This window comes from Papio anubis, chromosome 12 (genome assembly GCF_008728515.1).
Source record: "Papio anubis isolate 15944 chromosome 12, Panubis1.0, whole genome shotgun sequence".
NCBI classification, from domain to species: Eukaryota; Metazoa; Chordata; class Mammalia; order Primates; family Cercopithecidae; genus Papio; species Papio anubis.
In genome coordinates, this window is record NC_044987.1 from 86827188 (window position 1) to 87115545 (window position 288358).

A 288358-nucleotide genomic window follows, 5' to 3' on the forward strand; every position below is an offset into this window, starting at 1 on the left:
TCATCAGAAAGGACTGCGACTCAAATGTGACCATTACATGAACATTGTACTGCTTCAGAAAAGCTAGCAATATTGTCAGAAACCAGTCAACAAAAATTTACCAAATTATCATTATTAGTAACCAAAGCACTGAACAGTACAAGGCACTATAAGCTAGTAAAATCACTGATCATTTCTTGAAAGAAACATGATACACAGGTAGATAACCATTAAAGAGCAGATGCAGTGAGTGGCAGGGACACATTTAAAACAACCGTAAAAATGCAAAAACAAGCAGTACAAATGAACTAAACTGATTTTTTTTCACCTTAATTAACATTGTTAATTCAAACAAGCTTAAACACTTATGTTTATGAAAGAGAAAAATAAAAACAATTAGCTTTGTCGATCTGGTCTCAATACCACCTGTGTGACCTTGGGCAAGTTACATGACTTCCTTATGTCTCAGTTTCTTTCACTGTAAAATGGAAATAACAGTACCTTCCATATAAGGGTTACGAGGAAGAGTTATGAGTTCAGTTAACGACTGAACCACACAATACATAAAAAAGGGCTCAGCAAGCAAAAATGTTATGTTACACTGGTACCAATTAATCATAAGAAATACTGGCTGGGCATAGTGGCTTATGCTTGTAATCCCAGCACTTTGGGAAGCCGAGGTGGGTGGATCACCTGAGGTCAGGAGTTCAAGACCAGCCTGGCCAACATGGTGAAACCCCATCTCTAATAAAAAACAAAAAAAAAACCCAAAAAAAACAAAAATTAGCCAAGCATGGTGGCAGGTGCCTGTAATCCCAGCTACTTGGGAGACCGAGGCAGGAGAAAGCGCTTGATCCCGGGAGGCAGAGGTTGCAGTGAGCTGAGATTGTGCCACTGCACTCCAGTCTGGGTGAAAAGAGTGAAACTCCATCTCCAAAAAAAAATAAATGCCAACCAAACCAAAAAAACCCTAAGAGGTTGTATACATTTATAGAAATGTATGAAGCATGTTAGGGGATTCCCATTGAGAAGTGCGAGGATAAATGTTATGAATTGAGACATTTTTAGAAGATTCAGGAGGTCAGCTATAATACTGTTAACTATCTCTACTTTTTTTTTTTCCAAAAACTGTTTTTGTACAGTTTCTGTACCCCAGGTACTATAGTGCCCAGTATTCCATTACTGCTTTGCTTCCTTTTGACTTAAGTAGAAGATGTTTCTGATTTCATGTTATACTCAAGGACTAGAAATTTTTCTTTATATAGTATGGCCTTCTTCGTGTTTGCAGATAGAAAACTATGAATAAATGCAGTAAAGAAAGATATTTATTTATTTGAGAGGGAGTCTCACTCTGTCACCCAGGCTGGAGTGCAGTCGCGCAATCTTCACTCACTGCAACCTCTGCCTCCCAGGTTCAAGAGAGTCTCTTGCCTCAGCCTCCTGAGTAGCTGGGATTACAGGGGTCCACCACCACGCTCGGCTAATTTTTGTATTTTTAGTAGAGACGGGGTTTCACCCTGTTGGTCAGGCTGGTCTGGAACTCCAGACCTCATGATCCACCCACCTTGGCCTCCTGAAGTGCTGGGATTACAGGAGTGAGCCATCAAGCCCGGCTGAAAGATAATTTATTTATTTATTTATTTGAGACGGAGTCTCCCTCTATTGCTGAGGCTGGAGTGCAGTGGTATGATCTTGGCTCACTGCTACCTCCGCCTCCAGGGTTCAAGTGATTCTTGTGCCTCAGTCTCCCGAGTAGCTGGGACTACAGGTACCTGCCACCACGCCCACTTAATTTTTGTATTTTCAGTAGAGACAGGGTTTCACCATGTTGGCCAGGCTAGTCTCAAACTCCTGACCTCAACTGATCTGCTCGCCTCGGCCTCCCAAACTGCTGGGATTACAGGCATGAGCCACTGCGCCTGGCCAGAAAACAAATTTTTAAATTTGTGGTAAAGAAAGCTTAAACTTAAAAAGTTAATCAAATGCAATGGAAACAAATAGACCTTCACCATTCTGATTTCCCATCACCAGAATGACTGATAAATGGGGACTGTTGGTTCATCAATTATTTTGATTTATAAAGTTATAATATGTAAGTCATATAAAAATTTCCAATGAAGAAAAAAAAACGGGAAAAAAATAAAATGCTTTTGACTAAATCTAAAATGTAGCTAACATGTGCTCAAATTTGTGTTTCATTAGATCATAGTTTGATGATTTAGAAGGCACTCTAAATCATATGTGATCAGGTACTGTATTGTAATTGTACTGTAGGATTTTCTGCTGTAAGATTGTTGGGAGTGTTTGTTAATAGAGTCTGTTAGAATTGTAAACAAGAATCAGAGGTGATGTAATCTGACTTTCTTACCCTGCTAAATGGCAACGACTAGTACAGCTGTCTCAGTAACTGTGGGGAATTCATCAGGACCTTCTTCAGATACCACAGATACCAAGATCTGCAGATGTTCAAGTCTCCGATATAAAATGATGTAGTATTTGCATATAACCTTATGCATATCCCCCCTCCATACTTTAAATAATCTCTAGATTACTTACAATATCTGATGCTATGTAAATAGTTGTTATATCACATTGTTTAGGGAATAAGGACAAGAAAAAAATGTACATGTTCTATACAGACACGATTTTTTTCTCTGAGTATTTTCAATCTGCAGTTGGCTGAAATGTGGAACCCATGCATATGGAGGGCTAACTGTAATTCATCCTAAGGGGCTGAGCCTTCTACTGAAGAATGGAAAAGAAGTCTGTTAACAGCAAAAAACAAAGCCATGACTATCAAAACTAAATGCCACAGAAGTTCCACATTTTGTGTTGCATTTAAAAATACAAAGACCGGTCGGGCGCTGTGGCTCACGCCTATAATCCTAGCACTTTGGGAGGCCGAGGCGGGCGAACTGCCTGAGCTCAGGAGTTCGAGACCAGCCTGGGCAACACGGTGAAACCCCGTCTCTACTAAAATACAAAAAATAGCCGGGCGTGGTGGTGTGCGCCTGTAGTCCCAGCTACTCGGGAGACTGAGGCAGGATAATTGCTTGATCACGGGAGGCGGAGGTTGCAGTAAGCCGAGATCGCACCACTGCACTCCAGCCTGGGCGACAAAGCAAGACTACGTCTCCAAACAGCAACAACAAAAACACAGAAGACCACCAATATGTTAGAATCTTAACAACTAGCTTTCAAAGAAGAAACCTACTCCTGTTAACACCAAACAGATTTGTTCCCATCCATAAAACACAGTGCTACTGTGCTCAAGAGGAAGATGTCACAGACTTAGGCCTAACTCGGCAAGTCTTCCCAGAGTAGCTAGTCCTCTAAAATGATGCTTTAATTGGCTTAAGGGTAAGAATCTCATTTACAGTGAGACTTCCAAATGGTGAACACAGTAAAGAGCAAATCAGCAACATTAAGTGCACATTTCTTTGTGGGAAGGCATTAGGAAAGAAGTTTTTCTAAGTACAGTAATTCTAAAAATGTGTTTTCTTAGGGAACAATAGTAGTATTTAGACTGTAACTGCAAATGTTAATATGTGCAATATAATTTCAGTCTCCATCCTATAATTTTTTTTTCTTTAACCACAAGTACTCAAAATGTTTATTTGTACTTCTCAACTCCTATCAATGATTTCTAATGCTGGTGCATGAAAAGCATGCTTGAAATTGTTTGAAATAAAGGATTAGGGACAGAGTGGAATGCTGGAAATCTGTAAAAGGACTGGAAACGCTGGAATGCTGGAAATCTGGTAGGCGCATAGCCAGTTATTTTCACAGGCTTCTCTAAAAAAAAATCACTCCGAAGAGGAGGTTTTATTTTCCTTGGCAGTCTGCTCTAGGAAGCAATCAGCCAACCAGTTTGCAATTGTAGGGTTTGCAAGAAATGAAAAACACTGCACCTGCAAGCGTTTTAGCATCTACCACTATTCTGCTTACTTACGTAACCTCCTTCCCAAGACCAAGTGAGTAGGATTGTTTTAAAGCAACCTCTCCATTTCTAGGAGGGGCACAAAAGCTAGCAAATACCCCAACCCAAATACAAGCGATGTTGTGGAAAAAGTAATGAAGGAGTATGTGTGTAAACAAGGGGGAAGGGAGGTTCTGTTGAATTGTACCGTGTGTGTTCTCATGTTGTACAGGCATTGAGTGTAGTCTGTGTGAACCGGGTGTGTGACGTTTGCTTTTCGGGTATATGGGTCTCTGAATGCTGCTTCTGCTGTGCCCACCAAGGGAGCGCGTGTGCGGCGTGTGTCTGCGAAGCGGGCAGGTTGTGTTTAGTTGTGCTGTGCTTCGGAACAGTCCGTGTGAACAGAGGAGAGCTTAGAGTAACAGTTGAAATACCGTAAGCGCCCTCACTAAAGCCAGGCACAGAACAACGGTGGCCTCTGGCGCCGGCACAAGGGATAGCCTGGCTCCGGATCTCAGAGCCTGGGTCACTCCTCCTCCCCTCCAGCGACACAGCACTCTCCCAACCCTTCCACCAACCTCGGCCGAGCCTCGGCTGCACTCACCCCTCTCCAGTCGCACGGGTTCCCCTAACGCCGCCATCTTCTCCCTAGCCCACAGACCCACAGGAAATGACGACAGAAGGGCTGAGGTGGAGGGGCGGGGCCTAGAGGAAGCCGGAAAAGTGAGTACCGGCTAGTATCGCGAGATCAGGAGGGTGGCCGAGGGTGTCGCCGGGGCCATCAGGGTAAGGGTACCTGGACTTGCGGCTTTTGAGGTCGGCCTGGCTCCGCTCCTTCCGCGGTGGCGAGGTCCCCCGGCCTCCTAGGGTTGGAAAGAGCTGCTTTCATGACTCTCGTTCGCTGCCTCGGGCTTCCCTTATCCGAATCGCTTCGAACCCTTGGCTCCGCGTAGAGGAGTCAAGCCTGGATTCTAGTCCCACCTTGCCCATTAGCAGCTCTGTGATCTGGGACTGTTCTCTTACCCTCTCTCAGTCTCAGTTTCCGCCTCTCTACAACGAGAGGTCCTATCTCTTAGGTCCTTCCAATTTTTAAACTCTGGGATGTGGTGGCAATTAAATATGTAATGACGTTGTCAGTTCTCAGTTTGTGACAGCATTGCTTTAAATTTAAAAATCCACGGCTTGAATCTTCCCTCCAAATCTGTTTAAGGGTGGAAAGTACAAACAGCATGAAACATATCTGGGTGAGGGAGAGAACAAGGTGCTTTGGTGCACCACAAAGTAACAATTTTATAAGCAGCTGATTCTTATGAAATCTTAAGTAAATTAAATATTGCGAAGCAAATAGTATTTTTAATGCATTACAGATTCTTTGAGCCACTCCTGAAATTTTCGCGAACCAAGAAGAATTTTAGTATTTGGATTTGACTAACATTTATCCAAGCCCTTAGTCTGTACTGATACTGTGGTAGGTGTGTTTACATCCAATATTTCAACACTTCATGATGCGACTGTTTTAATAACCTGGTTGCCGCTGGTCCACCCTTTCCATTCACCTTTAGTATTTTCTTCTCCAAATCCATCACGGATATCTGCCATCACTATGCTTCTTTTTTCTCCCCTTGAATTCTGATTTCATCATCACAAGATCTGTTCAGAAACTTTCAATGGTTCTCTCCTGTTTCTTATTTCTAAAGCCTTGCATACTCTGACCCTAATTCATCCAGCTAAGTTCATTTCTTATTACCGCTAAGTGCAACCACCACTTCAGTCCGGGTGGGATAGTTTCAACCATATTTATTCCTGGTTTCAAGTCTTTTTGTTTGTTTAGAGACAGAGTTTCTTTCTGTTGTCCAGACTGGAGTGCAGTGGTGCGATCACAGCTCAAGAGAGCCTCCTGTCTCAGCCTTGCCAGTAGTGAGGACTTCAGGCAAGCACCACCATGCCTGGCAAATTTTTAAATTTTTAGTAGAGATGGGGGGTCTTGCCATGTTGCCCAGGCTCAAACTCCTGAGCTCAAGCAGTCTTCCTGCTTTGGCCTCCCAAAGTGCTGGAATTACAGGCGTGGGCCACTGTGCCGGGCCCCAAATCTTCATTTATGTTGTTCTTGTGTGGAATGCCCTTCTTCATCCCCTCCTGTTCTCCAAACTTTGTAGACACTCAGTTGAACCCATTTCATGGGTCCCTGCTGAAGACATGCCACTTCTACCAAGCCTTTTCTCCATATTGTTCCACTTTTTTGTCCTCTGATGGCCTAAATACCCTGCAATAACACTCAGGTGCTTATCTCTTACTCATTGTTGTCATTTTTTTCTGCTGCAAATGTGTTCAAGAAATGTTTATTAAGCATCTAATATATACCAGGTGCCTTGATAGGAATACCAGGTAGAGCAAGACAAATGCAAACATTGCTCTTATTTCTTCAAATATTTTTTCTTTGCATTCTCTTGCTCCTCTCCACTGGTGACTATTGGAGTCGTGTGCATGTACATAGTATACATGTATATTGAGCTAACTGACATTGTCTCACAGCTCAATGATGCTCTTCTTTTTTTCAAGGTTTTCTTTATGTTTCCTTTTGGATAATTGCTAGGTTTTCATGTTCATTAATCTTTTTTCAATATCTAATATTGAAATCCTGTCCAGTTCATTCTTCATATAAAACATTGTAGTTGTTGCTTCTACCAGTTTGATTTGGGTGTGGGTGTGTGTTTTACACCTTTTATATTTTAACATGCTCAATCTTTTCTGTAGCTTCTTAAACACATAGAATACAATTATAATGACAGTTTTAATGTCCTTGTCTACTAATTCTATGATCTACATTATTTCTGGCACAGTTTCTATTGATTGATTTTTCTCTTCATTACTGTTCATAATTTCCTGCTTCTTGCATGCCTGGACACTTTTTTTTTTTTTTTTTTTTAAACAAAATGGTAGACTTTGTAAAATTTACTTACTTGAAAAACAATTTTGTTCTTTTGGGGTCTGATTTTTTTGTTGTTGTTGTTAGGTGGAACTAATTCAGTCATTTATGTAGGGCTAATTGTATACCACTACTAAGACAGTACCCTTCAAAGTCCCTTACCCCATACCCAATGTGAATTATGTGGTTTTTCTACTTTGGTAGGAACAGGACTGTTCTTATGAACTGAGATTGTGGATTTTTTTGGCTCTTTTCCTTTCCCTGTCTGGTAATTTGTTTCTTCTTCTTTCTTCTTCTTTCTTCCTTCTCCTTCTCCTTCTTCTTCTTTCTTCTTCTTCAGATGGAATCTCGCTCTGTCACCCAGGCTGGAATGCAGTGACGCAGTCTCAGCTCACTGCAGCCTCTGCCTCCTGGGTTCGAGTGATTCTTGTGCCTCAGCCATCGAGTAGCTAGGATTACAGGCACCTACTACCACACCCTGCTAATTTTTGTATCTTTAGTAGAGACGGAATTTCACCATGTTTGGCCAGCTGGCCTCAAACTTCTGTCCTCAAGTGATTCGCCCACCTTGGTTTCCCAAAGTGCTGGGATTACAGGCGTGAGCCACTGCACCTGGGTGGATGATTAACACATGTAATCATCGTAAAATTTCAGAATCCCAGGAATAGGTAGAAGATCCTAGAAGTTTCCAGAGAGGATAAAAAGTTATATTCTAAGGACTGGAAATCAGAACAAGATTGTACTTCTCCTCAGCAGTACTGGAAGCTAAGACATAGAGAGCAATTAAATTTTTAGAAAAAAATATTTGCAAACTAGATTTCTATACCCAACTGTATTAGGGTTCTAGGGCTGCCATAACAAGATAAAACAAACTGGGTGACTTAAAACAATAGATATTCACTGTCTCACACTTCTGAAGGCTAGAAGTCAGAAGTCAAGATGTCATGTGCTCTCTGAAAGTGTAGAGGATTCCTTCCTTGTCTCTTCCTCACTTTCTGGTAGTTTGCTGGCAGGCTTTTGTGTTCCTTGGCCTGCAACTGCATTACTTCAATCTCTGTTGTTATTATCATATGTAAATCAATATAAATATGTGTATCTGTCGTCAGCTGGAAATCTTATAAGAACTTCCTATTTCAGTATGACCATATGCTAAATTAGTTGCATCATCAGTGACCTCATTTCCATATAAAGTAACATTTTGAGGTTCTGGGAGTTCAAACTTTAATTTTTTTTTGAGGGGAAGAGATACAGTTCACCCCATAACACCAACCAGAGTATCAATCAGGTGTGAAGGAATAATGAAAAATATTTTACACATGTAAGTTCTAAAAAATGTTAACCTCCATACATACTTTCTCAAGAGCTATTAGAAAATATGCTCCATCAATAGTAGGAAGTGAGCCAAGCCAAGTACAGTAGCTCACACCTGTAGTTCAAACTACTCAGGAGGCTGAGGTGGGAGAATCACTTGAGCCCAGGAGTTTGAGGCTGCAGTGAGCTATGATTGTGCCACTGCACTCCAGCCTGGGTGACAGAGTGAAACTCCATCTTTAAGAAAAAAAGTTAGCTGGCCAAGGGCGGTGGCTTATGCCTGTAATCCCAGCACTTTGGGTGGCTGAGACAGGTGGATCACTTGAGGTCAGGAGTTCGAAACCAGCCTGGCCAACACTGTGAAACCCCATCTCTACTAAAAATACAAAAATTAGCCAGGAGTGGTAATCCCAGCCCTTCAGGAGGCTGAGGCAGGAGAATCACTTGAATCCGGGAGGTGCAGTGAGCTGAGATTGCACCACTGCACTCCAGCCTGGGCAACAAAGCAAGAATCTGTCTCAAAAAAAAAAAAAAAAAAAAAAGTTAGCCAATAAAGGTATATGTAGTACAATAAAAAGAGGATCCAATATAGAAATATAGAGGAGATCAAGGTGATTTCAAATGATTACTGTATCAGGGTGCCTCACAGAAACAGAACCAATAGAATATATTTAGGTATATGGAAAGGATTTATTATGAGGGATTGGCTCAGGAGGCTACAGAAGCCAAGAAATCCCATAATTTGCTGTCTTCAAGTGGGAGACCCAGAAAAGATGCTTTAGTTCCAGTCCAAGCATGAAGAACCAAGGCCTGAGAACCAGAGGGGCCTCTGGTGTAAGTACTAAAGTCTGAGTTGAAGGCCTGAGAACTGGGAACACTGGAGTCGCAAGGGCGGAAGAAGGATATCTGAGCTCAAACAGAAAGGGCAAATATGCCCTTCCTCTGTCTTTTTGCTCTATTCAGACCCTCAGCGGATTGGATGTTGTCTATTCACATTAATGAGAGTGATCTTTACTCAGTTTACTGATTAAAATGCTAATCTGCTCTAGAAACTTCGTGACACACTCAGAAATAATGTTTTACCAGCTATCTGAGCATCACTTAGCCCAGTCAAGTTGACACGTAAAATTAATCCACCACAACTGTGAAGGGAAGCCTAGGGTAGCAGACATGCAGCTGGCAAAGAGAGCAATCCATTCACACTGGAGCAGGGCAGAAGTGGAGGTGAGGTGTTGCCAAGAAAAAAAAGAAATGTGCAGTTCACCAATGTGGGTGAGCATATTGATAACACATTTCTGCATTTTAGTGGAGAGTTTGGGAATAAAGTGGTGATAGACACATAGAAAACTAAGCAAATGGGAGGAAATAAAGCAATGATTAACTCCAAAAAAACCTAAAAAGCCATGTAATAAAGGAAATATATAATGAGTAGAAGGTGGATCAGCTGCATACAACATATTCAGCAACTTTTACTTTTTTTAAGTATAAACCCTGTAATGCTGTTTGCATTTTTAAAAAGACATTTTAATAAAAATGAAAATTAATAAATAGCAATCACAATACTAAAGATAATATTTGATGTATTTTATTTTGAAATCTTTAATTTGTATTGGCCTCATGTTTTCAGTTTGAAATCTTTGCTCTTGGGAAGGGGAATGAGAAAACTTGATTATAAGCACAATTTGAATGCTTGAAAAGCACAGACTTATTAGGTTTAAAGCAGTGTTTAATGATTAGACAATTTTCATTTAATAGATTTGTAAATCTGCTTTATTTGGTATTTGAATCTCATTGTGCTGTAGTCTGTGGATTTGCTACCCTTGATCAGATACTCACCCCTGGTTCAATCAACTCTATCTGGTACAGTAGAAGTAATGGTTCACCCAAGTCTCTGATAAGTCTGGGGACAGAACGTTTTCCCTTAGAAAGGGCTAGAGTACAGCAGGCAATGCATTTGGCCTATCTAATATAGTACATTACATATACATTTGGGAAAAATGTTGCAAATTCCATAAGAGTAGCAGCCTGACATTATGGGAAAAGCATAGGACTAAGTGTCAGGAGAGCTGGTTACTAATCATAGATAAGCCACCTTGTGATAGTGTGATCTTGACAATATCACATTCTCATTCTAGACCTGTTTCCTTATTTGGCACGACCACTGAATAAGATCTGTCTGAGCCAGCCGCAGTGACATCCACCTGTATGCAGTCCCAGTTCTTGGGAGGCTGAGGCAGGAGGATGGAGGCCAGGAGTTTGAGGCTGTATGATTGTGCCTGTAAGTAGCCACTGTACTCCAGCCTGAGCATCACAGCAACACCCTAACTCTTTAAAAAAATCGGTCAGCATGTAAAAATTACTTGACTCTATATCAATAAAGTAATTAATATAAATATGTATTTATTTAAATACAGATTCCCTTGAACTTCATGGACTTAACAAATCAGAATCCTTAGGAGAAGGCTCTGGGAATCTGTATTTTAAAAAATCTCAAGTGATTCTGATACAGCTAGCCTGACACAGGGACCTGTGTTCAGGATTTAAAAGATTATTTCTAGGGCCTTTTTCTGCTAAAATTCGGTTTCTTTATAAAACTGCAGAGACAAATTATTGAGAAAATGATTTTCATTATAAAAGAATATGTAGCTCTTGTATAAAGGGCAGCATTTCTAGCTGATTTTAAATTTTATATCAATTATTTTAGGCATAGGTAAGGAAGAAAAAAGGTTTGGAAACTACTTCTGAGAGGGAAAAATATGCCTCACATTAACCAACAGCCCACTGGTACTTAACATACAAAATAAACAAAAGAATCAACTATTGTGTAAGGAGAGAATCCCAAAATGTTCCTCGTTAATTGAAAATTCAAGAGTATTAGCATTGGGAAAGACCTAGAGAGTCCAGCTCCCTCATTTTAAAGAAGAAAATATGGATTGCTGTCCTGCATCTCAAAGGAGGCCATTAGGAGCATGAACCAGGGGAAGCTGGTTTTCCTTTTATGCCTCTGCCAGGTTATTAAATCACCAATTCTTCTAATCAAGAATTGCTCTTCGTGTGGAAGAACTCCTCTTCACCTGTTGCTTCCTCATATTACTTCCTGCCTCAGAGATGTAGAGGAACTTTAAAATTGGAATAGGATGTTTGGGTCTAGACAAATCCCAGTGAAAGCTAAATTATGGAAATTTAGTCTTTGTATAACAAATGAAAACCCTAAGTAGGCTGCCAAGGTATAAAAGCTTTCTTAACCCGAGACATTGCAAATACAACGTACTAAGTGAAAAAAGGAGTGGGTGGGGAACAGTGGGGGTAGAAGGCTGTCTAAAGGGAAGCTAGGAAAATGGAAAGTAATATGGAGAAGCAACATGCTCCAAGTGGAGTGTTTTACTATTCCATTGCCTGTTGAACTGTAACACAAATAGGCACTACTACATAAAATAGCTATTTGAAACAGTTATGTCATTGCAGGGTAGAACATTACTCTCAAGTAAAGACTTCTAACAGTAAAATTAAAGTCTCAATCTTCTTTTTTTAACAGAATTCCTCTGATGTACTCAGCAAAGTAAAATTTTGAATAAATTTATTCTTTTATTTGAAGTGAATGATATTGTCAAATGTTAAAGAGCCTGCATTTTAAAATAATTTAAACAATACATAAAAACACTTGGCCTAATTAACTAAACATAACAGTATGGGAAAATCTCTTCAGGAGCACCTTTGAAGGGAAATTTTATCACAGATCTCGGATCAGAACATAGAAACCCATCTGTGAGTTCCAGAGATCTAACATAAACCCTCCTTTTCCTTGTAGGATGAATTGCAGATTCTATTAAAGTGTAAGGGTTGACTTTTTTAATGTCACTTGTTTCATCATCACTCTGTAGTACATGTAAAGGCACAGATTGATGTATTTTTCTGGCATCTTCCTGACGCACCCTTGCCCTATATAAATCGGTTTGCCAGGATCTTGTCGCTTAAATTAGCCATTGCAAACTCTTGGTCCTGCCAACACAGCTGATTGTGCCAATGTTCTCAGCATCTACTGGCACATGAGCTGTTGCCTTTTCTTTGGCTTTCTGCGTGTACCTGGGGCCATCATCCTTCCTTCACAAGGCAGCAGTCTGGCTTAGTTGTCCCTGAGAAAGACTTCAGGATTGGTTGGACTTACTCTGGCTCTCTTCAGGGCGTGCATCCTGCACAATGTATTTTCAGCCACCCAATGTATTGTTCAGGATTTGTCGTGCACATACTTGCAGATTGGCAGAGGCAACTGCCAGAGATGAGAACCTTTTAAGTTGTTGTCAAACGTCATAAAATGTGTTCCATGATTAATTTTGTGGGCACAGATTGGTTTTTGCACAGAGTCCAAAATTTAGGATATGTCACAGTGACTAAATGGCACCGGCATGCTGAATGAATTTGGAATTTGTTTTGTCAAGTGTGGGAGCAGGCACACAGATGGGCTTTGATCCAGTGGTGCTGCTTGGAATTCTCATTATAGCAATGATGTCACTTGTCACGTGGAGTAAGTGATAATGCTGCCAAATTGTGGAAAAAGCAAGGCACATAGGAAAGTACACAGACCAAGAGAAAGGACTTAGGTAGCACAGTAAGCTTTCACTATCAGATGAATGGACATAAACATTGTTTTAGGGCTGCCAAAAATATGCATAGTAAAAATACAGGCAGAAAGTAAAACTTCCAACCGAAAGGGCCCTTAAAGAAGGGTCCCTGTAATCCAGGAAGTCTTCCCTTCTTAGAGAAAATCAAGTAAAGCAAACACATCCTTGACTTTTATATTAGGCTATGAAAGAAATTTTTGAGCTGCAAGCAAGAGTCTTTCTGCAATATCTAACCAAACCCAAGCCAAAGTATTTTGCTTTATAAAAAAACCTTTGTCTATGAAGAAGTTCAGCAGTCATGCTGGAAAATTGAAAAAAACAGAAACCTTATAGTGGCAAAGAAATACAGTTTATTCTCACCAAGTGTGCACATCAGAATTCTCTGTAGGACCTTAAAAATATATTCATGATGCAGCTAAAGCAGTGCTTAGAGGGAAATTTATAGCTATAAGTGCCTGTATTTAAAAAAAAGAAAAATCAAATCGACAACCTAAATTTCTATCTTACGACACTTAACAAAGAAAAAACTAAACTCAAACTAAGTAGCAGAAAGGAAACAACAAAAGTTAGGGCAGAACTAGAATAAAATAAAAGCAATACAGAATAGGAAAACATAGAATATAAATAAAAACAATTGAGAAAGCTGATGAAACCAAAATGTGGTTCCTTGAAAAGATCAACAAAATTAACAATGCTTTAACTAGACTAACCAGGAAAAAAGAGGAATTGCTAAAATCAGGAATGAAAAGGGACATTTCTACCAATCTTACAAGGATAAAAAAGAATATAAGGGAATACTATAAAAATCTCTCTCTCTTGCCACACACACAGTATATACTATATATAACTGAATGTATGTCATCTAACATCTAATTTGTTGAAAAATATAATTTATATTTGTCACACAATTCATGCCAGAGGACCACCATGTAAATTTCGATTGTAAAACTCTCAAGTATGGCATGAACATTTGTATTTTCTGAAAATATAAAGGTTTTTGTGACATGTACTTTTTGTTGAGAACCATTGATCTACCACATAGAAGGCATAAAAAATTGTTGAATTACAATTAAATATGCATCAATTAGAATTAGGTATAGCTGCATATAAACACAAAAATCCAGGCTGGGCATGTTGTCTCATGCCTAAAATCCCAACTTTGGCATGATCTCAGCTCACTGCAACCTCTGCCTCCTGGGTTCAAGCAATTCTTCTGCCTCAGCCTCCCCATTAGCTAGCATTAACAGGCACCCGCCACAACGCCCAGCTAATTTTTTGTATTTGTAGTAGAGACTGGGTTTCACCATGTTGATCAGGCTGGTCTCGAACTCCTGACCTCAAGTGACCCACCCACCTTGACCTCCCAGAGTGCTGGGATTACAGGTGTGAGCCACCGCGCCCGGCTATTCCCAGCACTTTGGGAGGCTGAGGTAGGGGGATCACTTGAGGCCAGGAGTTTGGGACCAGCTTGGGCAACATAGCAAGACCTTGTCTCTACAAAAATAAAAAATAAAAAAAAAAATAGCTAGTCATAATAATGTGTGCTTGTAGTCCTAACTACTTAGGAGGCTGGGGCGGGAAGATTGCTTAGGCCTAAAAGTTCAAGGTTGTTGTATACGACTACACTCCAGCTTTGGTGGCAGAGCAAGACACTGCTTTGAAAAAAAAAAAAACCTCACAGAAGTCCAAAATAATAGTGCATTTAAAGTGAGTAAAGGAAATCCACAGATAGGTAACTTGGTACAAGTATGACAGCCCCATAGTATCACCAGGATCCCAGTTTTTTTCATTTTGCATCACCATCCTAGGACATGGCTTCCATAGTCAAGTTCACTCATAATCTGAGATGGCTGCAGGAATTTCAGTCATTACATGTGAGATGCATGCCAGAAAAAAAGAAATAAGGAATTGCTGAAGGGTAAAAATCACCCTTCCCAGTTGAATAAGCATCTTTAAAGCACCCTTTTCAGATGTCCAACATAATATTTTGACCTGTATCTTCTTAGCCTAACTCAGTTACATGTCTCCATCTTACTGCAAAAGAACTAGGAAATAAAATCTTTTATTTTGAATGACAGAGAGCCCAGCTACAAAAATCTCAACTCTGTCCCCAAGGAAGAAAGGCAAAATAAATACGGGGATAAGCCTCCAGCAAGCTTTGCCATACTACACCACAACTTCTAGAAATTACCTTTAAACCTAGTTCCTGAAGCATTCCAGGTCAATAGAATTGTTTCCCTTCATTGGAAAGTTTTCAACTTCTTAATTCAAAAACATTTACTAGCAGGTGCTACGGGAGAGAGGAGAAATGTCAGATGTGTTCATGTCCTTGAGGAACTTTCAGGCAATTTCAGCAATTGGAAACTACACCAATGAGACAATCGGAATGTTATCTACCTGTATGTACCGAAATGCTATGTTTTATGGTTTGGACCACTACTTTATATTTTAAACCTAAAAGCCCATTGTCTGCAAACTGACTCAAACTAAATTGAAATGAGCCACATTACTGTTTCAACCCAAACTGAGTCTGAAAGCTAATATTTACTCAACTACAAACCATTCATTCAGTAGTGTGAAGATTAAACAAGCAAACAAAAAGACCCTCTCCAGATCCTCCAGATCCGTGCCTGCCTTCCTGCCTTCCTGCCTTCCGTCCTTCCATCCTTCCTGTCTCTGTTGCCCAGGCTATAGGGCTCTGTCACCCAGGCTGCAGTGCAGTGGTGCAATCTCGGCTCACGGCAACCTCCACCTCCCAGGTTCAAGTGATTCTCCTGCCTCAGCCTCCGGAGTAGCTAGGATTACAGGCACCTGCCACAGTGCCTGGGTAATTTTTTTTTTTTTTTTTTTTGTATTTTTAGTAGAGATGGGATTTCACCTTGTTGGCCAGGCTGGTCTCAAGCTCCTGACCTCAAGTGATTTGCCTGCCTTGGCCTCCCAAAATGCTGAGATTACAGGCATGAACTACCACGCCCTGTTCTTAGTGTTTCTTGTAACTTCCCAGATACGAACAAAACCTTGCAAAAAAGCATTTCAATAATTTTTAGCTTCTCGATCTTCCAACTGATGTGGCCATCAAATGGCTAGTCAGAAGACAAATAGATGAAGAGAACAGCTTTATCAAATCAATTCAAACTATGACCTACTATGGTAAGACGCTGTGCTGGGGTCTAGAGGCACCAGGACTTCCTCCTTCTCTCAAACAGCTCACAAACCCATTGGAAGGGGTCAGACATAGAAGTAACCAACAGAAACAAAGGAGATGGCATTAAATATTATTCTGCTTTTGTTGCTTTAGTTGTTGCTGCTTATTGCTGCTCTTGTTGTTGCTTTAGTTATAGGGGTTTTTAACAGTTGCAAAGTGTGGTGGAGTAGTGAGTGGGGAGAAATGATTTCGCACTGGAAGTAACCAGAAAACACATTAGAGAGCAGTGTTTCTCAACCAGGGGCAATTTTCAAGCCCACAGGACATTTGGCAATATTTGGAGATATGTTTAATGGTTATGACAATGGATAGATGGATAGTGAGGGTGAGCGTTGGTACTGGCATCTAGTGAGTAGAGGTCAGAGATGCTGCTAAGCAGTTTTCAATGCATAAGACAACTCCCTACAACAAAGACTTACCCAGCGTAAAATGTCAGTAGTACCTAGGTTGAGAAACCCTGCTTGAATAAGATGGATACATTGTACAAGGAGGATTAGAATTTTCACAAGTGGATAAATGGGGACAAGAATCCCAGAGACAGTACTAAATGAACAAAGCCCCATGGGAAAAAATATAGGCCCTGTTCAACAAACAGGAGGGAGGGCTTCAGTGGGATATAGTTTACACAACTGAGCCTGGGGAAGCTGTAAAAGGAAAGGGGGGTTAGCATTTAGATTGGGGCTGAGAGTGCAAGACTGCTAAAGTTTGGATTTTATTCTTTTGGCCAGAGTAAGCCATTGAAGGATTTAAAAAATGGAAGCGATAGGATTAAAAGTGTGTTTTAGAAGTAAAATCAGAGGAAAAAGCTTTGATTCTCATACCAGATTTTAAGAAAGTTCCTTTAAGGGAGTCACCCTTATTTTGGGTGTTGCCTGATGTTTATTAACCTCTGGTTGTTGGAAAATAGCAAAACTGCAGACAAATTCTGCATATTTGGGCCTGGGTTGGATGGGCAGTGAGGAGGTGAGGAAGGCCAAGGGAATGAGAGAGTGGTGCAGTGCTGATGTTTATGCTGTGAGACCCTTCCTCATGGCTTCCAGAACTTCAATAATCTTTAAAAAAAACCTTACTATGCTTGTTGTGCTTGGATTTCTTGTGCAAAATGACTGTATTTGGGTTGATTGTGAAGACTGGGAGAGGAGGTTGGTGACAATGGTGCAATGGTAGCATAGAAGTAATAATTTGGATGCTTCTGTAATGGGCAGTTTCTTCTCCTTGCTTTCAGATCCTGTAGTCCTGCCCCACAGAACTGCTCATGCTTCTCCAGTTTGCCAGTCTGCATCACACGTACATGCTCTTCTTTCTGCTTGGCACACTTTCCTTCTCTAACAAGCTTCTGCTCATCCTTCAAGACCCACTTCAAATGTTCCATTTTCTGCTCTGCCCTGTATACAAAATATCAATATTGTATTGTGTTTGCTAAGGTGTTTATTTTCCTCAACCAGAGAGTGAGCCCCTTCAGGGCTAAGAATGGCATTGTAATCATCACTAACTCTCCAACAGGTAGCAAAGCATATTACCCAATCTCCGTGATCATTTGCCAAATGAACCATGGGTAATAAGGTCAGTGAGTGGCAGAAAGATTGTGACTTTGGGCCTACATAGCCTTACATTTTCTTCTCCTTATTAATTTTATATTTTAAACTTCATCCCCTGGCTTAAACATTTCCTTCTGATAGATGATATTCTACTGGGGAGAGAAGAAAAAAAACAAAATCCAAAGTACAACTTTAAGCCTTGAGTGAATGGGTTAAAATCAGGTTTCAATATGCTTTTTAGAATACTTCCATGTAATTAACATTGACCTGCTTATTAAGAGTCCATTATTAAGGAAACAATTGTAAAAGTCATTAAGAGCATTTCCACAGATCTTAGCTGCTGACTCATCTTGCTAGTTCTCAATAAACGTGACCTGAAAATCTCTCATTCACAGTATCAGGTAAAATGTTATTTTTCTAACCATTAGGAAACATTTACCCTTGGGCTGATTTTTATGTGTTTTTATTGTTGTGGTTAATGTGAAGAAAGTCCTATACAGGAACAGCTGTGCATATGGGTCAATGCCTGGGAATGGTTTAAAGATGCCTTTTCAAAACATCTTCCCCACACTGGGATTATGCAATGCCTCTGTCTCAACAATTAGTAAGTATTTCCTTTTGAGTTAAACCATGAAGTATATAGTCACACTAGCTTATTTGGAGACAGGGCAAGACTCTTCTGGCATCAGAAACCCATATTTGGAATGTTGATATTTTGTCTTTTCTGTGTTATTTCATCTTATGTTTTCCTTCAGGATTTAGTAAAATTCTTTATGAAAGTATAAGCTGGCTCAGGTTAGGGGTTTTCACATCTGCTAGGGGGCAAGGTTTAATGGGGGAGCCATTCATCCTAGGTCTGAGGAAGTGGTGAAGATGACACCAAAGTTTCAAGGGCCCCAGAGCCCTGGCAAGGTTCTGGCATGACCCTCATCCCTCATGCCCCAACACTCACAGCCTTTCTACCACAATCTGCCTAAGAGACAATCCAGGACAGTCTCACCACTCTCTTTATCCCATATTCCAAACTATGAGGTCATTCCTAATAGTCTAGATCTACATCCTGTCTGTTTATTCTCTATTCTGACCCCATTGCCCATTTCCCACTTCCACCCGTTTTCCGTGCTCTGTGGCCCATCATCGGCAAAAATCCTCGTGTTCTCAGCCTCTTCTCTTAGTGTCTCCTACACATTATTTTTTTAACTGAAACCTGGACCTCTGAGTCCTGCTTTCTTGTAGCCTGGTTGAGTGGTGCTTGTTTTCTGTCCCACACTCCTTTGAGTTAAAGCAGGAAGCCTATAACCATTCCATCTTCCTTTAGGATAGAGTATGACTCTTGTGAGATCAGAAACACATAGCCTATATTTGGAATGTGAATTTGAGTAGAATTTTGGACTTAGAGGTGGGGAGATGTCTCCCTGGTTTTTATTGCTCCTATCAGACCAAGTTCTCTTCTCCCTTGGTGTGAAATTTAGACATCATTACCAGCTACCCTTTCTTATTGCAGTCATCTGCTGACTTTGGGTTACTTTTCACATTCCTTGAAGATGTAAGCTCCCAGCTCATCCTCATTGTTTGTGACAATATGTCTGTCACAATTCCTAGATGATCATTTCAGTACTCTCTGGCATCTGAGTCCCTTGATCTCTTCTATATGATTTCATTCTCTTCCAACCTCAGCCACTGATGCTCATGGAATGAGCCATTCATAACCTCCCCTCAACTTTGTCCTTATCAATAATTCCTCGTCTTCCATAATCTCCGTCTCCCATCCAAGAACTAACCAGGTCCAACCCTGCTTAGTTTCTGAGATCAGGCAAGATCAGGCATGTTCAGGGTGGTATAGCCATAGATCAAAATCTCAATCTCAAGCATTCTATACTAGGCCCACCACCTCATATCTTTCCAACTCACTGTCCCTCACATCCTTAAAAATCCTTTGACCTAACACTGAATTTGTCCTACCGTCTTTCACTCTCCTTTACATCCCGTGTATCCTTACCTCCTTATCCATCTAGATCTTATAGTCTATCATAATCATCACTCACTCACTTTATACAACCGTAACTCCCTGGAGCCTCTTTCGTGTTTTTTTTCCTTCTTTGGAAAACCCCCAGTCCTAGTTATTTGCAGCCCTTTTCTTACTCTGCTTCTGTTTTCTGGTTGCTGAACTTGGCCAGAGGAAAGTACCCAATCTACTGCTTGATATCACTTTAAACTCATGAGCCCCCAAATTTAAGTGGGCCCAGCAATTCTAATTCATTCAAAGAGTTTGTGAACTCTTGCTTCACAAACACGATATCAAACTTTCTGCTCTCTCCTCAAACTTTTGCCACCTCTTAGTTCTTTATTCTCAGCTGATGGCCTTCATTTCTTTTACACGGCAAAAAAAAAAAAAAAAAAAAAAAAAGAAATAAAAAACAAATCAGAAGACCTTCCACATGTGGTTCCCATCACTTCTTCCAAATCTGTTTGTATCTTTGCCTGTGTCCCCTCATCCATTCTGTCCTCTGAGGAACTGTCCATGGGTCTGTCCAAGGCACAGCCCTCCTATTGTACACTAGGTCCCAGGATCTCACATGTACTCAAGGAGATCACTCTAGCAGTTTTACTCTAGCCATTTTGGAGAGGCTCTCTCTTCCCGTTTTGTTTTTGTTTTTGTTTTGAGATGGAATCTCGCTCTGTCACCCAGGCTGGAGTGCAGTGGCACGATCTTGGCTCACTGCAACCTCCACCTCCTAAGTTCAAGAGATTTTCCTGCCTCAGCCTCCCAGGTAGCTGAGATTACAGGCATGCACCACCACTCCTGGATAATTTTTGTATTTTTAGTAGAGACGGGGTTTCGCCATGTTAGCCAGGCTGGTCTCAAACTCCTGACCTCAAATGATCTACCCGCCTCGGCCTCCTAAAGTGCTGGGATTACAGGCATATGCCATGGCGCCCAGCCAAGGCTCTCTCTTCTTCCTGATCAATTTATGTCCATCAGTATATAAACATGCTTTATTTCTATATTAAAATACTTTCCCTTGATCTCAAGCTTCCCTGCAGCTACCTTTGCATTTTTATCTTCTTTATAACAAAACTTCTTCACAGTATTGTCCATACTTGTAGTATCCATTTATGCTGTCTTATTCTCTCTTCAATAACTCTAAGTAGACTTTTATCTACACCATTCCACCAAAACAGCCCCGTCAGTGTCTCCAGTGACTTCCACATTGTCAAAGGGAATTGTCAGTTCTTAGTCCTTATCTCACTTGAAACAATTGATCACTGACTCCTTGATACATTTTCTTCACTTGATTTCTAGGATATCATCCTCTCAAGTCTGAGCACTTAAAATGTGGCGAGCTCAAATAGAGATGTCTGAGTCTTCTATCAAAATCTTCACTGACTTTATTGGGTACTGTCTCAATCTTTTTAATGGTTTCTCTTACTTGGCTTCTTAATTTTGGAGGACCTTCAGAATTCTACCCTTAGACCTGTTCTTTGTCTACTCTCACTCACTAGATGACCTCATTTGGTCTAATAACTACATACTATCTAATAACTACATACCAATAAATACATACTATCGGTGCTGTCCCATAGAAATATAATGCAAGCCACATTATAGATAGGTGAGTCACAGATATAATTTTGAATTTTCTTTTTCTTTTTTTTTTTTTTGAGGCAGAGTCTCACTCTCTTGCCCAGGCTGGAGTGCAGTGGCCGGATCTCAGCTCACTGCAAGCTCCGTCTCCTGGGTTTATGCCATTCTCCTGCCTCAGCCTCCCGAGTAGCTGGGACTACAGGCGCCCGCCACCTCGCCTGGCTGGTTTTTTGTATTTTTTAGTAGAGACGCGGTTTCACCGGGTTAGCCAGGATGGTCTCGATCTCCTGACCTTGTGATCCGCCTGTCTCGGCCTCCCAAAGTGCTGGGATTACAGGCTTGAGCCACCGCGCCCAGCCTAATTTTGAATTTTCTAATAGCCACATTAAAAAATGAAAAGGGAACAGGTTAGATTAATTTGATAACATATTTTATTCAGCCCAACATATTAAAAAATTAACATTTCAACATGTAATCAATGTAAAATGAATAATGAGTGTTTTTCATTCTTTTAAAAATATTATTTGAATTTCAGTATGCATTTGACATTTATAGCACTTCTCAATTTGAAGTAGCCACGTTTTAAGTGCTCAGTAGCTGCAAGTGGCTAGTGGCTACTATATTGGACAGGACAGACCTATATACTGGACATTGGCTTTTACTGAGTGAGATAGCCAATGGAAAGGTTTTTTATATACCAAGTTTTAAATTTAAAAAAATATATACAGATGAGGTCTCACTATGTTGACCAGGCTGGTCTCAAACTCCTGGCCTCAAGTGATCCTCCCATCTCAACGTCCCAAAGTGCTGGGATTTACAGGCATGAGCCACCATGCCCAGCCCAAATGGAAAGTGTTGGGGAGGGAAATGACATGACTACTCTTTTTTTTTTTTTGAGATGGAGTTTCACTCTTGTTGCCCAGGCTGGAGTGCATTGGCACGATCTCAGCTCACTGCAACTTCTGCCTCCCGGGTTCAAGCGATTCTTCTGTCTCAACCTCCCAAGTAGCTAGGATTACAGGCATGCGCCACCATGCCTGGCTAATTTTGTATTTTTTTTTTTTTTTTTAGTAAAGGCGGGGTTTCACCATGTTGGTCAGGCTGGTCTTGAGCTCCTGACCTCAAGTGAGTCACCTGCCTCGCCCTCCTAGAGTTCTGGAATTACAGGCGTAAGCCACCATGCCTGGCCAGACTACTCATTTTTAAAAGGCCATCCTGACTGCTCTGTTGAAAATAAACAATGTGGGAGTAAGGGGGCAGCAGAGAGACCAGCTAGAAAGTTAGTACAGGTCAAAGATGGAGAGAGTGGGGTAGACTGGAAGAAGAGTGACATGTTGAAGGTAGAACATGTTGAAGATTAGGATTTCCAGATGGATTGTACAGAAAGAAAGCAGTCCAGGGTGACTCCTGGATTTTTAATCTGAACCATTGGAGAAATTGGAAGAATAGAGCTGCCTGTAGGTGAGATGGGGAGGACTGAGATCAAGAAATTTTAGAGAAGGCAGAGATCAGCAGTGCGAATTTTGGATTTGTTAAGTTTGAGTTTTCCATTAAACAAACAGACAAAAACCACAAACAACAAAAAAATGAAGATAGTTTCTGATAGCGACATGTGTCATGAAGAAAAGAAAATAGCCATAGAGTGACTGAGGAGGAGTTTCTTATACAAGCTTGTCAGTGAAAGCGTCTCTGAAGAAGGGACATTTGAACTGAGTCCTGAGTGATGAAATGAGGCCAGCCAAACAAAAATCTGGAAGAAAATCATTTTAGCTAGAGGGTACTACAAAGATAAAAGCTTGGAGGCAGGAATATCTGAGAGACAGAAAAGCAGCCAATGTGTCTGAGGTGGGTAAGATGGAGAGGCAGGCAGGGGCCAGTCATACAGTGCCTTGTCAGTCACAGTGAAGGAGTCTGGATGCTATTTAAATATGCACCAAAGGAAGCCTTTGGGAGGTTTTAAGCTAGACGTAGCATGATCTGATTTATGTATTACAAAGAAAACTCTGGCTCCTGGATGGCGCTTGGATTTGTATTATATTAATTATTATTGCTATTATTACAGGAGACAAAAGTAGAAGCAAAGAGAGTAATTAGAAGCTTTTACACTAACTGGGCAATACGTTATGGTTCTTTCCACTACACAGCTCTTCCTCTCTTGCCTCTAAGTCTTTCCTTGATTTCAGGGGATTTCTTGAGGGAGACAATGTGTATTCTTAGTCTCTGTGCCCTCTGACATGCCCAGCATTATGTCCTGCCCACAGCAGAAGGCTCAGTACGTATTTTTGAGTGAATTATATGGCTCTTTTCATCAAGGCTGAGGAGCACATTTTTAAAAAATATGTATTTGTATTTCTTGTACATAGCATATTGTCTGTCCCATAGTTAAGACTCAATGAACATCTGTTGGAGCGGGGCAAGACCTCACTTCAGATAACCAGTTTACTGAGAGAGATCATTGGATAGGCAGAGGCAGCAAAGAGGGTTTGGGCTTTGCTAGTGTGGAGGGTAGGAGGAAGGCAGGGAAGGTGGAGCATGTTGAGAGAAGAGAGGTGGATAAAGTCACCCAGCTTTGAGCAGGCCAAGGGTAGATTTGGTCTACATCTTTTTTTTTTTTTTTTTTTTTTTGAGATGGAGTCTCGCTCTGTTGCCCAGGCTGGAGTGCAGTAGTGGGATCTCGGCTCACTGCAAGCTCCGCCTCCCGGGTTCACGCCATTCTCCTGCCTCAGCCTCCTGAGTAGCTGGGACTACAGGCGCCCACCACCACACCCAGCTAATTTTTTTGTCTTTTTTAGTAGAGATGGGGTTTCACCATGTTAGCCAGGATGGTCTCGATATCCTGACCTCGTGATCCCCCCGCCTCGGCCTCCCAAAGTACTGGGATTACAGGCGTGAGCCACCGTGCCTGGCCTGGTCTACATTTTAATTTCAGGCTAGCCTGGTTTCATTGATGGTGATGTGATCCCTATGTGTGGGAATAGCTGAAATGGTTTGATCACCATGGGACCATAATCCATTACCCAAAGCCTTCATTAAGCAAATAATTCTGTTCAACCTCACACATAGGCCTACAGGAATTTGCCATCCAGCACCAATACTGATGCTACAAGTCCCAGCAAACACAGGATGGCAGGCCAAATTCAAGCATTCTGGCACTCCTTCTCTTCTGGCTGAGACTGATGTCCTCAGGCCTAATCTCAGGCTGGCAGAGAGTTAAGTGCTGGGCTGAGTATGTGCTTTACTGCATGTGCTTGCATTTGATTCTGTCCAAAAGAGGTCTGTGGACCAGAGGGATGACATTTGGCATCAAGAAAGTAACCCAGGTGTCTGGCTCTTTTTCAGTCCCAAAGCCTTATTCTTTTCCCTCAAGTCTATGCAATCATTTGGAATCCATCACTCATCATCCAGAGGTTTCAGTGCCTTTAGATTAGGGATCTACACCCGTAGCTGATGATCCACTGGACTGCCACACTTGGCACCTGAACAGAGCCAACAGGACTGGTTACAAATTCGTTGTTAATTACTGTGTGTAATTACACTAGACCCAAGTTTGGAGGGAAACACCCTACTCTGTTGTTTTATATATGAATTGTGTATATGTTTTTAAAAGCACACCATTTTTACTTTCTAATTAGGCTATGGGGACTTGGGGTGGAAACTGTCATTATTTAATCATGCTTTTTTCTGGGGAGGGGAGGAGAGGAAAAAATTTTCCTTTTTCTATCAACAATTGCTCTCATTTCTGCATTAACAGGGTGGAAACTTGGTTCCTCCCTCATCCCCTTTAGGCAAAGAGTCCATGGCTCAGATTCATAAAGGTTGTTGATTTTGACTTTGGGTTGCCCTACTCTGTTTTTCCCCACCTTTCATGCTACCTAATAGAATACATAAGTCTTCCTAGCCAACACTCCCTAAGGGTGGGGTAAGAAACACAGCCCATTAAGAAATTTTTTTTAAAGCTTTGAGTAATCTCCTTTTTATATTCACCCAAATAAACCAGGTTGGTGGCATATTCTCCTTTGTTTTTACATCTGAGATGTACTTTAAGTAGTGCCAGAATGAATCACATTGCTTGTGTTCTTGTACCCAGCTGCAAACCATGCCAGGCTCAAGCCCAGGAACACAAGATTGCATGCAAGCAGAGAGGGTCACTGGTGTCTTTTTTTTTTTTTTTTAGATGGAGTCTGGCTCTGTCGCCCAGGCTGGAGTGCAGTGGCCGGATCTCAGCTCACTGCAAGCTCCACCTCCCGGGTTTGCGCCATTCTCCTGCCTCAGCCTCCCGAGTAGCTGGGACTACAGGCGCCCGCCACCTCGCCCGGCTATTTTTTTGTATTCTTTAGTAGAGACGGGGTTTCACTGTGTTAGCCAGGATGGTCTCGATCTCCTGACCTCGTGATCCGCCCGTCTCGGCCTCCCAAAGTGCTGGGATTATAGGCTTGAGCCACCGCGCCCGGCCACTGGTGTCTTATCTACTCCTACTCTGCTAAAAAAATTGCATTTATTTATTTATTTATTTTTGGAGACAGAGTCTCGCTCTGTTGCCCAGGCTGTAGTGCAGTGGCATGATCTCAGCTCACTGAAACCTCTGCCTCCTGAGTTCAAGCAATTCATCTGCCTCAGTCTCCCAAGTAGCTGGGACTACAGGCGCCTGCCACCACGCCTGGCTAATTTTTTTGTATTTTTAGTAAAGACGGGTTTTCACCACGTTGGCCAGGCTGGTCTGGAATTCCTGACCTCAAGTGATCCTCCTGCCTCGGCCTCCCAAAGTGCTGGGATTACAGGTGTGAGCCACGGCTCCCGACCAGAAAATTGCATTTATTATATACTGCCCCGTCCCCATGGAGAACTCTTGGCATTCTAAAATCATTGTTGCCCATCTTTTCCTTCCCATTGAGTCAACATTTCCCCTTTGCCATCCTTTTCTCATTCCTACTTCCTAGCTTTACTATCTCCTATATAACCTGCTGAGCCTCAGTTTCCTCAGGAGTAAAATGGAGATAATAAGAAACACCTGCCTTACCAATGTCACACAGCTATTGAGGATCAAATGAGATAATGGATAGGAAAGTGCTTTATTTCTACAAAAGTAGGCTATTGTCAGTGTCATTTACTTACTGTTCTTCATTAGCTAGCTACATAGTCTAGATTACCTTGTTGTGTTTCAAATGTGGAAGGCTTGCTGTTTCTGGTAAGTTGAGGACCATTTCAAAGCCTCAAGAAAATGATTGGAAATGAATCAATGTGAGAACATTTTCTTGTTGGGTAGTTCATCCAATTTTTATGTATGCTGTTTGTCTTCTTTTCATTTGGATATAGGTTGCCTTCAGCTCCCAGTACTGTGAAATAAGAGGCAATAATTATAAATCCTTTGGAGATTAAGCATTTCCATCCTCATAGCTGCTGCTTAAAATTTGATTTCCCCTTGATTTTCAATAAAAGGAGGATAACAGAATGTTATTCATTCTAATTATAAACCAACAGGAATTCTAGGCCTTACTTTACAAATAGCTGCTTTCATGTCAGAATAATGAGTGTTGAGAGGAAGAGCTCTGAGCCCTTTACTATATTCTTTGTTTTCATTATTTTTATACCTGTAAGGAAGATGGACACATTGAGGGATAGAGACTCCACAGAATTGTTGTCTGAGTTGTGACAGCTTTTCACCTTCTTTTTCATTACCATATGTAACATATTTTCCGCAGGCTTTGTAAAGAAAATAATTTAAGTCTATGTTTACAATTTTCACACTGACTTTAACTTATTTTATTTTTGGTTGGTGTTCACTCTGGGTATTTGAGGGTTTTAAGCTGTCTGCAAAAAGCTGCGATCTTTGTCTCCAAAGAATATTTAAGCCACTTTTGCAGAATCAGAATGTGTTAAGCGAAGCCCATCTTTACATAGGAAAAAGTAAAAGAAACTAATATTAATTGAATGTTCACTACATGCTGGGTCTCATGCCAGGCTCTTTACACATATCATTTTATATAATCCTCATAGCAACTCTATATTGTATGATATTATCTACATTTTTTTCACAAGTAAACTAAAGTGAGCAAGTTACATTATCAGAGTTTAAAGACACCTGTGGTATATCCCTATGAAAAACCTAATTCACTATGTGTTCTGGTCTACGGCATTTACATTTTTGAAACATTTTATCTTTCCAAAATTGTAGTTACTTCCCCCTACCTTGACAGATTCCACTGTTTTTGATTTAAAAAAGAAAGTATCCCCTTCATCTGCAAAGTATAAAGATTTAGTTATATTTGAAAAGTTAGGTGCAAATCTGCAAAAATGCTAAAATAATTTATTCATAATTCAAATGGAAAGGTAAAATAATATATTAGTGCTACTGTATACATAATTTTAAGCTGATTTAACACTTTTCTTAATTACAATTTACATTACATACCTCAATATGCGTTCTGTGGAGTTTTTGTTGTTGTTTGTTTTTTTTAATTCTCTTGAGACAGTCTGTCTCTGTCACCCAGGCTGGAGTGTAGTGGCATGATCTCAGCTTACTGCAGCCTCTGCCTCTTGGGTTCAAGCGATTCTCCTGCCTCAGCCTCCCAAGTATCTGGGAGTACAGGTGCGGGCCACCATACCAGGCTAATTTTTGTATTTTTTTAGTAGAAACGGGGTTTCACCATGTTGGCCAGGTTGGTCTCGTACTCTTGACTTCAAGTGATCTACCCTCCTAGGCCTCCCAGAGTGCTGGGATTACAGGCGTGAGCCACCATGCCAGACCAGCATTCTGTGGTTTTAAAGGACAGAATACAAATAGTACTTATACTTGTCCTTTATATAAAAGGATTCTCTGGCAGGGGGTGGGGAATGAGTTCCTGGTGGCTGGGGAACTAAAACCGTGTACAATGAGGAAAGTGTGCTGAGGAAATACAGAGACCATCTTCTGGTCTGCAGCTTTCATTACCAAAGCTTCATCAGTGCACATAAATGCCTCTCTGCTGGTGGGAAGGTTGTATGGCCTTTGCCCGAGGAGACTCCCGGATGGGATTTGAAGCCTTCTGTAGTTAGGGTTACCTTTTTCAGCCAAATCTAAACCACTTAAAAATAAAATACCGCTCTGAGCACAGGGTGATCACTCCCTAAAGGAAACTTGCAAATAATATGAGCACCAATAAGCGAAAGGGCAGAAAAGCAAATGGAGTCTTTTCAATTGTTCTTTCAAAGGGAGAGAAAACTATCATTCTTTGGACGAATTCTTTACAAATGACATTATATATTTTACATCTCATAAAAGTTCTACAAGGAAGTTATAATTTCCCCAATTGTGTAGATGAGAAGTAGCTAAGAATCGTGTTTAGAGTCATGTGGGGGCCCAGATTCAAACCTAAATTGGTCTGGCTTTTTCCACTTTATCAATAATTTCTTGTTGAAGGAACAATTACCTGGATTTTCTTCACTGAAGAGTTATCAAATACAATAGAACAAGTATCTTTTAAAAAATATGAAAACAAAACATTTCTAGTCAATTGTTGGACTTCTTTTGAAGTTCTGGGTTAGTATCAGGCAGGCCTTTTACTAATGCATTTTATTTCCTTCTGTCTGCCACCAGCTGGAGCTACTGTATAAAAGCCAATCATTTTGAGTTCAAAGTATAACTCTGCAGTATGAAGGTAGACTACTTTTGCTCCTAAACAATTTGAGAGTAAATTGTGAGGAGTTAAAGATTAAGAAATGCAGTGTCATAGGTGGTTAAGTAATTGCTATTGATCACTTACTAGTTATGTGATTTGGGCAAGTTATTTTGACTGTGACTACCAGTTTAGTTATGAAATGGTTACGACTACCAATCTTGTGGGGATCACTGTAGGGAAAATTAAATGTTAAGAAATTAGTAAGGAGCCTACCACATAGTATGTACTCCACATGTGTTCATTAGTATCATTGGCAGTTATTATTACTCATTTTGTTATCAGTATCACAGCCCCAGGGATGCTCAATTCATTGTAATTACAATTCATATTATTACTCATTGTCGTGTGCCTGGCATGTGGCAGGTGCTACTTGACCTCCCATTGCTCAGTGTGTGATTTTTGGGTTTCAGTGTGGTGGACTGTAGGATGTCACCCACACAAGGAGGCATTCGGCTTGGATGTCAAAGGAAAGGAAACTGTGAGAGGCATTTTCGAGGTTGACTGGGTCATTCTGGGTAAGAGCAGTATTTCCCAATATATGTTCTGTAGGATTCTTGTCTCACATGGATCAAATAAGAATGAGAGATATACCATATATATCCCCCACTTCAGGGAGCAACAGTGCATGTAAGTATATTTAAGGCTCTGAAAAATACTGTGAGAATCAACCCTTCTTCTGTTTATGCCTAATCATAAATGATTCCTCCATTTTCTCCATGAAATTAAAAAAGATAATATGTAATATATAAATTTAGATGAACATAGGTATTCATTATTTCATATTATAGAAAAATATGTTGAGAAATATGGCTTTTAACTCAAATTTTGTGTCTTTTTTCCACTCAAATAGTATGAGAAAGACATCAGTGTTTTCCTCCTTATTAGCACAACCTTTGGAGCCATATAATTTTCTGGAGCACTTATTGGCTCACTGGTTTGAGACACAGCAGTTTTTACATGTGTATGATTTGCCACAGCAGATTTTATTTCTAGTTTTTAGTATCCATTTGTATAATATCTGAATTAAAAAATTCATCCTAGTATATTTTTATAATTGTTAGAATAAATGATCTTTAAAAGGTGTTTTCTTTTTTTTAAAAAAAAAAGCAAGTAAAATTGTGAGGTTGTAATGCAGAAATAATTGTGAATTTTGGTTAAATTTACTTGCCTTCTATTTAATGCTTTTTGTCAGGTAACCTCTACTAATTTGACATCAAAAATAGCATTTATTTGGTTAATATGTTCACCCTAAATAATACATTGTTGATAAAGCAATTATAAGAGAGCCCAGTAATACAGGAGCTGGTATAAAAACTGGAATATATGACAATTCTTTCTTTTCTGAGGGATAATTTGAGGAAAACCTTGTCTCATACCTATATTTACATAACCCAGCGTTGTTTGTATGTGAATGTGTATGTGTGTGCTGAAATAACCTGTTTACATGCTAGAAACACCCTCATGGTAATGGTGGCATAGTGGATAATTGTTTTCATCAGGATTTTTCTTGAGAATAGGCTGCTAGCAAGTGCTGTATGTGACAGAAACTTTGGCCAAAAATCTGTATTTATAACCATATCAATTTCTTATATTTTCTTGGTCATTTTAACTTGCTTTTCCCTTAGAATTTAATCAAGTCTTTTAAAAAACTATGGCAGAGTCACTCCCATTCCTGAGACAGTTGGTCAGGAGCTTTACAGAAGGATAGATACTCCATTGAGGTTAGAATGGTGGTGGATTGGCGGTTAGACCACAGAAGAACCCCTGGGGGAAGGTAAAGGCCTGGGGATAAAGACATGGCTCTTTTTATTCTGTCATCCTTCTCTCCTTGTAATCTCAGCACTGATGAACCATTAGAATCTCCATGGAAGGTTTTTAAAAAACACGTGATGTCGCCTGAGGACATTTAAGTCAGAATGTCTGGGAGTGGACCCCAAGATTAGTGTCTCTCAAAGTCTTCTTCAGGCTTGAAAGGGTTAAACCTTCTAGATGATCATCAGTCCTTTTGTGTCTTCCTCCTAAAAATTTGAACAGTAGTGACCTATTAGAAGTCAGGAGTTGGATCTAAACCGAGAAAGCATCTGTGCAATGTACTCTATTTCTTTGTGTAGCTTCTCCCCACTCCCAAGTCACTCCTAATATTTCCATTATAGATTTAGACACAGAAAACCCAGATGAAGAAGCTGCATGCTCCCGATGGGATGGGATGATATTAGTAATGGGAAGTCTTATTTCTGAATTGAATTTGAGTGCTGGGAAAGCATATTGGCTAATGTTTCAGTCCTTTGGTTGAATTTGTGTCTTTGACAACAAATGCTTGTGGTTGAAGTTATACAATTTTCATCTCTTTCCATTTCCCCTCACTGGGGCAAGCTTCCTCTGTGTATTTTTTCCTCTGATGGGAAAGAGCATCTGCAGCTACTTTTCTTCTTAGCCAATAGACTACCTTCTTGTGAGTTATAAAGAGGATAAAATGTGAATCAGAAGCCAAGACTAGCACCCTTCTCCTATGGACATGGTCTATTCAGGAGTTAATTTTAGAGATAAAAATCGGGAACACCAGTTCAATAATAATAATAATAATAATAATACCTTACAACTGTGTACCTTACAAGTTAAAATACCTTTTAAAACACTTTCATATTTGTCCCTTTTCTCTTGAACATTCCAAAGAGATTGACAGGACAAGTACCAATCGCCTCATTTTAAGATTAAGAAACACAGATGCTGTGACGATAAATCAGTTCCCCATGATAACATGGGCAGGGACAGAAGTCGTACTAATAACTGGTTCTTCAGTAATTACCCACCTTGAGCAGCTCTGAAGGTCATAGAGTAGACCAGTGGTTCCCAAACTTGGCTGCTTACTAGAATGGCATGGGAGGATTATGAAATAACACAATTATGCCAACTTGCCTCTGGGGCTCTAATTCAATAAACCTAGGATGGGGCTCAGGGAATCTGTCATTTAAAATAATTTCTTCATAGTTGTTCTGAATTTTGATTAAACATTAGAATTACCTGGCAGGGAGGGGCTTCAGAAAATCCCATTGGAAAATCACTTGAGCCCAGGAGGTTGAGGCTGCAGTGCGCTGTGATCATGCTGCTGCACTTCAGCCTGGGCGACAGAGTGAGACCCTTTTTCAAAAACAAAAACAAAACCCATTTCCCAGATTGTATTCCAGACAAATTAAGTTAGAATCTCTAGTGCTGGGACCCAGGCATCAGAGGGTTTTTAAGTATCTCCTGGTGATTTCAGTGTGGAACTAAGGATGAGAAACACTACTATAGAGCTTTACAAACTCTGTTTTTCAGGATTTCAGCACAGCAAGTAGGAAAAGACAAGAGTAGAATTGTCACTTGTCTGGAGTAAGAAGACTAGGATTCAAGTCCTGGCTCTGCCTCTTGGGAATGTCACTTCATCTCTCTGAGTCTCAGTTTTTTATTTCATCAAATGAGGAAAATGAACAGTACATACCTCTCAGGGAGGCCATGAGGGTTAGATGGGATAATGCAGGTGGAATAACCAGGCACCATACAGCCACCAGCTATTCCTGCTATTTCCCAAAGAACTCCATTAAAGATTGTGTGTGTGTGTGTGTGTGTGTGTGTGTATCCCCCTAGATGTTCCCTTTGTTCAAAGTTTCCACCCTCAACCTTACATGGAGTTAGACTTCTAGGGCATGAAACACAGCTCCAAAAGTTTCCACTAATGAAATAAGGTTTGTAAATTAAAGGAATGTCCTTAAGTCTTCTTTTTGCTGTTGCTATTGGCATGTTTAGCCCTCTGAACCTTGGAGTTATGAATCTGCCAGTTTGCTAAATGTATACTCAGAAGGGCAATTTCATTTTCAGAATACAAGAACACTTTAGCTATTACTATTTACCCTCCCCATTGCTCCTTTCTAGCTCTTTGAGCTCCCCTGAATGTGCCCCCAAGCACCTCTTGTTTATTCCCATTCAGCAAATTAAGGAAGGTTCTAGTATGTGTTTCTTATTCAGCAAATGCTGAGTTCACTGGAACTCAGGCCTGCTGGAGAACAAATTAACCCATACTATAAACACCTACTCTCTTGCCTGACAATTTGTACTGGTTAGAACGGAATCTTCTAATATTAGGAATGGTGGTATGAGGATCATTTCATAACCACAAACACAGCAAAAGCAATCATGAAATTATGGATGACTCATTGTCAAAGGAACACTTGGATCATTTTGGGCAACCCCCTAGGTTGATCAAATAAGGAAACTTCTGGACCAAACTCACACTGTGCCATTAGTCTTCTCTGTAATTGATTGTTATTGCCAGATTTGTCTCCACCACATCATACCTATTTTTAAACCTCTCACAATTGCCTTCTCACTAAGTAAAATATTGTTTTTGTGAGCACCTTTCTATTATTTCTTATGTATCTACTTGTTTCTTTCTTAAACTAGACAGTGCATTGAGGACAGAGATTACTTCTTATTTATCCTAAATAAAATAGTACCTGGTGCACAGTAGGTTCTAGTACATACATGTTAAATGTACCATAAATCGTACATTCTTTCCCAATGAAAGGGCTTGTTTCTAACAAGCTAAGGAAACTAAGATTTGCTTTGTATACAACTTCCTCTAGGGTTCCATGAACAAAGAAATTTTGCCATGATGTACACATATATATTTTAGAGAAAGAAAGGAGCGGGGAGGGAAAGGGAATGGAGAGGAGGGGAAGGGAGGGGAGAGGAACAAAAAGAAGGGTGAGAGAGATAATACTAAGTTCATGATACTATTTTAGGTTGTTGGGATACAAAAATGAACAAAACTGCCCAAAATACTTGCTCTCAGAGTTTCCACTCGTGTGTGTGTGTGTGTGTACGCACATGTAATGAGGAAACAGACAAAAACAAAAAAGTAAATAAGTACAATATAATAGTGTTAGATGGTGATCAATGCCATAGAGAAAAATAAGTTAGAGTAAGGGAATAGAGAGAGCTGGATGGAGTGGGCTATTGGATTTTCAAATGGAGTGGACAGGGAAGGCCTCACTGTGAAGATGAAACTTGAGCAAAAACTTAAAGGAGGTGAGGCTGAGAGTCTTGAAGCTATTTGGATGAAGAATATTCCAGGTGGGAGAAATAGGAAGTGTAAAGTCTCTGAGGTGAGAGAGAAATTCAGGAGTTCCCGGGTTGACGCAGGCAGTTGGCCTGGAGTGGAGCAGTGGGGGTTAAAGTGTAGGATAAGAAATCACGGGGGGTGGCGGGACAGCTGAGTGGCAGTGTTGGGAGAGCTTTGGAGGGACCTGTTAAGTCATTGTAAAGATCAGCTTTTACTCTGACTGAGATGGGAAGCCATTGAGGAATTTGATTTGATTTAAGGTTGAAAGGGTTATTTTTGCTGCCAGGATAAAAATGGTGGGTGGGAAAGTGAAGAGGGAAACAAGAAAATCAGTTAGGAAATTATGGTAACAAGACAGGTATCTCAGACCATGATAACAGAAGAGGAAATAGTGTATGTGAAAGAATCTGAATAGATGTTGAAGACAGAACTAATAGAATTAACTCTCAGATCGATCATGAGTCATGGGAAAGAGTGAAAAATTATCCCAAGTTGTTTGATCTCAATAGCTCAGTGGATGGATGGAGTTGCCAGCAATTGAGAAAGGGATTCCTAAAGAAGAGGTTTCGAGGTAAAGGGGAAGATGATCTATCTACCTATCTCTTTCTCTTTCTGTAGCTATTTATCTATTTATCTGTCTGTGTCTATCTATCTAATCAGCTGTTTTATATATGAGGTATTAAAACTCAAGATGTTAGGTATCTGGCTGAAGATCTCATAGCTAACATGAGTGATGTTGGGTTTGAAGTGAAGTATTATGGTATAGACTTCAAAATCCCTACTTTCCCTATCCTACCAGACCTTTTCCCCATGTCATTGCTTTTAATCTTCACAACAGCTTTTATCCACATTTTAAAATTTAAAAAACCCTAAAATTTAGAATGTTTACATAATTGGCCTAAGTCATGCAGCTAATAAGTGAGACAGCAGAGATTCAAACTTGGTTTCTGACTTCAAAATTTATATTATTTTTTTTCACTTTTATTTTAGGTTCAGGGGTACATGTGCAGGTTTGTTATATAGGTAAATTGTATGTCACAGGGGTTTGGTGTGCAGATTATTTTGTCATCAAGCATAGTACCAAATAGGTAGTTTTTTATTCTTACCCTCCTCCCACTCTCTACCTTCAAGGAGCCCCAGTGTCTGTTGTTCCCTTTTTTGTGTCTATACGTACTCAGTGTTTAGCTCCCACTTATAAGTGAGAACATGCTGTATTGATTTTCTGTTCTTGTGTTAGTTTGCGTAGGCTAAAGGCCTCCAGCTCCATCGATATTATACTGTAAAAGACATGATATTGTGCTTTTTATGGTTACATAGTATTCTATGGTATATATGTACCATATTTTCTTTATCTGTTCAACGATTGCTGGGCATTTAGGTTGATTCCATGTCTTTGCTATTGTGAATAGTGCTGCAATGAACATATGCATGCTTGTGTCTTTATGGTAGAACAATTCACATTCTTTCAGGTATATAAGTAATAACAGGATTTGCTGGGTCAAGTGGTAATTTTGTTTTAAGTTCTTTGAGAAATTGCCAAACTGCTTTCCATATGGCTCAACTAATTTACATTCCCACCGGCAGTATGTAAGCATTCCGTTTTCTTTACAACCTCGTCAGCATCTGTTATTTTTTGACTTTTTAATCATAGCCATTCTGACTGGGTGAGATGGTATCTCACTGTGGTTTTGAATTGCATTTCTCTAATGATTAGTGATGTTGAGCCTTTTTTCACATGCTTGTTGACTGCATTTATGTCTTCTTTTGAAAAGTGTCTATTCATGTTCTTTGCCCACTCTGTGGGCTTTTTGTTTGTGGGGTTGTTTTTTGCTTGTAAATTTGTTTGAGTTCCTTATAGATTCTGGACTTTATTGTCAGATGCATAGTTTGTGAATATTTTCTCCCATTCTGTAGGTTGTCTGTTTACTCTGTTGATAGTTTCTTTTGCTGTGCAGAAGCTTTTTAGTTTAATTAGGTTCCATTTGTCAATTTTTGCTTTCGTTGGTATTGCTTTTGGCATTTTTGTCATGAAATCTTTGCCTGCTCCTATGTCAAGAATGGTGTTGCTTAGGTTGTCTTCTAGGGTTTTTACAGTTTTGGGTTTTACATTTAAGTCTTTATTCCACATTGAGTTGATTTTTGTATATGGTTTAAGGAAGGGGTGTAATTGCAAACTTCTGCATGTGGCTGGCCAGTTATCCCAGCACCATTTACTGAATAGGGAATCCTTTCCCCATTACTTGTTTTTGTTGATTTTGTTGAAGATCAGATAGTTGTAGGTGTGTGGCATAATTTATAGGCTCTCTATTCCATTCCATTTTTCTATATATGTCTGTTTTTGTACCAGTACCATGCTATTTTGGTTACTGTAGGCTTGTAGTATAATTTGAAGTTACATAGTGTGATGCTTGTTGTTTTGTTCTTTTTGCTTAGGATTGCTTTGGTTATTTGGGCTCTTTTTTGGTTCTATATGGATTTTAGAATAGTTTTTCTCATTCTGTGAAGAATGTTATAGGTAGTTTGTAGGAATAGCATTGAATCTATAAATTGCTTTGGGCAGTATGGCCATTTTAATATTGATTCGTCCTATCCATAAGCATGGAATGTTTTTCCATTTATTTGTGTAAACTCTCATTTCTTTGAGCAGTGTTTTGTAGTTCTCCTTGCAGAGATCTTTCACCTCCCTGGTTAGCTGTATTCCTAGGTGTTTATTCTTTTTATGCCTGTTGTGAATGGAACTGCATTCTTCGTGTGGCTCTCAGTTTACATGTTCTTGGTGTATAGGAATGCTGCTGATTTTTGTACCTTGATTTTGTATCCTGAAACTTTGCTGAAGTTGTTTATCAGATCTAGGAGCTTTTGGGCAGAGACTATGAGGTTTTCTAAGTATAGAATCATATTGTCTGCAAACAGGAATAGTTTGACTTCTTCTGTTTCTATTTGGATGCCTTTTTTTTCTTTTTCTTTTCTCTTTCTTTCTTTCTTTTTTTTTTGGGACAGAGTTTCACTCTTGTTGCCCAGGCTGAAGTGCAATGAATGGTGCAATGTTGGCTCACTGTAACCCCCACCTGCCAGCTACAAGTGATTCTCCTGCCTCAGCATCACAAGTAGCTGAGATTACAGGCATGCACCACCAGACCCAGCTAATTTTGTATTTTTAGTAGAGATTGGGTTTCACCATGTTGGTCAGGCTGGTCTCGAGCTCCTGACCTCAAGTGATCCACCCATCTTGACCTCCCAAAGTGTTGGGATTACAGTTGTGAGCCACCGCACCTGACCTGGATGCCTTTTATTTCTTTCTGTTGCCTGATTGTTCTGGTTAGGACTTCCAGTACTATGTTGAATAGGAGTGATGAGAGAGGGCATCCTTGTCTTGTTCCAGTTTTCAAGGGGTATGCTTCCAGTTTTTGCCTATTCAGTATGATATTGGTTTGGATTTTTCATAGCTGACTCATTATTTTTACATATGTTCCTCCAATGCTTAATTTGTTGAAGGATTTTAACATGAAGAGATGTTGAATTTTATTGAAAACCTTTTCTATATTTATTGAGATGATCATGTGGTTTCTGTTTTTAGTTCCGTTTAGGTAGTGAATCACATTTATTGATTTGCATATATTGAACCAACCTTGCATCCCAGAGATAAGGTCTATTTGATTGTGGCAGATTAGCTTTTTGATGGGTTGCTGGGTTTGCTTTGCCAGTATTTTGTTGAGGATTTTTGCATCTATGTCCCTTAAGGATATTGGCCTGAAGTTTTCTTTTTTAGTTGTGTCTCTGCCAGGTTTGGGTATCAGGATGATACTGACCTCACTTAGAGAGGAGTACCTCCTCCTCAATTTTTTGGAATAGTTTCAGTAGGAATGGTACTAGGTCTTCTTTATACATCTGGTAGAATTTGGCTGTGAATCTGTCTGGTCCTGAGCTTTTTCTGGTTGGTCAGCTTTCTTTCTATGAAACTGTCCCACCTATTATTTATGCCTTTCAAAAAGGTGGTAAAGATTACATGTATGTAACACACCCAGCATATACAACGTCTGGTGCATAGTATATTTAAATTAAATGATAGCTATTACAGATTAATGTAGATCTCATTTGTGTATATTGTGCTTCTACGTAACGGAACTATAAATTCATTAAAATATGAGACTTAATTGTTTTGTGGTCTCAAGGACATCAGAAATATTTATTATTTATTGAGTATGTACAACTACTATATTTCCATAATAATTAGAAATAATAACTTTTTAAAAAACAAAGACGATAGCAACCACAAAAATCATTTATTGAGTGAATCACGTTGGGTACAAATGAGTATATTGTAAAAAGTGTACCATCAACACACCTACAATGTTTATCAGTATTTCCTAGTAGAAGAAACATGAAAGTAGGAGCAGGTAGAACTAAAGAATGCTAGTGTACACAGGGCCATCAGATGCCTTTTAGTAAAAGAGGTCTAGAGCCTTGCAGGAGAGCTTCCCACCCTGTGCAGAGAATGTGTTGCCTATTCTTTGCTTTCTGAAAACTCTTGCCTATTACCACTCTGTGATTAATTCTGTACTAGGCTGTCTAGAGCTTTCACATTTGGGATCATTTTGTTACCCTCTCTCAAATAATTTGATGGGTTCATTATGTCACAAATATCAAATATCTTACATGCAAATGTAAATCCGATGCACCCTCAACTCCAGGCCTGAGTATTTTTTTCTACCACACAAAGTTTTTTGCAAAAATTTAAAAAATTGATAGCATTAAATGGTTACCTGAGAAAAGAAGTCCTCAAATCCTTCACTTTAAACAACTAGAAAAATAAAACGAAAATAAACCCAAACAAGCAGACATAAGAATATAACAAAGACAAGAGTGGAGAGCAATGAAATTAAAACCAGAAAAACAATGGGAAAAAAATCGATAAAAACAAAAGCTGATTTTTTGACATTAATGACATTAGCAAAACTGACCAAAAAAAGAGATAAGCCATGAATTACCAATATCAAGAATGAAAGAGGGGGTACCACTATTCCATAAACATTAAATAGATAATAAGGGAATACTAAGAACAACTCTATAGACATAGATTTGAAAACCTAGAAGAAATTAAATTTATATTAATTAAACTTAACTTTCAGTTAAAAGTTTCCAAAAAAGCAACCTTCTAACTCAGATGGTTGCACTGGCAAATTCTACCGATTATTTGTGGAAAATTAATACCAATTCCATACAATCTCTTCCAGAAATAAGAAGACATGAGAACACTCTCAATTTATGAGGCCAGCATTACCCTGATGCAAAAGACAGCGTAAGAAAAACAATCTTTTAAACACAACCAAATATACTTCATTAACATAAATGCAAAAATCTTCAGTAAAACATTAACAAACTGAATCCTTAAACATAAAAACAATAATATACCATGACCAAATAGAGATTGTAGTGGGAATATAAGACTGGTTCAATACTGGAGAATTTTTCATTGTAGTCCACCATATTAACAGTCTAAAGAAGAAAAATCACATGATCATATCAATTGTTGCAGGAAAAGTATTTGACAAAATTCAACATTCATTCATGATAAAGACTCTCTGCAAACTAGAAATGGAAACTTTCTCAACCCGATAAAAGGCATATACAAAAGCTAACATCATTCTTAATGGTGAAAGACTGAATGCTTTTTCCCTCAATTTAGGAATAAGGCAAGGATATTGATACTTTTTGTTTCTCTGTCCCCACCTAAATGTCACCTTGAATTGTAGTTCCCATAATCCCCATGTGTCATGGGAGGGACCCAGTGGGAGGTAATTTAATCATGGAGGTGGTTACCCTCATGTTGTTCTTGTGATAGTGAGTGAGTTCTCATGAGATCTGATGGTTTTATACGGCGATTTTTTCCGTTTTGCTCAGCACTTCTCCTTCCTGCCATCGTGTGAAGAAGGATGAGTTTGCTTCCCCTTCTGCCGTAATTATAAGTTTCATGAGGCCTCCTCAGCCCTGCGGAACTGTGAGTCAATTAAACCTCTTTCCTTTATAAATTACCCAGTCTTGGTTATGTTTTTATTAGCAGCATGAGAACGGACTAATACAGATATCTACTCCCATCATTCAACAAATATTTTACTGGGTGCCCTTTCCAGTTAATAAGGTTAAGAAATTAAATAAAAGGCAGGCAGATTTTCAGGTGACATGATTGTCTATGACAAAAATTTCAAGGAATTCATAAACAAATTCCAAGTACTAAAAAGTGAGTTTAATGAGATTACGGGGTACAAGGTTCAACACACAAGAATCAAATGTATTTCTTTATACTAGCAATGAATAATTGGCAACTAAACAATTTTTTAAAAATTTACATTAGCTCCAAAAAATGAAACATATAGGTACAAGTGTAACAAAGCATGAACAGGGTCTGTATGCTGAAAATTACAAAATCTTAGTAAAATAAAGAAAAAAAGACCTACATAAATGGAGAGATAATACTATTTTATGGATTGAAAGAATTAACATAGAAAAAATGTAATTTGACTGGGCGTGGTGGCTCATGCCTATAATCCCAGCACTTTGGGAGGCCGAGGTGGGTGTATCACCTGAGGTCAGGAGTTCGAGATCAGCCTGACCAACATGGAGAAACCCTGTCTCTACTAAAAATACAAAATCGCCAGGCATGGTGGCTCATGACTGTAATCCCAGCTAGGGAGGCTGAGGCAGGAGAATCACTTGAACCCAGGAGGCAGAGGTTGCAGTGAGCTGAGATCGCGCCATTGCACTCCAGCCTGGACAACAAGAGCGAAACTTGGTCTCATAAAAAAAAAAGAAAGAAAAGAAAGATGTCACTCTGCCTAAATTGATCTATAGATTTAATGTAATTCCAAGCAAACCTCAGGAGTATTTTTACAGATCCAGACAAGCCGATTCTAAAATTTATATGGAAAGTCGAGGGAACTGTAATAACCAAAACAATTTTGAAACAGAGTAGTAAAGTTGGAGAAATCACACTATCAGATTTTAAGATTTAATATAAAGCTGTAGCAATCAATTCAGTGTGTATTGACAAAAGGATAGACACATAGATCAATGGAACAGAGAAGCTGGAAACAGACCCACACAAATATATTCTAGATACTTTTCATAAAGTTGCAAAAGTAATTTCATAAAGGAATGATAGCCATTCAACAAATGGTGTTGGAACAGCCAGACAACCATGTGCAAAAAAATGAACCTGCATCTTAATTTCAAATCTTACATAAGAATTAACTAAAAGATTTACATGTAAAATACAAAATTATAAAAATTTAAAGGAAAAAGTTGAGAAAAACTGGCCTGGAGTTAGACAAAGAGTTATTAGACATGATACCAAGAACACAATCATGAAAGAAAAGATTTATGTATTGGATTTCAACAAAATGAAATTTTTTTGCTCTATCAAAGACACTGTATAAGAATGAAAAGACATGATACAGACTGGGATAAAATATTTGCAAATCACATATCCAATAAAGGACTTGTATCTGGAACACAAAAAAACTCTCATAACTCAACCATAAGAAAAGAAACTACCCACATTAAAGAAAGTACTGCGTTCATCAACTAGAAGTCTCAACATAGTAAAGATTCAGTTCTCCTCAAATTGATTCATAGATTCAACTCAATTCAAATCAAAATCCCAACAGGAATTTTTGTAGGTATATAAAGCTGATTCTAGAATTTATATGAAAAGACCATATAGCATAGGGACAATAGTTAAAAATACTGTATTGTATACTTGCAATCTGCTAAGAAGATAGATCTTAAATCTCCTCACTATACACATACACAAATAGTAACTGTAGAGGTAATAGATGTGTTAATTATAGGGAATGTGGTAATTATTTAATAATGTATACATATATCAAAACATCAAGTTGTATACCTTAAATATATGCTTTTTTTCATGTCAGTGATAGTTTAATAAAACTGTTAAAAAATAGAAAATAAAAATAGCTTATGTGAAAGACAAAGGAACTAAAATATCACAAACGATTTGGGCAAAAGGAATGCAAATAAGCAAACAATTAACAAATGTTCATTTGCTATTCAGAAAATGCAAGTTAAAACCACTATGAGGTACCATGGCATGTCTGTTAGCATAGCTGAAATAAAAAAATATTGACAAGGGCTGGTAGGGATGTGGAGCAACTGGAACTTGTATACATTGCTGGTAACAAAATGAAAAACAATCACTCTGGATAACAGTTTGGCAGTCTCTTGTAAAACTAAACAAACACTTTCCATATGACCCAGCAATCCCATTTCTAGGTACTTGTCGTAAATAAATGAAAACATGTTCACACAAAAACCTGTACGTACGTGAATGTTTATAGCAGCTCTATTCATAATCACCCAAAATGGAAATACCTAAATGTCCTTCAACAAGTGAATGTATAAACAATCTCTGTTACATTTATCCAACGGAATACTACTCAGCAATAAAAGGAACTATTTGTGCACAGAACAACTTGGATGAATCTTAAAGGTATTATAGTAGTTGGAAGAAGCCAGTTTCATGAGGTTGCATACTGTATAATTAATTCCATTCATATGCCATTCTCTAAAAGACAGAACTGTAATGACAGGGAAAAGATCAGTCATTTCCAGGGATTAGGAATAGAGAAAGGGTATGACTACAAAAGGGATAACAAGAGAATTTGTCTTTTGGTTATATGGAACTCTTCTGTATCATTATTGTGGAGGTAGTTACAGAAACCTATATATGTGTTAAACGCTAAAATTGGACACAAAAAAGTCAGTTATGTTGTATGGTAATCTAAAAATAAAATATTTACTTGAATTTTTGGTGCTGAAGAACTTGATTTGTATCTTAAAATGAGACTTTCCAAAATTTGGTTGCATTTGCTCCCTGGGTTGTCTGTACTCATCTATCACCAGCACAGAGACAGAGAGAGAAAGAGGGAGAAAGAAAGTTGATTAGTTTATATACTCATACACACTAATGAAGTTGGAAAATCTTTCGGGTGAAATATAATGATTTTGTGGGATGATTTATGCCTTAAGGTATATATGGAATATTTGTTATAGATGTATCTAAAATCCAGGTAAGGATGGGGAATTCTATTTAGAAAATAAGAGATGTAGATGAAAGAGAATACATAGGGTGAGAAAAAAAACTGAGAATGGCAGTCAAGGATACTGATATTTGAGGGAAAATGAGAAAAGGAACTCATAGAGGAAACGGAAACGAGTGTGGGAAGAGAAACAGAGCATTGAAGAAAAGAAGAAGGCCATGGAGGCTGTAATAGTTCATTCTCATGCTGCTATGAAGAACTGCCCGAGACTGGGTAAACTATGAAGGAAAGAGGTTTAATTGACTCACAGTTCTACAGCGCGGGAGAGGCCTCAGGAAGCTTACAATCATGGCAGAAGGGGAAGCAAACACATCCTTCTTCACATGGCGGCAGGAAGGAGAAGAATGAGAGCCAAGTAATGGGAGATCCCCTTATAAAACCATCAGATCTCCTGAGAACTTACTTTCAGGAGAATACCATGGGGAAGCTGCCCCCATGAATCAATTATCTCCCACCAGGCCCCTCCCACCAGATGAGGGGATTATGGGAACTATAATTCAAGATGAGATTTGGATGGGGACACAGCCAAACCATATCAGAGGCCAAGAAAGTTGCAAAAGAAGAGTCAGCACTCTCCAATGGCATGGAGAAGTTGAGTAAGATGAGGTTTGAAAAGTCCTCAGTGTGTTTTTCCAATAGAACATCTGTTCTCAACCTTTTTGCCACCAAGGACTGGTTTTGTGGAATATAATTTTTCCATGGAGGTGAGGGGAAGGGATGGTTTCGGGATGAAACTGTTCCACGTAAGATCATCAGGCATTATTTAGATTCTCAGGAGTAGACAACCTAGATCTCCCACATGTACATTTCACAAGAGTTCACACTTCTATGAGAATCTAATGCCCAGCTGATCTGACAGGAGGAAGAGCTCAGGCAGTAATGCTTGCTGGCCCACTGCTCACCTCATGCTGTGTGTCTCGATTTTTAACAGGCCATGGACCAGTACCTGTCAGTGGCCCAGGGATTGGGGACCCCTGCTCTAGAAGGTCATTGGTAATGTTGCAAAAGCACTTTTAGGACCGATGTGGGGGTAAGAATCTTAGGGACATAGCCTTAGAAATACATGAGAGGTAAGGAAGTGCCCTTATAAAGCTTTGGCTTACCTGTATTTAGATTCTTGAATAAAGTTTTGGTGGGAAAATTACTCTTATGTCAAATCATTAGGCCAAGCTAAGTAAGAATTTTGGTGAAATTTTGCATTTCTGGCAAAACTTAAAGCCAAGTAATAGTGGCCTGTACTTAAGCTTTAGACGTAATCTTTTTATTTTTTTTATTGGGTAGTACTCAAAATTAGTAAGTCAGTTCAACACTGGCTAAGCACCTACAGTGTTGCCGACGGTGAAAAGTATACAAACATGTACAAAAAATAAGAACCAAATTTATTTAACCTAACCTTCTCATTTTAAAGATAAAGAAACTGAGACTCAGGAAGGAAATAACTTGACCAAGGACATGCTTTATCTGCCTCCCTACTCTCCCATTGCCATATTTTGCTAGTTCCCCAATTTTTCCCTTTACATAAGCTACTCTCCACCACAAATATAGTACATATGCAGAAGATACTCATAACTATATGGCTAGTCCATTTCCAAATGTATTCATGTAGTTTGTTGAATCAGAATTTTTTTTTTTTTTTTTTTTGAGACAGAGTCTCGCTCTGTCACGCAGGCTGGAGTGCAGTGGTAAAATCTCCGCTCACTGAAACCTCTGCTTCCTGGGTTCAAGCGATCCTTGTGCCTCAGCCTCCTGAGTAGCTGGGATTACAGGCATACGCCACCACGCCCAGCTAGTTTTTTTATTTATAGTAGAGACAGGGTTTCACCATGTTGGCCAGGCTGGTCTTGAACCCCTGACCTCAAGTAATCTGCCCACCTTGGCCTCCCAAAGTGTTGGGATTACAGAAATGAGCCACCACACCTGGCCTTGAATCAGATATTTATAAGAAAAGAGATAATACCAACCTAGGCAGTAGCCGGCAACAAATTCAGTGCGCAGAGGGTATGATTGCAAATGGTTGCGTAAAGGAAGAAGAGGTATTAGGAAACAGACTGTCTTTTGAAAACAAAACAAGAGCTTTGGCAGGAAAATATTGGGGTAGATAGGTGCATATTAACAGATATTTGACTCTCTCCCTACCTGGGGATTATTCTTCTAGAATTCTTTGCTAAAACTCTAAAGGATTCTTGGTTTGCTCTAATGAGACAGGCAGTTTCTTTACCATAATTCCAGTTAGTGTTTTGAGGGAACCTGGAGTAGGACAATATGACTGGAGTTTCCCTCCAAGATGAATTGGAGAGGAAGAGTGGATGGCCTTTAAAACAAGACTAAATTTAGAAGCACAGTGAGTAAGCATGTTCATGCTCAGGTTTGGTGGGTGAATGTCTGCTTGAGTTCCTTCAGTTACTTATGGGGTGTGTAACCTTAAAAAAGTATATTGACCTCTTTAAGACTCAGTTTTCACCTCTGTAAAATGGGTTCCTTGTGAGTATGAAAGATATATGATGTACCTAGTGCAGTGCCAGACTTATTAAACAAAATACTTAATATTAGATTTTAATTTTATGATTAATTAGAAATGTGTTTCTATTCTGTAGGAAATGTCCAAAGACACTGCAAGCCAACATTTTCAGACAGAAATAGTTCCTGTCTTTAGTAAATTGATCTTTATATGGCTTCAGCTGGCATGACTAGGCCCCTCGATAGGAATTGCAAAGATATTTAGAGTTGAATGCAAAGCCTGAGCTCAAATGTGATAAATGATGAAGCACTACTAAAGATATAAATGGATAGGCACCCTACACCAGGGGACTGGTGGGTGGGAGTGGAGGCATTATTTATCAAGTGGCATCAATGTACACAGCTGACTGTGTCTGTGTGAGGAGAGGAGATGGCAGTTACTGTTGCAAAAGGGACCTGGAAACGGACAGCAGCATGAGCACTGCTGATCAGGTTTCTTTAGGAGGATGAGGGGATTATAATGTCCTGAGAGATTACTGAAGCTTAGAAAGAGGAAGTAGTAGAATCACATCTTCCTGCCCCTGAGAAATTATGCTGCTGGATACCATGTTTCCAGTGCTTCTTATTTTATCCATTCCTTTAAAAATTATTTTAAAATAAAGATGAAAACATAGGTGAAAAAATGTCTAACTTGTTTGTTTATTGTAGATTTACTCTTGGATTCCAAACGAAAGAGGCAATGGCACAGGGGGTGCTGTTTATATTCCTTTCATCAATCATTGCTGCAACTTAGATATTTAGTATACTTATGCCTCTACACAGATACATATGGTCAAAAGATATGCTGTAAAATTCATTTATGAGGACTCACAGTTGCACCTCTCAGAAAAATTTCTGCTCCAGTCATTAAAAAAATTTTTTATAGGCTTGTAATTCAGTTACCTCTTCCCTGGAAGTAAAATTCCAGGGTAGACCAGAAAACTCACTAACGAGTCCCAGTGGTCTTCAACCTTGGCTGCATGCAAAATCAGCTGTAAACTTAAAAAAAAAAAAAAAAAAAAAAAAAAAAAACCGAAAAAGTCTGTGCCTGGCCTGGGTCCCATTCCAGAGCATTTAAGTTAGACTCTCTAAAAGTAATTGTCTCCAATTTACTCTATAAAAATTTAAGATTTTAAAAAACCAGGCCAGGCACGGTGGCTCATGCCTGTAATCCCAGCACTTTCGGAGGCCAAGGTGGGCAGATCACTTCAGGTCATGAGTTCGAGACCAGCCTGGCCAACATGGTGAAACACCGTCTCTACTAAAAATCCAAAAATCAGCGAGGCGTGGTGGTGCATGCCTGTAATCACAGCTACTTCAGAGACTGAGGCATGGGAATCACTTGAACCTGGGATGCAGAGGTTGCAGTGAGCTGAGATCCTACCACTGTGCTCCAGCCTGGGTGATAGAGTGAGACTCCATCTCAAAAAATAATAATAAAAATAAAATCCAAGTTGGCACAATATTTTTAGCTCTTGTAACAAAATTCTTGACTTAATGAATCTTCTGTGAATAACTTTGGGAGTACTAAAACTTTGTAAACTCTGACCCAGCATATCCATCCTGAGAAACAGAGCAGGAGGAAATGGTCATGGATGCATGCAAAAATGTATCAATCTTGAGTCATTACAACAATACTTTTAATAATAAAAATCAGAAGCATTATAAATGTGCAATAAGAGGAGATTTTTCTTTCAACCATGGTACATCCATTTAGTGGACTACTTTCCAGCCATTAAAAATAATGTAAGAGAAAAATTTAATACATATAACATGCATGCAATTCATAAAGAGAAGAGAAGGATATTATTCAAGTATGGTGAGATAGACTTCTTTGGGAAAAATCGATTTGAATAGAAAAAAGACCAAATGAATATATTCCAAAATAGTAATATTTATTATAAAGAAATAGCATGATAAATGTGATGATTTTTACACTCTTCCTTGGGCCTCATATTATTTATCAGATTTTCTATGCTAAGCATGAATTATTTTTATAAAGAGAACAATGCTATTAAATTAAAAGCAATTATAGAACTCTAAAACTCTAAAGATTTATATTAAAATATTACTCTGTGGAGCTGCCCACTTCATATGTTTAAAGTAACTGATGCACATTTTGCATATGCTACCTGTGTGAATAGAGTCCATAAGTAAAATAGCCTTATAAAAACACTCTTGATTTTTGTGTGAAAGTAACCATAGGTGAGTCCTTGTTCAATGTATGACTTTGATTTAGGAAGTGGAGTCTGGAACAACTGGCTTAATTTGACAAAGATAGAGGAAGATGAAATTGTATGCTCTGTGATTGGTTTTTGCAGTTGTTCTGAACTAATAGGTTGCTTTCTTCCTTAATGTTTTATAATGAGGAACAGCTGCTATGAGCTGTGCAGGAGGCTTTTTTTTCCCTCCTCTCAACCTTCCATCTCCTGGAGTTAAATCAATCTCTGTAATTCAAGAATTGGTGAAATAGACAAGGAAGTGGGCTGGCAAATTTATATATTCTGCTTTAAAATGTTTAAGTATCATGTGGAAGAACTAGACTGTTGTGACATAGTGGAATAACATTTACATTTTCCTAAAAAATGTCTTTCAACATTTATCGTTAGACCTGGAGAACACAATATTATTACTTAATTGGGCATTCGATGTAAACCACAAAAGTGAGCAGACTCACTTCTCCGTCAAGTTAATTGGAGTTCAGATCAACCAAGAAGCTAAAGATGAGTTCAAGACTACACTGTTTGAAGATATATCATTATCCCTTGTGAAAGAGTAGATGAGGTGTGGTTGATCTTAGTAACTTCGTGGACTGAAAGGAGAAAAAAAAAAATTAATTAATCTCATTCCTTGAGTATATTTCCTAGTTGTTTTGTATATGTCTTGATGGGTTTGTTCCCAAACTGAACTGAACCAGAAAGCCCCTATGACACCTCTCTCCAAGGGAAAGACGCACCTAGAAGGAGCTGGGCCTCTGGTGACAGCTGGAGGAGTCACTCTGAAGCCTCACCTCCCACATCACTGTCATCTCTAATAGTGGAGACTGGTTGAACTTCGGAAAGGGAAAAATCAATGACTGAAGATGAGCCTTGGTGAGTGTATTAGTCAGGGTTCTCCAGAGAACCAGAACCAATTGGCCTATGTGATTATGGAGGCCCAGAAGATCCATGATCGTTTCTCTGCAAACTGGAGAACCAGAAAAGCCAGTGGTGTAGTTTGGTCCATGTCCAAAGGCCTGAGAACCAGGATGAGGTGGCTGATGCTAGTCCTGGAGTCTGAAGACCTGAGAATCAGGAGGTCTGATGTCAAAGGGCAAGAGAAAATGGATATCCCAGCTAAAGAAAAGGGCAAATTCTTCCTTTCTCCACCTTTTAGTTCTATTTGGGCCCTCAACAGATTGGGAACCCTAATGGGGGTGATTATTCTTACCCTGTGAGGTAAGAATTAGTTAAAGTGATTATTCTTACCCTGTCTATCAATTCAAATGCTAATCTCTCCTGGAAACACTCTCACAGACTCACCCAGAAATAATGTTTTACCAACTATCTTGGCATCCTTTAGCCCAAGTTAACACATAAAATTAATCATCACAAGTTCATTAACCCCTTGTCAACTCCGCACTTATGCATATATCCTTAAACCATACTTAATCTCCAAGTAAATAAAATAACAAGGTCAAAATCCATGTAACATCATACAACTAACCTGTATGCAACCAAAAATAAACTAATCCTTTCCCTCAAAGAGGAGGTAAAATCCTTGAGTGATGTTTACTCTTCTCCTGGAATCCTGTAACTTAAATACTATGATGTAAAATTAACACTATTTAAATATGGATGTAAAGTCATTTGTTACTATGATAAGGGAATAGGAAAGAATACAAAGATACTTGCTTTACACATACACACATGCACAAATATATTTATAACAGAAGAATATATGCAGGACAATTACAGTTCTCATTTTTGTAAATGGTTACATGGTTGTAGCTGATATTTATAAGGACCTTCTTCTACTGCCATTCTGTATTCTCATTGCTTTCAGCAAGCACCTCAGCTGGTTGTGGTTCTTTACCACAGGATAAAGGTGACCCAAACCTTTATTCCTTAAGGGTCTGGGCCATTCATAGTTTTGCCTGAACTGGGTTGTTGTAGTTCCTATTGACCTTAATCACAGGACATGGCAATACTAAGAAACTCTTTAAGAAATCTGTAATCTACACATAGTCTTCTTTACCTCCATTGTGTTGGAGTAGTTCAATTTCCCCTTGGTAGTTTGGATCAATCACCCCAGCCAACACTGTAACTCCCTTCTTTGCTTGTTGACATAGAGGCATTAGGAGCCCAACATGGTTGGGTGGCAGTCTTAACTTCCAGTTCAATGGAATCGTTGTTGTATCTCCTGGTGGAAGCATTCTTCCCTCTAGAACTATGACCTCTAGGCCAGTAGAGCATAAAGTCATGGAAACAAGAAGCAAAAATTTTGCCATTGTGTCTCTAGGGGTAATAGTGAATGTTGCCACAACCATTTTTACCCCTTGATTCCTAGACCTGTGATTCTGGCTATGGGAGAAACAGCACCATATATAGGTTGCTGATTCAAAGTATATAGCGCCTTATGGAGGACCTTGCCCAAGCACTGCACCTAACTGGAGCTGTAACTGAGTCTCAAAAGGCCATTCCACCATTTTATCAAGACAGCTGCTTCAGGATGGTAGGGAACAAGGTCAGACCAGTGAATTCCCTGAGTATGGGCCCATTGCTGCAATTCTTTTGCTGTGATCAGAAGTAATGCTGTGTAGAATACCATGATGGTGGATAAGGCATTTTGTAAATCCATGGACAGTAGTTTTGTGTGCAGGGAAGGAAAATCCATGTGCACTGTTGTCTATTCCAGTAAGGACAAAATGCTGCTCCTTTCATGGTAGAAGTGGTTCAGTGTAATGAATCTGCCACCAGGTAGCTGGCTAATCACCCTGGAGAATGGTGCCATACTGGAGGCTCTGTGTTGGTCCCTACTGCTGACACATCAGGCACTTAGCACTGGTCATAACAAGGTCAGCGTAGGTGAGTGGAAGTCCATGTTGCTAAGTTCATTCATGACCTCCATCCCTGCCACCTTGTCCACTTTGTTCATGAGCCCACTGTGTGATGACAGGGGTAGCTAGGGAAAGAGGCTGATTAGTATCCACAGAACAGGTTGTCGTATTCACTTGACTATTAAAATACCCTTTGGCCAAAGTCACCTTTTGGCAAGCATTCTTGTGGGATACAAATATCTTCATATTTTTTGCTCAAAGAGATCTATCCATATATCTCTTCCCCAAATTTCTTGTCACCAATTTTCTAATTATGTGCCTTCCAAGTTCCTGACCATCGAGCCAAACCATTGACTATAGTTCTTGAATCAGTATATAATCACATGTCCAGACATTTTTCCTTTTAAGCAAAGTGCACAACCAGGTGCACTTCCTGAAATTCTGCCCACTGGGAGAATATCCCTTCAACACTGCCTTTCAGAGATGTCCCAGAGAGATGTTATAGTGTTTCAGCTGTCCACCCTTGGGTACTGCCTATATATCACACAGAACCATCTGTAAACCATAGCCAAGTCTTCACTTCCTCTGTCAACTGACTGTAGGGAATTCCCCATGGAGCCATGGGTGCAACTGGAAGAGAGAAGGCAGTAGCAGAAATGAGGACCATGGATCACTTTATGTAACTTCTTTGTGCCTTCAGGGCTTGCTTGGGCCAATTACATGTATACCACTTCCATTTGATGATAGAGTGTTGCTGTGCATGCCCAATTTTATGATTTGATGGGTCAGATAATACCCAGTTCATGATAAGCAGCTCAGGTTGCATAATAACTTGTTGACTCGTGGTCAAGCATTCAGTTTCTACTAAGGCCCAGTAGCAGGCCCAGAGCTGTCTCTCAAAAGAAGAATCATTACCTGCAGATGATGGCATAGCTTTGCTCTAAAATCCTGAAGCCTTAAACTGCAGTTCACCTATGGGAATTTGCCAAAGGATCTAAACAGCATCCCTGTTTGCCATTGACACCTCAGGTACCATTGGATCTGCTAGATCATATGTCCTAAGTGGCAGAGCAGCTTATGTAGCCTCCTGGATCTGTTGCAGAGCCTTTTCCTGTTCTGGGACCTACTCAAAACTAGTAGTATTTTTTTGAGTCAGTTAGTAAATGGGCCAGAATAACATGCTTAAATAAGAAATGCATTGCCTCCAAAATCCACATAGGCCCACTAGCCATTGTGCCTCTTTTTTTTTTTTTTTTTTTTTGGTTAGAGGCCAGGTACAACAACTTAGACTTCTCCTTAGAAGGGCTACTTCAACATGCCCACACCGTAGACCCCTAGAAATTTAACTGAGGTAGGTTGCACCTAAATTTTAGTTGGATTTATTTCCCATCCTCTAACACATAAATGATTACCAATCAAATCTAGAGTAGTTGCTACTTTTTGCTCACTAGGTCCAATTATCAATATAATGAACCAGCATGATGTCTTGTGGAAGGGGAAGGTGATCAAGATCCCTGTGTGCTTGACATTGTCTAAATTATGACATAGAACTGTAGAGTTAATATAACCCTGAGGTAGGAAAATGAAGGTGTATTGCTGGCCTTGCCAGCTGAAAGAAAACTGCTTCTGGTGGGCCTTATGACAGAAATGGAGAAGAAGGCATCTGCCAGATGATAGCTACATACCAGGTACAGGGGATGTGTTACTTTGCTCAAGCAATGAAACTAAATCTGGTATAGCAGCTGCAATTGTAGTCACCACTTGGTTAAGCTTACCGTAATCCACTGTCATCCTCCAAGCTCCATCTGTCTTCTGCATAGACCAAATAGGAGTGTTGAATGGGAATGTGATGGGAATCACCACCCCTGCATCTTTCAAGTCCTTAATGGTAGTACTAATCTCTGCAGTCCCTCCAGGAATGCAGTATTGCTTTTTATTTACTGTTTTTTGAGGTGGAGGTAATTCTAGGAACTGCTTCTCCTTGGGCTTCTTCATCATAGCCCCCAGTCCACAAGTCAAGGAACCAATGTGGGGATTCTGCCAGTGGCTAAGTATGTCATTCCAATTATTTCTTCTGGAACTGTGAAATAACTACAAGATGGTTCCGAGACCTATTGTGAGATGAACTTGAGCTAAAATGTCCATTGATCACCTGACCTGTATAAGCCCCTACTCTGAATGAGGGGCTACAGTGACATTTTGGGTTTCCTGGAATCAGTGTCAGTTCAGATCTAGTGTTCAATGGTCCCCCAAAGGTCTGATTATATCTTTTACCCTGGTGCACAGTTACCCTGCTAAAATTCTGTAGGTCCTTTGGGAGAAAGCTAGGAGAAAGATTCACAGTATAAAATTTCATTTGAGGGCTTCTGGGTCTGTAAACTGGCTCAAGTCTGAAAATTGATTGAGGGGCTCTGACTCTCTGATTTTATGATTCAAGTTAAACTTTTGTTCATTTGACCTGGAACTTTTCTGTTTATACAGATCAAGTAAAAATTTAATAGGCTTCCTATCTATTTCACTTCTAGGAACACCATGATTAACTAGCCCACGCCACAGATCTGTGTGAGTCAGACTATTCTAATTGCTGCTTTGACTCTGCCACCTAACACAGTAACTACGCCCACCTTGCCTTTGACTGTGGAATGCTGCCACTTGGCCTCACCACTCTGGATCCAATTACTCCCATTGCATTTAGATTTTCCAATTAAGTGGCCGTGGTTCCCACTCTAAGGTCTGGCCTACAAAGAGTAATCACAGAGTTCTTCAAGAATACTGGGGCTTCCTTTAGTAATTTATTTCTTAAAGTATTGGTAAAAGTGTGTCTTCTAGATCTTCTCAGTGTTGGGGAATATATCATAAATTATAAATCCACTCTTTCTAATCTCCCTAAGCCTGTGAATCCCTTCCTCTACATTAAACCTCGGGAGAGCCGACATTTCCAATTTGCTTACAATGGGCCATCTTTTGATTGTGTTCCAGCCAACCAATCAACCACATTATTAGAGCCTTAACTCCCACGCTGTAATATTAAATGAAGAATCTCTGCTTAGTGGGCCACATCAATAAATTCTACCTGATCCAACATTATGTTCCTTCCTTCATTATCCCACACCCTTAATTCACACACATGTTCCCTAAATTTCTGCTTGTGTAAATTAGAAAGGTTAGGTAGTTCTTTTGGAATATAGCATGCCTCCTCATGGGCCACAGGGCAGGAGAAGATAGATGTCCCAGCTAAAGAAGGAGATAATTTGTCCTGATTCTTCCTTTTTGTTTTATGTGAGCTCTCAATGGAATGGATAATGTCCACCCACATAGGTAAGGGTGATCTTCTTTACCTAGTCTCCCAATTCAGATGCTAATCTCTTCTGGAAACACCCTCAGAGATACACCCATAAATAATGTGTTGCCAGCTATCTGGGCATCTCTTACCCCAGTTAAGTTGACACATAAAGTTAAGAGGTCATCTACTTACTTGTGCCATTTCCCAGATGTTGAAGCTTGCCACAGTTTATCCAAGAATACACGGAGTGGGAAAGGTAGAATTTAGTTTGCCCAGGTAATGTTCTCCCAGTGATTTCCCTCTGGGCCTCCCACCAACACTATCTCTTGTGATGAAACTGGGGAGAACTGTAGGGAAGAAGATAATTTCTGCCTCTCAAAACTCACAGGCTGATGGACAGAGATCCCATAAAGCATTTACTGTAGAAAAGGAAGAAGTGGCAGAGGAAAGTGCTGGAGAAAAGAAGATAGAAGAACAATGCAAATGCTAAGCCCAGGTGTAAGGTGACCAGGTCTGCCTGGGATGATGGCAGCTTGAATGGTGAGGAAAGACAAAATATGAGAAGGACATATAAGAAGATTTGACCATGTTTGTTTAGAGACTACCTTCCTTGGTTCATCCTTAAAAGAGATGAAAATCTTGTAGCACCATTTCTAGCATTTGGTATGTACTCAAGAAACATGAGTTTTACTGACCATAGACTGAACATATAGGCTATTAATGAGAAAATTCCTATACTTGAAGAAGCCTAACTTGCTAGGCCAATTTTATATTTTTGCTGGGCTGCCATAGGGTTAGAATTAAAGGCACATTAAAATATGTATTAAAAGGCCAATAGTGGTGGCTCATGCCTGTAGTCCCAGCACTTTGGGAGGCTGAGACAGGTGGAACACTTGAGGAGTTTGAGACCAGCCTGGGCAACATGGTGAAACCCTGTCTCTATAAAAAATACAAAAATTAGCCCGGCATAGTGGTGCATGCCTATAGTCCCAGCTACTTGGAGATGAGATGATTGCTTGAGCCTGGAACTCAAGGCTGCAGTGAGCTATGATCACATCACTGCACTCCAGCCTAGGCAACAGAGTGAGACCCTGTCGTCCCCCCGAAAAAAATGTATTAAAGGTACATTATAATGTGAATGTGTCTGTAGTATACATTAAGTCTTTATGTCTGTAAAGACATGCCATGTTCTTCCTTTTTCTCTCTCAGCATATATACACACAATACACACTTAAATCTCTGTGTGTGTATGTGTGTACATATGTATACACATGGCACATTAGCTTTATCTGGAAATAGATACATATGCATTAAGCTACTATAAAGTTTATGAACACTTAAAGGCACATTAATTCTATCCAGGTATATTTCTCTATAATGTACTGCATATCTATATGTATACTAATACATTATTCTATCATCCAGCATAAATTTCTGGCCCCCGCACAGGAAATGACCTTTGTATTTTGTGATCAATGCAAGGACCAAAGATTTTGCATCCTTAAATTATATTCAATACATACTTCGTGAATAAAAATGCCATAACTTAAAATATTGCCTTTGGTATTTGCATAGTGCCTTTCATTACTGTTGAACAAAAACTAATCTATGCATTCATTCTGTGGAGATAAGTTGTATAAATGTGATAAGTGAGATATTTTCTTCCTTAGTCCTTAAAATGATAGTGTAAGGAAATGGAATGATTTTGCCTGGAGATGAGACTACTCAAGGGTATAATATTTCCAGAATGGACACTATGAAGTTGTAAGAAGTTGCTGTATCTCATTTTCAGTGAGGCCACAAGAGAAAATGATTGTAGTAGGAAGTTGTGGTTTAGGCTTTAAAATACCTTTGCTGTGAGATAACATAGAAGGAATGGGGTTTGTATATTCTTCCTTTTTTTGATGTTTCAATAAGGTAACCAGTTCTTTGAGGTTCAGTCAGTCTATTCTACTGCCTATTCTAAGAAGAAATGACGCCTTCCTACCCACAGTGGGTGAGTCTAGGGAAGTAGTTTTATATCACCACAACCCTGATACACCTTTCTTTCCCCCACAACATGTGCTGACTGGACCAGGGATGGGAATTGTAATGAAGGAAAACCAATTAGAAAACTGATCAGAGACATCATGTAGCCTGGCATTAAAAATGAACTGCACGTATCCTATTTACCTTTTCAATAAATTACTCTAGAGAAAATGCATTTTAATGATGGGAGCTGAAGTTGAAAGGAAGCCATAAAATAGAGGGGAGTTGTCTCCAGCCATTTGCTTAGAAAAGTAGCAGGGACACACACAGACAAAATAGAAAAAATAAGACATAAGACCTACTATTTGATAACACAACAGGGTGACTATAGTCAATAATTTAATTGTACATTTATAAATAACTGAAAGAATATAACTATAATTTAATTGTATGTTTATAAATAACTAAAAGAGTATAACTGATTGTTTGTAATACAATGGATAAATGCTTGAGGGGACGGGTACTGCATTTTCCATGATGTGATTATTACGCATTGCATGCCTGTATCAAAGTATCTTATGTACCCCATAAATATATGCATTATATACCCCCATAAACCCAGTATGTACCCACAAAAATTAAAAATTGAAATGAAAAAAGTAGCAGGTAATGTGAACAAGCAGAAGAAATTATGACTAGTGGAGGTTGGATAGATGCAAGAGAGAGAAAAATGAGCAAGAGTGCTCACGTGACTAACGAGAGCTGCTTTAATTCACGTCTTCCCAGACCTCGTGCCATGCACCCCACCCCCATTTTTTCTTAAAGAACTCGAGACTCTGTATCAATTAGATGATTTGGACTGCAAGAAATAAAAAAAAGCCATCTGAAAGCAGTGTAAACTAGGGACATTTATTATCTCACATAACATGAAGTGTGGAGACCAGCACGGTTTTAGGCTGTCTCCGTGATGTCATCAGGGATACAGTTCTGTTCTGTCTTTCCTATGTGCTGTACTCAACATTTTGGCTAACTTTGGTGCATTCTTGTGAAATTTAGTTGCTTCTCAGCTTTCTCCATGGATGGCTTACATTCAGCTCATTCAACTTTCTTGGGTCTTCTCTCCCCTCCTGTTTTCCTCATTTTTACAAATTTATGCCTTAAAGGAAATAATACTATTATTTTAGTGGGGTTTTGAGGGGAACCAGTGGTAAATACATGTATTTAATCATTTAATCTGCCAACTTTATTGTGAAGTCCCTTGAGTCTCTCTTTTAAGATGAAAGACATTTACTCAAGAAGTTTTCTCACTAGACTTCCCCTCCCATATCATTGGCCAAGATGGAGCTATATGTTATATGCAAAACACAGAGCCATAAGCCAATCACTGGCAAGGGGAATGAGATCACTTTGACTTGGACACATTGCCATTCACTCTTGGCAATGAGAAGGAGCACCTTCCCTTGAGCACATAGCTGTATGGAGGATGAACAACTGGAGAGTGATCTTCAAAATATTGAACAATGGATGGAGCATGGACCGACCAGTCAAAATGGGCATGCTACCCAAACAGAGCAAAGAAAACCGATACATACCCAAATGAAATCTGGTTCTACCAACAAGGAAGAAGATGGAAAAAGATTTGTGTAAGCTACCAATTGTGGCTGCAAAAGTCTTGGTTTCTAGCACCTAGAAAATAAAGTACACAACTGCTTCAGAGGAAGGACTGAATCACCTCATAAGGACCATTCCAGCCTGTAAATTTTTACCTAGAACAGAATTGTTCCATTTAATGAATATTTGCTTAAAGCAGTCTACCGACCTGAAATGAATGTCACTGCAGGGAGCCAGAATACATATAAATTACAGGGTTGTGGGCACTTTCCAATTCTGGCACAACCTTTATATAAAAGGTTACCCTAGTCCTTTAAGAGTGAACTTTTAGAGAAAGGTTCTTCCTCAATGGTATTTGCAACTAATTGTCTTTATCTTACTTGCAAGCTCTTGATTGATGAAGCTGGCTGAAGCGTTGGATTGAACAGAACTCTGAGGTTGATTTGGAGTCAGCTGGAAAGAGCACTATGTTCATTTAGCAATGTGTGTGTGTGTGTGTGTGTGTGTGTGTGTGTGTGTGTGTGTGTGCAGCACTTGGGCCATGTATTTTCTCTTTTCTTTCAGATCAGTTTTATATGGGCTGAGGTTCCATGGAGTCACCTAAGCTGGAGGCTTCCAAATTACAAACTATACCTAAGACAAGGAGATGACCTTTCTTAGTGGGTGACATTCTTAGTCTAGGAAGAGGAGCATCCTTGTGGAAGAGTTCTCAGGGATTTGGGTAACATCAGAGTCAGAAGGAAAAGGAAGTTTTATTGAGTTTCATATTTGAGAAGAAAGCTAGAAGGCAGAAGTCTAAGGGTGTGTCAGTTATTTTAAAAAATAAAACATGAAGAAGAGAAGTATAAAATATTTCCAAAGTTCTGGGATTAACAACACCAAGTTTGCTTGTTTTGTTTCCTGGTGGTAATTAGCAGTCAAACAACATGTGTGCTTTGGGTCATCAAATATTATTGTGAGTAGGGAGAGCAGCCAGTCTTGAGCAACATGATTTCGAGGGATTGAGTGAGTGATGAAAATTATTGCAGGATAGGAAAGCAAGTTGAATTTCTGGTGCCTACAGTAAAGAGGAAAAGAGAATGTGAAGAACAGGCTGAGAGGAAAGCTCTAGGTTGAGCGACAGAAAGGCCTCTGTGGAGGTTTCCAAATATAGTGCCTTATACTACTCAAAGTCCTTCCTATTATCTTGTGTAATTCTCTTACTACTCTCTGGATTGGGTATAGTTGATATTTTTAGCTCTGTTTTTCTGAATAAGTTAATTTTCAGAGAAGGTAAAGTAACCCAAAAGTACACAGCTAGATGGAAGCTGATCTAGGACCAGAAATGAGTTCTTTCAACTTATAGATCAGGGCTTTTCCTACTATCTCACAAGGCCACTGAGATCTAAAACAGAACTCTCTGATCTAGAGGATATCTAGAAGTATATTAGGCACAGGTGGGGGTGTATGGGTGGGGAAGACAGCATTCCAAGTAGAGGAAATAGCACTTGCAAGACCCTGAGGAATGAGAGAGAATGGTGGTTCCTAAGAACACAAAGCAGACCCGTAGGGCAAGAGCAGGAAAAGCAACATGGATATTAGTGTAAGATGAGGCTAAACATGTAGCAGGGGCCAGATTCTGAAGGCTGTGAGGGCTAATATTTTACTTATTTAGCTGGATCTCACACTCACAAGCAGTTTTCTTCCTAAATAGGATCAACACGCATTTCTTTGGACCTTTGCTGACACCAAATGGTACCAACCTTTGAGCCTCTCAGGTGAGGTGGGAGGTGGGGAAAGGAGGACATAAAATTAGCATAAGTACATCAACCTAGTTGCACACCTGTCTTAGTATGAATAAATAACATGTTCTGCATTTTCACGTGCTATGACTTTCCAAGTGAATATAGATGTTATGATGAATAAAACTCAAATTCATTTCAGTGTACTCCTGAATTCCTGGGAGCTTTTAGCCATTATGGATATAATCCCTCTACCTCTTGCCTCATTGGTCTGTGACAACAAACACAGTTGCAACTCCTTTTGCTCTACAAATTATTGTGGCTTGAAAGTTGGCCCCACTCAAAGTATCATCCAGCTATTTCTGGGTATTTCCATGGGGATGGAATAGATCCCTTGGGCTCTTCCTACCTGAGTTTCTCCACCTCTTCTCCTCTTCTCTGAGTTTCATGCCATTGTCCATGTTCTGTTCTCCTTGTGGTTCACTGCTTTTCTGTGCCTATCTTTGTTCATTCCCACCTCGCATAAACCCTTCACTGCCTTTCTTTATTCTCGCTGCTCCTGAACCCCTTGTTATGTTTGTTCATTTCCATTGGTCATATCAGCACTGCTACTGTTGGGCTCAAAGGCTGAGATAGGTTGCTTTCTACATGGAATAGAATCATGACAGAATCTCCTGAGGTTTGAGGATGGCTCTGTCACTTCACTGAGATTGGCCTCTTCTCCAGCCATCATCTCTGCACTTCTACACCCACAGCTGCAGCTGATGTAAGAGAACCAGCATATATACTTGTGGAAAGCCCAGACTTGCTGTTACTACACTCTTCTAGCCTTCCCAGTTGTACTAGGGCTACTTACTCCCAATGATGGAATTTCTCTGAGGGTTTGATACCTAGGATTTCAGTACAAATGGCACAACAGAAATAGAGGAAGTCCTTTGTTCCTCTAGTCCGCGGGTCAGCAAACTAACTCAGGGGCCAAATCTACTTGTTTTTATAAATAAAATTTCACTGAAACCCAGCGACAACTATTTTATTTATAGATTGTTTATGACTGCTATTATACTACACTGGCAGAGTTGAGGTTATGACAGACATGGTATGACCTGCAAAGTCAAAAATACTTACTCTCTGGACTTTTACAGAAAAAGATTGTCAGTTCTTTATCTCATTTATAAAATCATTCAAGGAATGGTTTTAAAATGAAAAGTGGGTGATATGATCAGATTTATACTTTGCAAAGGTCACTCCAGTTGTAGTGACAAAAGTGAATTCAGGGTGGGAAAATCAAACTGGAGACAAAGACCAGATAAGAGGCTGTTCCAGTAATTCAGAGAAGAGGTGATGGTGGCCTGAACCAAAGGAACAACAGTGAAAATGCAAAGAGGTGATGGATTTGAGAACTATTGAGGAGGTAGAAATGATAAAACGTGATAGTGGATCAGGCGCTTCATACTTCTTCTCTGACACTCAGCCTCCAGGCTCTAGGTACTACAAGTCTGATCATGGATTTGCTTCTTTGTTTTTGTGGTCTCCCGATTCCTGTCTGGGTCTTCTTCTAACCCCACCAGAGCACTAGAGTTCTATTTTCCTATTTTTGCCTGATGGCTAGGGCCCTACTGCCTCCTGACTATCCACTATGAGGCAATTAGGGGAATTCAGTATTAGGATCTATGTCTCTTGTCTTTGTCCACCAATAGAAGATACTGCTAACTTGGACTTGCATTGTCTTCTGATATTTTAGGCAGGAACCTCTGTGAGAGGTTCTATGATTTCTCTGTCAGGCTGAACTTTCTGCTATCAGTTGTGTATTCCAGGAAATGAATATAGCTCTAAATCCAACTTCTCACAGTTTGCTTGGTTCTTTTACAGTACTTGAGATGGCTGGGCCAATTCCAAGGTACTACAAAAGTAAAGAAGAGTAGGTAGGTATCCCGGGGCTTCATTATATTTAAAATGCTAATTCTTTGATTTTTATTCAGTTATCTCAACTGATTAATAATTTTTGATGGAATGAGAAAAGATAACTCTGTTTTAGTCTTTCCTCTAAGGTTCTGTCTGTGTTTATTCTATATCCCTATATGCTGATAACTTCCTAGTTTCTGTCCTAGAATCTAGCATATATCTAGCTTCCACTAAATTCCTCCACCTGGATGTTATCAAAACACTTAAAGTTCAATCTGTCTAAAACCTAAAACCTTTATCTTATTGCTCCTTTTCCTTTTCTTCCTCCCATATCCTTTGTACTAATGAATGGCCCCACCAATCAATCCTGTCACACAAGCAAAAGATGTGGAAGTCATCCTGGAGTTATAAATTCTTCCTATTTCCTTACTCTACAGTCTATCAGGATTCTGTCTCTTAAATATATTTTAAAAATCTTTATCTCTTCTACATTCTTGCTGCCTTTGTTTAGTCTTTTTATGTCTCACAATGACTAGTCATTTCCTGGCTTGTCTCTCTGCCTCTTGTCTTGTTCTGATCTAATCCTTCAAGGACAGGAACCAAATGACCATCATTTTAGTATCCTCAGAACTGAGGATGAGATGGGAACACAGAAGGTCCTTGTTGAATATGCACCAATTTAAATAAAGAGGAAAATCAGGATAACTTGTGTCTTTTCCTTTTGATACTCCTGATCTAAGATCTTCTCTTGTCAGTATCTTCCTTCTGGTTCCTAGAAAATTCCTCCTATGCTATGGAAGACCTCAAGTGAGGTTTCTACCAAGACTTTGAGAGGATTTGAAGCTTTTTTAAAATAAAAAGTTTAGCTTTTTCACAGGCACTGTTATGGCTCACTGGGGAGGTGGGAAGGCCTTCTGCTGGGGTGAGAATACAAGTCAGGCTCCTAAATTTTCATAACGGAATGTCAGCCTCGCCACCTGACAGTCTAAAACATATGCCCAAAGCATATGGATCTCTTTTCAATCAACACAACGTCTTCACTTCCTCTAAAGAGCTCAATCTTGGACTGACTGATATTCAGCCCTATCCAAGAAGCTCAGCTAAAAAGAGTGATATTTGAGAGATATTTGGAGCTAATCATTCAGTCTCTAAGTTTGGACTACAAGTTAAAAATTCGTTTGGACTACAGCTCTAATTCCATTAGAAATGTCATCAGTGAATAACATTTAAGTAATGTGCTTTCTGATTTTTTTTCTTTCTTTTTTTTTTGAGACGGAGTGTCACACTGTCACCCAGTCTGGAGTGCAGTGGCACAATCTCCACTCACTGCAACCTCCATCTCCCAGGTTCAAGTGAATCTCCTGCCTCAGCCTCTGCGTAGCTGGGACTACAGGTGCACACCACCAGGGCCAGCTCATTTTCGTATTTTTAGTAGAGACAGGGTTTCACAGTGTTGGCCAGGATGGTCTTGATCTCTTGACCTCGTGATCTGCCTGCCTAAGCTTCCCAAAGTGCTGGGATTACAGGTCTGAGCCACCGGTGCCCAGCCTGTGCTTTCTGATTTTGTGCAAGACTGATAAAAAGATGCTTGCTTCTGAAGAATCACCTCCCTCCCCAAGTATTTGTCCATTGTCTTACTCAATGTGTCTTTGAGAAAAAAAAATATTTCTAAAGAAGTAGTATGCTGCTTATATTGGGTAGGGGTAATGAGAACTACTATAGTTCTGTTCAAGACAAAGTTTCAGTATCTGAGCTACCCCTCTTCTTCTTTAGATAATAGTAACTGTAGATAAAATAACAAAAGAGAAAATTTAAAAGACAATAACACTTTAAGGAACAAACTAAATATGTCTTCGACTAGAAAAGAACAGAAATGCAAAGCAGTAGGGCTGGAGATGAATGTCTGCTGGGCTGTAGCACTGTAGGCAGACAGAGATGATTAGGAGTTCAGCACTCACAGGGTGACAGGATCTAAAAGTGCCAAGCAGGTGGCAACCAGACATTGGATCATCGTTTGAAATCAGGGTCTGAGGTGGAGTACCACTCCATAAAAGGAAGCTTAAAACAAAAACAAAAACAAAAAACTGCTGTCTAATACTACCAGAATATCAAGAAAGGAAGTAAAGATGAAGCTACAGTTTTGAAGCCAGAGCTTCTGTGAAGCTGCCTTCTGGCTCAGTGATGAGTGATAATGTCACAATTATCCCAAGAAGGCAGGAATACCGATATAACAATATAAGATTTATTTCTAATTTGGGATCCTAACAGGGTTGGCTGAAGGCCATTGAAAGGGAGGAAAGAGATAGAGGAAGAAAAGCCTAAATAATTGACAAAGCTTCCTCCTACCCAAGACAAACCTGAAAATCTAAATTCCATAATTAATGAAGAAAAAATACTAAAAATAGCCACGAAGATAAATTATTGACATCAATTCCTTCTCAGATGAAGTGAAAATAATTATACAATCTGAAAAATGCTTTATAATAAGACATTTATGATCTTTCACCAATAAGATAAAAAAGAAAAAATTCATAATGAAGACTAAGAAAATATAGAACAAAACCATGCAAAAATGATATGATAACAGGCAGATCTAAAAATAGCTTATTAAAAATTCGAGAAATAACATGGCATAAACTTTTGAAAAGGCAAAAGCAAAGAGAGAATTAGTAAATCAAAAAAATAGACCTGAGGCATTGTGAAAAAGCAGTTCAGAGAAAGGGAAGGAGGATTGAGGAGGTGAAAGTTAAGTATAGCAAAAGCTCCAGAAGAAGAGAGAAAAGAGTGAAGTAGCAACAGTTGAAGAGACCTTGGCTATGCATTTTTCAATGTTGAAGACACAAGTCCTCAGATGAAAAATGTAATCCAGGTTCTAAGAAGGATGAATGAAAATAAATGCATACTTAGATACGTCTTAGTAAACTTGAAGATAAGGAGAACATGTTATAAAGTTTTAGTTACGCAAGATGAATAAGTTCTAGAGATCAGGTGTACAACATTGTGCCTATAGTTAGCAGTACTGTGTTTTGCACATAAACATTTGTTGAGAGAGTGGATCTCATGCTATGTTCTTACCACAATAAAACACAAAGCAAAACAAAAAACTATTTGAAGAAAAAATCAGATTCTTAAAGAATGGCCTTGGCTGGGCGCAGTGGCTCATGCCTGTAATCCCAGCACTTTGGGAGACCGAGGTGGGCGGATCACCTGAGGTCAGGAGTTTGAGACCAGCCTGACCAACATGGAGAAACCCCATCTCTACTAAAAATACAAAATTAGCCAGGCGTGGTGGCACATGCCTGTAATCCCATCTACTAGGGAGTCTGAGGCAGGAGAATTGCTTGAACCTGGGAGGCGAAGGTTGCGATGAGCTGAGATTGTGCCATTGCACTCCAGCCTGGGCAACAAGAGTGAAACTCTGTCTCAAAAAAAAAAAAAAAAAAAAAAAAAGATGGCTACTAGGCAGACAGTTGACTTCCAATCAGCAACTATCCAATAGAGCAATATCTACAAATTGCTGAGGAAAGCCACTGTCAATCTAGAATTACATGACTGGCAAAACCACCTATGTGTAAAAGGTTACATCAGGCCAGGTACGTAAACATAACAAGGCTTTCCTGGGAAGGAAACATCAGTTCTCACAACACCATTTCCTTGAATGCTTACTGAGTTAAGATAAATATGGAAGGCCGGGCACAGTGGCTCATGCCTGTAATCCCAGCATTATGGGAGGCTGAGGCAGGTGGATCACTAGAGGTCAGGAGTTCAAGACCAGCCTGGCCAACATGGCGAAACCTTGTCTCTACTAAAAATGTAAAAATTAGCTGGGCATGATGGCAGGCACCTATAATCCCAGCTACTCAGGAGGCTGAGGCAGGAGAATCCCTTGAACCTGGGAGGCGGAGGTTGCAGTGAGCCGAGATCACACCATTGCACTCCAGCCTGGGTGACAAGAGCGAAACTATGTCTGAAGAGAAAAAAAAAAAAGATAAATATGGAATACTGCATGCTAAGAGCTAATAATCTGTCTTGTTTACTGTGAAATTCCTGATTAGAGAGAGCATATCTGGACTGAGATTTTTCTACATGGGCATACAAGTTTCGGGCCTATATGACAGGAACAATATATAAGAGAGGTGGGAAACTAAGGCAGTAGCTTCTCTGTGCTAAGTGAAACCGTATATATGTTGAATACATCCTGTGTAGGTAAGGGGAGATACAAGAAGCTGTGTATACATATTCTTTTAGGACCTCCAAGTAGTAATAAGGCTGTTTTTCTTGACTTTTATAAATCTGAATATTTTAATGATAGATTAAATCCTATTGTGTTATATGAGTTTGATTTCCAATCTTGTGATCACTGCTAGTAAAATAAAACATTTTTCCCATACAAAAATTAGGAGACTTTTCCACTCACAAACTATTATTGAATGAACTATAAAGGCTGTAGTTTAGCAAGAAGAAAATCGAACTCAAGGAGGGAGACTGAGATGCAAGAAACAAAACCAAGTAGAGAAACTTAAAAATTAAGTGGATAACTAATGGTTATCTACCCAAAGGAAAAGAAGTCATTATATGAAAAAAGATAAAAAGATACTTGCACACACGTTTATAGCAGCACAGTTCGCAATTGCAAAAATGTAAAGCCAACCCAAATGCCCACCAATCAACGAGTGGATAAAGGAACTGTGATATATATATGTGTGGACACTGTGAGATATATATAATATGTGTGTGTGTGTGTATATGTGTGTATATATATGTATATGTGTGTGTATATCTATCTATACTATCTCATCTATAAAAAGGAATGAATTAATGGCATTTGCAGCAACCTGGATGGGATTGGAGACCATTATTCTAAGTGAAGTAACTCAGGAATGGAGAAGCAAACGTCGTACATTCTCACTCATAAGTGGGAGCTAAGCTATGAGGATGCAAAGGCGTAAGAATGACACAATAAAATTTGGGGACTCAGGGAAAGGGTAAGAAGGGTCTGAGGGATAAACGACTACAAGTTGGGTTCAGTGTATACTACTCTGGTGATGGGTGAACCAAAATCTCACAAATCACCATTAAAGAACTTACTCATGTAACCAAACACCATCTGTTCCCCAATAACCTATGGAAATCAAAAAAACTTTTAAAAAGTTGAATGGAAACTCAAAAAAATTTAAGTGGATAAGTTTTTTTTTTTTCCAATTAAAAAGTGAAACAAATTGCTAAACCTCAATAATAGAAGAGAAGGTGAGTCTTCAATGGTTACTTAATGTGTTAACATCTTTGTCCTGTTTGACAGAAAGAGATACTGATGCTGAATGACTTTATACTCTCCTAAGAAAAACACTTAAAAAAGGATATAGTTTTAAAATTATAAAGTACATATTTTTAAAACTTACTGAAATACATATTTTATAATTTCTAAACTTAAGAATAACCATTAAAATGAGAGTAATATTCTCCATAGCTTCTGAATTCACAAAGCAAAAAGGAGTATAGAAAATTTTATCAGTACCTCAGGAGGTAGAAAAGGAGGAAAAAAAGAAGCAAAAAGAAAGGAAGAGAATTAGATAATCAATGAGTTTTCCTTTTTCCCATGGCTGGCAGGATGACCAGATAAAAAATATTTTCCAAGTATTTCATCCTGTATTCCTAATATGGTTATTTTCACTTTTCATAAGATAATTTCTCATTTCTTTTGCCTTCATTTTGGATATCTATATATTCAAGTTAATTTTCTTCTTGTATTAGAATCATACAATTTTAGACCTGGAAAAGTCCTTAGAGATCCCCTGGTACAGAAATAAAAACAGAGCAGGTATACTACCATGATCTTATGCACAAGGCAGGCATTGCTAATTAAATACAATGTTCCTTCTCACTAAGCCTAATCATGGTCTTACATATTTCTCAATAAAGCTTTCCTACTGTATTTTATTGGCCCAAGAGATGAAACCTATTTACTATCAAGATCTAGTCCAATTATGTCTGTGACAGATGAAGAGACTGAGATGTGGGATGACAAGATAATTTGCCCAAGGTCACACAAAAACTGAAACAAGAGCTAAACCTATCAAATCCAGGATACCATCTTCTATATCAGATCAAGTCAATAAATCCTATGGCTCCTCTCCCAATCAAAGAAACTTCTAGAACCCCCAAGAATGTTGCTTTTAGTTTTAAGTTTTTTGTTTTTCCTAACCAGTTGTGGGTTCCAATTCTGTACAAGATGAAGTCACAACATGCCATTTTACTGCTTCCACTAATCACAACAAAAAACTCTGGACAAAATATGTGTGAAAAATAGAGAACAGAATGTAGATGGCTAGGGGCTTAGGGACTTGAGGAATTGCCTGGAGGTGGGTTCCCTGGGTTTTTCTCTTGCCTCTTATTTGTCCTGACTTTGGCGCTGGAGAAGCCTACAACTTGAAAACAGGCACAGAAAAAAAAAAAAAAAAAAGCCACGAGAAAATCCTGGGCTCGTTAGCCAAAGAACTGTGAAAAGTTATTTGTGAAAAGTATAACCCAGTAAGTCACATCCTTTAACCATACCTGCCTGCTCTCAGGGTGAGTACCACAGCAAGTCATGCCCCATCCTCCACCTTGATAGGCACTGTAGGAAATACAGTCCGTGGGCAGAGCCCTCTCTTCCAGGCCCCTTGCAATAAGGAGGGGGTGCTCTTCCCCTTTGAAGACTATGGGTGGAATTCTGACTTCCAACCCTGCATTAGTCTGCTCTGGTTGTGATAACAAAAGACTGCAGAGTGGGTGACTTAACAGAAATGTATTTCCTCACAGTTCCGGAGGCTGGAAGTCCAAGATCAGGTACTGGTAGGGTTGGTTTCTGGTGCGGCCTTCCTTTGTGGTTTTCAGTCAGTTGCCTTCACTGTGTCTTACCTCTGTGCATGTGCGGAGGGCAGAGGAGAGGGAGATGTCTGATGTCTCTTGCTCTTCTTATAAGGACACCAGTCATAGCAAATTAGGGTCTTACCCTTATGACCTCATTTAACCTTAATTACCTATCCAAAGACCTTGTCTTCAGATAGAATCACATTGGGGGTTAGGGGCTTCAACATATGAATTTTGGAGGATATAATTCAGTCCATAACAACCCTGAACCCCTGTCCTGCAGTAATGCCCTGCCCTCTCTGGTGGAGCCTGTGTGTGAAACCCTGACTTCCATCTCTGCCCTGCATTAATAAGGAAACAAAACTGGTAAATTAAACTTTATCACAATTACAGTCTTTTGCTCTGTAAAATAACCTGCTACAAAGATGAAAAAACAAGCTGCAGACTGAGAGAAAATGCTTGCAAATTACAGACCTAATAAAGGACTTACATCCAGAATATATAAAGGACTCTCTAAATTCAGTAGTAAGAAAACAAACAATGCAATTAGAATATGGTCAAAATCTTGAACAGACACTTTTCTAAAGATGACATCCTGGTGGCAAATCAGTATACGAAAAAATAGTGAATATCACTAGCCTCTAGGAAAATGCAAATTAAAGCTATATGTGCTACCACACCTATTAGAATAACCAAAATAAAAATTGCTGATAGTACCAAGTGCTGATGAGGAATGTTAAATGGCATAGCCATTTAACATTTCCAAACAATTTGGAAAATAGTTTGGCAGTTTCCTATAAACATACACACACCACAGGACCCAGAAATCTGTTTCATCAGTGTTTATCTTAGAGAAATGAAAAGTTATGTTCACACAAAAACCTGTACATGAATGTTTATAGCAGCTTTATACTGTACCGGTCAAAACTGGAAACAACCCATATGTCCTACAACTGATGAATAGAATAACAAAGTGTGGGCCATCTATACTATAGAATACTGCTCAAAAATAAAATGGAATTAACTACTGGTTCATGTAACAACTTGGATGGATCTCAAAAGAATTATGCATAGTGAAAGAGGCCAGTCTCAAAAGGTTACATATTGTATGATTACATTTATATAATATTATTGATGTGGCAAAATCAATGATGCATAGATATATGATTGCCAGGGGTTAGGATTGGGGGTAGGATATGATCATTAAGGTGTAACTCAAGGGAGTTTCTTTGTGGTGACAAAACAGTTCTGTATACTGACTGGTGGTGGTTACACCAATCATAGAACTATATACACACACACATACCCCCAAAAGAAGTCCACACAAAATCTGGTGAAATCCAAATAAAGTATTGTACTATTGTGTTACAGTTATTGTTATTGTATTATATGTACCAATGTCAGTTTCTTACTTTTGACAACGTTCTATGGTTATGCAAGATATTATCATTAGGAAAAGCTGGGTGAGAGGTACATGGAAATTCTCTGTACTATATATGGAATTTCTTTTGAGTCTAAAACTATTTCAAAATAAGAGTTATAATTTTAAAAAATTAGTTGTAACAAATTTTTAAAAATGTTCTAGTCTCAAACCTGTCTGACTTCAAAGCCAGTGTGATTAAACCACTACACCACATGGTAAGGATCCATTAGAAAAATGCTTATGTTAGCAGGCACAAATAAGGGACACTCCCAGCTATTCAAAATTATTTTTGTCTCTTTAAACTCTAAAATAAAAAAGCACAAAACAAGAAATGGCTGAGATAACTGTAACATTTGAGGTGGGATGGTTTTAATAGACTTTACCATTTTAACTCTTTTAGGTTAAATCCCACTTTGTTGTTCAGTGATCTCAGAATGTGTTATGAATTCTCTTTGGTAGATTTTCACATCAGCATTTCAAATCACCTTACTCTAGATGTTTTTCTCTTGGGTGTTCATTTGTTAATATTTTTAACTTCACAAAGCTCTTTTCTATCATTTTAGTCAGTTAATTGAAAGCAAAGCTTAAAGGAAACGAACATGTTTAAAATAAACTTTTTAGGGTTGGAGACTACATGCTTTTTGTTATTTTTCTTGCTCTGATATCTTATTAGTGTTATCACATTCCTGAAATGCTTAACATGGTTAAAAGCGTGAAAAGCACAAGTATTGAAAGACCTTAGGAGACTGCATTTTGAAGCCCTCAAAAATGTGAACTGGGAAATACATAAAACAACTCTGTTTGTTGGGCTTAAGGTCATGGGAAATACATCTGTTTGCATTTGTGGAGTATACGGTCATAGAAAACTACGCCACATGAAGCAATGGAGCAAAAAGCACAGCAGCAATATGCGGTTACATCATCTGCTAAGCATGTATATCACAAATTACTGGAAAGCAACCATCATGATATTCTGGGTCCCACCAAAATGTTATGATTAAACATTCACAACAAAGGCTGTGACCAGGAGCCTTTGTTCTGAGCAGGGTTTATTTGAAGAAAATGGAATGTGATTGTAATAAGAAGCCTGGGCTGGCTCTGCCTCTCCAACTCATTAGGCTGTGGTAATGTGCATGAGGTGGTAGGGTGAAGGGAGATGGGCTGGGGAGAGGCTCATAAGTTCCACACAACACCCTGGGGCTTGACGAGGGAAGAGGAATGACAGGTGTAGAGGAGATATATGAAGTTCTCCATCGGATACCTCCTGCAGAGTTGGAGTCCTAGCCTTCAGGGCAGAACTCTCAGGAGGTGCACTCTATCATAGTCAAAAATTCCAGTGATACATTGTTCATGAGAAAAATCAGACAAGGCAATTACAGGAAAGAGCAGGAAGCCACCTCCGTCTTCCAATCAGATTTTCAATATTTAACCATCACTTCCTAAGTACAGTTGGGCTCACTGAATTATGCAGCATCCACAAGACTGTCAGAGAAGATTTGTTCCTAATAATGGATTTTTGCATCACAAATGAATAGGGCTCTTCGACTTTATATTCATCTCCCTTTTCTGTGGTTACTTCTGCCTAATTTGCGTTTTTACCTGTCACTTTGCCTATATTATAAGAAATGTGAAAAATATGAAGAATCCTCTTTTATTGTCATGGCCTATGAGTGCCCAGACTGCTTGACCCTATATGAATTAAATACACCTTTTTGGATATTTTGTTCTTCCTGTATGTAGGGCTTCAAATGGGTGCAAATAAGATACAGTTAAATCTAAATGTACTGTTTCCACCAGAAGAATAAAAACAGGCACTAGTCTGCTACCAGCTGAAGATGAGAAAGTGGAAACAGGCGTAGCTGAGATAAATTAAATTTAAAAAAATGGGAGCCTTGGGCATTTTTCATAACAGCCCTGGAGTTAGTGGTTGGCTGGGAGCAGGGACTGTCCTGTGTGTGGTTTGAAGTTATGTGGAAGTCATTCACATTTAGCATTTATTCGCAGGCTATGGGGGTAAGGGTGATGCTCATTTCTCGTAGAGAGAGAATGTTCACTTACTAAAAGCCTGCCTGGACTTTGTCCTTTTCCAGGGACCATTGAACAATTAGGAGTTCTAGATTATACCTGGCATTAAGGATGTCATAACAAACTCCACTTTCTAAGGTTTCTGATCCTTAAATATAATCAAGGGAAGTAATGGTTTATTTTCATCTGCATGCATTCTCATACCTTTGCTGAGATTATGCCAGGGAAAAACAAGAACATCCATTTAATGGGAAGTGTCATATCTTCCTCTGACCCACCCTCCCTTCCTTTCTTCATTCCTTCCCTCAGCAGAGGTTTTCAAGTGCTTGCCGTGTGCCAGATAGGCACTGTGCTAGGCTCTGGGGAAATCACAACTAACAACATGTAGCCCGTGTTCCAGGGATGATTTTACATTCCAGTATGGAATACAGAAAAGTAAACAGGCAATTGCAACACAGTGTAATAAGTAGAATACATCTTCTGGTGATAATGATAACAATAATAGGGGTATATTTCTTAGGTGATTCTCTCAACTATCCCTTGAGCCAGGTACTATTTTTATTCCTGTTTTACTGAAAAAGCTTGAGACTTGGTCAATTTTGAAAGTTCATAAACTTAGCAAGTGTAAAGTTGGAATTTGAATCCTAGCCTGTGGAATTTGAATCCTGTTTGTGCAGTCCTAGAACTCGAGCACTTAACTTTGACACTAATTGGTTGCTATGGGAAAACATGGTGGTGGGAATGTACATCTAGCATAGTCTTGGAAGCCCCAGAGGGTGGTTACGGAAGGCTTCTTAGAGGAAGTTACAACTAATCTGAGAATCGAAGAGAGAATAATAGTGGAAATAATAAGGTATAAAGAATAAGATATATTTAGGTTGGAAACCTGGCCATTCCTACATCTTAGCTTGGGTAAAATGTTTAACTTCTCAGCCTCAACTGCCTTATCTATTAAAACAATGATGCTAATATTATCCCTATTTCAGAGTTGTTAGAATGCAGTGAGATAGCATAGCATATGTGAAAGTTTTAGCATAAGACTTGGCATTAGGAAGACACCCAGTAAATGTTTATTTTCTACACTTTTCCAAGCAATAATAACATTCTGTATTTTACCATGCGTACCATGGAATGTGTGATCTGCCTTAACCCAAAAGCCATGGGATAATTCAGATAGTTTAAAATGAGAGTTTAGATTATTTATTCTAATTTTTATTAGTCCTAACCCTAATATTGCCTTGGTTATTTTGGGTATTTCACTTATCTACTTGCCTAACAACTCATTCAACTATTACTGGGTATATTTTAGAATAAACATTCCTGGAGGAAAAAGATGTTTGGCTATTTCTCAGAAATAACAGAGCTTGAAAGGAGCATTTATCAAAACAACTAAAAAAAAATCTCAGTGACTGGTTGCTGGATTAAAGGAAGAAGACATGAATCTAAAACATAATAGATTGCTAATTGTTTCTCAAGTTCATGGCCATTATACATAAAAATAATTATGTACATTATGATAGAATTACTTTCAGATGTAAGAAACCCCTCTTCTCCATACCATTTAATTAAATATTAGGTACTGTTGAAACAAATGGATGAAATTGGTTTAGGATAAATGGTTGTACCACTGTTACTGCAAGATGAATACTCATAAGCAAGATTCATAATCTTTCTCATTAAATCTCTTTTCCTCTTATGTGTCATATCTCAGTTAATATTATCACCATCCTCTAAATTACTCAGGTTAAAAACTTTGACTTATTTTTTTTTTCTCTTTGTATCAAACCAGCTGTTGAATGTAGTAGGCAGAATTCTAAGATGGTCCCCAAGATTCCTGCAACCTGGTATAATATTTTCTATATAATTCCTTCCCTTTGAAGGGGAACATCACACACCGGGGCCTATTATGGGGAGGGGGGAGGAGGGAGGGATTGCATTGGGAGTTATACCTGATGGGTGCTGACGAGTTGATGGGTGCAGCACACCAACATGGCACAAGTATACATATGTAACAAACCTGCACGTTATGCACATGTACCCTAGAACTTAAAGTATAATAAAAAATTAAAAAATAAAAAAAAATAATTCCTTCCCTTTAAGCGTAGGTGGGACTTGTGAAAATGATGATGTCACTCTAGCGATTAGGGTACATTATATGGCAAAGGCAAAGGGATTTCACAGATGTAATTAAGGTCCCTAGTCACTGGATTTTGACTTAATCAAAGTGGATTATCCTAGGTGGGCCTGACCTAATCAGCCCTTTAAAAGAGGGATTTAGCCTTTCCTGAGCTCAGACATTTGGAGGAGCAGATGTTCTCTTGCTGGTTCTGAAGAAATAAACTGTAATGTTATCAGAAAAAAGAGCACGGGGTAAGAATATGAGAGTGACCTCTAGGAGCTAAGAGGTGTTTCCAGCCAGTAAGTACCAAGAAAAATGGGGAGGTCAGTCATATAACCACAAAGAAAAAAAAAGAAAGAATTCTGCCAACAACCCAATTAAGCTTGGAAGCAGATTCTTCCCTAGTCAAACCTTCAGACAGGGATGTAATCCACCTGACATCTTTACTGCAGCCTTGTGAGACCTGAGCAGAGACTTAGCTAAGTCACACCGGGACTCAACCCGCAAACTGTGAGATATCAAATGTATGTTGCTTTAAGTGACTACACTTGCATTAGCTTGCTATGCAGCATAGAAAACTAACACATTAAGTTCTCTTCATTCTCCCCTTCCAGTGTCTTTATCTATCCCCTTTTCTCTATTACTATGGCCCTCATTTATGTCTTCATGTCTCTCACCTGAACTAATAGCTTTCTAACTAGTCTTGTCATTTTCAATTTTTCACTTCTCCAGGAAATCCACTGCCCATATATCCACTGTATTCTGTCTTATAGAAATGTAGTTTTGATTATATCTCCCCCTTTAAAAATTCTCATTGCTCCCAATTTTCTCCACAGTCGAAGGAGTATAGCTTTGTCATTTGGGCTACAGGTTTTTGATTTAGAGAGCTATGGATTTGAATTTAAATTCCAACACTTAACCAGCTTTATGAACATGGGCAGTGAATAAACATCTTTAAGCCTCAGTTTGTAAAGCAGAGGTTATAATTTTCCCTTCCTTATAGGGTTATGGTGAGAATTAAATAAGATAATGCATGTAAAGATTATGTCACATAGTATGTGCTCAATAAATCATAGCTATTTTAGTGGTTATGATATAATTAAATTCAAACTCTTATTCTGGTACTCAAAGTTACTAATGATCCTCAATAGCTTTTTCAGCCACATCTCCTACATCTTTATGCAAATCTTATGGATCAGCCATGAGAGACTATCACAAAACTTGAAGTTTTCAGTTAGCTTTCAGCTAGCACCTATAAGTGCTCCTTTACTGAGTACTTACAGCCCAAGTCTGTTCTGCTCTGTTGGAGGCCCATTCTGATTTGTGGTGCCATATAACTTGTTAGTTTTTGTATCAACCCTACCCCTACAACCTTTCCGTTTCTTTTACCTTTTGACTCAGAATTTATCTTTTTGCTTCTGCAGCAGTTTTCTTGCCCCTATGCTTAGTATGTCAAACTATGTTTTGAACTCCAACCTGCTCACATAGTTGGGTACCTCCCCATATAAAAAAGAGATCATTTTTATATTCCCAGTTCAGTTGGCACATAATAAGTACTCAAAACCTTGTTGGATGATTAAGAATTAGTTTCACTGACCTCCTTGTCAGTCCTAAGAATGATGGAACAAATTTTTGTAATGGATGATAACTACTAATGGTTGACTGGCTTTAGAAACATGTTATTTGGCTTAAATAATTAAATATTCTACATAAGAATGCATCAAAGTAAACTGTGTGCTTTATAAAGCACAATAAAATCCATGAAAAATCTAGATGGCCAATTTGTTTAAATAAACATATCTCTATCTTTATATATGCTTCTTTTTCAGAATAATTTCAGATCTTCATTGTTCCAACAAATCTTTTTATTCCAAACAATTGCATTTATTATCCTGCAAAAAGTCTTGAGATACCACCTAGTGTAGAGATCTGGAGACTTGAATGCATGTAAAGTAGGAACTGTGTCTTCCCTTTCTGTTAACATACTCTTGTTGATACATACACTCTGCCTGGCTTCTTCTTCCATATCCAGTTGAAGACCATTCTTGCTGGAAAATGTAGACCTCAAATAGAAATTATGCAACCTCGCCTTCTTTTCATCTGGTAATTTTGCATAGATGTTCCCAAGAAGTATTTGAATGCTGAGGAAATCATTTAGTCTTGAGAAATATAATCTTTTTCTTTCTTTTTCTCTCCTCCTCTCCGTCTTTCCCTCCCTGTCTCCCTCCTTTCTCACTCTCTTCCTTTCTTTCCTTTTGAGGCAGGGTCTCACTCTGTCACACAGGCTGGAGTGCAGTGGTGCAATCTCAGCTTACTGCAGCCTTGGCCTCTTGGGCTCAAAGCGATCCTTCCACCTCAGCCTCTCTAGTAGCTGCTACTACAGGCACACATCACCAAGCCCAGCTAATTTTTGTGTTATTTATAGAGACAGAGTTTTGCCATATTACCCAGGCTGGTCTCGAACTCCTAGACTCCAGCAATACACCTGCCTCAGCTTCCCAAAGTGCTGGGATTACAGGTGTGAGCCACCGTGCCTGACCAACTTCATTTCTTTCTAAGCACTAGCTTTTTAAAACTCTATTCTTAGAAGATAATAATAGCAATGATAGTCAGTGTTATTAGTTGTATCCTCCTTTATTTCACCTTCTATTTATTTTAAATTTGAGCTAGAATTTCTTCTTTCTTAGAATTTTAGAGTCCATGAAATACTGTAAGTAATGAGTGTGTGTGTATGTGTGTGTGTGTGTGTGAGTGAGGATCTTTAAAAATGCTCACTTTTTGTTAAACTAGGTGCTAGGTATTTTACGTGCATTTTCTTAGTTAATTCTCCCAACAAACCTACGTGGTGTATACTATTACTTTCCTCATTTTTCCAAGTGAAAACAAGCTTAGAGAGGTTAAGTGATTTTCCTAGGCAGTTTGTGCTCTTTTTGCTGTTCTTGCTTTACAAAAGAAAACTCTGAGATTTAAAGAGGTTAAATAACTTGCTCTATGTCACACAACTAGTAAGTCTCACACCTAGGATTCAAACCTATACGTTTACCTTGAGTCTGTAGTCTGAGCTTTTACCCTCTGCGCTATAGCTCCTTCCTTTCCTTTGAAGGTCTTGATATCTGCTTTCTTAACATCTTCAACACATGCCAGCCTCTGCCCTATATTTTCTTTCTTATTACAAATTCCAAGATGGCATGGTAACCATTCAGTTCTTCCTTGTAAGATAGAAGTTGGTTCAAAAATAGCAGTTTCTTTGCTGTATCTGCTATCATTTCAGAGATGATATTGTCAGTAAGGTAAGTAAAACAGTTTTTAACTACTTTACTTTGAGCTGCAAAGTCTTCTAGTAAATGTGAGAGTTTCCCATGAACACATAGCTTACCTCTGTGCCAGTTTTGTCATAGAAGCAGTCCATTATATTTAGTACATGAATGTCCCCAAGACTGTGCAGGAAGTCAGATCCACACATATTGAATAGTAGACTTAGGTATTATAATGGAGGACTCTGTTTCCAGAAGAATAAAGAATCCTTAATTATACAACTTTTAGAAAAGACAAAAGTTGGTGGGACATAGTGGTTGACATCTGTAATCCAAGCACTTTGGGAGGCTGAGATGAGAGGATTGGCTAAGCCCGGGAGTTCGAGACCAGACTGATCAACATAGTAAGACCCTATCTCTACAAAAAAAAAAGCGACTGGGCATGGAGGTGCATTCCTGTAGTCTCAGCTACTTGGGAGGCTGAGGTGGGAGGATTGCTTGAGCCTGGGAGGTTGAAGCTGCAGTGAGCTGTGATTGCACCACTGCACTCCAACCTGGATAACAGAGTGAAAGAAAAGATAAAAGTTGATGATGTTCTACTTTTTAATTCATTTTCTTTAATATTAATTTGTTCCTTTATAACCAAGCTTCAATTTGGCACCTTGACCCCAATGACCTCAACTGATGGCAAAGGCTCTGCTATTTTTGTTTGTTTTCAAACAGGCTTTCACTCTGTCACCTATGCTGGAGTGCAGTGGTGTGATCACAGCTCACTGCAGCCTTGACCTCCTGGGTTCAAGTGATCCTCCTACCTCACCTTCCAGAGTAACTGGGACTACAGGAATGTGCCACCACCCCAGGCTAATTTTTTATTTTTTGTAGAAACAGGGTCTCACTATGTTGCCCAGGCTGGGATGGGCTACTTTCGACATACCTAATGACCTCAATCTTGGTTTTAATGGTAATAAGTTTAGGAAAATATATTATTTATTAGTAGCATAATATGTTCACCCTTTTATTCCACACTCATATTTTAGAAAATAACTACAGAAATATAATAGATACTCATAATTGCATAAACACTGTATTGAGGTCAAAAGTGGCTACATTGTTAAAACTAAGCTGTTTTGGCCAACGAACAGCCAATTTCACCCAACAATAGCTTGAAACATTTTTCAAAAGTTGATGGATGGCTTAATACTTAGGTGGTGAGTTCACAGGTGCAGTAAACCACCATGGCACAAGTTTACCTATGTAACAAACCTACATGGCCTGCACATGTATCCCGGAACTTAAAATTAAATTAAAAATTTTAAAAAGTTCATGGATGAATGTCCAAATTCAAGTGTTAAAGTAAATTTAGGAGTATAAACATGTCATTATTAAAACTCAGGCCTCCAGTATATTTTAGAAAGGCATTGATTATCTGTAATTTTTATTTGATTAAATAGGCTGTAGCATTCTTCTATAATGATTAACTCTGTTTCTCTCTCACTTTGTCTTAACCCAAATGGTCTTCACTATGCTCCTGGTGACAAGTTTAAGAATTCCCATTAAGATTGTATCTTATGTATCACTGGGCTTTCCCCCTTCCTTTTATATTTAATCCATTCCTTTCCAGAAGAAATTCTCCTTAGTTGTCATATTCTTCACAGGAATTATACCAAATATTAATAATAACTCATTTATTATTGTTAGCATCAATGGTAGAGTTACCATATAATTTCTTACCTACATCAGAGTGAAAGGAAACACTATTAATTGTTACTTTCTTATATTAGAATATCAAATTCACCGTTGTTATCTGTCTTAATTAGGGTCTTTATTTGCAACAAAAATCCACTAAAATTAACTTAAGTAAATGAGGAATTTATTGGAAGGGAATGGGGATGGCTTATTAAACCCTAGGATAAGAAATGAAGCTGAGACTTTTGAGGATCTGAACCCAGCACATGGAAAGCCAAGAGCTTGACGTGTTGCTCTCTGCTTTTGAGGGGCCATAGGTTACTAACTTAGTGATTAAGTCCATGCCTTCTTTAGGAGCCATAAGTAATGAATCATTCTCAGAATGAATAGATCAAGCATGCCATGAGGTGTCTTTCCATTACCAGTATATAAATATTTACTGCTGTCACAGTTCATTTTTCACGTTTTCATAAACGCCCATAATTTGCCAGGTAAGCATGCTGCCACGTACATAATAGATGATGAGTAAACATTTGTTGAATGAGTATTATAACTCACTTTTAGAGTGCTGTCATATTCCTTCTTGGATATGAAGATGTGACAGTGACATCTGTCCCTCCATTGACTGATTATGCACATCGGTATTGCCCTGGGCAGGATTGATGTGACTGATCTGACACCTTATCTTTGTGTTCCCTGCAGACTTTAATTTTCCACCTAACACATGAAAATCTTAGAAGATCAAATAACTCTAGTCCAGGATAATTATCTTCAAAAACCATTTGATTTGTTTTCTTTGAAAGTCAGGCTTACTGACTTGAAAAAAAATTTAAAAAAAATATTTGAGCAGTTTGAATTAATTAAAAGTCTGAATTAAGAAAATCTGCCAGAATAGGCTTCATTTAAAATTTTTTTGTAGAAATTACAAAAGTGCCAGGAATTTAATGCTTTGAGTGACATCCTTGTGGTAAGATTAGGTCAATAAAAAGCTGGAGAAAACAGCCAGAAGTTTCTTGGCACAATTGTTCTCTACCAGACCCTCCCTGGCTTCTGTCTGGGGTTTTTCCCTCCCCTTATTATTCCTGATCAGAATTGATCCCTGGGACCCTGGTCTTTGGATCCACTTTTCTCCCAGCATCTTAGCAAGTCCTTTCTGATTCCCACCCAAACTCTTCTGGTCCCATTAACAACAATTCCAATTGGCTTTCTGGCATCTATCTTTAAATATCTCTTGATATCCCTTTGTGAAAACATTAATTGTTGCCTCTACTACATGATTTAGCTCCACCTCACACTACAAACTAAGACTGATTACCAATTATGCACTGCTGGTAAAGATTTGGTTCCCACTTGTGAGGATACATTGTTTTTGTTTGTTTGTTTTTTGTTGTTGTTGAGACAGAGTCTCACTCTGTTGCCCAGGCTGGAGTGCGGCTGCACAATCTCGACTTACTGCAACCTCTGCCTCCCAGGTTCAAGCGATTCTCCTGCCTCAGCCTCCCAAGTAGCTGGGACTACAGGCGCATGCCATAACACCTGGCTAATTTTTGTATTTTTAGTAGAGATGAGGTTTTGCCATGTTGGCCAGGCTGGTCTTGAACTCCCGATCTCAGGTGATCTGCCCGCTTCTGCCTCCCAAAGTGCTGAGATTACATGCGTGAGCCACCGCACCCAGCCTCATTGTTCATCGTTAATATATTTCCAAGCATGGATCTTTGTATCTGCCCTAATGAAGAGATACAACTCGTTTATTATTGTTAGCATCAATGGTAGAGTTACCATATAATTTCTTACCTACATCAGAAAAAATGTAAGAGTGAAAGGGAACACTATTAATAACTGCTCTGGAATAACAGGTGCACATCAGGATTGCCCTGGGCAAACTGGGACTATTGTTACCCTAATCATTACTGATTATCTGGCTTCTCTGGGAAAATATTTTATTTCTGTATTGAGATTCATTTATTTTTATTCATGTGTTTAAATCTCTTGAGTTTACTGATTTCTGGAAATAAGCAATTCAGTAAGTAGATTAGAGATCAGTCTTACTGAAATGCTTTTTAAAAGCAAACAAACACCATCCAAGGACCTTAGACTTTCAAAATTAAGGAACATTTGACATTTTAGAAATACTTGACATGGACACTTTTCTTTTAAAAGTAAGGAATTGATTACCTTGTCAGAAGGAGTTACCTACTTTTATCTTTATTCACAAATAATTACTAGTTTATGTACGTTAGGATGGCATTAAGACTTTAGGGTTTTTTTTTCGAAGCCCCTGTGACGTAGTCCAGTATGGACCATAATTTAAAGTTCTGTAATAGAAACATGCATCCAAAATTGACTAAGTAGTTTTGCCTCTTTTATGTATAAATTTCTAAATTTTTAAGTTTTGGATAATTCCTTATACATTATACACATATATATTTATAGAATATCTGAGTTGATAATTACCTCACAAACCATCTAATTCAGTGGTTTTCCCCCTTGGCTGCGTAGCTGAATATTTGGGGAGCTTTAAAAAAAATACTCTCTTTCCTATCTCCAGAAATTCTAATTTAAGTGGTCTGGGATGGAACCCAGGTATAGACATTTAAACAAAAAATGCCTCAGGTGATTCTCATGAGCAGTCAGGGCTGAGGATGCTCTGATTTAATTCAACCCTGGTGTTTCACATCTGAGAAAATTGAGGCCTCTCTTACTTAGCTGTCACTGTGGGTTAACAATCTAAATATCCCTGTGAATCTCTAGATGTTTTTAAAAGGGCTCTGCAAATGTGACATCACCTTCTTTATTTAGAACTGATCATAATTTTTATGGCTTCCAACAGATGTCTTGGTTTCTTGAATTATCCTTTCACGTCATGGGGCTTCTAAGGCACTTGCTGCCAAAGGAGCCGGAAGGTATGCCTCTTTTTCTGTTCTCCAGGTAGTAGAGCATATTTTAGCTTTTTATTTCTTGCCAGTATTCTTGCTTCAGTTTCTTCATTTATCTTTTGTCCATTAAAGTTTGTCTTTCAACACTTTAGATTATGTGGATTACATGCCTGAAGATGTCAAACTTCAAAAATATTTTTGTTTTGCCTTTATATTTGAGTGATAGTTTAGCTCGGGGTCAGCAGATTACGGCCCAAGGGCCAAGTCCAGTAAGCTGCCTATTTTTATAAAGTTTTATTAGAACACAACCATGCCCATTGATTTATATGTTGTCCACAGCTGCTTTTAGGCACAACAGCAGAATTGAGTAGCTGTGACGGAGATTGTACAAGCCACAAAGCTGAAAATATTTACCATCCGGTCCTTTACTTTAAAAGTTTTCTGACTGGTTAGCTAGTTAAACTCTCTGGACTGCAAGACATTTGTAGGCATTGCGCCTCTATCTTCTAAAGGTAAATAAAGCTGTAGAGATATCAGAGGTCAATATGATTCCCACCTACACTTCCATTACCTACATGAATGACTTGGTCTTTTTGCATGATTAAAGGGTTTTTTCCTTTATCTCTGAAATCTCATAACTTTTAGGCTATTAAAAGTTAATTTTTATTGTTAATCAGTTTTTGTTGTTAATCAGTTTTTCTTATCACACTGTACATTTGATTCTTTTTTGTTATTTTTGAATGTTGTTTTGAATACCTATAATTGAAGGATGCCAGTTATCCACATTTTCATTTAACTTTGATGGGCTTGTTTAGTTCTATCTTTTTTCATATATATCCCTATCGCTTACTTTTTTAGCCCCGTATTCTGTATATCTTACAGTATTTTCAGTAATGCCTATTCATCTTTTCCCTGGCTCTCGTAACTCTGCTTTAAGATTGTTAAAAATTCTTAAAATATATGACAATATGCTTGATCACAATTTTGTCTGCCTGGTGACAACATTTTTTTTTTTTTTTAAACAGATGTTGCTTCTTCATCTGCCATTTGTTTTTTCTGTTTCCTTCCTCCTTTTTTTCTTGCAATATCTTTACATAGTTTGTATACTGGTTTCTTTTTAATTACTACTTATCTTTCAATGAGATACGTTCTTTCTGACTATTTGCAGGAGATAGGACAGGGTTATGTTCTGAGCTATAAAGAATTTTCTATGGTTCATGATTGTGGCATAAACTACTAATTGCATCCTTCAACACTCATTTCTCCTTTCTTCTAATACAGTAGAAACCAGGTTCTATTCATTGTCACTGTTCTCAGTTATAGCCCTAAAATTCTCAACTTTCCTTGCAGGGGATTATAGCAATGTGACTAATCTTTGTCCAAGAATATATAAAGCAAAAGTGTTGAGTTGGCTTTTGGGTATAAGCACCTTAAATGTGAGAGGAGAATAGAGCCTTCTTCCTCATCTCTGCAGCCTAGAATATGGATTTAATGACCAGAGTTCCAGAAGCCATCTAAAACCATGAGGGGTGCTTGAAGATGGAAGCCATGTACAGAGGGTAGCAGAGCAGAAAGTTAGGAGCCTGGCTTCCTGATGACACCATGAAGCCACTATACAAGTCTTATTCCTGGACATGATTAAACAAAAAATAGCTTTTTTGAGATATAACTTATCTATACAGTTCACCCCTTGAAAGTGTACAATCCAGTGGTTTTTAGTTTGTTCACAGAGTTGTGCAACCATCACCACAATCAGTTTTAGAACATTTGAAATTCTTTTAAGTGAGAAAAAAATAATCATGTTAAAGTTTTTTGGATTTTTTTGTTGTTGTTGTTACGTAGTTGAACTTCATCTTAACTGATATGGTAATAAAGCTTTTTATAACAGAGTTGTGTGAGTGTGAGTGGGTGTGCAAGAGAATCGCTTTGCCTTTATTTTTTTCACTGCTTACCAAAACTGCCAGCTTGGAGTTCAGGATCTTCCTCTATCCTGCCTCATCTCACCAATAACTTGCTTCCTGTGGAAATGTCATGTCTGTGTGGTTCTGCTTTCAGTCCCAGCTTCCCTCCTTCTCTAAGGTGCCAAACAAGCACCAAAGAAGTTTCCCCTCTAAGCCTGCATGTTCCAACACCATTGTTTAGGCAAGGAATTGGTGGTTGTTGTCCCACTTCTTAGGAGAGCACATGCTCTGCAGGGTCCTGGCTTTGTCTTCCCCGTGGGCCAATTTAATGGGCTCTTCCCACTGGGCTCTTCTCAGTAGACTCTACATTAGTCAACCCCTTCCTCACAGAGCATAGTTCAGATGAACAGTCATTTCCTAGTTTTCTCAAGGATGGAACTTGCATTCTGTTTTCCTTCTTCTGCTTGTTGCAGTGTGACTTTGGAGAAGAGAAAGGAGACAGATGTTTTTATTCCACCATTTTAAAACCAGAAGTCTCCTTGCTTAATTTTAAAATAACTTATTTATTTATTTATTTAGCAAAGGATACATGATCACCAATCAGTGGTAACTACTATTAACATTTTGGAGAATATTTTTCCAAATTTTCTCTCCCTCAATCTGTCTCTCTCTCTATCTATATTAACCTATTTAATTTCTGGAAAACATGATATGGAATTATTAAATAGTATACAACATTATTTTTAATTGGCCTTTGGCATTTCAGTGTATGAATATAGCATAAGTTATTAACCAATCCCCTAGTTTGGGCCACAGTCCACAGGGTTGAAGAGCATTACCTCAGCTCTAGTAGTGAGGTTGAAATAATTACTGAGCTCTAGGGCTGTCATATGAACATAGGCATAAAAGGCCACAGACTTTCAAAGACTGGGATGCCTGCTCTGCTGGGAGTTCGCAACATCGTAAGACCCAATGGCCCTCTCTACTTCCCATTGAAGTCTTTTTTAAAAAAATACTTTTAAAATTTTAAACCAATTTTAGACTTGTGAAATAGTAAAAGTAGTACAGAATTCCTTATATTCTTTACCCCATGTTCCTTAAAATTAACATCTTACATAAGCATAATAAAATGATCAGGAACAGGATATTAACATTAATACAATACTGGCAACTAAACAGCAGACCTTATTTGAATTTCATCAATGTTTCCATTAATGCCTGTTTTCTGTACTAGTATGCTAACAGTGATCCCAGATTGCATTTATTTGTTATTTCTCCTTAGTTTCTTTCAGTCTATAACAGTTCCTCAGTCTTGCCTTTTTTTTTTCTGTGATGTTCACACTTTTAATAAGTACCAGTCAGTTAATTTGTAGAATGTCATTCAATTTGGAATGTTTTCTCATGATTAGATTGAGGCTGTGTGTTTTTGGCAAGAGCACTACAAAAACACTCTTGTATCTTTCTCAAGGTATCATTATCCAGGAGTAATAATCTTGATATGTCTCATTGCTGCTGATGTTTATCTTGATCAGTTGTTTAAGTTGGTGTCTGATCAGTTAAGCAAAATTAATGTTTTTTAACCACACAGTGGCCTATCAAGACACTATCTCCCGTTCTTAGGTTAGTTCTTTTTCTTACCCATCCATTTCAGTGTGGTTATGTTATTCATTTTTAGTATGATTAGATTCATTTGTTAGTGTTTCTACTCGGTTCTGGGTTCTCCTTTCCTTGCATCCTGGTTGATTTTAAGTTTTTGTTTATTTTGAGGATATGTGAAGGGTTTGTGAAACTGTGGTTCTAAGAGTCAGAGCTATACAAAAATATGTACTTGGAGAAGTGTGACTCCCTCCTCATTCCTAAAACTCTGTTTCCATTCACCTCTTTTCTCCTCTTTTTCCACTTGCTTCCTTAGGTAACCACACTAATTAGCTTCTATTTATCCTTCTTTTAAATCTTTTGCACAAAAGAGCAGACACCTTTGTATTTTCTGTCTTCTTATGCCCTAGAAATACTCTTTTGGGCCTTGCTTTTTTCACTTAACAGTATGTCCTGGAAATCATGCCATGCCTGTTCACAGAGACCTTCTTCATTCTTTTTTACCACTGCATAGGATTTCATGGTGTGGATGTATCATAGTTTATTCAACCACTTTACTATGTATGGGCATTTGGATTGCTTCCAGTATTGTACAGCTACAAACAAAGCTGCAATGAATACCCTTGTATATATGTATTAATGTGTTGTTGAAAGTGTATCTTCGGAGTAGATTCCTAGAAGTGGGATTGCTGGGTTGAAAGGTTAAAATGTATGTAGTTTTGTTAGACATTGCCAAATTTATTTCCGGAAAGGTTGTACCATTTACATAATTGGTACATAAAACCCATAAAAATAACTTTTTCCTCATAGCATTACCAACAGAATGTGTTGTCAAGTTTTTAAACTTTAGCCAGTCTGGTGAGAAATGATACTTAGTGTGTTTTAATTTGTATTTCTCCAATTATGAATGAATTTCAGCATTTCCCATATATATGAAGGCCATTTTTAATGTCCAGTTTTTGTGAATTGCCCATTCATGTCTTTTCCCATTTAAAATTTTTTCAATGTAGTTTAATTTTTTATTTTATTTATTATTATTTTTTGAGGCAGAGTTTCTCTATTGCCCATGCTGGAATGTACTGGTGTGATCATGGCTCATGGTAGCCTCCAACTCCTGGGCTCAAGTGATCCTTTTGCCTCAGCTTCCCCAGTGGCTGGAACTACAGGGACATACCACCGTGTTCTGTTATTATTATTACTATTTTGGTAGTGATGGGGTTCTCATTATTTTTCCCAGGCTGGTCTTGAATTCCTGAGCTCAAGTGATCCTCCTTCCTTGGCCTCCCAAAGAGCTGGGATTACAGGTATGACCCACCACACCTGTCCTCCTATTTTTTTTAAATGAGTTTTCAGTCTTTTGTATCTCGGTTATTAAGAGTTTTTCATATGTTAAAACTATTAGCTCTTTGTCTGTGGTATATGTTGTAAATCTTTTCTCTCAGTTTTGTCAGTTGCTTTTTTACTTTCTTTGTGGTGCTTTTGTTATGTAAAGTATTTTTTATTTTCAAGTAGTAAAATTTATTAATTTTGTTTTTTATTGCCTCTGATTTTTTTTACTTTTTATTGCCTTGGGATTTTGAGTCATCCTTAGAAAACTTATCACTACACTGAGATTAAAAATGAGTTTACCCATAGTTTCTTCTAGTACTTTTACAGTTTTATTTTTAAATATTTAGATCCCTAATTTATTTGAAGTTTATTAATATGGATGATGTGAGAGATGGATCTAATTTTGTCTTCCTCCAAATGGCTACCCAGGACCATTTGTTTGAGAGTGTCCATCTTTACCCCAGTGATTTGAGCTTATAAATAAGAACATGGTATTTTGTTTTCTGTTCCTGCATTAATTCTCTTGGAATAATGGCCTCCAGCTGCATCCATGTTGCTGCAAAGGACGTGATTTCATTCCTTTTATGACTGTATAGTATTCTATGGTATATATGTACTGTATTTTCTTTATGTAATTCAGTCTGGATGGGACACCTAGGTTGATTCCATGTCTTTGCTATTGTGAATAGTGCTGCGATGAACACACAAGTGCATGTATCTTTTTGGTAGAACAACTTATTTTCTTTTGGACATATACCTAGTAATGGCATTGCTGAGTTGATTGGTGGCTCTGTTTTAGGTTTTCTGAAAAATCCCAGGTGGGCACAGTGGCTAACGCCTGTAATCCCAGCGCTTTGGGAGACTGAGGTAGGCGGATCACTTGAGGTCAGGAGTTCTAGACCAGACCAGCCTGGCCAACATGGCAAAACCCCATCTCTACAAAAATACAAAAATTAGCTGGGTGTGGTGGCACACGCCTGTAATCCCAGCTACTCAGGAGGCTGAGGCAGGAAAATCGCTTGAACCCGGGAGGCGGAAGTTGCAGTGAGCCAAGACCATGCTACTGCACTCCACCCTGGGCAAAAGAGTGAGATTCCATATTTAAAAAAAAAAAAAAAAAAAAAATTCTCAAAACTGCTTTCCACAGAGGCTGAACTAATTTACATACTCATCAATAGTGTATAAGCATTCCCTTTTCTCCACAGTCCTGCCAGCATTTGCTGTTTTTTGACTTGTTAATGATAGCCGTTTTGACTGCTATGACATGATATCTCATTGTGGTTTTGATTTGCATATCTCTGATGATTACTATGTGGAGCATTTTCCCATATATGTTTTGGCCACTTATATGTCTTCTTTTTAGAAGTGTCCATGTCTTTTGCCCCCTTTTTATTGAGGTTTTGTTTTTTGTTTTTTTTTCTTATTGAGTTTTTTAGGTTCCTTATAGACTCTGGATATTAGACATTTGTTGGATGCGTAGTTTGTGAATATTTTCTCCCATTCTGTAGGTTATCTGTTTACGCCATTGATAGTTTGTTTTGCTGTGCAGAAGCTCTTCAGTTTAATTAGGTCCCACTTTTCAATTTTTGTTTTTGTTGCAATTGCTTTTGAGGACTTAGTCATAAATTCTTTCCCAACGCTGATGTCCAGAATGGTGTTTTCTAGGTTTTCTTCTAGGATTTTTAGAGTTTGAGGTCTTACATTTAAATCTTTAATTCATTTTAATTTTTGTAAATGGTGAAAGGTAGTGGTCTGGTTTCATTCTTCTGCATATGGCTAGCTAGCTGTACCAGGACCATTTATTGAAGAGGAAGTCCTTTCTGCGTTGCTTACTTTTGTTGATTTTATTGAAGATCAGATGGTGTAGGTGTGCAGCTTTATTTCTGGGTTCTCTATTCTGTTTCATTGTTCTGTGTGTCTGTTTTTGTACCACTACAATGCTGCTTTGGTTACTGTAGCCTTATAGTCAGGTAATGTACATTTGAAGTCAGGTAATGTAATGCCTCTGACTTTGTTCTTTTTTGCTTAGGGTTGATTTGGCTATTTGGGCTCTTTTCTGGTTCCACGCGAATTTTAGAATAGTTTTTTTTTCTAATTCTGTGAAAAATGACGTTGGTAGTTCGATAGGAATAAGTGCTGAATCTGCAGATGGCTTTGAGCTGTGTGGCCATTTTAACAGTATTAATTCTTCCAATCCATGAGGTTGGAATGTTTTTCCATTTGTTTGTGTAATCTATGATTTCTTTCAGCAGTGAGAAAACTGACATCTTTATACTGTTGACTTACCTAAACCAAGAACAGTTTATTTATTTTTTAGTTTTTAGTTTTTCTGGAGTAATTTACAATTTTTTTTTGTGGAGGCTTTTGGTTGATCTAGAAGTAGGAAAAGACTGTCCTGGGCCCTAAGTGGTCAGGAAAGAAAAAATACACTAGAAAATGTATCAAGGATCTGGTAAATCTACTTACAGTGTCTCAGAGTTCTTCACAACCACTCTATAAAGTAGGTATTGTTGGCTACATTTTATAAATGGTTATAATGAGTCTTAAGTATTAAATAAATAGAAAGTGGTCAATAGTGAAGGGAGGATATAAATTTATGTGCCTATGTGTCTCCATTCCATATATTATTTGCAAGAGCATGCCAGGTAATGGAACATCTAGGGAAGGAAGCATTGATAATAAAGTTTAAAATCTTCAGAATGAGGCTAGAATGGTGGTTAGCCTAGATCCAGTATTAGAACCCAGTGCTTGAGCCTAGTATTTAGTTCTGCACACTTCACTTTTAGAGGGACATGGCTAGGCTTGGATAGCAAAAAGATTTCACCCTCTTGTTAACACTAATCGAGCACATTAGCAAACTGTGTAGGGATCAATATGCAGTGTTTTCCATGAGTATGAAGATAGGGAAATGGGGTGTGCCAGCTATCTGTTAGTCAACCTTGGGCTATACAACAAGCCCAAAGGGAAGTGACAAAGATGGGGTGGGAACTTATAAGCATGCCATGGAATGGAAGGTTTGAAATCCAGGCTTGGTATGGAGGAAGTTTTGCTAGTTTTTTGCTTTTTTTTTTTTTTTACATTTGAAAAAAAAAGTCATGTCAACTTTTTGTGTGTGATTCTTGTGGTTAGAACAATGATGTTGTGTAGAGTGCCAACTCAGGTTCCATAGAAGGAAGAACTTTTTTAATAATCAAGAATTGCCTAAATATGGGGGGAAATGGCCTGGCGGCGATCATGCACTTGCTGATTTTTCATTGTTACATAGATTTTGAGAGTTCAGGCTTTGGGATTATAAGATCATGGGTACTTGTGTTGAATATATTACAGAAGTCACATCACTCCATTATATATACTCCTAACCCTCTAGAGCATGGTGTAGGACTTATTTTACATTTATTTGTATGATCCTTTGCTTAAGATACATCTTTCCCAGCACATGAGTACTCCAAGGATGGCAGTGACTGTTTTTTTTTTTTTATACTTTAAGTTCTGGGGTACATATGCACAACGTGCTGGTTTGTTAAATATGTATACATGTGCCATGTTGGTGTGCTGTACCCATCAACTTGTCAGCACCCATCAACTCGTCATTTACATCAGTTATAACTCCCAGTGCCATCCCTCCCCCCTCCCCCGTCCCCATAATGGCAGTGACTGTTTTGTTCATAGTACCTGGCACAGAATAAATGCTCAATAAAGGTTTGCTGAATGAATGAATGAATGAATGAATGAATGAATGTAGGTTTGTCACTCTGAGCTGTTCCCTCCTGGGAGCTATTACCAATCTTGTACTTGAGTCACTTGCTTTGAAGTGCCAAAATATGTTAACCAATAGGGACCCCAAGAGACACAGAAGTCACAGAATGGTGACACTCATGCTTTGTGTCCCTGATTCCAGTTTCACTCATGGATCAAGGGAGGGATGAGGCAGGGGAGGAAGGATGTTCAGAAGGTAAGTGAAGGAGGGGTGGTAATCTCTTGATATTGTTCTTTCAGACTTTGCACTCCCCTTTTAGAAACCTCATTATACTTCCTATTAGTTGTTGAATATTGTCTTTTCTACTAGATCCTCCTTGTTCAATTTCTAGTTTTTCTGTTGTGCAGTGTGCTCCATGAGGGTAGAGACCATGTTTTCCTTAATTATTTCTGTAACCTGAGCACCTAGAACAGTGCCTGGTGTATAGTAAGTACTCAATAAATTTTTGTGAGATGAATAAATAAATAAATGAAATGTGGTCTAGAATCTGTATGTGCCCAATAAAGTAGTGTATGAGATATTAGGACATGCAATACACAGTCTCTGTTTTCAAGTTGCTTGTGGCCTAGGTAGATACTTACAAATATGCAGACAAAACTCTTTAATACACAAAGAAAAAGGCACTGAAGCAGAAATTGAGTTTAAATCTTTGCCCCCAGTGATTTGGCTGTGAATAGGATTTCAGTGACCAGTAACAATTACCCTGCTCTTTATGGTGAGTTGTCATAAAGTATATGTGCCCCTGCCTTTTCTTGTAACTTCTAGTAGCAAAAGAACACAAGGCTGAAACTTAAAAGTCCAGCATGTAGTCTCTTCAGTTTCCCTCAAATGTGACAGGTTAGTGGGGAGCAATAATTCAAAAGGATCTTTCTGGAAGTAATGTTGCAAAATTCTTAGAAAAATCTAAATTGCAAAGTGAATATACAAGGGAGTAGTTGTGCAAGCATCTTCAGCCCAAGATGCTTCAAAAATACTGAATCATCACCAAGGCCAGAAAAATAGACCTTATCTTATATAACCACACATTGAACTATACATGAACTCAAAATATGTAAAGGGAAATTAAAATTATTTTGCATGTTACACAAAACAAGTCCCTGAGAAGCCAGAGAATGGTATCTTAGCTAAAGGAGTATTTGATGTTAGTTGAACTGTAAATTTTTAGGAATTTAATATTGATTACAGTTATATGCAAAGAGGACATGAGGAATGTGATGGGCTGCCATCAGCCAGGAGAGACTGTTATACTTGGAACCATAAGAAACATGTGTGAGTGGTCAGGGTGCTGAAAGAATAGGGCTGAAATGGGCTGTCAAGAATGCATGAATGATTAATACGTAAGTACAGTGATGTGGATTGGAATATATTGCTAATTTGATTGAGTGGGAAAAGTGGGAGGGGAGACTTGGTGCCTCTAAATGTGTGTGGGATTGTTTGAATATCATGCATTAATAGCTACTAGCCAGATCCCTTAAGAGGTTGTCACCAAGACTCATCAGTTTTTCTTACCATATATTTCTTGTATTCACTCTTCATTTCCTCTGCCTTTTCTCCAGTTTGGACCGTACATTTCATGTCTTGGCTGTTTCAGTAGTTTTCCAATTAACATGACTAGTATTCCCCAAATCGGGTTGACAACAACTAAAACCACCAGGTCAGTATTTCTAAAACAGCACTTTTCTATCTTAATCCTTCATTGTTCTTCTCCCAAACCCCCCAATATTACCCATAATATTCAAACTGTGTCCTATAATCATACATAGTATGCTCCAGAAAGAGAGATTATGTTTGTTTTTATTCAACGAATATCTTTCTGGCACTTAGCACAACGTGGAGGCAGAGGAAGTGTTCAATGAATATTTGTCGAATGAGTGAACGAGGTAGCTCATTGGTTGCTGGGAAATGGAATTAGAGAAAGACAAGAAATTGGATTCTGGGGCTCCCACTTCCTCTCAAATCAGCAGCTCTGTTATTATCTGCTTATTATTTAGGTGTTTTGAGTAAGTTTTGTCTGGAAAAGAGTTCTGTTGCTCTAAGTATATGAAAGCCAATTAACTAAAAATACTTTAACTCTTACACCTGACATACAAAATCCTAAATTAATCTTTCAAAGGAACCTGCTAGTACTCCCCAAAATACAGAGAATATAATGTGGTTTTGTTGTTGTTGTTGTTGTTGTTGCTGTTTTTTTGACCAGCAATCCTCTCCAAAACCCCATGGGTCTATGGGGCTGCCATATTTGTTAGTATATAATCCCATTCCTGAGAAACAAGTTTTGACCCAGGTCTGGCCAGTTGTAATGTCTTGACATCCAGGCCTGAATTTGTTTGTGGGTAGGTACCTGACCCCAGCTGGGTTATTTGTTATCCTTTCCTGGGATTTTAAACAGTTTTTATCAGAAACCAAGCAATAACAATCTGATCATTTCTGTGGCCAACATTTTTCCCCCGGTGGCTAACATTAAGAGAAACTCTTCATGATCAGATTTCCCAGTGTTTGGGGAAGCAATCTAGAGTGGAAGAGTCAGAAGCAAAGATCCAGAAAGAAGGAGATATGAGAGAGAGAGAGAGAGAGCATCCTACTGGTATTTGAGTTCATTTCTAAGGCTGTCAAAAGTTGGGTTCTACTGACACAGTCCCTGTGATAGAATTTGGGGTGTAGGATATTTATTAGGGACCAACACTTATGGAAAGGAGGAGGAGAAAGCAAGATTGGGTAGAGGGAGAAACTGAACTCAATGCAAGTCTGACAACCCCACAGATAATTATTGACCATAATGAGTCCATTGAGCATAAATGGCCCATTGAAATTGTGCTGCACGGGCTGAGATGTCCTGGCCTTTATACTTCCACAGTGATTAGTCACTGAATATGGGCTACCCAGGGAAGGGCAAGTTCTCAGACAAGGCAACTCTCAGCAGCTGAAGCAAACCTTGAAGTAGATGATAGATGAAGGCTGTCTCCTGACCACATGGCCAGCATCTGGGAAAACATATTGTTCTGTGAAAGGGTATCTGAGCAGCACATCTCCATGTCCACCATGTAGGCCCACCTTTACCCTGCCTTCAACATGTTTGATCTTCAACTTCTTCTTGTAATGATGTGAGATACTTCAATATGTTTCCAATACATTTCCTTTGTTGTTGTTGTTGTTGTTTGGTGTTCTTTTTTTATTATGATTATATTTAAGTTCTGGGATACATGTGCAGAAAGTGCAGGTTTGTTACATAGCTATACACGTGCCATGGAGGTTTGCTGCACCCATCAACCCATCATCTACATTAGGTATTTCTCCTAATGTTATCCCTCCCCTAGCCCCCCACCCCCCTCATAGGCCCTGGTGTGTGATGTTCCCCTTTCTGTGCCCGTGTGTTCTCATTGTTCAACTCCCACTTAAGAGTGAGAACATGTGGTGTTTGGTTTTCTGTTCTTGTGTTAGTTTGCAAAGAATGATGGTTTCCAGCTTCATCCATGTCCCTGCAAAGGACATGAACTCATCCTTTTTTATGACTGCATAGTATTCCATGGTGTATATGTGCCACATATTCTTTATCCAGCCTGTCATTGTTGGGCATTTGGGTTGGTTCCAAGTCTTTGCTATTGTGAATGGTGCTGTAATAAACATACGTGTGCATGTGTCTTTATAGTAGAATGATTTATAATCCTTTGGGTATGTACCCAGTAATGAGATTGCTGGGTCAAATGGTATTTCTGGTTCTAGATCATTGAGGAATTGCCACATTGTCTTCCACAATGGTTGAACTAATTTACACTCCCACCAACAAGGTAAAAGCGTTCCTATTTCTCCACATCCTCTCCAGCATCTATTGTTTCCTAATGTAGATGATGGGTTGATGGGTGCAGCAAACTTCCATGGCACGTGTATAGCTATGTAACAAACCTGCACGTTCTGCACATGTATCCCAGAACTTAAGTATAATAACTTTTTAATGATCACCATTCTAACTGGTGTGAGATGGTATCTCATTTTGGTTTTGATTTGCATTTCTCTAATGACCAGTGATGATGAGCTTTTTTCATATGTTTGTTGGCCGCATAAATGTCTTCTTTTGAGAAGTGTCTGTTCATATCCTTCACTGACTTTTTGATGGAGTTGTTTGTTTTTTTTTTTCTTGTTAATTTGTTTATGCTCCTTGTAGATTCTGGATATTAGCCCTTTGTCATATGGATAGATTGCAAAAATTTTCTCCCATTCTGTAGGTTGCCTGTTCACTCTGATGATAGTTTCTTTTGTTGTGTAGAAGCTCTTTCATTTAATTAGATCTCATTTGTCAATTTTGGCTTTTGTCGCCATTGCTTTTGGTGTTTTAGTTATGAAGTCTTTGCCTATGCCTGTGTTCTGGATGGTATACATTTCCATTTTTAAAAAAATCAAGGTCAAGTTAGATTTTTGTCACTTGCGATTAACATCCTGATGGATGTCCTTCAGCCAGATTGCCCTCCAGAATACTCTTCTATCCTTTTGGTTTTCAAGTAAGTGTGTGTGTGTGTGTGTGTGTGTGTGTGTGTGTGTGTTTTCTCTACTGCTAAGGTCTGAATGTTGGTGCCTTCTCCAAATTCTTATGTTGGAACTGGAAAACCAATATGATAGTAATAAGAGGTGGAGCCTTGGCCAGGCGCAGTGGCTCAAGCCTGTAATCCCAGCATTTTGGGAGGCTGAGGCGGGTGGATCATGAGGTCAGGAGTTTGAGACCAGCCTGACCAACATGGTGAAACCCCATCTCTACTAAAAGTACAAAAATTAGTCGGACATGCCAGTGGGCGCTTGTAATCCCAGCTTCTCGGGAGGCTGAGGCAGGAGAACCGCTTGAAGCCAGAAGACAGGTTGCAGTGAGCCGAGATTGTGCCACTGCATTCCAGCCTGGGCAAAAAGAGCAAGGCTCCATCTCAGAAAAAAAAGAAAAAAAAAAAAAGAGGTGGAGCCTTTGGGAAGTGAATAAATCATGCAGGTTCCACCCTCATGGATGAGATTAGCACTTTTATAAAACAGCCTTCAAGGGACTCCCTTGTTCCTTCTGCCACATGAGGACACAGGTAGAAGATATAGTTCATGAAGCAGACATTGAATCTGCTGCACCATGATCTTGGACTTCCCAGGCTCCAGAACTGTGAGAAATAAATTTCTATTGTTTATAAGCTGCCCAGTCTAAGGTGTTTTGTTACAGCATCCTGAATGGACTAGGACATCTATACAGTCATTCATGCAACAAATACTTCCAGTGCACCCACCATGGATCAGGCAAGAATCTAAACCTTCCCTTTCCTAAAGCTTCAGACCACTGCCTTTCTTCGCACATGACTCCTTATGAAATCTGCTGTCCTTTGAATGTCAATAGCATTCACATTCCTCATCATCTCTACCATTCGTCCAGCACTACTTTGTCTTCCACTGGATGGCTGGCCTCTGGCAGAACTGTTTTTTGTGACACTGTGCTATGAAATAATGGGCCTCAAATGAGGGATGGGGTGAGAAAAATTTCATGGGACTTTGTCCCAACCTCTAAGGATGTTGTTCACTATATTGCAGTGTTCTTTCTACAAGACCCTCAGGAGATATTTCTTTTCTATCTCAATATCAATACCATATGTGCTTCTAAATAACTGCTTGATTTTTATCTCACTACCTTGTGAACTGTGCACCTGGCTAAATTTCTCTTTTCACATTGGCTGCTAGAGAACCCAAGCCAAATTTCACACTCTTAGCAAATGTGTAACATACTATGTCAGATGCCAGTAACTGTTGTCTCCAGGTCATTGAGACTGAAGACATGATTCCTTGTTTAAGTGGGTTGATATGGTTTGGCTGTGTCCCCACCAAAATCTCACCTTGAATTGTAATAATCCTCACGTGTCAAGTGTGGAGCCAGGTGGGGATAACTGAATCATGGGGGCACTTTCCCCCATACTGTTCTCATCGTAGTAAATAAGTCTCAGGAGATCGATGGTTTTATAGAGGGGCATTCCCCTACACAAGCTCTTTTCCCTACTACCATGTAAGATGTCCCTTTGCTCTCCAACTTTGTCTTCCACCATGATTGTCAGGCCTCCCCAGCCATGTTGGACTGTGAGTCCATTAAACCTCTTTCCTTTATAAGTTACCCAGTTTTGGTTATGTCTTTATTAGCAGCACGAGAACAGACCAATACATGGGGTTTCTTAAAAATGTAACCTGGGCCAGGCATGGTGGCTCACGTCTGTAATCCCAGCACTTTGGGAGGCCAAGGTGGGCGGATCATGAGGTTAGGAGATGGAGACCATCCTGGCCAACACGGTGAACCCCCATCTCTACTAAAAATACAAAAAATTAGCCAGATGTGGAGACATGCACCTGTAGTCCCAGCTACTCAGGAGGCTGAGGCAGGAAAATTGCTTGAACCCAGGAGTTGCAGGTTGCTGTGAGCCAAGATTGTGCCACTGCACTCCAGCCTGGGTGATAGAGTGAGACTTCGTCTAAAAAAAAAAAAAAAATTGACCTGAATGCATTAGGATTGGGCATAGAGTCTTGGTTGCCTCAAACATACTCACCTCCTGTTGTAAACACCACTTGTCACTTCGTATATGTATGCACACACTGGCCCCCTTGAAGTTATTTGATTTTATTATTCTTCCTCTATAGATTGCATTAAAAAGTTTTTAAAGAATAATATGTTTAATTTAACCCACCATATTCAAAATGTTATCGTATCAACTTGCAATCAATGCAGAAAAAAGTATTAATGAGATATTTTTCATTTTTTTGTACTAAACCTTTGTAGTCCAATGCGTTTTTTATTGTTGTAAAATACATATAACATAAAATTGACCTTTTAACCATTTTTAAGTATACAGTTTAGTGACATTAAGTACATTTGCATTGTTGTGCAACCATCACCACTATCTACCAGCAAAACTTTTTCATCTTTCTAAGAGAAAACTCCATACCATTAAATAATAATTCATCATACTCCCTTCTCCCCAGCCCATGGCAACCACCATTCTATTTTCTGTCTTTGTGACTTTGACTACTCTAAATACCTCATATAAGAGGAATTGTATATGATTTGTCCTTTTGCATCTAGCTTATTTTACTCAGCATAATGTCCTCAAGATTCATCAGTGTTGTGGCATGTGTCAGAACCTCTTTCCTTTTAAGGCTGAATAATATTTGATTTACATATATTCCACGTTTTGTTTATCTATTCATCTATGGTTTCCATTTTTGTATTAGCCAATTTTATGTTGTTGCCCTTGTTTTCTCTGTAAACTGCCTTTAATTATTTTATGAGCAGTGTGCAGCTTAAATACATTCATAGTTTTCATCTTCAATAAGACAATAAGCTCCTTAAAGATAGTGTCCAGCACATGTTTAGCACAAAGGAGATGTTTGACACATGTGTTAATTGGTACAAGTAACACCCGGTTCTAACCTGTAGGTGAGGTGAATGCAGTGGGGAGGCAGGGGACCCTTGCACCTTGCCTAGGGGTGATGTGGAACACAGAACATTGTGTCCCTGTGTCCAAGCCTTTGGTAATCTTATCTATATGTTCTCCTGCATTTACTCTTCTTCCCCAACATCTTTTTAATGATCATTTTAATAACAGTACTGTCAACATACATTACACTGAAAATGCCGGAAAACGCCCCTTTGGGAGGAGACACACAGGCTGAAAATAGCTCTTCTTGTTTTCCTCTCCTTCCTATTCCAGCCTCAACTGCTGTTCTTGGTGGAGACAACCACTGTGGGATCAGAGTAGATTAAAATATAAGGCTGCTTTAATAGTAAAAAGTTTCCCAGTATTCAAATTCACTGAAAAATGCCCTTAAGCTTTAAAATATAGAGATACAATTCAGTGATTTTCGGGGAAAACCTTTATACAGCAATCTAAAAAGAGAAGTTTGGAAAGAACCTATAAATCAGAGTCTGGTTGTCCCGGGAGGTAAGGTTATATGGACATGGTGGCTTCTTCTATGGTATAACTAAAGAACATGAAAGTCTTTCTGACCTTATACCCAGCAGGCCAGGAGAATTTTCCCTTGTGTAGTGACACTTGATTGGCATTCATGCCAAAAGGCTCTTGTGAAATGGTTGCCTGAGCAGAGTGAGGTGGGGCTATAGTAGCTCATCAACACAGATGCCCCATGTGCTCCCTGCACCGTCAGTCCCTGACACACAGGCATAAAGCCTCTGCTGGAGCCACTGCAGGGATGGGAGCTCAAGACCCACTCATGCCTCCCCTTACCTGAGTAGCCCACTTTGGTTTGGGACAGCCTTGTTGTTAGAAAAATCTTTGTTTTATTGAGAACAAAACTTTCTCCATAAACATCACCTTTGGCTTATAATTTCCCTTAATCATATCTAATCTTTTGTTTTTTTTTTTTTTTTGAGACAAGGTCTTGCTTCATTGCCCAAGCAAGAGTGCAGTGGTGCAATCATAGCTCACTGCAGCCTCAAACACCTGGGCTCAAGTGATCCTCCTACCTCAGCCTCCTGAGTAGCTGGAAGTACAGCCATGGGCCACCATGCTTCCTGGCTAATTTTAAAACTTTTTGTAGAGATGTGGGGAGTCTCACTATGTTGCCCAGGCTGGTCTTGAACTCCTGGCCCCAAGTGATCCTCTCACCTCAGCCTCCCAAAATGCTGAGATTACAGGTATGAGCCACCGAGCCCAGCCCACATGTCTAATCTTGAGTGTACATGTCAGCTAGTGCTCACCTAGCCAAGAATTGGCACCAAGGGACCTGCACACTGGATTGGGTGCCTTTCATGACACAGGAGTATGTATTAGTTTGTTTTCATACTGCTATAAAGATACTACCCATTGCTGGGCCGTTTATACAGAAAGAGGTTTAATTGACTCACGGTTCCACATGGCTGGGGAGGCCTCAGGAAACATACAATTATGGTGGAAGGGAAAGCAATCACCTTCTTCTCAAGGTGGCAGGAGAGAAAAGAACAAAGGAGAGACCTTCAAACACTTATAAAACCATCAGATCTCATGAGAACTCACTCACTATCTTGCCAACAGCTTGGGGGAAACCACCCCCATGATCCAATCACCTCCCTCCCTCAACATGTGGGGATTACAATTCAGATTACAATTCAAGATGAGATTTGTGTAGGGACACAGCCAAATTATTTAAGAGTGTTTTATGTTAGTTTCAAGTGAAACTCTTGGTGGGGGTTGGGTGAGGAGTGGAGGAGGGCAGCAGCTCTGGCAGGGACCGTTGGGCAGCCAACAACACCAAGAAGGCTTTGAATGACACCTGAAGACAGGAAGACAGACCATAGAAGAACAAGGTGTGCCAAGACATGGTTCACTTGCATTCATTCCTGCCTTCTCTAGGATCTCTCCCACCCCGGAGACTTGGGCATCAGAATTCACTGAGCTCTGGGCTAGCCCTTAGAAAAACTTGTATCTGGTATTACCCTGTTTTGGTTTGCTTGTTTGTTTGCTTTTGTTTTTGTTTTTGTTTTTACTAGTTCTGTCACCTTGAGAAGATCATTGAAGTTCTCAGAACCTCAGTCTCCTCATCTGTAAAACTGGATTAATAATGCCACACCCAGTCTTCTTCCCACTTCACAGGGTTGTGTTAAGGATCAAATAGGGTAATGCATATGAATTCCAGAAAGGAGAAAGGGCTTTACAGCACAGATATCAAGTAGCATAACCTCTCTGTGTTTCCACCTGTCTATTTTCTTTGCATTCTTTCAAAACTTATTTATAATTGTTTGTATAATGCTAAATTGTTTGCATATTTTAAGGTGCCTCATCTCCTTTTTGAAATATGGTGTGGAATAAACAAAATTATACATAAAATCAACATTTAATAGATTGTTATGATTACTGTTGTCTTGGGGAAACATATTGGGGGAGTTATGTATAGAATTTATTGTCGAGAGATAATATTATGGAGAGAATGTGTTTTAGAGAAAATATATGATATTACTGGTCTGGGCCTTGGCGCAAAGCATTTTAAAGGTGCTACTTTCTCTACTAAATGGGAAACTCCTTTACCTTGAAGTGTGTATTTCAAACCCAGTTCCATAAAAAGGAGAACTCACCAGGAGTTGCTGCAGAGTTCATGTTTACAGGATGCACGTTCTTTCTTATTCAGCACTAGGAAAGCCATTTGCTTTACCACTGAGGTGAGGCTTGTGAATGAGTTAGGGTACAGCCCAATATGTGGCTTCCTTTTATTTTCTTATTTTAAAATGGCCATCTGTAGAGTCTTCTGGAAGCCACCATTTCTATCCTCTGTTCTTGACAACAGCCATGAAAGGTGAGGTAGGCCAGCTCCTGTTCTGCAGATGGTGAGATGGCACATGGGGAGACAGTGTTGTGCAATGGGAAATGCAGGCTGAAGCCAAAGAGACCTGGGTTGAATGCAAGGCCCACCAAGCATCTGGGTCCACACTCCCTGTCTGGTCTTGGCCTAGTCATTTAAACTCTCTGAGCCCAGTTTCCTCATCTATTAAGTGGGGAAAATAATAGTAGCTACAGAACAGGGTTGTAATAACAATGAATGTATAAAGTTGTACAGCCCTAAGCTTAAAGCTTGGCTTGCGTTATTGTTGTTAATAAACTATTCTCCACCCACTTCCTTCATTTGAGTAAATCTGCAACCCAAGCTTTACTCAAAAGAAAATATTTTGCATTATGGGAAAGGGGGAATTTAAGAAAAGTCCCTTCTTTATGATACCTGGAGTCTGTTTTATGAACCTAGAAACTAAATATTCTTATCAACTTGGCAGGTAAGTGAAAACAAAATTTATGTCACACCAAACTGAAAAGGCGAATGCATCTTCTTGCATCTGACTTTAAAAAGCTATCAGGTCTAAGTCACCTAGATTTCATTCTAATCAGGATTCAGGCCCAGCTTGTGAATTGTGAGTCATGTGCAGGCTCTGAACCCAATAGTTGGTAAACTGGGCTTCAACAAAGAACTTAATTAAGGAGAACCACCCTCTTCCGGCCCCCATGTATTACCACCCTCAACCCCTACCCACAAACCACAAAGGGATATGCACCTTGCACTAGATTTTTTACCTTATTATGCACAGTGTAACATTTATTACTTCACTCAACACTGCTGGATGAAAACAGCCCTCTTCAATTTACAAAACCCCACTTTACAGGAAATGTAGGAGAAAGGCCAGAGTACAGATTAATGAATGCTATCAAATACATCCACCCGAAAGTATCACCAATTTTGCTGTGACACAGTTCCTGGAATTGCATCAGATATTTAAACTTTTGGATGTACCAGTATTGTATCCCCAAAGACTTTGAAAGAAGTGCAAAAATTACGTACTTTTCACAATGCATCGTCATGCTTATTTGCACGTGTGTCTGGTCTGCTGTATTCCTAGGCCCTCCATGAACTTTGTCCCACCTGCCTCTCCTATCTCTTTCTGTCCCTCTCTACTTCAGCCCACCTGGCCTTCTTGTTCACTGAACCAGCAAAGCTAGCCTTGCCTCAGGATATTTGCACTTGCTGTTAATTCTGCTTAGAATATCCTTTGCTTGACTGGCTCCTTCCACCATACAGGTCTCAGCCAAAATACCACCTCCTTAGAGAAGCATTTTCTCATCACTACTATGAAGAAGTAGCAGCCCTCAGCTTTTCTCTATCACATACTTCTTTTTTTTTTTTTTTGCCTTCATTGTACAGTCTTCCCTTGGTATCTGTAAGAGATTTGTCCCAGGACCCCTGGAGGATACTAGAATCCCAAGATGCTCAAGTCCTTTATGTAAAATATCATAGTATTTGCATATAACATACACACATCCTCCTGTATACATTACATCATTTCTAGATTACTTATAACACCTAATACAGTGCCTACACATCACTTCATTTGCTTGAATTCAACGTAGTACTTGGCATGTGGCAAATTCAAGTTTTGCTTTTTAGAACTTTGTGGAACTTTTTTTTCCCGAATATTTTCGACCCACAGGCAGTTGAATCAATGAATGCAGAACCCACGGATGTGGAGGGCCAATGGTATTTACCACTATGTCTCAGTGATTTTAGTTAATGGAGGTGACAACATGTAGAGGTCAGTGCCATTGGAAGAAGACTTAATACTTTATCTTTCTCAAGAGAAGGGGATATACCACACCACACAGGGCCACAGAGAAACACCAGATTTTGATATGAGGCAGAAGCTGGAAAGAGGAGAGTCTAGGTCACAGTCTGTATGAGGGATTCCATGGGAAGGTCAAGACAGAGCAGAATAAATACTTTAGAATTGGCTGGTTTTAATAATTTCAGTGGGCTTTGGGCTATAGAGGTGGTCTCTAATTGCCTCGTACATGGTTCTGGGATAATTTAGGGCAGGGAAAATATTAGCTTGGTGTGTGAGAGTTAGATAAAGGGGGTAGTTGGGGATATAGACTCTGGATTGGTTGGTTGGCATATGAAAGGTATGCCTTTCATAAGAGCTCAATCCTGAGCTTTTAACTATCTCTAAGATTTGGCTAATGTTGCAGGAAAAGCCTCTTTCCAGACAACAAGATTTTTCAGGTGTCGAAATGTCATAAGATATATAAAATAAAAAATATGATTAATACAAACTATATGAAATAATCTCATTTATTTTTGTCTATCTACTTTAACAGAAGGTAAGCCCCATGAAGGTAGGGACCATGTCCTTATTGTTCACGACCATATTGCAAGCACAAAGTAGGTGTTCGATAAATATTTGTTGCATGAATAACAAAATATGAGCCCCCAGAGTCTGGGACTTTGTGGTCTTCACAGTTGTATCTCCCTGTTCCAACTCCATCCTTATACTTTCCCTAGCACAGTGCAGAATACATAGTAACTGTCATTTAAAAAGGGTTGTTGAATTAATTTGAACTGAGAAGGGTAATATACCATTTTAATTTGTGTAGTTTAAAATAGTTTTAGCAAATGTATTCATTTGTCACAGATAAAGTGGATGGCACAAAAATTCATACATTTTGGTAAGAAGAAATAAGATCAAACAGATTCAAAACATATGCTCCTTTTAATCAGGGATTAGCAATAGCATATTCAAATATCAAGGACAACACATCATGGATTATAATGACCTGATCTCTGCCTAAAAGAGATATTTAAATTCACCTTTAAAAACAGGAACACAGCCAGACAGGGGGGTATACAGCTGTAGTCCAAGCTTCTTGAGACGCTGAGGTGGGAGGATTGCTTGAACCCAGGAGTTTGAGTCTTGCCTGGGCAACACAGCAAGACTCTGCCTCTAAAATAATAAAAATAAATAAGTAAATAGGAATGTAATACACCAAGATGTTAAAAGCATTAATCTCTAGACAGCAGGAGAAGTATCTTTGTAGTTTTCCACATTTTCCTTATTTTGTACAATGAATGTACATGACTTTTAAAATAAGAAAAAAAATCATTCAAAAGAAATTAGCATTTTGGTTATATTTTATTCTGGCTTCCACATTAGAGTATGCCAGCAGATTAATAGAACTAACAAAGGAGCCTAAATTCTGCAGCATTTTTTTCTAGCTCCTTTTTTATTTATTTATGCCTCAGAAGCAATGTGAATTCTTAAATTATCCTTCATTAAATCTAATCAGAGTTTCGATGGACTCCAACAAACGAGAGCACAGCACGTTAGTTACCATGTCATGCAAGAACAGAAAATAACCTGGTAGATTCTCCATGTCCCTCTACCAATGTCAGCCCTGCCAACGTTCCTTACTGACGTTCCCAAAACTGACATTCCCCTTTCATTGATGTCACTGAATCAGGAAGCCGAAAAGCTGTTGCAAAATGACTGTTTCTATTGCAAAGGTTTAAAACTTTAGAGATTGAAAGGTTAAAGTTAAAAATATGTATTTTAATTTGAACAACAGATGGCCTTGGAGTGACTACAAGGCTGAATTAACTCTCGAGTCTCTATGGCTGTTTGTGGAAAGAAAAAATAAAAAAGACAACCAAAACCCTTAAAAAGCCCACACTGGAACACACAGCTCAAGTGCTGGTGACATCAGCAGAATCTCTCTGTTGAATTAGAGTCCCGAATTTGGCTTCAGAGCCATCTGTTAGCCTCCAGATAGAATAATCTTCTATGAAATTATACTGCATAGTTTCACTAATGAACATTTCCAATTGTCAGAGCCTCAGTCTCATAGCTGTCCCACCTCTTGAAGCCTCCATGGCTCCCTGAGCCCCTGTGATACACAGAGGGATCCTACTTGCCAAAGTTCACAATGGATCTGTCCTTTGAAAAGATGTGTTCTATCTTAGATTGAGTTCTATGGAAACAGACTTTGAGATGGAGAGCTGCATGCAGAAGGTTTATTAGAAAGTGCTCTTGGGAAATACAGCTATAAGGAAATGAGGAAGGCTGCATTGTGCAAAGGGAAAAGCTAACATATAAGGCAGTTCTAACTCAGGCCTTGCTGTCCTATGGAGAGCTCGATTGCTGGGAAGAGCCCTCAGAGTTGTCCCAGATTGAATCACAGAATCTTGGTCTTTGCATCTTCATATCAGTTGTCATTGGATATAGGCTGCTCCCTGAGAAGATATTTAGTAAATGATTGCTTTATTATTATTATTACTGTTTGCTATAGACTGAATGTTTGTGTCTCCTCAAAATTAATATATCGAAACCTAACCCCCAAGGTGATGGTATTAGGAGGTGGAGCTGTGGGGAACTGGTTAGGGCCGTGAACGAGGCCCTTATGATGGAATTCATTAGTGCCCTTATAAGGTGCTAATAACTCTGGTCACTTTCTTTGCCATGTGGAGAAATACAGCAAGATGAAATGTGAAATTTAAGTGATGGAACTAGTGCCCTTATATGGCGTGAAATAACTCTGGGTCACCCTTTGCTATGTGAGAATAATACAAGATGGCACTGTTGGGATATGCCAGTTGCAGGGCTCCCTACCAGATACCTCACACTAAATCTGCCTTGGTCTTAGACCACCCGGCCTCCAGAGCTGTGTGAAATAAATTTCTGTTGCTTATATGGTACCCAGTTTATGTTTTGTTATGAGAGCCAAATGGACTAAGACATTATTAATCCCAAAGTGAATGGATCCTTCTGCTCAACAGCAGGCACCAGTTGGGGAGCTTTGGGGCCATTTGTATGGGTGATGAGGAAGGATAAAGGGCTGAGTAGAACAAAAGTCAGATGCGCAGTGCTGGAATGAACAGAAAGGCAATGTCATCCTGGCATGCCTATGCACATGTATGGAATATCAAAATGTGGGGAGAAGCCAGTCACCCTACCCAGCAGCGATGAAGTCCCAGAGTCTACTGGCTTGGGCATCTTGCTGCTCTAACTGGAAAGCTCCCAGCCTGGGCTGCTGCCAGAGTTGGTATAAGCAGTCCCTTTTTAGGCAGAACATTATCTAGATTGGATTACATGCCTGTAAACTGATCAGTGCATCTTCATATGCTGTCAAGCATCTGAGTTCAAACAATTGGACTATTTTAATAAGATTAGCAACTTGACCCCTTCCTATAGTTTTCTCTCTACAGGATTCCATTCAGAATCCTCTGGAGAAGAGTGTCTTAGGGAAGTAGTAGGATTTCTGAATGCCCTGCATCTGCCTTCCTGAGGCAGATACAGCTAAAAAATACCTTCATGTCAACTAGAACCACCTGTATACTCCAAAATGTGCCAGAGAAATGTGCCCAAAGTCGAGGGAGTGGTATTGTGGACAGGTGGTTTAATAGGATGAATATATATTCTTGATTGGTAAACCTTGCAATGAGTTTGCTTATAACTCACCCATGAATGGAGAGCCAATCTCTGCCTGCAAAGGCTAGAGTGTAAAAAATGGCCAGATGGCCAATAATGAGGCAGACTTTCATAATTATATAACGATTAAGGGTTTGAAATAAAGGTTATGGAATTGCACAGATCTGCTTTTCAAATTTCAGTTCCTTCACTTACTAATTTTGAAAACCTGATGAAGTGATTTAACATCTCTAAATCTTACTAGTTTCCTCCTCTTTAAAATGGGATAATAATGCCTACTTGTGTCAAATGGACGTAAGCCAGTTTGCGCATTCACAAATACTAGATCCTTCGAGGATTATGATTGGGTTCTTTTTGGTAGATGGTAGGTAGATGGTAGATGTTATAATCATTGCAGGTAGAAGGCTATCAGTTTCCTCCTCAAAATTTCTCTACCAGGTGGTACTTTGCCAGAAAGCAAGTCTCTGGCCAAATTCTCAAATTCTTCCAGATAGGTAGGCACAAAAACAGTCATCATTCTGTAAGTGTGACAAAATCCCAGCTCTCTGTAATTCTCTATTGGTTAATAGGACAATTTTTAGAGGTAGGTTTCAACTTAAATTTCTAGTAGGTTCTAGGTAACACCATCGTCTCTTCAGAATCCTAAATCTAGGGATTCTTTTTTGAAGCAATTGGGCTATTTTAGTAAAGGGGGAGTGTCTGTATGATACTTGTGGACAGTGCAGTGCCTGGAACACTTTTATTTATTTCACCAATGAAAAATGTTTTCTAACATTTTTATACTAATGAATAAACCTTTGGTGTTGACCAGAAATCATGATAGCTAAAGAATAAAGTAGTTCTGTAGGAACTGTTTCTGGAATACTATATTCTAATATGGTTTCACAAAAGCTGGTCATTTTTGGAGAGTGTTTTCCTGATTAGAATCCTTTGAATATTAATTGACCACCCTAAGGTGGTTTTAATTAAGGCAATTAACCAGGTTAATTAACTACTCTAAGATGTATTAAAATACATATGCAAACACTCTCTCACAGACAAACTGCTCTCTATGCTGATACATTTTAAAGTTAAAAACCACATAGAATGTTTCATAGAATTAAATGACATAATCAGGTGGTGACTGACAGCTTGCCCTGAATTGTGGGAATGAATGATACCTCCTTGGCGGCCACCAGAAATACATTGATGGTGGGGGAGTTTTTGCAAGGGATTGGAATTCTTGAGTCAACAGCTAAGGGGTGGGTGTAGAGAGCTTTTGATGTTAATGTTAATGTGATATTGATAGATATCACTAGAGGGTAAACTCCATAAGGACAGGAACACTTCCCTTTTTTTCCCTGCTGTATTTCAATGTTTAGAACAGTGCCTGGTATATTGTAGTTGCTCAATCGATAGCTGTTGAAAGAATGAATACATTTTTAAAATCTGATCTGATTCTTTTGAGGATGTACAGGAGTTAGTGCAGTGCTAGGCATAGAGTAGATGCCTAATGAATGTTTACTAATTAGTATGAATGAATGAATAAGCAATTTCTTATTGAACAAGTAAAATAATTCCCTAAAGGATATTGTCAAACTAGGTCAATATCATGCTGCATAGAAATTTAATTTATGCTGTATTTATAGCAACTCTAATGGTGATATTTAAGATAAGATAGCCTGAGCATAGTGGCATTATAACCAAATGAATGCCTCTGTCTGAAGAATACAGGTTAAGAGACCCATATTGAACTGAAGAAAGGGCTCTATGGTAGTCGTTGGAAGGCTCCCTTCTAAGCTCATCATAGTCTCCATGTAGAGATTGCCATTTTCCATGTTGTATATTTTGCTTTTTATGAACAGCTCTTAATTTTAATTATCAAATCTATCAACCTTTTCCTTTTTGGTTTGCACATTTTATACCTTGTTTAAGAACTTCTCTCCTAGATCAAGGTTAAAAATATATACTTACTTATTTTTTACTAAAGTTTTGAAAAGTTTGTCTCAGAGGTCATCCAACCATCAATAATTGATATTTTGCCTATGGTATAAGGTAGGAAAATACAATTTCATTTTCCCTCATATGGTTAGTCATTATTTAAATATAATTTTATTTAGTCCAATAACTACATTTTATCATTTCCATTTAAATCTTAACTAGAGGCTTTTTTGGGAGGTGGAAAGGGCAGGTGGTACAAGTCATGTTAATTTTATCCTCCCAACTAGTGTAAATGGGAGCCTGTGCTTAGGGATTTGGTGAGAGGAGAGATCCTTCCTCCCATACTCCCGCCTTTCCAGCTCCAACTGTCTCAAGTCTGAGACAGGCCATGACTTTCTTCTCATTGCAAGTTCATTAATCATCTAATGAGGATGTCAACCTTTGGGTTGTGGGAAACTTTATTCTAGAATCTGCTTTACTTTCTCATTCTGCTTTATTCCCTCACATCTCATGTCTGCCCCAATAAAACCAAGGCTTTTTGCTTCCAGGAGTAAGGAATTTTAGTACTAGATTATTCCTCCTTATTGTTGATTCTGGCCTCAAGGGCTTTGGGAATTCCCTTTAATCTCCTGAAAGCTCATTCATGCATTAAATTTTTTAAAAATTTAATTCAAACTTGTAGATGTTCTGAACCATGAGGAAGTCTCCAAAAACCTAGTCTTTCATGTTGCTGAAATAGAAGTCTATGGTATCTTTTTGTTTGTTTGTTTGTTTGTTTGGGGGGGGTTGCTTTGTTTATTTGGGCAGTGCCTTTGGAGACTAATGTTTTTTACATTAACATCTTTGATCCATACAGACTTAATTTTGATATAGTAAAGGATGTGGTAGGGATCCTGCCTTATTTTTTCAAAGCCATCCGGTAAACACAAAACAACACTATTTATAGAATAATTCACAGAATGGAAGTTTTAGAATGTAAATACTAAATATGTGATAGGGAAAAGAACACTAATACACTAATAAAATATTCCAAAGCAAGACTGACCCCTATTACCACTGTCTCACCAGTCTGCACTGGATGCGGTCAGCTTCTTGAATCACCAGAGCTATCCATGCTAGAGATACTTCCATCTCTTTTAGCTGAAAATATTTACAGAAATACATATCCTGTTGGGAATATAATGGAGGATATATAATCAACTTTTTCATGTTCATTGTTTTGTTACTATACATAGTAGATGAGTTTCAGAAAAGTTGTATTAAATTAAAATCATATTTTTAGTTCCCCTGGCAAGTGTTCTCTTTAATGGGATTTTACTTTGAATTATTTTTGAAAATCATCTTAAAGGGTAAATAATGACTCCCTAATTTTTCTACGATGCAAATAAGAGAGTTTTTATTTACTAAGTTTCTCAATGCAAGATATACTTACATAATGCAGATTCTTTTCTAATACAGGAGAAAAAAAATGAGGAGGCTAAATTTTAAAAGCAAATCAATGTGTATTTTAAAAAATGCAATTGTTGGAATACAGACTTAAAGACATTTCTTAAGGATCATTTACATGAATCCAATTTGCTTGCCTCTATATGAGAGGCAACATTTTGGGTGTTTTTTTTTTCAAAATCTAATTTTTAAGCTTTGTAGGGTAGGTGCCAAATGGTATTTTAAAAACACACATTTAAAAAAGGAAGAACGTGCAGTTTTGCCTGGAGTACAGATGGAGCCTGTGTCAATTGAAGGCATTTTGCCTAAGGACACAGAGAAAATCACTTTTTCATAAAGACCATAAACTCCACTCATGTTTCTGTTCATTTTAATCTGTAGAAAGTGGGAAGAAATCAAATAGGGGGGCATATGGGTTCATTTGTTTTAATAATCTCATCACTCAAATTTTATATCAATTATGCTATAAAAATTATTTGACCCTCAAGTCAGTAATGCAATTTTTATATGAAAACATATGGTCATTTCTGGTTATTTCTTGTTACTTATCTTACTGATTTTTTTTTTCTGTCATGTACTGTGTATTGTGTAGATAGGGCCCAATTTTATTCTATCTCCGTACCTCATACATATCTTTTATGAAATCTCCTCACTTTTGTCCCCTGCAGCATACCCTATATTAGAAATTTAAAAAATGATGATAGTAACCCTCATTCCCTGTGCCAGGCATTGTGCTTAGGACTGTAGAGGTAACTTTTCATTTAAGCTGTGAAATAGAAATGAGGAACCACAGAGTATTTGAGAGACAAGAGGCAGAGCCAATATCTGAGCATGCACTTTGGCTTTTAAAACCCCTTCCCTTTACCACTCTGCCGATATTCTTTATAAAGACATAAATATGAAACTGCTAGTAAGAAGATAATATAAATCTTCATTGATTGACGTGGAAATATGTCTATTATAAATTGTTATGTAAAAAACTCAGATTGTAATACAGGGTAAGCATCAGGATCCCATTCTTTTAAAAACAAATTTGCATATGTACAAAAATGGCTGGAAAGATAGATTCCTAAATGTTAATAGCAATTCCCAGTGGTTTAAAATATTCTTCTTTAAATTTTTGGATTTCACTTTTCAGGGAGCATTTTTCAGTCATGGTTCTTTATTGCAAGCAACAACTCTGGCGGTGGGGCAGGGGGAGGCGCGGGGGGAGGGGGAAAGCAGCAGCACATGGCCAGACCTGAGATCTTTGGTTTTAATGCCATGTGCTGCTGTATCACTTATAGATGATAATCTTTTTCATTTTATTTCTTCCTTCTACTTTTGATTATAAAGCCAATTCTCATATTATCAAATAGTTGGGACAAAGTTAATCCTGCCTGGCAATAATTTCTCATCAGTTTTCTATTTTTAAAGATTAACTCATTTTAATCTGTTCTCCCTGTGTCATTAAATCATAGTGGTATCAAGCTACAGAAAACTCTGCACAAACTGAACTGTATAAAAAAGGGAAATGTACTGAGTTATAACTGGAGTGCAGAGGTTGAGTCAGAGGTTCTCAGTGTCGTCAGGGAATTGAAACAGTTTCTCTGTGATCCCTTTCCCTCTACTCTCCCCACTTTGATAGGCTCGTTCGTGTTCTGCTTCCTCATCCCTGTATTAAAAAGCTGCAGCTCTTACTGCCTTCACATCCTTAACCTTCCACTCTTCAGAGGGAGAAAGACCATCACCCCTGATAGCTCCTGGGAAACCATGAAGAAACTTCTTTCCCAGAGAAACCTCAGCAAATGTCTGTTTCTTATTTGCCCAAATAGGGTCACCTGTAAATTCCTGAACCAATTTCTAAATATCTAACTACTAAATACCAAATTCATCACTCAATACTAATTACCATGAAGCTGAGGTGGGTGGGTAGGTCTCCAAAGGGAAATTTGGCTGCTGTTAGTAGAGGAAGAGGAAAATGAAGGCTAGGAATCCAGTCATTCTCACTGGCTTTTATATCCACCCCCCAGTATCCCCTCCCTCCCAACTGTCACTCTTAACTCTTCCTTACTTCATTGTTGCAACAGTTTTATTCCACCTACCTACTGAATTATTTTCCTCATTAAGGTTTTATGACCACTTTAAGAATCTAACATAACTTGCTTTTGGCCACAACATCAAACCCAAACTCTCATATCCATTTAAATTTTATTCTCCCTAACCGTTCACCACCACTTGATCTATTATCCTAAAACAGCTCTCACTTTGCCCCTTCTTTACTGAAAGTTGTCTGAGTCCTGGGTGCATAACAGGTGACATTCATTCACCCTATCCTGTCATTTGAAATTTTCGACAATCTGGCCTCATCTACAATTTAACTTTTTCTCTTGTCCTTCCCCTTACTATTTCTAGAAAACACCATATTCTTTCTTACCTCCACAACTTTGAAAACACTGTCTCTTTCCATCTGGAAATCTTTCTTTTCATAGATTTGGATAACTAAGTAAAATTCTATACCATATACTTCTGCATACTTATGTCTTTTTCTATGAATTATAACTGTTCATAAAAACACAAACTAGCAGTATTTAATATCAAGGAATGTTTCATTCATTAGTTTATTGACTGATCATGGTCTATAAGATTCTGCATGAGCAGATGTCCACCTACCTCCCAATCTTGTGTCACAGTCTCCTTTTTCTTGCTTGCTATGCCTTACCACACAACAAATGCCTAATGCTGTTTCCTGTTTTAGAAATTCCATACACTTGTCCTCCACCCAAAATGCTCTTTCTCCACCTCTTCACAAACTCTACTTCTCTTTTAGGTGTTTCCTTGAATGTAATTTCTTTAGAAAAACCTCTGACTCTCAAAAGCTTTGGTCCTCCTGTTACGTGCTTTTATGGGACCCTTTACTTTTCCTTTGCAATATTTATTTCAGTTGTAATTAATTATCCATTCTATTATCTCTTGAATGCTTATTTCTCTTAACATACTCTGAACACCTAACACAATGATTAGTACTGGTGGATGCTCCATTCTTTTTTGAATAAATAACGGTGGATATTTTTTCTCCACAGCAGTGCTTTTTTTCATTAATCTTCACTGGCTGACAGGTGCTGCATAATCTAACATTGCTTTTATTTTTGGATAAAGCATTGCATTCAAATCATTTCATTAGATTTAGAAGTCTTCCTGGAAATAGACACGAACTACCAACTCTAGAGCTTTGGAAGTGACTTTACTTCCAGCTCTTTTGCTGTCTTCTCCTCCTGTCCTTAATCATCTCACTTGCCTAACAAGTGAGTCATTCACATAACATTTAAGAAGAAACTCCCATTTGCTACTTTGTGTCCTGTTTGATGTCTTCTTTTCCTTAAGGACAAGACACAGGATAAAAGATAAGTATTACACAAACATGTCTTCATCATGCCTGGCCTTTTCCAATCAGTATTCCAAATATATACATGCATATAATGCATTCTGTTCATTTCAAATGAGATGTAATTAAATGCTATTTTATACCAAATATCAAAAATCCAATTAGCTATTCAAGTAGACTCCAGAATTTTTTCTGTTTGGCCATTCTTACTGAATATTTCAAGATTCATTGAGTCAAAATTTTATATGATTTAAACTGAGACTACAGAGTTTCAGGATGAGTTTTAGAGAAACTAATTCCAGGTATATTCTTACTGATCCTGTTATATCTTTCTATGAGAGATATAGGACAAATACTTCTCTTCTGACTTCAAAAAAATGAAGAAATGGGGACTATGTCAATAGCCCACTTTTCTCTGGAGCAATGAAAATGTTCTAAATCTTGGCTGTTCAGTATGGTAGCCCTAGCCACATGTGACTGTCGAACACTTGAAATGTGATTAGTGCACTGAGAGCCTGAATTTTAAATTTAATTTGATTTAATTGATTTAAGGTTACATAGTCACATGTGGCTAATGGTTAGTGTATATCACAGCACAGCTTTCTATGCTCAAAGTGATGAATAAATGGGCTTCTGGATTTGTAAAAGAAGAGAGTCAGGAAGGGACTGTTAGGCGCAGTGGCTCATGCCCGTAATTCCAGCACGTTGGGAGGCTGAGGTGGAAGGATTGTTTGAGACCAGCCTGAACAACATAGTGAGACTCCATCGCGACAAGAAAAACAACAAAAAAAAAGTGATTGTTAATTCTGGTCCTCTCCTCATTTCTTATTTAGGTGAGGGGACAATTCACAAGCAGACACTTGTTTCTAATAGGATGTCCTGACTATGGTGAGACATTCCATGCCCTAAAACTACACATCACCTCATCAGAAACACTGAAAGACAGACTTCCACAAAAATAATTTGCTAAGCTTGTTTAAACAGACATGCTGGGTTTCTTCTCTCTCATAAGACTCAGATATAGAAATGTTTAAAGGGTTCCGAATCATACCAATAATATGAGCACGTATTATGGCTGAGTGTTTGTGGAAATATTGCACATCCACCCAACTCATCACCTGTTAAGTCACATCTTTGTTTTATTTTCAAAAATGAAATGATTCATAGTCATTTCATTCATGGGACTTGGTGCCAGTTTATTTCTGGGAGTTTAATTGCCAGCTTCTGGAATTGAGACACAAATGTCTTAATATAAACAGGCTATAGGCAGGAGCTTTCAATCTTGTTTCCCCTTGGAAAAGCACCAGTAATTTCATATTTGGTCTAATAAATCAGTTTCCGGAAGAATATTTGCTGATGTCATTTTTTCTATCCCTCATGGATTCGATATGGAAAAATACCCTGGTCATGTTCAAAGCAATAGATTAGTTCTGGTAGTGTCTTTCAGCCTGTGGGAGCCCTCATTCCTCTGCAGTCATGGTTTGGAAGTGGTTTTATATCCTAGTACAAGAGAAATGCTTTTGTGAAAGGCAGATTTGGAGGTATGTTGGACAGAGAAGCTGGAAACTGATCTCCTTAAAACATTGATTTCATCATGTCTGTGTTTAAGTTGTGGCTGCAGTTTGCTATTTTCGGAGACAAGGCCAATGTCAGCCTGTATTCAAAGCTCTCTATAGTCAAGCAAGTCACACTTACTAGGTGAACCACACTGCAAAGGCCCTTCTACCTCCTCACATTTAAAATTTTATCTATTGAATTTTGATCAAGATTAACATTAAAGGAAGCTTTGAAAGCCAAAAGAGATGAGAAGATTCCACCAAAAAAAAAAAAAAAAAAAAAAAAAGCAACATGCAGCATAAACGTACACAAAAAGAAGAGAGGTTTTCTGTCTGGAGCCCACACTGCTGTGATTGTATGTTTAGGAGGACAGGGTGATTTTCATTCATCCTGTAGCCGTTTTCCATGCTCCAATTCTAGTAATTCATGATACACCTATTACGCACCTACTGTGTGCAAAGAACTGGGCTCAGTGGTACAAGAGAATCTGTTTTCAGCCTCATTGGCTATTTTAAGCCATGCATTTTAAATGAATGTTTATTTAAAACAATTTCAAACACAGGAAGATTGAGAGACTAATACAATGATACTCTATATAGTCATCACCTAGCTTTAACAGTTAGCAAGCATTCGTCATGTTTGCATCACTTATTCTTTTCTGTTGTAGTTATTGTTGCTAAATATTTTTAAGCAAATCCCACATTTAATGTCACTTCCCAACACATTTGTACATATCTCTAAATAATATTAGCATTTTTTCCCCCATAACTACAGTACCATGGTCACACCCAAGAAAATTGAGAAGATTTCCTTGTAGCCTCCAATAACCAGCCAATATTCAAATTTTCCTACTTACTAAAAAAATGCCTTTTTAAAAATTAGTTTGTTCAAATCAGGAGCTAAACAAGGCCCAACACTACATAACATTAGCATAACCGTTACCATAACTGTAAACAGTACATTAATCAAATCCAAACAAATTTTCTTTTATATATAATGTACTTTTATATAAAAATATTTTTATTGTATTTATAGAATAAGCACACACAAACACACATATATTTGACATGTTGAAGAAATTCGGTCAGTTGTCCTGCAGTCCCTGCACTCCAAAATTCTAAATTTTTCTGTTTACTTCTTTGTGGTATTATTTATCTTAATCCTTTATCCCTCCATTTTCTTTTCTTACTTTTTTTTTTCTTTTTTTGAGACAGAGTCTCGCTCTATTGCCCAGACTGGAGTGCAATAGAGCGATCTCACCTCACTGCAGCCTCCGCCTCCCAGGCTCAAGTGTTTCTGTCTCAGCCTCCCAAGTATGTAGAATTACAGGCATGAGCCACCATGCCCAGCTAATTTTTGTATTTTTAGTAGAGACAGGGTTTCACCATGTTGGCTAGGCTGCTCTTGAACTCCTGGCCTAAGTGATCTGCCTGCCTTGGCCTCCCAAAGTTCTGGGATTATAGACATGAGTCACTACTCCTGGACCCTCCATTTTCAATAAACTTGAAAGTTTATGTTCAATTTTTCTTTTGGCAAGCATGCAGTACTTCAAAAGTGGTGCTATGTGCTGCACATTGTACCACATCAGGAGGCACACAATGTTGATCATACCACTCTCTAAGCATCCTCCATCTTCCCCTACAAAGTTAAAGAGAACCTTGGGGAAATCATTTAACCTTGCAAAGCCTCAGCTTTCTCATAGAGACAATGGGGATAATAGTAGTACACCCTTGCAAATTTGGTGTAAAGATTACACTATGTAATCTTTGTAAAGACGTTAACTTATTATGAATAAGGCATGCAAAGTACTTAGTACAGTATACTGGTCTAGGAGACTCTTAATAATATTAGCTATTATTGCCTTTATAAATTACTTTGGCTGAACAGGCCAGGTAACTTTCATTGAGTAGACAGTATTTGAAGGACAAAATGAAAAGGCATAAACCCCAACACACTAAGGCTCAGAGAAATCTCTCTGATAAATTTCTTTTTAGGACTAGATTATAAACTTCAAGATAGCAGGAATTTATTAATTCCTTATCCACAGTATGTAGTTCGGTTCATGGCCCTCAATAATAGATGAGTAAAAAATCCTACACAAACTCAACTTTAGACTGGTTAGTGTCTTATTGTGAAGTCCCTTGCCCCCATCCCTATGATACCCACATAACATCCCCTTATTCCCAGCTCTGGACACTTGCCTCTGCCATTTCCGCTGCTTAGAAGACCTAGGCCCGGCCACTCACGGTGGCTTATGCCTGTTGTCCCAGAACTTTGGGAGGCCGAGGTGGGCCGATCACCTGATGTCAGGAGTTCAAGAGCAGCCTGGCCAACATGGTGAAACCCCGTCTCTACTAAAAATACAAAAATTAGCTGGGCGTAGTGGCAGGCGCCTATAATCCCAGCTACTTGGGAGGCTGAGGCAGGAGAATCGCTTGAACCCAGGAGGCAGAGGTTGCAGTGAGCCAAGATCACGCAATTGCACTCCAGCCTGGGGCACAAGAGAGAGACTTTGTCTCAAAAAAACAAAAACAACAACAAAAAAACAACCTAGGCCTACGTCCTCTGCTTCTACCAATGTAAGTTGGACCAGTCCTTCCGTGTCTTTCTCTTACCTATAACCTTTGGGAGGACTTTTCTGAGACTGTTCCACCCTATATCCCACTTTTTCTTTTCTCAATACCTACATCATACTCTTTGTCCACAAAATTTGATGCTTATACTTTACAGATTTGTAGGTTATCTTGCTTTCTAATAACTCCCTACACTTCCATCTTATTTCCTCTAAGTAAATTGTAAACTCTTTAATGGGTAATGTGTTAGTCAGTTTTTGCTTTGTTACAAAGAAATATCTGAAGCTGTGTACTTTATGAAGGAAAGAGGTTGAATTGGCTCATGGTTCTGCAGACTGTACATGAAGCATGGTGCCGGTTTCTGCTTTTGGAAAGGGCTTCAGGAAGCTTACAGTCATGATGGAGGGGAAGGGGAGCCAACATGTCACATGGTGAGAGGGAGTAAGAGAGAGGGGGAGGTACCACACCCTTTTAAGTAACCAGATCTTGTGTAAACTAACAGAGTGAGAACTCACTCATCACCAAGGGGATGGCACTAAGCCATTCATGAAGGATCCACTCCCCTCATCCAATACCTTTCACTACGCTCTATCTCTAACACGGGATTACATTTCAACATGAGATTTAAAGGAGACAAACATCCCAACCATATCAGCTGAGTTGGTGTTTTCTGCCTTTCCAACTTCTATTTCCTCTTACCCAATACCCATTCCCAACCCAAACACCTGGCACAGGAGTAGACACAGTAGAACTTCATATAAGTACTACCTGCTAATTTAGCATCTCTTGTTACACCTTTTTCAATGTACTTGGTAACAAAAGGACATGGTCATCAATACACTGCCTGGATGAGCGTGGCATATCCCTACTACCACTGCATTATGATTGTCTGCTTATGTGCCTGTGTCCCTATCAAACTGATAGAGTCCTGGAAACAGAGATTATGGATTTTCACCTCTGTTGCCCTAGGAACTTGTACAGGGGTTGGCACATAACAGATAATCAATCAATGATGAATTTAAGAAATGGTGGGTCAATGAATTTGATGAAATTCACTTTTGCCTGAAAAAAAATTTGACTATTTAGACTAGTTCAGTCAACAAATTAAGATGTTTGAACCATTTACACATATGGGCCCAGTCCTCATGAGAATATGAAACGTGTTTTTAGGAGTCAGATAAAATTAGAACTAAAATTGAAATGGAAGAAAAATATTAAAGAAAGCCATTGACTACTAATGGCTTTATTGTTCTACTCAGGAGCATTATGGAGCTTTCAAGGTTTTAAACCTAAAGAAAAACTCTTAACAGTAAAATTTCTATCAGGAGAGAGAGCTAGTTTGAGGTCTCTTGGTACTGCTTAATTCACACTCAAGAAATAACTCTTTTCTGTCTTCTGGAAGCTACACTATTGTTCCTCCTTCCCCACCCAACAACCAAAAAACAAAGCAGCTTCGAGTCCTGGAAAGTACAGAAGAAAAATCTTCTCTGCTCATGTTATAGGTGTGTTTCTTCCACTACTTGCGGTAGAATTCATCAACCAGGTTGGGGCATGTCCAGGCTGTGTTCCACACATCTTCTTCTGAATCCTCAGCCCAGGCAGAAATCAGACACTTCCATGTTGTCCTTTAAGAGAAGAGCTGGTAGGCTGGGCGCGGTGGCTCAAGCCTGTAATCCCAGCACTTTGGGAGGCCGAGATGGGTGGATCACGAGGTCAGGAGATCAAGACCATGCTGGCTAACACGGTGAAACCCCGTCTCTACTAAAAAATACAAAAAATTAGCCGGGCGAGGTGGTGGGCACCTGTAGTCCCAGCTACTCAGGAGGCTGAGGCAGGAGAATGGCATGAACCCGGGAGGTGGAGCTTGCAGTGAGCTGAGATCCGGCCACTGCACTCCAGCCTGGGCGACAGAGCGAGACTCCGTCTCAAAAAAAAAAAAAAAAAAAAAAAAGAGAAGAGCTGGCATTTCAGTGTTTTAAACACTGGCATATTCTGGTTCAATGGCCCAGCTAGATGTAAGGAAAGTGTGTTACCCAATTTTTTTCATCCTTTGAACCAAAAAGATGCTCTTCCTTATGTTTTACTCCACCTGATCATTGCCTGGCTTGAAGGAAAAAAGAGAACACTTTTCAAGAGCTGAGAAAATTGGCATTGATTTAACATAATTTAGTTAAAAGTTAGTTCTCCCCTGCCGTGAGCCACAGCTGATTATTTAGAGAATTATTACCATTCAGTGTTCATTGAGTTTTATCTTTCTAAATTTTCACTGATTAGCATGATTTGTTACTAGGAAAAATATTATGATTTTAATTGCATTTTGGCATCTTAAAAGAATGTTTCACACTACTTAACATCTGCAGTCAACAGATGTTTAAACACAACTCCCTCAATGACTAAAATTTGGCAAAATGTATAATAGTTGGAACAGCTTAAAATTCTAAATATACTTCTAGGAACATGATACAGGCAGATGAAGTACTACTTGTATGTGTTTTATATTAAATATTAAAATATTACATATACCATCCGTCTCGGAGATGACAGGTTTCAGGGAAAAAATCAACAACAACCAAGAGATGTTTCAACCCTACCATACCAGAGATATTCTATCTATAAGCAGGGCTATGTCTTATGGTCACTGTCAACTGCAGTGGAGACCTTTTTTTAAGTGCTATTTATTGTGGTTAACTCTAGAGGCTGGCAGAGGCAAAACTGTGAGACAGATACGTTTGTCCCTTTTGCTTCCTCTTTTGGCATCCTTCTTTTCTCTGACTCAGATCCTCAGGAGCTTCCATGAAGGTATATTCTAAGATTAATACGTCAGACTTGAGTTTAAGTTCATTGGTCAGCCATTGACATTGGGACAAAGATTCATTCATATCTGTGTGTGTGTGTGTGTGCGCGCGCGTGCGTGCACGCTTGCGTGTGTGTGGTGTCTGTCTGCTGTCTGTTTCTCAAGGCAGGGGTGTAGAGAGGAGAGAGGATGACCCAATTAGCATTTCCTCAACTATTTGACCAGCCATTGGTCAAATTAGCATTTGACCAACCATTTAAGCCGTTAAGTTTAGCATGGCTTAAAGAAATCCAGAGAAAAATTATGAATTTCATTTCAATCACAACTTTTAACAATCTACTCCTATGGGCACTTATGACAGTTGATAACTCAGGGCTTAGCAGAGAATTGCTTCCTGTCCCCTTGTTGAACTCACCCCCAGTGAAAATGCCATTTCTACATCAAGAATCCTAGTGGCTGTAGCAGAAAGAATGAGAAATCCACATTTTCTATCCCTGGATGGTTAAGTTCACAGTCACAGGAACTGTGCAGATATAAAGACTTCCAATCAATATGTCTCTGCCTAAGCTTATCCTGTTATTCTGTTCTCTGTTACTGATTTAAGTCAGTAAATTTTGAATACAGCCAATTACTTTATATATTGTGGGTGGGCCTAGTCCAATCAAGTGAAGGCCTTAGAAGCAAAGACTAAGATTTCCTGAAGAAAAAAGAAATTGGTCTCAAAACTGCAGCATAGAAACCCTACTAGAATTTCCAGCCTGGCCTGATTGGGGACTCAACACTGACTGAAACATCAACTCATCTGAATTTTCAGACCGCCAGCTTTCCCTACAGATTTTGGACTGGCTGGCCCCCAAAACTGAATAAGCCAATTCCCTAAAATCTCCTCTCTGTCTCCTTTCCCTCTTGACTAGTCCACATGTGTATATGTAACATCTGGATTCAGAGAAGGTGACTGTACCCAGGAGGAAGTCGAATCGTGGAGAGATAAATAGGACTAGGCTATGAGAAGTGCAGTACAGGTGGTCCATCAGGAAGAGGAAGCAGCTTGTACAAAGACGAAGGAGATGGGGTCTCTGCCTTTGAGGAGGAGAATGGAGGGAGAGAGCCTGAGAGTTGGGAGACTGTGTGTTAGAGAGCAGTGGGTACTAAGACTGGATGGATTGGTAGGACCCAAGAACTGATGTGTAGAAAAGAACCTCTTTTTTTTCCATGCAGGGGGCTTAGAATTATTGCATTTTTAAAAACACTGAGTCATCTTTTCTATAGTATTCTACAACAGAGTCCACTTCAGACTGTGCAGCTGCCCCCAGCTGTCACCATATCTTCTGTCTTTCATATCCATCCCCAAAGGCATTTGCTCTTCCTAAAAGGGACGCCCTCCAAAGAAATTTTAAAAGAATCTTATCAAGGAGTCCTGGAGAAGAAAGGGATGTGAGGGTCAAGTCACAACTTTGAGGGGAAATAGAAAGAGGGCTCCTTTCTGAGAAAGGAGAATTTCAAAGAGTCTAAGAGAACCAAAAATTCAGGACCCAGGAAGGTAAGCATTCCTGTTTATGCAAGCATCACAGACCATTTGAATGAGTGGGTTTTTCAGGTGATATTTAAATGAATAAACAATATCCATGTCTCAGGGTCAGAAATGGTACTTTTGCAACTGATTCTGTCCCTCTTGAGAGACTTCCACAAGACTGAGAGGGTGGGATGACTTAAAGAACATTAAAAACAATGTTATTAGGCCGGGTATGGTGGTACATGCCTATAATTCTAGCACTTTGGGAGGCTGAGGTAGGCAGGCCCAGGAGTTTGAGACCAGTCTGGGCAACATGGCGAGACCCTGTCTCTACTAAAAATACAAAAATTTAGCTAGGCATGGTGGCACACACCTGGAGTCCCAACTACTCGGGAGGCTGAGGTGGGAAGATCACCTGAGCTCAGGAAGTCAAGTCTGCAGTGAGCCAAGATTGCACTACTGCACTCTAGCCTGCATGGGCAGGAGTGAGACCCTGTTTGAAACACAAAAAACAATCAAACAAAAAAATCCCACGCAATGTTATTTTTAAAATACTGAGGGGAGAGGAGGTGGAAAAAAAGGGGAAAACCTAAAACTCTCCATATTCCTACCATCAGAAAATTACATTAATGTGATAAGCGACTTTCTCCCCTCTGAATCTCCAATTCCATTACTTGTAGTAAATATGAATCTTATTCCACAAACTCAGATGTGCAAAAAAAAAAAAAATAGCACTTTACTTTTTACATAAAATTAATCCTAAGCCTATAGCAACTCTCTTTATCCTATTAGGTAATTAGGAATTTGGTCTCAGATATTATTGTCACCCTCAGGGATGGGCAAGGGTCTCAGGGTTTTGTGTAGCACCAAACCCTAATAAGGTCTCTTCAGCCATTGAACTTACTCTACAGTATTAACTGCTGAGGTGTCCATGGTCTCAGACTACAAAGTCTCTTCTGGTTCTGGCTCCTCTGCTGCTGCTTTTAAAACCAGGAGAATCTTTGGTGAGACTTTGGAATTCCCAGATCCCTAGCCAGCCTCCCTAGGGTCTTCCTCCTCATCAGAGTGCTCCAGAACTCAGATTAAGATTCCATTTACACTCCAAACACCTTCCCTTCTCTCTCCAGTTCCTCCAGGACACCAAGCATAATCTCCTCAATGGGTTTAGGTTTTACAAAATTCGGGACCAGAACCGGAAGTGTCTTGCAGACAACTTTGGCTTCTGGCCCTATGACAAACATCTCCCTTGTGGCAAGAGGCCACAAAAAAGCCCTGACCATCTGCTTACAAGGGAGGAGGGGAACAAACACTGGGAGGACAAATACAAGTTAATATTCCAAAAATTATACCGCCACAAACTGTTGACCGTTTGCTAAGTCTCTTTCCCGAATGTTCTTGTGCTTATAAAGCAAAAATCTCTACACATAAGCTTTTCTTTTTTAAGCAAAAAGGGGATTGTACTATATATATGTAGTTACAGCTTGCTTTTTTTTTTTTTTTCACATAGTATAGTGTGGGTATCTTCCTAGAGTGTCCTTGTTTTATTTGTAACATTGGTTACTGCTCCACTGATGGGTACTCAGGTGGTTTCCATTGTTTTGTTCTTTCACACAATGCTGTATTGTGCACATACATGTACATCTCTGTGTTATTTTTCTATCATCACTTTCTAGAAGTGAACTGACTAGGTTGACCAAGTGGCTAGTGAATCAATACTCAGGTTTATTTGCAAACAGGAGCATAGTTCTCTGTTTCTCTGCACTGCGGGCCCCGGCCAACTCTGGTGGGTTGGTTAGCACATGCTGGTTTTAGAGAAAGAGCCTGAAAATGCATTTCTCAAGATCTTAGTCTTCATGCATTTGAAAAAGTTGGTGGAGTTGGTGCAAAGATTATTCTAAACATCTTTCTAGTTTGCCTCAGTGAATAGGACTCTCACTATTAGTGTATAGGAAACAATAATCCGGGCTTTACAACTAACCAGCTAAGAGACCCTGGACAAACCATGTCCCACTTGAGGTCTCAGGTAGATCATGTAAAATGGAGATGGGACAGACAGACGATCTCCTAAAGACTTCCTGAAGTGACATCATACATATTATCATATGTCCTCTGCATTCATAAACATACAATGTCCTGGGCAGGTAACAAGTGTCTGTCTGTGGATTGATGACAGACTTTGGGCTATATTGACTTTGCTATGCCTCTTCAATTTCCTACTTTATATTTTTGGAAGAGTATAATATATTTGTATTAGCTTGTGTTCCTCCAAAAGCTGACCCAAGGACAAGGGTTCAGGTTTAAGAGGTTTATATTTGGAAAGTGCAGGAAAGACCAGTAAGGGAGGTGGCTGATATAAGGTATGTTATCAAGCCAGCTGTCACTGGGCTTAATCCCGAAGGGCAGTGCTGAGAAATAGCATAAAACCCATGCTTCAGAGTTATCTACCTTTAGATCAAGGGTGCTGGGGTGTTTATACATGAAATTCCATCAGCACACCCTAATGTGCTAATGTGCTAATTATCAGCACATCTAGCCTGCCATGCAAAGGCTGAGCAGCCTGCCTTGGTTTAGGGAAAAGCCTTCAAGTCAAGAGTGCAAAAAGAGTTTTCTGGAACACAGCTAAGGGATGTGGGCATGGCCACAGTGTCTACTGTGTAACTCTCACAGTTCCCCTCACACCAGCCTTGCTTTACTCTTCTGTGTCTTTGCTCATGTTGTCTTCCCTCCTTTCCCTTTCTGATCAATTTCAAATCCTCAGACTTCCTAGGTTTGTGTCCTGCCTCTGCTACTTCCTAGCTGAGTGACTTTAGGCATGTTACTTAAGTGCTCTGTGCCTCAGTTTCCTTACCTAGAAATAGGCATAGTGATCATTGTCATCTCATTAAACAGTTGTTAGGATCAAATGGTAATAGTGGAAAGCACTTATGGAAGTGCCTACCACTTAATACGTCTTCAGTAAATGTCATATTTTTTATTATCCTTCAATAGCTACTTAAAGTGGTAGTGCCTTGAAGAAAGCATCCCTGGGACTCCAGGCTGGGTTAAGGGCTCAGGCCCCTTCTTAACACATGATGATGACATTTTCCATATGCAAGTTTATCTTCTCCTATGGACAGTGAGTCCAGGAAGGCATCACTGTGGCTTACTCAAGTCTGTGTCCTCTGCAATTCTTGCAGGACCTAACCTGCCATTCTGTGAATGAGTAATAAACAGAGACTTTGCTTTCATTCACTCATAAATAAACCTTTTGCTTTAAGATTCACCCTGAGTAAAATGTAAATTTCATCAAACTGTAGTAATAATACACTTCCTTTATCCTAACACATACATTGCCAACAGTGCTTCCTTAAAACACACACACACACACACACACACACACACACACACACGCACATACAAACCACTGCTTAGTATTTCTGAAATCAGGTTGTCAGTCTTAATACTGAGATTTTTTTTCATTTTATCTGCCTTTCTTTCACAAAGTTGGCTATTATTAAATAAATGATTAAATGCTAGACTCTAGTATTAAAATTGACAAATGTATGGTTTAGACATCAAAGTGAAGGATAACTTGGGAATAGTTCTCAGTTGCTCTTCAAGAAGAAAGCAGGTTCCTGGGGTTCCTCACCATGTGGTGGATCTCATACTCCTGTCATTCTGCTAACACAATCCCAGGACCTGATTCTGTTGCGTCTCTCAGGGTATCCGTCTCATCCCGATCAAGGATGAGCAGGGCAAACTGGTAGGTCCTAGGAGTGGGAAGGGACAGAAGAACTGGTCTGATACCATGTTGGAAGGTCAAGACAGAGATGCCAAATCAGATGTCAGGATGGAGGAGCCAACAAAATGGGCAATAGGGGACACAGTTGAGGAATGGAGTGACAGTAGCAAAAGAATGAGAAGTAGGAACCCGGCACAGAGATGTACACCCAGCCAAGAGGTTATCCTGCTTTAGATGACAGTGAGCTGGCCTGGAATGGATACCCCAAAACCAAGATCCATGGCAGAGGGGACACTAGCAGTACAGGGTCTGGCCCTGGACATCAGGTGGGTGAAGCTGTTGGAGATGGTGGAGAAGATGGCATTGATGATGAACCATGAGCCTTGGGAGGGTTTAGTCAGATATTAAACATTGCCTCATTTAATTTTGCTTGAAAAGAAAAATAATTCAGGTTAGAATATTTTAGAACACAGGCTTGCTAGTATCACTAAACCAGAAAAAATTATCAAATATGTATATATATTTGATATATATATAAAAGAGCAAATCCAGATTTGAATCCAGTCTCCTTGAGTTAATAGCCAGAAGAATTTGGGCTAACAATTTGGACAAGCAAGTTCTCTGCATTTAACTTTTCATCATGAAATACACATAATACTCCTAGGCTGTTGTGAGGAATTATTAAGATAAGAAGATAATGACAGCAATGGTCTACTGCATACTTAATATTTCCAGGCACGGTACCAAGGGTTTTCCCATACTTTGGTCTTATTTTCTAAAATTAGCCTACAAGGCAAGTACTATAGATTCTTATTTTACAGCTGCAAATTGAGTTTCAGTGTGATTAAGTAACTTGTGCCATGTCTCATAGCTAAAGAATATATATACATCATCACACATGGAATACAGTAGGTGTTTAATACATGTGAGTTTTCTCCTTTCACTCTGCTTGCAATGCTAGCCATAGAAGATTTTAAAATTGTCCGATTTTTGAAGAAAAAACCCTTGGAAGAGCACTCCCTCTCTGCTGGACTAGAGTTTAACTATTATCATGTTCTTTGTGAATTTGATAGCCTTTTAATCCACCAAGGCTATGACCTTCTTATAATGTGCTAACTTCCTCTGCCGCCAGTGTTTCTCGCGAGGGACCTCCATCTGCATTTGTTTGTGGCTGTCTCTCTCTGTGACATTTCCTCCTTTACCTGATTCTCAAGATAATTTGTTTTTCATTTGAGCTTGAGCAACCTGAGAGATGATGTCAAAATCAATCAATCCTCCAACAAGCTTTGTAAATACAATTCCTTGGTTTTGCAGAAAGGATATCTCTGTTGCCCAGTTCTTCCTGGGCCACCCAAAGGAGAATCAGGAGGTTAGAACACATCCTAGAACATGAAATCTCATGCATGGGGGGATGTCAGCCTCATAGCATCTGAGTCCTAGTGTGGGAAGATGGGAGCTGAGGAGGTGTCATGCCCTGGGACTTCTGGAAACTGCAGGTGGAACATAACAGCCCTTGGTCCAATGTGGATAATAAGGAGCCCTGTTAGAGAGCCATAGAAACCATCCCTGAGTCATGTCTTTCTTTCTTCTTCATTATGACCTTCTCTGTTGGGGGGAGGCAGCAATGCCTTGGAAAGTTTGAGCTGGTTTCTGATGAGAGGTTGAGGATGGGATCTAATGGTTATCTCCTTCCTCAAAACGGAGCCAGAAGATGCAAGCCAGCTGCCATGGCTTGATTGAAGCCTATTATGGATTTGCCTTGTAATGTGTTTGTTAAAAATTTGAATCAGGTGCAACATTTAAAATGGGAGACTTCACATGAAACTCCAGATTTCTGGCTTGTCTTGAAAAATCACACCTGATAATCCTGGGCTAGCATTTCTATGGACAAGAGTAGGCTGGATCTAGGGAAGCCTCTTTAGGTCAGCCAGGTGTAGTTCTGTGTGCCCCAGTCCCCACCCGACCCCATGCTCTCTTAGGTTACCTGTGTTGTTCCCTGGGCATTTGAGTTTTGACAGAAGGAACGGGAAGGAAAATAACAATAGAGTTATAAGACTTACAGCCTAACATAGTCAATAACAGGAAAAGTAAAAGGTGCTTCAGATAACTATTTCCCTTACATATCATGCAAAACATCCAGTTTTGCAGAAAGAGAAATTGGAGACCTGAGAAGCGAATTAAGCTGCTCAAAGTCGCATGGTGTTGGTAAATGGTACAACCAGAATTTGAGGTTTGGTCTCTTTGACTCCAAGTCGTGTGACCACAAAATCCCACTTGGCCACAGTGGCCTCTCCCAGAATCTGCTTCCCTTTTATGAATAGGATGCCCTCACAGTTCTGCATACCCAGGGCACCTGATGCCCTGTCAGGTATCAAAGAGTTAATGTTATATCAGTCACTATTCTTGATTCTAAGAAAATTCAAGAGGAGTCTTGTTTATCTCCAATGCTGGCTGGCATCCTCTCTGTTCCCTGAGTCTCTAATGAGAATGTGTACAGTGATATTCAAACAGGATAGGAGAAACTTCTTTGTGTATCACTGAGGTTACCATTTGCATTAAGGGAAAAGAGGTTCTATGACTCTCAGTTCGGCAATTCAGCAGCCATCTGTACTTCACATCACTGGCCTGAATTTTCAGCCTCATTAAATTCTTTCAGGTCATCTGGCCCCAATCTTTATGGTTGCCCAAGTGTATATTTATATCCCATGAGTTATTGCCATTTCTAACCTGTGCTTAACTGCTCCCACCTCCCACCACCCTTAATTGATCTTGCAGTACTTCTGGTATTTTTTTTTTTTTAAGTCTTCCCTTTCCCAATTATTTTCAAGAGCCCACAGGGGTTACTGCATGTGTATCAGACACTGTGTCCTCTGGGTTTCTACATGGCTTCTACCTTATTTTGTCAAAGCTCCCTGTGAGCTATTTTTTGCTGGGTACCACAGTCTCCCACCAGACACCACTGCTAAGAGGTGTTTAAGGTCATATGGGGTTGCATGCAGTGGTGGGTAGAATGAATATTTCTTTCTCATGGTCTATGTTTCACATAGCTACCAAACTGCTGGTAGTGCCATGTCTTAGGGAGTCTTAGCTTGGTTGGTTTTTGTCACAACATCTCTCTGCCTCTATATATCCTTGCATTGCTCCACAGGATTCAGAGGAGATGCCATGGGGAACTGGGCTGGGAAATATAATACTGAGCTAGGGTTTGCTTCTTCCCTTTGATGACTAAGGCTTTTCTTTTGCACCAAGACTATCTGCCTAGTACCCTCTTCCCTTAGGCTGAGTTTTCTCCCAGGGAGCTCTTTACATCCTGTGCAACCCTTGCTATCTTGCCTGCATTGGGCATGACTGGCTCTAAGTGATGGATATGGCTTGGTGGCTCGGAGTCAAATTGGAACCCTTGAAATCTGTTTTTTTGGCTTTTTTTTTTTTTTTAAGGTAAGGTCTCACTCTCTCACCCACACCAGAGTGAAGCGGCACACTCTTGGCTCACTGCAGCCTCAATCTCTGGGGCTCAAGTGGTCCTCCCACCTTAGCCTCCTCAGTAGCTGGCACTACAGACGCATGCCACCATGTGCAGCTCATTTTGTGTATATTATGTAGAGGTGGGCTTTTGTCATATTACCCAGGCTGGTCTTGAACTCCTGGGCTCAAGCGATCCATCTGCCTTGGCCTCAGAAAGTGCTGAGATTACAGACAGGAGCCACACAGCTGGCCAGAACCCCTGAAATCTTAGGTGGCAGTGTTTTATATAATCTTGTGTCCTTAAAGCCCAAATCATCTGAAATAGTTTTATCATACAGCCTCAACCCAGACACAGATTGGCTTAAGTGTTCCTCTGGGTGCTTGGGTATGCAGCTTCCTTGTCTTCTTTCCTAAAGAAGCAAGCCTGTGACTCAAAGGAGATTTTGAAATTTGGATTCTTGCATGATGTGAGCTGAGTAGCACGGTTATAAGGCTACAGACACTACTGCAATAGGTGGGACTCCTTGAGCCAGCTTAAGCCACAGGGAGGAAATGGAAGTAGAACCCAAGAAAAGGATTATGGCTAGGTCTTGGGAAGAAGGGATTGAGGCAGTGAACTTTCTCTGGTTCCTGCCTTCCTCTGTCAGCTGGTTTCATCCTCTCTCTCTCCATGCAGACTGTCTACCTTTGCCTATCAGTTCACAAGGCGGCATATGACCATCCCATTCTTTTAAGGTTTACATATAATAGTTCCAGAAATATGCAAGACTTTTCTAATCCCAATTTTAAATTCCCGAGAGGAAGAGCCTCATTGTTTCTGTTTAGGTCAGTGTTCACCTCTGATTCAATCAACTGTGTTGCATCCACCAAGTCTGTGTCTAAGGATCAAAGATAGACCAGAGAGGTTATAGTGAGCTGGACAGCCAAATACACATCCATTCTACTTGACCATATTTTTTTCCCATTTTCTCACATTTACTTGTACCTTTCTGGAAAGGCACTGAGGAGTAGAGGGGCGATACTCAAGAGAAGCAATGAAGCCTAATAATAGTGTTTTCTCCTCCCTCCCCTCCCCTCCCCTCCCCTTCCCTTCTTTCTTGTGTGTGTGTGAGGGTCTCACTCTGTTACCCAGGCTGGAATGCAGTAGTGTGATCTCAGCTCACTGCAATCTCTGCCTCCTGGGTTCAAGTGATTCTCATGCCTCAGCATCCTGAGCATCTGGGATTACAGGTGCATACCACCACGCCAGCTAATTTCTGCATTTTTAATAGAGATGGGGTTTTTGCCATGTTGGCCAGGCTGGTCTCGAACTCTTGGCCTCAAGTGATCCCCCCCCCCCACATCAGCTTCCCACAGTGCTGGGATTACAAGCATGAGCCACCGCACTCAACCCTAACAAAGAATCGTAGTAGCTAATATTTACTAAGCATTTCCTATGTAACAGATACTATATTGAGTGCATCACAGGAATTATCTCACCTATTACATACAAGAAGATCTTACCATTGGTTATTTTTATTAGCCTCATTTCACATGAGGACACCAGGGTTAGGGGGCTGGCTGGACCAAAATCTATGTGGAGAGCAGAGTTCAAACCAAAATGCATGCTTTTTATCACTATATTTAGAGACAGACATACCTGGTTTCAAACCTGGTTGCCACTAGCTATGTGATTTTTGAATAATCATTCTGAATCTTAGTTTCCTCATCTGTAAATGAAGATAAAAATACCTTTCAAATTAAAAATGATTTTAAACTAGGCAACTTAGGCAAATTATTCTTTTCAATCATGTACCTGGGCTTTCCTGCCTCATCTAAGCACACTTGTTCTTTCTAATGCTCCCTGACTGTAACCAAAACCTCCAGAGCCCTTCACCCATCCTCTTATTGCCATGAATTGCCAATATCAGACAAATAGTTTAAAAAGGGGCAAGAAGGTAGGATTTGAAGTCAGAAGACTTGTATTTGAATCTTGCTTCAGCTTTGTATTAGTTGTCTGACCTAAGGCAAGCCTTTTTATCGTTCTTAATCATAGTTTCCCCATCTGAAAAATAAGATGTGGAATTGTTATTATTGGTGGTGGTCTGTTCTAAGCATTAAATTAATAAATGCATGTCAAATGTTCTGAAAATTCAAAGACACCATACATTTGGAAAGGATTCTGTTACAGACTCACCAATGCACCACAACGTAGTAGTCTTTCCTTGTGAGGTATCACCCAAGACCAAGAGAATTAAGGAGTGTGGACACAAAGGATGAGGTTGGAGTGAAAGTTTAATAAGTGAATGAAGAAAGCTCTCTACTGCAGAGAGGCGACCTGTAAGTGAGTTGCCGTTTTTCACAGTTGAATGCAAAGGCTTTTATAGGAAACTGATGAGGTCTGGGCATCTAATTTGCATAAGGCGTGTGTTTCTGGTAGCTCCACCCCATCCTCCTAAGGCGCATGTGGGCCCTTAGCTTGAGTTACCCATATTGCTTTGTTGCCCTTATTATGCGTGTGTCAGGGGATGAAATTTTCCACTGCTGGCATGTCTGGGCAAGTCACCTGTGTAGCCTTTCTTATCTGTGCAGCTGTGGGCATGTCTTAGGCAAGGTCCCCAGTGCAAGTTCCCTTATCTGTGCCTGGAGGCTGTTCTTTTGTTTCTAAGAAGTTTCTAAGAATTCAATCCAGGACCCATCCTAACTGCCTGCCTGACTGTTTTCTTTCTTTCTCCTCTCTCAATTCTTATTAAGGCAGAAAAATTCTAGAATGACTTTTTGTCCTATAGCCTGGTTCTCAGAATGTTTTGGAAATGTAACCACCCAATGGGTTCACATTACCCACTGCCTAGACAGAGCCAATTTATCAAGACAGAGGAATTGCAATAGAGAAAGAGTACTTAATACAGAGCGAACAGAAAAAAGATAAAGGTCTTTTAAATATATATAGCTTGGATATTCATGTTTAATTAAGCAAATTTTAACTATAGAGCTCTTTTGTTTAAAGAAAATCTCTTTCAAATCTCTTATTACCAGACTCTAGTCAGGACAGCCAATATTTCTGGCCTTTGAATTCTACCCCAGATAACAGCCCACATGAAATTAGTAAGTTTTAATTAAGGTTATAACTTAACCATGGATACAAAAGGTGTTTTAAGGAGATGGTAAGCATTTTTTTTTTTTAAACAAGTTTTAGAATATCCCCAAAGGTAGTTCAGTGAAAGGAAAATTCAAGACAGGAAATCAGAAGCTATCTATGGGGTGAAAAACAAAAACAAAACCTCAATAAATGGCAAAGTTACACAAATAACAAACCAGAAAGGAATCATTCTGAAAGCCAAGAATTGAACCTGGGCCACCATTGTCAAGAGATAAAACCTTAGCTACTGAGCTACATAGCATTGAGCAGTTTCTACTGCTCTTCCCCAAAGAAGTCTAGAGCGGCTGATTTCAAGCTTGTAAAGGCTTTTAACAGCTCAAGATAATTTTTAGGGCTGTGATATGAACCCCCAAATTCCTGTCCCCTGGATGGTGGGGACCAAGATAAAGTACCTCTACATAGTCTTAAAGACACAAAACAAGGCAGAAACTTCATCTGGTATTGGTTTCAGGGGCCCACAGCAAAGTTTATAACTGATCAGCCTGCCAGGTTGGCTTGAAAAGCAGGATTATAGGGGTCCTAAACTCATGTTCTATTCTGTGACACCCTTCTCTCCATTACAGAAAGACAAATTCTTAGCACAAAGTACACCAGATCTGCCACAGCCTAAGACTAGTCTCACAAATCCTTTTTTACTATTCATCAAACCTTTGCAGAGGACACACACAGTGACATTTATTGCTTACCACTGCCCCCCTACACACACACACACGCGCGCACACACTCACACACACATTCACACACACACACACAATGCGGAGAGACAGAGAGAAAGAGAGAGAGAGAGGCCAGACACTTTTCTGGTAAGAATTCCTACCCTTTGTGCCAGCATATCAGGTTTCTGGGTCCCCTTTCTCTGCAGCTTCTAGAAGAATGGAGCAGCATTTGATGGTGCTGTTCACTGTGCCATAGCTGTGGGGGACCAAGCCCCATTACAAAAGAAAATGATCCTTTTCTGTTTTATGGAACCATAGGCAAAAGCTTCTCAGTGTTGCAAGATGCTGCCTGACGGGCTGCATGGGGAACCAAATTAACATTTTCCATTCCAGTGGAAGCAAAATACACATAACGCAACAGACACTGGTCACCTTATTCAGCACCCAACATCGACCTGGCAAGGCTCAAACTTTTTCCCGTTGGTTCCTGTTGTCTTTGATCTACATAAAGTGGGGAATGGTGACCTCCATCCAGGAATTCAATGGGTGGTCTCTGGGCAAGATGAAGAGCAGTCACCCCGATCCAGGGCTGTTAAACTTCTTTCAGGACTCACTGAATGTGACTAGAGAGATAATGAGAGTTCTCTGAGTTAGGCCTGCTGGACTTGCATCAGCAATTCCTTCAGAGGTCCCCTCCACATATACAAATACACGCATATAGACAAGACAGACAGAAGGCTTTCCAAGTCAAGACTCCTAACCAAGAATTCCAGAGTGTCTCTTCCAAACTGTCCTCCTATTCTCTGTTTGAGAAATCTCCCTGAAATCTTCTTGACTGAGAATTGTCCTGAACCAAGACTCTTTCTACTAGTTAGGGAGAGCCAACCGAGACCCCCCCAGGAGCCAAACCAAGACAGACACCCCATGGTGTAGCTACAGACACCTCACAATGGAGCTACAGAACTAGTTGGGAAAAGGAAGGAGACGGTGGCAGCACCTAGGATACTCACCAACCCAGACAACCTGCAGTAGGGCTATAGACAGACACCCTGTGATAGGGCTCCAGTTATGGGATGTCTCCCTAGGACTATTTCTCTATTGCAATTAAATTCATGCCCATTGGGTCGGGAGTGCCCCATCAGTGGAGTGAGTACCAGAGTCAGCTCCCAGTCCAGGTGAACTAGGTGGCTGCTTGGGCTGGCCTCTGGATCCATTGCTGGAAGGGGCTACTGAACCATGGGTAGGTAGCCACAAGGGCAATCCTGGATGAGCCTCTAAATTTGTAACCACCCAAAGGGTTCACCTTGCCCACTGCTTAGACAGAGCTGATTTATCAAGAAAAGGGAATTACAATAGAGAAAGAGTAATTCACCCAGATCCAGCTGTGCAGGAGACTGGAGTTTTATTACTACTCAAATCAGTCTCCCCAAAAACTCGGGGACCAGAGTTTTTAGGATAATTTGGTAGGTAGCAGGCTGGTGAATCAGGAGTGCTGATTGGTTGGCTCAGGGATGAAATCATAGGGCGTCAAAGTTGTTCTCTTATGCTGAGTCAGTTCCTGGGTGGAGGCCACAGAACTGGTTGGCAGGTCCAGGTGGGACCATCCAGTTGGTAGAAATACAAAAACCTGAAAAGACATCTCAAAAGGCCCATCTTAGATTCACAATAGTGATGTTACCTTTAAGAGTAATTGGGGAAGCTGCAAATCTTATGACCTCCGGAATAGTGGCTGGTAATATCTAGAATTCCAGCCCCTCCCATTCTAACTTGGTGGCTGGTGGCCTTTCATTCATTTTACAAGAACAGTTTAGTTTTGGGGAAGGGCTATTATTTAAACTATAAATTCCTTCCCAAGGTTAGTTCAGCCTACGCCCAGGAATGGAGAAGGACAGTTTAGAGGTTAGAAGCAAGATGGAGTTGGTTAGGTCTAATACCTTTCACTGTCATAATTTCCTTAGTTATAATTTTGCAGAAGCGGTTTCGGGAAGGCCATTGTTTGCACAGTATTTTCATACTCTTAATTTGTAACTGCATATGTTTGCATGTCTTACTTTTTAAGTGGCAGGAGTTTTGAGTCTAGGGTGTGTCTTTCAAGTTTCTTTACAGAACTTAGATATAATGGGTGTTTAATAAACACTAGATATACAGATAACATTCAAGCTTTCTATGCATCTGTCTTTCATGTTTTTGTTGGGATGTTTTTCAACAGTCTGGGGACCTCTTAACAATGGAGTGAAAGGATTTGAAAAATCTCTAAAAGCCTGTATAAATGCAAAAGTATTTTAAATTTACAGGAGGTGCTATTACTACTAATACTGTGCAAATTTGTGAGTAGTTGTGGAAATAACTCTATGAGCAAAAATGCTTTTATTTCGGTTTTGTTCTTTGCATTGTACAAATACAGCCTATATAAATCAAATTTCTACATTTCTGCATCTGTGTGCCTTAAGACATATCTTGAGATATCAAAAGAAGAAAAAAACATACAACAACATGGAATCACTAAAGGTTGGAGCTTAAAGATTATTATGTTCAGCCCTGCCATTGTACAGACGAGGAGACTAAGTCCAAGGGACACCAAATGACTTGCCTAAGGTCACACAGCAAAATAGTAATCTTTTTTCTGTCATGATTCGTTCTCTGAAATATGTGGGTGTGTTTAGTATTGTTGACATTTCCTTAGAAAAACAATTTTTAAAATGAAATCTTTTCTTTCCAGGGCTAGAGCAATGTATCTTAGCTCACTCACTTAAGGAGGTTATAGAAATGAGCCCAAAGAGGGAAACCAGAAGAGCCCCCCAGGCTCACCAGTTGTTTGTTGGCTCCCTACAAACATGTCATTCAAGTGGCTAATCTTACAACAGCACAAATGCATCTAACCAGGTGAATTTCTTCAAGTCACTTCAAGTAATTATTTCTTGAGCATCTACTTCATGCCAATGGTGTGCTAGGTTCTATAAGAAAATAAATGTGAATTACTCACAGATAAAAATAAATAACAATCAGGATGCATACGGTGGCTCATGCCTGTAATTCCAACACTGAGAGGCTGAGCAGAGTGGATCACTGGAGGTCAGGAGCTCGACACCAGCTTGGCCAACATGGTGAAACCCTATTAATACTGAAAATGCAAAAATTAAGTGGGCATGATGGCGCACACCTGCAATCCCAGCTACTCAGGAGACTGAGGCATGAGAAACGCTTGAATCCGGGAGGCGGAGATTGCAATGAGCCAAGATCGTACCATTGCACTCCAGTCTGGGCAACAGAGTGAGACTCCATCTCAATAAATGAATGAATAAATAAATAAATAACAATCAGAGAATAGAATCAATATAGCACAGTGGACAAGACCATGGATTATGGAACCAGACTGGCTACTTACTAACAGAATGATTAATTTTGAGCAAGACCCTTAAGCTCTTTGGGAGTGAGGTTCTTCATGTATAAAGTGTGGCTTACTTAGTGTTAATAGTTTCTGTGAAGTTGTGAATTTTATAACTATCAAGCTCCTTACCAAAGCTAAGTAATTTGCTAATCACTGATTTTGCAAAGTGTGTTATGGAGATGTGGCTGGACAGGTTTGCCATCAGAGTCGATATACCGTTGTATTAAAAAAAAGATTTAAAAAAGCTGCCAAGTTCTTTGGTGAGTGGTTGGTTAGTCTGAAATCTTTGCAAGACGCTGATGCTCAAGCTGTTGACATACTCATTGCCTACTTCAACAACTGTCAGAGAAACATAATATGGGGTAAACAGGTGCTTTTTAAAAATCGTTCATAGACTTCTGTAAAATGCAAGATAAAGTTATTTTAACAGTGAAAAAAAAAAAAAACAACAACAAATGTCAGGTGCTTTCAGGGTCTGACATATAATAAGTGCTATAGTAACAGTTATTTTATATTTCTTATCTCCCTGGGTTTCATTCTAAGCCTATGAAGTAGGTACTATCCACATTTTATAGAGGAGTAAACTGAAGTTAAGAGGTCAAGTAGCCTGCTTAGGTCACCCTGCAACCAGCAACAGAGCCAAGAGTCAAGCCCAGGTCTGTCCGACAGCCAGGCCTGGCCCCGTAAACACTGTTCCGTGTGCTGTCCTCAGACACAAGCCTTGCTCTCCAGAAGGTCGTATCCTAGAAGCCTTATTGCAGGACAGAAAACACTAAGTGCCACTAGAGACATAGAAATAATGTGGATGGGGATTTCACAACAGGGCCTGTGGGAAATTGTTTCCAGCTTAGAAAATCAGAGGAAGTTTTAAGGAAGAAGTGGAATTTGAGTCTTGAATGATTTATTTGTGCAGAAGCAGGAGTGAGAAAGGACAAACAAAAAACCAGGGATGAGAGGGGTGAGGCATAGTTTGGAAACAGGCAGTAGCTGGTTCAATAAAAGTGGACCCTGGGGTATGTACAGGAGAGCAGGGAAAGGTGAGGCCTGCAACCCTCCCTAGATGAAGTCAGATCACAAGGGGCTTCAAGTACCAAGCCAAAGAGTGTGCATCTAAAATTGAAGGTCTTTAAATAGCTTTTTAAAAGACTAAATGGAAAAAAAAAAAAAAAGACCAAATGGGAAAAGGAAAAAATAAGACCTAAGACTTTGGGACATGGTGATTATTTGTCAGTAAGAATTGACGGAATATGGTCTTATTAACCTAGTTAGTTCTCTTCAGAAAAAGCCACATAGGTTTACAGAAAAAAAAAGTTAATTTTGCAAACAACATACTTGTTCATTTGAAGAGTTGAAGCATTCTTTCTGAAATGTAATATAATTTTAATATTTAAGTTAAAATGCAATTATAGATATTTTTCATCGGTTAGATAAAAGAGATCTAGAATTTAAATTTTATTTGTGAATTATTTCCCTCCCTCCCTCCCCCTCTCCCTTCCTTCCGTCCACTTGCATTTGTGTTTGGTTCACTTCTCTCTCTTAGACAATAGGTATTTTCTCGTTTCTTAATCCCAATTTCTCCTTCATGTTTTGAGTGCTGTTTTATGTTTCAATTTCATATTTATTGTAACATGAACCCTCAGCCACTAGGACATCCAACATCCGTAGAATGGCAGAGTTGAAAGGAACAGTAGAGATGATCTATTCTAACATTCATCTTACAGCTGAGACAATGAAGGCTCAGAGAAAGAACATGACTTTTTCAAAAACACAGAGTGAGTTCAAGGCAGAAATGGGACTTGCACTTGTTTTCTGGCTCCTATCTACTACTGCTCATTTCAGTGCACCATCTGAGCACATGTGTAAGCAGGGCTCTGGGCCTTTACTTTCTTGAGAATGGTTTAGGGAGTCTCAATAGACTTCTCATGTACTGCTGCAGGACTTAGAATCTATGAAGTATTTAGAGCTGGAGGGAACCTTAAGGTCCTGAAATTCAGCATCTTCCTGGCTGTGGTCTAAATGGTCCCTGCAAAATTCATGTGTTGAAAAGAATCCCCGGTGCAACAGTGTTGGGAGGTGGGCCTTTTTGGGACATGTTTAGGTAAACAGACTAACGTCACTGTGAAAGGGCTTGATGGAAGGAGTTTGGCCCGTTCTCACTCTCCCATCCCTTCTTCTATGTGAGAACATAGTGTCCTCCCATCTGAAAAATGTAGCATCAAGGTGCCATCTTGTAAACAGAGAGCAGCCCTCACAAGACAGCTGAACCTGCTGGTGCCATGATCTTGGACCTTCCAGCCTCCAGAACAGTCAGAAATAAATTTCCATTCTTTGTAAATTACCCAGTCTCGAAACTTCTTTTGCAGAGGAGAAGACCAAAGCTGAAAGAAGTGAGGGGTGACTTGCTTAGCTTATGTGGCTGGAGACGTACACAGCAAGGTCAGGGATTCCAATCTGCTGACTTGAGGCCCATGCTTTCACTCTGTACATGCTCATCCTTATTTTCAAAGTCTCCAGTTCAAAACTTCATCCCTTTACAGTCACATATACTGAAAGGAATTCTGCTTCACAATGCCTGGAGGAGCTTCAAGTGGAATGTGTCCAAACCAGGAGGAAACAATTCCCTTGGTTTTCCTCTGACTGTCAGTGCAGGTTGGTGTGTGGTGAAGGTGGGGGTGTGGAAAGCTGGCTAATTCCGCTTTACAAGTTCTTTATTTTCTCATACCCAGGAAGTACCACAGCCACTGAATTCTTGGTGAAACCAGAACCTAAAACAGTAAAAGTGGAGTGGGGAACCTGGGGAAGCAATACTCAACCAAGCCAAAACTAAGATTGCATATTTACATAGCATGGCTGTAGCCATTTTGTTCTTCACACTCTCAAAGTGAACACACAGCACAAGGCTCAGTGGCCAGACTATGTGGTGGGGGTGGGATGTGGCGGGTGTGCATGCATGTGAAAGAACAGTGTAAACTCTAAAACATCTACAACAGGGAAAAGCAAAAAAGAAATCCATATCTCTCCCTGGATGGTCTTGGTCTCTCTCCTCTGTCATGGATTAGACCCAGAGAATAATATTAGTCCAAATCTCCAGCAACTGTTCATCATTTTTAACCTTTTCTGCCTGGTAAAATCACCTGGGAGCTTTGAAAATAATGTTGATGCCTGAGCTTCACCCCCAGAGATTCTGATTTACCTGATGTGGGATGGGGTGTACAGATCACGATTTTTTAAAATCTCCCCAGATGCCTAATGTGCAACTACTGTGGAGAATTACTCAATTAGACTATCAAGTAGCTTTCCCTGACTGCTGGGATCCATTCCTTGGCTGCTGCAAACAATGTTGTAGCCATTTAGGGCTAAATACACTTACAATGTGGTCTTACACTGCATTCATCCAATTTAATAGACACTTGTTTAGTGCTTTCTGGTACATGGCTAGGTGAACTGCAGTGGGTACGCAGGCGAATGAGTGTCCTCTGCTCTAGAAGAGTTTATTCAAGTAACTGTGGCTTAGTAAGGGAGCAGTTATTTTTCCCAAGAAAATGCTAAAGGCTTCATGCAATTGAACCTTGAAGATTCTAAACATATAGAAACATTTTTTATATTCATAGAAAATTCATTTGTAGAGAGTAACCTGCCTAATCGAAAATTTGCTTTGATAAGTCTACCATGGTATACAAACAAGCCGTGGACTAGTGCCTGGGTCTGAAAAGTGAAAGCTTCTGTGCATAATAGAGAGTGAGAGTAGGTGATCAGCACGAAATGCTATGTAGGGAAATGGTCAAAAGGACACTTAATGACTTTTAGAAATGGGGTCTCAATCTGTCACCCAAGCTGGAGAGTAATGGCATGATCATAGCTCACTGCAGCCTCAAACTTGTGGGCTCAAGTGACCCTCTCGCTTCAGCCTCCTGAGTACCTGGGATTACAGGCACGTGCCACCACACCCAGCTAATTTAAAAAAAAAATTTTTGTAGAGACAGGGTCTCGCTGTATTGCCCAGGCTGGTCTCAAGCAATCATTTTGCTTCAGCCTGCCAAAGTGTTGAGATTACAGGCCTGAGCCACCATGCCCAGCCATAAGGCCATTTTTAATAAGAACTGTTAAAAATAAAATGTCAATTATGGAATGTAAACTTCATTTTTACATTTATTAAGAAGTCTTCCATAAAATACACATTGCTCATTATTTAGTGAGAGTGAATTGTGTATGAAAAATTCAAAGAAGTGCTAAATCCCACCTTGAGATGGCAGAAGAAAACCAGAGGGTGCACATGGGACAACTGCCTGATGTGTGGGTTTGCTAGATTTTTACAATTAAAATTGCAGGACACCCAGTGAAATTTGAATTTAAATGAATACAAATCATTTTTTACTATAAATATGTTCCATGGAGTATTTGCACATACTTATATTAAACAATTATTCATTTGCTTTGATGTTTTTTCTGGCAGCCTTATTATGGGTTATGGTTAGGTAGGGATTTTATAATCAGAGAGGGAGACAGGAAATGGACAAAGGTGCAGAGGAGGTAGAATGCAAGATACATTTAGGAAATAGGGAGAAGTAGGGTTGGAGTGCACTCTCAAGTGTGTTGGAAGTTGTCTGGACATTAAAGTAGGAAAATAAAGCTACGTCCTATAAGGCCATAATGTCAATATCACCAATTGGTACTCTGTCAGCAATGGAGAGCTGTGTGATATGTTAAAGGGGGGAAATCATATGCTCTATTCATCCATTCATCTATCCATCCATCCATCCATCCATCCACCCACATTAATGTATCTGTATCAATATGGCACACTTGAAAAGCATATATCCTTTGAATTTGTATTCTAGTTCTGCCATATGCTCACTGAGTGATCTTCTGCAAATTACTCCCTCTCTCAGCCTCAGTTCCCTGAAAAATGGGCATAATTAGATGTACATCTTACATCTCTCATCAGGTTTATCACAGTGACATACAATTACCAAGCAGACAAGGCCACCTTGAATGCCTTTTTGAGGACTCGTTTGAGGGTTCCAGTACTGTGTGTGCCAACTTAGACCATTATTTCCCAAAAACATTCCTCTCAGTCTATTTCATTTCCTTGCAGTGCACTGGCCTTTACACCTGCATAGTCAACAGTGAGTAAAGACTGCATTTCTGTCTCTCCTGCCACATTGGTACGTTTGTGTATAGGTGGGTGTTGCTATTTGTGTAATGTATTACGAAGTGTTTTCACATTCATTATTTTCATTGAACCTTCAGAAAGATCATTCTGCTATCATGGGAGGATAGATTGGAAGTGGGTGGGGGTAGAGAGATTGGAGGTAGAGAGATGGTTGGAAGGCTGCTGGGATAGCCCGGGCAAGGTGCAATGAAGACCTGAACCAGAGTAGTGGAAAGGTGAGCTGAAAGTGAAAGGAATGGATGAAAACAAATGGCACAGAAATAAAAAACAAAGGGTAGTTCTGACACCCGCATTTTGGTCTCCTTGACATTGCTTCCATTTCCTCTAGGGACATGTCCTGGATAAGGGTGAAACCGGATGCTCCTTGGCAGTTTCAGATGTCACACCCCTAACTTTCCATTGGATAAAAGAAGGCCCAAAATAACCTCTGGTCCCATAGGCTAGTGATTAGTGGGACTCAGATTCCTGTCCTGAAAACACAGGGAAGAAGCCAGGCATTTGCCCACTTACCCTCTCACCAGCTGACCCGGGGCATTAGCACCCTGGTGCCTGCTGACGCAGAGCATCTGCCAAATTCGATTAGCCCCGTGGCCTGGCTAAGCTGGGCATGTCCTGCATTGCTTCTAAAACAAGCCCTCCAGGAAGGGGCAGTGAGACTCGGAGATGTTTTTTCCTACTGTCAAGCAAGACTCACTGCTTGCAAGTTTGAGGTAGGGATGGGAAGGAGATAAAATTATTAGAAGGTGCAGAAGATAAAGCCAAACACTAATCTAACAGTCACTTCTGAAAACAGAGAAAACACTCCAGTCAACATGGATTGTTTTTTTTTTTTTTTCTCATTGCTTCAACTTAGTAAAGCCTTTTGAGTCCATCAGAATGAGCCAAGCAGTGTGAAATGTGTGGAAACACGTTGTTGGCTCAGAGCAGGTTGCTTGGAGGTGGGACGGGTGACGACCTGCCTGTGAGAAGACCATAGAGCTCTCTTTGCTTCAGCACTGGGTCAGTTGATCCTCATCTGTAGATGAGAGATCCTCATCTGTAGACTCAGCCCTCCTGCAGCCATTAGTGCCTCTCCTGTTTCTAATCACAGGGAATCTTAATAAATTTAAGGAGCCTCGTTCAGGAGCTCAGTGTTAGATTGAGCTTTCTGGTGGGTCCATTCTGACTCTGAATGTTGATTTTACTATCTATAATCATTTTTCTTGTTTCTATAGCTAGGGTCCTACTAAATTTCCTATAGAACTAGGGTCCTGTCTGGTTAATTCCCAGTCATTAGAATCCCACACCCAAATTTGGAACCAGGTTAGGGCTCTGAGTCCCTTGGGTAGAAATCTCTGATACCTCTGACTCCTGTTTACCTGGAGGAAGAAGAATCTGGGGCAGCACTTCTACCCTGGCTGGTCAATAAAACCACTGGAAAGATCTTTAAGAAATACAGATTCCAGGGCCCCACTCCCAGAGATTCTGATTTAACTCATCTGGGTATAGACATATTTTTAAAATTCCCTATGTGATTCAAATGTACAGGTCAAGATTGAGAGCCACCAGCCTGGTGGTTAAAATTTGAGGCCTTGGGATTATATAGATGTGGCTTCAAACCTGACTATATCATCTATTAACTGTGTGACCTTGGGCAAGTTATTTAGGCTACTGTGTTGTCAGTTCTCTTGTCTCTCAAATTACATCTATCTCATGATTGATGAGTATTTTAGATAGCATGCAAAGCATTTAGCATGGCATCTGGTACAAAATAGGGATGTAATAGTATTGCCTATTGCCAAACACTTGTCCTTGTGTTCAACCAATTCCTAGGGTAATCTTACCCTTTACTTGGATTCTTTGCATATGGACCATCTGTCTGAAGCCCATGGATAGAACTCTTTATACTCATTATAGAACATTCTTCAGCCTTTCGCATCTAACTTCTGCTCAACCTGAGGGGCACATCCAGTCCTCAGCACCTTGACTTTACTACCTTATCTACCCCATCACCAATGGGATCTGTTCTTAAGAAACTGGGGAAGCCAAGATAGCAAACTGAGTTCATCTTTTGGTTCAATTCAATTCAACTGGCAGTGGAGCATGACCTTGAGATGACTTCTGAGGCTGAGGTGCAGCAAGGACTTACAAGTGATGTCTGCTATACATGGAGGAATGGGGGAGAGAAGGCTGGCACTGGTGGCCAGGGCTATTGCAGACCCAGCAGGCCTGAGTCATTGTCCTTTCTCTTCTCCACCAATCTCAAACACAAAATAACTGTAAAGTATTGACCTAGAGAGGATTGGGCATTCCTGAGTTTTGCAAGTGGTTCCACAACACTCTGCCTATCTTTCCAATCCCAGCAATTCACAGGAAGCTCTTCAGATTGGCCATGAGGTTAAAGGGGTGACAACTGCCTCATATCCAAGTATTGGAAACAGCTGGCATGAAGCTCTAGAAACCCTACAATCAGGTTTTTCAGCACAGAGCAGGGTTGTATCCACTTTTGGAAAGGCCCCCGTGCAATGAGAGACTGTTTGCATGTTAACCCTTAAAAGCGCAATCCAGTACTCTTTTGAAAGCTAAAAATTCTAAGCACCACTAGTGGTTTCTCTCTCTGATGGAAGCCAAATCCCTTGGACATGTAACTAGCTATTCCACTCCCCTCCCCCAAACCACCGCCTTTTTTTTTTTTTTTCCTTCTGTACTCAATGCCCTTTACACTTTTAAATTTTGCAGTGGTTTAAGAGTGGCTCCAGATCCAGGCTGCCCTGTTACTCACAAGTGTTGCAGCCTTTGCCAACTTAATTGGATTATCTGTGCCTTAGTTTTTTCATCTCTAAAATGGGAGTACTAAAACTACCACCTAGTTTATGGATTGTTGTGCAGTGAGAAAATCTGCATAAGATGCGTTGAACACTGCCTGCTTATAGTAAGTACTAGTCACTATAATTGTGCAATGGGTTAAATGTATGTCAAGGACATGGGGCAGAGGTTAAGGCAGGATTTTCCTGATGTGCCATGTCTATTTTTAGAAATTTGACTGTAGCCTCTTGTTTCTTTCAGACTACATGAGTTCATCTATTGCATCCTGGCTTCAGTCATTGCCATTCAGCTGGGATAGACACTTAGGGATAACGGGCTTCATTTGGAATGTACAGTCTAGAAAAACACCCTTTGTTGTAGTATATATCTTCCATTTGCCTGAGTGTATGTAGTGGCCACAGCTTAACTGCCAAGCAATATTATTGCTAGTGGGTAAACAAGAGTTATCTCTCTGAGTCTTCCAGAAAAGACAAAGTGACCCTGGATGCTAATGGCACAGATGAGATGCGATCTCTTCCAGGATTCTGAATATAAGAAAAAAGTCTCTGAAGTGTGTACTAGATGAGCCCAGCTTATTACCAGTCAGCAGAATGACTACCAAGAGTTCGTAAACACTTTCTGAGGCTTTCTCATGGGTCCATAACTTTCCTAAGTGCTTTATATGTATTACCTAATTTAATTATCACAAAATCCCATGAGGTAAGTGGGAATATTTTTACCTGTCCTTTGCAGGTGAGGAAACGGAGGCACAGAGAAGTTAAGTGACTTGCCTACAGTCACACAGCTCTTGTAGCAGAGTTGGGATTCAGACTCCACTCTTTATTATGTGCCCCCTGAGAGGTGAAACGTTGGATCCCAGAGGAAGCAGAGCTCTGAGGTCATCAGGAAGGGAAGCAGGGCATGAAGTGGGAGCAGAGGTGGATTGAACAAAAACATAGATTTCTCAGAGATTCAGGCAAAAAGGACTCAAGGCCAGGAGTAAACCAAAGTTGGATTGCTGAAATAAGGAGTTTCAAACCCTGGCATGCCAGTGAGGTTTGTCTCCTAAACTAGCCAAAGCTCCACTCAGAATGACCTCTTTACCATTCTGAAATATCTGCTGTTCCTCTGAGGAAATCTGCTGCTGAATGTGGTGTTGCTGTGATTTGTTATGAGACACGTTCTCAAGGCCATCCTCTCAAGAGGAGGAATTACCCAGAGTGCTCAGGGGTGGTGGTGAAGCAGGCTGGGAGCTGTACATCCTTGGTGAATTTATAAAGCCCCAAAGAACAGAGATGCAAACCCATTTCATTCAGAGAACTCTATAATAAACAGTGACTCTACAGGATGCTAATTCAGCAGTTTCATTCAGAGTTTCCTGACTCTGCAACTTGGCAAAACACAAGGAATCTCTCCTTGCCAGGCACCATGTCATACAGTTGAATGAGTGACATAAAACAAAGGTAAATGCATTCCCTGGCTTTGAAAGTAAGGTTAGAACCCGGTAGAAAGTTTGCATCTTGAAGAATATTTGGGCACCTTCCCCAAGGTATTTTCTGCCTGCTTGTCAGACAGTTGGTAATAATTTTATAGTTGCATATGAAGTAGAAACATTCCTTGGGTCACATCCTCCCCAACCACCACAGTAACTCGAGGTGCCTCCTGCTTTTAATCTTGTGGCAAGTGCCAAGAAATAAGGACACCAACTATGGAGGGAGGCAGGCGATGCACAGTGAATTATCTCAGAATGCATCCCAGCCTTTAAGTGCTTCAGAAACCTCTTTAGTCTCTTTTAATGGCAAATAATAAAGTAGGAAGAATGAAATTGTAGTCTTAAAACTGAAATTTACCTCCAAGACCATCCTCTTGGGAGATCCCCCAAGTTTAGCCTCTTCCTCTGACAGATGAGGGCATGGAGGCTCAGATACTGGAAAGGGTTGGCCAACCTAATGATTGAACTACCAAGATACCTGGCTCTCCAAGGTAGGCTTGTTAGAATTCAGGCTTCCGTATTGCCTAATGGATTGGACACCCTCCTGTCCATCCCAGAAATAGAAAAATCTTTTAATGCAATTTGCAGTGTAAAATGTGCAGGAGTGTGCACACACACATACGCATACACACAGAGATGGGAATAGCTGTGTTGAGGTCCTCATTTCCAGAAACCAGTTCTTACAATATGGAAAAGCTTTGCCACAAAGTCTGGGGAAGCCCTTTGAATTTATAGTCTGGTCATTCTGGAGGTGTGAACCTAGATTTCCTCAGCTGGATGTTAATATCTGATTACTTCAGGATGCTGATTTAATTTGTGACCTATAAAACGCTATTTCACAGAGAATGGGCTGTGTTGGCATGTGCAGAGCCCAGCTCCCCAGATGGAATAATCTTTTCCTTATTAATTTGCTGCATGTTGCTTCTCATTTCTCACAGTCGTTCCAAATGTGTTACAAACGACTACATGCTCTGGGTCCCGAATCCACTACTGCTGTTGCTTTGAAAGGAAAGAAAAAAAAATTGTTGAATATGAATGGCACTGGGCTTTCCTGGCTCATATTTGCATGCTCACTTTCAAACCATCAGTGCACTCTTCTCTTACAACACTAAGCATTGCTCCACCTGCGAGCACCCATCACTTTTGCGTTGTTTAGGAAATGCAAACATAGATGATTTGATGTTTTCAGGGCCAAGAAAAGAGGTAGTGACATGATTGGGATCAGATCTCAAAGTTCCAAATTCTTGGGATGTGCCATCTTCCTATTATCTAGAACATGTGAAAGGCTGTTTAATCCCCTTAGTCGAATGATCCTCAAATTTGAGTGGGTACAGAATCACCTAGACGGGTTGTTAAAACTCAGATTGTTGTCCTCTACCCCCAGAGCTTCTTATTTAGTAAGTCTGCGATGGGAACTGAGAATTTGCATTTGTAACAAGTTCCCAGAGATACAGATGCTGGTTGCAGTCCACACTTTGAGATCATTGCATGAGTCTAACTGGAGGAGAGTGTGGGTACTGTTATCTCCAAGTAAACACTGCTTGGTATCTGTTGGAGAAGGTCTCTGTTGGGTAAGGTTTCTGTTTTATGTCTTTTTCCTCTTTCCTTCCTGATATGCACCAAATCCCAGTTTAGCAACTATTTTTTAAATGTTAGGGCTCAATGGAGAATGCAGCTTGACTAAATAAATTTAAATGTGTACTGCAGTACTTGATATGGATTTTTTCAAATTGTGAGCACTTAAGCCAGACGAAAATATTTCCCCTGGGTTCAGACGTTCTATGCAGACCAGCCCCTGGTTTCTAAGGAACAATTTGAAATAGAATACAGTACCAAAGTGCAGCGCTGCAGAAGCATCTTTATGTCCTTTCTAAATGTAGAACATACACCTCAAGCTCAGGATTTCAACTAACACTTTTTGGTCATTTACAGACTTGAGACAAGTCCTGTCATTAACTACAACATTGTGTGTGAGGCTTTTTTCAGGACAGATAGGCTTATTTTTCTAAAGGAAAGGACTTTTGTTTTGCCAGATATAAAATAGCAGTTCACACTTAAATGCAAAGGTCTTGTTTATTGTTTGTGTGGTGAGGTTTAATTGGAAGGCCTGCTTTTTACAATTCCATGGTACTGACGTTACCAAGCACACAGGATTGTTCTTAGAAAAGCAAATGCCAGGCTAAAGAGCTCCTAATCTGGTGCTCTGTGCCTTGTAAATAATTAGGGGGTGGGGGTGAGGTAAAGGCCTATAGAAATCCTACAGAGTGCCACAGAAATGGGTCTTCTCAATGATGATAATGTGTAAGGTCACAGTATTTTTTCTGTTAATATTTAAACATAGTCTTCAAGTAATTTACTGCAAATAATCACTTACTAAAAAGGACTTTGCCTTTTATTCCCTACAAATAATTCAAATGGTGGCCAGAATTGAGAGAATGGATGATCATACTCACAAGGCTGGGGATAGACATGCAGGCAGGGTGTTTATTAGAAGGAATGTCCATAAACATGGGCTGGTTTGGAGTGACTTCACCCACTCTAGTTGCTAAGTTTAGCTATTAGGTGGGGAGTTCACCAACCACCAGTTAGTTCAATGTAACCAACAAAAGTCAGATTCCCAACCATTACCCACGATTGTCCCCAAACCAAGCAGCCAACCAACCTTTAAAACCACAGTTTAAAAACCCACAGCTAAAAGGATGGCCTGTGTTCCATCAAACACTAATTTTGCTGGTCAACATTTTGAGGTTGGATTAAATCTGTGAATGGCTTTTTGCAAGCTAAACACTTCATCTTCCTAAATTTATGTACACATATATTGTTTTTTATCCCAATTAACAGTCTTTACTTAACAATGGTTTGTCAAAATATGCAGCCATTTCCACTTTAACTTATAGATCAGGCTTGATGTTAGAACATGAGGGAGACATGTATGTTTTACAATAAGCTTAAACCTTAACACTACTGGGGGTGCTGGCTGAACTGAGGCAATGCCTGAAGCCATTTGTTGCAGTTCAAAAAGTGTTTGACATTTTATCCGGATCTAGAAGCCACTTAAATGAATGAGGAACAATTTAACACTGACCCATTCTAAGATTTAGTCCAGGTTCTCATTCGGAACTGTCTTATTATTCATAGAATTAGTCTAGCTCATAAAAAGATTTCATAGACACAACTAATCACCACAGAGGCTTATCAGTATGGTGAAAAACAACAGCTCAAAGCAATGATCTGAGTTATTTCCAGGCATCTTAATAATTAAACAAGTTTAACTGCTTACTCAATGAATGCAGTACACATTGGTTACTCCTATTAACTCCAAGTTGGATAATTTAGTAGATGTCTCTATTTTGGTTTTTTCTCCAACCTCATCTTCTAATGAAAACTGTCAGTCATGTTTACCAAACTCGTTTAACTTCAAGTAATTTGGATGTCATGTTTAATTTTTACTTTTTTTACTCAACCATTTAAAAAATATTTTGATCCTCTGACTATGAAAATTGGTCAAGCCTGAAGTTTATCAAAGTTCTAATTCCATGGCTAGGCTGTCATGACTGGCAGTCAAGGGCTTCTCTTAGAGTTTAGAGTACTTTTCAAGTTCACTGGACAGATTAGGATAGAGTAATTCATCTCTTTCGATCTGTTTTTCCGTATACACAACACAAGTCAATGTTTGTTATGACTTTCCTGATCCTTATTTATAAGACAATACAAGAGGAAACCATGTGTGTATGTTTAGAAATAGAAATGATACATTGCACAGATACAGTTCACCACGTTATGGGATGGGTTGTCAGTGTTCAAATGGGGAGGCTGAAGAGTAAGAACAGATGCTTTTTTTCCTTAATGGCCCTTTCTCTGATTTAAAATCCTTCCATTTATTTCCCTAAGATTTAGTGATAACTTTAAACACTTTAACTAAATTACCCAGCGGCTTGGCAGCCATCACGGAGGCAAATCCTTTTAGAAATCCTAGCAATCTGTTAGATTGTGGGTACTATGATATAAAATCTGTGTGCTCCACGTACAAAAATTAAATCAGTGCTATGGATACAAATACATACTGCAAATGGCACCATTGCTAAACTGTGAGTATGTGACCTGTCTCCAAATATTGAATTTCTTTTTTTCCAGTACTTGACTTTCTAAATTTGGGCCAATTTATTCTCATTATCCCTAAGTAAACCTACTTTGATTTTTTTTTAACAGTTATTTTATAATCAGATAGAGCCAGCCAGCCAGCCGTGATTCGTGGATCCTGATGTTGCTAGGATACATGGTTTGGTATCTGATGAAAGTATATCACTTCAAAGGGGTAAAACTTTCAAGTGTCCGAGAAAATGACACTCCCATCTTACAACATGGAAGACAGATCCAATCCTACAACTTCTCAAAAGCTCACAGACTGCAGGATTGGCCTCCCAGGCTTTCAAATAAGTATCCTCTCTGGAGGGCTGTTTAATTGCTAAAACTAGTCAGATTAGTCTTAAAGCAAGGAACACACGTATTTATAATAAAACACGTTTTCATGTTTGTTTTACAGTAAAGAGAAAAAAACCCAGAACCCCCAGATTTTATGTACTTTGAAAATATATTTAAAAACATTAAAAATTCTATATTTAAAACATATATTATATGTTAATTAGTACACTTAAATAGAACTTGTATTTACAATAGGCTTCTGATGCGGTTAAGTTTTAATGCCAATTTTTTTCAATAACATAATTATATAAATATACTAAAATACAATAAATACTGTTTTTTGTTTTACATGGTGAATAATATCTTTACCATAGAGAGAACAAGGCCACAGACATTTACTTACATTTTCAATGGGAATCACCATAAAAAAGCAACAGGCCTGCTGCCATGCATGAAACACTTCTGCCACAAAGAGACCACAGCAAGACTTTAAAAAACAAAACAGAACAAGAACGAACACAACAGAGAGAGATTTTAACAAAATAAATCTTAGGTCAACATAAACCATCAAACATGTGACTGTGATGTATCTTATTGGGTAAAAGAGCCACTGACTACACAATTGCTGGATGTGTCTCCTATGAAACCACTTAACAGATCTGGCCCTTGCAATCCTTTAAGATTGTGATGGGGGTTTGTTTTAAATTCGTCCCTCGAAAGGAAGATGCATAAAGTTAACATACAGCAGATATTCCAAGAATTCCTTACATATTAAAAATAATTACAAAAATAATATTTTCAAATAACACAAAACAAACCTATACTATGTAAAGTCTTCCTTCTCAAAGAGGTATTCAGATGGTACTGTGAAAGACAGACTAGCTCTAAAAGAAAGATCGAACAAATTGTAATTCTTTGCTGATGGTATCTTCATTCCTGGGTTATGGTGAGCATCCTCTTTTGCTTATCCCTCACCCTACTAAGATGCAGCAATTGCTTGGGGCTTTCTGATACTTAAGGACGCTGGTCCAAGTGGTGATCACTAACATTTTCAGGTGTGAAATGGGCTGAATGGGCTTAGAGCACTAGTTTTCAGTGGGGATCCATTTTTCCAAGAACCACTATTTCAGCCTCCCAACTTGACTTCTAACCCAAAATGGCAGAGGTGAGGCAGGGACCCTCTCCATGAACAGACAGGATGGGAAGAAGGTTGCTGTGGCCTTCACTGGGGAGCAAAATTTTGTCAGCTCTGTCCTGGCCTCTTCCATTGAGCAAGGCACCTTCAAGTCTTGGTGTTCTGAATGTCCAGACACCTTCCCGAAGTCTTGTCTCTGGACAAGATTTCCTATGGGTCCCCTTGATCATTCGGCCTGAGTTTGGGGTTTCTTTTCCTGTTCCCTTTCCCCTTACCAAAAGTTCTCAAAAGATAAACCCTGGTTTCCTCAAGTCTAGTTTCAAAGCATTAAGTGTTCAGGTAGCAAACATCTTCTATCTCATTGCATCAATCTCATGATCACAAATGCCACATTTGGCTCCCAACCTGCTCCAGGCTAATCCAATTTTATGCAAAATTATCCAGAGGTGGGATGGAGGGCATAAGTCGGCTTGAGTGTGGTCCTCCAGTCGAGAACCTCTTGAGCACAGTTAGATAATGTAGGCACTTAAAGCACGAGGTCCAAGCAGCTTGACACATGTCATTCCAGAGCCACCTCTGAAGGGTCCTTCAGAGGCCTTCCTTTTGGAATGTCTCAAATACCATGCCCCACCTCCACCTAGACCTTGGGATGGCCACTCAGAAATTCCTCCCGCACTGCTGGTAAATGCTATGCCAGCTCCACATAGCCTCCATTTGGCTGTTCAGTCTCATGTCACTGGCAATGTGGATTCCTGTTCTGATCTAGGTGTTCCTGGGTTGATACAGGGCTCTACCTTTTGCTTGCAAGACACTGTTAAGCCTTACCATGAGTTTTTTTTAAGCTTTACCATGATTTAGGCAAATGTTTACTCCTTGTAAAAAATAATCTTCATTTTGGGGTTATTTTTTGTTGTTTTCTGTTCTAAAAAAAAAAGTCACTGTTCTCCATGCTTATACTATGAGTGTGTCATGATGTGACACGATGTGTCCACTTGTTCACAGCAGTGGTAACATATTTCAGAGCGCGCAACTGATTTTTCTTCCTCAAAACAAAACAAAGAGGAGACCAGAGGGGGAGGGGGGGAAAGAATGTGTTCTGAGCAAACATAAGTCCTTCCGTCAAAGCAGCTTACTCTGACCAATGCCCAAAGAATGAGCGGGGCCTGGGAGGTGCATCATGGGATGTGGAGTGTGAGCATTTTTTGTTCAGTTGCCTTAATTTTTATTCACTTTCCAGTCATCTGATTGATATTGCAGACATCTTCACAACATACAAATGTATCTTTTATCAACCAGAATACATATTGAAGGAATTCTTTCCCCATCTCTACTCCCTGTGGGAACTAAAAAACAAAACAAACAAACAAAAAAGAAAACACAAAACAAACAAAAATATACCCCTCCCATCCCCCATCCCCTAAGCCAGTAAAGCAATGACAACAGCACCTTGACATTGTTTTAATTCCAACGCTATCAGAAGTTAAAAGCAGTAAAACAGATATAGTACTAACAAGAACGAAGATACTTACTGTCTAAAATGTAAACGGAATGTTTTGGTTCAAATTTTTGTTGTGTGTGTGTGTGTGTCTGTTTTCTGAAAGAGGACAGTTTATTATCAATTCACAATTAAAGCAGCATGCAATTTATTATTTTTTTTAAACTTTTTATGTTTTCAATTCTTGGCAACGGCAACAAACCACAACATTATCAAGGAATGTAATGCAGACTTTTTAAAGTTGTGCGCAAATGACTGTTTCCCTTCTGGTCATGGACATGTCCAATAAATAGATTGTAGAACCACTGTACTGTATAAACTTCATTTATACATGCAGTTCATAAAATTATTTTTTTCTTAACTGAATAATTTACCCTGTTATGTATATATACAAATAGATAATTTTTGTCTCAATATAATCTATACAACATAAATCCACTATCTTCCCCTTTTAATGGTCAATGTACATACACAAGAAGTGTCTATCCTTATGAATCGCCAGCCAATTCTCTTTTTGCTATCCATGGTAAGGGCCCGCACATACGACTGGGTAGTTCGGCACTGGGAGTTCCAATGCCTTTTGTCTATGCCCCTGCAGCCTTCTTTTGTGTAACCCATGGGATTGCACTTGGTCTCGTAGAAGTATTGCTTCAGTTGGCCTTTCGATACAGGGACCTTTTCAAGGACTGTGACCGTCCCGCCCGACATGTCCACTGCAGTCTTTTTGTCTGCCGCCGTTACCCACTCGCTAATACTGTCACACACGCTCAGCTCCCCTCGGCGGGCAGGGTCAGAGTGGCGCCGGACCCTCATGGACATGTTTGCAGCATCCAGGTAATTTTTGTATTCCTCCAGCAGAAAGAGAAGAGGAGGCTCCAAAGGCACTTGACTACTGAGCATCACCCTGGACGTGTACAAGTCTGCGTCCTTATTGTTTTCTTCATTGGGCCGAACTTTCTGGTCCTCATCCAACAGCTCTTCTATCACGTGTTCAAAAGTGTCAGCCAATGATGTCAGGCCTCTTGAACCTGCCTTGGGCCCATTCACGCTCTCCAGAGTCCCATGGGTCCGCACACCTGGGTAGGCCAAGCCACCTTGTCCTCGGATGTTTGCTTCTTTCATGGGGGCAGCCTTCATGCAACCAAAGTATGAAATAACCATAGTAAGGAAAAGGATGGTCATCACTCTTCTCACCTGGTGGAACTGTAGGGAGAAAGCAGAAACAAGACAAAAAACTGGTTAGGGCTTTCTTTCACTGGGATGCCATGTGGCCCATCTGATTGCAATTCCAGGCCATTCTGCAGGGTCAAGGTTTTTTTATGTCTTGGTGATAAACTCCAGCTGCACCAGACACAAATCAATGTCAGTAGCGTGCTGTATGTGGTTTAATATAAACCAGAGACGTGCAGTGTTTCCCCAAGATCTAGCATATAAATCTGAGATTAGATAGCTTCTAAGCAAGTGCAAAAATTGTGGCTTCAGGTTCTCCTTCCTCCCACTTTAGCAGCTTTGTAAGTTTAATTTTTAATGATCTCTGTTCATGCTGTCACAAGAAACACAAAATCAGAAATGTTACTAAGCAACAACTGCAAGTGTAATAGTAATTTTTTTCAAGTTAGCAACATGGTCCTTTGCAGGAATGTGTGACAGGAACAGCAGCGGCCTGAGGGGTCTGATGGGCCTTTCTAGCTCTGTGATGTCTAGGCATGAATAGCACAATAAAACAGCAGTTGGGGAACTATAAGGAGCCTTTAAATTGACTTTTCTTTTTCTCTTCCCACAGAGATACTCTATTATAGCAAAGAAGAAAGATAATTTCATTGAGCCATCCTGTTTTACAGATAAGGAAACCAAAGGCCATAGAAGACATGCCTCATGTCATGAAGAAAGTTTATGTTAGAACTAAGGGCTCCCAATTCCACTGTTCTTTATTCTACACCTGGGTGGTCACAACTGAAAATGTTTTGCTTATTTCTAAACAGAAATCATTTTTGACATGTTCATTTTAATGATGTGTCTATGCCTGGGGCTGATATCATGAAAACAATGTGTCTGGTAAGGAGAAAACTGAAAAAGTCAGCATTAAAAAGGCATTTAAGTCAATTTCAAATGCTTCCCATATGCATACTCCACTTTATCTCCTCCAATTCTCTAAAACCCTTCACTCCTTGGCTTTTTCTGGCTAATACACACATCTAGCTAAGAAAGCTCAGCTTTTCTTTTTACTGGAGAAGTGGTCCTGTGTGTGTGTGTGTTTGTGTGTGTGTGTGTGTGTGTGTGTGCTCTGAGTTTATCCTACTTTTAAAAAGCTGAGTGGTATTTTACACATTTTGGACTAGGCAGCTAGTGCTTCTTTTTCTGCTTTTGAAGTTTCCTGGGAAGTCCCTTAAAAGCATACCACAAAATTAATCTCTTCCTGTTTGCCAGAGGGTTGCTCTACTCTAAATTTGGCTCTACCTCTACAAGCATGCTCTAGGAAGCCAATTAAAATGGATGAACAAGCAAAATGAAAACATACCTATGAACCAACCCAAGGTTACCGTCAGGTGGTGAAGGACTTCAGAATCACTTACCTGAAGTACTGTGTCTCTCAGCAGCAAAGAGTAGCATTCCCAGCCCTGACACTAATTTTATTCCTACTTCTCAGTTCTGAGGCATGGACTTACAAAAAGACACATCATGCAATGACCGTCATGCTATCCAAATAAGTAGGAAAAGGAACTGTTTCTGCCCATGAAATTTTACTGAATTCAAAGGCAACCTACCTCCAGTCAATAGGTCAGAATGCAGAAATGGCTGAAAACTCTGGTATTGAAAAGCAAATATTCTCCACTTTTGTAAGAAATAACATTTTCAACCACTAAGAGACTTTATTACCATCCCTAAACACACAAAAAAATTTATTTTAGATTTACTCTCACTTTGCATGAATAGCAAACATGCTTAGAACTGCTTAGATTGCACAGTGTTCTCAGATTAGGAAGGGCAAATTCGTTTGAATAAAATACAGATGTCTGTTCTGCTAATAACTAAATCTTTGTGAATGTTCTGAGTCCTGTACCATCAAAGAAATAGATCCTCCATGGGGGTTTCTATTTCTGGTAGATGGTACTTACACCACTGAATGAAAAAAGCTTTCTCCTAATATTCCCAGTCCAAATAAAAACAACCCAAGGGGCACCTCTTATTTAGGTCAACAAAAGGTTGCAAATTTGGAATACTTTAGCCATCTACGTCACACTGGTAGAGACTTTCTGTGATCAGCTATTTTTTAATACCATAGTTAATCAAATCTAAGATACCATCATTGTGAAACACAACATTGTATATACCACTAAGAAAGCAAAAATGCAGCCTGGGTGACAAGAGTGAAACTCCATCTCAAAAAAAAAAAAAAAAAAAAAAGAATTAATGAACTATAGTTTAATACACATTTACTAAGTGCCCACACTAACTACTTAAAAATGGTCCAAAGTACTGAGGCATCTTAAGCTGTTGGAATATTGTTTTGTTATCACCACTACAGTAATGAGTCTTTGAATGATACCATTTTCTATACTTGGCTTCTAGTTTATTCTGCCTTTCACTGATCTTATCTTTTTATTAATAACTTTTTTATGAGAAAAATAAGTAATGCTTTCTATGTTGTTTTCTCAGTTCCACAAGCAAATATTTCAGAGGGAAAATTGGCATCTGAGTAAATATTACTTGGCTTTCATTCTGAAGCTCAAACATGGGCATTCCTCAAGCTGAGCATCTGCATAGAATTAGGAATAAAATGGTGACAAAGTCCAACCCCACATTGCAAGCCCTGCTCTCTGAGTGGCACTTCTGCAATTCTGTCTACTCACTTGCAAGGCCTTGAAGTCAAATGGGTGCGACACCAATCTCAATACTTTTTGTCAGAACAGTGGTATCTCCTACCTTTTCTGTTTCTAACAATGGTTTCCTGATATTTTGGGCAACCCAGGCATAGGATAGAAATCCTGGAATCAAGTTTGACAATATATTTCCTGTATAGCCTTCCAATCTAGTCAGTAAAGATGTCCTGTTAATTTTTCCTTTAAAATATTTCTCCTGGCCATCCCTTTTTATCCATCCCACTGCCACCATCTTGGCTCAGCCCTCACCACCTCATTTTGTGACCACAACATCTCCATGCTGTGTCAGACACTCTTTCTGCTCCATTCAACTCTGATGACCACTTCCTGGCTAACCACTCTCATATTATTATTCTCTTACACAAAAACTGGCAATGGCTTTTTTGTTCTATCTGCTCAAATCTAATGTCTTCTCTCTGATATTCAACACTCTCCAAAATCTGCCCTCACCCTTCTTAGCTAACTTTCTCAAACTACTCAATGCTTCATCACTTCCAGTCTGATCAGGACAGAGCCCTTAGAGTGCCATACACATTACTGCCTCCTGACTTATTCCATTCTTCTGACAAACTCTTCTCTCTCCCCCTCGCTCGCTGCCTAAATCTTGCTTATCCTTCATAATCCAGTTCAAACATCAAATCATGCATGCCCCTTCTCCTAATTACTCCAGCATACACTGCCTGCCTTCCCTAAAATTCCACATCTTGCGTAGTACTTGATTCCCTTCTCACTTGTTTTTTTGTTTGTTTGTTTTGTTTGTTTTGTTTTTTGTTTTTTCCCGAGACAGAGTCTTGCTCTGTTGCCCAGGCTGGAGTGCAATGGTGTGATCTCGGCTCACTGCATTCTCCGCCTCCTGGGTTCAAGCAATTCTCCTGCCTCAGTCTCCCAGCTAGCTGGGATTACAGGCACCCACCAAAATGCCTGGCTAATTTTTGTGTTTTTAGTAGAGATGGGGTTTCACCATGTTGGCCAGGCTGGCCTGCTCACTTGTTAATTGTTAACCATATTTGCTCATTCTGGTCAGTCTTCAGCTGGAAGGTAAGTTCTTTGAGGGAATGGATCATGTCTGAGCCCCCAAAATGCTTAACTGAGAAAAATGTAATAGCAGTACTCAGTAAAAACTTACTTATAGGTTTATTTAACTAAGAGAAAAGACAGTTTGAATATAATTTTCGTAAGAAAGCTTTTCATTTGGAAAGATCAGTGAACTCATTGAAATTCTTAGGTAAATATAGGCTGTGCTAACCCCAAATTATAAACTCTAAGGCAGCAGTCCCAACCTTTTTGGCACCAGGAACCAGTTTTGTGGAAGACAATTTTTCCACGGTCTGGGGGTAGCAGGGGGGATGGTTTTGGGATGAAACAATTCCACCTTAGATCATCAATTAAATTCTCATAAGGAGTTGGGTTCTCATAAGAAGCATGCAACCTAGATCCCTTGTATGTGCAGTTCACAATAGGGCTCACGCTCCTATGAGAATCTAATGCCGCTGCTGATCTGAAAGAAGACAGAGCTCAGATGGCAATGCTTGCTCGCCCACCACTCACTTCCTATTGTGCAGCCTGGTTCCTAACAGGCCAGGGACTGGTAACAATCCATGGCCTGGGGGTTGGGGACCCCTGCTCTAAGGAATTTGACAGATGGCAATTATCAGCCACAACCAACTTCTTGAGTTCCTTTAATGGGATAAAACTTTACTTGAATAATTAAAAAGCAGATAACACTACCACATACTAACTGTCCTACTATTTCCTGTGTAGCTCTGTTTCTAACAGATCAATAAGAGACTTGGGAAGTAATCAGTAATAGTAATAACAATAATAGCAAAATTTGTAGTTTTCAGCCTTTTAATTTCCTACTATTCTGCTGAGCTTTCAATGAGTAATTTTATATACTGTATTAGGAAATAATCAAAGATTAAACAACAGCTTCCAGGACAATTTTCATTTTCAGACTTCGGATGACTCTTTATCACACATAAGATAAAGAGGCTATGCAGTATTGCTAAGTAGATTATATATTTATTTATACTTAATAAATTCATTGATGCTGTCTAATTCTGCTTTAAGGCTTACAACCATTAATTCAACCACATCTATAAAATGCTAGGAAGGCTTTCTTAGCCCCACTCTCAGGAAATTCAATATAGTACATAGAACTAAAAAGAAAATCAATGAAGTAGATATCAAGTTTAGCTTTAATCATGACTCACAAGTCTTAGACATTTCACTGAAGGAATGTCCATAACAACATGCTCTTTTACTCTTGCTGTAGTCATAACTTACATTTGTCTAAGAGACTACAGAACATTCACAGGCATCATCTAATTTGATTTTTACAAGGAGACAGGATGGGTATTATTATCCCCATTACATAGATGAGGCAATTATGTGTCAGAGAGGTTAGGTAACCTGTCAAATGTCATAAAGCTAATAGGTTACCTGTCTCCTGAACCAAGCTTTTACCATCAGGATGTGCTGCCAGTTTTAGAATATCAGCCACAGAGAAGAGAGTGGCTATGACAACGAAGGAGCTTACAAAATGTGGACACAGTTTTCTGCAGCTATGTGTGTCCTGGAACCCAACTTTCTAAAGGGGGTGCCATTAAGATACCACTTTGTAGGGCTGGATTAATCATGACCAAGATCCTTCAACTTTAAGGCTTGATTACTTCAATGGATGAAATTTCAGACAATGTGATCTTTTTCTAAGAGAGAGAATTACAAAAATTTTAGCATGTTAGGACTAAGTTTCTATGGCCAAAGCTGGGAAAACAAACAACAGTACAGATAATTCAGGCATACAGAAAAGAAAAAAAAAAGTCTTGTTTGTTCCCAGCCCCTTTGGGTTTTACCTGTGAGCATGTAATCAGAGAAAACACAGTTTAAAGATATGGCTGCTCATTTTAGACAGTCCTATAAAGATAATGGTAATGCTGAAGAAGTTATTAGTATTTCATTCCTAACATATATGATACAAACGATTAAGAGTTGACCGTAATGAAATCTTGCAAATCAATATTTAAAAATCTTTAATTTGCATCCAGTTGACTACATCCATATGTTAGGCTTCCTTTTGTTCATTCATTCATCACACATGAAGTCTACTTTCCAGTCTTATGGTCTAGGAGGGAGGTAGGATATATGTAATATGTAACTAGAATATAAAGGTAGAAATGACCTAGAAAAAGTACAGATAAAATTTTTTAAAGAGAAATAAGTTACTTCCAGTTAGGGAATAAAGGAATACATTGTCAAGAAGTTTGCAAAGGGCCAGGTGCAGTGGCTCACACTTGTAATCCCAACATTTTGGGAGGCCGAGGTGGGAGGATCGCTTGAGCCCAGGAATTCATTATCAGCCTGGGCAACACAGTGAGACCAGGTCTCTACAAAAACTTAAAAATTAGTCAGATGTGGTGGTGCACAACTGTAGTCCCAGCTACCTGGGAGGCTGAGGTGGGAGGATCACTTGAGTCCAAGAAGTTGAGGCTGCAGTGAGCCATGATCATGTCACTGCACTCCAGCTTGGGCAACAGACTCTATCTCAAAAATAAATAAATAAATAAATAAATAAATAAATAAATAAGATTGTAAAGAGTCTGAATGTACCCTACAGTGGGTGAATGGCAGCTTAATGAATGGCAGGAAGGTGGGAGGGCATAGAGTAAATGTCTGGAGAGAAGAGTGTGGAATGGGAACAGTGAAAAATAAGACTGAATGACTGCCAGATTTTGAAAGCCTCTGGGGGATGCCAAAGAGTTTGGATGTTGCCATATGGGCGCCAAAGAGCCAATGAGAGTTTCTGAGCATGGGAATGCTGCAAGAAGACCAGTTTATCATCATGTGAAGGAAGACCTGAAAAAAAATGATACACTAGAAGAAAATAATTGGCTGACTTTACTCTTAGTGACTGTGGAGCTTTAAAAACAAATATTAAGTAGTTACTTAAATGTGGGGTTAAAGGCCTGGCTATATATTTTTAATTAATTAATCCATTTATTTATTTATTTATTTATTTATTTATTTATTTATTTATTTTTGAGACGGAGTCTCGCTGTGTCGCCCAGGCTGGAGTGCAGTGGCCGGATCTCAGCTCATTGCAAGCTCCGCCTCCCGGGTTTTTACGCCATTCTCCTGCCTCAGCCTCCCGAGTAGCTGGGACTACAGGCGCCCACCACCTCGCCCGGCTAGTTTTTTGTATTTTTTAGTAGAGACAGGGTTTCACCGTGTTAGCCAGGATGGTCTCGAACTCCTGACCTCGTGATCCGCCCGTCTCAGCCTCCCAAAGTGCTGGGATTACAGGCTTGAGCCACCACGCCCGGCCCATTTATTTATTTATAAGCTGAAGTGAGTTGCAAAAAGAAAAGTGGTCGAGAGAGTGTGCGGAGCTGAGTAGTAACCATCAGTAACATCTGGGGTGGCAGAAAGAACAAGATAGGCAAAAACGGAGGAAAGGTGGTACCACAAACTGATTCCAATTGTAATTACAAAGAATTTTGATTATATCGCTCAGTACTTTTAATTCAAATATCTCCAAATACTTTGCAAATATTAACTGATTAAAACTCAGAAGACTCTAGAGATGTAGGTAACTATAATTATCCTCATTTGGTATAGGAGGAGAGAGGACAAGAGTTTTTAATCAACTCATCTACTCACTGTGGTTCCCTTGATAGAACAAGTTCAGAACCCCAGATTCCAAAGGAAACTAGGCCTTAAACTATAGGGACTGGTTTGTTTCATTCCTCTATATTATTTCCACATTATTTTCCCATCATATATGTATTGCTTAGCCAAGAAGACTAAAACAAGAAAACACCACCACAACAAAAACCACCCACACATTCCTCAAAGAAAATAATTAGCCATTGAAATCTATAAATAAAATGAAAAAAAAAAAAGTAATGGTCATCACAGATACTCACCTACTTATCCGGATGGCCATTCACGTGAAATTAATAAATATTTTAGTAAATGATATCTGAAAATGCAGATATTCCAAAGCTTTGCAGCTACCTTTAAAAATATAGTTTTTAGCCATAATGTAGCTTATGTCTGAGAACATCCAAATACATGTGCTACAAAACACAGTCCTTCATACCACAGTATACTCTAAGCCCCTGGTATGTCTGTGGTGTTGATTGATACTTGCAGACATCACTTAAACTCACTAAGAGTTTCAGAGAAATTGCTGATTCTTAATTCATACCTGAAGTGATACCTCCACGTAACTACCATAAGAAAAAATGTATAATTTCCAGAGTCTTTAATTTGATGGATAAATTTATATGCATCTTTGTTAGAAAGCACCATAGCTCTGACCCTCTGTTACTTCCCACTACACCCCTACTCCCCATCTCTGAAAATATAAGGATTTTTTTTATTGGCAGATGCTCTACCTTTCTTCAAGAGTAAATTTAAAATGCCTGTGTTACAAAGACACTTGTTTTTGCTTGATAAGGAGCAAAGGATAAGGATTGACATTGGATATTCTCCTCTGAATAAGCAACTAGAACAATTTGTACAGTACCATGTACAAACTAAGTACTCAATTCTCCTTGTGCTAGAAATATTTGTAAAGTATTTAGGGAAGTGCAATTAAACTAAGAGCAGTAAGTCTTAAGGTAAATTGAAATTTTGTCATTAATTTTGGAATAAACAATAAAAAATGCCTGGCACAAGGGCCAGAACTGGGCAGAGAACATCCCATCTGGCCTCCTGACCCCAGGCACTTAGTGCTTCCATCAAGAGAAAGAAGTTACTTCCAGTTAGGGAATAAAGGAATGCATCGTCAAGAAGGTTGCAAAGGGCCAGATGCAGTGGCTCACATTTGTAATCCCAACACTTTGGGAGGCCGAGGCGGGAGGATCACTAGAGCCCAGGAATTCAAGATCAACCTGGGCAACACAGTGAGACCATGTCTCTACAAAAACTTAAAAATTAAAAAAAAAAGGTGTGGTGCACACCTATAGTATCAGCTACTTGGGAGGCTGAGGTAGGAGGATTACTTGAGTCTAAGAAGTTGAGACTACAGTGAGTGATTGATCATGCCACTGAACTCCAGCCTGGGCGACAGAGACACTGTTGCCCTAGGAAAACAACTGTTTCTCTGTAACCAATGAAGGTTCCCGATAGCCAGAGTCACCCAGAATTCACAGTCACATCGAACCTTGCCCTCATCCTCTGCCTCCTTGTCACAGACAACACTGCACCAATAGTACACATCTCCAGTCTATAACAAAGAAGTCTTAGCATCAAGCATACTCAAGCCACTTGCATAGCAAATGAGGTCATCTGAAAACACTTTTAAAGGTTATTTTTTTTTAAAAAAAAAAAAGGTTTTCATTTACAGGACCCAAATGGCAGTTGACATTCCATGTAAAAGTTTAACTTCTTCAATTAGGATTCTGTTTTCTTTAGAATTTCAGGTGGGATCCATTACAATTCACTGAAGTTTAGATTTAACAATGTTATATCTACTATGTTATTGGAAACCATATAATATTTACCAAATTCCCATACATGGTAGACAGTGACATTAATTAAGAAGATAATTTCCAATTTGTTCCATGAAGTTTCAGTGACCCACTCTGTAATAAAGAACCTGGAGAGGGAGGTTCCAAGATGGCCGAATAGGAACAGCTCCAGTCTGCAGCCCCCAGAGTGGGTGACGCAGAAGACGGGTGATTTCTGCATTTCCAACTGAGGTACCAGGTTCATCTCACTGGGGCTTGTCGGACAGTGGGTGCAGCCCATGTAGCATGAGTCGAAGCAGGGCGGGGCATCACCTCACCTGGGAAGTGCAAGGGGTTGGGGAATTCCCTTTCTTAGCCAAGGAAAGCCATGACCAATGGTACCTGGAAAATTGGGACACTCCCACCCTAATACTGTGCTTTTCCAGTGGTCTTAGCAAACGGCACACCAGGAGTTATATCTTGCGCCTGGCTTGGAGGGTCCCACGCCTATGGAGCCTGGCTCACTGCTAGCACAGCAGTCTGAGATCGAACTGCAAGGCAGCAGCAAGCCTGGGGGAGGGGCATCTGCCATTGCTGAGGCTTGAGTAGATAAAGCAGCCAGGAAGCTCGAACTGGGTGGAGCCCACTGCAGCTCAAGGCGGCCTGTCTGCCTCTGTAGACTCCACCTCTGGGGGCAGGGTATAGCTGAACAAAAGGCAGCAGAAACTTCTGCAGACATAAACATCCCTGTCTGACAGCTTTGAAGAGAGTATTGGTCCTCCCAGCATGGAGTTTGAGATCTGAGAACGGGCAGTGTGCCTCCTCAAGTGGGTTCCTGACCCCCGAGTAGCCTAACTAGGAGGCAACTCCCAGTAGAGGCCAATTGACACCTCATACGGCCGGGTGCCCCTCTGAGATGAAGCTTCCAGAGGAAGGATCAGGAAGCAACATTTGCCGTTCTACAATATTTGCTGTTCTGCAGCCTCTGCTGGTGATACCCAGGCAGACAGGGTCTGGAGTGGACCTCAAGCAAACTCCAACAGACCAGCAGTGGAGGGTCCTGACTGTTAGAAGGAAAACTAACAAACACAAAGGACATCCACATCAAAACCCCATCTGTACGTCACCATCATCAAAGACCAAAGGTAGATAAAACCACAAAGATGGGGAGAAACCAGAGCAGAAAAGCTGAAAATTCTAAAAATCAGAGTGCCTCTTCTCCTCCAAAGGAATGCAGCTCCTCACCAGCAATGGAACAAAGCTGGATGGAGAATGACTTTCACAAGTTGAGAGAAGAAGGCTTCAGATGATCGCTAATAACAAACTCCTCCAAGCTAAAGGAGAATGTTCGAACCCATTGCAAAGAAGCTAAAAACCTTGAAAAAACATTAGACAAATGGCTAGCTAGAATAAACAGTGTAGAGACAACCTTAAATGACCTGATGGAGCTGAAAACCATAGCACGAGAATTACGTGATGCATGCACAAGCTTAAGTAGCTGATTCAATCAAGTGGAAGAAAGGGTATCAGTGATTGAAGATCGAATGAATGAAATGAAGCAAGAAGAGAAGTTTAGAGAAAAAAGAGTAAAAAGAAATGAACAAAGCCTCCAAGAAACATGGGACTACGTGAAAAGACCAAATCTACATCTGACTGGTGTACCTGAAAGTGATGGGGAGAATGGAACCAAGCTGGAAAACACTCTTCAGGGTATTATCCATGAGAACTTCCCCAACCTAGCAAGGCAGGCCAGCATTCAAATTCAGGATACACAGAGAATGCCACAAAGATACTCCTTGAAAAGAGTAACTCCAAGACACATAATTGTCAGATTCACCAAAGTTGAAATGAAGGAAAAAATGTTAAAGGCAGTGAGGGAGAAAGGTCAGGTTACCCACAAAGGGAAGCCCATCAGACTAACGGCATCTCTTGGCAGAAACTCTACAAGTCAGAAGAGAATGGGGGCCAATAGCTGACATTCTTAAATAAAAGAATTTTCAACCCAGAATTTCATATCCAGCCAAACTAAGCTTCAGAAGTGAAGGAGAAATGAAATCCTTTACAGACAAGCAAATGCTGAGAGATTTTGTCACCACCAGGCATGCCTTACAAGAGCTCCTGAAGGAAGCATTAAACATGGAAAGGAACAACTGGTACCAGCCACTGCAAAAACATGCCAAATTATAAAGACCATCAATGCTAGGAAGAAACTGCATCAACTAAGAGGCAAAATAACCACAGGATCAAATTGACACATAACAATATTAACCCTAAATGTAAATGGGCTAAATGTTCCAATTAAAAGACACAGACTGGCAAATTGGATAAAGAGTCAAGACCCATCAGTGTGCTGTATTCAGGAGACCTATCTCACGTGCAGAGACACACAAAGGCTCAAAATAAAGGGATGGAGGAAGATCTACCAAGCAAATGGAAAGCAAAAAAAAGCTGGGGTAGCAATCCTAGTCTCTGATAAAACAGACTTTAAACCAACAAAGATCAAAAGAGACAAAGAAGGCCATTACATAATGGTAAAGGGATCAATTCAACAAGAAGAGCTAACTATCCTAAATATATATGCACCCAATACAGGAGCACCCAGATTCATAAAGCAAGTCCTTGGAGACCTACGAAGAGACTTAGACTCCCACACAATAATAATGGGAGACTTTAACACCCCACTGTCAACATTAGACAGATCAACGAGACAGAAAGTTAAAAAAGATATCTAGGAACTGAACTCAGCTCTGCACCCAGGGGACGTAATAGACATCTACAGAACTCTCCACTCCAAATCAAGAGAATATACATTCTTCTCAGCACCACATCGCACTTATTCCAAAAATTGATGACATAGTTGGAAGTAAAGCACTCCTCATCAAATATAAAAGGACAGAAATTATAACAAACTGTCTCTCAGACCACAGTGCAATCGAACTAGAACTCAGTATTAAGAAACTCACTCAGAACCACTCAACTACATGGAAACTGAGCAACCTGCTCCTGAATGACTACTGGGTAAATAACGAAATGAAAGCAGAAATAAAGATGTTCTTTGAAACCAATCAGAACAACGACACAACATACCAGAATCTCTGGGACACATTTAAAGCAGTGTGTAGAGGGAAATTTATAGCACTAAATGCCCACAAGAGAAAGCAGGAAAGATCTAAAATTGACACCCTAACATCACAATTAAAATAACTAGAGAAGCAAGAGCAAACACATTCAAAAGCTAGCAGAAGACAAGAAATAACTAAGATCAGAGCAGAACTGAAGGAGATAGAGACACAAAAAACCCTCCAAAAAAATCAATGAATCCAGGAGGTGATTTTTTGAAAAGATCAACAAAATTGATAGACTGCTAGCAAGACTAATAAAGAAGAAAAGAAAGAAGAATCAAATAGATGCAATAAAAAATGACAAAGGAGATATCACCACCGATCCCACAAAAATACAAACTACCATCAGAGAATACTACAAACACCTCTATGCAAATAAACTAGAAAATCTAGAAGAAATGGATAAATTCCTGGACACATACACACTCCCAAGACCAAACCAGGAAGAAGTTGAATCTCTGAGCAGACCAATAACAGGCTCTGAAATGGAGGCAATAATTAATAGCCTACCAACCAAAAAAAGCCAGGAGCAGATGGATTCACAGCCTAATTCTACCAGAGGTACAAAGAGGAGCTGGTACCATTTCTTCTGAAACTATTCCTATCAATAGAAAAAGAAGGAATCCTCCCTAACTCATTTTATGAGGCCAGCATCATCCTGATACCAAAGCCTGGCAGAGACACAACAAAAAAAGAGAATTTCAGGCCAGTATCCCTGACGAACACTGATGCAAAAATCCTCAATAAAATACTGGTAAACTGAATCCAGCAGCACATCAAAAAGCTTGTCCACCACGATCAAGTTGGCGTCATCCCCGGGATGCAAGGCTCGTTCAACATACGCAAATCAATAAACATAATCCAGCATATAAACAGAATCTAAGACAAAAACCACATGATTATCTCAATAGATGCAGAAAAGGCCTTCGACAAAATTCAACAGCCCTTCATGCTAAAAACTCACAATAAATTCGGTATTGATGGAACATCTCTCAAAATAATAAGAGGTATTTATAACAAACCCACAGTTAATATCATACTGAATGGGCAAAAACTGGAAGCATTCCCTTTGAAAACTGGCACAAGACAGGGATACCCTCTCTCAACACTCCTATTCGACATAGGGTTGGAAGTTCTGGCTAGGGCAATCAGGCAAGAGAAAGAAATAAAGGGTATTCAATTAGGAAAAGAGGAAGTCAAATTGTCCCTGTTTGCAGATGACATGAGTGTATAGTTAGAAAACCCCATCGTCTCAGCCCAAAATCTCCTTCAGCTGATAAGCAACTTCAGCAAAGTCTCAGGATACAAAATCAATATGCGAAAATCACAAGCATTCTCATACTGACAACAGACAAACAGAGAGCCAAATCATGAGTGAACTCCCATTCACAATAGCTTCAAAGAGAATAAAATACCTAGGACTCCAACTTACAAGGGAGGTGAAGGACCTCTTCAGGGAGAGCTACAAACCACTGCTCAGCAAAATAAAAGAGGACACAAACAAATTGGAAGGAGCGTTCATCTCCTGGGATAGAAAAGAATCAATATAAATTGAAAGGTGACCATACTGCCCAAGGTAATTTACAGATTCAATACTGTCCCCATCAAGCTACCCAATGACTTGCTCTTCACAGAATTTGAAAAAAACTACTTTAAAAGTTCATATATAACCAAAAACACATTGCCAAGACAAATCCCTAAGCCAAAAAGAACAAAGCTGGGGCATCACACTACCTGACTTCAAACTATACTACAAGGCTACAGTAACCAAAACATCATGGTACTGGTACCAAAACAGAGATATAGACCAATGGAACAAAACAGAGCCCTCAGAAATAATACCACACATCTACAGCCATCTGATCTTTGACAAACCTGAGAGGAAACAAGAAATGGGGAAAGGATTCCTATTTAATAAATGGTGCTGGAAAAAACTGGCTAGCCATATGTAGAAAGCTGAAACTGGATCCCTTCCTTACACCTTATACAAAAATTAATTATACAAAAATTAATTCAAGATGAAATAAAGACTTAAATGTTAGTCCTAAAACCATAAAAACCCTAGAAGAAAACCTAGGCAATATCATTCAGGACTTAGGCATGGGCAAGGACTTCATGACTAAAACACCAAAAGCAATGGCAATAAAAGCCAAAATTGACAAATGGGATCTAATTAAACTAAAGAGCTTCTGCACAGAAAAAGAAACTAACATCAGAGTGAACAGGCAACCTAAAGAATGGGAGAAAATGTTTACAATCTACCCATCTGACAAAGGGCTAATATCCAGAATCTACAAAGACCTTAAAAAAATTTACAAGAAAAAATCAAACGACCCCATGAAAAAGTGGGCAAAGGATATGAACAGACACTTCTCAAAAGAAGACATTTATGCAGCCGACAGACACACGAAAAAAAACTCATCATCACTGGCCATCAGAGAAATGCAAATTAAAACCACAATGAGATACCATCTCATGCCAGTTAGAATAGTGATCATTAAAAAGTCAGGAAACAACAGCTGCTGGAGAGGATGTGGAGAAATAGGAACACTTTTACACTGTTGGGGGGACTGTAAACTAGTTCAACCATTCTGGAAGACAGTGTGGCGATTCCTCAAGGATCTAGAAGTAGAAATACCATTTGACCCAGCCATCCCATTACTGGGTATATACCCAAAGGATCATAAATCATGCTGCTATAAAGACACATGCACATGTATGTTTATTGTGGCATTATTCACAATAGCAAAGACTTGGAACCAACCCCAATGTCCATCAATGACAGACTGGATTAAGAAAATATGGCACATATACACCATGGAATACTATGCAGCCATAAAAAAGGATGAGTTCATGTCCTTTGTAGGGACATGGATGCATCTGGAAACCATCATTTTCAGCAAACTATCACAAGAACAGAAAACCAAACACCGCATGTTCTCACTCATAGGTGGGAACTGAACAATAAGAACACCTGGACACAGGGAGGGGAACATCAGACACCGGGGCCTGTTGTAGGGTGGAGGTGGGGGGAGGGATAGCATTAGGAGATACCTCTAATGTAAATGACAAGTTAATGGATGCAGCACACCAACAAGGCACATGTATACATATGTAACAAACCTGCAAATTGTACACATGTACCCTAGAACTTAAAGTATAATAATAAAAAAAAGAACCTGGAGAAATTATCAAGTAAGCATCATATTTAATGAATTTAACTATGGTGGAATTGTGGGAAAAATTTTCCTGTACAGGGATGATGACTCAGGAAATGATGCAGACAGAGATAGAAAAACAAATGTCATTGTAACACAGGTATTTAAATTGTATTTAAATATACAGACTTTTGAATTTATAGAAAATTTTCAAGTATGAAATTGTTTTTATGCAACCTAAAAGTCTCAAAGTTCAAATAATTTTTTGAGTGTTACATTTATAAATTGTGTATTAATGCAATTCAAATTTATTCCTAAAAATATTTTGACTAAAGGAGAAACTCATGGGGCCTGATATTAGAGTTTTAGGAAATGTACATATGGGATAAACTTACATAGGCTGAAATTAAGTGAAACCTTGCTTCTCAATGTTGAGATGGATTAGCCATTTTAACATAAAGTAGAAGCTTCTAAGAAATGCAGAATCTCAACTTCCCCAGCCTCATTCCACCTACCCCACCCACTCAATCAGATCCTGCATTTCAATAAGATTTATTTAGTGCAATAACTTTTTTACTTATCAAAGTTGAGAAGCACTAGACTAAATGATGAAGAGAAAAGAGGCTGCTTAGGATAGGGAAATAAAAGGTTAAAGTTAACTTAAGTATTATGATACTTTTTTAGCGTGTCATACAGTTAGTTACCTGTCATCTTTCCTCATCAGTTCAACTTGTTTTATGGGGATGTTTATGTGGGAAAATATCTTTGCTTTTGTAATTTATGTGGGAAAATATCTTTGCTTTTGTAATTTTACTTAAGTAAAATCTGGGCTCCTTTTATGTCAACTAGCTTTTCCACTATTGTTGTTATGATAAGTACAGGCTACTTATAAACATGATTAGTTCAATGAGAACTTTTAGAGTATTGCTGACCTAAATCTGGACATCTACACAATCATTAATTCTTACCAAAATGCTACAAGGCAATATAAGCATAATTAGCCTCCCTGATCCCTGAACATAGCCTAATATCATTCACTCAATCAGAATCATACTGGAAATGATATGACCAACTATAGCAGGTAGTAGATGTCCAGTCACACTACTGTTGCTTTTAGCCAGATGTCTCTGGTCCTTGTGAGTTCCTTTAGTCCTATATGGTGAAATAGCAACAGAGAGAACCAACTCACTCACTCAAGGCAGATTTCTTATTTCTAGATTTGTCCTGAAACCAACAGATCCAGCTCTCTCTTTAAATACCATGAAATTTAAACAAACGAAACTCACAGCAGCAGCAGCAACAACAATGAAATCTTAAAATAGTAAATATAAGTTTCAAGCATCGAAACCCCCTCTCCAACCAAAATCTCTCTTCTTCAATAAAGTTCCCAGGAGGAACCCAATTTCTAGATTGGTATCCAATATTTGGGATCATTTGATTCAAGACTGAAGTACTTAAAATGGCTTTTAAAGAAGGAAAAAAGGTTAGATTTCCAGAGAAAAGTGTAACATTTTTTAACTTGAACATTATGAGGGATTTGATGGGGGCAACTTTGCAAGTAGAACTGGAGACTGGTCCACCATTTAGCCTTTTTACAAAAGACTGCAAAGGTTGTTTGTTTCCAAACACCAAGAAGTTACCAAGTTCACCAGTCCAAATGCAAATGACTCACACTAGGAACCCTAATAGTGCTGCTATTTGCAAAGGGGTGGGGCTGAGATGACGCAGGACCCTATTTTCCCAGGTGGCATCTTAAGTATGGTTGATTCTGCCTTCAGCCCTACATTGAAAAGTACAGTGTAAACACAGCTAAGGGACCGCCTCCTTCAAATTACACACAAGGCACACCTACTTATAGGAGATGTTGTGAAAGCCAGGTGGGGCTTTGTCTTTCAAGTCCCTGCATCCAAGAATAAGCATGCTCTGTACCAAAAAAAAAAAGAAAAGAAAAAGAAAAAAAAGAAAAAAAAAGCAAGGGTGATGCAACTGCATTCATTGTCCCTAAAGGGAGAACATGCACTAACTCTCAGATCCAAGGATAAAGGGAATCCCCCTTTAAGAAAAGACGCTGGCATTATGTGGGGATTGGGAGCATGCCAGAACAACCACACTTTTTTACAAAAGAGAGAAAGAGAAAAAAAGTTAAGACCCATCTGTCTTATTTCAGTCTCTTTCTTCAGAACTGACAACTTTAATCAACAAGTTGCTTTCAGAGTATTGCTGGACATCTTGACTTTCTGCCATGAAATGCTATGGGAATTCTGACAGTTGAGAGCCAACACCCCACTAGACACCAGTGCTGCATAACCACGCTTTTAATAGACCCCAGAGCTGTGGTGACGGCATGCCCTTCCCAGTTTTTCCACAGATGGTGCTCCTGAAATTTTCCATAGTCAGTGTATTCTTGTGGTTAATTAGTTATCTGAGCAATTTCCATTGTAGAAAGAGTATCTCTACATAATTAAACCCATCTTAGGACCAAACTGCTGGGCTTCAATGTCATTAATTCAGAAAGGCTAAAATGAAAATGAGATGAATAATTCTCACCTGCTGAAGGGACCGCACTAGATTAAATCCTATCCTCTGAAATACATAGAACATTAAATTTAGAAAAACGAGAGGTGAAAACAGGTGGTGGAAGAAACTGGAAAGGTAAGTTGCCTCTAGAGACCAAAAAATAACACTCTTTTTCAAACTATTATCAAGAAATCTTGGGGGAAAGATAAAATTAGCAAGAGAAGGCTAATAGCTCTCTGTTACTCACCTTTTATGAAACCATTTTCAGGGATCAGTTTGTTAAATTCCACTGAAACGTGGAGGTACACAGCACAGCCCTTCTTCTGGGATGCACAGTCATGCCATACAGAAGGGTGTGGGTAGAGACACCAAAACATGTGTGGACCTGCAACCCTTTCTGTAGAAACTCAGCATTCTGAGTAGTAAGAAGGATTAACCTTGTACGCACATGGAGAATACTGGTAGCTCCACACATCCAGTTGTCTTTCAGGTTATTTTTGCATCCCACTCTATAATTTCTTTTAATTACTTACTGTAAAGCACAGGAAAGTGCTCATTACTTGTAGCTTAATGCAGGAGGAAATATAATTGAATATGTTCTTCTAGCCACTGCTCTACCCCAGCTCCCAGCTCTTCTGAAGTGTCACTGTTCATCTCAACAGCATGAGTAAGGCAGTTTCCAGGCCCTGTGCATAATGAGCCATGTGGACCCTATTCAAGAAACTGGCTGTACTCCAGAATCACTATAAAATATAAGGAAAATATTAACATCTTAGATGACAAAAGATCCATATGGCTGGCCAGAAAATATCCGCATCATTTAAGACATTAGAATGCACCTATATGGAAACATTCAATTTGGCAGTACTGTGAACAACAGGACTGTGAAAACATCTGTTTGTCTCCACCCATTTTCACTAAACACTGGTTCCTATAGAAGACATGCGAACTCAAATACCAACATATTTCATCTGAGCATGGGACAGGGACTCCATTTTTACATAGTTGCTATAATAAATACAATATTTGCTGGTGATAAGATTTTGGAAGATGCTCGGGGCAGCTGGAAAAATAAGTAAAATGTTTCTCTTTGTATTAACCTTGATAAAAAAAAATAGCTAACATTTATTAATGGTGAGGTAGATAATTTGATTATCCACCACTTATAGCTGAGGAAACTGAGGCCCAGAGAGTTTCGGTGGATTCCCTAAGATCACATACCCATCATGTGGTGGAGAGGGAATATGAACCAGTGCTGGCTTGCTATGCCTCTTTCCATATGGGGTCAGACATGGATGTGGTGTCTTATTTGTGAGGGAGGTCTACTTGGCAGAGATATCCTTCAGACCCTGTATGCCAGTTTTTTATTTATTTAAACAAAGCCCCATATGAGCATTTCTGATAAGCAGTTTGTTTACACACTAATTCCACAGAGGTTAAATATAATCCTAATGTTTCTTTGTTGCTACTCTGTTCCCAGTATTGAATTATTACCACAAGGTACCAACCATACACGCATACTTAATAGGGCATCGTGTCAAAACTATGCATGAGGGTCATTTGTTTGAGATGTCAGAACATTTTCCCCTGAGAAGATCTCATTGGGCATTGAAACAGAACCACATGCTTTTCAGACCAGCAACCGCGACTACCAAATACTCTTCTGTCAACTCTACTTGAGTAAGAATGCTTTCAATTAAGACCTAAGTGTCAACATGCCTTTAAAAAAATTGTGGTGACATAAAATCTTTCTTTTTAGTGCCCAACAGAATCCCTTCAAAGCCTGGTGGGCTAACACCCTATGCTACATGACTTGTGATCCACCCATTTGTCGTGTTCTTTGGGAATGTGCCTGAGGGGCTGAGATGTGACTTGAAAAGAATGGTAGAACAAGATAATCTCAAATTTATTATCAAGGAATAGTTCAGACAACTACTTCAGACGACAGAGACAGCAGAACAGATGGTCCGGTGTGGATAGAGCATCAGACACTCACAGACTGTGCCAACAAGAGCCATCGAGTCAAAACAGCCAAAGGAAGGAGGATCATGGATTGGGTTCTCTCACACCAAACTGATGCCCAGAGGCCCTTGGCATGAATAACAAAGGCAACCAGTCCCACAAGCCATACTGAGTTAATACAAAACCTATACCTGGGCTGACATCCCAAATATGTGTGGCAAGTTAGATGATGATGGCACAAAAGACAGAACACCTTTGCTTCTAGCCATTGTCAGCTCTTGGTAGACAGCAGACTTTTAGAGGAGCAGCTGCAAGGAGCCTGAGAACAAAACTGGAAATGCCTGTTATGAAAGCCTTCACAGGTATTATTAACAAAAGAAAATGTGTATTTGTAAATGATGTGTCAGTTAGATTTTGGCAGTCCATTCTTATGCCCAGGAATGACCTCTTGTATAGGCCGGATACAGTCATCAATGCAACTGTCCAGGTGCAACTATTCTATAAAGGGGAAGAGGAGTGACTTCCCCTGTAAAGTGGCCCTATCAAAATTCCGTAAGAAAAGATTGTCCATTTAAATTGAATAACCACTGTGCCCGGCTCCATTTACCACACTTTTCTATGCAGTGGAACTGAAGGGGACTTTTTTTTTCTGTCCTCAGAGAAAAATAAGACTGAGAATCAAACTTTCTAATGAGAATGGTAAGGAGTTATGTGAGGATGACCTGAAATATAGGCTTCTCAAAATGCGGAGATGTTATCTAGGCCGTAAATCATGGTGTTTTAATATGATCCCCTATTTGCCTAATGCAGGAAACCACTTGGCAACTTTAAGGAAGAAGTCTAGCAATACTGCATCATAGTTCAATGTTTATATTGTACTTGGGCAGTTTAAATTTATCTTATAAAGTACTAATTAATTGCAAATGTTGGGTAAGTGTAAAATCATTCCTCAAAAAAGCATCCCTTGAGTATGAAAGTTCCAAGCTTCGCAAGACATCCCTGTGATTTGGGATACATCTCTTGAACTCAGTCCTGAAAATAATGTTTGGTTTTGTTTTGTTTTTCCTGAGATGGAGTCTCGCTCTGTTGCCCAGGCTGGAGTGCAGTGACCCGATCTTGGCTCACTGCCAGCTCTGCCTCCCAGGTTCACGCCATTCTCCTGCCTCAGCCTCCTGAGTAGCTGGGACTACAGGTGCCCACCACCATGCCCAGCTAATTTTTTGTATTTTTAGTAGAGATGGGGTTTCACCGTGTTAGCCAGGATGGTCTCGATCTCTTGACCTTGTGATCCACCCGCCTCGGCCTCCCAAAGTGCTGGGATTACAGGCGTGAGCCACTGCGCCCGGCCGAAAATAATGTTAATAGCTGAGAAAAGAGCATTGAAAGCCTCATACACAGTGTGTTGTGGTGAGACAATTTTCTTTTTGGTTCTAAAAAACACTGTTGTGCTCTTTAGATCCAGCATGGCTAGTTATGTGAATAATGAATGCATATTCAATTTTCTGCTACAGGAAATTCTGCAAGTGGCAACATGGGTCCATTCTGTGTGTGTCACTAGAGCTGGTGCAAGCCCATGACCATGGTGAGGCACTGTTTCCACTGGAACTAATCTGATACCTGCACCAGCTCTTGGAACTGTGCAGTGTTCCCATTGCAAACTACCGATGAGGTAAATAACTTCTCACCTCCTATTTCTCATCTCATCTCACACACTCTGTTTGATGAGGCTATGGAGAAACACATCTTTTCATACACTAATGGTGGGAGTACAAACAATTCAAGCCTTTTGCAGGACAATTAGGCAATATCTATCAAAATTATACATGATTTTTCCTGCTGGCCCAGCAATTCCACTTCTGGGAATAAACTGACAGATATAGTTGCATATGTACAAAATGATGGAAAGCTCTCTGGAATATATTAGTAAGTGATAAAACAAGGTGTAAAATAGTGTATATATGGCTACTACTTTTTGTTTTAAAAATGGGGGAAAATGGCAGAGCTTGCGGTGAGCCAAGATCATGCCACTGCACTCCAGCCTGGGCAACAGAGCGAGACTCTGTCCTCAAAAAAATAAAAGTGTGTGTGTGGGGGGCGGGAATAATGGTACATATTCATTTTTACCTGTATCTATATAAAACACACTATCAAAGATTCACAAGAAACTAATACAAATGATCATCTTATAGATGGTATGTATTGGGGGATACTGGGGTGAGCAACATATAAGTGGGGCAAGACTTTTCAGTGTAAACTTCCTTGAAATTTTATTTTGATTTTTGAATAATGTAAATTAACTGTCAAATAATTAAATTAAAAATAACCAATTTTTTAACCAAATGTTTAATCTAGTGGCTTTACTGTTGACACGAGACAATCTCCACCAAACACCAAATCTCCACCAATCACCAAAAACAGAGATTTACACCAGTTCGTTTGCTAGTTTTTCCTGGTAGTGACTACAATTAAGAAGTCCTGTGGGTGCCATCTCAGTTTGGGAGATATTTCCCTAGAATAAATTGATTCAAGGTGGGACAATTGGGTATAGAGAATAGTCCCTGGGACCGGGGGCTGAAGTCCTGAGTTCTGGTCCTGCCTAACTCCCGCTTTCTATTAAGCTGACCCTGTGAAACAGCTGATACATGACCATTTTTTACCAACAAATTAGACAAATTCATGGGTGAACAAATTTAAAAACCCTGTTGCCTCACCACTATGATATGATGAGGACACATATACTCACCCACCCTGCCTAGCTCACAGCATCACACCAGGGATTGTCAACATATGGGAAAGAGCTTTGTACACTGTAAAGGTCAACCCCACAAACAGCAGCTGTGAAACACAACACAACCCTGAGGGGGTGGCCATGGCCAAACACAGGAGGGGAAAAGAACCCAGCCACAAAAGCATCTGAGATACTGAGATATTGCAGAGGAATGAAATCTTCCAAAAGATGGAATCTAAACATAAACAGACATCAAGAGCAGGACTTGCAGTGGAAGATGTGGTTAAATGACTCCACATGTGGTCATCTGCCATTAAATACACTGCAAATTCTGTAAAGCCTACTAAGGGAAATTAGGGAGATGTAACTGGGAGCTTACTGTAAAGATACTGATATGAACACAAATGTGAAATCAGTGTTGAAAGATGGACCCAAAAGGATGGCTCTTAGTCCTTGTAACATATAGTTGTTGGAGACATGTGTCTGTCATACACAGATAGGCCTCCAACTCACCTCTGAAATCAGATGCAAACTTCAAATACTTTTGAAAAGGCTCCCTAGAGGACCTTTTACCCCAAATGTAGAGATTAAATGAAAAACCACTCTTTAAAGAGGGTAAAAAAAAAAAAAAAAAACACACACACACACACACACTCTCAAAAAACTTCTCCTTTCCACATGTATAGTCATCTGGAAAACAGATCTCCCATTAAACAGATGGTCAAAGCTGTACCACAACATTAAAGTAAGCACAAAAATTCAAGAGTTCCTTTCCTCACCCTCCTAAAATGAAACATCCCAGTAGGCTAGAAATAACCTCATGAGGAAGTTCATTGAAGGTACTCCCACTTGGCAATGCTATACAGACATTCCCACTGGCAATGCTAGTTAAGAAACTAGTTACTTGGAACTCAGAAAAAATAAGAACTATTTTGATTAGGCAAGGCCCCTGTGAAAGGTGCCTAGTTCCAGCTGGGATGGATGTCATGCACTCTGATGGTGTCATGCACTCCTGGACCTCCTCTTAATGAAACAAGGGATCTTGACTTCGGGCCCCATGCTGAGAAACTCTGAAGCCACTTTGGGCCAAATATAATGTCCTCTTACTTCTAGCTTCATAGCAGACCATGTTTCCGTATAGAAATTTCTCTAGGAGGCTTACTATCCTATGTTATCTCAAGCTGGGGCCTTCTCTTACACAAGAGCCTTAAACTGCCTCTAAGTAAGAATTAAAGATATGTTATATTTTTGTGAATTATTCATTTATACATTCAGCAAAGGTTATTAAAAAGGATGTACTATTAGGAAGGAAGTTTGGATGTACTTTGCTTTAGGAAAATCATTTTCAAGGTTGCTTCATGCAAAGTGGGAATAATTAACTTGGTATCTCAGTGGATTTGCTAAGTGATTACCCCACATTTAAATTGTCACTGATTTTCAAGTATGACAAGAAAACCAGAGACCCAAGGAGGTGGACACGTTCCCACCTGTCAATAGCCCTCAAGAGAAGTGCTTCAGTATTACCCCAAATGGCCAACTTTGCATGGTTAATCATTTAGTTAGAGGCTCACAAGATCAAAAACAATTCTTTAAAAACTATTTATGTGAACACAGGGACAATGAGCTGACACCTTCAAGGTGCATGTCAGGGGCAGAAATACAAGTTCCTGTTTCACCAGCAGAGCTCCGGTCGCTCAGTTGAAGCTGAAAGTCAGAATCAGCTGTTTCTGTCATTCCCTCATATGAAAAGAACTCAGCTGTAGACCTTCTTTACTCCATGAGAAAAAAAATTTAAAACCCTACAAATAATTTTTAGGTTTCATTTTTGCCTCTGCTTCCTCCAGAGCTACAAAGGTCACCCAAATTTCTGTGACGAGGTTATTTAGGAGAGCCTTTCTTTTGGATGTCAACTTGTCAAACTTGTAGTTTAGATGAGTGTGATGTAGTCTTCTCCTAAAATTTACTTTTGCACTATTTGTTCATATAATAGACATTCTCCGAGGACACGCACTGAGGACATCAACATAAATAAAACTGAATTTCTGCCCTTGGGGACTGCAGTGTTAAAGGTGGGTTAGATCCCAAAACCAACAATACAGTGCAATGTGGTACATGCTGTAACTAACATGCACAAAGCACATTCCCAAAAAAAGAGAATGAAAAGAGGGAGGAAAGTGGCAGAGGAGAAGAGCCTTTGGCCCAAGTTTTTGTTCAATAAAAATCATATTTTGTAGATCAAAAGATTATATGATCTGCTAACCCCTTAGCATGTATAGCTCATGAAGCAAGACAAAGTTCCCATGAAGAGTTCAACATTAGCGAGCCTCTGGGGCAAGTAAGTTGGAAATCATAACCCATTTATGGATACCTACCTAGAACTGATTTCCTATTCAGAGTGCCTTCCTAGCTGATAAGAACAATACTGAAATCTTTCTTTTCCGTGAGGGAAAAACATGTTGAATCATTTAGCAAGTACCTACAGAGCCACCTACTATCTATGTGCCCAGCAGTCTACTGTGTGCTATCAGGAGTAAGAAAATGTAGAAATATTCTTGCTTTCAAAGGGTTTACAATCTAATTGTAGAGATAATACTAAAATACATGAGAGGAAAAAAGGCAAACTTAGCTTCTCTGGGATAAGGACTATATCTCATGCAACTTTTAAAAAATTACCATTTATTCAACTTCCTACCACCATTACATACTTGTGGTAATCAACTATCTTCCGTCTCCCCTTGGGATTTTGAATTGGGAACAGAATAGAAACAAGCCGCCAAATAAGAATCAAAATACAGGGTCAGCCTCAATTTCAGTGCAAGTGGTCCATTGCTTTGGTTCACAGCCTCTACAGTCCAGAAAACGAAAGATTAAGGATTTCATCAATCAGATTAACCTCTCCTCTTTTCATGGAAAGAACAAGTAATGGGGATAAGAGAAGGGCCTAGACTATTCCCCTGGAAGTGTTACTTGTTAGGAAGCAAGTTCCCTTGTGGAAACACAAGGATGGGGGAAAGGGATTTCCCTCAACATTGTTGTACCTACGCACGGAGAATTCAAGTAACTTGCCAGACATCACAGAGCTAGTAAGTGGTGAGCCTTAAATCAAACTTAATCATCAGGTCAAGGAACACAGGTACAGGCTGGGGCTGCCTCATGAAGTTTCTACTTAGGAAATGTGTCTTTCAAGTCAACAGCCTGTCCTGAGTAGGACAGTCTAGAACATTTTTCTAGACAAAAACATCATATCCACAACTTCCAGCCTACAATCTGATACAGCAAAGACACACAATAATGATTTGTTATAGAATTGTGTATACAATTAATTACCAAATTGTGAGTTACAGACCACCTAGGAACTCAGATGGGGCAGGTTTATTATTATGGGCAAGAGTCTTTCTAGAAACAGAATTCCAGCTGGGTCTTGAAGAATGAGCAGAATTAAGATGAATAAAGAGCAGAAAAAGTCATGAATAAACAAATGAGACTCAGAGAATTACAACAGAACAGTTTTAGTCTTGTAAACTTTGCTATAAAGTGAAGCATATTTAGGTATGAAGCATGCTGATTAAACTTCTTATTGTTTTAGTACAAGTCTAAAAAAAAGTATCTTTTTGGGGGAGCTGGAAAGTACTACTAATAAAAACAGTGGCTGAAATTCATTAAGCATTTACTATGCCAAGCACTGCTCTAAGCACTTCACAGGCACTAACACATTTAATCCCTACCAATACCCTGTTGAGAGGTTGAGATACAGAGAATTTAAATTACTTGCCCAAGGTCACAGACCTAGTAAGTGTTAGGCCTGGAGTCAAACTCAATCCTCCTCTGGCTCAGGAATATTGTTCCAGACCTTTGCTCTTACCTGGAAGTTTCTAATTAGAAAATTTCTTTCAAGTCATCTTCAGCAGTTCTCCCATCTCAAAGTGTCTAAATTTCTGATTATTTACAAGACTGCAAATCCCTTCTAGCCATGCTCTAATGCAAGTACTTGGATAGTGAAATAAACAATAAGTCTCTCTAAATCACAGAATATTCAGTTTATTTGATTTTAGTTCAGCAATTCTTAAATTTTCCTATACATCCAAACCACCTGTAGAAGTTTATAAACCTGACATAGGCCCAGGGACCCAATACCAAACTTACAAATCTTGGAGACTAAGATCTTATATGTATATATATTTTAAAGATTCAAGGGTAATTCTGATGGTTAGTGTGTTTGAGAATCACTGCTGTATGCTGTGTTCTATTTTATTAGTATTTCTATGATTATTATTATTATTATACTTTTAAGTTCTGGGATACATGTGCAGAATGTGCAGGTTTGTTACATAGGTATACACGTGCCGTGGTGGTTTGCTGCACTCATCAACTTGTCATCTACATTAGGTATTTCTCCTAATGCTATCCCTCCCTCCCCTACCCTCCTACCCCCTGACAGGCCCCACTCAGTGTGTAATGTTCCCCTCCCTGTGTCCATGTCTTCTCATTGTTCAACTCCCACTTAAGAGTGAGAACATGTGGTGTTTGGTTTTCTGTTCCTGAGTTAGTTTGCCAAGAATGATGGTTTCCAGCTTCATCCATGTCCCTGCAAAGGACATGAACTCATCCTTTTTTATGGCTGCATAGTATTCCATGGTGTATATGTGCCACATTTTCTTTATCCAGTCTATCATTGATGGGCATTTGGGTTGGTTCCAAGTCTTTGCTATTGTGAATAGTGCCACAATAAACATACATGTGCATGCGTCTTTGTAGTAGCATGATTTATAATCCTTTGGGTATATACCCAGTAATGGGATTGCTGGGTCAAATGATATTTCTAGTTCTAGATCCTTGAGGAATCGCCACAGTGTCTTCCACAATGGTTGAACTAATTTACACTTCCACCAACAGTGTAAAAGTGTTCCTATTTCTCTACATCCTCTCCAGCAGCTGTTGTTTCCTGACTTTTTAATGATCGCCATTCTAACTGGCATTAGATCGTATCTCATTGTGGTTTTGATTAGCATTTCTCTAATGGCCAGTGATGATGAGCTGTTTTTCGTATGTTTATTGGCAGCATAAATGTCTTCTTTTGAGAAGCATCTGTTCATATCCTTTGTCCACTTTTTGATGGGGTTTTTTTTTTCTTGTAAATTTGTTTAAGTTCCTTGTAGATTCTGGATATTAGCCCTTTGTCAGTTGGGTAGATTGCAAAAATTTCACCCATTCTGTAGGTTGCCTGTTCACTCTGATGTTAGTTTCTTTTTCTGTGCAGAAGCTCTTTAGTTTAATTAGATCCCATTTATCAATTTTGGCTTTTGTTGCCATTGCTTTTGGTGTTTTAGTCATGAAGTCTTTGCCATGCCTATGTCCTGAATGGTATTGCCTAGGTTTTCTTCTAGGGTTTTTATGGTTTTAGGTTTTACGTTTAAGTCTTTAATCCATCTTGAATTAATTTTTGTATAAAGTGTAAGGAAGGGGATCAGTTTCAGTTTTCTGCATATGGCTAGCCAGTTTTCCCAACATCATTTATTAAATAGGTAATCCTTTCCACATTGCTTGTTTTTGTCATGTTTGTGAAAGATCAGATGGTTGTAGATGTGTGGCATTATTTCTGAGGCCTCTGTTCTGTGCCATTAGTCTATGTATCTGTTTTTGTACCAGTACTGTGCTGTTTTGGTTATTTTAGACTTGTAGTATAGCTTGAAGTCAGGTATCGTGATGCCTCCAGCTTTGTTCTTTTTGCTTAGGATTGTCTTGGCCATATGGGCTCTTTTATGGTTCCATATGAAATTAAAAGTAGTTTTTTTCTAAATCTATGAAGAAAGTCATTGGTAGTTTGATGGGGATAGCACTGGATCTGTAAATTACTTTGGGCAGTATGGCCATTTTCACAATACTGATTCTTCCTATCCATAAGAATGGAATGTTCTTCCATTTGTTTGTGTCCTCTCTTATTTCCTTGAGCAGTGGTTTGTAGTTCTCCTTGAAGAGGTCCTTCACATCCCTTGTAAGTTGTATTCCTAGGCATTTTATTCTCTTTGTAGCAATTGTGAATGGGAGTTCACTCATGACTTGGCTCTCTGTTTGTCATTATTGGTGTATCGGAATGCTTGTGATTTTTGCACATTGGTTTTGTATCCTGAGACTTTGCTGAAGTTGCTTATTAGCTTAAGGAGATTTTGGTCTGAGATGATGGGGTTTTCTAAATATACAATCATGTCATCTGAAAACAGATACAATTTGACTTCCTCTCTCCCTATTTGAATACACTTTGTTTCTTTCTTTTGCCTGATTGCCCTGACCAGAACCTCCAATACTATGTTGAATGGGAGTGGTAAGAGAGGGCATCCTTGTCTTGTGCCTGTTTTCAAAGGAATGCTTCCAGTTTTTGCCCATTCAGTATGATATTGGCTGTGGGTCTGTCATAAATAGCTCTTATTATTTTGAGATACGTTCCATCAATACCTAGTTTATTGAGAGTTTTTCGCATGAAGGGTGTTGAATTTTATTAAAGGCCTTTTCTGCATCTATTGAAATAATCATGTGGTTTTTGTCATTGCCTCTCTTTATGAAATAGATTATGTTTATTGATTTGCATATGTTGAACCAGCCTTGCATCCCAAGGATGAAGCTGACTTATCATGGTGGATAAGCTTTTTGATGTGCTGCTGGATTTGGTTTAGCAGTATTTTACTGAGGATTTTTGCATCAATGTTCATCAGGGATATTGGCCTGAAATTTTCTTTTTTTGTTGTGTCTCTGACAGGTTTTGGTATCAGGATGATGCTGGCCTCATAAAATGAGTTAGGGAGGATTCCCTCTTTTTCTATTGATAGGAATAGTTTCAGAAGGAATGGTACTAGCTCCTCTTTGTAACTCTGGTAGAATTTGGCTGTGAATCCATCTGGTCCTAGGCTTTTTTTGGTTGGTAGGCTGTTAATTACTGCCTCAATTTCAGAGCCTGTTATTGGTCTGCTCAGAGATTCAACTTCTTCCTGGTTTGGTCTTGGGAGTGTGTATGTGTCCAGGAATTTCTCCATTTCTTCTAGACTTTCTAGTTTATTTGCAAAGAGGTGTTTATAGTATTCTCTGATGGCAGATTATATTTTTGTGGGATCAGTGGTGATATCCTCTTTATCATTTTTTATTGCATCTATTTGATTCTTCTTTCTTTTCTTATTAGTCTGGCTAGCGGTCTATTTTGTTAATCTTTTCAAAAAACCAGCTCCTGGATTCATTGATTTTTTTGAAGGTTTTTTTTGTGTCTCATCTCCTTCAGTTCTGCTCTGATCTTAGTTATTTCTTGTCTTCTGCTAGCTTTTGAAGTATTTGCTCTTGCTTCTCTAGTTCTTTTAATTGTGATGTTAGGGTGACGATTTTAGCTCTTTCCTGCTTTCTCTTGTGGGCATTTAGTGCTATAAATTTCCTCTAAACACTGCTTTAGCTGTGTCCCAGAGATTCTGGTATGTTGTATCTTTATTCTAATTGGTTTCAAAGAACATATTTATTTCTGCCTTAATTTCGTTATTTATCCAGTAGTCATTCAGGGGCAGGTTGTTCAGTTTCCACTGTAGTTGTATGGTTTTGAGTTAGTTTCTTAATCCTGTGTTCTAATTTGATTGCACTTTGGTCTGAGAGAGTGTTGTTATTTCCATTCTTTTGCATTTGATGAGGAGTGTTTTACTTCCAATTATGTGGTCAATTTTAGAATAAGTGTGAAGTGGTGCTGAGAAGAATGTATATTCTGTTGATATGGCGTGGAGAGTTCTGTAGATGTCTATTAGGTCCACTTGGTCCAGAGCTAGTCCTGAATATCCTCGTTAATTTTCTGTCTTGTTGATCTAATATTGACGTTGGGGTGTTAAAGTCTCCTACTATTATTGTGTGGGAGTCTAGGTCTCTTTGTGAGTCTCTAAGAACTTGCTTTATGAATCTGGGTGCTCCTATATTGGGTGCATATATATTTAGGAGAGTTAGCTCTTCTTGTTGCATTGTGTAATGCCCTTCTTTGTGTTTTTTGATCTTTGTGGGTTTAAAGTCTGTTTTATCAGAGACTAGGATTGCAACCCCTGCCTTTTTTTTTTTTTTTTTTTTGCTTTCCATTTGCTTGGTAAATATTCCTCCATCCCTTTGTTTTCAGCCTATGTGTGTCTTTGCATGTGACATGGGTCTCCTGAATACAGCACACTGATGGGTCTTGACTCTATCCAATTTGCCAGTCTGTGTCTTTTAATTGTGGCATTTAGCCCATTTATATTTAAGGTTAATATTGTTATGTGTGAATTTGATCCTGTCATTATGATGCTAGCTGGTTATTTTGCCTCTTAGTTGATGCAGTTTCTTCATAGTGTCCATGGTCTTTACAATTTGGTATGTTTCTGCAGTGGCTGGTACTGGTTTTCCTTTCCATATTTAGTGCTTCCTTCAGGAGCTCTTGTAAGGCAGGCCTGGTGGTGACAAAATCAGCATTTTCTAGTCTGCAAAGGATTTTATTTCTCCTTCACTTCTGAAGCTTAGTTTGGCTGGATATGAAATTCTGGATTAAAAATTCTTTTCTTTAAGAATGTTGAATATTGGCCCCCACTCTCTTCTGGCTTGTAGGCTTGTAGGGTTTCTGCTGAGAGATCCACTCTTAGTCTGATGGGCTTCCCTTTGTGGGTAATCCGACCTTTCTCTCTCACTGCCCTTAACATTTTTTCCTGCATTTCAACCTTGGTGAATATGACAATTACGGGTCTTGGGGTTGTTGTTCTCAAGGGGTATCTTTGTGGTGTTTGAATGTTGGCTTGTCTTGCTAGGTTGGGGAAGTTCTCCTGGATAATATCCTGAGGAGTGTTTTCCAACTTGGTTCCATTCTCCCCATCACTTTCAGGTACACCAATCAAATGTAGCTTTGGTCTTTTCACATAGTCCTACATTTCTTGGAGCCTTGTTCATTCCTTTTCATTCTTTTTTCTCTAATCTTTTCTTCATGCTTTATTTCATTAAGTTGATCTTCAATCTCTGATATCCTTTTGTCTGCTTGATTGATTCGGTTATTGAAGCTTGTGTATGCTTCACCAAGTTCTCGTACTGTGTTTTTCAGCTCTATCATTTATGTTCTTCTCTGAACTAGTTATTCTAGTTAACAATTCCTCCAACCTTTTTTCAAGGTTCTTAGCTTCTTTGCATTGAGTTAGATCATGCTCCTTTAGCCCAGAGGAGCTTGTTATAACCCACCTTCTGAAGCCTACTTCTGTCAATTCATCAAACTCATTCTCCATCCAGTTTTGTTCCCTTGCTGGCAAGGAGTTCTGCTCCCTTGGAGGAGAAGAGGCATTCTGGGTTTTGGAATTTTCAGCCTTTTTGTGCTGGATTTTCCTCATCCTTGTGGATTTATCTACTTTTGATCTTTGATGTTGGTGACCTTTGTATGGGGTTTTTGTGTGGACATCTTTTTGTTGATGTTGATGCTATTCCTGTTTGTTAGTTTTCCTTCTAACAGGCCCCTCTGCTGCTACTCTGCTGGAATTTGCTGGAGGTCCACTCCAGACCCTGTTTGCCTGGGTATCACCAGAAGAGGCTGCAGAACAGCAAATACTGCTGCCTGTTCCTTCCTCTGGAAGCTCTGTCCCAGAGGGGCACCCACCAGATGCCAGCCGGAGCTCTCCTGTATGAAGTGTCTGTCGACCCCTGCTGGGAGGTGTCTCCCAGTCAGGAATCTCGGGGGTCAGGGACCTGCTTGAGGAGGTAGTCTGTCCCTTTGCAGAGCTTGAGTGCTGTGCTGGGAGATCCACTGCTCTCTTCAGAGCAAACAGGCAAGAACGTTTAAGTCTGATGAAGCTGCACCCACAGCTCTGTCCCAGGGAGCTGGGAGTTTTATCTATAAGCCCCTGACCGGGGCTGCTGACTTTGTTTCCCAGATGCCCTGCCCAGAGAGGGAGAATCTAGAGAGGTAATCTGGCTACAGGGGCTCTGCTGAGCTGTGGTGGGCTCCACCCAGTTCAAACTTCCCAGCGGCTTTGTTTACATTGTGAGAGGAAAACCGCCAACTCAAGCCTCAGTAATGGTGGATGCCTCTCCCCCGACCAAGCTGGAGCATCGCAGGTTGACTTCAGACAGCTGTGCTGGCGGTGAGAATTTCGAACCAGCGGATTTTACCTTGCTGTGCTCCATGGGGGTGCGATCTGCTGAACTAGATCACTTGGCTCCCTGGCTTCAGCCCCTTTCCAGGGGAGTGAATGGTTCTGTCTCACTGGAATTTCAGTGCCACTGGGGTGTGAGAAAAAACTCCTGCAGCTAACTGGGTGTCTGCCCAAACAGCCGCCCAGTTTTTTACTTGAAACCCAGGGCTCTGGTGGTGTAGGCACCTGAGGGAATCTCCTGGTCTGCGGGTTGTGAAGACTGAGGGAAATGCATAGTATCTGGGCTGGATAGCACAGTCCCTCATGGCACAGTCCTTCAGGGTTTCCCTTGGCTAGGGGAGGGAGTCGACCCCTTGCACTTCCTGGGTGAGGCGACACCCTACTCTGCTTTGGCTCGCCCTCTGTGGGCTGCACCCACTGTCTAACCAGTCCCGATGAGATGAGCCAGGTACCTCAGTTGGAAATGCAGAAATCACCCACCTTATGCCTTGATCTCTCTGGGAGCTGCAGACAGGATCTGTTCCTATTTGCCATCTTGCCAGCCACCTAGTATTTCTAATCATTCACTTAGCAAGATTCTCAGGTTTAAGTAAAAGTATAACTGAGTTACTAAGGAACAATACATCAAAAGTCATATATTCATTTTTCCCTCTTTCTAAGAGTTTTTTGTTTTTTTAAAAAATTACATTAAAAAATTTAAAAACTCCTTGGAATAAACATTTTTAATCTTCCCATTACCACTTTATTCCTTGGCACACAGAAGGGTACTAGTCTCTGCTGGAGAGAAAAGTGGATACTGGGCCAGGGTGACAATATCAGCCTGTCCCTGCTCTAGGTCTCGCATTAATGCATCAAGGGCAAGATACGGTTTCTTACTTGAATACTGTAGGTTGTGGTTATAGACCGCTGGAGTGGTGGTAAGGGGACTAGGTTAGGTGCAGTCATTGGGCTATCATCCTAGCTCTGGTTCTGTAGCTATGCATTTTGGATTGCTATTTAGCTTCTCTAAGCTCCAGTTTCCTCCTCTGTTATATAGAAATAATGTCTGCCCAATCTTTTTTATAGGGTTATTTGTAGGATCCAATGGAATGAGATATGTGAATGCATTTTTTGAACGTTATGGAATACCACACATTTGGACAAGATTATTATTGAGGTGTGCAATCTGTCTACGTGACAAGTGAAATCACGTACGAATTGCAGTAACAACAAACCAACTGAATTTTGGTCTCAGTACCAATGCCTACTGGGGCACTGCACTAGAGCAAGTTTTCCTAACACCTCATGGAACAGTGACAGTGAGGGTTCTCCTAGGTTTTTATGTGAGACTGCCTGAAGATCAATTACAGGCTCTAGAATAATAGATGCTACTAAGTTTATTTTATTTTATTATTTTTTTTTATTTTGCTTTAAGTTCTGGGATACGTGTGCAGAATGTGCAGAATCTGTTACATACGTAAATATGTGCCATGGTGGTTTGCTGCACCTGTCAATCCATCACCTAGGTATTAAGGCTCACATGCATTGGCTATTTGTCTGTTTGTCCTGATGCACTCTCTCCCTTTCCCTGCCCCCTGTCCCAGGCCCCAGTGTGTGTGGTTCCCCTCCCTGAGTCCATGTGTTATCTCTGTTTGGCTCCCAATTATGAGTGAGAACATGCAGTGTTAGGTTTTCTGTTCCTGGCTACCATGTTTAAGAAAGTCATTGTCAGAGATGTGAAAATCAGAAAAATAATCTGGTATTTTAGGAAAAGCACTTAAAATAAATTGTATTAATGATACCACATTTTAATGATTAATAAAATACTTAAGGCCATCCTGTATTAATACTCAACCACTTATACATGATTATTTCTAAATATTATACAATGCAAAAAAAATTCACATTTTTAAAGAAGTATCTACTTTATCAGGTTACTATTTGTGAATACTCTCAAGAAGCAGGTGAATACAACTCTCAATGCAAGTGAATATGCACAGAAATGGGCAGCAGGATGGTCATTTGCCTGTCTGTCCTGCTCGGGAGTAAAAGAGAAGGCTAGGGACATGGCTGTAGGTTTGGTATTAGAAGGAAAATGGGACCTATTCTGACTTCCTGATCCTGTGATTTTTTTTTTTTTTTTGAGATTCACACACACACACACACACAAACTATGCACAAGTTTGCTTCCATGTTGTATAGCAAGAGTTTAAATATTTCTGAGTTAATAATGCCAAATTGTGCTCTGATTATATCAGCATATTTACATGATCCTTGAACACCACATACAGATTCCTATACTACACATTTGAGCAAAATCACCTCCTGACTTCACAACGAAAGGAGACCTATTGGATTAAGAAGTGGTTTCTAGTAAACCCCAAAGAGATACCTTACTAAATTACTAAATTTAAAGGCAAAATAGTATTCACTAAACTGATTTTTCTGTCTTCTTTTCCTTATTTGGCAGAATCATTAACCAAGTTCTAGTAAATGGAAGTGTTCTCACAATTTAAGTGTTTTTAGGGGGAAACACACAATTTATAAATACTGTCAAGTGAAGAACAGATTCCTGAATACTGAAAGACCAATGCATATCTTTGTATGTAAAAAAAAAAAAAATTCATCATAAAATCAAAGACTCAAACACCATCTTTGATTCAGAAGTTGTCCCTCTACTGTGGCTTCTGCTGTAGAGTCACTGTTAAAAAGAGTTCTTCATGAAAGATTCTCAGACAGCAAAATGCTTTAAGACAATGTCTAACAAGCATTTTTATTGTCTCAATTTGAACACAAACTGACACCTGAAAATCAGAGAGGATAAAGAAGTTCAATCTTTAAAAAAGAGAGGTAAGTTATTCCAAAATGCTACCAGTCAATAATTAAAAATTCAGTTTGGGGGCAAGAAGTTCTGAAATAACTCAGAGAATTTGCTCAAGATTTTACTTTTGGACCAGTCTTCTTTGGGAGAGAGTATGTGAATAGGTAATGAAAGCCTTATATGAGAGAGTCAATGGAGAGCCGTATCAAGGAGCACCTGAAGATATATGGATCAATACAGGGAAAAGAAATCCAAGTAGCCCAGTGGCTGGCACTCACTGGGCACTCAATTAATGCATGGTGAATTAAAAAATGAATTAATGAAAGAACCATTTGCTACATATAACATTGTTACTTTAAGAAAAAAGACTTTGAAACAGAAGAAAACATACACGTAAGAACACACACAAACTATAAAATATATGATATCCTAAAGGAGACGTAAATATTAAACTGTTTGCTTTGCTGACTGACGCTATTAATACCTAAAAGCAGTATGAGAGATCACAAAGAATAAGTACTCATTCATACTTGGAGTGGGCTGCTCATCTTATGGTCTAACTTGCATTTTATGACATGTCCATGTTGCTTAATATCCAAGTGTTCCACAGAAGAGCAAAATAAGTTATAAATAAATTATTAAAGAAAAAAGTAACTCTATCCATGCTAAGGCCTGAGGGAGTTGGGGGAGGAGTCAATTTCTTTTCGTTTATATTTAAAAAGAGAAACTCATTGGAAAACTGTAATATCCAAAGATTTTGTGGTTTCCAAAAAGTGAAGGTGAATGGTGAGAAGTTTTCTTAGTTTAGCTACTGAACTCTAAAAAAATATAATCTCAAAAGTTAATTTCTTAAGCAATTTGGGCACCTGAATTTGGTAAGAACTCTTTTTTTTCCAGACATTCTATTCTGTCTAACCCAAAGGAAAAATAACCAATTTTGAGAATCTGTATATAAATAAGGAAAAGGAAAATACAGCACTTTGCAAAGAAATGGGAGGGATTTCTGATACTCAATTCATGATGCTAAACACATCAAGTAGATGATTCAAAGGCAGAAATATATAACTGTTCTCATTAGGATTGTTTATGAACTATAAATAAGGAGTAGACTTATGGCCAATGCATTAGAAAAAAACAAGTACAAAGGCACTTTAGAAAATACCTAACTCCAACCTCCCATTTTAGTGTCATTTCTAAAACGGTTTCAGCCTTCCTACCTTTCTTCCTTCCTTCCCTCCAACGGGGTCTCACTCTGTCACCTGGGTGGAAGAGCAGTGGCACAATCACAGCTCACTGCAGCCCCAACCACCTGGGCTCAGACGATCCTACTGCCTCAGCCTCCCAAGTAGCTGGGACCACAAGTGCCTGTCACCAAGCTTGGATAACTTTTTTGTCTTTTGTAGAGATGGGGTCTTGCTATGTTGCCCAGACTGGTAATGATCTCCTAGGCTCAAGTGATCCTCCCACCTCAGCCTCCCAAAGTGCTGGGATTACAGGCATGAGCCACCACACCACATCTCTTTTTTCTTTTTTATATATTCCTCTAATAGAGTGCTCTGTAGGCAGTGGGCATTCAATATTTGCTTAAATTAATGGAAAGTTCTTCTAACTACCACGTAGAGTATCTAAATTTACATCATTGGTTCTAGAACTGCTCTCTGAAGCAACACAAATTATACCTATGACAGTTTGTCAAATCTTTGAAGCTCTTCCTCAAAATAAGGATGTCAAAAATACATCACACATGCCGACGCTCTAATCTCCCAGCCACAGTATGCATTAGCAATCTGAATGTTATTTCTTACTAATCCTTCACAGTTTCAGAATTCTTCTCAACCCAACATTCAAAAACCACTTGCCATTCCAGCCAAAGTTTTCTTGTCCCTAAGTCATCCATTCCAAGTCCCCTCAACCATTGCTCACATGCAATGCTTTCAAATTCTCTAGCATCCTGGTCACAGTGATTTGGATGTACACTAATTTATCGATGAGGTACCTAAAGCAACTTATTTCATTTCCTTGAACTGATGATAACATTCTAGATACAGTCTATTTAAAAAGTGAAGAATTATTAGCTTCTGCATTTCAGTATTATATTTCTAGTGGTGCAGCCCAAAATTTCAGTAGCTATGATAACAGCCTCTTGTCACACCACTGGCTTATACTGTACTTGCAGTTAATTTAAAACATTCAGGTTTCCTTTTTACAATCTGCTGGTAAGTCATCCCCTAAAACTGTGCCCCCAACTCTCTATTCTCTTCTAAATTGATTTTTTTGGACTTAATCATCGTATTTTACATTTAAGTAAATGTAAATGATCCAAATTCTATCATTCAACAGAATGTCTGCAATATCTGCTGGCTTTATGTTTCATATGATAAGCATATCGTCTGTGCCTTCAGACACATTATCAGCCAACATGTCGGTGCTGGATGTATTTTCCCAATGTTGCATAAGAGAGAATACCTTCGAGAGTTTGGCCTAGGAATGTGGCCTGGGACTCTGCCAAGCATCTCTCTCCAGCAAAATGACTGCAAATTTCTCGACCTTCAGATTCTACATGATGTAAAAGAAGTTTGTCTGTGTTTAAAAACACATTCAAGAAATAAGTGAACATGTGAAAAGACAGAAAAACTTGTTTTAATTTGGGCATAGTTTCAGTTTTCAAAGGCACATGAAGTCAGAAAGAAAGAATCAGAAAATGGAACTACTGATGATAGCAACTCCAAAACCAAGACTGATTAGACTAAATCCCATGTGGTAAAAATTTTATTTAGTAAGTTTCCTTCTCTCTCTCTCTCCCTCTAGATATATGTGCATACACACATGCACCTTTATTGTAGTAATTTTTTTTCTGAAAAAGAAAGTTTTCTACACCTGATTGCTTCCACGAATGACACAAAGTACAAACAATATGACTTTCTTTGGTTATCATGCAATTTTTTCTCTGCTTACAAGAAATTGGCACAAATCTAAGATATACTATATTCTACTCCCTGAAGCACAGTAGCTGGCATCTCCACTGGCATTTAAAAATTTGAAGACATTTAAAAGAAAATCCACAAGTTTATAGTTGCTGTCTAAATCAACTTTAACATTTCATATATTCACAATTTCATGAGTAAATCAAATTACACATAAGAAATTGTAGAACTAAGCCAACTAAATGACTTTTATAATAGGTACTGGGGAAAAATATTATTAAACCTTTTCCTCCAATTTTGCCTTTCTTCCAGCAAGACAAATAAGCCATTTTCTATGAAGTTTTTGTCTACATCACTAGTGATAATCTGAAGCAGCCATTAATCAATCTATTAGTGCATTCAGCAACATTTATCAAAGTGCCTCCCCTGCTACCAGAACTGTTTTGGATGCTGTTGTGGGCGCATGCAAAAATGAACTAGATACAGATTTTGTCATCTATATTTCCTAAGTCAATTTGTAATTATTGGTTCCTAGTTCCATAACTTTTTTTTTATTTTTTATTTTTATTTTATTTTATTTTTTGGTGCTGGCTCAGATGTATATCTTCATCTATTCTAAGGTTAAGGCAACCCTTATAATTCTCTTCCTTTTTCTTGTTTTTTTTTTGTTGTTGTTGTTGTTTGTTTGTTTGTTTGGTGTTCAAAATCCTGCTTATATATGACTTTATTTTATTCTCACATCTTCTGAAATCATTAAAGTTAAAGGTAGATCATAAATCAAAAACATTCTTAAAGGTCTCTCTACTCAAATTATTTGGTGTTATTGTATCTCAGAAAGTGTAATGAATTGCCTGTAGCAAACAAATAACATCAGAACCTCTATACTCAATGCTTCAGTATATATCCCTGAAAATAATAAATGTTAAAAAGGAGGCTAGCCGTTGATTCCTGGCATGCTATTCTACATTTGGCTACATTACAACATTAAAAGGCTTCAGTGCATATATCAAATTGTGGATCTGCTTGTTTTAAAATTTCATCTGTAATTCCACATGCACCCCCCACCCCCATACACACTCACCAGATCTGAATATGGTAACAAGGAAATCCTAGTAACTGTAGCGTTGGAAAAATGGTTCATATGGAAATAAGCCATTTGGCTGGTAAAGCTGGTGATTTTGTTCTCTAGGTGGCACTATTACTTCAATTTTTGGTGAGTTGCTTAAATTACTTGGAACTGCCCGTTTATTTTCTTTGAATTCCCATTTTATAAATTTTAATTTTATACAAGCTAGTTGTAATTAAACCACAGGTTGCCTTCTAGGTTTTATTTCAATAAGCCAATCTGAAGTTCAGTGATTTTTTTTTATCATATAATTTTATGTTTCCTTACTATATTGTCTTAGATTTAAGAAATCCTCCCTTGCCTGACCTCCTGTCTCCAAAAATGCAGAGGCATGTCAAACACACAGAGGGTCGTCATAAAGTTTCCGTCAGACCAAAGGAACCAAGATGAAAGCATGTTTAAGAGCTACTAGGTTCTGGGAGATTTCAAAGTCAGGACATTACTATCATGACAACCAATGAAAAGTTCTTTCAAGTGAACCTTTGGGGAAAACTATATAACATTCGTTACTCTCCAGGCTCTCTGGAAATAAACTTTTACTTTATTATGGCTGTCACTAAAGCTTGTAAATTTACTTTGCTTCCCTCCAATCGTTCTCCTGTCCCACACCCAGCCCCCTAACTCACCTAATGCAACCCATCCTCAAACATCAATCTATAGACATCGGGGCAATGAGCCACTTCTTAGCATCTAGTATTTTTGGTAAGATTTGTCTCATCAAGAGGATAAGTGCCCCAGAGCTTGTACTTGAACTTAAATACTTAATTTAAATGAAAGCTTCCACACTTACTGACCAGATACTCAAATTTTTCTACAGAAAAGAGAATACCTTCCTGTTCCACTTAAAGAACACACACATTTACCACTCCCCCACCTCCCCTGCGAAAGGTTTTCAATGTCAGTACATTCGTGAGCTCCATTTTGCATCTGCCATCAGTAATGATTCCATATAGTCAATAATTGGGTCCATGACCTTTCTAAGTCTTTATAGTGTAAATATTCTGGAAATCCAGTGATGCATTTCAGTATAAAATTATTTAAGATTAAATAATTCTATGCCTTAAGTAGAAGTTTAAGAGGACTTTTAGAACACACATGACTAAGCCTACAAATACCAAAGCCACTCTATGTTTCCTAGGTTTAAATCACACATGCAAATAACATACGGATTTCATTTGCCAGCATCATTTATTGCTTAACATTACCCCATACTAAACAGAGTAAATGGATGCAGAGTGTAACCAGTGTTTGCTCATTCACTTTTGAAGCTCATCTGTGCATGTTATTCATCCTAATAAAGAAAATTTATCACAACACAACCTGATGCGATTCTCGTTCAAATGATTTCTTCTTCCATTGAACAGCAGCCAGCACTTAAAACCTAGAATTCCACAGAATTCTCTCCTCGATTCCTCTTTTAAAATGCAATTCACAGCTTGAGATCATAGAGCTTGCCAGTGGCTGAATGGCTGCACTAGATGGCTAAGAGTCCTTCAATTAAGCAGCAATTTTGCAATTAGTGGAAACTGAGTGCTCTATAACAATTGTTTGAAAACAAGTTGAGACAAGTTAGCAATTACCCTATAAAAGGGACATGTTCACTTTTGTTGGATAGGCGAGCCCCCTCACACAAATTGAACTCTTCCACGCAGGGAGATACAAGTTGAAAATCAATGTTTTAATCACTAAAATCAAATCCATATTATGGGCACCTGAAATGGGAGTGCCTTTCTTCTCAAAAGCTATTCAGAGTTTAGCTATCATCCACTCTGTATGCTGTCTATTTTTATTCAGGAAGTCTGAAATTGTTCTTCTCTACTCTGGGATTAATTTCCTACATCTCAAAATGTTAATAAACTACTTGAACATGACCTTTCCATTCTGTACCTCTTCAATTTTCTTAAGATTAAGTCTACGACTGAGACCCAAAGCTGCTGGCTGTGTTATATTTCACAGTTCACAGTTCTCTCTTTCTCTCCCTCTACACACACACACACACACACACAGAGAGAGAGAGAGAGAGAGAGAGAGAGAGAGAGGAGAGCGCCCCAGGTTTTAGAAGATGAATGTAAAAAGAATGTAAACAAGTTCTCTGCTATACGATCAGGTGGGCGTGCCCAGCTCACTGTGTATGCTGAACTACAAACCAGTGCTATTCATATGAGAAAGAAATGATATCAATCGTCTACATTTTGACTATTGAAAAGCTGGGACTCTTAAAGATACCGGGAAAAAGGGAATAGCTTACATTCTCACGGTGCCCCCTTTAAACAGGAAATCCAAGGACTTTGAGCCAGGATCTTAGAAATTTGCTTTTTTTTTTTTTTAACAAGAGTTTCCCCTCCTGGTGAGTCAAAATGAACAAGAAATATCCCAGGACCTCCCTTCCCTCCTTGGCCATTAATGAGATTAAGGCAATTAACTCGCATAGTATAAATGAATCATTTGAGGTGATGACTGCCTTTTAGGCAAATGACGACTTTCTTGGTTCCCTTGATTTACAAGTAAAAGTTACACACATTGAAAAGACACGCTGAAGCAGATTTCCTAAATGCTTCATTTTCTGGATACACCAATGTTGACCTGCTATACATCTTAAATGGCTTTAAAATATCACCTTAAAATACACGAAACTTCCAGCTACTAACTCAGTTCTGAATGGGCTATGAAAGGCTCCAAAGGTATGTGAAAAATTACTGTTATTTTCCTTTAAAAAATGTGATGTCTAAGTGTGTCTGCAATGTTCTAATGCTTCAAAACATGTACGTAAGCCTTGTTTATCTGGAAATCATTTCTTTCTGCTTATATCATTTATAAATAGAAAATGTTCTGTAATAACTTAAAATAGTTCCACATACATAATGCTTTTCGTGTCATAATACTTACTACTGGTCTATATTTACCAACATTTATCACATTTTACAAAATGAAGTAGAAGAAAAAAAAGACAACGACTTTATGGCGCTGGAATTCCAGTAATGGTGACCAACATGTTTTAAATTCCAGTAAAGGTTATGGTTACATTTCAACAAGTGTCTCTTTGCTTTCTCTTACCTCTCCTGCTCACCCAGAGGTAAATTTACCAAAAAATAAAAATAAAAAAATAAAAAGTCTCAAGCAAGGCATTTGCAAAAATCAGAAAATACGAACAGGTGTTTAGTGATGGTTTTTAAAAGGTGCTGTTCCCAGGGTCAAAACTTTGTGGTGTAATTTCAACATGCTATGTTACCTATTATGTGTAATGTCTTGAATCGCTACATGTCATAACATCAGAAATCTCCAACCTAAAAATTATGTTGCATGAGGTAAGCATTGAAGGCACACACGTTCAGACAAATTAAATCTGTAATTATGGCTCAATAAATTAAAATGTAAAGACATATCAAATTGTAAGACCGAAATGGCTTTTGACCTTACAACAAACTCATATAAAAATAGATTTTTCGATAATAATAAAGGGGAGAGAGAGATTTTTCAAGATATTGAGCCAGTAGGGAGGGGTCTCATTTAATAGCATATCGCCTTTTATATGCAGTTAGAAAATCAACGTTCCCAATTACATACTACTTTGCTTTAAAAGATAACTGTACTAGGAGGATTAATAAACACTCAGAAATATGCTTTTCTTCGCTTCTGGCCAAGAACATTCCTGCGTGCTTGTTGGAAAATGTTCTTTGGTTGCTACTGACATTGAGGAGTAAGTGCAAGATACCTAGAGGGCCCTAAAATAAGATCCAAGAAGCCCTAACACACCACCAATCGAGGCTTATCAGAGCTCCCCCAGCGCAAGGAAAACTTGCATAGAAGCCAAACAAGAACAAGGAGTCAAAATCCACCGACGACGAGTCGCAAGCCCCACCGAGCTCGAGTCAGCAGCACCATTCAACAAGTCCCTCCTACCAGCTCTCTAAGGGATCCCGCAAAACCTTCCCTTACCACTTCCCCACCCCCAGCCTCCCGCCCCCAGTAGCTGCTCTTGGCAGCATGGCCGGCAGAGGGCACCCTCTACCTTCCCTAGCTTCCTTCTCCGGGTCCCCTCCTCCTCCTTGCCTCCCCTCCACCTCGGTCCCTCATCCCCGCTCCACCCCCAACACAAAAACACTGCATCCTCCAGTTCACCCTCGCAGCCCCAAGGCTTCTTCCTTAGGGCTGCCCCTAGTCTGTAATCTCCCCTTCTTCTTGCCCGTCGGGCACAGAGCCCCCAATCCTCAGCTATTTCTTTCCAGGCGCAACTCACTCTCACCCATTCCTCTTCCCGGCTCTGCATCCCCAGAGACTAACCCGAGTAAGGAATCCCCCACGTATATCCCACCTAGTCCCCGAAAGTCAAAACTCTAACTTCCTTGGAGGGCGCTTCAGAAGAGGGGCGCAGGCTGGGTAGAGATGTGGGTTCGGCCCGCCCGGGAGTCTCGCAGACCCTTTCAGTTCCCAGCGGTAGTAATTCCGCCTCCCAAGTTTTCTAAGCTACATTGGCTTCGGACTTGTAAATCCACTTCAGTCTCAACTCCTGGGGAGCAGGTAGCCGTGTGCAGTCCCGGGGACGACGCGGACTCAAGGCGCAAGCTTCCCTCCCACTCCCCCCGCAGGTCGGCGCGGGGACCACCCAACCCCTGGAAGGATTTCTAGCCTAGCCTCAGCACCCTTCCCTCAGTCAGGGCCCCCGACAGCTCTGGCCCCCTAAGTCTCTCTCGACTCCTCCTGGGGTGGGGGAGGACTGCGAGGGATCCCCGGGTCGCCGTCTTGGCTCCCATCACGCAGCTCTGGGTCTCCTCCAGGCCTTCTGTCCTCTACTTCGTGCCTTCCCCGGGTCCCTTTTTCCCTGGTAGTGCCGGCTGACCTTCTGGGTTGTGGGATGGGGGAGAAAACTCCCCAGGAGCAACTCCAAATCCTCCCTTCTACCGGCGGGGAGGAAAGAAGGAGACTGGCCTCGTCCCACAACTTTGGGGGGTCCCCCAGTCAACTTTCTCCTGCGGACCGGCAGCTCCCGTACCAAGCCCCATGCCCGGCGCTTGCCTACCTCGGGGTCCACACAAAGCTCACGGGTCCCCGGCGGCGGAGTCACATCGTGGTTCCGATTCTGGCTCCAGCGCCCAGCCCGGGTCCCTGTCGCGGTGCTGCTCCCCGCCGGCTCCACAGCAGCGGTGGCAGCTGCATTCAAGTGTCTCATTAAAGCCCCCCGAGCAGGAGATGGGAGGCGCACCGGGCCGGTTCCTCCGTCCGGCTTGGGAGCCCGAGGCGCTACGGGGTGCGCGGGACAGCGAGCCGGCGGGTGCGCCCGGGCGCGGCGGCGGCAGCGGCTGGGACCCGGAGCTCCAGGCTGCGCCTTGCGCCCGGGTCAAACATTATTTAGCTCTTCGGTTGAGCTTCGATTGGTCAAACGGCGCCACCCCCCCGCCCCCCTCCCCCCGCTCGCCCGCGCTACCGATACCCGTTCGGGGCGGCTGCTTAAAGGGAACGCCGCGCCTTTTTCTCGCCCGGGGGACCGAGGGGCGCCCGGGACTCCCCGCTCCCCCAGGGCCTGTCCTCACGTCCTCCCCCAGGTCCCCGCGACATCATCCTGCGAGTCCTGCGCCCTCCCGGGGCGCCTTGGGCAGGACGCCCGCAGCTTCGAGGGGTGTTCCAGCCCCAGCCCCAGCCCCAGCCCCGGGGAACCCCGCGTCCCGCGCCCTCTGCAGAAACCCCGGCTGTGCGCGCTGGGGCGTGAGGGAGCGAGTGAGAATCGCACGCCCTGAGGTCTTGCTCCCCTAGCTTTCAACTCTCCCCTTCCTCCCCATCCCAGCACCTAAGTTCTCTGGGAATGGGCGTGCTTTTCCCGGGCCACAGACACACCTTCCCGCACCTTCCCGCACTACGGAGCTTGCGAACGCGAGCACACAATGAAATCGCACAGAGCATGGGGGCTATTGGTTTACTCCGCTGCCTTAAACACGCCGGCTTAAACAGAGTTCGCGCACTGACCTCTCTAGAGTTTGCCTAATAGGAATTCAATCAAGATAATAACAGCATTTTTTATTGATGAACGCCCCCAGATAACGTTACACCAAGTTACTTGTTCCAGCCAGGAAGCCCAGGCAATGACAGACCTCGCTAAAGCCACACGCTTTCTAGCAGACCAAACAGAAAAACGGAAAGAGAAAGAAAGAAAACAAACCCACCTTTTCAGACACTACTTGTCAAAGTAACCATCAAGGCAGCTGCTCTGGGAAAGACTTCGGCCCCAAAACTCCCAGACTCTATTATTTTTTCACGTTCCCTTTGCTTAAAGGGGGGAGGGGGCGCGAGTCTTTAGTGCCCGGTATGTACTCCTTCTGTTCTGCAGCAAAGAAGTTAAATTATTGATAGTGGAAATTGCATGGCGGAGGTAATACTCGCACCCCATCAGCTAGAAGCTCCATTTGATCTCGGCAGAGGCAGGAAGATTTCATGCTAGCTCGCCGGGGGGAGCGGCAGCGAGAGCAGCCCTCTCCGCGGTGAATGGGAAAGTGGGTGGGAGTCCACGAGAGGGCTCCACGGTGCCTTGACGTGCGCTGTCATATGATACCTCCGCTGCCTCGAAATAGACACTCTAGTGCACGAATTACCAGAATCAAAATTCAGCGCATTTAAAATGATACATCTTTTATTAGAAGAGTTCCGTTCCAGGGCATTGCATGCTTTTGCAGATGTTTTCACTTCCAGCCCCAGCAAACACACATATAAGCTAACCCTTTTAATAACGAACCAGGGCAGCAAAGATAAATAAAAAATCTTCTGCTTTAACCAGAGTGGGGGTAGGGGATTCGAGGGTGGGGGCAGAACTGGCTCAGTTAATCCTCCCCCGCCCTCCACCCCCACCACTGCCCGCAGCAAAAGAGCAAGTAGTCTTTCGGGTTCTCATTTGCCTGTAGCCAAGACCCATGGAAAGAACTTATATGGCTAGGGTCCAGAGGACATTTTCAATTATCCGTTTGATGAACTCTGTCAACCGTCTACCTGTGTTACTGCTTTAAGGCTAAATTTTCTTCTCATTAGTTCAACCAATTTGTGCAGACCTTAAAATTTAGAATAAAGAACAAGACAGCAGTACCGTACTTAACTCGGAGTCCCTGGACCTCCTCGGAGCATAAAAATCACCTGAGTGAGTGTTAAAATGAAGGTCCTTCCTCCTGAAATTGTGATTTAGTAGGGGTGGGGCAGGGTCCAGGAATTAGAATTTTAATAAATACCACAAGCAATTCGAATGCAGACAATCCGAAGTCACACTTTGAGAAGCACTCTCTTGGGGGTACAACACTGGGTATCAGAGGAATCTCCCACCAAGCCCACACCCAAATTCCACAGGCAGCTTTCTGTGTATGTGCACTTTCCTGTAATCTCAAAGGGATTTGACCTAATAATTGCTAAGACTCATTGCTGTAAGAATTTCCCTAAAGACTCCAACATTAATTTTGCTAAAGGGAAAGATTTATAAACAGTTTCCTTTCCTGGACCCTCTTGTGGTTACCAAGAATGTGCTGTTGAACTGAATAATAATATTATTACATACTCAGTTCAGTTTACCTAAGGGTTTACAGTTAACAAAATGAATTCACTAACATTAGCTATTTTAGAACTTCTAAAGACTAGTGACAGAAATTATTTACCCGTTTTATAAAAGAAGAATCCGATCGTCTGCCACGAAATAATTTACCCACGTTCACACAGTGAAGTACCAGGGACAAGACTTCAGTGAACTCAAGAATTCCTGCTAGAAATAACCCTGCTTCCATCTCCCCCACCCTCTAAGTGAAGCTATCTGTTCCTTGGAAGTGTTATCAGAATGTGTGATCATTCAGAGCGCCTTTGCAAATTGTTGGACTAAATAGTCAAATTATTCAAATATATGCATATTCTTCGAGTGTCACACATTTAGCTTTGCACCTCTGTCAACTTGACAGAGCACATGACCAATACAAACTACCCTACAGCACAGATGGTGGAGTTTATTGTGGAATATTTAATGTATGTGAAATACGCAGGCTAACCAGAAAGCAGTAAAGGACAGAGGGCATGAAGCTGGGTACCGTTACCCCAGAGCTCCTCTGTGTTGGTTCCCAGGTTGTAAGCTGAATGCAGACATAATTTCTTTTAGTAGCACAATACAATTTAAAAGGCTAGTGTTATAAACTAAAAAAATAAATAAATACTTGTACTACGTTATAAAGGACTGGAGGAACCCTACTCCAAACTTTAACTTTGTTAACTTCAAACTGATGCTTCACATTTGCTTGAAAATGAGTTCTACCCTCAGGTTTTTAAGCTCAATTGTAATTTATTTCCTTCTGAAAAATACCTAGCAAGTTAATGCCAGGAATCTAAGCTAGCATTCTGAACGCTGCTCACTTAGAAGTTATGGCAAATCTTTTTCCTGCTAAATTCACATTGGCACGTCAGCATTTCTGCTGAAGGAAAAAGTGCTCTCATTTCCCAGACTCTGATTGGGTGGGTCTATGGCCAATCTTCTTTTTCCTACTCTCCCCTGACATTATATAAATAAATGTGTGTATCTTCGCTTTCCAGTGTGTGGTGCAGTTTTACTGAGGAAAAGACAGAGGAGTCAGAAATGTCAGGGATATTTAGAAAGAAAAGAAGATCAAATGCCAATTCAGATAACCATGATGAATCACACCTCTTAACACTTCTAAGCATTTCCAAACTTTCTGATCTGTGATTATAGCATTAGCAAAATTGTATGCGACCAGACTTAAAACACATACTTGTTTGCCTTAAAAGTACATCTTACATTCAAAAACAATGAAGCCAAGGTAAAGAAAAGTTGTACCAGTGCCTTGCATGGAATTCTAAATATTATTTTTTATTTGCTTAATTCAGGTAGCATATAGAGATAATTCTAGAGATCTAAAATCAAACCTTGTACAAAATTATTTCCCTATTGTGGGCAAAGATGATGCTGAGAATATAGGGCATGCATTTCTTATTCTTCTTAAAGATTGGCATGTGACATGATTGATATGTTTGGAGCAAAGTTTCCAAGTTTATAATCTGAACATTTTCTCTATTACTAAAATGAGGGAAAGTTTCACAGCTTGAAAAAAAGATGCTACCTATTTCACTTTTGTGGGGCTTAAAAATTAATTGTGAATTCGTCTGAATCTTTATTTCTTTTTGGTTATGTTCTAATATGATCCTAACCCAATGTTCCAGTGGGGACAAAGGTCAGGAAGAAATGTGAATTCCCATCTATTCTTGTCAGGAAATATAAACTAATCCTCGTTACCCAAGTGGGAACAGAGGTAGTAGGCTTGACATTGACATGTTTTTTCTATTAATAATTTAATTGAAAGCTGGGGAGGTCCAATTCTATCATTATAAGCATTTTATACATTTAGTATGTTTATTTTAAGCTTCTAGTTACTCCTACCTTCAGTCTTCCTTGCAAGAAAAAAAAAAAAAAGTTGTCTAGTGTGAGTATCAAAATGAGTTGGCCTAAAAAAAAACTATTTGAAAATTTCAGAAGTAATTAGCATGGGGAAAATGCTAAGTAAACAGAAAACTCTGCTACTGAGCAGAGTGTAGAGGATGTTTTCAAATTCATACTGGATAATTTGAGAAAGGCCCCAGGCCAATGTTAAACTATGTCCTCCACAATCCTTGGGGAGATTCTTATATAAGATACAATCCTGAGAAAAACTAACTTAAGGAGCGTAATTTCCCTATTCATTTAGATGGGTATATTTCTCACTAAACTTTTATGAACCATAAGAATGGCTCTATGCCATACTCAGAATGTGTTCAAATTGGTCAACACCTGTTACAGGGTTATGTAACCAGGCATAGTCATTGAGTGGCAGACAAAGAGACCACAGCCAGGCTTTTAGAAGGGCCAAGACTAGGAAGTGGAACAAGAGGGTCAAAACTGATTCCATCTGGGAATAATATTTAGTTGGATCAAGAAAAACAACATAGGAAACCATTAAGAAACTGTTGGGCTAAACCCCCAAACATATGAGAATCATCCAACTTGTAGCCTCAAGTTGCAGATTTGTGCTGAAGCTTATTTAAAATTAATAATGAAGAATAGTTTGGTTTACTTGATTTGTAATATTTCTATAGAATTAATGGTCAAAGGGATCTTGAGATTGTGGACATAAGTTAGAGGCTGACCAGTAATAAATAAGCTGTGGTATTAGTTGGTTTCCTAGGAAAAAGCCATAGAAGAATTAACAAATTTAAACCAAAGGGTTTCCAGGACATTGAATCAGATGAAAAGATGAACATTAGCTTATTTTTGAGACTCACCTATTTAGGCTGTATGATGACTGGAGTGAGAGATTTTCTACTGCCAAATTTTATATTCTTCATGAAAAAAAATGGAAAAAGAAAAATATGCAAAAAGATAACTAAAAAAAAAAAAACAAAAACAAAAAAAACGGAACTTCCTAAAATCAGATTTTAAAAACACACACTAAGAATTCGGCCTACTTTCATGTGATTCTGATATGAATCCACATAGCACCTCTCTTTAGTGGTCTTTTTGATCAAGGATGTGGGCAGGATGTGCAACTGGCCCTCTTTCTACCTCCAGATAGCACAGGCATGGTGAGAATGAAATCCTTAATAGTACATGTGTGAAGAATGGGTTAGGCTTTAGATTGGTCTCGCATATAGAATCATTTGGAAACATCCGAAACTCCTGACTTTCTCAACTTTAGTTTCCTTTCACTTCATAGCTACAGTCTTTCAGTTGATGAAAGATTGCTGAGTATCTACTATCCATCAGAGGCTATTCTATGGGCTGATACAGGCAGATGCATGAAATACATTTTAGTCCTTTACATGCTCATATTCTAGGATGTAAGAGTTGTATTTTAATCCATGGTGCCACTTGCAAATTTCTTAAGCCTAGGAAGTTTTGTTTTCTTTTCCCTTGCCGTAGGTTTGGTGTATAGAAAGATGATGGTAAACATACCCCTTGTGGCCAGGGAGTGGTAGTGATGGATAGGAAACTTGCTCCCAAAGCTGGAGTGGCACTTAGAGACTGGGGAGGGCCAACCACAGTTAATCAGTCCCCAGTTATTTTGGTTAGCAGTGTTTTACAAAAGGTAGACAAAGGAGAAGGAGTGGATAGGGTGGGAGGGAGGAAATGAGACCATTTTTGTTTGAGACAAATAATTTTTCTAAATATGATAGATAGACCAATAAAAGATAGGTCCAGAAAGGATCTTAAGAGATTATCTCATCTTCCTCACTATTTGTAGGCCTATCATGGCAGACCAGAGAAGTAGACTACACATCCTTCTTCTGGGGAGCTATCTAGAATCCAGCAATGCTGGTGCTTGGAAGTCCTCCTGTAATGCATTTTTTGTTCCCGTTGCAATTTATATCTTATTTCATTTCATTCAACCTTAGTGAAGATGGAGAACAGCTGCTTACTAACCTCCTTGTGTTATTAAGTCACCACTCAGACTTTTCTCATAGCAAAAGATCAGATCTCACAACCTTTCTTCATAAACTCCGACTTTCAACCCATTAATCATTTCCCTTGGTCTACCCTGGACCTCCTCCAAGGTTTCTATATTTTTCTGAAAATGTGAAGCCCCAAACCAGACATGTACGTGAAATTATCCAGGGCTCAGGAAACACAGGAGTCATGAATTATCTGAACACAGCTGTTGGGAAAAACTAAAGGGAAGATTCAATCAGATTGACAAATCCTCCCCTTGCAACTTGGAGACAGAGTAGTGGTTGTTTAATAAAAAGATGAGCCTTCATAACAAAGCTATGTCTTCTGTCTTTAGCTTTTAAATGAAGCATTATTTTCAAAACAAACAACTCTTGAATAGAACATTTAGCTTTCACTGTTTTCCTCCTCAACAAAATTGTTTAAGAACCAGTGGCTTTTCCGTACTCCATTTAAAATCCCAAGTTGTAGACCTTTAACATTTAAATTGGATTTGTGCTTTCATATTCTCAGGTGCTTATTATATACTGATATAATTTCTCTCAAATATAAGGTCTATGAAATACTACACTACTTTGGAAGCTTTACCTTTCACCTAAATTGAAGCATTTCTTTTCATTTTGTCTGCACACAAAATCCAGTTAGAATAAAGTGAATAAAACTAAGTTGAATTCAGTAAAAAAGAATTATGCTAACCTACATGATACCTAGAATCAAGTCTTCATAAACTCATCAAGTATGTCTCCATTATGGCCTTACAACCCAATGTGACCAAATCATGGGATCAGCAGAGATATTGTTCCCATGACCCATGGTTGTCTGTTCAGGAGATATTCTATGGTGACTGTAAAATCAATCCAGTTGGTCCAACAAGATATGAAGCCAGATATAGAATAAAGTTTTAGCACTCTAAAAAAAAATGGGGTAGCAGAGGAGAATGTTTACTTCCTCTTCATAATATCACCTTGAGAAATCATCTGGGGACTTTGTAACCAAAAAGAGACTACTACAAGTGTTTGCTGTAAGTAGGTACTACTGAAACTTTAGTCAGCCAGTGAGAGGGACCAAGGAGTGGTAAGTCTAGTTGGATATAGGAAAGGCTAATGCTGATACAGATGAATAGGACAAATATAATGTTTCATAAAAGTTGAAGACAGAGAGATGGGGTGGAATGGGGAATGAATTGGTGAGAGTACAGCTATGAATTTAAATTCCAACCCCCATAATTGTTTTTTTGTTTGGTTGGTAGTCACTGCCGTGTATGTACTCTGGGAAATTACTTCTTTTTTGCTGCTTGGACAGTAGTCATGACCTGGGAATGGGGGGTTGTGTGTGTGGGAGGTGAGATATTATATGGCTAGATATCCAATTTTGGAAGTCAGATGTCGATGCCATAATTCAAACTAAATATATTTCTGAGACACAAACTAAGACCATAGTCAGTTTTCCTCAAGACAGTTTCCATGCTGAATTAGAAAAATGAAAACCAATACTTCCTTTATTACCAGATTTCATGTGTCTCCCAAATGCAGTAAAATGTTTAATATTGAGGATCTTTTATTTCATAGGCATGTTTTCCTGAAGGCCTTGAAAAGAATGAGCCAAACATATGACCATCCACTGGCCTTTTTAATTTAAGTAAGTTCCCAGTATAAACAACGAAGTTAGCTTTGCTTTGTTCATCCCTTTATGTTGATACTAAATACTGATTTGAACTACTATTCTCACATAATAAACATATTCTTATAGCATTATAACCAGATTGTGGATGTAGATCATGTTAGAACTACTTTGCAAGCCAGATTTCCATCACCTTCCATCTTGTCTGCACATAAAAACTAATTAGAGCAAAGTGAGTAAAAATAAGTTGAATTCTATAAAGAAGAATCATGCTAATCTACATGATGCCAATTTATCTCAAAAGTATGTACAAGTTTCACATATTCTTGACTATTTCTTAGATTAATTTTGTTTTCTAATGTTACTTTTTATCATTGTACTTTTGGAAATTCATATCGTTATTTATATGATTTTGCTCTCTGTTTCTAGAAAGCATTTATAAAACATCAGATTTACCCTTTAGTTAATCAATGTTTATAAGAGCACAATTTTAGAAGAGTATTTAGTAATGAAAGTTAATCACAAAAGCAGAATTATATGTATGGATATTATATGAGGAACAAAGAAATTGCTCCAAAGAGTATTTCGTTGTAACATAAGGAGGGTTTAAAAATAAAAATTTTAAATGAGCAAACGTTTTCTAACGTTTTAAGAGTAGGGATATTAATAAATACAAATAATTTTAGAAGTCCTCTTTTTTTTTTTTTTTTTTTTTTTTTTTGATACAGAGTTTCACTCTGTCGCCTAGGCTGGAGTGCAATGGTGTGATCTTGGTTCACTGCAACCTCCGCCTCCTGAGTTCAAGCGATTCTCCTGCCTCAGCCTCCCGAGTAGCTGGGACTACAGGCATATGCCACCATGCCCGGCTCATTTTTTAAGTTTTAGTAGAGACGGAGTTTCACCATATTGGTCAGGCTGGTCTCGAACTCCTGACCTCAGGTGATCCACCCGCCTCAGCATCCCAAAGAGCTGGGATTACAGGCATGAGCCACCATGCCTGGCTAGAATTCCTCTTTTATTTCTTGATCAGTTTGGGGAAAATATAGTAGTCGTCATCATTTTCTTGGGGTGGAGGACCAGGAGTGAAAAGAATTTTGTCACTGAAAATCAAATAAAGCTGTTGTCAAATCTCAGATAAAAGAACCAAATGAAGTAACTCTGAAACAAGTAATAATATAGGAATCAATGAAAACTTGAAGTTTCAAATTTTAGCTCGTGTCTCAATAGTCATAAAGTAACTACAGTATATTTAAGAAGTATAAAGTATAATTAGTTTTGTCCTACCATTTTGAAATTAATAATATCTTAGTAGAATGCTATTAAAGTGTTGTTATACTTATGTTTTAGTAATTAATCTGTTTTTAATTTTATTTTGAATATTAAAATAATTAAAATCTTGCACAGACTGTCCATTGTTTCCTTTTGATATGACTATTAGGAAATAGAAGAAATATCTTTGTCATATGATATTATTATTATTATTATTATTATTATTATTATTATTTTTAGACAGAGTCTTGCTGTGTCGCCCAGGCTGGAGTGCAGTGGCGTGATCTCTGCTCACTGCAAGCTCTGCCTCCCGGGTTCACGCCATTCTCCTGCCTCAACCTCCTGAGTAGCTGGGACTACAGGCGCCCGCCATCACTCCCGGCTAATTTTTTTGTATTTTTAGTAGAGACGGGGTTACCGTGTTAGCCAGGATGATCTCCATCTCCTGACCTTGTGATCCGCCTGCCTCGGCCTCCCAAAGTGCTGGGGTTACAGGCGTGAGCCACCACGCCCGGCCTGTCGTATAATATTATTTTAAGGCCCAGATAGCAGTCAAAAGAACTTGGGTCCTAATTTGAACTGTCAGTTTCTGGTCATGTAACCTGGGCAAGTGACTTCACTAGCCCAGGATTGTTCAGATAGATACCGTAAGGGCCATATAATTGTTTATTGAATAAATTGAGAGATCTAACACTGTGCACGTCAGTTGTCCAATCAATAAAATGAGGTCAGTGGGCTACAAACTGAGTTTGCTAAATCTGGTGACACATTCAGACCTTATCTCAGAAAGAAGAGATGATTTAGGTGATTTCAACGCATGAGGGGAATCAGTGAGCTAGATCATTTGTAAGGTACTTTTTCTATCCAAATTTGAACTCCTTTCAGGAACTGTAGATCATTTGGAAACTAAACTTGGAATTCATGCAATTATTTCCCATGATTTTAGGGGAAATAATTGCATGAATTTCAAGTTTAATTTACCAAATGATCTACAGTTCCTGAGCCAAGGTAAGGATTTATAGTCTTCCAGCCATCATATTACTTAGTTATCTCTGACAAAGCTTTAGGTGGACTTTTTCATACATCAAAATGTCCTTCAAGATCATCTCTTTCTGCTAGGCTGCTTTCAGAGCTCTGGGACATATCAAATCCATTATGTGTTCATGGTATCCTTCCCTGAATAAATCAGAGTGGAGGTGGGATGAAGGCTCTCCATGGATTTCCGCATCTTTGATTACTTACATGACTTTGGCAGCTCTGCAGAGACCACTGACTTGTGTGCTATCTAAGACATAACGGTATGCATCCAATCCCTCATTTAAAACCACATCTTTCTAGGAGCTGCTTTCTAGGAGGAAGATGGATGAAGTAAATATATCAGGAAGATGCCCAAGTAGATACACGACTCCCTTACCCAGGATATATCCCAGCTTAGTTTCTAGAGCTAGTATCCAGAATTCTGAGTTGGTGCAAAGACACAAAGGACCCAGACACCAATTCCTGGCATGCTCCCAAATGAAATGCTATTTTCAGGAAAGTTGCAAGTTTGGAGTGGATCCTTTGGAGGAAGAGCATTGAATTGCACAAGGAAAGCCAATAAACATTTTAGTCCCCAACAGGGACTATAAGCCTTGTAATTACGTTTTAGACTGTGCTTGTCCATCCTCTTCTTCTCCGTATCTGTAAACAACATGTTAGCTTTGGAGGTTTGTCATCCACTGTGTGTCTTTAGAGAGGGTGTTCCTCATCACAGCATCTGCAGTATTATAGCCAGTAACAGCTCGAAAAGGCAAACTTATGAAATGGCTTCTAAACATACTAAGTCCTAATCCAAACAATTTATAACGTTTCTTAGTCAATAACTCTCAGAAGTCAACTGACTTGGAACTGCCCTAAACAAGTTAAGAAAGGAGTCAGACATCATCCATTGGGTTAATAAACTAAAGTGGAAGGAAGAACATGCAGGTGAAAAGTTTCAGATTCTAATATCTTCAGTGACTATATACTTATGTCTGGATAATTCTGTATCTTGATAGTGTTTTAAGTGTGATGATAATTATAATAATAACAGCTAAGAGTGAACAGTGATTTGTAGATTAGTGATTAAAAGAAGGGCGTTGACATTAGACAGACCTAAGTTTGAACCCAGCTTTGCCACTTATTGGATCTGCTAATTTAAGATAGTAAATTAATTACTGATGCCTCAGTTTCCTTATCTTTAAAAGAAAAATAATCATCTTTGCCTAGAAAGATTGTTGTGAGGATTCAATGAACTATGGAAATGCAGAATCCTCACCATAGTGAGCTCAACAAGGTTAGATTTTATTATTAATGTATATGATCCTCACCAAACATTTTAACACTTTTTCCGTTTTATGATTATGAAAACTGGGCTTCAAAAAGGATAGGTGACAATTAGCTATTTGAAAATCTCTCATCGGTTAGCAAAGATCGAAATGATTCTAAAGTAGCACTCCTGGAAATGAATTGTGAGATTCATGGCCATCTAAAGAGTTGTGGTCAAGATCTTGTAAGAAAATGTGCCTGTAAACCATCTGATAATGGGAGACCTAGATTAAATCTGGGTGGTAGCTATAACATGGGGAGGCATAAATTTATAGTGGACTTTGGAATCAGAAAACTTTGGGTTTCAAGTTTAGCTTCCCCACTTCAGATTTTGTGTGTCAGTTTGGGCAAGTTACTTAAATTCTCTGAGCTCTAGTTTTCTTCATCTATCTCTGAGAGTTGCTTTGAGGGTTAAGTAATATATGCCAAATACAAAACAAATAACAGCACTAGATGAACGCAGAATAAATGTCATCCCACATAATTACAATGTGCATATCCTTTCCCATGGTGTAGTAATGACAAACAGGAAGAGTTTCAGTAATCTGTTGGGTTAGTGAGGTCAGAACAGGTATTTTAAGCAATGCTGAGTTAATGACTAGAATCTGAACTTTTTATCTTTTTCAATGGAGTTATGGATTGCTAGTGTAATGGGGTTGTGCTGGTGATACTAAAGATAAACGTTAGAGTAATAGCAAGCTCAGTCAATAGAAACATGCTTACCATGCCCTGGCCTTCTCAGTATTTGGTCCTTTCCTCACTTGGCAGCTTGTCTAATGGCAAATGTGAATTTTAAACATTTTCTCCCAATGCCAGTTTCCTTTTGCCAGGAAGGAAACCACAATGGCTAATGTTGACATTGACTAAATTAACATTTCTGAATCTATGCTGTGTTAATAAGTGCTTCTCAAATGTTCTGTTGTTAAATATGTGTGGGAAATGCTACACAGTAGTATTTACGTGCTTTCTCACCAGTATACATCACAGACACCTTCATATTACATGTCAGTTTTATAGATACTTCAAAATACATTGACACTTATCATTACTTCAAAATCATAATTTTTTTTTGCTGTTAGACCTTATTTAATGCATTAAAAAGCATATATATTTACTATATCACATATGTTATTTTAAATGTTTTTATGACTGTACATCAATTCCTTTGGCTTCCTTTGTAATCTTACATGTTTATTTCATTCACTTAGATTTTTTTGTTTTTGTTTTTGAGACAAAGTCTCACTGTGTCACCCAGGCTGTAGTGCAGTGGCTGATCTTGGCTCACTGCAACCTCTATCTCCCAGGTTCAAGTAATTCTTGTGCCTCAGCCTTCCAAGTAGGTGGGATTACAGGTACATGCCACCACGTCCAGCTAATTTTTTGTTTTTGGTAAAGACAGGGTTTTGCCATGTTGGCCAGGCTGATCTGGAACTCCTCACCTCAAGTGATCCACCCGCCCTGGCCTCCCACAGTGCTGAGATTACAGGCATGAGCCATCGCGCCTGGCCCCATTTAGACATTTTTATGAGAAGGGTTTACATAGGCTTTACCAGACTGCCAAGATAGTTGAGTCCATGGCATAAAAGTCATTACAACGAGCAATTCTTTTTTTTTTTTTCTTTTTTTGCATATCCAGCCCAGGTTGGAGTGCAATGGCATGATCTTGGCTCACTACAACCTCTGCCTCCCTGGTTCAAGTTATTCTCCTGCCTCAGCCTCCTGAGTAGCTGAGGTTACAGGCATGAACCACTAATTGTCTGTATTTTTAGTAGAGACAGGGTTTTGCCATGTTGGCCAGGCTAGTCTGGAACTCCTGACCTCAAGTAATCCACTCACCTCGGCCTCCCAAAGTGTTGGAATTACAGGCATTAGCCACCGTGCTGGGCATCAGAGCAATTCTTAAACATTGATTATGGAAGTTATTGGCAAGGAAGAAGTCCTTAGCAGAGGAGGAAGGTGAAAGCAGAAGAAATAATTGTTTCCTACTAAAGTAGCCAGAACAACAATGAGCATGCAAGGTAGAGAACAGTCAATTCAAGAGCCCCTGTATAATTAGAACTCCATCGCGACTTCCCTTTTTATTTCTCAATTTTCTCCACATTCCCTTTCTTTTCTCTATTCACTCACCCTGCAATGCCCTATCCCAAAGGCTTTGGATGTTTGTGGCACATTTCTGCAATCACCTGATTTGTGAATTTTTTCCTCGTAGTAACCTTATTACTTAGAGACAGGAGGTGGTTGATATATTTCCTTAAAGCTGCAGGAATCAATTCTAACTCCTTTTGGTACTGATGAGCAAGGTGCTCCAAGGAAATTTCTAGACAGCATAACATTATAACATGCACTCTGGGAGCAAAGATCTCAGAGCATTTTCTGCTGCTGTTTAGGAAAATTGTTGGATCGCCTTTCCGAGGATGCGAAGATTTTGGAGTGGATTTAATATTCACTCAGAGGTTAAAAACTTTGACAAAGTACATTTTACTTCCTGTAGTGGTCTCGGAAATGCCCACAGTGGGTGAAAATGTCCCATACAAGCTACAGCTTTCTCCCAGCTTCAGGCTGAATTGTTAAATCCAGAGGTCACATGTCACTAAACTGCTGGTTTTTAGAAACTAGACTTTAAAGATTTTTTATTTTTAAATTAATATTTTGTAATATATTTTGCCATTTGTCTAAAATAGAATTCAAGAATGATGTCTGTTATCCCCAGTGCATCAGAAGTTATTTTAAATATGGCATCTTTATAAAAGTCAATAGCTGCCTCATCAAAGGGCAATCATGTCTAGTGTGGGTGGCTGTGCCAATTGTTTTTGAACTACTGCAGCAATCTAGCCAATCCCAGGGAATGGCTTGCAGTCTTCCTACACCCACATTTTTTTTCTTAATTATCTCCACCAGGCTGAGTTAGTTAAGGACAGATCTATAGCATTTCCTGGATGTCAAAATGCCCACACACCTTCTGCAATCCTTGGGCTACCCGCTCCCTTTCATGTTTCTTTTGGTTTGTCCATCTAATTATCTATTATCATGTGTATATAATGCATTATTCATGAGACCCACGCCATTTCAGGATGTAATATCTTTGAATTTAAAAGGAAATGACCTGAAAAATTAGAACTTCTGCTTGCCCAAAGAAAATAAACAGTAAATTTGATAGTGGGTCTTCCATTGCACCACCTGTTTTTAAAAATAATCCGCAGAAATTTGAGATCACTCTCTAAATTAAAACTTTCTCAGTCATCATTCCATAAATGAACAGGTTCAACACCAAGATTCCTTCTATTCTGGGTTCGAATATATTACTTTGATTTTTTTCACGATATACTTCTTAACAAGTTAAAAATTTGTGGTACCCCAAATTGTAAATCATCAAAAGTTAGGGTAACTTAGCCTTACTTTCCCCAACACTGCAAGAAATGGTTATAGACTATATCTTTTATATCACTCAAACTTGGGACGGAAATGGAATATGGAGGTTATTCTGAGAACGTCTCTTTTGTTTTATGTGTGAGGAAGCAGAGATCAAGAGTGACTGATTGACTTTTTTAGGTACTGACAAGTGGTTGGAAGTAAAACCTAAACTCAGGCTTTTAATCTTATTCACTGTGTTCTCTTGAAAAAAGGAATCTTATGAGTCTAGAAGTCTGTCCCCTTCTAAGGATTGGAACAAATAAAGAGACCAGTCTTTGTCTCTAGGCCGCAAGATCCACCAAGATAGGGATCATTTGGTCTTATTTATTCTTGAATCTCCAGATTGTAATACAGTTCCTAGCACATAATGGCAAATAATGTGTTGCAAATTAATACTTACAAAATAAAATTATGAATGCTGGAGTCTCTATAGAAAGTATACCTTTTGGGCAAAACGGGAAATGGTCAGCCAAGCTCATGATCCACATAAGTATCAGAACATCTACCAAGATAAACAGGTACCCAGCGTTCAAGACTGGGATGAAATTCCAGAGGGTCAAAAGAAAACAAGCCAGCATGAATTCATGTATCAGATATGGGCTGGGCTAAGTGACTTCTGAGAACCTTCCCAGACCCCAGATTCTATGACTCACAAGTAAAAGTAATGTACATCTTGGCTTTGGCTCTTGTTATTCTCTGTATTTGTTTTTTTGGGGAATTAGCAACTATGACTTAGATGGTATGTCAACTAGAGGAAGAGTTCTGCTGTCTTTGAGTTTCTAACTGAGGCAGAGGGAAACACTGTCTTAGGAAGGCTAGTTAAAACTTTCCATTAGGCCTGAAAATTTCGAAAACTATTCGTAGACAATGTTTTTAATTTAATTAAATAAATCAAAATAGGAGAAAATAATGTCTACAGCTCCTCTGATGCCTTAGTGGAGTTTAAGGCAGCATGGTCTAGAGAGGAACAAACACAAATTTCCTTAAAATTTGAAGAAAGATTCTGAGTTAGTCTTTACATCTTACTGGTAGTGTAGTATTAGATAATTCTGCACCTTACTTTTCTCATCTGTAAAAGGTGATTGGTGATTCCTCCCTTACATGACTGATAAGGAAATCAAATGAAACCTGTAAAGAGCTGTCAAAGTACTATATGAATCTAAAGTGTTATTACTAGGAAATACAAATAAAGTCTGCACTGCCGCAGAAAAATGTCTTCTAGGACTATTTTATAATGTTGGAAAGAAAGAAGAAAAAAATATCCAGCAGAATTTTAAAAACTCAGAATGAACACTCTAAAAATTACCAAATGAGATTAGAGGCAGGGATAAAGAATTCATCCTTCCATCTCTGCACCATAGTGTTTTAGGGGTATTAATCTTTATGAAACACGTGTATCTTTCTCAAAAGACACTTGTTAAAGCAGCAGCTCTACATTCCAAAGTAAAAGAGGAAAGATGTCATATTTTTGAAACTATAATCACCTTTAAGCCAAAAAGGGGAGAAATTTTTTTGTTGTTGAAAAATTTAATCTTTCTTGCTTTAAGACCTCTATTTCCATAGCACTCAATGATGGTAAGCTTTCACTAGATGCTAATGTTTATTTTTATTGCTAAGTACTACGCAATGTTCTTGACATAGATTATGGCATGTAAATTTAAGAGACTCACTGCTTGTTAAATTCCCACTAGAAAACACACACAGAGACACACACGCCCATACACACACACACACACACACACACACACACACACACACACACAGAGCAGTAGCAGATCAGCAGAGAAAGACACCAGCCAAAGAAAGATAATTTGAGATACTTCTGAGGTAGCAGTTGTAAAATTAAAATAAGCAACTCATTAAATTATCCATAGAGTGAAAAGAAAGCTGCAAAAATAGATATTTTTCTGGCAAGTCAGTGCTTTTCAGAACAAATTTAGTTTTCAGCAGAGCTTTTAAATCTGATGATATCAGTTCATATTCATTAGAGTTATTTAAATGGTTAGACTAGTTTGTCTTAATTAAAATCAAAGAGTAGCTTTACTGGCCTTTGATAGAAGTATATTTAATAAAAAATATGCTCAGTTAGACATCATTTTAACTGACAGATTGTAAGCAATATGATCAAGTGAATGTTACTTGAGCAAGTTTGAGTCTGGTCCCAAAAATCACAGAATTAAAAAATAAAAACCCTTTGTAAATCATGCTTTAATGCTGGTTTTCCCTTATTTCTGTTTGTTGGCTGATTATCTATTTTGTGGTCATCCAGTCCCTTGCCTTCTTTCTCTCACTGCCTGATTTTGGAATGTTGTTTCTTACTAAAGCTTCCCCTAGAGGACAGGCCAGGAAAAGGAAAGAAACTAAATTCACCAGCTTCTCTTCTTATTAAGAATTTAGATCAGAGATTTGATGGGGAAAGAGACTGGCAAATGAAACGGGAAGCTTATGTATGTTGATTTTAGATATTTAAAAGCCTTCTTTCCAATGTACAATAGGCAATTGAAAAATAATATTTTATAAGCCAACTAATCACTTGCTTTTAAAATCCCCACTTACTACCTTGAGCATATACATTAGATTATGTTTTAAAATAACTAGTACTCTGGTTCAATCAAATGAAAATGCTATATGCAAAGAGAACGTCATAATGATACCTCCTATTTTTGAAGTGCCTGCTTCCCAGTTTGCAAAGCCCTTATGGACATTCTCTTCAATCCTCCAAAAATTGCTGTGTTGTAGGTCTTACTATCAATGACACTGAAAAAGCTACTGGCAGGATGCATATATTCTCATCTGAATCAATACTGGTATACTCCATTGGGGGAGCTAGACCAAGCTAAAATCTCACATACAGAAATATTAATATGCAAGACCAGGGGGTATAAAAGTAGGCTAGGTTACTGTTGATTTAATAGCAGCTAGGTTAAAATTCTCTCTTTCCTCTTTCTTCCCTTCTCTCTGTCACCTTCTAGTCTTCTGACTGATTCCAAGCAGGACAATTGGAATGTCTTGCCTTCATGCTGAAGAGCTCTTGGTAAATACACATAAACAGTGAATATCAGGTGCAGCATTCTTAAAGTGATATTCATTTCCACAACACTTTAGGTGAAACCATGTCATCTTACAAGTCGAGTTTGTGTGTGTGTGTGTGTGTGTGTGTGTGTAGAGGATGACGTGACACTTTTGAGGTTTATTTAAGTTGTTAAAGATCTCAAGGTTACAAGACTTAGACTGTTAAGCATTTTTCCTCCCAGGGACACGAAATCTACAATTTTCTCAGTTCAATTGTCAGCTAAATTGGCAAGTCAACTAAAAGGATAATATTCCCTTAACGATGCATTCATTTGAAGCCCTAGCAACTGTATTAGGCAGCAGCGAGTATTCTCTAGCAAGGGATGGCGCGGGGAGAGGGAACTCTGCAATTTAGAGTGACAGATGATTTCTTTCCCATCCATCAAGCTGCCTCAAAATGTCACAATATTTACACCTCTTTCTTGGTGAATTAGAATCCAGAGACAAGCAGACAGAAAGAAAAAAATAATAATTCCGGCCGGTTGCCGCCTGATTGGGAAAAGCAAGCGTTGCACCTTTAAATTCTGCTCCTCCATTCCCCGTTCCGCGAACCCCCCCTCCCTTCCCGGGATTTTGCAATAAATCTCCCAGTTCTGCGTTCAGCCCTGCAGATCCGTATTTAAAACAGCACCATCTGGGAAGGGTGGGTGGCGATGGTGATGCGGGCGCCTTGGAGTTCCTTTGCAGCACGCTTGGAATTGCATCAGACTGATCAGAAATCCCCCCGCCCCCAAGCCCAGCCCCTCCCGCCACGCTCCTTGGCCCGCCCCTCCCCTCCCCTCCCTTCGCGTAGATCTGACTGAGAAAACGACTGGATCTCGGAACAATCTGTGCCCCATTCGCTGCAGGCTTGCTCCGTAAACCCTGCCCTACGCTCCCTTTGTGTGCCGAGCAGCCTATCACCGTCATCTGATCCTAGCGCCTGTTTTTTATTTTTTCCTTCTAAATTTCCACAATATCCTCGCGTCGCCTATGAATCCACCTGCGCAGAGTTGGGATTCTTTCTTTCGTTCGTTAAAACAGCCGAGTCTTGAGTTTCGGAAATAGGTTTTTCCTACGTTCCCCTCACCCCTACCCCAAGCCCTTGCCTTTTAATTAAGAAGAGCTGATCCGGGGAGGAGTCCAGAACCACCAAGCCCTGGGGCGAAAACTGCCACCGGGCACGGCTCTGTGGCCGGAACAAAAGGCCTGAGAAGGGGGTGGGGGTGAGGGTTATAGGAATTGTGGAGAGGCTGGTGGCCCCCGCCCAGGGGCGCCTAAGTCCCTGAGCTTCCCGAAGAGTGGCAAGAGGACAACGCAGCCGCGCGTTCCGGCAGTTCGCGGTCCCTCGGGGGTGCAGGCGGGGGCGGGAGAGGTAGAACACTGGCTGGGCGGCTCCGCGCCGCTTCCATCTCACCCGCCAAGCCCCCCACCTCCACCCCACGCCAGTCGCCAGGCCCACCCGGGTGGCGGCGGTGGCTCAGCGACTAGCCAGCCACCCTCCACCGATGCCTCTGGACGCAACCTCGCCCTGGCAGGGCGGTCTACGCGCCCAGCTGATTGGTGGCTCTGTCCAGCCGCCGCACGGAGCTACGAATGTTCTTCTCCACCGCCTCTAGCCGCCCAGGCCCCCTCGCCCGGCCCGCTCCCTGGCTCTTCGGTCCGGAAAGGACCTTCTACTCCCAGGCGGAGGCCCCCCTTTCCCTGAGTTACCCCGACTGACTCGGACCTGGGCTCAGTGAGGCATCCGGCCCGGCTGGGGAGCGGAGCGCGGTCTCGGCAGCTCCCCTTCCCTTGAGAAAGCGGGAGCCCTCTAAGCCAGCGCCCGAAACTCGCGGGAAGGGAGGACAGAAGGAAAAAAAAAAAAAGAAAACACACACACACACACACACACACACAGAGAGAGAGAGAGAAAGAGAAAGAAACATCCAGCGAGGAGCGAGGGCGACGGAGAGGAAGAGATAGAATGAGGGAGGGATGGAGGCTGGAGGAGGGGGCGGGGTGGAAGAAGGGGGGCGGGAAGGAGGGAGGGAGGGGGAAAGAGAGGGAGGGAGGGATACAGAGAGAATGAATCCTTCTCACTAGAAGAGCTGAAATTACCTTGATTCATTTTTGTGTTGGAGGTTTAGCTTTACCTCCTTCCCTCTTCCCAACCTCCACCTCCTGTTTCCCCACCGCACACCACCTCCACCGCCTAATTCTAAATGCTACAAAGTCAAATCTTAGGAAATCGAATGTTGTGCAAAAGCTTCATAATTAGTAATGAATCTACTGTACACACACACGCGCGCACGCACACACACCAGCAAAGAGAACGGAAAAGAGGGAGGTGAAGGGGAGAAAAAGAGAGATAAATCTTACATTTGAATCAGACATTTGCAGGTCCAAGTTAACTAAACTCATTATATCCGCAGGAAGACTGAGTTTTTTTTTTTTTCCTTCTCGCTTTGCCCCAGGGTTCTCACCTAGGGCAATTCAAACTGAGCAAATACCAAGAAACAACCCCCTCTCATGCTCCCCCTCTACCTCCTCCCCTCCACCACGCGTCCTCTCCGGAAGACAGAGTATCAAAATAGCTCAAGAATTGGGGATGCAGGGGGTCCCCGCCCCGGTGCTTACCTTCTTTGCGGCTTACACCACCCCGGTGGCTAGATCCTGGAGATAAACACTTGCATTTCCCAAAGTTAACCCAGTATACCAACCCGGAGCTTGCCAAGAGTCTATTCCAGCCTACACCGCTAGGAAGCCAACTTCAGCGAGCTCAATGAGGGGACCAAACTGGGGCTCGCTTTCCAAACGCTCCTCTCCAAAATCTGACTCTCTCTCCAGCCCCGATCTCAGTGTGAGCCGAACCTCAGAAAAGACGCTTTTTAAGGGCGACACGGGGTTGGCTTTACAGCGGGGCCAAGAAGACTACCTGGGGGTACCGCCACCTCGGACAAATCCGTTGGCTCTGTCCAAGGTGCTGAATGGACTCCAATCGCCCGGATTACACACCCGGCACAGCAGGAGGAAAAGGCTTTAAAATCTCTAATTAAGTGATACTTGATATTGCTCTAGACGGTTTCTTCCACTTCCTTACGTTTTGTCACGTGCGGATGGCTTTGCCAAAGCCATCCGGTTAATAGTTGATCACATGTTGATGAGAACCTTTTCTTCTACGAGAGGATTACCCATTTCATTACCAGTGATATGCACTTCTGACTTATTTCTCTCCCCCAACCCCAACCCCCATCTACACCTAAACTCCCAGTCTCTACCCCACCCTTATCCCCACTCCACCCCCTAACCCCAAACTCTAACGGCATTATTGTTTTTAGATGGAAATTAACCCCCTTGCAAATGTCAATTACATGCCCACATATAAATCATAGAATATGATCATACACCATACACATAAAGAAAAAGAATGGAATGCAAGACGGCTGGGAGACAAGCATCAGCCTTGAACAGCCAATATAACATCCCCCCCTCCCAGCTCCAAGTTTGTTCCACGCAGCTCCACATAGCTGTGTTAAATCTCAAATGATTCCAATTAAAGTTGCACTGTGTAAAAACCCGATTCCCCTGGCCTGAGTAGCTGCTGTTCTTTGGTGTGTGAAGTGCTAGGAAGAGCCGTGATATGCCCGTTGTTAAGCAACATGTCAAGATTTTTCAATTATAATGCAGGGTTTATTGCTACTCACCATTGTGCCTTTGCTGTCCTGGAGACTCAAGTGTCTTAAAATCTCGTCTCCCCAACAGATGCTGGAAGGTAATGTGTCTTGTTTGAAGTCATCATGTGAGAAGTTCGGCTTTGCTCAGTGGATCGCCCACCACTTGGTGTGACTTATGAATCTAATAACCCTTTGCAATATCCGCAAGCTTAAACTCTCAACCACCTTGGCGACTACAGAAGACAAAGCAACTGGCATCGATGTCGAAAAACCTATAGATTTACGCAAACGCCCTCACTCCGAGAGACACGTTTCCTTTTGAGTTCTTACGTGATTCTAATGAATGAGCGAGGTTACCAATGATTGTCCAACTGCCCTGCTATGTATGTAGCAGGTGTTTCCTAGGGCTGACTTCTAACCGCCCGTCACTGGGTCCTGGCACAGAAAGTTCCCAGAGAAAGTGAGGAGTTTCAGGGTACCCCTACAAACAAAACAAAACAAAAACAAAAACCCAGCCTGCACACCGCTCCCTTGCCCACTACCCAGGTCACACCTGGGGCTCCGGCGAAGCTGAATTCGGCTCAGGAGATTTCCCTGTCGCCAGGTAAGAAAACCTTCGCCTTGTCAGGCTAGGGCGGGAAGACCGCTGGGGAACTTGTTGCTTATCAGCGCCAGCGGACTACCGCTTTAATAATAATACCAGAAAAGCGCAGAAGGGAGGGGGTGGGGGGCGGTAACGGCGACGACTAACCTTGCTGTTTACGTGACCGACGCACTGTGACTCCCTGGGTAAAAAAAGGAAACTTCTTAGAAAAGTTCGTGCCCCTCCCCCTCCCCCATCATGACTAAGGGTCTCCAGCCGATGAGGTCGTGAGTGATGATCAAATGGGGACTGGGGGGAGGGGGGCGAGTAAGTGACTTGTCCTTGGGAACATCTGCATGCGTCGAAGCGCTCATCAGCCCAACAACTTTCCCTTTTCCTCTTAGGTACTGATGACTAGGCGAGAGGCACCAAGGCGAGCCACTAGTTGCCCACAGAAACCTGTGTAAGCCGAGCTCTCGAGCGGCTGAGTTGAAGGAAGTTATGACTGCGTTTGCTTTAATGGGTTATGGCTTCCCAAATGTGAGTTAACAGCCCCGGTGCGCAGCTAGGTCGGAAAGCGAGACGCGGAGAGCGGAGCCGCCGGCCAAGGCAGGGAGAGAAGGGGAGGCGGCAGGTTGGGCGCTCAGCGGCTGCTCGGTGCTGCTTCCCCGGAGTCGGTTCCTTATCCTGCGGGGGCTGCCCCGCCGCGCGGGTGCCGGGGTGCCGGGGTGAGCGCGGCGGGAGCCGGGGCTGGGGTGGCGAGCCTCGGAGGGGGCTCTCCCAGGAAGCCACGCGGTTAGCGCCCGCGCTTCACCACCAGTGGCTGCGCAGGCTGGGAAGCGGAGAGGTCACGTGTTGGCGGAAAGTAACTTGGAGGCGAAAGGATGAACTTTGAGAAAAGGAAAAAAAGCACAATGAAACAAACCACCCCCTTGGAGTGTCAAATAGAGGGGGAGGCGGGAGGGGATGGGGGAGGGGCGCCGCTTTCCGCTGGAGAGGTGGGGACGACTCCGGAAATCTCGGGAAATAGGCAATAAGTCTAGCTTTGGCAACGTCCCCCAGCCCAGGGAGGCGCTAACGCAAGGTATCTTTCCACTGAAGCTGCCCTTTGCCTATCCTCAGCCATTGCTAGCACAGCCGAGCAGAGGAACCGGGGAAGAATGTAGACCAGTTGTTATGGAGATGCCTGTCGCTCTGAGGAGCGCTAGTGCCCTGGGAAGTCCCTAGACGCATTTCAGGTTTCGTCGTTTTGGCACTGACACCCTGATTTTACTCGATCTGATTTCCCACCAAGGGGAGCCCACCAACGGCGTCACAGGCCCTGGCTGTGGCGCTATTGACTGCAGGGATGAGGCACAGCGATGCTGCAGAAGATGGTGGATAGCTCTTAAGTTTCAGACCACCCAGCCCTTTCCAATTTCCAGTTTCTTTATTCCAATCCAAAGTGCTTTATTTGAATATCATTCTTGCTTGCTTATGTATAAACATCTTACTTACACGATAGGATGATTAGAAGCAACAGAACATTAGCATTCAGTGGCTGCTTCAAGGTTCTCCCCCTCCCATCCCAGAAATGCCTTCCTTATGGAAAATAAGTTTTACTTCCCAATTATGTGCATGGACCTCTGTTCATTGCAGCCCCCATTGGTACTGGGTTATTATTATTAGCAGTATGTCCAGTGTTGAGTTCATCCTTCTCTAGAAATGTTTCCAAGATCTAACCCAGCTTATCTTAGGTTCCAGATAAAGTATCTGTATACAAAGGCTTCCTGGTTCTCATTAGGAATAGTTCTAGATTTGCCAGGCTTCTGGAGACCTGAGATGGGTCACCATGAAAGATTTCAGACATCCTCACAATCATCAACACAACAGTTCTCACCAACTGAAAGGACTGCTCAAATTGCCCACAAACTGCCATTTTTTGTCCATCCATGAATTAGCCAGCAGATGCTGCCCTAAGACTGGGACAGCTGGTACATACCATTCTCAGAGGTCTTGGGGTACAGGCTTTGTGGACAAAACTGGTTTTCTGAGAATGGAATCCATAATGCTGTTAATAACTTCCTTGCCTACTGACAAATTCAATGACTAGCACAGATCTGCAATCTTGAAAAGACATAAGAAGATGACCACTGTATATGAACATATTATTCCCCATTGCCATCAATGTGATATATTTTTCTGACTCTTTTGTCAACAGTTTGTGGTCTGTATAGAAACTATCAGCTACTCCTGTGATGGATCTGTATTCTGAAAATTATATCTTGTAGTGGGATTCCATGAATTGTTGGTATAGGTACCTGAGAATTCAGAACATGAATGACTGATTAGTTTGAAATTATTTAGACATATGATTGTTCTGAAGAAAATTCCCAAGAAATATATTTGATCATTGCTCTTATTACTTGGAACCATTACTAAAACCTCCAACTCAGGGACCAAAATGATGGACAAGAGTTGTTAAATAATAAGGGTTGATATAGGGAGCTAGGGAGAGTGGTGAAGATATGATGTTTGCCATATATCTATATATACCTATTCTCACTCTGGATTTCTCAGTGATCTGATAGACAATTATCTTCTCTTGGTGCACTATCAAGCCTCAAACCTTTTATCTCCGTCCATTCACTTATATAATTTTTTTCCATCTGCAGAAATTCAATGTCTAATGTAAGTAAAAGTTGCAATCATTTCATTTGTTAAGATAGATGCCAAGCACTGTATCTGCCACAATTTTAATCACAGTAGCACTTATTCCTGAGGTGATCTTATTTTTTTATACAATCCCAATCAGCTGTGATATGGATGTCACACTTCTGTAGGTTCATTTTACCCCATTTATATTTAGTAATGAATAGTGAACAAATCTTGTCCCCTAAGGATCACTACGTAACATAACCAAACTTAAAGCAAAATGTATTAATACAACCCAGAAGGAAGAATTTTTGCTTTCAAAATATGGGTATTGCACTCCTTATAGATGAGCTGTTCAATATTCACAGTTTTCTACCTATGCCACAGTTATAAAGCTTGTTCATTGCCAACATCTTTATGAAGATAGGTTTAAAAATTAATATGAGGCTCATCAATATTAGGAGGTACAAAAGTTTCACTAAGTAGATGTGTAAAGTCTTAGAATTGGTGAGAGATGAGTAACAGAGCAGGAGTCTACAAAGTCAGAAATAAAAGAGAACTCCTTTTTCTTAGAAAACTAGGAAACAATTGGAGTACCTCTTCAGACAAAGTCCACTATCTATTTCTAAAAGGAAATTCATAAGTCACTTTTAATAAGATGGTTTGTGTATTCCTTAACTACATATCAAGGAAGACAAAGATGAGATCGTACTTCCATTCTCTTCTCCCAACTAGTCTTTCCAAATCTATTTGGTTGTAGTTAATTTCCAGGCTCTCCATCTCACCTGGTGTTGGGTAGATTATTTCCATCCTTCCTTCCTACTCTTACTTCTCCTTCCTCTTCAGTACTTATTCTGTGCCAGGGACTCTGATGGGACTGGTGATCCACATGTTAACAATTCTCTACCTAAAGTATGTCAGAAGTTAAAGAGTGCTTGGTTAATAATAGCTGAGAGGTCAACAGTGCCTTCCCATTCATTACCTCAAGATCACTTGTTATAATCAATGCAGAAGAGTAGTCACAGAGAAGCTCTTGATGGTGACATAATTGCTATCTTAGAGGCTAAAGAACAAAAAACAGGTAGCAGAAGCCTTCTGTTTATGATATAAGAAATGCTTCTGACCAGGTAGGAAGAAAGATTGGCTCTCTTAGTCACTTTCTGATCTCTAATGGTTCTCCACAGGTAATAGAGGGAGAGGCAAAGAATCACGACACACAATTTGGAAAGCCTTCTGAAAGCAAGAATGGGCAATGATTGCCAAGAACCTGGTGTTGAGCTCATATTTAAAAAGAACTCAAAGAATATTCTATCTACAAAACCTAGTTTAGTTATAAAGGAAACAATCACAACTTCAAAAAGAAGCAAGCAAGAGAAAGCCTTGGGAAAGTCATGATTTAGTTTGCAATAACCTCTGTGCATTTCTGAGCCTGACAAGCAAGCATGAGACAGAAGATCTGGACGTGACTTAACTCAATTTCAGAAAACCAGACAACCCTATAATGAGGCTGAAGCAAGACCACATGGAATACTGAGGAAGAACTGAATAACTCTTCCTAAACTGTCTTACAGAAAAGAGATGAATAAGAGGAAGTATGGGTAGCAAGTAAGAGAGAAGTGACGTTGTTAATATGAAAAGTTAACAGGAGATTAAGATGGTTCAAGAGCATGTCAGGTCAGGACTTGCTAGATATACTTAACTAAATGTAAGTTCATATTAGGAATTGGATAAATGAGATACAAAAACTCCAAGGAGTCACAAAACTTAGGATCATGGAAAGGCAAATGAAAACTAGTAAAAGGAGCCAAGTTTATATCATGATAGGGCCTACCAAGTATGCTTGACATCTAATCTGCCTAGAACATCTGGAAGGAAACTTTCACAGATGCTAAACTGTGCTTCTTATAATTTAATGTGCACATGAATCTCCTGGGCAACTCTTTAGAAAGCAGTTTCTAAGTTTGGGGTCAGCATCAACATTTGGCATTTTCAACAAATTCCCAGGTGAAATGAGGTTGTGCCACATTTTGCACAGCAAAATACTAAAGCTTGCTGCCCCAGCTTATGGTTTCATTTGCATTATGGCTTCATTGAAAACTAGCTGATCTCTTTAGTAACTGAAGTGAATGCTATATAACAAAAAAGTAATTCAAGGAAAAGACCTGTTCCTTTAACTCTAATGTTACACATACTACAAACTCTAATTTGCTCCTGAACCCATTAATTCTAGAAAGTTCTTAAGCACAGTGGACATCAACCTCTTATTATGAATAACATTGGCTATAGTTTGAACATTTATCGTTTGGTACCTATTGGAGTGAAAGAAAAGAGAATCCATTTGGAATATATTGGGCACATTGCAAAATGGAAAAGTCAGGGAAAATTATTCTAGTCATGTAAAGAGGATTGGTTAGGTCATATTCTGAGTCCTGAGCTCATTCTGGGTTTCTTTCTATAAATAGGATATTTTGGAACTAGAGAAAGCACAGCAGAAGGCAACCAGAATGACAGAGGGATTTGGGGAATTTGCTTCTACTGAAAGGTTAAGAAAACTAGGTCTGTTTTCTTTTGTAAGGAGAGAAAAGATGTTACCTCACTGAGGTGATATCATTCTAAAAGTAGTGGAAGTAATAGGATGAGACAAGAGTGCCTTATGGAAACAAGAGTAGAAGGATTCTGGCAAGGAATGAAGGCCAGAAGAATGGCTCTAGCTTTTCTAAAGGCCCTCAGTTAGCAGTGTTCCTACTGGCAGAACTCCACTGCTCACAAAAGGAGGGGTAAACACTAGATTGGGATCAGGAAATAAGTGAGAGAGAGAGAAAATGAGGAGGTGGGGGGATCTTATCTCTTTATTCATTGAGAACATTTTCAAACAGGCATTTATTAATCCTATAGAAGCCCTGCACTCAAGGCATATTGTGAACTTTACCAACATTCCCCAAGCTCAAGGGTTCTTCTTCTGTAACACATCTCTGCTTCCTCTTCATCCCAAAATGGCATTTTGTCCATCAAATCAGCAACAAAATGTAAATAGTTATAATATGCAGGGTTTTCCCTCTAAATTACGTTTTCCTCTTCATCCATCCTGGAAAACATTCTCTTTTTGTTTTATTTATTTATTTTTAGAGACAGGGTCTTGCTGTGTCACCCAGGCTGAAGTTCAGTGGCTCGATCTTGGCTCACTGCAACCTCTGCCTCCTGAGCTCCAGCGCTTCTCCCACCTCAGCCTCCTGAGTAGCTGGGAACACAGGTGCACGCCACCACACTGGATAATTTTTATGTTTTTTGTAGAGACAGGGTTTCGCCATGTTGGCCAGGCTGGTCTTGAACTCTGGGACTCAAATGATCTGCCTGCCTCAGCCTCTCAAACTGCTGGGATTACAGACATGAGCCACTGTGCCCAGGCTGATTCTCTTTTCAGTTGGTAGAAAAGCATTGCCCATGACTTCACATATGAGACCCCAACATCTTCCTTTGATCCTTGAAGCTCAGAGATGAAAGTACTTGCAGACCATCCTGGGCCATCCCATAATTTTACAGCAGGGGAATATAAAGCTCATAGAGTTGATAATCATACAGATTTTATCTGTAATGCACTGGAGCATATATGCTTTCTGGAAACTCTGAAAATTCCCCAATGAGCTATCTGGAAAACGTCAGTTATCCATGAGTTAGCTCAGTACTCTGGTCCTCTGTCAAAATTGATTTTCAGCTCTGTGTCTTTTTACTTGGACAACCTTTGAGGGGAGTTGCTCTAGGTCCACTGCTTTAGGTAGTTGACCCAAACTTCCCCCAAATGTAGGAAATTTGGTTAACTAACTTTAGGTGGGTTAAGCAACTTTTCCATAGTCACACTGCTTGTAAGTAGTAGAGGAGGAATTAAAATTCAGGATTTTCAGATCTAAAGTTTATGCTCTTAAGCACTGGACCATATGTACCCTCTTGCCATCTTTCTTTCTGAATACATACATTTTTGCTTTTGTTGCAGTTTGTTTGTGTTAGAGTATTGGAACAAGCCAGTCTCACTGATCTATACTGCTTCCCCCTCTCCCAATATCTTGACTGCTATATAATAGAAACAATATAATTTTCCTATATGAGTTAGAACCAAACTGTTTCTGTTTATCACTGGGAAGACTTGTTTTCTAACTTTATCCAGCATAGCAGCATAGATTGTAATGCAAGGAGAGACTGAAGAACAACGGTGATCACCAATTGCCCAATGTTCCGGGAGGCTTAAACCACTTCTGGAGCCTCCTTTTCCCCCACCTCCATCCTAGAACGTAGCAGATGCATCCTGGAAGAAGCCTCGACAGAACATAGGCCAATTCGATTCTAAGATGCAGGTTATTCTCGAAATCTACGAGCTGCAAATCAAAGATGGGGTATACACTGCAAATTAGGGGGCACTAATGCGATGACTCAGAGTCCCAGAATGGGTCTGAGTATGCAAATCACTGTGGAGATGTTCCCAAAGTCTTGACAGATCTATGTTAAGGCAGAAACAAGGACATCATACTCTCCAATATTACTGTGATTCAGAATCTAAATAGTGACCTGAACGCCAGAAATGTCAGACAAGAAATGGGAAAAGGAATGGACAGCCCAGAGATCTGGGTCTGTTGAGAAGCCTATGAACCCAGTGACTTGGAATAAAGACAATTGGGAGATGCCTGAAATTTCAAGAGAAAAAGAGGAATCTCTGGCCCTAATGCTGGGGCTTTCTTAGTGTCCCCTGTCTCTGCAGTCTGTTTCCTACCTCCTGTAAGACAGAACATCTCTTGGAATCATCTGATGTGTTGGAAGGGGGCTGTGAGGGAAAGAGCATTCATGCTGACTATGTTACAGGTTGGATTGTCTGACCTTAGCAAACCATTTTCTTTCTCTGGGCCTCAGTTTTTCCACTTACATAATGGCCTTAGATTTGATATTTGTTGTGAGTTTAATTGTGTCCTCTCTAAATTAATATGTTGAAGTCTCAACCTCCAGTACCTCAGAAAGTAACCATATTTGGAGGTGGGTCTTTAAAGAGATGATTAACTTAAAATGAGACATTAGGGTGGGGCTCCAATCCAATATGCCTAATTTTTTTTATAAGAAGAGAGAGACTGGCTGGGCACAGTGGCTCACACCTGTAATCCCAGCACTTTAGGAGGCTGAGGCGGGTGGATCACCTGAGGTTGGAAGTTCGAGACCAGCCTGATCAACATGGAGGAGCCCCATCTCTAATAAAAATACAAAATTAGCTGGGTGCGGTGGTGCATACCTGTAATCCCAGCTACTTGGGAGGCTGAGGCAGGAGAATTGCTTGAACCCAGGAGGCGGAGGTTGCAGTGAGCTGAGATTGTGCCATTGTACTCCAGCCTGGGCAATAAGAGTGAAATTCTGTCAAAAAAAAAAAAAAAAGAAAGAAAGAAAAGAAAAGTAGATAGAAGAGAGAGACACCAGGGATGCACATGCACAGAGGAAAGACTGTATGAGAACACAGCAAGAGGACATCCATCTGCAAGCCAAGGAAAGAGGCCTCAGAAAAAATCAACCTGGTTGGCACCTTGATCTTGGACTTCCAGTCTCCAGAACTGTGAGAAAATGAGTTTCTGTTATTGACATTCAGTGTGTGGCCTTCTGTTTTGGCAGATATAGCAAATAAATACAGATTTCCAATGACCCAATTATCTGCCTTTCTATTTCTGTGAAACTTCCTTCAACACGCTTAGTATTGGGGTGGATTGAAGTTGACTGCAAATTCTTTGATAGTTCTTTCATCAGGAAGGAGGAGGGGAGGTCTATGTGCTCCTCCCCCACTTTCGGGTGGACTCAGTGACTGCTTTGACCAATAGAATAAGGCAAAAGTTACACTTCTAGTTTCCTGGTTCCAAGCCTTAGGAGACTCTTCACTTCCTCTTCCTGTGTCATGGAACGCCTGCTCTTGGAGCCCTGAATCACCATGTAAAAAGTCCAACTACCCTGTTTTAGATGCCATGTGAAGTAGTCATGAGACTACATGAAGACAGTGAAAGGCCCAACTGAGCCCAGCCTTCCAGTTTGCCCTGCTGAGATGCTGGGCATTTGAGTACAACTCACTTGGACACTCCAGACCAGACCAGCCACCAGCCAAAGGTCACTAAGTGACTCCAGTCAATGCCATGTGAAACGAAAGAATTGCCTAGCCAAGACCTGCCAGAATTCTTATTCATCAGATTTAATATGGTTGTTGAGTAAGCCACTAAGTTGTGTTACAATGCTTGTTAACTTGTTACAGTGATGTAATAAACATTTCTGAACTGATTTACTAGACATTTATGAGCATATTAATTATATACAGGCCCATTGTTACCAGGTCTTATTTTGTGCCCACGGAGAAAGTAAGGTGCCATTATGAAGGGATTGGGGTTTGGACTGAGATTTGGATTCGGGTAAACTCTGCCATTAACAAGTCACTTGTTTTCTTCAGACAAGTAATTTGACATCTCTGAGTCTCACTTTCCTTATCTATAAAATAGGGATAATCACACCTGCTGTGTGGAGTTTTGTGAGGACTTAATGTGTTAATTAGATATTTTATTGCTAGGCAGATAGTATCCTATAAATGGTAACTGCTCTTACTGCAATAGTAATGCTACTGCTGCTGCTGATAACCATGATGAAACCAGGTCATCTTGCCTATGACTGCCAGTGGAGTTGGATGAAATGCCCCTTCCAAACAAGCAGCTTTCCTCGGTCTGCCATAGGGCTAAAATCTCACCATTGGCTTTTTCAAGTTATGGCATTTCAGTTTAAGGACTCAATATCCTTTAAATTTCCAGTTACACCTGGCAGGGTTAACACAGGCAAAAACATTACAAACTGGAGGCAGCATAGCAAAGTGAAAAAAAGCATATGATTTAAAAAATTGTAGAACTAGTTTTGGCTACAAGTCATTCCAGATCTAAAAGAACAGTGGATTAAATATGTTAGAAATTTGACTTTCATGTAAATTACAAGTAGGTCTGGAGCCATATGATGTTCTATAGTATCAGGGACCCAAGCACTATCTGTCCTCTATCTTCTGCTGTATGTAGTTTTACTCTCCATGTCATCTCATGGTATAATATGGCTGTTCTTCACCATCAGGAAAGAAGACTGGTTGGGAAGGACGCATCTATTACTTTAGGGACACTTCTTAGAAGTTGGACAAATTGCTCTTGCTTATACACTATTGCCCAAAACTTAGTCATAAGGCCAAATCTAGCTCCTACACAGGGTGGGAAATGTGAACTTGACATCCATGTGCCTAACACATTAATTCTATTGTTAAGGAAGAAGAGATGCTTACTGGGGAAAAGAAGTAATCTTTGTGACAGTTAACACTTTCTTGAGCACTATTTCAAGTCAGGAGTGGTGGTAGGCAATTCAGGTACTTTTCTTGAGATGGAGTTTCGCTCTTGTTGCACAGGCTGGAGTACAATGGCGCAATCACGGCTCACTGCAGCCTTCACTTCCTGGGTTCAAGCGATTCTCCTCCCTCAGCCTCCTGAGTATGTGGGATTACAGGCACCCGCCACCACACCCGACTAATTTTTGTATTTTTAGCAGACATGGGGTTTTGGCATATTGGCCAAGCTGGTCTCGAACTCCTAGCCTTGGGTGATCCACCCGCCTTGGCCTCCCAAAGCGTGGGGATTACACGCAAGAGCCACTGCGCCTGGCCTATGAGCTTATTATTATCATCCCTATATAAGAGAGAAAGAAAGTGAAACTGAGAATTGATTTTCATAAAGTCACACAGGTAGTTAGTTCCCAGGCCAGGATTGGACCCAGGTCTATGTGATCCAAAGTGCATACTCATTTCCCTAAAACAACCCTAGTTCCAATCCTGGCTTGATGACTTTACTGACTATGTGATACTGAGCCAGTCATCTGCCCAAGCAAAGGCAGCTTTACTGTGAAGCTAATGAAACATCTCACTTACACAGACTCCTGATGAGATAGGAGTTTCCAGGAGCTGCAGAGTACTGAGAGTGGGGTGGAGGGATGAAAGCCAGGTAGCAATCAATAAGTATTTCTATGTAAGCCTTTCTTGCAGATTGACAAATAGACTCAAGAAGAAAGAGACGTAACCTCTAAACCTACAACAATTTTTTGTGATTTATTTTATTTTATTTTTATTTATTTTTTTATTTTCAAAACTGGGTCTAGCTCTGTCACCCAGGTTGGAGTGCAGTGGCATGATCACAGCTCACTGCAGCTTCAACCTCCCAGGTTCAAGTGATCCTCCCACCTCTGCCTCCCAAGTATCTGGGTCTACTGGAACACACCACCACACCTGGCTAATTTATTTTTTATTTTTATTTTTTTTGTAGAGATGGGGGTCTCACCATGTTGCATAGGCTAATCTTGAACTCCTAGGCTTGAGTGATCCTCCCACCTAGGCTTCCCAAAGTGTTGGGATTACAGGTGTGAGCCATCACATTTGGTCTCTTTTCTTATTCTAAATAAATATTTGCAAGATTTGTGTTTGGACCTACAGTTGTATCTGTAACAGTGTATTGTTTTCTTAAATAGGGTCCCCCCAAATTATATATACTTCAGCTCTCACGAAACCTGGATCCATTCCTACTGCCAAGCCAAAATTCAGCAAATTTTAAAAGAATGAATTTCAGAACTATCTTAAATTTTGACTAAGATTTAGGTCTCAGAAATGGCAGAGCAGAGACCCTGACCAAGATGACAAACTCAGAGGGAATCTATGGTGGGGTTCTGGAAACACAGAAAGACAGACCTTCCCCAGGGATCTCTCCCAGATTCCTCCAGAGAGGGACTCTTTCCCTCTGGCATATTCCCATGGCCCTGTAAGTGTTCTTTAGCTCATTGTACATTCTGCCTTCTGAAAAATTACTCATGTCCATATCAATCCCTCCACCCAGAGTAGCAACTATCAGTAAGCAGAAACCAGGTATCCTTCATCTCTGTACCAAGACTCCAGCAAGGGACATGTTGCAAACCAGGAACCAATAAATAGTTGTTGAATTGAGTTGAATTGAGGAACCTGTGGATTTAGGAACATAAAAGGATGCACAAAAGCAAAGTTACTAACTCATTTCTTTATTGCATGATGTTTTCCAGATCTCAGTTTCCTTCTGTGAAATGAAGGCATTAGATCTATTGATCTCTAGGAGGGCAATTGTGAACCTGACAGCTGACAGTAGTGAACTAATTAACATCTCTGAACTCTATATTCTCAGAGTGCACGTTTTATGCCTTGAATTGAGGTGAAATCCAATCTGGAAGCCTCATGTTCATTAAAGAGGCCTTCGGCATTCCTTGGAAGTGTTAGATGTTGGCCTGACCAAATTTCAGCAGGGATAATTGCATTCTGACAACTTCGAGTTCCCCTGAACTCTTCGATTGAATAAGGTAAGCTTCGCTTCCCACCCCAAATTATTTTGCACTGCTCTCCTTGGCCTTTAAACAGAGATGTCACCTCATTTGTAAGCTGTTTTGTTCTTTCTTCTAAAGGGTTATGTACTTTTGCTGAGGTTCAATAATTTTAACAGTTAAGGCATTGTATAATTTCAGGTAATTCCCTTGGATGAAAGGCTGTTCCTGGATACTATATCCAAACTATTTTAGGACCTTATAACTTGTTCTCCAGTGCTGAAGACAGTTAATTTCAATGATATGAAAACTCTATCATAGTGAATGATCTCAGTGTTCATAGGAGGAGAATGAAATGAGATAAAAATTCAAATACTCTTTCTCGTAGATACACCATCTTGGTTCTAAAAGTTTTCAAGGGCCACACATGTTATCTAGTCAGTAGAATAAATATACATTCTAATGGGTTGTACACTGGAGACTCAAACATCCCCAACCTGACTTGATATAACTTTCAGTCTAACAAAGGAATGAGAACATGTGTGAAAGGTATTAGAAAGTGAGGCAGCTCCATAAATACTTGTGGGATCACGATGACATTTATTTGTTTATTTTCTGTCTTTGTCATGGAATGCAGTAACAGAAGCACTAATGTGCCATGACTTGCCCTCATACCCAGTTACAGCTATAAAGCTCTGTAAAATCATTTGTTTAATATTAGGGAGGTAATTTAACCCATTTTACTGGGCTTTATTTTATTAGAAGCTGCTGTAATAGGTTTGCATCTAATAATTTTACCTTGGTTATAATAATAACATCCTTTTCCTCATAATGATGAGATTTTTTCCACTCCTTTGATGTCTGTACTAATTACTATCTATTGTAATATTTAAATTCAGAATTAAAATGAGTTTCTTCCTTCATCTGTAGCTCTTTAAAAAGCCAGGTTGTGAATACAATGACAGCAAATCAAACCCAAACCTGAGGTTTGCTTAACAGCTGAATGACCCTGCTGTTTTTTTTTTTTTTTTTTTTTTTGAGACAGAGTCTCGCTCAGTCGCCCAGGCTGGAGTGCAGTGGCACTCACTGCAAGCTCCGCCTCCTGAGTTCTCGCCATTCTTCTGCCTTAGCCAGCCGAGTAGCTGGGACTACAGGAGCCCGCCACTACGCCCAGCTAATTTTTTTTTTTTTTTGTATTTTTAGTAGAGACGGGGTTTCACCGTGTCGGCCTCCATGGTCTCGATCTCCTGACCTCGTGATCCACCCGTCTCGGCCTCCCAAAGTGCTGGGATTACAGGCGTGAGTCACCGCGCTTGGCCGACCCTGCTGTTTTAAATAGATGGTTCATCCCTCCATCACCAAATGTTTACTGAGTACTTCCTTTGGCCAAGTACAGGTGTTAAAAAACTTGCTATACCAATGTGACCCTCTTACTTTGCTCCTTCTTGACATGGATAGTGTATATCTTGGAAAAAACTAACAATTTCATAAATTATATCTGGAACTAAAATAAATAAAAATGGGATATGGAGGAAAGGAAGGGAAAGGAAAGGAAAGGAGGAAATGTATGGTCATGAATTAGAAAGTAAAATTCCTGTAGGAGGTCTTCTTAACTATTTTTGGACTTCTGGAATCTCTTTTCTAAAAAACATATGCACTTTCCAAATTTTGCTTAGAATTTTGGCATATTTACAGACTCACAGAAGCCCCTCTAAGCAATCCAGCTCCATAACGGTATATTTGGGTGAAGTTGGGGAAGCGTTCAAGTGGTCACACAAAGCAGGCAATGTGCCCCTTGAAAGATTTCCCATGTGGTTATTGACCTTGTGCCAGAGTTTTATGCATTGCTTAGCCATGTCACTCAAGACAGGGAGCTTCCTGTTATGACCTTAAGTGCATTATTATTATAATAGTTAGTGAAAATTCTCCTAATCTTGTGACCATTTTATTTATAGTTAGGAAGCCTTTGGCTTATACACTTCTTCAGTGATTATGATGTAGTTTAGTTAAAGAACTGTGACTACTTATCCCTTAACTTAGGAGACTGAAGGCAGAGGTGTCACATGGTATTTATACAACTTCTAGGCCAGATCTGTAAATAACTGTAGGCAGAATCCAAGAGGCACCCAAATCTTACAGGTAAACCAAGGCAAAACTGAAATCTCTGTTAACATGGGTTTATGAATGAGGGGTGTGTGTGTGTGTGTGTGTGTGTGTGTGTGTATATATATATATATATATATGTATACACTTTGATCCCTTTAAGGAGAGAGGGAGGGAATTTCACAATGCATTTATAGAAGGACTTCTTCTGACTGGTAGATACTAAAAATAAGTGTGTTAACTGGGTGACAAAAGTACCAGATACGTATAAGGAAGCCATTTGCTTTATTGAAAATAGTCTTGAAAGTTATCATCCTTTTATTTAATTGAACTCAATGAATATACACGGTGCCCACACATGCCATACGTTGTGCTATGTGCTGAGTGACTCAAAGATATCATTCCCTGAAGATATTTACTGCTAGTACAGTTGGAAAGCACACGTGCAGGCATGCTCCCTTCTTGCTCCCACATCAGACATTTCCAATCGATCCTGGTGATCTTTTTGTCTGAACCTAGATTCAGTCTCAAAATCTTTTTAAACTCAATGCTCTGAGCAGCAGTTTCCAATCAATCTGAATAGGCACAAGCAAGAAAATCCATTTGTATCCTGACTCTAGGAGAGGGACAGATAAATACACAAATACTTATGGTATCAAGGAAATTATGATCATCCACAAGAATAGATATTTCTTAAGTATTTACTATATGCTGAATCAAGTTCTCAACAATTTATTGTAGTACCAATGTCCAGAAGATAAAAACTATTTAAAGAAATCCTATTGGGACCTCCTTTTGAAAAGCAAAGAACTATTTTGAAAGCAAGTTATCATCCTCTGATTGGTCTGTTTGCTGAGATCAACTGTGTGTTGAATTTTTTTTGTGTACCACACACCTAAGAAGGGATATAGGGTTCAATATCAATTGCCTTCACTGGAGTATGAGATGAAGCAGGACAAGAGAAAGGAGTGGTTTTTCAAGGAAAAACAATTGAAAGTAAAAAAACAAATAAAATTAAAGCACCCACTGGGAATGAATGGAAAGAATATGGAAATTATAATTATTATATGAATCTCCCCTCCACTTGACATGGGAAAAAATAATATTGATTTTCCTCTTCTACCTTAATGGAAAGAAATCTGATTGTCTTTCAGATCAGCTTTTTAAGAACATCTAATTCTTAACAGGTAAACAAATTATAGAAGAGTATTTTTTAAAGTGAGTCATTTCAATTTAACAAGGACTTTCCTTAGAACCGTAAATTTTTTAAAAGACAATGGATATCCACACAATGCAAAGAGAAACACTGCATCAGCAAAAGCGCCGTAGGTATAGTATTTGTTAAAAAAATAAAATAGGCATATGTACTACTAAGCAGACAATTTTGAGCTTTGTTGTTTTTCTAGCTCATTTTTTCCTTTGAAGGAATTCTAGGCTTAATTTTTATTTATTTATTTATTTATTTATTTTTATCAGTTGCTGACCACCAAGTGCCTTGGTGTCATCCTGGCTCCTCTCTTCCTCTCACACCCCATTTCCAATCTGTCAACAAATCCTACCAGCCCTCTATCTTTGAACCAACAACTTTCTACCCCCATACTCACTTGGTCCATACTATCATTACCTTTCCTTCTTTTTCTCTGTTTCTTTCTTTCTTTCTTCTTTCTTTCTTTCTTTCTTTTTTTTTTTTTTTTGAGACAGAGTCTCACTCTATCGCCCAGGCTGGAGTGCAGTGGCATGATCTCAGCTCACTGCAACCTCTGCTTCCCGAGTTAGAGCGATTCTCCTACCTCAGCCTCCCAGGTAGCCGGGGTTACAAGCGTGTATCACCATGCCTGGATTTTTTTTATTTTTAGTAGAGTTGGGGTTTCACCATATTACCCAGGCTGGTCTCGAACTCCAGGCTTCAAGTGATCCACCTACCTCAGCCTTTCGTGCTAGGATTGCAAGCATGAGCCACCGCACCAGCCATTAGCTTTCACCTGAATTATTTCATCAGCTCTCCATCAGCCTACCTGCTCCCACCCTGGCCCATTTTCAGTAGTATGTCTACAGCACTCAGAGAGATCATTTCTGAACAGAAGTCAGGTCAAGTGGCTCCTCTATTCAAACTCTCCAGGGATTTCTAACCTCAATTGGCACAAAACTGGCACTCTTACAGGACTTACAGCTTGGTTCTTATAGGATCTGTGAGGCTCTGCGTTATTTTCCTCCTCCTCAAGTCTCCCACTACTTATCTGACTGTATCTCCTTCCACTCTCACCACCGCTCATTTTGTTCCAACCACACTGACTGTCTTACAATTCTTTAATCATGTCCCTCTTCAGTACCTATGAGTTCTTTTCTTAGCCTGCTGGAGACTTGCTTCTGACAACTACATGTCTCATTTTCTTACTCTCTCAGATTTTTGGTTAAAGGTCACTTTGTCAGAGAAGTCTTCTTTGACCACCTCAAATGCACCTTATCCCCACTGTCTGTCCTCTCCTCTTGCCCTGCACCCCTTAGCATTTCCTAGAATGGTATTCTGCTTTATTTTCTTCTAAAGTATTTATCAATGATTGACATTTTATATCTTTGCTTATTGTTTGAATCACTCTATCAGACTGCAAGCCCTGTGAAGGCAGGGAGTTCATCTATTTTGTTCCCTGTTGTGTATTAATCTCTTCGAACAGTATCTTGTGTCTAGTTCGTACCCCATAAATACTTGCAGTGACTGATGAATGAATGAATGAATGAATGAATGAATGAATAAATGAATAGAGACTGACTATGAACTAGACACTGCTATGGTTAGAGCAGTGAAAAAGACAGACCTGACTACTGGCTTTATGATGCTCACACTCTACCGGTTATTGGCATTCTTATTTTCTCTAAAATGTAGCTCAAATTCCTTTTACAATCAGTTGAAAACAGAGTGAAGAAAAAGTGGGGGAAAGATACAGTGGTACAGTATGATACTGGTTAAGGAAAGAAGAGGGTCAAGATTTTAATGTACAATGTGTTACAGAGTTTCAACACTTTCTGTACTATATTAGTGTCATAAATACTGGAGTTCATTTAGGAAGGCTTCAGATACATCCTGTTCCAAAATTTGCCCTGTGGACTCTCTTTATAATGCCCATCAAGGGAAGGAAGATAGAAGTCAAGCCAAACTGCTTGGTAATTTTTTATCTCACAGGTATTCTCCACAAATGCTTTCTTTACCCAACATTATTCTTAGAGCACATTCTGCACGGAAAACTCACACCTTATTATTTGCTTTGTTTCACTGAATATCTACTTGTTCTTTCTGGCTTGTTCATATGTCCAGTGTTTCATGTGTAGCAAAAACCCAGGAGCATCACAGTCTACCTGAATTATCAGGGGCAAGTTGGAAATTTTGAAAATTATTTTCCATTTCCCCATAGAAAAATCTTGAGCCCTCCTTGACCCTCTTCTTTTGCCTTTTTTTTTTTTTTCTTTTTTTTTGACAAGGTCTGGCTCTGTTGCCCAGGCTGGAGTGAAGTGGCATGATCTCGACTCACTGCAAATTCTGCCTCCTGGGTTTAAGTGATTCTCATGCCTCAGACTCCTAAGTAGCTGGGATTACAGTCGTGTGCCACCAAGCCCAGCTAATTTTTGTATTTTTAGTAGAGATGGGGTTTTGCCATGTTGGCTGAGCTGATCTAAAACTCCTGACCTCAGGTGATCTGATCACCTCAGCCTCCCAAAGTGCTGAGATTACAGGTGTGAGCCACTGCACTTGGCTCTGCATAACTTTTTAAAGCTGATTTAGTGATAATGGATTTTCCCTTTTTCTTTTTCTTTTTTTTCTTTTCTTTTTTTTGAGACAGGTTCTTGCTCTGTCATCCAGGCTGTAGTGCAGTGGCATGATCTTGGCTCACTGAAACCTCTGCCTCCTGGGTTCAAGTGATTCTCGTGCTTCAGCCTCCCAAGTAGCTGGGACTACAGGTGCATGCCACCATGCCCAGCTAATTTTTGTATTTTTAGTAGAGACAGGGTTTCACCATATTGGCCAGGCTAGTTTTGAACTCCTGACCTCAGGTGATCTGCCTACCTGGGCCACCTAAAGTATTGGGATTACAGGCGTGAGCCACCATGCCTGGGTGGATTTTCCTTTCTTAATCTATGGACAGTTCTCCAGCCACTTTGAACTGTGAAGAAGCCATTGTAGGACCCTTGCTAAGTAGAGGGGCAAAGGTCAGCTTCAGGATCCTTTAAAGACTCATTGACATTTTAGGCATGGCTTAGGACAGTAATTGGTTATTTTGCTGCTGTAGAAATGGGCCTTTTTATTTCCAGCTGTATGGCTCAAGGAGTCAGAAGATATACTATTTATTTATTTATTTATTTATTTATTAGCTAGTGGGTTTTTCCTATAATCATATAATACTGAGTAGATTTATTTTGCTTCTTGAGATTAAATTCATAATAGAGGATGGTCAGAATTTGTCTGGGGATTTTATGGGTATAAATTAAGATGACAATACTTGTTATAACATAGGAAGCGCAGGAGTGCCACACTATCCTTGTTCAGTACTAGTTTTCCATTTGGCTCCACCAAATAACACATTGGCTAGATATGAAGGACTTCCATTTGAACCACTATCACCCATCTAAATTGACTGGACCAATGAGTGTTCTGGTCACTGAGGGAAATTGCAGAGTGGGTTGGATAGTTCGGAACAAAGTCTTGAGGGAACAAATGGGGATCACTTTCAGACAATCATTGGGCGATCCTTGGATGACATGTCAGCTGCTGTCATTGGGTGGACCTCACTAGCTGATGAGAAGAAACCTAATATAGCTGCTCAAGTCAGGTGATGCACAGGGGTCCAGGAATGGAAAGGGAACTATATGTGGGCACTGAGCCAGTTCTCTGCTGGTGACTCCTTTGGGCTGACAACAAATGGTACTTTGGCCAACTTCAGCCATCTCTCCCTATTCTGTTCGAATCCTGTCTGTCTCAACAGTCATCCTCTCTTCTCAGTCCTGGAATCTTTACTTGGTGTGGAAAAAGAAAATAAAACTTAATCATTTATTCTTATAAATATTTTGTTGAGTAACACTTAGATCACGGTTCTTGAAACTCGAGAGCCAATCAGTTACTTTCTTCCTTGGTTCCATACTTACAACTTTCTCTAAGGCAAAGGGGGAATTTACTGCAGCTGCCAGGGCTGAGGAAAGGGTCACAGCGTCTATGTGAAGAAATGAAATGGGGAGTTGAGGTGGAAGTGGTGAAGGTGGAGTGGGGAAGAGAGTGGATCACAGTTCAAAATATTCTCCTGCCCTACTGTCATTTCATTCTTGGTTAGGATGCTGTATGCCAAACCCTGTATCAGGCACCTTATTTAACTTTTATAACTACCCAGTGGAAAAGATACTATTTTCTGATTTAATAGATGAGGCAAAGGAAACCCGGAGAGGTTAAGTAATGTGTACAAGATCATACAACCAGTAAGCAGCAGACCTGGTGTTCACAATCAGGGCTGTCTAATTCCCAGATCTGTGTGCATGACCACTCATTCGCTAGCCGTATTGCAAGCCCAGAGAGATGCATTTTGAGAAAAAAAAAAAAATGCTGTGTCCTCTCCCTTACTTTATTTCTATATTTCTAACATCAGGTTAAATGGAGGTCTCATACAAATTGGTGTTGTGGGGTGATCATTCTTTTAGGCTTAGACCTGGACTATGTGGTAAGGGTGCACACATAGCTGGAATGTTAAGAGATCAAGCTTCTTTTTACTGTCTGAGCCATTACAGAGGTGTCAGCTTTTCTTTTATCTTCTGGGGGTGTCTCCTATGGAAGTCCTAAGGACCTGCAGGTATCCAGCCTGCATCTAGCACTGTCCTTCCTTAGAAGGCGGTAGAAAACAGCAAGTGATTGTTTTCTTCCCTTTCACTCACAAGTTTCTTTGCTTTCACCCGGGCCTCCTTCTAGCAAACTCTATTCTTCCTCTGGATGGCTACTCTGGCCCATTGCCAGCTCTGCAGGAAAACAAGAAGCCTTCCTTTCTGGGATAAGAGATTTCTCATTCCCCACTGCAGCTCCCTCAGTAGATAAAGATTTTTGGCATGTTTTCAAGGATGTTGCAGCTGAATTATCCACCTCTGTGCTTTCTTCCATTTGCTTTTATGATGTTTCTTCCATTCTCCATTGTTTCTTGCAACTTTTCTTGATGACAAAAGATACCCCCCATTTACATTTGAAAAAGGGTAGTGACTACTATTACAAAGTCAGAACAATACCCACTGAAGCTGAGCTTACTCAATTGAATAGTCATTTAATATTTTAATAAAATAAAGACCTCTTTTAGTACCTGCTGCTGCATTTGTGAAGTTTATGATGCATCTTTTACATTCATTTCCATGTTTAAATTATAATATTTTCCCTCTCACCCTAGAGCAGCTTAATACACTGCAGGGAACACTTTCCCTTGATGATGAAAACAATATGTTTAAGGTAAGTGGGGCTTATAGTTTAAGTATAACCAGAGGAATCATTAAAGAATGTGTTCAATGTCCCAGTACCTGAATTCTCACTTCTAAACCACTACAATTTGTGCTTGAATTTAAAATATTGTTGATTGATAATTTCTGGGGGGAAATAAAGCATTTGTGTAAGGTTAATAAAAATCAGTTAGTAACTCTTGCTAGCTAACTCCTACAAAGCTTCAAATGATGACATTATCTTGGTGAAGTTAGATGGTCCAGAATCTGAGCTTTGAGACTTACAGCCTCTGAAACCTGATTTGTCATTACACAGAGAGAAGTATTATTCTCTCAAAGTCAGATTTATATTAACTGGACATATCAAGATTGTTATATAAATTGCCAATATCAGTTGATCAAATTTTTAAAAAGAAATGTAGTTATCATTTGCCCTGGAATAATTGTATAGCAGGAATCAGCACATTCTTTCCCTCTATGAAGACTTGCAGGTGAAACCAAATTATAAGCAGAAGATTGTAGCATGATCATATAATCTGTGTAAAGAGATTAAATTTATTCCAATGTCAGGCTAAGATTATCTGACACAGTGGTGGTTCTCCACTCTGGCTATGTCTCTGGGACTATTGGAGTCTATGAAATTTTCAGAAGCTTGGGACCCATTTCAGACCTAAGATTAGGGCAAGGCATTTGTATTTGTTTTCTCTTAAAAAACATGTGATTCTCTTGGTCATCAGGGTTGAGATCATTGGTCTGAAGCATTTGTCTCCGCTATAGAAATGATTTTGCAATGGTGCCATATTATTCAACGTCCGCTGGGCAAGATTCCCTCCCTCCTGGATAGTATGTAGAATCACACCACCAGCATTTGGTTATTTCCCTTTGTCTGTGGTCTCAGGGACAGTCAGTTCTCTTTTTAAATAGGTTTTTGCATCTAGATAAATACATATTCTGGCCAGATTCCTTTTAATTTTAGGTAACTTTCTCCATCTCTGCTCTCATCTGGCTTGCCTGGATCATACAATTAAATCTTCAGACAATATTGTTTCTTTCTGTGCAAGCTTTGAGAGACCCCTGTTATTTTAATCCCACGCTCCACTTTGTCAACCAAGAAAAATCAGTGGGCAAAAAATATTTTTCCAGCTATGTAAGTTTATGCAGAGATAAGATATTCCATGGAAATATGTATGTGTTGTCATAAGGACCACATCCAGAGGCTTTCAACCCTTCCCCAGGTTGTAGCTAGAATCATCTTTCTTTTAAACATAGGTTTTTTGTTTTTTGTTTTGTTTTTGTTTTTGTTTGTTTGTTTGTTTTGCTGTTGTTGTTTTCTTTTTGTCTAAACTCTGAAAACTACTTTCAAGGCAGCAGGAAGTACAGTCTGTGCACTGCTTACTTCTCTCGTCGCATCCCTCTCTCTCATCTCCTCAATCACGCTTCAGCCATTTTTGAACTTTGTTCAATTCCTTGAATGTACAATTCTTACATTTTCTCTGCCTAGGACACTATCATCATCTTCTTCATCCATTAGCTCTTCTCTTCCTTTGGTTCCCAACCTCAATGTCACTTGCTCTGTGAGGCCTTCCCTGATTTCTTCACTTGGTTTAGAAATGTTAACCGTGTACTCTCATGGTACCCTTGATCTCCATGGTCAAAACTCATCATGTTTCTTAAAATTGCTCAGTGACTTGCCATTGCTTTTAGGATAAAGTCCAAATTTAGCCTACTATTTAATCAACAGTCCACCTCTTGGGGTCTTATTCCTCTGTCCTCTGGACCATTCTTTCTCAAGAATGCTTTATTTTAGCCATTTGTGGTTACTTCTTAGCTGTCTATTAAGTATCTTTTTTAATAGGTCAATACATTGGAAAGATAGCTTCTTATGCTGGATCCATATTGCGATTAGAATTAAGCATATGTTTTTTGCAAATCATTATAGACAAGAGTAGAGAGGTATGATAGGTTCAAGGTGGATTTAGTTCAAAAATTTTAAGATATTCTCTTTCTTTACTACTTCTGAGTTTAATTTCTGGAGACAACCACTCTTGTTCATCACTGCGCCCATGTGCTACCCATGTCTATGTATTTACTGAATTGAATAAGGGGGAAAGAATCTTTTTGTAAGCAGAGAGTCCCAGTCAATCACATTTACCAGGCTTAATTGAGAGGAAGCTAGCATACCAATGTGCTTGCTCTAGGCCAATCCCAGATTTTCCAGTAGAGTTAGAATTTCATGTAATTTTATATTTTTCTACATTGGCATTGTGTTAAATGCTTCCCTAAATGGAAATTCATTTTTAGAACTTCTAAAGGTATAAGTTAATTCACAAACTTTTCAAAAACCCTTTGTCAAGCTATATAACTATATATAACTATATCTCTCTGGTTTGGCAAATCCTGTGGCTGTATATATAGAAGCTCCATCTTTCTCCAATAGTCGTGTAAAGGGAACAATGTTTCCTCAGCCTCTTTACAATCTTTCCTCCCATCTTGGATGCCCATACTCTCTTCATATATACCCCACTTTCCAGACAGACCTGGATTCAATTTTGTTTCACTTTCTTATTAGCTCTGCTATTTGAATTTTCACTTTTCTGCTGTATAGGCTAATAATATGAAATGGGGAAAATTAACTGAGATAATGTATGCCAAATGTTCGGTATGGTTCCTGGTTAAGACAAAAAAGATGGGCATGGTGGCTCATGCCTGTAATCCCAGCACTTTGTTAGGCAGAGGTGGGATGATTGCTTGAGGCCACGAGTTTGAGACCAGCCTGGGCAAGAAGGTGAGACTCCATCTCTACAAAATATTTAAAAATTAGCCAGGCAAGGTGGCATGTGCCTGTAGTCCTACCTACTGGGGAGGCTGAGGCAGGAAGAGAGCTTAAGCCTAGGAGGTAGAGACTACAGTGAACCATGATCATGCCACTACACTCTATCCTGGGAAATGGAGCTAGACCCTATCACATAAATAAATAAATAAATAAATAAATAAATAAATAAGAGTTTGGTTTGATTTCCCTTTAGTGACACTGAATTCTCCATTTCCAGAACATATCTTCAAGCCCCAATATTATTGCATATTCTTTTTATTCTACCATGAAGCCTTCCCAAACTCTGTCAGAGTTAGTTCCTTCTTTCTCCAGGTATCCTCAGCCTTTTTGTTCTTATCATTCTAGTAAGACTTCTCTACCTGTTTTGGAAATCAATAACTTGCCCCAAATTCTGTCAGCTCCTCCAGAGATAGGCACTGCCTTATTCATTATTGTATCTCTAGGGATTAAAATAGTGTCTCCTCAGAGGTTGTTGTGAGGATTAAGTGAGTTAATACCTGCAGAGCTCCTAAAAAAGGACCTAGCACATAGGAAATGTTCCATGAGAATCAGCTGTGTACCAGTTTTTGATTATCATTAGTGCCCAGCACAGGGACTTGTATAGAGCAAGTACTCAAAATGGGCTGAATGAATGAGAAAAGGGAAGAGGGAAAATACACACACCTTTCTTCTCGTTATGGTAGCTTAGCATCTTAGAAACAAATAGTGCAATTGACCACGTATTTTCATCTCCTTTTTTTTTTTTTCTGAGACTCTCCCTCTGTTGTCCAGGCTGTTGCCCAAGCTACAGTGCAGTGACAGATTCACAACCCCCTCAATGCAGCCTCCTTGAACTCCTGGGCTCAAGGAATCCCCAGATGTCAGCCTCCCAGTAGCTAGGACTACATGTGCATGCCACTACATCTAGCTAATTTTTCAACTTTTTATTTGTAGAGACAGGGTCTCACTTTCCCAGGCTGATCTTGAACTCCTGGGCTCAAGCAATCCTCTCACCTTGGCCTCCCAGAGTGCTGTGTGATTACAGGTGTGAGCCACCACTCCCAGCTCATCTCCTTTTTTATAATGACAATTCTTTTTTTTTTTTTTTTTTGGAAAGCCATCTCTCTTTGTGCATGTGGTTCAAAGGGTACTGAACTCATTTCCTCAGCTTAAGGTTGAACACGCAATCTAGATGTGGTCGCTTAGCATGTCCTATTCCCTGTCCATTGTGACATTGTGCTTGGAGGATAAGGACATGGCTCAAGTGGTCCAATGAGAGTCAGCCTTAGGACTTTGGTTGGCACTCCCAGCAAAGAGGTAGTATTTACCACAGGTTTACTAATTTACTCAGATGTAAGACTGAGCTGTGAATGGCCATGTTTGCTGCTGATGGGAGAGAATCAGCCTGGGAACAAAGCCAGCTCAGAGCAAAGCAGAGCCAAAAGATACAGACATATGTTTGATGATACCTCCTAAGCCCCTGGATTCAGCCATACCTGAACCCAGATCTATTTCTGAAAAATACACACTAGCATGTAACTAAAAATTGTTGTCTGAGAAACCCTAGGGATCCCTGAGAGCCTTGTAGGTGCCTAAAGAGTTAAAATTATTTTCACAATAATAAGATGTTATTTATATTTTTCACTGTCATCCCCCCAGGAGCATACAGTGGAGCTTTACAGGCTAAGTTGTATGTGACAGTGCAGTTGATGGAATATAGAAGCAGATAGAAGAATGTAGCTGTCTTCCATTAAGCTAGACATTAAAGACATTTACCAAAATGTAAAATGATAACATTCTTCTGATGATATATTTTTATTTCAGAATATATAGCCACTTTTAAAATAAAATATGCATTATATAAACCTATAATGGGTGTATAGTTGTTATTTTTAGGTGAAAAAGTAAATATTTAGAAATGATTATCAGTATGAATTTCTAATATGGTAAATATTGATTAATATAACCTATATAGACAAAAAGTCTTTGGGAGGTCATCAATAATTTTTAAGAGTGTAAAGGGATTTTGGAGCCAAAATATTTGTGCACCTCTGAATTATACAAGTCAATAATTTATATATATATATATATATAAAATGATTGAGACCCAACTAAACATGACCTCAGCCAAAATATATATAATATACATTTATAATATATATATCAAAATATATATAAAAATATATAAACATATATTTATATACAAAATATATATTTATATACAAAATATATATAAACATGACCTCAGCCAAAATATATTTTTTATATGCCAAAATATATTTTATATATATATATATTTGGCTGAAGTCATGTTTAGTAGGGTCTCAATCACTTTCAAATGAAAGAGACTTGATATTGTATTGCATTTTACAGAAAAATATTATAACCTTGAGAAATTGGGGATGTCTTTTGGCCAATAGTAATCTCTCTCTCTCTCTCTGTGCTTTTTGGACAAAATAGTCCCCCTATCCCCCGTAATCCAAAAATAAGGAAGAGACTTGCAATAAGTGAAAGAATTCAGGTCCAGAGAATGTTAGAGTGTGTTGCAGTGTGAACCACCTACAGAAAAGAGACCCTTCTGTATCCTAGCAAAGGGATTCATGAATTCTGTCCTTATGGGAGTACTGGGGGCTGTTCCAAACCATTGGGATGTGGGTATGGTTTCAGGTCAGCAGGACCAATGTTTTAGGTTAAAGAGCAGCAGTTCTTTTGTCTTTGTGATCTGTCAAAACAAGATTTTATAGCCTGAATGCTTAAAATCACTTTTTTTCTAATGGGATTTCTTACTTGATTTTTGATTTTCACCAAAATTGCTCTCAGTTTCACACTTCATATGTCGAGAAGCTGCTTTGAAAGTGTCTGAAGATTCAGCTGAATGCGATTTCAGTACTTGGGCAGAACTGATCTATCTGCAGATTAGCCAACTTTGGAAAAAGGCCTATAACTGTATTTTTTTTCTCTTAAATTGCAAACATGGATGAGAATGTATGGACCTCTTTTTTCCAGAAACACTTAAGCAGAAAGTCATAATGACATATCATAGTGACATATGGCCAGAGAAGGCCTCTCAGAAGACGTGATGTTTGAGCTAAACCCTGTCATAGGAAGATGAGCAAAAAGGAAGTTACTGGCACAGCAAAGAACAAATGCAAGAGGCCCTACAGGCAAAAGATAAATTTGAAGATCAGAAGGAAGTCAGTGGGGCTGGAGTAGAGTGAGTAAACAAATTCCATGAAGAAAGAGAAGCAGATAGGAAACATATCATGCAAGTACTGTACTATAAAAAGTCACTGAAGGATTTCAAATGGTGAACGTAGACAAGATGTATAGAGATACAGAAAGCGAGGATGTCCTCTCCTTGGTTTAGCACTCCTGAGAAACAAGACCATTGATTGTTCCTATGTGTTCCTATGTGTATCCTAGCAAAGAGATTCATATTTTAGCTGTTTTGTCTACACATGCTGATATTTGTTTGTTTATTTGTTTGTTTTTTGAGATGGAGTCTCCCTCTGTCACCCAGGATGAAGTGCAGTGGCATGATCTTGGCTCACTGAAACCTCCTCCTCCCGGGCTCAAGCAATTCTCGTGCCTCAGCCTCCCAAGTAGCTGGGATTACAGAAGCATGCCATCATGCCCAGCTAATTTTTGTATTTGTAGTAGAGATGGGGTTTCATCATGTTGGCCAGGTTGGTCTCAAACTCCTGACCTCAGGTGATGCACTGGGCTCAGCCTCCCAGAGTGCTGAGATTACAGGCGTGAGCCCCTGCGCCCGGCCTACTCATGCTGTTATTTGTATTCAGAGACACTCCCTCTATCTGCACCTGTTGAAATCCTATCCAACCTTCAGAGAACCCCTCAGAAACCACAGCTCCTTGATGAAGCTATGATGTTTGGCTGTTTGGTGCTACGTAAAGCCCATGGGCATTGACATCCAGGAAACTTGGTTTTGTATCCTGGCTCAGTCACTGGCAAAGTCATTGTGCATCTCATATAAGATTCTTAACCTTTCTGAGATCCTTGTTTTCATATATGCGGTAATGATACCCATCTTGAAGAGGTACTGAGAGGATAAAGTGAGATGGTATTTGTAAAGAACACGGCATATGATAGGTGCTTCATAAATGTTAGTTTTCTCCTGCCTTGCAAGGCAGTGGGTAGTGTTTAAGAGCATGGGCTTGACCAGGTGTGGTGGCTCATGCCTGCAATCCCAGCACTTTGGGAGGCCGAGGCAGGTGGATCACAAGATCAGGAGTCCGAGACCAGCCTAGCCAATATGGTGAAACCCCACCTCTACTAAAAATACAGAAAAATTAGCCAGGCATGGTGGTGCGTGCCTGTAGTCCCAGCTACTCGGGAGTCAGAAGAATCGCTTGAACCCAGAGGGCAGGAAGTTGCAGTGAGCCGAGATCATGCCACTGCACTCTAGCCTGGGTGACAGAGCAAGACTCCATCTCAAAAAAACAAACAAAAAACAAAAACAAACAAATAAACAACAACAACAACAACAAACATGAACTGTGAGTCAGAAAGGTTTGAGTTTGCATCCCATCCTGCTATAAGCTTCCTGGGTAATCTTAGGCATTATTTCACCTCTTCCCAGGTTTCTCATTTGCACATGGAGATAATAATAGCACTAAAACTATAGGATTACCATGAGGATTAAATGAGATAATTTACGAAAGCAGTTGGCGCAGTGCCTGACAAATAATAAGGACTCAATAAATATTGGCTATTATAGACTAGAGCAGTATCCAGCGTGGGTGCTGTGTGAAACACTATATGTGTTATAATGATCTATAATACTTTCTCAATGAATAACTGCTGATGGAGTTGCTAAATTCAGATCTGGAGCATGGGCAACTGGGTAAGATCAGGGGGCAGAGGAATGGGGAACTGATGCAGAGTAAATTCAATAAGCAGGCACAGAGAGCAACGTGGGCTAAGGAAGCTGGTGGTGACAAACTCTGCTCTCTTTATAATTTTGATGCATGAAAAACACAAACTGAATCTCCTAAGCTATAATCGACAAGAATAAACTTAAAAAATACAACTGAATTTCCATGAGTCATATTTCTTTCTTGATGATATTTGGAGAGATTTAGGGTCCAGACGTGATTGCTCCCACAGAATGCATGCATCTCTATCTCTGCTGGTGTAGTGTCAAGCTTGCCAACTCCACTCAGGAGGGGGTGGGCATCCAGGCTGGTGATACTTGACTAGGTTACATATCACGATCATTCTAATGCTACCCCCATAATCAAGGGGGTGCAACTGGCCCAATATTCTTGAGCAAGGAATCTTGGGAAAATGCCAAGAAAGACTTCGACATTAATATTGATCATTGATGACATGATGACTCTCTTTCTTGGTATAAGCTCATACTCCAAATGTAAGTCTTTGAGTTCTAAAATACTCCCAAATTAGTGACACATGCTCAGCCTCTGGCACAGTGGCTTTCATGATGAATGTTCAACTCAGTTTATTGGAGTGATATTTGGTTGCAGAAAGATGAAAAAATCTAAGGATAATATTGATACAGAGTTAGAGAGTTGTGAAAGTCAAACCTTTCCCAGAAGAACCTCTTTACACAACTTCATTCATATCACAGTTTATATAATAGCGCCCCCTAGAGTTGTGCAGGGCATGGGTTGTGTGACCATTTAGGGCATCATTAGAATTTCTAAACTGAAAACTTTCTGATTCCAAAATACATAGATGAGTATTGAACTCTTATTATGTGCCAAAGACTTGCTTAGAGATTATCTTAGTTTATTAAGAAAGGCCAAAAATCTCAGGACCCATTCTTGATTTTCCTCTTCCCCTAGCCTTACTTCCAACCCAACAGCAAGTCCTGTCAGCTTGACTTTTAAAGTACAATGTGAATCTGATCACTGCTCAGCACCTTATCTGCCACTACCTCAGGTCACACCTCCATCATCCCTCACCTGCAAGATCTCAGCAGTCACCTAACTTATCACCTGCTTCCACTCCTGTTCTGCTCTGTAGCTGGAATGTTCTTTGAACAGTGTAAGTCCACTTATGTTTTTTTCTTCCCCCTTGGGATCTTTGCACTGCTGTTCTTTCCTCTTGGAGTGCTCTTCCCCAAAATCAAATGTTTTCTTCTCTTTTTATCGTTTTTGATCAGATACGACCTCCTCAGAGATGCTTTCCCTAACTACTGCCGAATCCGAAATAATCTTTCTCAATTAGACTCAGTCACTCACTATTCCCTTAACCTGCTTTATTTTCTTCAAAGAACTTAACATAATCTGAAATGTTATTGTTTATTTATGGGTTTACTTATTGTCTACTGCCACCACTAGAAAGAAAGCTTCATGAAGGCAGGGACTTTGTCTTGTTCACTGCTTTTTCTTTCATACTGAAAACAGTTCCTGGTACACAGTAGGCACTCAATAAATGTGTGTTAAATATGTTCAATACATTTAATCCTTAGAGTAGGGGTTCTCAAAGTGTGACCCTGGACGGTTAGCATCAGAAACAACTGTGAAATTGTTCAAAATGCAAATTCTCAGTTTCTAACTTAGACCTATTAATACTTAATCAAAAACATTAGGAGTGGGACCCAGCAATTGATGTTTTAAGAAGCTCTCCAGGAAATTCTGATGCATGCTTAAGGCTGAGAACCACTGCATTAAAATAAATATGTAAAATATTATTAGGTTTGTTGTACAGATAAGAAGGTTACATTTTAGAAAGGTAACATAGTTCAGACGAGAAAGAACTAACATTTATTTCCAAATGCCACATTATAAGCACCCAATAAATAGTATTAATAATAGTATTTGTAATTGTATTGTTACCTACTGTGCCATATGCTGTATTTGATCTTCACAATAATTCTGTTCAGTATCATTGCTTCTATTGTTTATATATAATTATTGAGATGTAGGCATTTAAGTAATTTATCCAAGATCATCTAGCAAAAAAGAGACAGAAAGATCTGCTTGCGTCTTTCCTTTTTTCAAAGAGATCTAACTAAGGACAGATCACTGATGTGCCAGCAGATATGCAAGGAAAACACATTTGGCATTTTCTGAAACAAATGCCAAGTTTCCACATTTGGAAATGATGAATGGTGGGTCTTGACATCAAGGGTACCCTCAAAAGGGGAAGTAGATGCTCTTTCATTCTGGTGGCTTCAACTCGGAGACACTGGCTCTAGCTGACCTTGATGAGCCCCATCTTTTTCTACCTCGGAAACAGCAGCTTTGTGGACTTTGGATGTGGGCTGTCAAAAGCCTGACTTGGACATCAGGAAGGATGAATAATTGTGGGCTCAGCAAATCACATGGGCCCCACTGCCTTCATGGAAGAGAACTGACATTTGATGGTGATGGAGAAGATGATGATGGAAATATATAAATACATATACTTCTGAAGTCGAGTCACAGCTGTTCTTGGAACTGTACACCCTGAGCACATACAGACAAAACCCCAAACAGCAAACTCCTAAAATTATGCTACAGCAATCTGGTCAATTGAACCATGAATATTGATGGGGAAATTACGTCAACTGGCCTTTCCAATTCCTCTTTATTCCTTTCTGTTTTGGTTTTTATAGCAACATCAATCCATTTCTTATTTTTTAGTTCCCTTATAATAGGGAGGCAAGCATTCATGAGACAAATATGCTTTAAGTCTCTAATATAGACAAAATCACAATTGTATTAATTTCTGCTTAAAGTTGATATCTTTACAGATGGACATTTATGCATGGAGGATTTCTAAAAGATCCAAGGTGTTAATATTACTGTTGAAGTTTTGCTTTTAGGTGGCTATTGGCCATGGGACAATTGGACTTGTAGAAAGCAAAGACAATAGGCTTCGAGTTATCAGAGAAAGGGGACACTGTCTGAATCATGTGTGTCTGCAGTCCTAATGTGCAATACCTAGCACATAGTAGACACCTAAAAAATCTCTGTGGAGTGAATATTTAGAAGTTGAACATACATAGGAAATCAACAAATAGTTTTTGATTCGATAAAAGAAGGAACCAGGGAAAGATTCTCACTATATCTGCCATATGATAAGCATTCAACAAACATTTCTTGATTAAGAAAGTACTACTGAGATCCTCAGTGAATACTGAGTGAAGGTTTGGACAAATGCTTGGCACATGGCAGGTAGTCGAAAAAAGACACCAGAATGAACAATCAGTCATATTTTCTGCCACAAAAATGCTCAGAGTATAATGGAAAGACACTGGGCTACTTCCCGAGAGCAGAATCCTTATGCTTGGAACATATCTTTCTAAGTAAGTCTCTGTGTATTCCATAGCATTAACAGAAACTTGGGCTGTTCACTTGTGCAGTAACAGCTTTGTTTCTTTTCTCACCACTTCTCAGAGGCACACAGACACTCATTTATCCAAGTTCACACGTTAAGACAAGGGTATGGTCCAGGCTTCTGACACGTCCGCACTCATTAGAACCACCAGAAAAGTCATTCTCCCCCCAAATGCTTAAAGAGTGCTCTCTTCGTGCACATAGATTCTTGGTGTCAGTCCACATGGCAGAGTTCTGACACATTGGATGTCATGAGCCTGTGATGTCATGGATTTTTCTAGACATCTCCCTTTGCTACCCAGTCACTAAGGCCATGTAACCAACTTGGCTTAGCTCTCACAAAGGACCATAATGGAAAAGTTGTTCTGAAAAAACAACATTTCACTTGTGACTGGCATTTTCTTCAAAACCAAGACACTATTCTCTGCTTGATTTTAGTTCCCTTTGGATTAGGAGACTAGATATCACTGAGGATCTGAAATCTCTTGCATTCTGGAAGGAGGCACTCACTGTGAGAAGTCTTCATTCTTGGGTGTGTTAAGCCCTTTGTGCCTCAGTTTCTTCTGTAAAAAAGGGTTAATAATAATACACCTGTTGCATAGGGTTATTGTGAGGATAAGGAGTTATGGTATGGAAAGCACACAGAAAGGTTCATTGGAGGTCCCCAGGAAATCTTCTTTCCTTAGCAAAAAAGTCAAATCTGGGAGACTGCACAGAGATCGTGGGGCCCGTCCTATATCTTGCAAAGTGGCCTTGGTAGGAGACGTGGAAGGACAACAAGGCTTTGGTCCCATTGGAAGAGCTCTCTATTCCTGTGCTATTTTCATCTGTGCAGCATACTTACTCACCTAATAGTTTGGGGTTCCATGTCAGATTGCAGGTAGCAACACCTTTCAGCTGCTGGCTAAGAACAACAAAAAATGAAAACAATGGATTAGTAAAATCTTTCATTTTACAAATGAGAAGACTGAGGACTCGAGGTCTCCTGATACTCACATTCAGTGATTGTTCAGTTTTCCAGCTGTGGTCCTGACTTACCTCTCAAAATTGACTGTTCTCACCCTTTGGCTATCACCCAGACCCCATTAGATAGACATAAGCGAGACATAAGTCAACTCTCATTTTCCAGTTGAAATGAAGCTTGTGTCTTTTCAATAACTTATCTGAGGCTATGCAGTTAGAAAGTTGCTTGAACTGTAATGTGGGTTCCTTTTATTCATCATTCATCACTATTTATAGAACATCTACATTTCAGTCATTTTTAGCACTATTTCTATGTATGCTCTAGAACCCTCTGCTTAGAATAGGGCTACCACCATAGGCACGAAAATTCCCACAATGCGAAAAGATCACTTTCCAAGGTCGTGTTCTCTTTCATTCCTCTTAAGGAGCCAAAAGGGCTTAAGAAACCTTTAAGCCTTCCAGAAAAAAATACCTCATAACTTGAGTTGTGAGGAGGCCAGAATCAATCTTCAACTGGTACCTTTCCTTTCTTGGTGTGACTTTTCTTTTTTTTTTTTTTTTTTTTGAGACGGAGTCTCGCGCTGTCGCCCAGGCTGGAGTGCAGTGGCGTGATCTCGGCTCACTGCAAGCTCCGCTTCCCGGGTTCACGCCATTCTCCTGCCTCAGCCTCCTGAGTAGCTGGGACTACAGGCGCCCACCACCGCGCCCGGCTAATTTTTTGTATTTTTAGTAGAGACGGGGTTTCACTGTGGTCTCGATCTCCTGACCTTGTGATCCGCCCGCCTCGGCCTCCCAAAGTGCTGGGATTACAGGCTTGAGCCACCGCGCCCGGCCGACTTTTCTTATTTATAAAATGGAGATGAAAATGCTCTTCTCATAACGTTAATGGAAGAGTTGAATGAAATAATGCTCACCCCAGGCCTGTGGTCCGTCCTTGCAGAAGAAATTCAGCCAATTAGATATACCCTCTCCTTTCCCAAGGAGTATGTGCCCCTCTGTTTTCCCAGGTTCCTTTTAGGGATCCACCCCGTTTGGGTGTACTAAATTCTTGTTTCTGGTCTTTTTCTCTTTGACCCACACGAACATTTCCATTTAATCCTAGCCCCTCAAGGTCCAGTTCCCTAGATGGCACAACAGCTGTATTTGAGAGTGATTGTCTTTTTAAAAAAATCTTCACGTTAGCTCCTTGACATAAGCAGAACAGGTGATGTTACTCCCATTCCTCAGACAATAACACTGAGTTTCAGGAAAGTCAAGTGACTTGCCCAAGGTCATGCAGCTCATGGTGTCTGGGCTGGAATGCAAATAGAGGTTTATCTGACTCCTTTGGCTGCCTCCTGTTAAAACCTTTGTCTATCCTCCCCCAGCCTGGGGAGCTGTATTTTTATATAAGACAATTTTAGTCTCCTCTCAATAGGTGGTAAAAGTACTGGTGAGGGAGGTCACTCCACCTTGGCGGCTGCTTCGAAGGCCTGGAAACGTGTGGGAGGCAGAGGGAGAGGGTTGAATGACATTTGGTCCCCCATACTGTGGGAGTTGAGGAGGTGGGAGACATTGCGACAAGTCAAGCATAAAGGAAGAGGAGGCCTTCCAAGCACTGCCCTATATAAACACTGCCGTGGCAGGGGGAAGGTTGCCTACAAGGACACACTTGATGTTTCCTTGGGTTTTCAAGGGGAAGGGCTGAGTCACCACGGAAACACCGTCACTTTGCCTCCCCCAGGGTGTAGACAACTGAGGTGTGACTCTAAAATAATGCAACCGATGCTTTGCATTCCTGAGCTGTTCACATAGCCAGAGAATTGTCCCTCTTCACCCACTTCACCTTGTGGTTTGAGGTTCCAAACTACTGTTTAAACTCCTGCCCCCACCCTCACGCCTGCTCAGTATTCTTCTAATCCAGAGTCAGACACATTGACCATTAACTTATAGGAAATATATCCCCTAACTACTTGGAAACTCATATGTAAAATTTTGCCTGCAATTAACAGAGGACCAACTTAAAGTGGCTTAAATTATATATATATATATATATATAAAATATTAAATAAGAAGAAATAGAGAGGAAAGTGGTTTCAGGGTTGATTAACTCCAAGACTTAAAGTCAGCAGCTTCCCTTCACCTTTCTCTCATCTTTAGCGAGTTAGTTTCATCTTTAGACTCATATGATTATGGTCCCAAGAAGACTACCACAGCCGCAGGCTTCACGTTCTTAAACAGATGCAGAAAGAGGGGTCATTCTCTTTGTGAAGTTTTTGTTTTTTTAATCAGGGAATAAAGCCTTTCCACAAGTCCTCTGGCCGACATCCAAGTGGGGAGGGTGATAATTTCTTTTTTGGTCAAATCTCAACTTCCCTTAGCTCAAACAATCTATGCCAGCAGGATTGGAATTAGTATTACAGACTTAGATGAATAAAGACACCTCCTGGGGACTGAGGACTGAGGAGGTGCTCTTCTACCAGGACAGGTCTGTCCAGGGGGAATAGCCAAAATTAAATCAGGGCTTGGTGGCAAGGGAAGAGGAGGAAAGAAGCTGTTGGGTAGGCAACCAGAAGTGTCTTTGATAATATTACCTAAGACTGCTGTGAAGATTAAATGAGATATGTGTAAAACACCATGCCTGGTTTCTGGCAGATCATAAATTTCAAATAAATGTTAAATGTTATCTTTTCTGCTCTGATTTTCATCCCGTCTTGCACTTACTATTCCTCCAATTGGCTCATAGCCTTAACCCATATTCTCTCTGCTTAGCATGCTCTTTTCCTGGCTACCAATACCCAAGAGCTCATCTCAAATGTCAAATCTACAATAATGTTTTCCTTGATTTCTCAGTCCTTCAGGTTATTTGTTTCTTATTTATGGCTTTAATCATGCTTTGTCTTGTGTTTGTGTACTTTCTGAGATTTCTCTAGAGTGTCAGCTCCTTGAGGATTACACAGGTCTCATTGATTCCTCATTTCTTTGAATAACCTCTAGTGGGCCTTACACACAATGGACACTCAGTAAATAGCCTTGGAATTGAATAAATTTTGATCAAAGTTATTATCCTAGAGCTCCAATATTAGCCAAAGCATGTGGTACATCCTTTTTTTTTTATTGTGATAGACACAACATAAAATTTACCATTTTAGCCATTTTTAGGTGTATAGTTCAATAGCATTAAGTACATTCCCATTGTTGTACAACCATTACCACCATTCTATCTCCAGAACTTAAAAAATTTCCCAGACTGAAATCCTGTACCCGTTAAGTAATAACTTTCCATTTACCCCTCTCCACAGCCTCTGGCAACCACTATACTATGTTCTGTCTCTATGAACTTGACTACTCCAGATACCTCATGTAAGTGGAATAATACAATATTTGTCCTTTAGTATCTAGTTTATTTTACATGGCAGTTGGTCCTCAAGGTTCATCCATGTTGTAGCATGTATTAGAATTTTATTTCTTTTTAAGACTCATATTCCATTGTGTGCAAGTACCACATTTTGCTTTTCCATTCATCCATTGATGGACATTTGGGTTGTTTCCATCATTTGATTATTGTGAATGATCCTGCTTAAACGGCGGTGTACAAATCTCTGTTCAAGTCTCTGTTTTCAACTGTTTTGTATATTTAACCAAAAGTAGAACCAATAAATCATATGACAATTCTATGTTTAATTTTTGAGGGGCTGCCATACTGTTTCTCACAGCGGCTACACCATTGGCACATTCTTTTGACTTGCACCAGTGGCAACAAATCTCAGAACTTGGAGCATGGGTATGATTTATTATTTTTTAAAATTATGCTTTAAGCTCTGTGATAATGTGCAGAACATGCAGGTTTGTTACATAGGTATACATGTGCCATGGTGGTTTGTTGCACCCATTAACCCATCATCCAGGTTTTAAGCCCCACATACATTAGGTATTTGTCCCAATGCACTCCCTCCCCTTACCCCCAACCCCCAACAGGCCCCGGTGTGTGATGTTCCCCTCCCTGTGTCCATGTGCTCTCATTGTTCAGCTCCCACTTATGAGTGAGAACAGAGCATGGGTATGATTTTAACATCACATGCATCCTCCAGGGTATCATGTTGGTTCATGTCTATTACAGTCGATCAAGCCTATGATGACAGCTTTCAGTAAAAAAGATGTAAGGCAGATCAGTGTAGAGATTTAGAGTTCATAGCCTAAGCCACACAGGCCTAGATTCCGAATGCTGTTGCTATTACTTACTGTATGGCCTTTGGCAAATTGCTCTGCCTCACTGAGTCTCAGTTTTGTCACCTATAAGATGAGGATAACAATAGAACCCACCTCTCTGGTGACTGTGGAAGTTAATAGGATAGTGCAGGTAAAGCTCTCACTGCCGGGCATGGCAAAGTAAACATCCAATTAATGTAGTAATTAAATCATACAATACTAATAATTAAAAATGGGATGGGCCCAGATACTGATTTTGAAAGCCATTCTCAGAGAGAAATTTTAAACTGGCTTGATTAACAGTGATATTGAGTGTTTAGTCCCTGAAGGTATCTACCTTGATGCACAGAATTTATTCAGATATCACAGTTTTGTCACATGTTGCCTTAGCTAAGATTCTTTTGGTTTCTAGTAAGAGAAGCCTGCTCAAACAGGTGTAAACAAAATGGGGAATGTATCTTAGGGATATGCGGCAGGGGAGGGAGCTCTTAAAGAACCCTGGAATAAGAGGAATAAGGTATAGCCAGGCAGTGTGTGAATTTGGGTCTGGGGTCCTATGGTATCTTATTGTGATATCTCCTATCTCTGGGCATCTCCTCTGTTTTCATCCTTTCTGAAGATTGGCTTACTTTGCTGGTTGTTGTACATGATATGGCCACAGCTCCTGAGTTTTGTGCTTGTTCACTCTAGGCTCAAAAACTAACTTGCTGAATCTGAATTCCCATCACAAATTCCCAGGAAAATCTGATTGTCCCTGGTGGGTCAGCTGCCCATCCTCTGTGAAACCGGGCCAGGAGGCTGTGTGATGGCCAAAGGGAACAAACATGGCTGCCCAAAGTAGATATGGTGGACTTCAGAGAAAGGGGGTTCTTGAGTTTTTTGTAGATCCACCAAAAGGTGTTCACAACAAAAGACTTTAACATGCAATATGGCTCCTTGTTGTCATATTTTTAAACCCATTTAAATAATTTCTTTAAACATTTAAATAGCTTCTTGGCTGTCCAAAGAAGAGGAAGGCTTTCATTCTTTAATCAGCAGTTCTGCTAAGAAATTGGGTTAACAAAAACCTCAGATCAAGTGTTCCCCCCTTACATTTCTTCTCAGTCAAAATATTTCATATGTTTCAGATGCCATTCTCTTTTGAGAAGGGCCCACAGTCCACACTGGACAGGAGGACTGGTCCTTGGCAATGTTACAGACTGATGATGGATGACTCATTATTACAACTCTATACATGTGTTTTGCCAGCACAAAAGGGGAAAAAAATACCACAAAAGGAGAAGACGAAGGATAAGGTCTTTAACATTTTGGCCATCCAAAGTCTTGTCATCCATCGGGTCCTGGAACTCTGCCACCCACCCACTTGGCCAGTGCTGGACTAGAAATGATGAACATAGGTCACTGTGGTTTTTTTCGTTTTTCAAAAATAGAAGAAAAGAGATGTGGCTAGAATGTGGCATGTCTGGATTTCCAGATATATCTGCTTATACAGGGAGATGAAGGCCCCAGGGCATGCTACTGTAGATGTCATTACAGGGGTCCTCCAAATTTCAATGCTGTCAGTTCCCCTAGATCAGAGGAAGATACTTTTACTTGCCTTATCTTTATTATGATTATAAATGTAGTAGATTCTCACTCTTTAAAAAAAAAAAAAAAAAAAGAAACTTTACAAAAACAAATGACTTCTCCATGATCTTATTCCACAGATATAACCACTGGAAGTCATTTAGTTTATATTCTTTCAATATTTTTTCTATACGTGTATGCTAACATAAGTAAAAGCATGCTTTTTCTACATATAATTATTTTTACCTAAGTGAACAAATACAATAGCGTGACTCTGAAATCCTTTTTTCCTAATGATGTATCTTACACATTTTTCCCTGTCAATGCCTAGAGCTCTCTCTCATTCTGTACAAGCTACACAATTTTCCATTTTATGGGTGTACTTTATTTATTCAGCCCCGATAACAGCTATTCAGGAAGTGAGAAAAATACTTAATATTTATATTTCCCCTTATTTTCTCTCTTCTTTTTTTGCTTCCCACATCTATACTATTTTATTGAGCAAAGGTGATTTTTGGATTGAAAGTCAGAATTGACTTCTATTTACTCCAGGTGCCACATGGTTGCTTTAAAACGAGCATCTATTTTAGTTATTCACTGTGAGGCTCAGTTGTTTGGTTAATTATTCTCAACTCAAACAAATCACCCTTCATCTGTCAATTAAATGTATAGAATGTTCTCAGACCTACAGAAATCTAAGGGCTGGGAGAGATCTCAGAGCTGTAGATATGGGAAGAATCGGGGAACTGAGTCAGAGAGCTCTTCTGCAGTTTCTGGACTGCTTTTTGATATTTTCCCCCTTGTTTTGTTGCCATGGGAATTGGTGGAGTGCATTGTGTGTGTGTGTGGGGCCGGGGTGGGGCGTGGGGTGGGGGTAGTATGCATGTGTGTGTGTATGGGGAAAAAAAAGGCCAGGAAAGGATGCCTCCCCAGAGCAAATGCTGATCTGTGCAAAGCCCAAAAAAGTGGACAGGTGGAATTTTGGGGTCACTAGGCAGTAGGAGAAGTGACCTTAGTAAATTAGGACACAGCTCAGGGCCAAGGTTGGATACTATTTCTGTAGTTTCCCTGAATTTGGAAAATTGATTTCTTTGCCAGTGCAATGATGCCTTGGGCATCTCTGATTAATTAAACCCCTCTAGGCTCCTTTTGTGACTAATCTTGTGGACTTCTGTGTAACATACCATTGAATAAACTAGAGGATCTTGAAAAAAATTTGTGATGGTCCTTTTTATTTATAGCGTATCCTTATTATTTATAGCTTATTTGGGCCACAAATGTTGGAAAAGAGCTTCCATTTAAGATGGATGCTGGCTACCTAGGGTGTGAGTTTGGGAGGTGTGATTGGAGAAGGGTGGATAAGGTTTTAAGATGAATTAAAGGCATCCAGCAAGTGCTTTCAAAATACTGTTGTCTGTAGTGATAGAAATGTTAGTCTGTGTTGCTTAGAAGGGCAGCCTATCTTAGAAAAGCTTTTATTCTTCAATGCTAATTTAAGCACAGTGTGGTTTCCCAAGTATAAATACAGATTTAGTGTGTACTCTACCCTACTCAATATACGATCGTGTATCTGCAAAAGCCACCTTGTTCTCAGTCTCACATTGCTGGGTGCAGACAAGAACCGTCAGCCTTACAGTTCCGATTTTTCTTGGGATAAGGATTGTTTTCTAGGGACCAAAGAGACCATTACAGCTTTTGTGATTACAAGTAAAAATTTTTTACATTAAAGTGTTCTTTTAATGTACAAAGTCCCTTCGATCAACGGTTTCATATGCTCCTCTCTAGAAATCCTGGAAGGTAGGCATGGGTTATTTATTTATTTATTTTTTTCAGATGGGGAAAATGAGCTCAGAAAGAGCAAGTGGGAGCCAGGTGCCATGGTTATTAGTAACACGATCTCCAGGGTCTGGCAGAACTGGGTTCAAATGGGAGCTTTATCCCTTATTGTTGATGTGACCTTCTGCAAGTTAAGAGATTCCTCTGCTCTTCAGTTCCATTTTCAATACAGTGAGGATAGTAATTTCTACTCTATATGGATCATTGCAAGATTAAGTAAAATAAGCCATGTTAAGCATTCGGTACAGTATTGGTACATAGGAAGTCCTCAGCAAATGTAGAAACTCTGAATAATATGTTCAAGGACAAAACAATGGTAAGTTACAAAACAGGACTGCAGTTAGAGTCTGACTCTGAGCCAAGTATGTTTTTTACTCCACCATACAGCCTATCTCAAGACTCTCTGGGGGGAGTGAATTCGTTCCTGTTGGAACTATCTAGAATCGTTCCTTTGTGGTAGCTGTACATTTGAAATGTACTGATTCTGCCAACTTAGGGCATCTTTAGGACAGAAAGAACGCAAAAGGGGCGAACACGTTCTGAGTGTCAGGTACTACTGTGTGTCAGGTAGCCTTACAATATTGCCTCATTTTATCATGACACTCTCACTCATCATAAAGACAAGGAACAGGAGGCTCAAGTAGATAGCTTGCCCCAGCTCAGGCAGAGCTGCCCGACACCAAAGACATCTTTCTGCTGCTCCAACTAAGGGTTACAAAAAAGGCCCAAGAGACAAGTTTGGGCTGAGAAGGTGTGGGCTGTATTTGGTTTGCCTGCCTGTTCAAGATTCCTTCCTCAGTCTGACTCCCTGGACTATTTCGAGGCTGCCATGTCATTTCAGTCCCCCTCAAAGAGCCCTGAAGAATGTGCAGAGGAAAAAAGAAACCCAAAGAAATCTATTATTGGCACTCGCCCTTGATTTGCTATTATGACGTCCATCCTGCAAAGAAGTGTTTATACCCTTATAAGGTTCCTAGCATCAATTTAACTGTGTTATCTCCCAGTAGATGGTACAAAATGCAATCTCAGTAGCATACGGCAGAGAGAGGTGGGAGAGTTTCTTGGCTGAGGAATGAGAGAGAAATTAAAAAGGGCCTACTATGCTGAGTCACTAAGGCAAAGCAGCTTACTATGGACCACATTCAGGCCTGAGCCAAGACACAGCAGCGAGTCAGTTACTGGTTAGGGCCGCTGAGATGGTTCCTCATTGGGAGCGCATCTTCTGAGAAGCTGCAGCCAAAAAAAGGGGGAAAAACGCCAACATCCTGAACATTTTAAGTTCATCGGTTATATTTTTATACAGTTAAATCAAGTACAAAAACAGAAAAAAAAGAAAGTCATGTTTCCACCAGCTTTCCTTGAGCCTCCCCCAACACACGCTCACCAGCCGGATGAGTTAGTTCTCCTCCCTTTGTCCTCATAATAATCCATTTAGAATTACTGGGTGTTGTTCACAGGCCAGACACTGGGCCCAGAGCATCTAGCGCTTTATCTCGTTTAATTATTGCAAAAATCTCATGGGGGTATGTGCATTCCCATTTTTGAAATGAGGAAACTAATGCTTAAAGATGGTGAGTAGTTTCAGAGCCAGAGAGTTACACAGCCAGAATCAGAATCAGATGCTTTCTAACCCCAGAGATGGAATTCTTAACGGCTGGTCACTACTATTTCACCACTACCAAAAGCTAAGAGGGACAAGAAATCGTTCAGTCAGGAGTCCCAAACCTGGCTCATTATCAGAATAACTTGGTGAGCTTAAAGCAGAACTAAAAAAACGAAACAAAGCAAAAAAGATCCTTGTTTAGAAGGTTTATGTTGGACCCTGGAAATTCAAATTTATTGAATCCCCCACCCTCAGGTGATTCTAATCAAACCTAAGTTGGAAAACATGGGTCTCATCTATCCTGTTTCTTAAAAAGCAGCAGCTTAAAATAATGGCGCTTTGCCTACAGAAGTACATCAAGTTGATGGTACACCAGAACTTGATCCTTGGTCATCTTCCCATATTACCAATGTCCATCAAATGAACCAGCAACGTAGGTGGTCAAGTCATTAATTCTGTGAACTAGATGATGTGCCTTGCCTTGCTTTGAGGGTGGGGGTACTGGGATATTAGTGAGGACTAGATTCATTAGGGAAGGTTCTTGGGTGGGGATAGACCTACATTCAACAATGTTCAATTAACATTCCAGGCTCTTCGTTCTCAATAAGTAGGATTTGGAGAGTTTCAGAATTGTGAATCAAATATAGGGTATTTTCAGAAAGAGAGAGAATTGTTGTAAGGATTTACCATTTTGTTTACTACCCAGAATCTGAAGCACCTTTCCATATTTGGTGATTTTGCTCTGTGTAGATCTATGGAAGTGGAAGAGGCTTTATAGATACTTGCACTCTTTGCCTTTGGAAGTTAGTGTATAGACATGGTGGACAATTAGATATTCCCAAGCAGATTGTACATCTAATCAACTGATATTTGGAATTCAACTGGGTGACTTAAGTCAGGCATCCAAGGTCCAGCAGTGGCAGAGACTGTGTTCAGTGTCTAAGCAGGCTGTTTCTGTGATGCACCCTTGGCTGTGGACATGGCCACTTAGCTTCCCTCAGTTCCTGACCCTTGCTTGAACCAGGCTTTCCAGCCTCCCCACTGAGTCTGGGAGCCACTCAATGGCCAGCTAAAAATGTTCCTCACTGCTTAACTTAGCCAGAATCAGTTTATATCCTTTGCAACAAAGAATCTTGGCCCATGTGCCTTTCCACACATGGCTCCCTACTTGCTCCCTGCTAGAATTTCTCAACAGTTTTCTGTTTGACTTATTCCAACATTTTCCCTAACAACAATCCACCAAAGAGGTCATTTTAAAGTGCTTCATTATAGTATGTCTTTATTTGTGAGGCATCTATCACTATAACTTCAGTTTTCAAAGATGAGGAAACTGGAGCTATTAGAAATTACTAAGAACACCTGTGTTCAGATCTTTATTCTGATACTTTGCTCTGGGATTTTAGGAGAATCTTATTACCTCTCTCAGTCTTCATTTGCTTGTCTTTGAAAGGAAGACAGTGATCACTTATTTCTCAGGGTTGCTGGGAGGATGAAATATATGGCAAAGTAGTTTAAATGTTATAAAACATATCTTAAATAAAAGTTATTATTATCACTGTGACTTTATCCCCCAGATAACCCTATGCATTTTAATTCACTTTAAATTCACTTTCAAAGGGATGACAATTATAGCCTGAAAACCCTCCCATCCTAGAGGACATTCAAGTCAACATGTAAAAATTAATTTTCAACAAAATTGGTTTTCATCTGCATTTTGATTCCAATTCTGTTGATGGTTCATTTTGGGGTCCCTGATAAAGTATTTTATCGGAGTTAAGGTGATTTTACAGGAACACTGGGCTGAAGGCATCCCTTCTGAGAAAGATGAGCCAGTACTGACTCCAGTGGTCTGGGCATTTTCCCTAAAACATGTTTGGGAATGGGAAGAAAAATGATCTCTTTTAATTGGAAGGCTCATGAGGCCTGATCTACCAGAAACAATGAAGCTATCACTTAGAACACTTGTCAATGGTGAGGGCTCCAGAAGCTCCCCCTAGATGAAATGCCAAGGGCTTAATGGGCAGCAGAGGAGTGTTGGGCTCTTCCCTTGATACTGAAGGGAGGAAATGCCTTTCTGGGCAAAGAGGCCTTTTCTGGAGAAACAATTCTGCTGTATGCCTGGCTGGTGCTATGATGGCCATTTTTCATTTAGAATCTAAGGCACTGATGTTAAGCTCTCCCAAGAAATATAGGAAAGTTTGACCTTTTCCTTATTCCCTCCATGTCCAGAGCAGGGAATAACTGGATTTTCTGTTTATGGAAATCTCTTTTGAGCTGTGCACTTTCCCCATGCCTTTCAGGCTACAGGTCCTTCTGAGTACTTCCCGGAAACCTAAAATGCAATTTGTATCTGTTTCTATACCTGTCCTTTCTTCCTTCTCCTAATTCTATGACACCTTCTCACTGTGACATCTCAGAGGTAAAGATGTTATTCTTCTTATCAAGGGCTGACCATTGCCCTCAGTCTTGACCCTATCATTTCCTACATGTCCTATCTTCACCTCCTTTCTTCCCTGTTTTTCTCTTTAATATCTTCCTTTATTTTGTTCTATCTCCACAAACTATAAATTTACCGCAAGATTCTTTTGTCTTAAGAATTACGTTTTTGTTGACCCTGTGTTCCCTTCTAGCTCCCATCACTCTAGCTTTCCTTTACAGTCAAGCAGTGGAGGTTTATCTGTGCTCCCTGTCACACTCCCCTCACTTTATTCAGCTTTTTATGACTGTTTTCTCTGGCTCCTACCCTCCTACTACCCCACTGAAACTGCACTTCCTCAGTTTATCAATTGCAAATTCACTTGACCCTTTCAGTTCTGATCCTAGCGAAGACTGAAGCATTTGAGTGTGGTGAACTTTCTCTCTTCCTTAAAACTTTCTTCTTTTTATCATTTCCTTGACACTTCCTCCTTCTTTTCCTCCAACTTCCATGATATGCTTTCTCATTATCTTGCCCTGTCTGTCTACTTTCCTTTTCCTAGCCCCCTTAAATATGTTGCCCAAACGTGACAAGTGACAGCTAAATTTTATTCAGCTCTTAGGAATAGAGATCTATTGATTTTAGAGAAGGTAAATGATAGGTCTAAGAAGGAATATTAATCCCAGTTTCCTTCACTAGTGAATTATTTTTTCATATAATCAGATAGAATCTCAAAAAGTAAAAATTTTTTCCCTGCTTAACACTCTTCCCTTGAACCTGGCTGGGTGAGGGCATGGAGTTCAGGCTATGGCAGCCATCTTGAGACCATGAGGCAGCGAGCCTGGAGGCAAAAGGTCAACATGCAGAAAATGGCAGAATAAAAAAAAACAGAAGGAGCCTGGGTCCTTGATGACATTATTGAACTCTGGACTAACCTCAGAACCAACTAACTCCATTATTCCAACTATGCAAGATCATTACAGGGCTTTATTAATACATTAAGCTATTGTTAGTTGGATTTTTGGCTACTTGCAGCTGAATGCATTCTAACATCCCTGGCTTACAGTATCCCCTGTACCCTGATGACTTCCAAATGTGTAACTATAGCCAATTTCTGCATGAAATAAGGTATTAAGTAATTACGATGTATCAGGCGCTATTCTGGACACATCACATATTTTAATTCATCTTTGCCACAATCCTATGATGAATGCCTTATTATTATCATCATTTTACAGGTGGGAATACTGAGCCAAAGATACTTAACTTGCCTGAAATCATAGAGCTATTACAGGTCAAAGCCACAATTTGAACCCAGTCTGACTCCAGAGCCTGAGTTCTTAAGCATTATAGTCTGCTTCCCACTGCCAGAGAGTTCAAATGTTAAAAAGTGTTTCTTTTTACAGATGTTTAATCTTCCCCCTTATTTGTTTCACCTTGGTTAGTGGTCTGCTTATTCAGAATGTTTCTTCTGTCTTCCTCCTGTTAGCTCTTCAAATATTGGAAAAATCTCTCTTGTTTCTCTTTTCTCTTCTCTTCTCCAGGCTAAAGAACACCCCAGAAACAATCACTAGAATCGTTCCTCAGATATTGGGGTTTTCAGACCACTTACCATTACCCTTTAGTCTAGACACACTCTAGTTTGTTTCTGTCTCTCTCTCTCTCTCTTTTTTTTTTTTTTTTTTGAGACGGAGTCTCGCTCTGTAGCCCAGGCTGGAGTGCAGTGGCCGGATCTCAGCTCACTGCAAGCTCCGCCTCCCGGGTTCACGCCATTCTCCGGCCTCAGCCTCCCGAGTAGCTGGGACTACAGGCGCCCGCCACCTCGCCCGGCTATTTTTTGTATTTTTAGTAGAGACAGAGTTTCACCGTGTTAGCCAGGAGAGTCTCAATCTCCTGACCTTGTGATCCACCCGCCTCAGCCTGTCAAAGTGCTGGAATTACAAGCGTGAGCCACTGTGCCTGGCCTGTTTCTTTCTCTTTTTTTTAAAAGAGATGCTTCTCACTGGACATAACACTACACACACGTGGTCCGACCAGTGAAGAGCCAGTGGGATAATCACATCTCACAAATTCCAAATAGAGATATTTACAAATTATTGACCACTTACTACGTGCTAAACCCCATGTGAGGTGTTGTATGCACACCAAAGCTTCTCAAATTTTCTGCTGACATACCCTGAAGACAGAGAAAGTGAATGTGTATTCCTAAGAAACAAAGGGCACAGACCATGCAGAATCTGTCTGCTATATTGAAAGTTCTATACCATTTTGAGCTTTAAAAATGGCATCAGGTTTTTCTTTCTACTCAGTAATAGCTCCCTGTTTGGCTTAATGTAAAAATAGGTTGTAAATGATTTGCCATTGAGTAAAATAGAAACACTGGGAACATGCCTTATGTTTATGCCATGGCCTCCCATACTCCCAATCATACTGCCAAATACTCCTAGGAATTTGCCAACCTAATCTGAGAAGTGTGGCCATATATTATCTTTATTACTTACAACAACCAGGCAAGAGAAGCCTATTTGAGGACAGCTCAAGAACAGAGGCTCAGAAGTAGTTTGCCCGAGTTCTCCAAGGTAGTAAGTTGGACTTGGCTTTGAATCTAGATCTGTCCAACTCCTTTCCACTACACTCTGGGCTGCCTTTGTAGATAATATGTATGAGTATATATCTGAGAATCTAACTTTAGTCTTCTGTAAAGCAGAGGATTCCACTCTTGAACACTTTTGTGCCAGCCTGATTCACAAACACAAACATTCTTCCATTAGCTCAGCCCAAGCTGGTGTGTGGAACTGCTGGCTGTTGTCCACCTTGGAGCCTGTTTCCTAGGATCTGCTGCAAGGATTCTGTATGGTGAGAAATTTAATTTTTGGATCCAAATTCTGGACTTGATGTTTATCTCTTCTACCTTTCCTTTCTGCCATCTGTTTGAGCGTGTCTAGGTAGTTTTGAATCCTAATTTGGTGAATAAACCTGCTTCCTTAACGTCCTGATAGGAATTGCATCTCCATTGCTCCAGGAAGTTTTCTAGAGGCCATCTTAGACTACAGAACTATTAGGTAAAATTCCTATTGAAGCACCATTAAAGACAAGTGTGTGTGTATGTGTCTGTGTGGTTTTCAGAATTGAAAACTACCTGTCTCTAGCAAAGCAGGCTTTGACATTCCCTCCTCATTCTTCTCAATGCTGTCAATGAAGAAGTATTCCTGGTAGTTCTGAGAAAATAATATGTCAGGGAATGGGTGGGGCTAAAAATACAAGCACCCAAGCCCTGTTTGCACTTTCCCTGAAATTTAGCAAAGAGAAAATTTTTATGACAAAATCTGCCCTTCTGTGTTCTCCATGGTCCTCTGCGACCCCTCTCCTCTTTGGCATCTTTCCTGAGGGCTGCTCCCTGACTGCTTCACCCTTCTCCACTAGTCCTTTCCTTGCCACCAGCGCAGTGTCTGGGTCACTGCCTCCATGACAGCTCCTGCTCTACCATCAAAACCCAGAGCTTGAGGAAGGTAACATAGGACAGCCACACATGTCTACAGTAAATGCAGCTTCATTAGAGCCCACGCATACCTTTTAACAAATGGGAATGGTGAGGGCCTGTATTAGTCAGGGTTCTCTAGAGAGACAGAACTATAGGGGATATTATATATTAACACATATATAAAGGGCAGTTTATTAAGGTGTATTAACTCACACAATCACAAGGTCCCACAATAGGCCATCTGCAAGTTGGGGAACAAGGAAGCCAGTCCGAGTCGCAAAGCTGAAGAACTTGGAATCATGTTTGAGGGCAGGAAGCATCCAGCATGGGAGAAAGATGTAGGCTGGGAGGCTAAGGCAGTCTAGTCTTTTTATGTTCTTCTGCCTGCTTTTTATTCTGGCCATGCTGGCAGCTGATTAGATTGTGCCCACCCAGATTGAGGTGGGTCTGCCTTTCCTTGCCCACTGATTCAAATGTTAAAAATCTCCTTTGGCTCCACCCTCACAGACACACCCAGGATCAAGACTTTGCATCCTTCAATCCAATCAAATTGACACTCAGTATTAACCATAATAAGTCTACCCCTTATCACCTTGAACCCATACACATCTCCTGAGATCATACATAATATTCAAATAAAGATAATCATAAGGTCATAATTATGTCTAACATAATAAAACTATTCTTTGTACAACTGGAAATGCCATTTGTGTAATCCAGTTTGTACAATCCAAATGCTATTACATAAAGTTAACAACATTTAAATGATGATAAGAAGTCAATAAATCTTGTCACATGATAAAGGAAAAAGGAAATAAAATGAAGATTTTTTTCTTAATACAAGTGTATATATGCCAAACATGTTTTTAACAAAAGAAGGAGGAAAGACTCATGATAATTACAGTCCTCATTTCTGCAGCTGGTCACATGGTCTTAGCTGGTATTGATGACTATCTTCTTCTACTACACATTCTGTATTCCCTTTACCTTCAGTAAGCACCTCAATAGGTTATGGATTTTTCCTGGTAGAGTGACCCAAACCTTCATTCCTGAAGGGTCTGGGTCATGGATTGAGCTATTGTAATTTCCCATTGATCTTTTTCTTTGAGACAGAGTCTTGCTCTGTCACCCAGGCTGGAGTGCAGTGGCCGGATCTCAGCTCACTGCAAGCTCCGCCTCCTGGGTTTACGCCATTCTCCTGCCTCAGCCTCCCGAGTAGCTGGGACTACAGGCGCCCGTCACCTCGCCCGGCTAGTTTTTTTAAATTTTTTCAGTAGAGACGGGGTTTCACCGTGTTAGTCAGGATGGTCTCAATCTCCTGACCTCATGATCCGCCCGTCTCGGCCTCCCAAACTGCTGGGATTACATTCCCATTGATCTTAATCAACAGGGCATGGTAATACTAAGAGATGCCCCAAGGGATCTCCTGTATTCCACACATACTCTTCCTTAACTCAACTGTGGAGTAGTAGACTGATTTCATCTTAATAGTCTGGGTCAATCACCCCAGCCAACACTGTAACTCCCTTCTTAGCCTGTTGACTTAAAGGTAGAAGGAGTCTGAAGTGTCCAGGTGGCAATCTTAGGACTGATAGGCCATTCTACTGTTCTGTCAGTCCAGCTGCTTCAGGACGATGGGGAACAGGGCCAGAGAGAAGAAGTGGTAGAATGGAGAGAGAAATAAATGATAGAATGAAATTAAATTGCAAGCTCCCTGATCAGTGGTTAAATCAGCTAACCCAGCAAAACTGGTCTGTACTGTCAAGGCCAAAGCTGGACTCTGTTTCCTTATATTTGTCCAGAAGAACTTCTTTCTTTTCTAATGAAAGCAGGAGAAATAGCTCGAAGCAAGGATGAGGTCCACTGGCAGGGTGCAGAAAGGGTGGGAGGGATAAAATGTTTCTTTCCTCAGAGAAAATACCCAGATCAAAGAAAACAGTTGCCTCGGCATCTTGGGTAATGAAGTTTTCATAGCCCTGGGCATAGCCATAGCAGCTATCCTTGATGACCAAGGAAACCCTGCAATTGATTGAGCCCTGCTCTGGTAGTCAGCTGTCTGTTCTTGTAGATCAGACAATGGAACAGATGAAGAGCAATGCTACCGGCCTGTGCTTCCCACTGTTTCCAATGCTAGCAGTACTGAGCCGAGGTGAGCCTCTCACCTCCCCACATCCCTTGGCAATGCACCAGTTGCATTGACCTGGCTTGTTCACTGGCCTTGACCTCCAGCACTGTGCATTTTCCATTGTACCAATCTGGTTTCTACTGATGTCTGAAGATCCTGAAGGTTAAGCCATTAGGAAAGGTCTTTTAGTAAGGAAACAGGATCAGGTAGTAGTGGTTTAGCAGTAGTTCCCTAAAGTTAAACTTTTTGGTTTTAAATCCTACTTTATCCTTACAGCTACAGAACCCTTGGCCAGTTATCTTCCCTTTCTAATCTTCCACTCTCTCAGCTATAAAATAGGGATAATAACTAAGCCACCTGGGGTTCTGGAGATGACCAAATAAAATAACACACATAAAGCAATTGGTGCTATAGCAAGTGCTCAGTAAATGTTAGCCATTGGTAACATGTAATTAACAACTCATTTTCCTTTCCCAAGGAGTGTGAGATGAAAATGGGAAATATATTGAAGGCCTATGTGATTTTGCATATGGGATAACAAAAAAAAGCACTGGACTAGAAATCTACTCTGTTGATGCCTTTCTGTCTTACCTGGGGAAAATCTTTTTTTATTTCAGGCCTTAGTATTCCCATCTATAAAATGAAGGCTCCCTGAGGTCCTTCTTTAACTTACATTTTATGCCCCAGTTTTTAGAGATGCAGCAAGCCATTGGGAATAGTATTTGAAGAATTAGAGTTAGTTATCCATGCTGATCAGCACTAAGAGCTACCTATTTTCTCAGCCTCTCCCTTGAGCAAATGCATGAGTGGTGGGGGCAAAGGAGGGCCTGTGTTTGAAGCATGGGAGACATAAGAACATCTGATTCAAGAGTAGACTTTTTTGTGTGTTGGGGGGGGATGTGTGTGCATGTATTTTAAATTAGAAGTCCAACAGAGAGATGGGAAATGGAAATGGCTTTATTCTTATGATCAGAAAGTTAAGTGTGACAGAGTTATGACTAATTCACAGGTAACGCAAGCTCCAGAGGAGAGCACTCAGGAAATAGATTGGCATGTGTGCTATTTTTACTGCCTCCCTTCCTCCCTGGCTGTCCAGAGCCTGAAGTGAGCCTTGCTCATGGGCAGGTGGGGAATTTCCTTGAGGTATCAAATGTGCTGATGTCGCTTTATAGCCTAGTTATTTCATGAAAAGAGAGGTGGAGGAGCCAAGCAAAGGATGCCTGGTAGGATGGAAGCAGAACTCAGAAAAACATAATCCTTCATCATTGCCAAATCCTGTCTCCGAAGGTCTAACCTCTGGATCATCATTTGTGTCTGTGCTGGGCATCTTCTGTGTCTGGGGATCTGGCCAGCATGTTTTCTTTCTCTCTCATTTGAGATACTGCAGGCTTCTCCACATTAGGTCGGAGAGCCATCAAACACTAGTGTGACCAATGAGAAGAGAAGGGATCTAAGACCTATTAAGAGCCAGTGAGGCACCACACACTAGGATTGTTGATTTACACACCTTCTCTCCTTCATCTTCACAATATCCTATGGGATGGGTGTGGTAGTTCCCATTTCAGTTAAGGAAACTAAGGTTCAGGGAGATTAAGGAGTTTGTCAAAGTTCAGGCAGCTAAGAGGTAGCAAACCTCGTATTTGAACCAAGATACATCTGATTTCAAAGTTTTTGTGTTTTTTTTTTTCTCCAGAAAATCACACTTTCATGTCAGCATTGTATGTTCAGCCAAGAGTCAGGGGAAAGACTTACTTTTCAGTCAGTTCCTTACAACTCTACCTGTTTTACCTGTTTTCCAGCTCTACTGTCTCCCTTGGTCCATACTGGAAGATCATTATTGAAAAGACCAAATCCAATAAGAATATATTTAATCTGAATCATGCAGACTAAACTTAAGTTTCTGACAATCCTGTGTTATGCACACTAAACTTAAGTTTCTGACAATCCAAAGGCAAAGGAAGAATGTGAATCAATAAATATTATATAAAGCATGAAAGAAACATGCCCAAGGGGAGGCATTATATTTTATAATGCAAATTCTTTGAGCAAGAATAGTAAATATGTATACCACAACTCCTACTCCTAAGCTCAAAACAGACATGATTAATTGATCACAGAACTCCTTCTCCCATAACCCAAGTACAGCCTCAGAGTCCTCAAATCCTCCTCAGGAAGCAGGCACCAATTAATTTGGAATCTCTTTATCATTCTTGTCTGACAGAGAAGCTATTCATTTCTTCACCATTCCTGTCTTACAGAGAAGCTATTAATTTCACCTCAAAGATGCAACACAATTTTCTTGGAAGAGGCTATATTTGAGAAATATCTTGAGAAATGAGCAGTATGGTAGTGGGTAGGGAATGGTCATCCTAAGGGAATAGCATAAGCAAAGTTAGGGAGGCCAGGAGGGAGAAGAACTTAGGAACAATGAGTAATCTGGTGTGAGTGTTTGTGTGTTAGGGTAGGGAATGGGAATTGTGGTCCTTGGGAAAAAAAGAGAAGTTAATTGGATTAAAGTACAGAGGGTCTTGAAAATCATGTTAAGATAGCTATTCTTTCTTTCATAAGTTGTAAAGCATCATGCTGAGATGTGTTCTAGAATAGCACTTCTGGCAGTACAGTACAGAAAAAGTGAGAGAGGTTTCCACAAGGTGTAAGAATTTTAAAAATTCTAGATAACAGAAAATAAAGGTCTGAATCAAAACAGTGGCAGTTGGGAAAAAGGAAGGAAAGAGGGAAGGAAGGAAAGAAACAAGGAAGAGATGGAGGAAGCCATATATTTAACAAGTATCTATTATGTGCCTGGCATTATTCAAGACTCTGGGATATAGTGGTGAACCTGACAGATAAAAACCCTGGCCCTCATGTAGTTTCCATGGGTGATACAAATAATAAATAGCAAACAACAACCGAAAGATTAGGATTAATTAAGACAGAGATAAGTGCAATGAAGAAAATAAAACATGGTGAAGTGCTAAGGAAGTACCTGGAGGAGACAAGACAAGATTGGAAAACCATAGAAGACTGACTGTGGAGGGGATATTTGGGCTGAGATCTGAATGTATGAAGAAACTAGCCATGCAAAGATCTAGGGAGTCAAGGCGTTAAGGTGGAAGACACTTAAAGAGCTTTCAGAGCAGAAAGGCTCCAGCATGGCTGAACCCTGGGGAGTAAAAGGAAGATGATGTGGGTGAGGCTGGAGATAACAGGGTTCCAGGTATTCTGAACTATCCAAGACTGTTCAGCAGCAGGATGCCTTCATTGCTTTATGTTTTGAACAGATCACTTTGGCTGCTACTTGGAGAATAGACTGGAAATCAGTTAGGAGGCTATCTTTATATTCTAGTCTGGAGCTGATGGTGGTTTGACCTAACAAGGTAACCAAGGAGATGAAGAGAAGCTTGCAAATTCAGGATATATGCTGCAAGTAGAAGTGATTGGAATAGATTCAAAACTAAATATGGGAGTGGCAGGGAAAAAGAGGAATCAAGACTAATTTGTAAGTATGGATTGAGAAACTAGGTGGATGAAAAGAAAAAAAGGCAAAGAAGAGCATAATTACTATCTATATACTACATGTACTACGTTTTACCCTGGAAGGGTTTAACATTTAATACAGTGGGAGAAGTGCCATGTCACCATTCTTGCTTTACGAGGACTCTTCATGGTTTTTTCAGAGCCCAGGAGGTACTGCATGAAAGGGCACAGAAGGAAATGCTAGAAATAAGAATGACCTTATTCCATTCTCATACACAGCTAAGGTAAAATACATGGTTATGGTATTTCTGGAGAGCTATTTGGCAAATGATATCAAAAGCTGTAAAGTGTTTACACCTCGTTGGCTAAGAAATTTCAATTCATGGAATAGATCCTAAGGCAACACTCAGAGAAAAGCATAACTATTAAGAACATATGTTAATGTCAACATTACTTATGAGAACAAATGGAAACATCCTAAATGCCCAACAATAGATGATTGCCTTAAAAATTGTGATATATTCATGTTATAGTAGATATCTGTTACAAAAATGAAATTTTAGTGGAATAATTAATGATGAGAAAAATGCAAAAGCAGAGTACAGAACCATAAAATGATCTCTATTCTGTAAATAAGCATATAGGTGACAATAGGGGAAAATTATAATCTTACCAGCTGGTATTAATATTTCTCTGGGTTAAAGTACTGAAGACATTTAGAAACTGTTCTTTGATAAGTTGCTTGGATAGGTGTAAGACCCCCAAGGGTGTACTCAAGTAATAAACCGTAATCCCTAAACTCTTCTGCTTTCTAAAGAGGTACATTCTATTGATTGTAGGATTTGCTGAGCAGAAGATAGAGAAAATATGCACATCTTTGGGTAGCACAGCATTGTTTTGCATAAGTGAGACAGGGCAGTTAGGAAGTCTACCGTGTCACATAGGAGAGAGAGAAAGGACATCTGGAAGGTGGTGGTTGGGTGAGGCAGCATAGTGAGAAGGGAACCTTGGCAAAATGTTTAAGTGGTACTGTCAGGTTGTTTGCTGTAAGCTTTTTGTTGTACATCCTCTCTTCCATGTCCCTTAAGGTATCTTCAGTAGATTATCTGTTTTTCACTAATTAGATTGGACATCTGTTGTTTATGCCCATCCACAATCTAGTTCATCTTCTGCTAACAACACCTTGGTTTTCTTCTGAGCAAACTCCCATCCTTCCCTCCCAGTCCACATGGTTTTGATGTTACTGACCCACCCCCTCACCCCCAAATCCAGGGATGGGTACAATGACTCAGACCAGGCTAAAGAGAACATCACATGTCTCTCCCTCAAGGTGATCAATTCAAGGATGGGCATGGAATCTCATGAAATGGAACCATGCCATTCTCCTTGAGACTGTTGAAAGAGTGGTGTGCGCTCTCTCTTTTTCCCTGGATTTTTAAAGGGAAAGTATGAGTTTATCAACCAGAATTATAAGGATATCAACCTAAAGCTTTTTGTTACCCCTCTTGCCACCACAAGAAGAGAACTTGCCTATGAATGAAGTTAACCTGAAGGAAGATGGAGCTAAGAGATGAACTGAGACAGGGATATAGTCATACTATATGCTGGCATTATCACTGGACCTTTTTTGGAATGTTATGTGTATGTGCAGGAGAGGAGAATGGTTCTTAAAAATATACTATGAAATAATCTGACAAAGGGCTAATATCCAGAATCTACAAAGAACTTAAACAAATTTGCAAGAAAAAAACAAACAACCCCATCAAAAAGTGGGCAAAGGATATGAACAGACACTTCTCAAAAGAAGACATTTATGTAGCCAACAGACACATGAAAAAATGCTCATCATCACTGGTCATGTAGTTTCCATGGGTGATACAAGTAATAAATAGTAAACAACAACCGAAAGATTACGACTAATTAAGACAGAGATAAGTGCAATGAAGAAAATAAAGCAGGGTGAAGTGAGCAGTATGAGAAATGCAAATCAAAACCACAATGAGATACCATCTGACGCCAGTTAGAATGGCGATCATTAAAAAGTCAGGAAACAAGAGATGCTGGAGAGGATGTGGAGAAATAGGAATGCTTTTACACTGTTGGTGGGAGTCTAAATTAGTTCAACCCTTGTGGAAGACAGTGTGGCAATTCCTCAAGGATCTAGAACTAGAAATACCATTTGACCCAGCCATCCCATACTGGGTATATACCCAAGGGATTATAAATCATGCTGCTATAAAGACACATGCACACATATATTTATTATGGCACTATTCACAATAGAAAAGACTTGGAACCAACACAAATGTCCATCAGTGATAGACTGAATAAAGAAAATGTGGCACATATACACCATGAAATACTATGCAGCCGTAAAAAAGGATGAGTTCATGTCCTTCGCAGGGACATGGATGAAGCTGGAAACCATCACTCTTAGCAAGCTATCGCAAGGACAGAAAACCAAACACCGCATGTTCTCACTTGTAAGTGGGAGTTGAACAATGAGAACACATGGACACAGGGCAGGGAACATCACACACTGGGGCCTGTTGGGGGTGGGGGGCTGGAGGAGAGACAGGATTATGAGAAATACCTAATGTAAATGACGAGCTGATGTGTGCAGCAAACCAACGTGGCACATGTATACCTATGTAACAAACCTGCACGTTGTGCACATGTACCCTAAAACTTAAAGTATAATAAAAAAATTCAGATTTTTTGGGGGGGGGCCTTGCCAGCCTTGATAATTGCATGAGCCAATTTCTTTTTTTTCTTTTTCTTTTTTTAATTATACTTTAAGTTCTAGGGTATATATGCACAATGTGCAGGTTTGTTACATATATATACATGTGCCATGTTGGTGTGCTGCACCCATTAATTCATCATTTACATTAGGTATATCTCCTAATGCTATCCCTCCCCGCTACTCCCTCCCCACAATAGGACCTGGTGTGTGATGCTCCCCTTCCTGTGTCCAAGTGATCTCATTGTTCAATTCCCACCTATGAGTGAGAACATGTGGTATTTGGTTTTCTGTTCTTGCGATAGTTTGCTGAGAATGATGGTTTCCAGATGCATCCATGTCCCTACAAAGGACACGAACTCATCCTTTTTTATGGCTGCATAGTATTCCATGGTGTATATGTGCCACATTTTTTTAATCCAGTCTGTCACTGATGGACATTTGGACTGATTCCAAGTCTTTGCTATTGTGAATAGTGCCACAATAAACATACATGTGCATGTGTCTTTATAGCAACATGACTTACAATCCTTTGGGTATATCCCCAGTAATGGGATGGCTGGGTCAAATGGTATTTCTAGTTCTAGATCCTTGAGGAATCGCCACACTGTTTTCCACAATGGTTGAACTAGTTTACAGTCCCACCAACAGTGTAAAAGTGTTCCTATTTCTCCACATCCTCTCCAGCACCTGTTGTTTCCTGATTTTTTAATGATTGCCATTCTAACTGGTGTGAGATGGTATCTCATTGTGGTTTTGATTTGCATTTCTCTCATGGTGAGTGATGATGAGCATTTTTTTATGTGTCTGTTGGCTGTATGAATGTCTTCTTTTGAGAAGTGTCTGTTCATATCCTTTGCCCACTTTTTGATGGGGTTGTTCGTTTTTTTCTTGTAAATTTGATTGAGTTCTTTATAGGTTCTGGATATTAACTCTTTGTTAGATGAGTAGATTGCAAAAATTTTCTCCCATTCTGTAGGTTGTCTGTTCACTCTGATGGTAGTTTCTTTTGCTGTGCAGAAGCTCTTTAGTTTAATTAGATCCCATTTGTCAATTTTGGCTTTTGTTGCCATTGCTTTTGGTGTTTTAGACGTGAAGTCCTTGCCCATGCCTATGTCCTGAATGGTATTACCTAGGTTTTCTTCTAGGGTTTTTATGGTTTTAGGTCTAACGTTTAAGTTTCTAATCCATCTTGAATTAATTTTCATATAAGGAGTAAGGAAAGAATCCAGTTTCAGCTTTCTACTTATGGCTAGCCAATTTTCCCAGCACCATTCATTAAATAGGGAATCCTTTCCCCATTTCTTATTTTTGTCAGGTTTGTCAAAGATCAGATGGCTGTAGATGTGTGGTATTATTTCTGAGGGCTCTGTTCTGTTCCATTGGTCTATATCTCTGTTTTGGTACCAGTACCATGCTGTTTGGGTTACTGTAGCCTTGTAGTATAGTTTGAAGTCAGGTAGCGTGATGCCTCCAGCTTTGTTCTTTTGACTTAGGATTGTCTTGGCAATGCGGGGTCTTTTTTGGTTCCATATGAACTTCAAAGCAGTTTTTTCCAATTCTGTGAAGAAAGTCATTGGTAGCTTAATGGGGATGGCATTGAATCTATAAATTACCTTGGGCAGTATGGCTATTTTCACGATATTGATTCTTCCTATCCATGAGCATGGTATGTTCTTCCATTTGTTTGTGTCCTCTTTTATTTCACTGAGCAGTGGTTTGTAGTTCTCCTTGAAGAGGTCCTTTACATCCCTTGTAAGTTGGATTCCTAGGTATTTTATTCGCTTTGAAGCAATTGTGAATGGGAGTTCATTCATTATTTGGCTCTCTGTTTGTCTGTTACTGGTGTATAAGAATGCTTGTGATTTTTGCACGTTGATTTTGTATTCTGAGACTTTGCTGAAGTTGCTTATCAGCTTAAGGAGATTTTGAACTGAGACAATGGGGTTTTCTAAATATACAATCGTGTCATCTGCAAACAGGGACAATTTGACTTCATCTTTTCCTGATTGAATACCCTTGATTTCTTTCTCTTGCCTGATTGCCCTAGCCAGAACTTCCAACACTATGTTGAATAGGAGTGGTGAGAGAGGGCATCCCTGTCTTGTGCCAGTTTTCAAAGGGAATGCTTCCAGTTTTTGCCCATTCAGTATGATATTGACTGTGGGTTTGTCATAAATACGTCTTATTATTTTGAGAGATGTTCCATCAATACCGAATTTATTGAGAGTTTTTAGCATGAAGGGCTGCTGAATTTTGTCAAAGACCTTTTCTGCATCTATTGAGATAATCATGTGGTTTTTGTCTTAGATTCTGTTTATATGCCGGATTATGTTTATTGATTTGTGTATGTTGAACCAGCCTTGCATCCCAGAGATGAAGTCCACTTGATCATGGTGGATAAGCTTTTTGATGTGCTGCTGGATTCAGTTTGCCAGTATTTTATTGAAGATTTTTGCATCGATGTTCATCAGGGATATTGGTCTAAAATTCTCCTTTTTTGTTGTGTCTCTGTCAGGCTTTGGTATCAGGATGATGTTGGCCTCATAAAATGAGTTAGGGAGGATTCCCTCTTTTTCTATTGATTGGAATAGTTTCAGAAGGAATGGTACCAACTCCTCCTTGTACCTCTGGTAGAATTCGGCTGTGAATCTGTCTGGTCCTGGACTTTTTTTGGTTGGTAGGCTATTAATTATTGCCTCAATTTCAGAGCCTGCTCTTGGTCTATTCAGGGGTTCAACTTCTTCCTGGTTTAGTCTTGGGAGAGTGTAAGTGTCCAGGAAATTATCCATTTCTTCTAGGTTTTGTAGTTTGTTTGCGTAGAGGTGTTTATAGTATTCTCTGATGGTAGTTTGTATTTCTGTGGGGTCGGTGGTGATATCCCCTTTATCATTTTTTATTGTGTCTTTTTGATTCTTCTCTCTTTTCTTTATTAGTCTTGCTAGCGGTCTATCAATTTTGTTGATCTTTTCAAAAAACCAGCTCCTGGATTCTTTGATTTTGGTGAGGGATTTTTGTGTCTCTATCTCCTTCAGTTCTGCCCTGATCTTAGTTATTTCTTGCCTTCTGCTAGCTTTTGAATGTGTTTGCTCTTGCTTCTCTAGTTCTTTTAATTGTGATGTTAGGGTGTCGATTTTAGATCTTTCCTGCTCTCTCGTGGGCATTTAGTGCTATAAATTTCCCTCTACACACTGCTTTAAATGTGTCCCAGAGATTCTAGTATGTTGTATCTTTGTTCTCATTGGTTTCAAAGAACATCTTTATTTCTGCCTTATTTTTGTTATGTACCCAGTAGTCATTCAGGAGCAGGTTGTTCAGTTTCCATGTAGTTGAGCGGTTTTGATTGAGTTTCTTAGTCCTGAGTTCTAGTTTCATTGCACTGTGGTCTGAGAGACAGTTTGTTATAATTTCTATTCTTTTAAATTTGCTGAGGAGTGCTTTACTTCCAACTATGTGTTCAATTTTGGAATAAGTACAATGTGGTGCTGAGAAGAATGTATATTCTGTTGATTTGGGGTGGGGAGTTCTGTAGATGTCTATTAGGTCTGCTTGGTACAGAATTGAGTTCAATTCCTGGAGATCCTTGTTAACTTTCTGTCTCGTTGATCTGTCTAATGTTGACAGTGGGGTGTTAAAGTCTCCCATTATTATTGTATGGGAGTCTAAGTCTCTTTGTAAGTCTCTAAGGACTTGCTCTATGAATCTAGGTGCTCCTGTATTGGGTGCATATATATTTAGGATAGTTAGCTCTTCCTGATGAATTGATTCCTTTACCATTATGTAGTGGCCTTCTTTGTCTCTTTTGATCTTTGATGGTTTAAAGTCTGTTTTATCAGAGACTAGGATTGCAACCCCTGCTTTTTGATGTTTTCCATTTGCTTGTTAGGTCTTCCTCCATCCCTTTATTTTGAGCCTATGTGTGTCTCTGCATGTGAGATGGGTCTCCTGAATACAGCAAACTGATGGGTCTTGACTCTTTATCCAAGTTGCCAGTCTGTGTCTTTTAATTGGAACATTTAGCCCATTTACATTTAGGGTTAATATTGTTATGTGTGAACTTGATCCTGTCATTATGATATTAGCTGGTTATTTTGCTTACTAGTTGATGCAGTTTCTTCCTAGCATCGATGGACTTTACATTTTGGCATGTTTTTGCAATGACTGGTACCTGTTGTTCCTTTCCATGTTTAGTGCTTCCTTCAGGATCTCTTGTAGGGCAGGCATGGTGGTGACAAAATCTCTAAGCGTTTGCTTGTATGTAAAGGATTTTATTTCTCCTTCACTTATGAAACTTAGTCTGGCTGTATATGAAATTCTGGGTTGAAAATTCTTTTCGTTAAGAATGTTGAATATTGGTCCCCACTCTCTTCCGGCTTGGAGAGTTTCTGCCAAGAGATCTGCTGTTAGTCTAATGTAAACCGACCTTTTTTGTGTGTCACTCGACCTTTCTCTCTGGCTGCCCTTAACATTTTTTCCTTCATTTCAACTTTGGTGAATCTGAAAACGATGTGTCTTGCAGTTGCTCTTCTCAAGGAGTATCTTTGTGGCGTTCTTTGTATTTCCTGAATTTGGATGTTGGCCTGCCTTACTAGGTTGGGGAAGTTCTCCTGGATGATATCCTGTAGAGTGTTTTCCAACTTGGTTCCATTTTCCGCGTCACTTTCAGGCACACCAATCAGACGTAGATTTGGTCTTCTCACATAATCCCATACTTCTTGGAGGCTTTGTCCATTTCTTTTCACTGTTTTTTCTCCACATTTCTCTTCTTGCTTCATTTCATTCATTTGATCTTCAATCACTGATACTCTTTCTTCCAGTTGATCGAGTCAGTTACTGAAGCTTGTGCATTTGTCATGTATTTGTTGTGTTATGGTTTTCATCTCTATCAGTTCTTTTAAGGTCTTCTCTGCATTGATTTTTCTAGTTATCCATTCATCCATTATTTTTTCAAAGTTTTTAGTTTCTTTGCGCTGGTTACGTAGTTCCTCCTTTAGCTCTGAGAAGTTTGACTGACTGAAGCCTTCTTCTCTCAGCTCGTCAAAGTCATTCTCCATCCAGCTTTGGTCTGTTGCTGGTGATGAGCTGTGTTCCTTTGGAGGGGGAGATATGCTCTGATTTTTTAAATTTCCAGCTTTTCTGCACTGCTTTTTCCCCGTCTTTGTGGTTTTATCTGCCTTTGGTCTTTGATGTTGGTGTCATACTGATGGGGTTTTGGTATGTGTGTCCTTTCTGTTTGTTAGTTTTCCTTCTAACAGTCAGGACCCTCAGCTGTAGGTCCGTTGGAGTTTGCTTGAGGTCCACTCCAGACCCTGTTTGCCTGGATATCAGCAGCGGAGGCTGCAGAAGATAGAATATTGCTGAACAGCGAGTGTTGCTGTCCGATTTTTGCTAAAAAAAATTCAGATTTTAAAAAATACATAGAATGAGTATAACAAAGCCTAGATGTGCCTCACCACCCAACTAAGATATAAAATATCACCAACATGGTTAAAGCATTCTTTTCACTTCTTACTAATCACAATCATGTCCCTGCCTTTTCTTTTCTTTTTTTTTTTTTTTTTTTTTTTTTTTTGAGGCGGAGTCTTCACTCTGTCGCCCAGGCTGGAGTGCAGTGGCACCATCTCGGCTCACTGCAAGCTCCGTCTCCCGGGTTCGCGCCATTCTCCTGCCTCAGCCTCCCGAGTAGCTGGGACTACAGGCGCCCGCCACCGCGCCCGGCTAATTTTTTGTATTTTAGTAGAGACGGGGTTTCACCGTGTTAGCCAGGATGGTCTCGATCTCCTGACCTCGTGATCCGCCCGCCTCGGCCTCCCAAAGTGCAGGGATTACAGGCGTGAGCCACCGCGCCCGGCGTCCCTGCCTTTTCAAATTGAGGTTTATTTCTTGCAATCTCCCTTTTTCTTTTCTTTTCTTTTTTAAAGATATATATGTATTTGGGAGCTACATTTGTATGTATCCTTAAACAGTTATATGTACAATGGTGTTAGAGTATATGCATTATTTTGCAATTTGCTTTATTTCATTCAATGTTATATTTGTATAATTGTTTATATTCCAATGTATAATTTTAATTCACTCATTTTCTCTGCTTTGCAATATTTCTTTGCATGGATATACTATAGTGTATTTATTCCTTCTCCCATGGATGGATATTTAGGTTATTACACTGAAATTTTCTATGACCCAATAAATTTCGTTTTCTGCTACACCAGTTTGAGGTGAGTTTTCTGTTACTTAGAAGAGTTCTGACAAACACAGAAAGCTTTTGTGAGCCTATTTCAGGCTCAAAATGAGTAAGAAGAAATAGCCAATGTCTGGGTTACAATTGTGCATATGGAAAAAAACTGTAATAAAATACACCAAAATGCTTGCTGGTGACATTGTGGATATTTTTTTAAAATTTGTTTTTAAATTTGTTTTAAATTTTTCTTGTTTTTCCACATTAAATATGTATTATTATTATAATCAGAAAAACTATTATTAGTAAACATTAGGAGACAGTCATTGCAAAGTGACTCCTGCAGGGTAAATATGGCACAAATTCATTAGTAGAGTGCAAGTAAAAGAGGATTTGTAATGTGTACCCAATAGCAAACAACAAGACAAATACCACTTAAATATTTCTCCAAAGAGCCCTTTTTTACTGTGCCACTTTACTCCCTGGGGGTAAAGGTCCTTATTTCTCAGGAAGGTCTGGAACCTTGGAGATGGGGGTCTTTTTGCTCAGAGGATCTTATTTTTGCCTGTTGCGCGTTTCATGGGAATCAGGAGAGGAGGCAACCAGATGGGAGTGGCAAACTAGTGCTCCTTGTTTTTCTTCCTCCCTCACAGTCTCAGAGCTCCCCCACTTAGAAATGAATAGCTTTTGAACCCCTAGCTGGAACCCAGCCCTGTGAGTCACCCCACTTAATAGCGCTAAAGCATGAAAAAAATAACAACAACAAAATACTATCAGTCTTTATATAGGGTGCCTTAGACGATGGTGCTGAAATGAAAGAGGCAATGAGAAATTGTTCCCCAAATTAGGGATAAGGCAGTTCAGATTTAGAATCTGCTAGCAAGCAAAGGCCTTAAAAGTGATCTAATCCAACCTCCTTATTTTATAGACTTGGGAAGTGACTCAAAGAGAATCAAGGTGATTTGCCCAAGGTCGCACTCCTAGTTCATGGTAGGGCTTAGATTTGACTATAGATGTCTAGATTCTTCTGCTCCATTATCTTAGCTGAAGAACAGTGGTGAAACTATTGCTTTTGCTACCAGCTATGCTGACATTGCCAGACTTCACATTAAATGCTTCCAAGTTGCCTTTTTGTTGGAAGACAATTTTGTAGGCAGTATACATACATGAATGTCTATATTTGTAACAAGAACAACAGATGCCAATTTGGACTGGCACCATCTTTAGACTGGGAAGAAGGTAGATAGTAAGAATATCCACTTTTCCACTATGGTATTTAGGATAAGAATGACAGAGTCCAGGGACTGATATTTAGTAACTCCAATATTAACTCCTTAAAACAGGAATGCAATTATGAATATGAAAATTAAAAAGCAGACTATGGAAATTTCAAGTTGTGGGAAGATTTTTCTCTCATAGGTGGCAAAAAATAAGGCAGACATTGGGGATTTCGTGAGAAACATTGCTAACTGATGATGGAAGACATCTCCAAGCTAGGTCCTAGGGCAAATACATACTAAGGTCATCTCCCTGGGCAAGGTGCATTGACATTCAAAAGGATAACTCAGGTTCCTGGGAACTGCTCAATTATCTGAGTTTCTAAGATTCAATTAGGTAGCTGTATACTATTGTTAAAGTAGAAAGCACACCTCAAGATTTTATTTTTAAAAAGTTTAAACATTTTTTTAGAAAACAAAATTATATTTGGATTTCTCCTAAGATAACTAGAATATCAAATTAACTAGACACCCCACTCCTTTTTCTGATCCTTTTAGGTAATTAGTGTCCTCCAAGACACAAAATGGTAGTGGTTGAAATTGTACAAAGAGCTGAAAAAAGGGGCAGCTTCAGATGTTATTGTCACTAGATTTAGAAAAATGGATCTGTATAGATCAAAATTCTCTAGTGAGCAAATGCACTCACCATCCTACACCATTTTCTTAGAAGCATAAATGTTCATTTATCCAATTAGGCAAAATTTTAAATGAGTCACTGAACATAAACTAGGGGGAAAGAATGGCTAGGATTGTAAAACAGATACAGAAACAAATATTTAAACTATAAAATAGAGCTGGGTTACTTCAGAAGTGCATTCAAAAGGAACAGGAAAACAATCCAACAGGGAGCAGGTGGCTGGAACATCAATGGGTTCAGGGAGGGGACAGGTCAGTAGTGATGCTTTGATAAAGAACAAAGAATCTGAAAAAAACAATGGGTGAGTTAGGGAATATTTGTGGGTTTTTTTCCTTCTTTTTAATTAATTTAACTTTTTCTTTTTAGAGATGGTGTCTCACCATGTTGCCCAGGCTGGTCTTGAACTCCTGGCCTCAAGCAATGCTCCCAGCTTGGCCTCCCAAAGTGCTGGGAATACAGGCATGAGCCACCACAGCTAGCTTGGAATTCTTGTTTCTTGAAAGCATATTTGTTGAAGTCATTCCAAGAGACTAATCTATACTTTTAAAAAAGATGTTTTCTGATAGTTGTAAATAGCTCTGAACTCAGTATCTATTCAACAAACATTTATTGAGCACCAACCAAGTTCTAGGGACTCATATGCGGCAAATAGCTTTCATCTATACTCGAGCCATTGCTTCCCACTGGTGTCCTTTTTTCCACATGAGACCACTGGCTATGTAGATTGCCTTATCACTTATTAAAATTTTGCCCATCCTTCATCACACGTCTCCTGAGCCAGCTTCCTGGTGAAGCCCTCCCTGATCATTCTAGGCAGCCGTGTTCCCTTGCCTTGTGAGGTCTCATGGTATTGAGTGACGGCGTCTCACAAACTTGTTATCTGAGGTCTAGCTTGTTGGTCATCTGTAGACATGTCTTTGGTACCTCTGTCTCAAAATCATTAGTGATTATAACTTTCTGGAAGACAGGAAACATATTGCAACCAATTTGTTATAGAAAAAGAACTTGGGACTTTGTAATCAGAAAGTCCGAACTTCCCACCTGATCGGTATTACCCTAAATGGTGAAATTAAGGAGTCATTTAATTTCCCCGAACCTCATTCTTTCTCATCTGAAGTGCTGCTGTGAAGGTAAATGTGGCCACCGTGTAGCTCTGCCAAACTGGCACACTCGCTGTTTGCCATTTCATTGATCAGCAGCCCATTCAGTGGCTCACAACCAAATCCAGGAAACATTTTTGACAACTACCTCTCCCCACTTTCATATCTAATCAGTCACAAGTTCCATTGATTTTATCTCCCAAATGGGTTTCAAAGCCAACTGTTTCTTTCCACCATGCTCCAAAACCATTTTCAAGACACTGCTATCTGTCATGTGGAATATTCTGAGTCTATTAATTTGTCATCCCCTCTTGCCTACCTCTGATTGATTCTCCACTCTACATTCAGAGTGATTGTTCTAAAACACAAAGCTGAAAAGGTCATTATCTTCCAAATCTTCCAGAGGTTTCCAGTTGTTCCAGTCTTCAAAACAACTTCAAGGCCTCTGGTTAACGTAACACATGTGCTGTTTCATCTCACACCACACTTTCCCTCATTGACTCTTTATGTTTGAGTCACACCGGCTTTCTGTCTGCTTCTTGAATACCTCAGGGCCTTCACACATGTTGTCCTATCAGCCTGGAAAGCTCTATCCCAACTGTATTCTTCAAGATATCTTGTATCTTTTAAGACTCAGCTGAAACCACCATTTCCTTAAAGAAACCACCAACTTTACAAACAAAATTAGGCTCCTCTATAATCTGTTCCCATTGCACCTGCATCTTCCTTCCTGACACCACATATGGAATCAAGTGATCTTCACTGGAGCAATTATAACCTCCTGTCTATCTTCACCACTAGACTCCAAACATAATGAAGACAGACTTTTGTGTTGTTCATCCTTATACCTCCAACTATTAGTAGAGGATCTGGGATATATAAGAAGTTTCTGTAAGGTTTTTAGTCTCAACCAATAGCACTCAACATGCCCTTCTTATAATAAGTATTTTGTAACACAACTTTCCTATTCTGAAATGAAAATCATGGATAACATAATCTGCCTATACTCACAATTTCAAAAAAAAAATCAATTGTGTTGTTTTAAGTGTGAGGAAAAGACTAATTAAAAGAAAAGTAAATGTTAACATGATACATATTTTAGTATGAGATTGCTAGTATGTAAGCACACTATGAGACTCTATGCAGGAGTCAGATACTTGCAATGACACAAAGAATCTCCAAGAATGTAATACATGCAGACTGACACAGGTATCATTCTTAAATTCCATGAATGATGTCACCTTCCATCATGTAATTTTTTTAAATGGTAAACAACTTTTAGTAGAGTTATTCTTTTAAATTACAAACAACTTTTGATTTACATGAAAATTGTGTTCCTGGAACATTTAGTGTGTATTAAAACCTTGAAAATAAATGAATTTTTACATATGCAAAATGGAATTGAATGTTACATACATATAAACAGGTTTCTTTCTCACATATATGAATAATGAGTGGAACATTAGAAAATTATGTGGAACACTAACAGTTTTTTACTGGGCAAGATTATACTACACTTTTCAAAGTACCTGGCACCCCTGACCCTTGTCTAATAAATGTTGATATTACTCTCTCAAATCACTATAACAATAAAAAATGTCCCCACAATTTTCCAAAATATTACTCCAGGGGTGGGACTGCTTCTATTGAAAACCATTGATATAAAGCATGATTTCATATCACTGAAAGGTTTAAATTTTTACTTTGCATATAGTAGATAGGTTTTAAAAAATCTCGTGAATGAATGGGATACAAAAAGTAAATTTTGATAAAACAGTAATTTCCATGATGCTAGTACAATGAATAGATTTCTTTGCTAAGTCCAAGTTGAAAAGAGTAGGCGAGGACAGCAAATATGGGCAGCTTCCATCTTTTACCAGGTGTAAATAGGGAGACATGTTTATTTTCTCATGTTCTGCCAACATGAATTAAGCATCACCTAGCCACGAGGTCTATGCTGAGGCAGCGGGATCCACAGAGACATACAACAGGCTCCCCACACAGCAGTTACACCAGGAAGGGACAACGCATTGAAAAAGAAATGGAATGTATTCAGCAGTTTGGCAGTTAACAGAGCTCATAAAAAATGACTTTCCCTTAAAACAGTTTTTACAGTGTTGTGTTTTTATTAAAAATCCTAGTTTTTCTCCTGAGAGAATCATTCTGCTGGAGCAACAAGCAGAAACAAAGCAGAGTGGGTGACATCCAAGAAATGATTTCGGAGTCATAATGTACCTATCCTACACAATAAACATTGTCACTTCATGTAAACTGGCAAGAGTGGGGTAAGAAACTGGCTAATATGGAAATCACTGTAATGCTTCTCAGTTCTATAGATGTAGTCTTAAACAGACAAACAAAACTCTACAACCATACTGACATGGAAACAGGTTGCTGGATGCAGCAGGAAGGTTGACAGGCAGTGAACATTTATGTTAAGAATATTCCCAGCAAACTCTTTCCACTTCTGGGTTTGACACTGGCTCTCAACTAGGGGATGCTGCTAAAGGATAGAGTGCTAGGTAATGGGTGGCTCTGTCACAGCAGCCAGCATAAATCCAATGGCTGAAGTAAAGAACCATGATTTACTCATTTACCCTGTACCTGTACATATTTACAGAACACCCACTATAAGCCAGGCATTGTTTAGCTGCTAAGTTATAATATTAAACAAGGTACATAGAGTTCTGCTTATAGGCATTTCCATAATACAAAGTAAGTATATAAATAGGTCAACATATATGTCAATATCTATAGTGAAATGTATTAAGAAAAGAATAAAGCAATGTAATGTGTGCTGATAGGTGACTGGAAGTGTAGGTAGGAAGCTATCTGTCTGGGGTGGTCAGTGAGGATGTCTACTGCATTGTTAGGGATCATTTGTGTCTGAGATAGTGACCTAGGAGCTGATATTTGAACGGCAACAATATTCACTTAACCAGTGTCCTCATGGCAAAATGTTTGGGCCCAATGAAGTGGGTCTAATAATGCTGGGTCCCTTAATTCCTAATAGAATTGGGAAGGAGGTAGGAGATACCTATGTTTCTTCTTTAACTCAGTAAGTACATCCTAGACTCCTAAGAGACAACATAGTATACTGCAAAAATCTCAGGACTGGACATTTGGAAACCTGGATGCTAGTTCTGATGTCCCTTGACAATAGGCTGAGTGACCTCAGGCAAATCATCCATCAGGCTGGGTGTGTTTCTGTAATATAAAGACAGACTGTACATTCCATAAGAGAAGACATTGAGTCTGAATTGTTCCCTGCTGTCTCTCCAGCACCCAGCACACAGTATCTGGCAATGGCGAGTGCCCAGTGGAAGCTATTATTGTTGCTTTTATTATTAGCTGATAGGTATGATTCCTTCCCATCCCCAAACTCTAGGACTTTGGCT

General features: G+C 39.8%; 2 protein-coding genes and 1 long non-coding RNA gene across 9 annotated transcripts in view; 1 reads left to right on the forward strand and 2 right to left on the reverse strand.

Annotated features, from left to right (window-relative positions):
• LIN7C (lin-7 homolog C, crumbs cell polarity complex component) overlaps positions 1 to 4607 on the reverse strand; it is a 12222-nt gene extending 7615 nt beyond the window's left edge. The window contains exon 1 of the mRNA XM_003910104.4: positions 4503 to 4607. Within this exon, the coding sequence (XP_003910153.1) occupies positions 4503 to 4539 (37 nt within the window). The 5' untranslated portion in view covers positions 4540 to 4607. The remainder of the gene's footprint in view (positions 1 to 4502) is intronic.
• A 51726-nt stretch (positions 4608 to 56333) lies between these two features.
• Positions 56334 to 156232, forward strand: LOC103877592. Of its 2 annotated transcripts, none has more exons than XR_001894879.3 (3): positions 56334 to 59105; positions 60939 to 60991; positions 153334 to 156232. It is a non-coding gene; the product is annotated as an uncharacterized LOC103877592 (long non-coding RNA). The 2 variants fall into 2 exon arrangements; XR_637358.4 differs by lacking the exons at positions 56334 to 59105; positions 60939 to 60991 and adding exons at positions 85962 to 86004; positions 91343 to 91440.
• BDNF (brain derived neurotrophic factor) lies at positions 149071 to 219815 on the reverse strand. 6 transcript variants are annotated; one of them, XM_017948540.3, is made up of 2 exons: positions 219156 to 219815; positions 149071 to 152753 (listed from the first exon to the last, which is right to left on the reverse strand). In XM_017948540.3, exons 1-2 carry the CDS (start codon positions 219156 to 219158, stop codon positions 151989 to 151991), a joined length of 768 nt encoding a protein of 255 aa, XP_017804029.1. In that variant the 5' UTR covers positions 219159 to 219815; the 3' UTR covers positions 149071 to 151988. The 6 variants fall into 6 exon arrangements, with proteins under 6 accessions (XP_017804029.1, XP_017804031.1, XP_017804030.1 ...); XM_017948542.3 differs by lacking the exon at positions 219156 to 219815 and adding an exon at positions 218089 to 218521; XM_017948541.3 differs by lacking the exon at positions 219156 to 219815 and adding an exon at positions 198488 to 199070.
• Positions 219816 to 288358: the final 68543 nt, after the last annotated feature.

Coding starts and splice junctions, on each gene's coding strand:
- BDNF (XM_017948537.3), bottom strand. CDS start 197,499: ATGAGACACTTGAATGCAGCTGCCACCGCTGCTGTGGAGCCGGCGGGG. Junction 152,754..197,349: donor AGCTTTGTGTGGACCCCGAG/GTAGGCAAGCGC, acceptor TTCTCCCTACAG/TTCCACCAGGTGAGAAGAGT.